Source organism: Macrotis lagotis, chromosome X (genome assembly GCF_037893015.1).
Source record: "Macrotis lagotis isolate mMagLag1 chromosome X, bilby.v1.9.chrom.fasta, whole genome shotgun sequence".
Classification (NCBI taxonomy): Eukaryota; Metazoa; Chordata; class Mammalia; order Peramelemorphia; family Peramelidae; genus Macrotis; species Macrotis lagotis.
This window is the reverse complement of record NC_133666.1, coordinates 284,306,825-284,595,182: the sequence shown is the minus strand read 5'-3', so window position 1 is coordinate 284,595,182 and position 288,358 is coordinate 284,306,825. Positions and strand designations below refer to the sequence as shown.

Here is a 288,358-nt window from a genome sequence, read left to right as displayed (position 1 = left end):
TGAACTTGGGTTTTTGTAACTCTAAGTTTTGAACTCTCTCCACTATACCACATGTTATATACTTAAGGGGAAAACATATTGTACTTAATTGATATTCTTGCTTTCAAATACACTTCACTCTTTTTTCTTTTTTGCTCTTTGAATATGGGGAAATTTGGAAGTGTTTGTCAGGTTCAAAGTAAGCAAAATAATTTTTGAATAGGGTTTTTTAATAAGTTTTTAAGTATTGACAAATAAGGTCACTAGAAAAATCTACTCATTATACAAAAAGGAGCGTAAATTTATGCTAGATTCAGGGATGCAAAGTCTAAAAGAAGGAGTCCCTACCCTTGAGAAGTTTCCATTCCATTTTTGGCAAAGACATAATCATATGAGCCCTGGGTTTTAGGGGTTAAGGGATATTTAAGTAAAGAAAGAGATGCAGCAATCAATCAGTTGAAAAGAATTTATGAAAGACCTACTGAAGTCTCTACCAAAAGATAAAAGCAAGGTGAGGCAGGAGACCAAAAGAGACACTTTTGACTTCTTCCCAATTTTTCCCAGTGTCAGATTACAGCCAAAAGTCTAGGAGAAAACAGGAAAGATAAGTGCTTGGAAAACAAGTTTCATATGATTGGAAAAAGCTAAACAGCAAAGACTGATTTCTACATCTTATAGGTTTGACTAGCAGTTGTCAGAGATAAATGATGCATCCATTTTTCACTAGCAACTGTTGGTCATATTTCCAGAAAATGAGCATGTTTCTTTTCAACCCACCACATGTGAGTTAGTAATGAGGCTGTTACTGGCTTTGGAAAAGTCATCTTTGTATGTGAGTCTATGTGAATTGACCTGAGGTAGGGAGCTTAGCACTCCTTACAAGGTCTAGCTGTAACTAATGGAAAAGTCTATTCATTTTCCAGGTGAGAGGGGATTTGGTTGGAAAGGATAGAGTTTAAAGTTTGAAAGAAGACCAGTCACTGGAATGTTGAAGCAATTTAGAATATGAGAACTTGAAGAAAGAAAGATTATTCAGAAGTTTTAGGTGTCAGGGAAGAATTTTGCTGTCACCTGCTGGAAGCTGAGGAGAGTATAAGAGGCTCCTGACCAAATTTATTTAAAATAGTTCTTATAGAAACTGATATCTGGGAAAACAGACTAATATAATTGATAATGGAACTTCTGAAATCCTAGAGAGACATCTATTCAAGTCCTGTTTCTTAAGGCTTAAGTCTCGAGTTATTTTAGATAGTTCTCTCAGATTATAGAACACAAATGAATTAGTAGAGGGCTTTTTCATACTAGGAGTTACTCTGGCCAATGCAGTCAAGGTATCAGGGTGTGTGAGCAGTCAATTTCATACATATATATGCATATATATGAATCTTTATATATATATATATATATGCATTAAATATGCATATACTTACAGATGTAGTATATAAAGATATCCATATATATGTATATGTAGCATATAACTGAATATATATGTAGTATGTGAATGTATTCATGTATATTAAACATATTTCTATAACAATAGTGGCTGGAAATTCACCTTCACATAAAGCCTCCCTTTGTTTCAAAATCAAATTAGAAAACAGTTTGGATGATTGAGATTCAACCAGAATACCAAAGTAGACCTCAAGTCAATTTAGCAATTGAAAGGGGCCTTAGGGAGGATTCCCTTAATTGTAAAACAGAACAAAGTCTTGCCTTCTTAATTCCATCAAAAACTTCTAGAGAGGATGTCAATAAATTGGGGAACAACTGAACAAATTGTGGTATATGCATGTGATGGAATACTATTGTTCTGTGAGAAATCATGAGTAGGAAGATTGCAGAAAAACCTGGAAAGACTTAAATGAACTGATACTGAGTATAGTGAGCAGAATAAAGAAAATATTTTATACATTAGTAGCAATACTGTGTGATTATCAGCTATGATAAACTTAGCTCTTTTCAACAATATAGTGATCATAGACAATCCCAAGAGGCTTGTGATGAAAAATGCTATCCGTATCCAGAGAAAGAACTATGGAGTCTCAATGCAGACCAAAGAAAACTGTTTTCACTTTTTTTAAATTTGTTTTTTCATTTCTCAAGACCTTTTGTCCTGATTCTTCTTTCACAACACGACTAATATAAATTTGCTTAACATGATTGTGCATTTATAACCTATATCAGATTACTTTCTGTCTTATGGAGTAGGGAAGGAATGGAGAAGGAAAAAAAATTAAAATTCAAAACATTACAAAAATGAATGTTGAAAATTATCTTTACATGTAATTAGAAAAATTAAGATACTATTTACAGGGAAAAAAGAATAAAGAATACTCTAGCCATAATCAAAACAAAAACAAAAAATACAAGACTGTATGACTGAACAACAAAAAATTTTCTTGATTATTACAAAGACTAATTTGCAACAAGTATTAAGTCAGTTAAATTTTCTCTTTAATGATTGGGAAGGAGATAGAAGTTTTGTTTGATTTAAACTAGGAAATAAAAATGAGGCAAAAATGGAACTCTCAGCAGGTTTTGGAGGGGGGACATAGATTAGATGAAATGATCTTTATGCTATGAATTAGCCTGAAGTTTATTTTTCAGGTTGCTAAAATGACTTCCCTTGAAAGGGTGAAAAAGTCAAGGTTAAGTTTGTCCTTCCCTGGCATTTCCCAAAGTTTCTGTATTTTAAGGTACTTGGAGCTCATAGAATCATAGATTTAGATCTAGAAAGGTCTCAGAGACCATTTGGTCAAACCCCTCATTTTACATATGGTGAAACTGAGGTCCAGAGTGGTAAAGTATCCCAGATTCTCCAACTCTTAACCCAGGACTTCTTCCAGGATACCTCAGCAGATTCTTACTTTCACCTGCTGACAGTCATTCCATTACAAACAGTCAGATGGCTGCTGTAGGATATTCCAGGTAATTTGGAAGAACAATGTCTGTGCCTGCTTTTCTTCATGCGTCAAAGACTAATAATCTAATAACTATGAAGAAAGTAAATGAGTCTACTGAGATAAATATGAAAAAAGTCAGTGTGAGATTAATTAACTAAGATTATATCTGTGTGACAGTTGTTCAAACCCACCGTTTCCAAATGGGTTTCAAGTTTCTACTTGTAATGCCTATTTAGTATCTAGAAAAGTAGAAGGTCATAGCCTTGGGTTTCTGGTTGAGAGATTAAGACTCTAGGTATTTCTTATTCCTCTTAGATGTTATCATGTTGTCTGTCTCTCCCAAAAGTGTAACATTTAAAATTAGATACTTTCAGTAAAATATTTGTGTTGCAGAGACTGTGTGATTTAAATTCTGGTGACATTATCATAAAAGCCCTTGACAGGTTTTGTGTTGGTTTTTATTCCTTTTTTAAAAGGCGGCATGGGTGATCTTCATTGGCTTTTCATGTCAGGACAGTTTTTATTTTCCTTTTCCAAGAAGGGATCTAACTATAAAGTTATGTTTCTTTTTTTCCCTAGTCAGCAAATTAAGCATTTATCAACAAGGGATCCCCCCCCCAAAAAAAGCAAAAATCACAGTCTCTAACCTCCAGGAGCTTACATGGTAATGAGGGAAAACAACATACAAATAACTAGGTACTTAAAGATGTATGTATGTATTTATTTATTTATTTTGATTTATACACACATACACACACAAAATGCATATAAAATTGGTAAAAGGTAATAGGAGAGGGAAGCCCTCAAGCTGCCTTTCTAGGAGTTTGGAATGATAGAGTTGAACCAATTCATTATTCTTTTGATTATAACCGATGTGCTATTTTACAGCAAAAAATCCTACAACTTAAAAACATTCCTATAGCGCTAGGGATTCTTGACCTGAGGCATTAACTTTTTAATGATATATATTTTGATAACTGTATTTCAGTATAAATCAAATACCAGTTTCCTTAATAATCTTGTGGGTTTTTTTATATCTAAAACATGATTCTGAGAATAGGTTTCATCACACTGCCAAAGGGGTTTGTGACACAAAGGGGTTCTATGCCTTCCCACATGTTATCTCCACTCTCAAATCACCTACTTATGGCAGTAAACTCTCTGTTATGTAGACTAGGCTAAGTTTTCCTAAAAAAAGAAATGAATCCTTCCTCCAGACTTCACAGGTCCAAGGGTCCTCTGTCCTATCCCTTCGTTGCAGAGAACAAAATGGAGCTTAAATTAGAGGGCTGTTCTCCAAGAGACTATAGTCTAATTAGAGAGATAAAATGTGAGTGATAAAATATGAGACATAATTAATAGGGACAAGGAGAGATCATAGGCCAGCATGAAAAGAAAATGTTGAGAGTGGGGAAGAAGTATAAACCTATGTTTTCAAGGATGAGGAGTATTTGAATAGATGAAAAAGAAGGAAGACAGGTGTGCTTAGAGTAATGGAAAGAGTGCTACTTTTTAAGTTAGGAAGTCTGGAATCCAGTTTCAGTTGAAATACTTACTACCTATGTGACTTTGGACAAGTTGACTCACTTTTCTGAACTTCAGTTTCCATACTTGAAAAATCAGTAAGGAACTAATAACACTTGTATTATCTACCTCAGGAGGTTATTTTTTTAAAGAAAGATTTTATTTGTTTTGAGTTTTACAATTTTCCCCCTAATTTTTCTTCCCTCCCCTCACCACCCCCACAGAAGGCAGTCAGTCTTTACATTGTTTCCATAGTATACATTGATCTAAAGTTGAATGTGATGTGAGAGAGAAATCACATCCTTAAGGAAGAAAAATAAAGTATAATGGATAGCAAAATTGCATAATAAGATAACAGTTTTTTCCCCTAAGTTAAAGTTGACAGTCTTTGGTCTTTGTTTAAACTCCACAGTTGTTTCTCTGGATACAGATGGTATTCTCCATCACAGACAGCCCCAAACTGTCCCTGATTGTTGCACTGATGGAATGAGCAAGTCCATCACGGTTGATCATCACTTCCATGTTGCTGTTAGGGTATACAGTGTTTTTTTCTAGTTCTGCTCATCTCGCTCAGCATCAGTTCATACAAATCCTTCCATGCTTCCCTGAATTCCCATCCCTCCTGGTTTCTAATAGAACAATAGTGTTTCATGACATACACATACCACAGTTTGTTAAACCATTCCCCAATTGAAGGACTTTTACTTGATTTCCAATTCTTTGCCACCAAAAACAGGGCTGCTATGATGTACAAGTGATGTTTTTAACCCTTTTTCATAATCGCTTCAGGATATAGAACCATATTACTGGATCAAAGCGTATACACATTTTTGTTGCCTTTTGGGCACAATTTCAGGAGGTTATAAGGAAAAATTTTATAAATTTTAAAGTTCTATTGAAACCTCTGTTATCATTCAGGGTGAAAAAAGATGGGAATGGGAAAGGGAGTGGGAAGACTGGTTTAGTTCTAGTAGTGGATCTAACTGGGGGACAGTTATAACAACCAGAAAGGTAGAGGATGGATTGTGGAGGACCTTTCCTTTCACATCATCTCCCTCAGCTTAACTAAGCCAACCTTCAACCTTCTCTCCTCTACAGAAAATAAGTCCTTTATTTTTAAATGTTCCTTATTTTTATTTTATTGATGTTGGTTAGTACATAGGTAGAAGACTTTCCCTGCCACACTGCTCTTTTTCTGGGTATTCCCACCAAGGACATTTAGCATCATACTTTCCGATCAACATAATGAGGTTGCTCCCACTGTCGAACACCCTTATTCTCCCACCCCTCCCTCTGGTCACAGCCTTTGCCAGGCTATCCTTACATGCATCCTTTCAGCTTTGTTCTATTTCCTGTCTGCTTCCCGATTTCAATGCTACTGGCCATAGTTCAACTTTTGGTAGCAGGAAGCTACTTTCTTTTCTGTCACTGCCACAGCTATATTGCCAAGTCCTGTGGGTAAGAATTGATACAGCGGATAGTGTGAATAGAAAGATTAATGTTCTGGACCAAACCTGACTAAGTAAGACCTGATCATTCTGACAGATAATTATAATAAAATGAAGCCTTTGAATATTGTCTAATGTATAATGAAATTAAGTTTACTTAACAATACACCAGAAAGTATATTTAACAAGGATGCTGAATGGGTTCAGGGGGACATAACTCTTCTTAGAAAGGTGTCTAGTAAGGAGGGGATGTAAATTCTCACATCAGCAGGGAATTCAGGTCTAAGAAATTCAGATTATTAATAAGCTGAGCTTTTTATAATTTAGATGACTGGTCTTAGTTCCCTGGACCTATGAAGTCTGAGGATGGATTTATCCTTATTAAGGGAAACCTAGCCTAGACTACATGGCAGGATGTTTACTAGATATTCCCCCTTGCCACAAACAGGTAACTGAAATGATAGAAAGAAAGTGTGGGGGAAGTATAGAAAAAGGAGAAGGAGGTAGCAGAAGGGAGATTGAGTGGGTAAGGAGCCAAGAGTAGGTCAAATAGACTGAAATCTACCCTTTAGAGAACTCTGTTGTCATCAGAAGACTTGTTCTTCCACTAGAGAGCTGGGTTATCTTTGTGTCTCTCTTTATCTGTCATGTGGGAGAACCAGATGAGTTCTACCAGTCTGTGACTGTGAGAATAGGAGAAGTAAAGTGAGAAAAAATAGATTATGAATTCTGATGGAGAAAAATGGGAGATAGTATTGGTGGCAAGTGAAGGAAATCATAGGACTCTAGAAAGCCTTAATTCTCAACCCTTTAATTGTTGGTATGCTATGTTGGTTCCCTTTGTCTCCCTTCCCATCCCCTCCCCAAACTGGATGATTTTTTATAGTTAAAGTCTTGGCTGGTTCTAAAGGAGGATTATATTTTTTAGTCCTTATATGTAATATTTCTATTATATGACCCACTATCATATTGGAAAACATTAATATTTCTGTTCTCCTTTGACTTCCAAGTGTTTTCCTGCTCTCCAGTATTCTGTCAAATTCTATTCTCTATTTTTATGGGGTTCCCCCCATTGTTTTGGTTTCTACAAAACATCTTCCTTTTTTGGTCAAACGACTTGCCTAATTGACCAAAGTTGTTCTAATAGCCTTCTGAAAATCATAAAAGAAAGGAGATGCTCTACATTTACAGAAAGGAAATTTGGAAACATGCCCAACATTATCAGCCTCTCAGAACTGTAAACTAAAAAAGGGAGTGATCTCTTACACTGAAACTTTTTTTACATTTTAGACTCAAGAAAGAGCATTAAAAGAGGATAAATTTCCTGAATTATGAAGTGACAATGACAGTGGATTTTATAATAACAAGCTTAAGTAAAACACATTTCTCTTCTTAGTATATAAAAAGGTTCTAAGTGACTTGGTGAGGAGGAGTCTTTGAATTATGTAATAAAAATTGGATACATTAGAGTATTTCTTCCAGAGCAAAAAACAATATGTCCTGTCTAGAATTCTTAGGATTTTAGCCCTCAATTCAGTTGATGTTACCTACAAAAGACTAGACTTCAATTCCAAATATCTTTATAGTTGCTATTACTATTATTAATATTAATTATCATTTATTAATGGCTAATACATTTTGCTTTAAGGTTTGCAACTCATATTATTTGTGATTGTGTTTGATTTGCCCAGCAATCTTATAAGGTAGCTACTATTATTCCTATTTTACAGATGAGAAAACTAAAGCCAAGAAAAATGACTAGCCTAGGAATACACAGATAATGAGTGTCTGCAGCAGAATTCACCAGTTTCAAATCCTATCCATTGTGGTTTTTGATTAGTTGATAAAGAGGCAAAAGGTCTCTATGAAATGGTTTGTATTCTAATGAATTTCTTAGAGCTAGGAAAAGATGTGGTTCACAAAGAATATGACTTCAAACAGAATAAGTTGTAAGTTATGTCAAACTAATTTCATTTCCTTTTTTTAAAGGGTCACTAGCCTGGGAGATTAGGAGAATGTTATGCTCAGTTATCTAAATTTTAGAAATGCCTTCGGCAAAGTCTGTCATGATAATGTTGTGCAACCAATGGAAAAATCTGGGTGAGACCCAAATAATCCAATTGAAGGAATTCTGAAGTGGTTAAACGACAGGACTTGAAGAGGGCCCGTGGCATTATGAGGATGATGTCTTAACTTGTGAATGAATTGGATTTAAGTGAGGCAAAGCTGTATAATCATCTGCCTCACTCTCTCCAGGGTCACTGGAGTCCAGAGGCAGGGCAGTTGTCAAAATAACTGGAAATGGCCCCTAGTTTAGAAGATTCCTGCTTCTACAAACCCCCTTTCCCTTCCTTTCCTTTTTATCCTTTGTGCCACAGGCAGACAGACAGACAGACACACACACACACACACACACACACACACACACACACACACAAACACACACACAGAGGAATATTAAACCTAGACAAAGATAAATGAATGGGTAGATCAATAACAAATATTTAGAGATAACACAAATGTATGCTATGATATGATTTATATGTATAAATTCACATATGTTTTATACCCTGAAAGATTAAAAACTTTGGACTTAAGAGTATGTTTATATGTATATATATCTATGTGTATGTATATTAATCTGATGCCCCACATAGAAATTGATATAGAAATATATTATATATTATACAAAATAGTGAATATAAAATATAACAAATATAATTAACATAATATAGGTATTAATCAACATAATATATTCTATCATATAATAAAATATAAAAAATTAATATTATAAAATACATTATATATTAAATATTCTATATACGCACAGTATATATATTAAATATTTATATATGCATTGTGGACATCAGGTTAAGAGCTCCAAATTGAAACTAGGCTAATTATTATTCTTTCCTACCAGCCCTGTGTTTTCTCTCACCCTTATGATATTGCTCATGCTATTTTCTGTACCCAGAATGCTCTCCCTTCACTTCTCTGCCTGTTGAATTTTTTGATCAAGGTATCTTTACAAGACCATCTAAAATTCTCTTCCATAGAGAATTCCTTTACTCCTCAGTTAGGAGATTCCCCCTATGACCCACACAGCACTTTTGCTATGGACTTATCTTGTTATTATCTTATGGTTATGGTATAGTTATTTGTCTGTGTCCATTCCTCCTCCCAAAATTTGAATTACACTAAGGCAGAGACAGTATCAAAACTTGGTCTCACCCTACCCCACTTCAATTGTCCAAAACAATGCTGTGTATCTGAATATCCCAAGAAATCCCTCTTGCCTTCTCTGACACCTTTTGATGTTAGGGGTTCCTGTGCTGACTCTGTGGACAACTCCCAGACTATCTTCACAATGCCCCTGGTTTCTATTTCTATTGTCTTCTTCATCTCTGGGTAAAATGAAGCTTGGAACAAATGATCTCCAAGGTTTTATCCAGCTCTACCATTCAAATTATCAACTTCTATATTGTGACTAGAGAAGTCAAAATAAGCAAGGCTATGATTTATTTAAGTGCACTCACAAACATATGCAGGTTAGCTGGGGGACGATACAACTACACCAACCCAACACACTAAAGCCTCAATAAAGAAAATAGCTTAGACTTGACCATTTAATTTAGTATAAATCTAAATAACTATGTGTCAGTTCTTGAACATAGTCAGAGGAGGGACTACTTAACATCTCAATTTCCTTAACTATAAAATGACAGGTTTTGTTTAGATGCCCTTAGCAACTCAACTCTATGGTAACTATGGTCTTAGGCCTCATTAACATCCTACTGCCTAAGAGACTGTGGCATTCTGGAGTTAGTAGGCTGTATTTTTATCAATGGGCTTATTTTGAATTTGATTTTCTTTCTAGAAGATGTACAGAATTTTGTTGTTGAGTCATTTCCATGTCTGACTCTTCGTGATCCCATTTGGGTTTTCTTGGAAAAAAATACTGGAGTGATTTGCCATCTACTTTTCCAGCTCATTTTACAGATGAGGAAACTGAGGCAAATAGAATTAAGCCATTTGCCATGGATCACACAGCAAGTATCTGAGGCTGGATTTGAAGCCAATACTCCTGGGATCTGGGGCTCTATCCACTATGTTAGAATCTGTAAGGAGCTGCAATAAAATTATTCATTTTGGAAACAGGGAAGGGACTTAAATCCACCATCTATGTACTATTAGAGATATTCCAAGTTCTACATTTTCACCCTGCTTTAAAAACAAATTTAAAAAAACCACAATAATTTTGAACCATTTGGGTTTTATTGATCTTTTTCTTAAAAATTTGTAGGTTTTTAAAAGTTAATTCATATGATAAGGGATGTAACACTTCACACCTTTCTACCATTAGAAGGGAATTGTGTATCATTAGTGCTTTGGAACCAAGATTGGTCATTGTATTTAATATGAATTCTGATTTTTTTGTGTATTGTTATCATTTCAACAATTATGATCATTATCCACATTATTATTCTGGTTCTGCTTTGTTCATTTTATTTTAGTCCTTATAAAGCTTCCCATGTTTCTCTGAATTCCTCCTATTTGCTATTTCTCATGGTACAATGTAGAACTTGGAATATAATATAATTCCCCAATCAATAAACACCATTTTGTTTCAAGTTTTACTGTTAAAACTACAAAAAAGTACAACTTTGAATATTTTGGTTTAAATAGGATATTTCTTTCTGCCTTTGCCCTCTTTTAGGATGTGCCTAAAGGTTTCTAGGTCAAAAAGCATGCCCTATTAAGTGACTTTTCTTGATTCATTCCCCCTTGTTTTCCAAGAATAGTTGGATATACTGTGAATGATATATTAAGTGCACCTTTCTTACCACAGTCCTTCCAGTATTGACTATTTCCACCTGCCATTTTGTATTGTTTTAAACCAAAGGTAGTATGATTGCTTTGCTACTAATAATACTCTACTGTGTTATTTGGTTAATATCTGTGAATTTGTCAGAGAAATAAAATCACATCTTCTCTACAAATCTCATCTTTTCCCTAGTTAAGAAACATGACCTAGTACAGTATAATGGAAAGTGAATTAATTTTTAAAGTCAGTATGTCTGGATTTAAGGTACAGTTCTGATACTAAATAACTGTGTGAATTTGGATAAATTGTTTAATATTTCTGGGCCCTTGTTCCTAACTCTAGAAAATGAAAGAGTTGGACTTAAATAACTGCCAGAGTCCTCAAAAGTTCTAACAATGTATAGTACCCCATCCTGGAGCTATCTTTCCAAGTACACAGAAAATTGCACATTGAACTCTCAAAATGAGACTAATACCCCAGATTCAAAAGTATTCTGTGAAACTATAGTTTATGAACCCCAACCAGTGAGATTTCCTTAATAATCAGACAGTAGAAAAAATGAGTTCAAAGCACTCATTTATTAAGATGGCAAAGTAATAATAATAATAGCTACAAAAATATTTTCTTCCCAGCCTTCTCCTCACCCCCATAAAACTAGGGCATTGTCTATTTTTTAAAATTTTATTTATTTTCCCTATTATATGAATGATAATTTTCAACAATCTTTTTTTTACATTTTTCTCCTTCTCTTCCTTTCCTTCTCCCTCCCCCGACAGAAAGCAATATAATATAGGCTCTACATCTAGACTATGCTAAAACATAGATCCATATTAACCATATTGTGAAAGAAGAATCACATCCAAAGGGAAGAAAAAGAAAATTAGAGTGAAAAAATGACCTAAATCGTAAAACAACTTTTTTAAAGGTTTTTGCAAGGCAAATGGGGTTAAATGGCTTGCCCAAGACCACACAGCTAGGTAATTATTAAGTGTCTGAGACTGGATTTGAACTCAGGTACTCCTGACTCCAGGGCCGGTGCTCTATCCATTGCGCCACCTAGCCGCCCCAAGACAACTTTTTTTTAAAAAAATTAAAGATAGTAAACTATGGTTTGTATTTAATCTCCACAATTTCTTTTCTGGATATGGATGGTATTCTTTATCACAAGTCTTATAGTATTGTCTTTGATTATTGTGCTACTGAAATGATCAAGTCCATCATATTTGAAAATCACCCAAAATTGCTATTAGTGTATATAATGTTCTGGCGCTGCTTATTTCACTCAGCATCAGTTCATGCAAATCTTTCCAAGCTATGCTGAAATCTCATCTCTCAGGATTTTTTATAGAACTATAGTGTTCCATTACATTCATATACCACTAATTGTTCAGTCAGTCCCCAGTTGGTGGGTATCCCCTCAATTTCCAATTCTTTGCCGCTACAAAAAGAGTCATCAATCAGAACATAAGGATGTTTTTTTACCTTTTTTGTGATCTCTTTGAAATACAGACCTAGTCTGGTACTACTGGATCAAAGGATATAAACAATTTTATTGCCCTTTGGGGATAATTCCAAATTACTTTCCAGAAAGGTTGGATCAATTCACAACTTCATCAACAATGCATTAGTATTAGAGCATTGTCTTTCACAAGTACACACAATTTCCATGGAAAGAATGGATACAAATTTAGAGTATTCTGGTAGTGAAGTAAAGAAGTAGGCATAGAAGTGACCAAGACAACTGGTACATAGTACTGTTAGACCCTGATGTTTATTATCCTCTTGTAGGGGCATAATGTTTCTCCCCTCTTCTTCATCCCATCTTTTCTGGAATGTTTCAGTTAGATTCCCTGAGTCTATTCCTCTGAACTTCTCAGATTAATTCTCTTTTGAATCATAATAGTTCCAGAAGTTTCCTGATTATTGAAACAGCTTCCCACCCCTCAACTCTCTGTGGCTGTGTCTCTACTCCCTTACAGAGCAATATCTCTTATTAGGGGTGTAGTTCTCATATTGAATGTAATGGTTTCTGTGTGTGTGTGTGTGTGTGTTCTTCTCTCCTTGAGTTACTTTTTGGCAAAATTCAGGGTTCACACGTCAACACAAAAGCTGCCTCCTGCCCCAACTTTGCCTTCATTCTTTTTATCTTAGCAGGCTTAACTTTTTGAAAACCACTACTTGCATGACCATTTCTAGGACATCATCCCATTGATTTCTAATTCTATCAGGAAATTATTCTCAAACTTAACAAAGGACATAGTTTTATCTTTGGACTTCAATTTTAAGCCATTAACTCCTCATCTGTTATCTGTCCCCTTTTGTTCTATAATTTCATTCTTGATTGAAGGTGGTAGGATGGGGGGGGGGGGGGGGGGGGGATCAGTTCATCAGGGATAAACATCTACTACTACCTAAAAACTTTATTTTTAAAACTTTTTGAACTTTAAAAGAGAATAATCTGGTATAGCAGAAAATGTTGTGATTCTACTTGCTAAAAATCTTGCTAAAACTATGTGACCATGGGCAAGGCATCTGTTCTCCATTTTATAAGCTATAAAATAGGCATAGAGTTGATTGTACCTCTGGCTTACCAACATGTTGAGTGTAAAGTACTTTGTAAAACCTCAAGGAGCCATATAAATGTGAATTATTATTATTGGTTTTTTTCTGCAAGCCTTTCCTACTTGCATTTTCTATCTCCCAAAATCCCCATCACTCTCTTCTACACAAAATATATTTGTGCTATTACTAGTTCAGCACACATTTTACTTATTACATGCTTTTGTTCTGAATGCAACTGGATCTTAGATTATAATCTTCATAAGGTCAAGTTCTACATTTTTAATTTATTTCAGAACAAAACTAAATACAGCCACTGCTGCTGCTCTTTCTGCACCTAATAATTACTCTCTCCCTCAATCCAGTCCCTGCATTTTAAGAAATCTAACTAGTACAAAATTTTATTCTATCTAAAAATAAGTATATAAAAAATAAGTTAGTTTCCCTGCCCTAGGACCTCAGTTTCCTCAAGTGTAAAATGAGAGTGTCAGCCTGAAGGATTTTTCCAGCTCTGAATTCTGAATCTATATCCTCAGTGAGGATATTCCAATTTAGCACTAAAAGGATGTTGAATTTAGATACCTTACCTGCTATGAGAAAAGAAAAAGAACATTAAAGTAGAAAACTACCCTCTAGTGAGTATGGATTTAAAACGTGGAGACTATAGTAAAAATAGTGGTCGATCAGCATGTGTTTCAGAACACTTAGGGAATTTTTTCAAATGTTTTCATTTTAATTACTGTTGTAGCATAGTGGAGCTTTTTACAAAGGGGACTATTTACTTCCAAATAAATGGCAATGAGGTTTGTCCTTCATTCTTGAAGAAGACCGTGTACCAGGAAGATTATGCCATGACAAACATGAAAATTGAATTTGAGTAAGGGTGTGCTGTGCTAAGACCCAGCCTCACTTTCTCCTCCAGAGCCATCTGAGTCCAGTGGCCAGATATGAATCAGGAAGACTGGAATGATACTACATGAAAGGCAATCAGGATTAAGTGACTTACCCAAAGTCACACAGTTAGTATTTAAGGCCAGATTTGAACCCAGGTCCTTCAGATTTCAAGGTCATCACTCTACCCACAGTGCTATCTAGCTACCCAAATATATACATACAGTAATCACAAATATAAAATCTTATTTCTCACCTCCCCCCCCACATACACACATGCCCCAGCACATGGGAGGCAGAGCCCCCTCTCTGCTTGTATACCTCAACCTCTGAGTAGAGGAAGGGGATTAAATTCATAGGTTAGCTCTGTATCCATAGGGTACAATCCCTGTTCCAAATCAATAATTCCCCTTGGACTCATGTCCCATGCACTCTGATTCCTCAGGGCTTCCAAGCCTGACCCTGACTGCAATCCTGTTCCCAAGGTTACCATGGCTCAAACTACCAGTCCAAAAGGATCACCTCCCATCCCTGAAATTGGGGACAGATTACCAGGGAGAAACAAACACTCCCAGACATGTTGGAACAGGGGTAAAAGAGAAGTAAGCAGAGGAAGAGAAGTTTTTCCCCTTCTACCAGTTCAGTCCACCCTGGAAACAGCAGATAGGAGTAGCCAAAAATGATGTTGTAAAGACACAGGCAGCCAGACAACCAAGGAGGCTTCTATTGCCTAGGTGGTAAGGGACACCTGGGGAGGGGGAGAGGAATGCTTAAACAGTAAGTTAAGATTATGTTCTATTTGCTCATTTATTGAATGAACATTTAGCTGAACATCCACAATACAAAAATCAGAATTCAAGTTAAAGGTAATTACCAATGTTGCTTCTAAAGTACGAATGATATGTCTATATATCTATATCTATATCTACATCTATATCTATATCTATATCTATATATATGTATATATATATATATAGTAATTGAGCTCTCTTGCTAGAGAACTGGTGAGTTATGGGAAGAGAGTATTAAATATTCAGATTCATATTGGACCCTTTTAAAAATTTTTGATGTTTCATTCTTTTTGTTTTTATATTGTTAGCATGACAATTACATCAATTGACACATAATTTTTCATTATAATTTTACTAGAATTTATCTTATTGTTTGCAAATATATTTATATATAATTTTAAACATACATAATAATTTTACTTTGAAATAAAAATTTCATCGTATCTCTTATTTTCTTTGCCTTGGGGAATTTAAAAAATAGATATGCCTAGGGGTGGCTAGGTGGTGCAGTAGATAGAGCGCCAGCCCTGGAGTCAGGAGTACCTGAGTTCAAATCCAGCCTCAGACACTTAATAATTACCTAGCTGGCCTTGGGCAAGCCACTTAACCCCATCTGCCTTGAAAAAATCTAAAAGAAAAAAAAAAGATATCCCTAAATTTCAGGCATTTTAATTTTTAAAATCACAAATATTCAAATACTCAAACAAGAACAAAAATGATAATACATAAACTTTTGTTTTTAAAATATGTAAATTTATTTTAATAAAGTCCTAAAAAGGTTTCCTATACAATTTTATAATCTCTTCTGAACTTCCCCTTCTTTTCCATATACTTTTCCAACTTTTTGTTATCAATGTTATTTGCATAAGATTTTTTGATTCTATTTTCTTCTCCATAATCACTCCGTGTATGTTTCTATATTTCTTTTTTTCTGCACATTTGGTTTTATTGTTATGATTCAGAGATATTTTATTGAATATATGTGCCACAATTTATTTAGCTCTTCTATAATTACTTGAATCAATGAGGTTTTTTCAATTTCTTCTGTTATAATTTTTCTTTTTTTTTTTAGTTGTTTTTTTTTTTTTTGCAAGGCAATGGGATTAAGTGGCTTGCCCAAGGCCATACAGCTAGGTAATTATTAAGTGTCTGAGGCCGGATTTGAACTCAGGTACTCCTGACTACAGGGCCGGTGCTCTATCCACTGCACCACCTAGCCGCCCCTGTTATAATTTTTCTAGGAATATCTTTGTACAACTTTTTTTCCTGTCAATAATATCAAAACAGGAAGAGTTTTCTAGCTCTTATTAGATAAGGTCATATTTTTTTACAAAAAGATTGCAACAATGCACAGTTTTGCCAACAAAGCACGAATTTCCTCTTTTGTGCATAGCCCTATTCCAGATCATTTTATGGTAGGTAGGTCCACAAGTGACATTAATTAATTTTTAAAATTATCTACATTAAAACTAGAAATTACATGAAGTAATTTATCATTTGAATATCGACTACAATGATCCAAGAACCTGAACTGGGGTATTTGATTAGGTTGTCACAGTAAGAAATAATCATGAATTATCCCATACCAACTCCAGGAAAAATTAGGATGAAATGTGTTGTGTGTCATGAGAAATATGATACCTTATGACAAAGTATTGTTTGTTGTTGAGTCATTTCAATTATGTCTAATACTTCATGACCCCAATTTCAGGTTTTCTTTGCTAGTTCCTTCTCCAGCTCATTTTTTCAGGTGAGGAAACTGAGGCAAACAAGGTTAAGTGACTTGCTCATGGTCATACAACTACTAAATGTCTGAATCTGGTTTTGAACTTAAGAAGATGAGGCTTCCTGATTCCAAGCCCAGTGATCTATATATGTACTTCAGCACCTAGCTGTAATGGTTACATTGCAAAAAAAGCTAGACCCAGGAGTCCAGCATTCCAGTTTAATATCTGCCCTAATTGCATGCCCTTAGGCAAATTATTTCTCTTTATGACTCAGTTTCCCCCATGTGTGAAATGAGGGGCTTGGAGTAGAAGACTTAAGGTTACACTGAGTGTTAACAGTGTGCGATTCTAAGATAAACAGTTATGGCTCAGCTAAGGTGGGGATATGGAATTTTTATGCCTTTAAGTTTCTTAGAATAGAATCACAGAGTAGGACCAGCATAAACCTTAGACTTTTTTGCCATAAACACATGTGAAAGACCAGGAATGTAGTTAGGCGGGAAAAGACTGGGCTGTTTTTTTTTTCCAGGGCCTTTCTCCCCTTTCCAACACTCAGATGAATGGAAGAATAAAAGAGTTTTATAATTGAGAAAAAGGAGTTGAGGGCCCTTCAAGCTCATATTTACTCTCCTTCAAATTTCAAGTGTACTTGGCACTTTGCTGAAAGGCTAACCTCTTTACCAGGATTTCTTAAACTTTTTTATGTCAAGGACCTTTTAGGCAATCGTTTGAAATCTATGGACAGCTCAGAATTATTTTTTGAGGTGCATAAAATAAAATTCACAGAACTACAAAGGAAATTAATTATAGTGAAATTAAGAAAGACGTGCAAAAGAAATAATTAAGATGTTCCCATCCAATTTCATGGATCCTTTGAAATTTAACCATGCTTCTCCAGGAAGTCTATGAACTCTAATTTAAGGTTCCTTACTTTAAATGGATACTATCTTAGAAGTATTTAGCTGTAGAAATAAAGCATTTGGTTGACCTGGGCAATTTGGAGCATACTCCATGAGATGGCTCCTATTATATATGCCAAAGTTTGATATTGGTTAAGTAGTTTCTCAGGAGGGAAACACACATTTTTTTTTAACAGAGGGGTGACATGATAAAGGAGAAATTGAACCAGGAAGTAAATGGATGTGGAAGGAACTCCTCGGAGGTGGGTGCTGAGAGCCTGTACTCTGGGGGGGGGGGGGTGTCATTGGAAACAAAAAGGATGGAATGACTTGTTGAGTCCATGTTCAGGTGCAAATATGTTGAGTCCCCTTCTGAACTCCCTCAATCTCCCCCAGGAGAGTGTTGGAGGGGCAGGAGATAAGGATGACAAGGGAGACAAGTACTCCATCAAGATCCAAGTGCTCTGCTTATTTACCAAAACACCAGTGCTTAAATACCTTTCCAGTCTCTAATCCACTCCCACTCCCATGGCACTTAGTAAAATAAGGCTCTGGTACTCAAGGACACCAAGGTGAAGATAGTTTACAATGCTCCCATACACAACAGTCCCTAACAATGACTCCAAGAAATGTTGCAAAGACTGAAATGGCAGGATATGGTACTGATTAATTTTCAGAAGTGAGGAAGAAGGGAAACTCAAAAATAGCCCCAAACCTGCAAACATGGAAAAAATTATGAAAAGGTCATGCCACAGATAGAGAGAATAAAAACAGTAAGATGAACAGGTTTAGAATGAAAGAAAATAAGCTCTCTTTTTTGGACATGTTAATTTTGGTCTTTTTTGAACAGTGTAGATGGTTCATAAGGAATTTGAGATGATAGAGTCATAGAATTTTAGAGCCAGTAGGGACCTCTGTATTCTGCTAATTCAATCTATATATGAACAGGATTCCCTAGGACAAATTTGATCCAGCCATTACTCAAAGAGATCCAGAAATCAAGAACCCTGTTGACTCTTAATGTAGCTCATTACATTGACAAGGAGCTACAATTATTTTTCCTTACACTGAACTTTAACTTCAGTCTTCCTCTATGCCTCTTTAAACCATTGATTGCCTAAACTTAAAAAGTTATGGGAAAAAATGTTAATAATGAAGATTGAATTTGAGATTGTATCATGTGTACATTTTTTCAACAGTCTAATTGTCAAATATTTACCGGAAAACCACTGGTCATGGGTTTATATGTGAATGAAATGAGAAATGAATGGGAGAAGAGTACAGAACAGAACAAGACAGGACAGGACAGGACAGGAGAAGTCATTAGTTATTAGTAGAGCAATTCCAGGACTGAGGAGGAGAGAATAGATAATAAAGGACTGATGTTTTGGGGATTTTGTTTTTTTTTTAAGCTTAGTAGAGCTGATTTTATTTAAAAAGAGGATTAAAGGTATCTAAACATTATTGTAAACAGAAAAAGGCAAAAAAAAGAATATTAGCATTTCATTATATTAGGAGTTCTTAACCTTTTGGGGGTCATGGACCCTCTTTGGCAGGGTAGGGAACTCTCTGGATATCTTCTCAGAATCATACTTTTAAATCATTCATGGAAATGTTAAATCACAGTTCAATCTTTCCTGTTTCTAGATCATGGACCCCATGAAATCTGTCCATAGATCTTATGTTAAGGACCCCTATATTAAATACATTTAACAGCAAATCTAATGCTCAATCCCATTGCTAGAGTACAGAGTAAATGCCTGGAAGAGCAGAGATGTCTGCTGGACCAAGATTCTAGGAAAGGCAGGAGAGGATTGGATTAAAGATGCAAGTAGAGGGTCAGCTTTAGTGTGGAGAAGGAATATCACTTCTGCAATAAGGAAAGAAGCATAGAGTGGTTAATGATAATAAAAATCTGTGTTGATTAAAGAAGTGCTAAGGGAGCTCAGATTAGTTGACCTAAGTTTACTTAATAAATTATGTGGCTTGGGAAAATGACAGAAGAAAACATCTGGCAGTCTTAGATGCAATCATAAGAAAAATGGGGAAGCAGTTACGTGGCATGATAGATATAATGGTGAACTTAAGAGTCAGGAAGATGTGACTTCTGAACCTAACTCAAGACATCTGACTATCTATTTGATCTTGAGCAAGTCACTTAAACTTTCTCATTTTTAGTTTCCTCATCTGTAAAATGTGGGAAACCATAACACTTAGATCACAAGACTGTTGTGAGTATTACTTTAGATAAAATATTTAAAGTGCCATTTAAAAAGTGTTGGGTGGAGACACATTAAAATGATTGACCATGAAATCAAGGCTGGGAATGGAGGTAAGTGAAATCAGAGCTACCTTGGGACAACAGAACTGAATCAGAAAATGGAAATGGCAAGAGGATAGAAGGTTGTGATGGAAGAATTTAATTTACAAGTTCTAAAACTTAGAGGTGGAGCACTTTTGTGAATGAAGTAGCTCTTTAAGGTGGATTTGTGGCAAGAGGGTGAGAGAAGTCATGGGAGTCAATATGTATGAAAAATTAAGAAGTCTGATTCATGTTAACCTGATTATTGAAATTTCTGAGCAGAGAAGGACACAGTCAGAGAGGATTGGCTTTCACCCCTTCTGTGATACTGAAATTGCTCTCCCAAAGATGACTAAAGACCTCTTTTGTCCTGTCCTTCCCTATCTCAAAAATTATTACAGATTGCTTCCCGCATTTCATATCCTTCCTGCCCTCTGCTCTCCCACCTCCTTGGCTTAGGAAATTTTCCCATAACTGACCTCTGTATAGTTCTTCTTTTTCTTTCTAAAGAAATATTTTTAAAATGGCCTTACTCATAGCACTAACATTCCTTAAATGTCAAGTCTGGTCACCATGAAAATTTAAGTTATAAGTTATTGTTTATAACCAGACAAATAATTTTACATCATGAGAAAAGGAAAAACCTAAGTACCACTTTCCATATAGAATTCAGACAAGAGTTCAGTTTGACTAAGAGCAAGGAAGAAATATTTTTAATTTTTCTGGTGTACCACCCCAGGAGCACAGAGGCAATTATTGTCTCCTTTAAAGTACTCCTTAGGTCTAGATCCTCACTCCAGTCAGGTTCAATCTTGGGAGAGCCTGACCCCAAAGGTGAGAGGTCAGGCTTTGTTTCTCAAATTCCCACCTCAGAGTTCTAGAAGGAATCTTTTAAAAGCTTATATTTGACTCACTTTTAGCTAGCAATAAGCATCTTGAAGATCCCAAGGTAGCTGCCCCCCATATTTCAAACCTCAGGATCACTGTTTAAGCCCTATACCAGATCCTGATATACTCTGGTAAAATGCCAGGGCAAATCAATTTAACAAAAGGACCAAATTTCAAGGACAGCATATATGATGCCATGTAGCATACCATGATACAGAAAAGCATATATATGGTATTGGAAGGAGTCCAGTTCCAGCCTGTAATCATTCTCTACCCAGAATCAATATGGAAAGAAAGGGCATCCTCTGATTGTACCTTTAACACTGAATAAAAATTCAAAGTAAAAAATTCTGTACTCTAGCAATGGGATTGAGCATTAGATTAGCTGTTAAATGTATTTAATGTAAGGGTCCTTAACCTAAGATCCATGGATAGATTTCATTGGCTCCATGATCTAGAAACAAGAAAGATTGAACTGTGATTTAACATTTCCACGAATGATTTAAAAGTATGATTCTGAGAAGGCATCCAGAGAATTCCCTATTCTGCCAAAGAGGGTCCATGACCCCAAAAAGTTTAAGAACGCCTGATATGATGAAATGCTTCCTTCAATATCAACAAACCCTTCCCCTTTACTTCTAGGTACTTAAATTTCTTTCTCTTTAGGAAAGTCCTCCTTGGTATTAGGTTTTGAGAATCTCTTTTGAAAGTTTCCTCATAATCATATAACCTCTGTGACCTATGCAAATTGGGCTATATGGGTTCCCATTTCATCTGGGGATGTTTTCTCCTGAATACTCTGCCCTGCTGATATTGCTTGATCCTACAGTTAGCTCTGATTCTTTTTGTGGGGGGGTCTTCTTTTTCTTCTTTGGGTCACCTTGTTCCTCACTCCCTCTTGCTGTCTCAGAGTAGGGAAAAAGAGGAAGAAGAAAAAAATCATCCATTTTCTTTTATTGACTAGTCATAACCAAATATTTACAAGTTCTATCCCTCATGCCATAGTATCAGAAACAGAAAAAGGAGCAAGATCCAGGCTGAAATGAAATCTTTTAGGTATCTTCTAGGTATCTCCCTCTCCCCCTCCCCTCACTTTTCCAGAACCAAAGGACTGTAGATATGAAACTGCATATAATAGAAACTTCTTTTTAACATTTTGATTAATTCTGCTGAACCTTTTTTCTCTCCTCTTTTTTATTCTTTATTATATAAGATATAAGATAGTTTCTTGAAGGAGGAGACAGAGGGACAATAGGGAAATTGGGGAATAGTAAATTGGCCAATATAGGGAATAGTAAAACAAAAGAAATCAATCAAACTTTGTGTAAAATAAGTAATGTAGTCTTCTAGTTCTAGAAAATACTTACCTATCTAAATGTGCATGTATTCTAGGGTATTAACCATCCTAAATTCAATTCAAAATTTTTAAAATGAGTGCTCTATGCTAGGCAATGGACTAAGCCCTTGTCATATAAGAAGACAAGCAAGATATGGCACTCTCCCTCAAGAAGCTTATAATCTAATGGGGAAAGATGTTAAAATAAATACCAAATGATTATATATATATATATATATATATATATATATATATATATATATATACACCTATAGTACAAGAATATGGTCTGTGTCCAAAGAAATAAAGTGTTATAAAAAAACGAAACTTCACTTTTCAATTCAGGGGATCAGAAAAAACCGCATGCCTAAGGTAGATTTGAGCTGGTCCTTGGAGAACTGAGGCTTAGAACAGAGTTAGAGGAGTTAGGACAAGAATTGGTTACAAAAAGGAGCTGTGGAGTTTGGTCATGAATACTTTGAGTTTGAGTTATTGAGAGAATTCCAGATGGAGCTGTCCAGCAGGGAGTTGGAAATGAGGGAATGGAGTTTAAGGGAGATATTAGGGACAGAGAAGATATACATTTATTGATCATTCACATAACAGGGAAAGGTAAATTACAAAGCTGATGATTTCTAGAAGGAAAGTTGAATAGAGAGAAAGCTGAGAAAAGAGAAAAAGTTACTTTAGAGAATTCTCACTTTCAGGTATGGAAGGTGAAAAAAGGAATCAGCAAATACAACAATTGTTTCAATGATTGCCCATACTCAAGAAATTGATGGAGAAAATGCTAATAATTCATATGAGACTTAAAAGTGTCCTATGTGTATATTCCCAACCTTGTGGATTAATTGCAAAACCTAGCCTAGTTTCAAGGCTCTCTCCCCTTCACCACAGCCACTCCCGAAAAACACGTATCCAGTTCCAACTCCAGTAAACTGACCATTTCCCAACCTTGTTTCCTTCGGGCTACTATTAGGATATGAAACTTGCTGAGTTTTCTTGCAACAAGAGTTGTTTCATTTTTCAGGTCTGCTGTATCTTGAGTTGTCTATGAAAGTTCACACATTCTATATGTGGAATCTTATTTGAAAAAGCTTTGTTACATTTTTGTGTGTGTTTCTATCTCAGGGTGGGTTCCCACCTGCTGCAGTACTCAGACCAGGGTTGAGTAAGCAGACAATTTTAAAACACCTTTTCTAGCCCCTTTTTCACACCAAGAGGTGAGCAATCCTTACAAGGCTGCTCAGATTCCCGGGGGCTGCCTAATCCCATTGCTACTTCCAGTGAAGAATGACCCATTATGTATTCTGCCTGTGTTCAAGGTTGTGACTTCAGTTCCCAGGTTATCCAAATCTGTTGCTTTGTCATTTGCCTATTGCCACAGGACTTTGAGCTAGGAATGGTAAAATGGCATGGGTGGTGTCTTGATTCATGCAGACAGGGATTCCCACGCTGAGATGGAAACCTATAACCCTATTGGTGCCAGAGACCACCTAATAAAGTTTAACTCTCTTACCAAATCTCAGAACTCCCAAGGTCCAATGATTCATCAGCCTCAATTTCTTCTGTAGCAAGAATTACAGATATGAACCATATGTCCTCCTTAAATATAATCTTTAAAGGAAAGGTTACCAGTAATTATAATAGCTGAAGAGAAAGGAATGTAATTAAATCAAGACAAGAAATATTAGGATTTAATCTGAATGTTCTTATAGCTTTGGTCAAATGTTTAATATTAGAGGAAGACACTGAATTATTCTTTTATCTTTTTGATTCCAGATACACTTAAATGCATTTCAGCTCTGTTGAAATTCAGACATCCCAAAATCACTCAAATTTTCATTTTTGTTTTCCACATTTTTAATTGCATCCTGTATCTTCCAATCACTTTACAATCCAAAACTTCAAGATTTTTTTTTCCATTACTGAATATTATTATATGATTCTTAGTTCCTTAAGTAGAGTCCAAAAAAATTGCCATAATCCTGAGGCACATGACAGGAAACAGAGTTAGTGATGAGTGCTTATTCATGTTCTAAAACTCAAAACACACATGTTCACAAACACTAAGAGAAAAAATGATTGATGCTTCTGTGATTTTCAATACTAGTCATTCTGCAATATACTTCTCACCCTGATCTTTGTTATATAATCCTGTAATAAAGAAAAACAGCTAACAAAATATAACAACTCTATCTTGACATTGGATGCAAAAACCTGGGGTGTGGGGTGTGTTCAAGAAACACCAGTATCTCTGGTGTGAGAGCTGCCAAGTCCTTTATGGGGCTGCTTTCCACTTATGATGTCCACTTGAGCCACCTAACTCTCATCTGTGTCTCCAAGAAGCTATGGCATGCACAGCAGCCATACCCTGGTTTTTTGGCAGATGGGATAAACCAGGTCGAGGGTAACTGAGGGTTCTCAAACCATTGGTGAATGAGGCAGGGTGTCTACCCCAAGCATGTGAAATCTTCCACTGGCAGAATGGGTGGATGAGAACAATTTGTTCTGACGGTCATGTAGATAGATTAAGCAGGCATTTGAAGAGTTTAGAACTTGGTTAGACATTGAAGACACCAAGGTAATCCACTGCATCTAGAGCTATCAACATTTGTCTTGAGTCTGTCTTGCCCCTGGACAATGATGACTTTGGGAGAGAGAATGAGTTAGTTAACTCTGCCTCACTTAGGTAGGAGGGTTAAAATTGATTAGGTGGCCACCCTGACTCCAATATGGTGGTGAACCCTAAGGAGCAGGTTGGAGGCTGCCTAAAGAGGGATGAACTGGTCTGTATTGAAAACTGAGAGGTCAAAGTTTCCATGCTATTCATCATTATAACATTATAATTGTAATTATGATAACTAACATTTATACTGCTTACTATATACATATATATTTATATATATATATATATTCAGGAACTATGCTAAGCATTTTAAAATTATCTCATTCACCAGGAATTGTGCAAAATACTGCAGTTATTATCTCATTTGATCCTCACAGCAACAGGAGGTAGGTACTATTATTCTCACCATTTTATGGTTAAGAAAACTTGAAGTAGACCACACAGTTAATAAGTGTTTGAGGCCAGATTTTGACTCAGATCTTCCTAGTTCTAGACCTGGAGATCTATCCATTGGACCACCTCAACTACTCCATGGTTGACTTGGGAGTAGCTTCTCATGACCTTGGCTGGACTTCTGAAGAATTATCTTACTATGATAATCATGTGCTCATCTGAAGAACAAAGGTAACAGAATTGGATCATGACCCAAATATCTAATTTAACTCTATTCTTCTGAACCAGTCACCAGGTGCAGTAAACAGATGAACATTCACTCATAGACTTTTGTCCAGAAATTTGCAAGTTAGATTTTCTTAATTTCTCGTATCTCTGAGATCATACAGCAGACAATTGCTCAGAGAAAGCATAGGTCCTCACATATTCCACTAAGCCTCCTATTGAGACAAAATAGTTCCTATTCCTTCAATTCATCTTTTGAAGACATACTCTTAAATCCCTGCTCCATCTTAATCATTCTTGTCTTCCCTCTGGGCACTAGATTTCTATTAAGCATGTCTAAGATGGCTCTAGGTTGTTTGGGCTATTCCTTCATACTGAACCTGCAGTTCACTAAAGCCCCACCAGAACTTTGTAGACATAGTTCCCTCCATGTTGCACATGTATAGTTTATTGTTTTAATCCTATTATAGATCTTTACATATGTAACTATTAAAAATTCATCTTATTATCATTAGTCCACTGTTCAGATATGTCAGATCTTCTGAAATCTTGGTTTTGTAAATTGTGGTAATAGCTATGCCTCCCAAAATTATGACATTCACAAATATGTCAACCTTATCATTTACCATTGTCCAAGTCATAATCTAGATACACTCAAACAGAGACTTGCCTTCTTTTTGACATGAATGTATTTAAGTATAACCTTTATTGTATTGTTCTATGAGACCAATACTTCTTACCCTGGTCTTTGTTATATAACCCCATAACAAAGAAAAACAGCTAACCTATATAATAACTCCATCGACATTAGATGAAAAATCTGGGGTAGGGTGTGTTCAAGGAACACTAGTATCTCTGGTGTGAGGGCTGCCAAGTCCTTTTTGGGGCTGCTTTCCACTTGAGCCACCTAATTCTCATCTGTGTTTTTGCTGTTGTTGTTTGATATGAAGAAACTAAGTTCATATCTGGCCTCAGATACATCCAAACTATATGATCCTGGACAAGTCATTTAACTCTATTTGCCTCAGTTTTCTCATCTGTAAAATAAGCTGGAAAAGAAAATGACAAACCACTCCAACATCTTAGCTAAGAAAACCCCAAATAGGGTCAACTAAGTGGCACAGTGGATAGAGCACCGATTCGAAGTCAGGGGGACCTGAGGTCAAATCCGGCCTCAGTCACTTAATAATTAACCTAGTTATATGATCTTGGGCAAGCCACTTAACCTTATTACTTTGCAAAAACAAAAAACAAGCAAACAAAAAAGAAAACCCCAAATGGGATCACAAAGAGTCAGATAGAACTGCAATGCCTCAATAACAATGCCCCCTGCCTGGCGACAGAGTATCATATATCTCATGACATAAAATACATGCCATTCTAATTTTCAGTGCAGTCACATGAAGTTAAGAGAAATTGGATGGGATGTCGTACATGACAAACAACTCAACTACAAAAATCACCAGAGGAATCATTTGTCGAAGATAGATTAGAATAGAAATAGAAAGGTATTTAAACTCCATCACTGAGATATACCCTCAAGGCACCAGTTTACTAATCTCTAGGGTACAAAATAGTCTGTTCAAGCAATTAAGGCAACCCACACCTTTCTGAATCAAAATGTCAAGACTGAGGTAACTTGAGCACTCTTTTTGTAATCTCACTGAAAGAAGTGTCCATAAAAGAAACATTGGCAAATACAGATTGCTCATTGCAATCAATATCTTAAGGGGCTTCTTATCTTGAGTTACATGCCCCTGTGCTAATTTCATATTAAGACTATCTCTAGTGTATATAATGATCCCTAGACAAACAAAAGCTCATCATAGGATCATATATCTCTAGCTGGAAGAGACTTTAGAAGTTATTAAATGCAACCCCCTTATTTTACAGTTGAGGAAACTGAGACTCAGAAAGGTTGAGAGACTTAACCTTGTTTGCAGGGAAGGTAAAGAAAGAGGCAGCATTTGAATCCAGGTCTTCCTGATTTTAGCTCTATTGATCTATCCACTAGGTCATATTCTTCCTCTCTAATTTCTGAACACTCAAATGTGCAAACAGATCTGTAAATCTGGAGCAATATGACTTAGTATAGAAGTTTAGTATCCAAATTGAGTAAGAGAAGTACAAGACATACTGTACTATACTCTAGTTTGGCCACATCAGGAGTCCTGTGTTAAACTGTGGTCACCATGCTTGACATACTAAAATATGGCTAGAAAAAGGAAATAAGGATGGCACAAGGAGGGGGCAGGAAGAATACATGTGTAGTTACTATGTAGCCTGCTGTGTTTCCCATGTAGATTATATATGTCCACATGGGTTGAGGTAGCTCATAGAGAAGGAAGAATGATCATCTTTATTTTCTCCTCTCCCTGTTCTTCACTAAGAGAAGACTTTGCTTTCTTCAAGGAGGTGAAGCAGGAGGTTGGGGCTACTTAAGTTTTTAAATTTTGTTTTGGTTTTGCTTTGCCAATATTTAAGACTATCTTCTGTTAATCATTTTGATTGTATGAATGAAATGAATAGCTGTCCAATATTTGATATACAATGAGTCCTCTTCTACTCTTCCCTTTCAGGGAGACCTTAGACCTGAGTCAAATCTAAATTTAATTTTTTCCTAGGGTGCCAGTGTGGGAGCATAAAGAACAAAAAATAAGAGTAAGGACCTAAATGTTCTTTTAGCAGTCTTTTCCCCTAGGAAAGAAGCTAGTCTGTCTATATGGTTCTAGAGTCCTTTTGTGGAAAATTAAGTGCTCCAATACTCCTGGGCCCAGGAATTGTTCTTATTTTTATACTTTGATACTTTATCAAAGATCTGAGGGGATAATTCCAATGAACCTTATGTAGTCAATCCCCCTTTTTTGAACCCCATACATGAATTGTGAGTAAAAAAGCACTTACAGAAATCACCTCACAGACTCCAGATCTTTCAAAATTGTCATAAAAAAAATTCCTCTGTTTATTATGGATTAACTGGGACTAAGTGCCTCAGTCCTTATGCATCACCTCTGAAGTATTTTACAAAAAGATCTAAAAAAGATTCAAATGAATATTAACTTCCAATTTTTTAAAAATTTATTTAAACAAAAGTACTAAAGTAGATCAATACACCAAGCAATTTCTGGTGTCCCAAGTGTTGTCATTTAAGGAAGTTTTATTCATGTCATTTTGATTTCTCACCTAAGGGTGATACTGATACTTTTTTTTTTTTAGATTATTGCAAGGCAAATGGGGTTAAGTGGCTTGCCCAAGGCCACACATCTAGGTAATTATTAAGTGTCTGAGACTGGATTTGAACCCAGGTACTCCTGACTCCAGGGTCTTTGCTTTATCCACTGCACCACCTAGCCGCCCCAATACTGATACTTTCAATCAATACTATGTCCCTAATCTCTACCAGAAGAGCCCTATATATTCTGGGAGTCTTCTTTAGCATAGCACCATAGATTTAGAGATGGAAGGAACATTGGAGGTCATCCAGTCCAACCAATCTCCTAATTTTACAGATGAGCTAACTGAGGGTCAGAGTGGTTAAGGAATTTGATCAAGGAGTCAAGTATCTAAGGCAAAGCTAAAACTCAAATCTTCCATAGATTTCATGTCCACTATCCATTCACTAGTTTAGACTACTGCTTTAGGTGTGTGTGGAAGGATGTGTGAGGGGAGGTATGTGGGATGGTGCATGGGGAAAATAGGAAGAGAACTCAGATTTTTTTCTTTTCTCTACTTTTCATCTTTGTCAATAATTTTATTTCAGTTTTTCTTCTTTTTCTTATAACAAATCCTGTGGCCTTACTCTCCCTGGACAAGCATAGTTATACCTCCTATTATGAGGAAGTTTGTGACAGAAAGAAACTTTAGCTTAGGGCACTGGCAACCACTATGATAAGAAGACACAGCCTCTGTCACATTGGCTATACAATTGATAAAAAACAAACCACAACTCTGGTTTTGACCAGTTGGCAGGGGTCCTTATCTTCTCACTTCAAATATGTGTAACTTTATCTTCCCCTCTTGATTTCCATAAAATACTATTAGTCTGTATTACTTACATATTCACATACCATATGTCACTGATGCTGATGCTAGGGGCTCTCTGATTTTTAATCCAGATGAGCCTTTGATCTGTGTATAGATAAAATCTGTGGATAACTATCCATGCATTATTGATTCAGTGATTGGCAGCAGTAATTAATCATTGGACTTGGATGAATTTACTCACAATTATTGGCACTCCCAGATGGGACCAACGAAGTTATAACAGAATCAATTTTATAGTTCAGTAATCCTCTAGATATCACAAGATAGATTTTCTGTATGAAAATCAGCTTATTTGTAAAGTTGCAGTCCTATTTATAAATTGCAAAGTCATGTTTTTTTATACATTTGTCTGATTACCATCTGTAGTTACCATTCTGTCTTGGATGCAATTCCTATTTATTTGTGATCTGGTCTGACTCTCAAGTGGTCTCAAATGGTCACAAATGATTCTATCACTAATGTTAAAAAAAATCTGACAAAAATTTCAATGCTGACTTAATTGATCAGTGATCATTATGGGATCCCTCAGGTTTTGGTGATTCTAGTTAAATTCTAATCATTCTAGTTTTTTGGAAATTGCCTGTAAATTATTCTTGGTTAAATTATGGATCTAGTTAATCTAACCCTCTGAGAGACTACCCTTTGGGTTATCTCCTGACTAATTGAAAAAAAAATTCTTTAAAAAAAAACAAATCTGTCTGAAAAAATTTCAACATGTTTTTAAAAATTTCTAGACAACTTCTGAAACTAAATATCTTTAACTATGGGAATGATCTGTTGTTTTTGAAACCTTATGTTTGCTTAGATTGACTATTGGGATCAGTAAACTTATCAACTGATTTATTGGCATATTTGGGCATATCTGTAAAAAATATGCCCTAAGTTTGCTGAAAAGAGTGCCTGAAAATTGGCCTTAATGGTAAATTCCAGAAACATGATCATGCAATAAGGACAAAAAAAAAAAAACATCTCCTCATGAAGTCTTTATCATCTTGTCTTTTTCCTCCAGTTGCTTCCTGGAGGTTACTGCTTTTCCTAACTCTGCTTCCTCTACATTACAACTCTCTACCCTCTGCATTCCAATACACTTTTGTTCCTATCCCTTTGTTCAAGTTTGCAACACTAGATTAGCCATTTCTTCCCATGCAACCACCCCCAACCCAGATTATATGCCTTCTTATCTCCAAACTTCTTACCCCTTTCACCTCAGAATAAAAATTTTGCTGAACATAATAATTTTAAATTAACCTTCATGAAATTCTATTACATCTGGCAGGTGGAGGAGTGATCTCTCATTTACAATGTATTCCCCTTTTTTCTCTCTTATAAACTAGTAGAATAAACTCCTAAATTTTGGTGTGATCCAGAAATAGTTCATTGTTTTTCTGCATAATCATTTTCTGTACAATTCCACTATTTCTTACATTATCCAACTATTAGAAATTTTTTTGATTCTATGAAAATTGTAAAAATTTATGATAATGCTAAATGAATAAGAAACTACCCTGAAACAGTTCAAATTGGTCCTGATAATCAGAATGCACATTTATTAGATGCAGTCCCTCAAGGAGACACAGAGTTGACTGGATTGCTAGGTGTTGATGGTGATAATAGTATCTAAAAATTCAGAAGGCATTATAAAGCAAATTTGGAAGGACTTAAAAAAATTGGAGAGAATGGGTTGAATGGAGTAAGATTAAAAAACACAATCAGGAAGAAGCTGTGGGAACTTTTAGACTTTCAAGATTGGTGATTGAAGGACAGGCTCATTTAGGACTCTTATTATCCCAACACCAAATTGTATAAATAGCCTTTCATCAATGAGCATAGTTGTATGACCTTTTGCAAGTCACTTAATACTCTTTGCCTCAGTTTCTCTCTTTGTAAAAATACACACACACACACACACACACACATACACACAAATAAACAAATAGAATCTCAAAGAATTGAACAAGAATAAAAAACAACTGAAATTTTGTTAAGGTTTGCTGGATAGGGATTTGTTATGTAACTTGAACACCATTTTACATTGTAGCCCCAAGAGAACTCAAGTTTTACAACACTTACTAGAAGTCTCTCTCATGCCTTCTAATGTGACATTTTCAGTTTTAATCAATAATACTCTATGAGGACTAAAGAAGGAAGAAGTAGGACTGTGTAAATCATCAGTTCAAGTCAAAATTATTATCAAGGTCAATTTGCTTTCCCATGACATACTACAATATCCCCAACATTGCAACTCACCTTTGAATTGTTTGTGAAACTAGGAATATTAATAGCTTGGTTATCTCCCTGTAATATCTTTGTGTTACCTATAATGAAAACAAAACCTGACTTGAATGGAGAACTAGTCTATCAGTTTGTTTAATATTTAAGGAAATTTAACTGTTACATCATTCCTCATCTTTTTGTGATCTCCAATTCAAAAACTATCTTTACTTCTAACCTAGCTGACTCCAAATTTTACTGTTATTATAGACTCATTTGCAAAATATTTCTCAATCGTCTTCCTCTTGTTTCTTTGCTTGTTCATTTTCCCAGCCTAAGCCTGTTTTTTGGAGTGCTTCCTGAGCTTTTGGGACACTCCCACGAGGTTCTCAGTGTATGAGGTTCTGTCCTCCCTCCTGGTCTGTGAATGACCATAAGCGCCCCCCCTCTGCCACAGGGCTGAGGTGGGGGGGGGCCTGCTGTTCTATGGGGGGGCCTAGACTGGGATCAGGATCTGAATGTGGTCAGAGCCCCAGAGTCCTGTTCCAGAGGCAGAGGACAGAGCTTGCAGTCTCTCTCTCTCTCTTCACTCCCCTCCCTCAGTTCAATGGGCTCATGCCCTGGGAGCTCCTGCTTACAGGCTCCGCCTGCTTCTGTTTCCGGGTCTAGGCTGCCGAAAAACCAAGCTGCTTGCTGTGTACCCTGAGGGCTGGGCTCCACGTGCTCGCTCTGGCAGAGGTCCCCTGCTGTTCCTCCACTTTGTGCCCGGTGATCCCCGGGGTGCAGCTCAGGAGACTCCCCCGCTGCTGTGAGCTGAGACTCCCAGCGCCCCGGGGCTGCCTCCAGGAGGCTGCAGTTCTTTGGCTCTGGCAGGCCACCCCTCTGGCGGCTGCCCCTCCGACCCCGGGAGCAGAGCCTTTCTGCTCTTTTCCAGGTTACCTTGAGTAGGAGAACTGCCGCACTGGGTCCCTCTGTGGGTTCTGTCTCTCGAAAGTTTATTTAGAGTCCTTAGTTTATGAGTTTTTATCAGAGAGCTCCTAAGACTCGATCCCCTCATGTCGTCATCTTGGCTATGCCCCCTATTATAGACTTATACAATGCATTTTTCTACATCCCTGTCCCTGAACAGGGCATCTTTTTGCCTTCACCTGAACTATCCTAACTCTCCCACTTTAAATGGTCAAGTTTCCTATTAGGCTATGTTGAATTTCCTACTATATTCTCTCAATTTCTATATTAGGACATTTGGAATGTGTGATCCTGCAATTCTCCACATTAGTTCAATACATTGATGACCCCCTAGCACCACCAACCTATGAAGCATATGTTCACAATACTATGACCTTATTGATGACTTTATCAGAGAAAGAACACAAATTCCCCATTATAAAATTTCAGTTTTGTCAGCCATGAATGGAATTCTTGGGCACTATTTTGAGAGAAGGATATTTGATACTCATTCTTAAATGTATTCAGATTTTTTGAATATACCAAAACCTATTGCAAAATTACACTTCATTCTCTCTTTGGTCTAGCCAGTTTTTGCCAGCTGTGGATTATAGCTTTGGGGGAAATTATGGTCCCTTTTGTAACTTTATTGCCAACAACTGGATAATAGTAAATTGCCTAAGGATTGTAAATAAGTAATTCTGTCATTTTAAAAGTCTTCTGGGCTCTGTTCATACCCTAGGTCTGCCAGACTATAAAAATTTTGCACTATTTGTTCATGAATACAAAGGTGTGCCCTCAGGAGTCCTATATATTAGCACTTTGGGGTTGCCTTCTGACCTCTTGCCTCTACTCAATCTAGTTGGATTCTGTCATTTGGTGAGCTAATGGGTGTCTCTAGGTAATCGCCACTGCTGACTTATGTTGAAAAAAGCTCAGAATTTAGTCTTAGGAAATAAAGTCATAGCTAAGGCTTCATTTGCAGTAGCTACTATATTGTTATAGAAAAATACTCAACATTTTTCTAATCAAAAGTTTACACATTATGAACTTACTTTAATTTCACTTGAAAATTTTTGGATTGATTGCTCTAATTTTCTCAACACTATGTCACCCCTTCACTTTGGATGGTGAAACCTCAGGATTTGCAAACAGATAGTCCTCGATTAGACTTGATCTTTCTAGCATCCCTACTGGGTTAAACCCATGAAATTTTCTTAAGATTATTGATGGAAGCCACAAGACTGGTTATTTTGTGGTTTCTGAATTTGAAGTAATAGAGGCATTCCCTACAAACTTCAGCAGATGCCCAAGAGCTGAATTAGTATCCTTTGCTAGAGGTTGTGACTTGGCTGAAGGCTCCATTTACATAACTATGCTTTTGGAATTTATTATGCTTTTAAAGAACAACTTTGGAAACACTGGGTATTCTAACTTCTAATGGTCAGTGAATTGCTTATGGGCCTTCATTTTTCTGATTCTTTGATAGTTGGTTGCTTCTTGAAGCTATTTTTAACATATACTGTTATGTCCAGAAAGGGAAGAGAGACTCTGTATCCAAAAAAAATTTTTAAGTGCTCTTATATATGCTGTTGCCAGAGCACCTGCTCTTCAACCTTTACCCTGAATCAATTCCTAATCTTGCCTTTCCTCAGTTCCACAGTTACCCCCTCCAAACTTACTCCTTGGGCTAAAGTGAGTGTGTACTGTGTGTGGCAAGTATGGCAAGTACCAGATCGACACCTTGACGTATCCTCCACATTTTCCTCCAGTAGAACCACTAGCAATTCATATGCATCTCATAGTGCCTCAACACTATGTTTGTCTGTCTCAAATGATTTGCGCTCTGAATGTTTAAGAGGTAAAATGAGTGGTAGGATTGAGCCTTATGTGGTTTCAACACAATCCAGTGGAGGAAACTCTCTGGTCCCTTAGGAGATCATACCTTAATATTTATCCCATTTTCACAACTCCAGGCTGATTTTACAGAAATACTGAAATGCAAGAGATTTAGACTTTTTTTTTCTGGTCCTGGTAGATCAGCTTAGCAACTGACCCAAAACATTTCCAAGCCACAGGGCTATAACTAAGGAAATAATAAAAGTCCTTTTCAAGGAAATCATTCTCCAATTTGTCCTGCTACTGGCCATTGAAAGTGACCACGTGGATTCACTTCAGTACTAACATTATTACTCTGACAATGGGGATGCAATGGAAATTGCATATAACCCATCAGCCTCAGAGTGCAGGAAAAGAAGAGAGAATTGAATCTGTCCATTAAAACTAAACTAGCAAAGATCTGCCAAGATTCAGGACTAAAATGAGGAGATGCCCTTCCATTAGTATTATTATCTCTTAGGACCACCCCAAAGGCAACACTGAAGATTTTACCTTTGAAATTTTGTTTAGCAGTCCTATTTTATCAATAATCTCTATCATCTCAACTCATTTATTTACTGTGAAGGGATGAGGAGTCAACAATTTTGGATATTCCAGTAATCAAATCTTACCTGGTTTCTAGTTCTTTATTATAGCCTGACACAAAGATTCACTAGAAGTTAAATAAAGAGGTTCCTTCATGGTGGTTTTAATCACTCCAACGTCAATCAAAGTCAAGGGAAAGGACACTTGGATTCTCTAGAGTTTTTTTTTAATCCTGAAGGAGATAAGGATCCTGAGGACCTTAAAGGAAAACAATGGACCTCTAAAAGTGGATAATTTTGAACCTCAAAAGAACAACACAGGTACATCTGCTTATGGGAAATGGTGACCCAGAACCAGACAAGAGGAAAACCTGCCCCCTAGCATAAAACTTCAGCTTTCTCATGTGAACTGCAATCAAGCCTTGATCTGATATGAATTGATGATGGGTATTTTTTCCTTTTTCTCATTTTAAATCTGGGGAGAACTTTTTCTGTTTCTTGGAGTACAGGTAACCATTGCATTGCATTGGCAGAATTTGGAGTGTAATAATATTTGATTTTGATCTTCCAGAGTCAAGGTTTAAGAAAGTTAGATGTGGTTAGGTGGCACAGTGGATAAAACACCAGCCCTGGAGTCAGGAGTACCTGGGTTCAAATCCGGTTTCAGACACTTAATAATTACCTAGCTGTGTGGCCTTGGGCAAGCCACTTAACCCCATTTGCCTTGCAAAAACCTAAAAAAAAAAGGTTTAAAAAAGTTCAATATCAATCCCTTTGTCGTGATTCACCTACCCAACCTGAGCAGGAATACCTTTCCCCTTATTTGTTGAAGTTCAAATAGTCCAGCAATCAAGGCATCCCAGAAGCGATAGTTCATGCAAATCCCCCTAGAACACCCCACCCCCAGCTTTTCCAGTCTCAGTAACAACCTTAATCAACCATTCTTTTTACCCCTTACCCACTCAGAGTCCCCCAACTTGTGTGGAGCTTTCACCATCAGCAGATGGATGCTGATTCTACAATGCCTATCTGAAATTATTGGGAAAAGTGATTCCAGTCATTGAATAGAACTGTTACCTATGACTTTCCCCTTGAGTATTGGGAGGTTGTCTAGTAATAATCCAAAACACTGGAATCTGATCGTTTACTTCCTACTTTGCCATTATAGGAAAAGTGAAGGGCTCCTTGTGAAAATTACTTTCTGGAAACAGGACTTCACTAGGATATACTTGCTAAGTATAGATCATTCTAATAAAAAAGGTCCCTTCATGAGGATACCTTTGTAGAAAATTGTGATAAATAGCATAAATAGCCACCTCCCTTCCTCTAATCTGACAGTTATTCCAGAAAGGTTATACAAGTCATATTGTGATCTGGGTGTGTATATAGAAGGCAGTGACTTACATGACCCCCTCTGCAGGTGAACTCTGTTATCTGAAGAATAATCATACCCAGCATTCACACATATCTCACACTTCTACAGGGACCAATCTGGAATAGGAGAACCACTGATATTCAATTAAATTATGCAGAATCTTACTTCAAAGTATTCTTCCTTTATTATGAAGAATGAAAAGTAGATTTTGCCATATATGTTTGTGTGTATACATATTTACTTAGAGAAATAGCAATAAAAGTGAATGTTAACTTAAAACATAAATATGCATTATTTTTCTGAGTCTTTAAGAGTAGAATTGGGTGTGACTACCTTTAATCAGACCAATTTAGCAATCAATAAGGGTGTTTTTAGAAAAAGTCTCAATTATAAACTGAACAAGAATTGCCTTCTTAATCCCATCAAGATAGCCCCTACAGTTATCTCCTGAAAGTCTTTTGGGGATAGGACACTCCTTTTACTGAAATGCCTGATGTCCTGAGTTTCCTCTGTCCCAACCCACTGCTCTATCCTAAGTTGCCCCTGCCCTATGGGGTGGGGTGGGATGGGGGATGTACCTTCTTTGAACAAACCAGAGGTGATGTTTCAGTTATTACCTTCTAATAGTCAAAGTTATTGAAACCCCAGCATAGGACTCCATTTTGCAGAATTTAGCTCTCTAACCAGATACACACACACAGACACACACACACACACACACACACACACACACAGACGCACAGAACCACACCTGCAAAATTCTCGACTTAGAGAAATATCAATAAATGTGAATGTTAACCTAATTCTCTTTTGCTTTTTCTTAAGTCCAAAACCTATGGTAACATTTGTCCCTGATTAATATAAACTCTGGGTAGGTTAATATTTATTTTCACAGCCCAAAATTCAGAAAGGATCTCCTCCTCATTTGGAGGCACACTTTCACAGAAGCAAGATTGACAATCTTTGATTTGCTGTTGTTTAATTTTTAAGTAATGACTGACCCTATGTGTCTTCCTTCAGTGTTTTCTTGGCAAAGACACTGAAGTACTTTGCCATTTCCTTTTTTAGTTCATTTTATAGAAGATGAACTGAGGTAAGCAAGTTAAATAATTCACCCAAGGTCACACAGTTAGGAACTGTCTGAAGCTTGATTCAAACTCAGGTCTTCCTGACTCCAGGCTTAGTGCTCTATCCACTGAGCTACCAGCTGCCTATTGTTGTTCAATCATTTTCAATACTTTGTGACTCCATTTGGCTCATTGATTCTTCAACTAACTGATCTTTATTGAGATTCTTGATCAAATCCATGATTCTGAATCTTTACTAACAGAACTGACTGAAGTAAGACATTTAACATTGCTAATAAATCACATGACCCTCAATTATTTACTAGCCAGTCAAGTACAAGTGTCTTTGCCTTCACTGGGCTGAATATTACACCTTTATATCTAAACAGACTCCTAATATTATCTAGCATCTGACCTGAATTGAAAAGTTACGATCAGAATTTTTTGTTTTTCAGTTGTGTCTAACTCTTTGTGACCCTATTTGGAGTTTTCTTGGCAAAGATGTTGGCTCTCTGTAGATAAGGGGTGGGATGAAGGGTTGTTTAAGTTTGTTACAAGAAGAGCTGGGGAGGATGCAGGGGTCATAGGGATGAAAAGTCAGACTGCTCCTGACATTAGTATCAACAACTTTATAGCATGTGAATATGTAAGCAGCAGAGAGAATGAAATTTTACAGAAATCAGGGTACATGTGTATATCCAATGGAAAGATAAAGACCCTGCCAGTTGTTCAGAACTAGAGCTGTGGTTTATTTCTCAGTCTTGGGAGCACAGTTGCTTGTGACAGATGCAGATTAAATAATTCTTATCATGGTAGTAGTAAGAACTCTGAGTCAGAGTTTCTCTCCAATCCTAGTCTTTCTCTTATCACTGTAACTGATTCAGGTCCTAGATTACACCCATTATAGGGCAGTTAGGTGGTACAATGGATAGAGTGCCAAATCCAGAGTCAGGAAGAACCAAGTTCAATAGTTATATGACCCTTGGCAAGTTATTTTACCCTATTAGTTTTAGTTTCCTTATCTATAAAATGAGCTAAAGAAGGAAATGGCAAACCATTCCAATACATTAATTGGGGAATGACAGAACAAGTTGTGATATATGAATTAATGAAATATTGTTCTATAAGAAATGATAAGCAGATTTCAGAAAAATTTGGAAAGACATGAATTGTTGCTGAGTAAAATGATCAGAACCTGAAGAACATTATACATTTTAAGAAGAACATTATGCAATGATTAGATATGATAGACTTACTCTTCTCAACATAGAGTAATCAAAGATAAGTCTAAAGGATTTGTGATGGAAAATGTAATACACAACCAGAGAAAGAATTATGGAATCTGAATGAAGATCAAAACATTTCACTTTTTTAAAATCCTTTTTTGTTTTTTTTTCTTCTTGTGATTTTTTCCCCCTTTGTTCTGATTCTTCTTTCATGACTAATATGGAAATTTATGTAACATGACTATACATATAAAAATATCAGATTTCATGCTATCTTTGAGAGAGAGAAAACTTTACAAAAAATGAATGTTAAAAATTATCTTTACATATAATTGGAATAATTAATTAATTTTAAAAAAGAAGAGTCCCTGCATGGGAAGACCTTTGCCAATGGAACCCTGAAAATATTGTGGGAAATTGTGACACATAGCATAAATAACTCCCATCTCATATAGTAGGAATAACACATTTATATGTGAACTTAGTGATACCAATGCCATGTAGAAACTATGTGAAGTCAAAGTTTGCTCCTCCCCTAAGCCTAAGTAGAATGGGGAATGTGTGCCTCCAAGGTATTGAGGGAAGTGATAAATGTCTGTCTTTTTATTGCTATAGCTTCAAAATAAAGGCTACTTGGGATTAAATGTTTAAATGGTGGTTAATGATAGAGAAAATATACTGAAATAGGTGTTGGAAACAATAGCACCAGAGAAGGGACATCATAACCCTTGCAGGGGACTGTGATAAACTCATTCAAGGGTCCATTGACAAAATATGGCTGCAAATCACTGAATCAATAATGAATAGTTATCTGTGAATTTTATTCATACTCAGAGAATTTAGGACCATTCAAGAAATAGAGAGCATTACAGGATATAAAAATGAACAATTTTGATTACATCAAATTAAAAATATTTTGCACAAACAAAACTAATGCAGCCAAGATTATAAAGAAACCAGGAAATTGGGGGAAAATTTTTTTGTAGGAATTTTCTCCGATAAAGGTCTCATTTCTCAAGTATGCAGGGAATTAAGTCAAGTTTATAAGAATACAAGTCAGACTGATAAAGGATCAAGGGATATGAACAAAATGTTTTCAGATGAGGAAATTAAAGCTATCTATAGTTATATAAAAATGTTCTAAGTCACTATTAATTAGAGAAATGCAAATTAAAACAACTTTGAGATTCAACCTCACACTTTTAAGAGAAGCCAACATGACAGAAAAGGGAATCAACAAAGGTTGAAGTGGATGTGGAAAAACTGGGATACTAACTCATTATTGTTAGAGCTGTGAAAAGTTCATCCTCTCTGGAGAACAATTTGGACCTATGCCCAAAGGGCAGTCAAACTGTATTGTGCAATCTTTTGACCAGTAATACCACTATTAAGTCTGTATCCCAAGGAGCTCATAAAAAGGAAAAGGGTCTATTTGTACCAAAAATAATATTTACAGAAGCATTTTTGTGGTGGCAAAGAATTGGAAAATGAGGCAATGTTTGTCACTTGTTCAATAGCTGAACAAGATGTGTGACAGGATTGTGCCTTTTGAAAAATCTAGAAAGATTTATATGAGCTGATGCAAAGCGAAGTGATTAGTCAGGTTAACATTATACAAAATAACAGCAATATTTTAAGACTTAGCTGCTCTGATCAAGAGAATGATCCAAGACAATTTCAAAGGACCCATGAACAAAAATTGTTATTTGCCTCCAGAGAGGGAACTGATAAACTCTGAATGCAGATTGAAGCATATTTTTTTAAAAATCTTTATTTTTAGTATTTCATTTTGGTTTGATTTTCTTTTACATGTGTAATAAGAAAATGTTTTGCTTGACTTTACATGTACAAGCAGAATCAAATTGCCTTCTCAAAGAGGGGGAGTGACAGGATAAAGAATTTGAAACTCAATTTTTAAAAAGTGATTATTAAAATTTCTTAAATCTAGTTAAGAAATATCCAATGAAATCATTATTTTTTTAAAAAATTGTTGACTTATTAAGCAATCCACACAGGAAAAAAGCAAGTCAATAATAAAAGGCATAGTGCCCCTAGATTATGACATTAGTTATTCATCCTGAACAAGCACTGAAGATTGACAATTATCTGAAGGTCAAAATTGAATAGGAGGAATTCATGTAGTCTCATTTGGGAAAATGGAGAATCATCATTAATAATCCCATGCTATTCCCTGCTAAAAAGAGTCATCTTTTCTTCATATTTTTTTTAGGTTTTTTCCAAGGCAAATGGGGTTAAGTGGCTTGCCCAAGGCCACACAGCTAGGTCAATATTAAGTGTCTGAGACTGGATTTGAACCCAGGTACTCCTGACTCCAGGGCTGGTGCTTTATCCACTGTGCCACCTAGCTGCCCCAACAGTCATCTTTTCAACACCAATATACTCTAGTACTACTGTATAGCTGAGTCAGTCATGGAAGACTCCAATCTGAGAAGGGTGTAAAAAAATGAAAACACAAATGGAAAAGATTACCATCATATTACTAGCATATTACCAATTATGATAAATGGTATGGTAGACATCATGAAGAATGTGAAATGGAAAGGAGCTGGTCCATCCATGGGGGGAGCATTTGGCATAACAAACAGACAGTAATAGTCTTATCCATAGAAAGTTACATCTCTATTTTCACTAACATCTAACTAAAATTTAACATGTCTTTCAATTTTAAATATAGGGAACAAAATATTCTTCTAGGAAGGGGGTTCATGGGTTTTATCAGATTGGTAAAGGGGTTCCTGACAGACAAAAGGTGAAAGAATCCTGAATTAGAAGATGGGCCTCAGTATATAGGACTTTAAAGTATACTACAAATGGAAAAACATGAATAAGAATTGCCTTAGATCAGAAGGCATCCCGTCAATTGGTGAATGGCTGAACAATTGTGGTATATGTATGTGATGGAACACTATTGTTCTATAAAAATCATGAGAGATGGGATTTCAGAAACCCTGGAAAGATTTGCATGAATTGATGCTGAGTGAAATGAGCAGATCCAGAAGAACATTATACATACTAACAACATTGGGTGATGTTCAGCCTTGATGGACTTGTTCATTCCATCATGCTTATCATGGACACAAATGTAAAGCCTATATCAGATTGCTTTCTACTGGGGGGAGGGGAAAGAAAAGGGAGGGAGAGATAATATTGTAAAACTCAAAATCTTCCAAAAAATTATTGAAGAAAACTACCATTACATTGTATGTAATTGGAAAACAAATGAAATATTTATATAATTTTTAAAAAGATAAGAAGGTATTCGTGGGTTGTATTCTAGTCAACGATCACATGGGGCAGAATATATGTATTGCTGACATCATAGACACATCAAAAGTATATTCTTAATATGGAGTTTTCTTAAACTCCAAATGGTAGCAATTGATAAATTGAATCACTTATAGGGATTTATTTGCAGAATTTGAGGGAGCTATATTAGCACCTTATTCTGACCACCTTATTTTTGCTTTTATCAGCAATAATTCTAACAATACCCCCCTCAACACACACACACACACACACACACACACACACACACACAGCACTTTTTGCTAGGTTTAACAATCCAACAACAAATATTTGTTGAATATCTACAATAGGTTTAATACAAAATATAGAGCTATTGTTCTTGCTTCCCCCAAAGATCTTACTTTTGATTTGGAGGCCAATACGACTTCTTGGTGGTAACAAATCATACTGATTGTGTTAATTAATTGAATTGTTAAACTAGGGAAAGAAAGAACAATACCACAGCATTCTTAAACTTGTTGGTTGTTAGATAACACAAAGGTACCAAATATGTTCCAACAGACAATTTCATAATGGCCTCCTCCTAGTGCTAAGAAAAAAATGAGTTTGGGTTTTACCTTTATGTAATAGCTTCTCCTCCTGCCCAGGACACTGTGGTGATCTGTACAGATATCATTGAGAGGAAATATCTTGAAACAAATAATAATTATAGTAATGGGGAAGTGCAAAAAAAAATTCATTGATTCTTTACCTAGTACAATGCATCTCTAAATTTTACTGGAGATTAGCAGAAAAACAAGAATTATTAGACATTTCCACATTTCCACAAACTATTTTGTAATATATATTTTCCAAAAAGCATCCCAATTGCTGGTTAGGGAGGTGATCTCAGGACCTAGACTCAGGTCTTGCCTCTGACCTAAATCTAAGACCTTGGGCAGGTGACTCATCTCTTCAGTGCCCCAGGCAATTCCCTAATGTTATAAATTGAAGAGCAGTTGTATATAAAAGAAAGATGGCATGAACAAAAGATTGGAGACAGGAGAAGACAAACTATGATGAGGGGTGGAGAGTAATCCAATTTGATTGGAGCACAAAGTAAGGAAAAGGAAACAGCGGTATGAGGCACAGTTGACATGTTGGTAAAAAAATTGCACTGGTCAGATATTTGGTTTTTATTAAGGGGGAAGAAGAGAGCTAGGGAACTGTTGGAGGTTCCTAAGCAAGACAACTACAGAATCAGAAGAAAATTAATCTGCCAGAAATGTCTGAGATGTATTGTGAGAATGTGAAGGCAGGGTGATTGCTTAAGAGGCTATTGCAATAGTGATTGAGAGGTTATAGGAATGTGAACTAGAGGTTTGGCAAAAAAGAATGTAAAGGCAGGTGTGAAAGACATTTCAAGGACTAATCAATAGAAATTGCAACTGATCAGATGTGGAGAAGGAGATAAGGGAGAAGGGCCAAAGATGACTGAATTTGTAAGTATGGGTAACTCAGAGTATGTTGGTACCATTAACAGAAATTTGGAAGTGAGGAACAGAAAGTTTTGGAAGGAAATTCTGTGTCTGGTTTTAGCCATATTAAGTTTAAGGTAGAGATGTCAGGTAGACCATTGAAAAGGTAGAGCAGGAGATCAGTGAAGGACTAGAACTGAAGATTTGGATTTGAGACTGATGAAGGCTGGGGGTGGGGAGACATAGGAATAAAGGAGATTGCTAAGGGAAATAGTCCTAATATTGTTCTCAAAGAGGACCAATGACATCACAAAAGTAATGTCTTGACATGTTTGTAAATTGTACTTATGAGACAGAGTTTTGAAAAGTCATCAGCCTCACTTCTGCCTCTAGTCATTGAAGTCCAGTGGCAAGACAAAAGTAAAGACAACTGGTGATGGCTAGGATGCAGTGGGTGACCTTGGCCTTTCTAAATTAGATCTGTCCCAGGTCTCAGTCTATCTGAGGCAATGCCCATTTAGTAACTAAGGTCCAGGTAAGAATTGAAATAAAGATGCTCCAAAAGAGAGAGAGAGAGGTAAAAGGTAACTCAGATCTCACACATAGCTTGGATACATATATTTAACTTCAAATAATCAACTTCTTAAGTACAGGATATGGAGATTGGGTACATGACAACTCATTTGAAAAAAGACTAAGGAGGTTTGCTTAACTTCAAAGCTCATTATGAATTAACAGTATGACATGGCTATTGATACCCTTTGACCCAGGATATCAATACTAGGCCTAAATACAAAAAAAAAATCATAAAAATGGGAAAAGTCCCACATTTTCAAAGTATTTATAGCAGCTCTTTTTGTAGTGGCAAAGAATTGGAAATTGAGGGAATGCTTATCAATTGGGTAATGGCTGAATGGTATATGAATGTTATGGAAAACTATTGCTCTATAAGAAATCATGAATGGTTGGACTTCAGAGAAACCTGGAAAGAATTACAAGAACTGAATCTGAGCAAAGGGAGAAAAACCAAGAGAACACTGTACACATTAACAACAACATTGATCAATTATGATAAATCCAGCTCCTCTCAGCAACAATGTCATCTATATCGGTGGGGGGGGGGGGGGGACACGGACACAACCTCACAGAATCTAAATGGATACTATGTTCATTAAAAAAGAAAACTTTTCTTATTTCTTTCCTTTCTCTTCCATGGTTTCCTTTTTCTCCCCTTAGTCCTAATCCCTCATATATAAAATGACTAATATGTAAATATGTTAAGCACAAAAGTACATCTACAACTTTTACTAGACTATCTATCACCCACCAAGGGGAAGAAGGTGGGAAGGGAACATGGTAGAAAAATGTACAGCTTATAAATATGCAAGTGGATAAATGTTGAAAAACTTTCATAGCTTGTAATTGAAAAAATAAAATAAAATATCAAATGAAAAGCAAAAAAATTTAAAAAGTGATATGGCAGCCTTTTTAAAAAAGACAAGTGCAAAAAAGACAGCAGTGTGTTAAGAGAGGAATGGTATCCAGGACTAAAGTATGAATAGTGTTTTGGTTCTTTGCTTTGGGTAAAACATTTCTCGAGTCTTGTATTTAATTTAGAAGCAGCTAGATGAGACAGCAAGTTGATAAAGTACTGAGTCTGGAGTCAGGAAGATCTGAGTTCAAATCTAGTGTGTAATCATGTATAATATTTTCAATATTAGTCTTGTTATGAAAAAGAAACAGAACAAAAGAAAAAAACTTGAAGAAAAGCAAAAAATACTATGCTCTGAGATCCATTCAGGAACCATCATTTCTTTCTCTGGAGCATTTTACATCATGTGTCCTTTGGAATTAACTTGAATTATCATCTTGTTTAGAATAGTTAAGACAATCTTACAATACTGCTATTACTGTGTACAATGTTCTCCTGCTTACTTTACTTTGCATCAGTTCATGGAAGTCTTTCTAGGTTTTTCTGGAATCAGTCTTCTTGTCATTTCTATGTGTGCGGGGGGGGGGGATGTGTGTGTGGAGAAGGAAAGGGAGTTAAGAAGGTCACACAGCTAGTAAGTATCAAATAGTTGAGGGAAGATTTGAACTCAGATCCTCCTGAATCCAGGGCCAGTGCTCTATCTACTTCACCACCCAGTTGCCCTACTCATCATTTCTTATGTCTCAATAGTATTTTATCACAATCATTTACCACAAACTGTTCAACTATCCCCCAATTGATGGGCATCAATTCTCTACTACCATAAAACACTGCTATAAATCTTTTGAGGTAGGTACCATAATTATCCTTATTTGAAGGATGAGAAAACTAAAGCAGACAATGCTAATGTGATTTAAGCAGGGTCAAACAGCTTGTAGGTATCAGGCTTTCAAATCAGGGCTGATTGACTCCCAGATCTAGCATTCTATGTACTGACAATTTAGGGCAATGAGAAAAGGCCTAGAGAGGCTGTCTTTTTAGGGATCACAGAAAATCGACTTTAAGCCATATATCAATAGGAATCTCCTTGACAATATGCTCTCAGGATCATACAGTCTTTACTTGAGAGGAGATTCCTGTACAGGTACCATTGAATTTAAAATAGTTACTGAATTCTCTTCCAATTAAATTCTGAGATTCTATGCAATTTCTGAGATGTTTGTTTCAGAGAAGCTTTAAAATAGAAGATAAAATCACTTTTAAATATAACATGTAGCAAAATTTTATTTGGATAGAATACACAACTATTATTAAATATTTATGGAGCAAACCAGCCTTAATGAGGTCCTCTAAGATGATTTCTGAAATGATAATGATGGAGCATACATAAAGACTATATGTTATTCTCATGAAGGTGACACATCTTAGGTAGACCATTCAACCAGGATTGCAAGAGTGTTTCACATCTTCAAGCACTATGGCATTTTTATTATTGATGGTGGTAGTGGTGGTGGTGGTAATGAAATTGAAGGGAGTCTTCCTGCTTTTATTTTTTATGATCTTTAAGACTGATGTTATTCTAAATCCAGGCCCATCTTAAATTGCTAAAATTTGGAGTTTTTGCTCATCCTCAGAAACATGGAAACGTGGCATGACTGGGGATTGGAGATGGATGGAAGGTGGAATTAAAAAAGATCCCAGAAAAAGGAGAGACAAGAACACTTTGGAGAGGAGAATATGCAGGACCCCTTTCCCCAGGGGCTGAGGAGAGAGGGCACATATAATAAAGAAAACTGAATTTCAGCAGTTCATATAGGTCCAAACCATTTTTCCTCCCTCCAGAGGAGGCTTACACTATTAACAAAGGTGAGAATCCCACCCATCATTTAGGCATAATTGGAGGAAGGATGAATGAACCAATTGAGACCAGAACCCAGTTCTCCCACTTGCTTAACTAACCATATGTAGTCTATGTAACTACTCTGAGTTTCAGTTTCTCATAAATAACTTGAGGGACTGGGACTAGATGAACTCTATTAACATTCTTTATATCATTGAGCCTTTTAAGAGGAATGTCCCCAAAATACCACTTTAGGCCTGGAAGGAAATTGGAAATTCCATGTAACTGAGCAAAGTGGTCCCTCTGTCCCTGCTGACAGCACAGTTGTGTGTGTGTGTGTGTGAGTGAACTATTTCTAGAAATTTATTCAAATTAATTTTCAAAATCCTAACTTAGGACAAGAAGTCCTCTTAGCTGGTTTCCCTAGAGATTCTCTCTCTCTCTCTCTCTCTCTCTCTCTCTCTCTCTCTCTCTCTCTCTCTCTCTCTCTCTCTCTCTCCCCTTCCCATCTCTTCTCTTCTTAATCCTCCTAAAAGGGGAGGCTTTTGCAGGACTCCACGTTCTGTTTGAATTTTGATTAGGGATATCTCAAGTTTGTGTTTCAGGTCCCAAACCGTGGTGAGGAGGCTCCTTGTACTGGGACAGCCAGAAGAGGTCTAGAAGGTCTTATTCTTTGTCTTTTTTAGGGTCAACTTCGGTCCTTGGAATTATGGGGAAGGGACTGGGGCCGAAAGAGGTGAAATGGAAGGACCCAGGAACTGGGACCTATAGGGAGGGAGGAGGAAAGCAGTACTTTCTCTTAGGGGGTCCAGTAGTCTTAGATTTCATTTGTCTTTCTCTTCCCCCACCCTCCAACAAACACACCACCCACTTTCTCCTCCCTTTCTCTCTTTGCCAACTTCTCCTTCCCACCATCTCTCTCCCAAACGGACAGCCCGAGAGGTTAAATGCTCCTGCGTCAGGGCCATTCTCTAGCTGTTCCCCGGAAAACTAAAAGTGGCCGAATTCCTTTGGGTGCCCAGGAGTACCAAGAGTCCGGAGCGGGAAGGGAAATTGCAAAAGTCTTCCCGCCTCCCTTTTCTTCCTGCTCCCTCCCCTGCCCCCCCCCTCTACTTTTCCAGTAACTCCAACCCCCGCCCGGCTGGGGAGCCTGCGGACTGAATCATAGCCCAGACCCACAGCGCCGGAGGCCAGGGCAGCTTCCAAGAGCCGGCGCTTTCTCCCGCCAGCTGCGCAGCCTTCCTGCGGGGGCCAAGGAGCCAGGCCCCCTCCCCAGGCCCGGCGGCGCCCCGGCCTCTCCACCCCTATTAGCAGCCCAGCTCCCGGACAGAGACGTAAGTTCTCTCCATCTATATTGCTTCCTGCTCCTGGGAATGCCAGTCTTCCCCCTCCTCTTCCTCCTTCACCCTGTCCTTATCTCAGTAGGGCACCCCGCCTTGCCCGGCTTCCCTCCCCCAGACCGGGGCCCCCAGCGCCCAGAGAGCCCATTAATCGAGTTCTAAAGTTGGGGGTAAGGTGAAAACTTTTCAGACCTTTATCCCCTCGACTCTGTTACTAGCGAAGGTAGGCAGACCGTCGGAACCCTTCCAGGTGCTTTTGTCTCTGGTGCCTAATGCTCTCTTGCAAAACTGGAGAAGCTCAGGTTACAACCTGTTTAAACTTCGGCTCTCCTCAGAGTTGGAAGAGACTAAGAAGTCAGGTTCCTACCCGCCAACACATACCTGACTAGAGGCCATTTAAGCTCGCCTTTGGGAGATACTTCTGTACAATGAGAGAGAGTTCTAGGAAGAATTGGTTATTACAACTTAGGCTTTCATTTTGGAACCTTGTCCGATATCATTAGTTCGGATTTGACAAGATTACCATAGGACTTAGAGCTGGGAGGGACCTCACAGTTCATCTAGATCCAACGCTCTCATTTTACAGGCGTGGAAGCAGAGGTACACAAAGACTCAGTGATGGGTCTAGGGGTTACAAAGGTGATGAAGAGAGTTGGGATCTAACTCCAAATCCAACAAGCTTTGCGGTTTTTTTTTTTTCTTCTACTTGGTCAGCCCCACCGTGGAACATTTTGGAGAGGAAGGTGGCAAAATGATTTTTGTTTTGCTGTTTAGTCATTCCAATCTTCTCCAATTTTTCTTGGCAAAAATATAGCTGTAAAAGTTCAAATATCAGAAACTACACTCCAGTTTCGACTTATTCTTTCGATACCCATCCTTCTTCCTGTCCTCTAGAAAAGACCAGAAAATTGCTAATAGAATCTTAGATTCTTGGGAATGGAAGGAAGCAGGGAAGAGTCAGATTTTATATAAAACTCCCTCGTTTAGAGATGAGAAAAACTACCAATTAAAATGCACGTATGATACTGTAATGGGTTTCTACTGAATCCTTGCTGAATGCTTCAGCAATGCTTCTGGAGGGGTATCTTTACCATATTTGTTCCAAGGAACACCTTCCACTGAATTGTGATTATAAAAATTTCTTATTGTAGCACTATTTTGGTATGAAAATAGGTTACAATTTCTCAATTTTCCCCCCAAATTTCACCAACCTTTCCATGTTGTTCCCCCAGATGTATTCCAAACCCTCCTGGAGTAGTCCAACCTTTTAGGTCTTCGAGGCCACATCTCCTAATGAAAACTTGTCAAGGGTCTCAAATAGAATTTAATATTTATTTGTGACAACACTTTTTTTTGGCAAGGCAATGGGGTTAAATGACTTGCCCAAGGTCACACAGCTAGTTAATTATTAAGTGTCTGAGGCCGGATTTGAACTCAGGTATTCCTGACTCCAAGGCCAGTGCTCTATCCATTGTACCACCTAGCTGCCCCTTAATATTTATTTATGACTATAATGTGACCCATATAATCAATGAGTATAATAATGCTATATAAATGGATTTTGAGGGTCTCATATGACCTGCAGACCAAGGGTTGGCCACACCTGCTTTAGAGACTGAATCATTTCATTTTTAACCCTGAAAGTATTTTGTAAGTACATTAAATAGGGGAAATACTGACCCAGAACTCTGTTGGATTAGATATTCTTTTTTTTACCTTCCTAATTTTGAAAGACTCCACCCACAAAATCACCTAAGCTTTTTCTTTCTTAGGCAAGTGTGAACATAGAGATAGGTACAGCAAAGGTCATTTGTTTTTCTCTGAAAGAGGATTTGGTTTTTTGTTTGTTTTTAGGGAAATCAGAGCACAGGAAGACTAACTAAAAATACTTTTATTTGATAAGTTAGATTGTTAGTAACCACTTGTTCTTCTTCTAAGAGAACATCAAATTCAATTCAAATGAATTTAATTGAACAAGCATTGTTAAGTATCTACCATGTGCCTTGGGGCTGATATGGTAGAAGTCAGTCGGTCAATAAGCATTTAGCTTACCAGATGCTAGGCACCAAGCTAAGCTCCAGGGATATAAAAAGAAAGTTAAAGGTGATCCCTATCCTCAAGGAGCTCCCAATCTAAAGAGAGGGAGGCAACAATCAAACAAATATTTATAAGCAACTTTTATACAAGATAAACAGGAAAATAATTAATAGAAGGATGACACTAGAATTAAAACTGGGAAAGATCCCTGGTAAAAGACAGGCTTTTAAATGGGATTTAAGGAAACTAGAGAGGTAGAGATGAGGGGGAGAGCATTCCAGGCATTGGGGCCAGACAGAGAAAATTCCTAGACCTGAGAGATGGATTGTCGTGTTTCTGGAATGATTAGGAGGTCAATGACTAGATCAGCAGTAAGGTGTAAAATGCTAGAAAGGTAGGTGGAGCTATCTTTGAAGGACTTCGAAAGCCACACAGGACTTTGTCTTTGATCCTGGAGGTCACAGGGAGTTGTTGTAGTTTATTTGGGGGAAGAGGATGATGGTCCCATCTGTGCTTTAAGAAAATCACTTTGGAGGCTGAATGCAGGATAGTCTAGAGTGAGAAGAGAATTCATATATATATATATATACATATTTGGAGTTAGGTTCCAACTCTCTTTAATTATATATGCCAGCAGCAGAGGCAATCAGCTTCAGGAGAAAGGCATAGAAAAGCAGTGAAGTTCAATTGCTTCCAGGGCTACAATTCCAAACCATACAACATTTCCTGCTGAATCTACAGTATTTCTCTCTAGCAAAATTAATCTCTGGACAAGTAAGAGACAATTAAAGGTATTTGAGTTTCACCTAGGACACTTGCCATCTGGGTAAACATAGACAATTCGTGTAATCTTTCTGTTCCTTACTTTTCTGATCAAATCATGATTTTTGTCCTCAGAGACTATGACATCAGGGAGGTGATGCCATGGCAAGCTCATGAGTTGGATTTACGTGAGGGGTGGGTTGTGCTCAGTCACTAGCCTCATTTTCTCCTCTGGAATCATCTGGGTCCAGCAACCAGATATAGAACAGGAGATAATCCTGGATTTGAGGCAATCAGGATTAATTGGCTCGCCCAAGGTTACACAACTAGTAAGTATTAAGAGTGAGGCAAAATTTGAACTCAGATTCTCCTGACATCAAACCAAAGTACGAGCTTATATTCCACTGGGGCAAAACAACATAAATACAAAATATATACAAAGAAATTTAGGGGTGTATGAGGGGAGGGAACACATCACCAGGGTTGCAGTTATGCAATATCAAACTGAGTAAGGAGAGTAGACAGTGCAGGAACAGTCTGTTTCAGCTGAGGGACAGATAGAAACGTCAGGGAGGCTAGTGTGATGCAGTAGAAATAAACACAAGCTCTTAAGCCAGAGGGTCAGAATTCAAATCCTTCTTCTTTTATCTGCTATGTGACCCAGGTCAAATCACTTAACCTTCCTCAACTTAATTTATTCATGTGTAAAATGAGAATGTTAGACTAGATAGCCTCTGTGACCCTTGATCTCTGCAGTAAGATAAATGTTTGACACTCCAGTAGAAAAATGTCTACTTGACACCTTTTAAGTTTAATCTGCATTATTAACAATTTCCCCATTACATTTTGAAGTCATGATAATAGCAATAACAATACCCAAGGAATTATGGTCAGCTATGTAATGTTTGCTGATTTCTGAGGTGTAAATGCTCAAACTGAATATTTAACAATTGGCTCTCACAAGCCAATGTGAGCTGGTTCTAGTTATAGAATCTTTTCATATTATCCTTTTTACTTTCATTTGACTCTTACAACAATCCAATTATCTTCATTTCATCATCACTATTTATTAATTTCATTTATCTTTTTACTTTAAATTATTTATTATTTATTTATCATTATCTCCATTTTACAAGTGAGGAAACTGAGACATAGAGAAGTTAAAATGCCTAATTTAAAGTCTCAGTGGAACTGGAGCTCAAGATTTCTCAATCCTGTATTCTTTCTGTGACATTAAGCTGTCTCTCCTGACAGACTACTGCTATTCAGTTATAGTGCTAGACAAAGAATATGAGACCAAGGAAGCACCGTGACTTGTAGAAAGAGTATCAGATTTGGAACCAGAAAACAAGAGATTGAAGGAAATCTAGTTGAAACTCTTTTTTTTTTTAGGTTTTAGCAAGGCAATGGGGTTAAGTGGTTTGCCCAAGGCACACAGCTAGGTAATTATTAAGTGTCTGAGACCAGATTTGAACTTAGGTACTCCTGACTCCAGGGCCTGTGCTTTATCTACTGTGCCACCTAGCCGCCCCCCCTAGTTGAAACTCTTAACCCATTCTGTTGGAATTGCTAAATTTTCTATCAGATGTAAATGTTTTAAAAATTAAAGCCTCCCATCAATGGAATCCACAACTTCACAGAGTAGTGAGCTCCTGATCATAGGAGTATTCAAAAAGGGATTGAATGACATCTCTAGCCCTGACAGGGATGTGATAGAGAAGATTCCTGAGTAGAAGGTAGAATTCTAAGGTTCCTTAAAACTTTAAACTCGTTATTTTATAATGTAAGCTACACTGGTTGACTTCAATGATCTCTAAAATATCCTCCTATTTTTAAGAATTCTGTGAATGAAAAGACCACTGTACTAGAATGGATTTGAGGCTCAGCTCTGTTTTTAACTAGTTATGGGATCTTGGGTAAATCACTTGATTTTTCTATGTAGATTCAATGATTTTTAGGGTCCTTCCAGTTTTAACAATAAAAGAACCTATGAATCTGAAGATGTGACCATGGATGATAAGGGTCAGCTGTCTACTTCATGAATTATTCTCCTCACTTTATTCTCTGTCTCATTGTGGGCTGAGTCTTTCCATCTGCCTTTCTTATCTGGCAATGCCAGCAGCAGAGGCAATTCATTTCAGGGGAAAGGCATAGGAGAGCAGTGAACTTCAATTGCTTCCAGAGCTACAATTCCAAACCCTACAACATTTCCTGCTGAATCTACAGTGTTTCTGTCCAGCAAAATTAATCTCAGGAAAAGTAAGAGACAATTAAAGGTATTTGAGTTTCACCTAGGACACTTGCCATCTGGGTGAACATAGACAATTCATGTAATCTTTCTGTTCCTTACTTTTCTTATCTGTAAAACTGGAATCTAGAATGCCAAGTTTGTGATGTATGTAAACTACCTTAGAAATTTAAAGCAGTATTTAAATACCCAGTGTAATTATTTTTCTTTGTTTCCCGTATTTGTTATAACAGACTCCTGTCTTTTTCCAGTGGTTCTCTTTTCATGGGGAAGGGAGAAAAATGAAGAAAAATGATGATTGTGTTGTAAAGGAACTTAGTGACATTTTGATTTGACAAAGGAGCCTGAAATCTTCTCCCTCTAAAAAACAGGACTTGGGGCAGTCTTGGCTCCAAGAGAAGGAAATCCTCCTGGCTCTTGCCTTCTCCCTCATTTGACAAAATAAAAATACCATGCAATGTAGATAATGTTTATTTATGATTTTCAAAGTCAATATGCAGGGCTCCCTTTCTATTTGAGTTTGATGCACCACTGTAAAATAGAAAGTTGGTTAATGAAAATTCCAGAGATTGGAGTAAATATGCCATTCCAGTAAAATCTCTGATTTTGAGGGGGCAGAAGGTATGGAGAGAAGAAAAAAGCCTTGACTTTGACCTTGGTCTCAGTTTCCTTTCTCTCATTCCACTTTGATTGGAAGAACTGTGAATTTCAAAGGGTTCAGCAGATTTTAGATCCCCACTCTTCCCTCATTGTCCTAGTGGCTTCCCTGGGTTGGCCAATGGCAATGTCTAACAAAGGCACCTATGATAGACCATGTACAACTCCACAAAGAGTGTTGCCAAAAAGCTAAACCAGGAAGCTAAGGGGAACTTCTTGGACACTTTGGGAAAGGGAGAAAAGGACTTCCCACAACAATGAGTTATGAGTTACTTCTGTGCTACATGTCCTCTCTAATTTTGAGCTCTCTCTTTTTCCTGGATTCTGATGCACTTGTAGAATAGGTCATAGACTTTTGGGAGCTGGGGGGTGTTTTATATTAACTATTATAATGCCTGTATTAGTTATTATGCCTGTATTTAGTTATTAAAAACCAATTGCATCTGAAAGATTAAATGATAATCCACCCATAATCTTGCTGGGAAAATATTGGTTTAAACTGAAGACACTACTACCCTTCAGGACCATCCTTGTAGTCCTGAGGGGTATGTTGCACACTTGCATTGGACACCCAATCTTGTCAGTGAAAGTCAGGGTTCACATGGTTTGGATAACTCTCTCAAAGCATGCATTACATTCTTCAGGACATCACACAGAATTATTGTATAGAACTTCAGGGAGAGAAACTTGGAGAGCCTTCAATACTTAGGTCAGGTAAGTTCCAGAAGTTTCATTGTACTGTTAGTGTAGTATAGACATAACGCATTAGATATTTCTTTCCAGGTGACCCCAGTTAAGCAACTAGGTAGTACAGTGGATAAAGTACTGGGATTGGAGTTAGGAAAACCTGAGTTCAAATGTGGTCTAGGACAGAGGTTGTGTGACCCTGGACAAGTCACTAAACCTCTTTGTATCTCAGTATCCTCACATATAAAAATGTGGATAATATTGGTATTCACTTCCCAGGGTTGTTGTAAGAATCAAATGAGATAATATCTGTAAAGTATTTTACACACCTAAAATGCCAGATAAATACTAGTAGTATTAGTATTAGTATGTGTGTTCTTGTTTATTTCTCAGGCTTAGATTTATTCCTATCATGTACTGACATGGCCCAAGGAGAAGTGACGTCTATCCATTTTGGTACCAAGGTTTTCTCCTTTTGATTCATAACTTCCCCTTCCCTCCCTTTCCACCAAGCAGCTCATTCTGTTCAGTGTGAGTGTCCTTCTGCATTCCTTCTCTATTGCCCATTATTAAGAATTCATTAGATCTTGAATTGTCATGTAAAAGACATCTGAATCTGGGTCATTCTTAATTAATACAATCTAGATAAAATAAAGATATGAATATACTATGTACAACATTTTTATTATTCAAAATGAATTTCATTATTATTGCTGCCATTGAGAGGCATTAAATAAAAAGCTAGTATTTTACCTGTTTTCCATAATTTACTTAAGTATATGAACCTTCAAAATTTTCTTATATTTACTTGGGCAAGTCACTTAACACCCTCCCCAAAAAAATTTCTTTTATGTCAGGGTTTCAGAAAAAGATTAAATCTGAATTCCAAACTTCTCACAGAAGATGAAGGAATACTTAATAGAATTGAAATGATAATAATTAAAGAGAAGCTAATTGCAGATAAATTATTGACGTTAACTTAGAAGAAAGAGCCCTAAGAGTGCAAGAAACAGTTGAAAATGTTAATAGGTTCCCCTGAACCTTAGAGTATAACATTACATCTCAGTGAAACCACAGGTCCAAGTCAGAATTTTTCTCAGGGAAGGTCCTATGTTCTCTTGGGAAAGAAACTTATAAATGTAGTGAAGCCATACAGTGGTGTCAGGTGTCTGAGGTGGAGAAAAGAATGAGATTCTTAAGAAATCTTAAAGGCACAGCACTTTGATTCAATCAAAATGTAAAATTTTTTAAAAAGACACCTTATTACCCAGAAAAAGTGACTGAAAAGAAAGACATTGTTGGCAACAACATTTGTAATGGCAAAAGAACATCTCAACAAGTAGCTAGCTAGCTGACACATTGATGATCAGGATTATGTTTAGAGACAAGAAGGCCTGAATTCAAATCCTTCCTCTGATACTTCCTACCTGTGTGACACCAGACAAGTCCATTGACCTCTCCAAGTCTTGGTCACCTCAATTGTAAAATGAGAATTATAATACCTATTTTACAAGATTATTGTAAGGATTAAATGAGATAACATGTGTAAAGAATTTTGTGAGCATTTAAGTGCTGTATACATGCCTTCTATTATTGATATTGTTACTAAACATATGCTGATTTTGTTCATAATTATCCAAAAAAGGAGAGAGACAGTTGAAGTTTGTAGTGAATACAGAGTCACATTGAAGGACTAATAGTGAGAAGAACATTAAAGCCTAAAAGAAACATGCAATTTAACTGGAGCAAATATGTCAGCCTTGCTGTTCTCCCAAGAGCTAAAGGAATAGATGTTTAGTTATGTCCATCTCTTTGTGATCCCATTTTGAGGTTTTCTTGGCCAAGGTATGGAATGGTTTGCCATTTCCTTCTCCAGCTCATTTTACAGATGAGGAAACTAAGACAAACTAAGATTAAGTGACTTGCCCAAGGTCACATAGTAAGTGTCTGAGGCCAAATTTGAACTCAGGAAGATGATCCTTCCTAACTTCAGGTCCAGTACTCAATCCACCATGTCACCTAGCTGCCCTAAAGGAATACCTAGTTGGTCTTGGTTTGAAAAAAAAGTTGTCAAATTTTAGTGAGTTGTTAAAAATAGTAAATCATTTTGAATATTACTTCTGAACCACAAAAATGAATTAACATAAAAATTCAACAGTCCAGTTTCGACATATCAAACCTTATGGGGATTTTATTAAACAAACAGGAGAGCGTGATTACTATGGTAATTGTAAAGTACCTATCAGTATCTTGATGAGAGACTGAACAACAGATAAGACTCTGCGAAGTAATCAGAGATCTAAGGGTCAAAGATCTGGGTCCTCTGATGGAGGTTTCCCACCAATCCTGTACAAATGAAAAAGTAACAGAAGTATCTTTTTTTTTTTTGAAACTATGACTTGGATGGACATAGCAATAGTTAGTACAAAGAAAAGAGGAATATCATTTTGGTGTGTCAAAAGATGAATTAGGAAAAAAATGGTTGGGACCAAGGATAAAAGATGCTACAAACTATCAAGATGATCAACTTAGTATCAGCACTTATGATAGGTGAGTCCTTTCTGCTCAAACAATAAGTATTCCAAATCAAAGTGGGAGTGAAAACTATAAAGATAAAGTGTATCACTGTCTTTAAAAAATGGTTGTCAAGTAACCCCTGTGTTCCAGTCCTTTAAGAATGGCATTTCATGGGGTGGCTAGGTGGTGCAGTGGATAAAGCACCCACTCTGGAGTCAGGAGTACCTGGGTTCAAATCCGGTCTCAGATACTTAACTCAGACACCTAGCTGTGTGGCCTTGGGCAAGCCACTTAACCCCATTTGCCTTGCAAAAGCCAAAAAAAAAAGTGGCATTAAAAAAAAGAATGGCATTTCAGGAAAGCAACATTATAACCTATGAAAGGGTAAAGAATTGATGGATTGAGTGAGAAAGACAATTCCTATTTAGGCTACATTAAAATGAGTCTGAAGTTGGCTAAAGTAGTTGGTGTTGACAAAGAAGCAGATACTTTAGCATTAGTATATCCAGATCTAGAGAACATCTCTTATATCAGCCTTATCTTTAACTGATTGCATTTCATTCAAGATCCAATCAACATACTACAAGTTACAAATTTGGATTTAGTATGCGAATAGTTTGATCATTAGCTTTTGTAGGCGCACATAATATAGAAGTGAGTGGTAGTATTTTAACACTAATTTCTCCAGAATTTTCAGTCAAAGATCAATTGAGAAATTATTTGACTCTGAAGACTTCCTAAAACCTGAGAGAGCAGCTTAATGTGAAGAATGTGGGAGTGGGACATGGGATGTGCCAATAAGCCCATCAATTTACAGACTTAGATCCTTCAAAGGCAAGGCACAGAAAATTCTATTTATAATGAAGGTCTCAGATACTAGCTAAAATAACAGCCTATCAATTATATCATCAAAAATTCAAAAATACTTTTTCCACACCTGACTAAAAAAAGCTAAGAGATACAAATGAATTAGGACCACAAAACTTTAAGCGAAAGTATTAAACATGTCAAGAAATCAAAGTGTCTTAAACTGTTTGTTAAGCAGTCAGAACCTCTCATAATGGACTTACACAGAAGCTACTTCATGGATGCTCCATTGGTCAAAGAAGATAAAAAAGGAAACAATATTCACAAGTCCAACAGACTATTTTTAGTCAGAGCTTAGGTCTCAAGGCATCCCTGAAGCAATTTCCACTCTTCAACAGTTAACAGTATCATGAACTACCTACAGGTGTTGGCTTATTTAGAAGATTATTTTTGGAATGTTTATGGAAAAAATAAACCAAAAACTAAAAAATTTGAACAACCTGAGGAAAGATTAATGGAAATATTAATGTGATTAAAGGGAGCTGAGCTAAGGTTGTCAGCTGATGTGTCAGTTTTGTAGGGGCTCCCTAGGTAGCACAGTGGATAGAGCACTAAGTCTGGAGATAGGAAGACTTTTCTTCCTGAGTTCAAATCTGGCCTCAAACACTTATGGGCTTTGTGATCCTAAGTCACTTAACCCTGTTTGCCTCAGTTTTCTCATTTGTAAAATGAGCTGGAGAAGGAAATGGCTATCCACTCCAGTAACTTTGCCAAGAAAACCCCAATTTGAGTCACAGTATATTGGAAAAGACTGAAAATTAACAACACAGTTTTGTAGGACCATAATTAAGTGAATATGGATCATTGGTACTTGGGCACTAATCCAAAAAAGATAGATCCACTTCTTAATTCATCATGTCTACAGTGAATTAAGGATTTTTCTAGGGTTTAGTAGTTACTAATGTAAAGTTTTAAATAATTTTCCTGCTCTTGTTTAATGTCTCAACAATCTCACTGGATAATATACACCACAAAGAACCAAAAATATAATGACAAAAAAAAAACACAACAAACTCTCTAAATCCATTGAACCAGTTTGGAGTTGTTTGAGAAAAAGAAAATAAACTTTAAAAGATTTGGTTAACTCCTCACAAAATGCACCAACCAGGTGGAAATGGGTATACAATTTAGAGATAACATAAGCCAATTAGGAGAGCAAGGAATAATTTACCTGTCATCTCTATGGGGAAGAAAAGAATTTATGATCAAAGAAGAGATATAAAAATTATGAAAAGCAAAATGGGTAATTTTGATTACAATAAATTAAAAAAATTTATGGACAAAAACACCAATGCAATCAAGATTAGAAGGAAAGTAGAAAGATGGAAAAGAATTTTTACAGCCAGGGTTTCTGGAAAAGGACTCATTTCTAAAATATATAGAGAATTGAGTCAAATTTATAAGAATACAGTTTATTCCCTAATTTATTAATGATCAAAGGATATGAACAAGCAGCTTTCAGATAAAAAAATTAAAGTGATCTATGATCATATAAAAATGCTCTAAATAACTACTGATTAGAGAAATGCAAATTAAAACAACTCTGAGGTATCACTTCACACTATCAGATTGACTAATATGACAGAAAAGGGAAATGATAAATGTTAGGAGAGAGTGTGAGAAAACTGAGGTACTATTGCATTGTTGATGGAGTTGTGAATTGATCAAAAAACTTTGCAGAACTATTTGTAACTATGTCCAAAAGCTATAAAATTGCACATATTCCCTTTGATCTAGCAATACCACTACTAGGTCTGTATCCCAAGAAAGATCTTTTAAAGGAGGGAAATATTCAGAGGCTCAAAAATATTTATAGCAACTGTTTTTGTGGTGACAAAGATTTGGGGTTCCCCTCAATTGGGGAATGGATGACTGAATAAATTGTTGTATATGATTGTAATAAAAATTCTATAAGAAATGATGAGCAGGCAGATTTCAGAAAAGCTGGAAAAACTTATATTAACTGATGCTGAGTAAAGTGAGCAAAACCAGGAGAACACTATACAAACCAGGAGAATACTGTGTAATGATCAATCTTGGACAAATCCAGGCATCTTGATTCATTCCTGGCCACAGGACCCAGTTACCTCTGGAGGAGAAAGTGAAACTGGTGACCTAGCATAGCATGCCCACACTCTAATTCAATTCACAAACTTGTCAAGGCATCACCATCTTGATGTCATGATCTTCAAAAATTATCATCATCAACTTTCCTCAGCAGTGATCAAAGACAATTCTAAGAGACTTGAGATGGAAAATACCATCCACATCCAGAGACAGAACTATGGCATCTGAATGCAGATCAAAGAATACTATTTTCACTTTTTAAAAAAAAAACTATTTCTTGCTTTTTCTTTCTTGTGGTTTTTCCTGTATGTTCTCATTCTTCTTTCACATTATGACTAATATGGAAATTTGGTTACCATGAATGAACTTATATAACTTATATCAGATTGCTTGTTTTCTTGAGGAGGGAGGAAGGAAGGAAGGGAGGGAGAAAAATTTGGAATTCAAAATTTTACAAAAAAGTAAATGTAAGTGTTGAGAACTATCTTTACATGTAATTGGAAAAAATACTTTCAAAAGTGAAAAAGAAAAATAAAGGAAAAATAGCACCTACTTCTCCTTCCCCCCTAAGATGAACCAGCTTTGATCAATTATACCTTTTGACCTTTGAGTTTGATGCTAAATATTGATGCTAGTTTGAGAGCTTTGGGAGTGATTTTATATCAAGATAGTACTGTTTACACAAACTGGTGGAAGGAGACTTAGTAGTTTTATAATTTAATATTCAATGTACAAATCAGAATTTTATCTTTGAAGGAGTTTGTCATTGAAAAGTTAAGAGATTTTGTATTTGAATCAAGATTTCAAGTGGGAACAGATAATAACCAAATAATGTATATTTTGATCAGTGCTATGTTGCATGTTCCTTGGCAAAGATTAGCTAATTATGAATTCACTATTGGCCAGGAAAGATCAGTATCAATACCCATAGTTCTCATGCCCAAATTATGCTGCTACATAGAAGAAATGAGAGCTATTTTTGATCCTCAGGGAGCTGATTTGCAATAAAATATAAGTACAGCTGAGACTGTGGGGCTACTTGCCACCTAAAAACAAAGCCTTAGTGTGAGTGTGTGTGTGTGTGTGTGTGTGTGTGTGTGTGTGTGTGTACATGTATTTATATAAAAATATATATTTATAGGGGCAGCTAGGTGGCGCAGTGGATAAAGCACTGGCCCTGGAGTCAGGAGTACCTGGGTTCAAATCCGGTCTCAGACACTGAATAATTACCTGGCTGTGTGGCCTTGGGCAAGCCACTTAACCCCATTTGGCTTGTAAAATCTAAATATATATATTCACATCAAGCAAGCTGTCTTTATCTCACTTATATTCAGATGGTTTGCAATGAGGATAAAGGCAAGATGATGGGATAGCTGAAATAATACAAACAATTAAGCAAGGAGTTGACTCTTAAGGACTCTCATTCTCTGGAAGGAGTTGCTTATCATTATAATGACAGAAGTTGGAGTTCTGCAATGGAGTTTTACCAAATTGTAATTAATCTTTCACATGGTATCAGGAAAGAGTTTCTACTACACTGAGCATTTTACACACACAACAATTTCAAAGCAAAGCACTGTGCATATGTTATTATTACTTGAAGGTAAGAGGGGGAGAGTGAAGAAATGATAAAAACTAATAGCAGAAATGAGGAGAGATAGCATCCCAGGCATATCACAGAAACATAGGATATTGAAGTTAGAAGGGATTTTAGCAGCCATCTAAAAAGTAGTCTCCCCTATAGAATAGCAATCAAGTGATACTCCAGGTTCTGCTAGATGATATCCAAAATATCTAAGAAAAGGGAACCCATTATCTCTGGAGATAGTACATTCCTTTCCCAGAGAACTATAATAATATCATTAATAATGATAATAACTATGATGTTATTTTTGCAAACTTTATTATTTATTTAAAACTTTTAAATTTTGCAAAAATATCTTATAAATATCTCATTTGATCTTACAGCAGCCCTGGGAAATATTTACTATTTTATCCTCATTTTACAGATATGGAACCTGAGGTTGAAAGAAGTTAAGTAACATATCGAAGTCACATAGTATCTAAATCAGGATTTAAATTCAAGTGTCTCTGATTCAAAGTCCAGAACACTATTTACCAAACTAGTTTGTTGCCCTGTTAGTAAGTTTTTCCTGACATCAAACCAACTGATAGATGGCTCATTACAACTTACAAAGATTGTTCTTGATTGTGCTTCCTGGAACTAAATAAAACTATTTCTCTCCCTGATATTCTCTTAAATAATTGAAGACAGCTGACTCATTCCCCCAAATATTCTCCTCCCCAGGCTAAATATCATAATTTCCTTTAAATGTTTCTTCTACGAAATGAATAAAAGGTTCTTTGCCTTTAGTTATCTTTCTAGGGACATTTTCTACTTGTACAGAATTGAGAAATGGAATATTATTGATAGACAATAGCAATTAGGCTGGAATGTAGAATTTGCAATGATGCTGGAAAGAGACATTACAGTCAGCTTGTAAAAGACTTTAAATGTCAAACGGGATTTAATATTCTAATTTAGAAGCAGTAGGGAGCCACTGAAGCTATATGAGTAGGGGAGTGACCTGGTCAGATCTGAGTTTTAGGAAAATCTCTTTAGCATTTGTTGTACAAGAAGAATGCTGTATAAAGAATGTCATTCAAGTCCTTCAATTGGGGAATGGCCTAACAAACTGTGGTATATGTATGTCATGGAACACTATTGTTCTCTTAGAAACCAGGAGGGATGGGATTCAGGGAAGCATAGAAGAATTTGCATGAACACAGAACCAGAAAAACATTGTATACCCTAACAGCAAGATGGGGGTGATAATCAACCTTGATGGACTTGCTCATTCCATCAGTGCAACAATTGGGGACAATTTGGGGCTGTCTGCCACGGAGAATAGTATCTGTAACCCCGATAAAGAACCGTGCAGTTTGAACAAAGATCAAAGACTATTACCTTCAATTTAGGGGGAAAAACCATTATCTTATGTATTTTGCTATCTCCTATACTTTATTTTTCTTCCTAAAGGATATGATTTCTCTCTCATCATATTCAACTTAGATCAATGCATACCATGGAAACAATGTAAAGACTAACAGACTACCTTCTGAGGGGGGTGGGGTTTGGGAAGCAAGAATAGGGTTAAAATTGTAAAACTCAAAATAAATAAAATCTTTCTTTAAAAAAAGAATGTCATTCAAGAAACTCTATAGAATTATATCAATAATATAAGAAAAAGAAAATGAAGAAATAAGCATAAGCAACAAGGAAACAAAACTATCATTTTTTCTTTAGGTTTTTTGAAAGGCAATAGGGTTAAGTGGCTTGCTCAAGGCCACATGGCCAGGTAATTATTAAGTGTCTGAGGCTGGATTTGAACTCAGGTACTCCTGACTCCAGGGCCGATGCTCTATTCACTGTGCCACCTAGCCACCCCTTTATACAGATGATATTTCTTTAGAGAGTAGTAGAGTCAACAAAAATGTATCAAAATAATTAACAATTTTTGTCAAATTGTAGGATATGAAATAAATTACACAAATTGTCATCAGTATTTCATATATATATATATATATATGTTTATATATATATATATATATCCAACAAAACCCATCAGGAAGAGAAAGAAAGAGATATTCCATTTCAATAACAACAGAAGAAAAAATATTTGGGAATTTATCTGACAAGACACATACAGTATCTAAATGCACAATATAAAATACTCTTCATAGATCAAACTATTTCTAAATAATAGGATAAATATATTATAATTTGTAATACTGGCTAAATTAATTTACATAGTCAATGCCATACCAATCAAATATCAGAGAATTATTTTATAAAACTGGAAAAATCATTGAAAATTCATCTAGAGAAATAAAACATCAAGGGAATCAATAAGAAGGAATGGGAAGTGGCACTAGCAGTAGCAGATCTCAAACCATGCTACAAAACTTTAATTCTCAAAAGCAATTTATTATTAGTTAAGAAGCAAATGAGCATAGTAATTTGTGTTGATAATCCCAGAGATCCCAGTTATTAGGGTAAGAAATCACTATTTTGACAACTATTGAGAAAACTGGAAAATAGTCTGATAGAAACTAAGCACAGACCAACAGTTCACAATGTAAACCAGATAAGTTTAAAATGAGTACATGATTTAGAAATAAATGAGAATATCATAAACAAATCAGTGGAACATTGGAAAAACTATCTTTCAGATCTTGGATGATGGATTAAAGTGGTAATGGTTTGATCAGCTGGTCCATGATATCTCCAGTACCCTGTTGCTTCAGTTAGACTACTTGTCTTTCCTGTAAGTGGTAGTTGGTAGGGCTAGTAGGTAGTAGGTAGGGTACTAGGTAGTTTCCTCTATGGATGATGGCTAGGAAGGCTACCCTGGAAACTAAGTTGGTAGTCTGGAATTGGGGTACTGACCTACCAGACCTTTTGTTATCTATCTCCCTGTTGGTAATAATTGGTCAGCAGTAATTCTGACTATGATGAGGAAGATGGGCCCTTCCTTCACAAGAAGCTAGATGCTAGAAGCTTCCTTGGTGGGTTCAGGAAGACTAGTTAGGACTACTATAGTAATCCAAGTGATTTTTTGATAAAGACATGAACTAGGATTGTTGTTATGTAACGTGGAGGAATGAAAGATACAAGGGATGTTGAGATAGAATTGACAAGATATGTCAAATAATTGAATGTGGATAATTGTGATGAGGGAGAGGGGAGAGCACACCATCAATTCAATTCAGTTAAACTCAACAGATATTTGTTGAGTGACTTCTATGTGGCTGGTACTGTGTTAGGCACTGGAGATGAAAATGAAACTACCACTGTTTACAAAGAAAATTAGGAGTGGCTTTCTCTAGGTATCTAAGTCATATTTTGGAGAAGCTCAATATTCCATTAAATGAAAGTAAAAAGAGAGAACACTCCAGTCATGGATCATAGCCTTTATAATTATGGACTAGACCCATTGTGAAATGCCTGAGGAATTTGTGTTTTGTTTTAGGAGGAAAAAAGCCTCTGAAGTTTTTTGAGAATGAGTGACCTAATCAGATTTGTTTTAAGGAATAGCCAATTGGCAGTTTGCCTACCTATGTGAATGACAGGATGATTACACCACTGATAAGACAGAAAAATTAAGAGGTGAGGTGTGATGAGACAGGGAGATGAGATGTAGGGGAGGAAGGAGAGCAGGGGGGGGGGGAGAAATAAGAGGGAAAGGCAGAAACTGAGGTTTCAAGGTGAGTCCTTTCATCAGGGATCAGTTCAACAAAAGCCAAATCAAAAATATGTTTCCTTAGAAAATATTTCCTTTTACTTTGGAATGGCATGATTTTGAATATCAGGGCTGTGTCATCTAACTGGTTTTGAATCATTTCATACCACACCCAAGTTTCTAAGAAGTAAATGGTTATCATCACTGCATTTCTCATGGAATGAGTATGGGAAATTGGGAAATAAATCTATCAGAACTGGTGAACAGGAAGTAATGAGGATTTAGGAAAAAAAAGTATATAGATTATACTTAGAGCTTCTTTGTATTTGTGGTGTTTGTTTTCAGATACAGTGTTTAAAACTGGAAAGGAAATTAGAAATTATCTATTTCTGTCCCCCCCCCCCCATTTTATTTTATTTAACTTAAAAATCATTACAAAAAAAAGTTTTAAATTTCACATCTCAGAGCTGACTCCTTACCAGACTCAACTATTTTTCCTCCCAGTTCTGCTGATCTCTGCTGTGGATTCTACCTGCTGAGGGAATCCCTGGTGGCTTTTCCAATCTTTCAAAACTTAGAAGGCTGTAACCCCTCCCATTCCAATTCTGGATATTTATTCTTCGGGAGGACTAGCATCTCTGATATGAGGACTTAAAAAAGCCTTTTCTGAGCAGCATCTCCATCTTTGGTGTCTATCTGTCATTTAACTCTCACCTGTGACTCCAAGAAGCTGTAGGTGCCTCAGCCACACCCCAGTAAAGCCATCTCAGTAGACAATGAAATCCCGTTGAAAGTAGGGATATGTCTCCCCCCAAGCATAGGAAGATTTTCTCCAGTGGAATGTGCAGATAAGAACAATATGTTCCAATGGCCTTGAAGACAACTGAAATAGGTGCTGTGGAGTGGTCAGAGCTTGGATAGTTATGTAAGAAGTCAAAGTCAACCATTGCATTCTGACCTATCTTCAGTCACTTTGACATTTGTCCTGCCACTGTACTTTGATGACTCTGGAAGAGAGAGTGAGGCTGATGACTTTGTGCAACCCTACCTCACTTCAATTCATCCTTGAGTCCAGACATCACCCTATGATGTCATTGATCCTCTTAGAAAACCAAGGATGAAAAACAACTCATTCACCTAGTATCAAAAAAGAATAAAATGAAAGAAGTATTCTGGGACACATGGTAGCCAGGTGGAAGAAAAGTCTCCTTCCTTGCCTGGAACTTTCTAACAATGTTTCTCACTGGAAATCCAATAAGGAAGAAAGAAAGAAAATGAGATATAGCTTGAATCTTTTGTGTGTACAAGAAGTTCTGTCGAGCAGTTAAAAACTTTACTTCACCACATGTGGTACTTGTACATGTTCTGAAGTTGAGGGAAGGAATTGTCCATTATAGACTCATGTAAACAGGTTCATTAAGTAGGAGCTAGATGGGGCATATTTCCATTTAATCTATGATCATCTCTATCCCCTGTTTAGTTAAGAATCCTCCCCCCTATTTATTAATGTGAAAGGTATCCCCTGCCCTTCCTGCAGACTCCTTACTGAGACTTAGATTATATGACATAATGAATATGAAGGTACAAAAGTCACAAAATTTCTAGTTTCTGATCTATGTCCCAAAATGGGGGAGGTGGGGGGGGGAGACAGAATGGAAAGCTAGCAGCTAGAGGTGAAGGACTCTCTCTCTCTCTCTTTGGCTCATCATATGCCTTTCCTGCAAATCACAAGACTGCTTTGGACTTAAAAAGGGGAAAAAAATCTCCCATTTCTCATCCTTTTTCTGCACTCCCATCTAAAAGTCCTGGAGAGAAAATACATGAAGATGGTATTACATTTCATTTTATAAGACCATGGGAAAAGGATGCCTCTTCTAACAAGGGTTAATATACTTTTATTCTTAGTTGCCATTCATCTCTCTGCCCATCATATGGAAGCAGGTATGTCCCAGTGCTAACTAGTCAGCTTATAAGACATGATTGTTAAATTTTCAATGTACACTTCAAAAATTGATAAACTACAAATCAGAACTTGGTTTATTGTTTTATTGATTGTCTAAATTTGAGAGTGATAAAGAAAATGTGAATAATGTCATTAACCTTAAACAAGTATCGTGTTTTTTGAAAAGCTAGTTGTTAAACATTTATCTGAACATCACTACATGTAACTTATCAGAGTTCTCTGCATAGTCTCAGCAAGATGCCAATCTGTTATAAATCCATGGTTTATGATCTCAACAAGGGACATTATGAAATTAATCAGGGACTCCTTTCATCAACTTCATTTGAATCAATAAATACAAGATCTATACCAAATAAAAAGCAAAGTAATTAGGAATAGATAGCTGACAACTAGGAAAATTAGGAAATGTCTCTGAATAGTAATTGCACTTGAGGTGAGTCTTGAAGAGAATTAAGGGTCCCAAGAGGCTGAGATGACCCTCATCTAGTGGGAAAGAGTACAGAACCTGGAGTCAGAAAGACTTGAGTTCCAATTTTTCCTTCAAATATGTACAAGTTGTATTACCCTGGGCAGGTCACTTAAGCTTTCTGGGCCTAAATATCCTCATCTGTATCATAAGGGGAATGTAATCGATGAGGAAGATGGAATTCCTGCTCTTAATCTAGGATCCCATTATTTTGTTTCCTCATTTGTAAGATATTGATAATATTCCATAGTATCTACCTTAAAAGGCTATTGTGAAGTTCAGATAAGATAATGCATGCAAAGACTTTTCAAAGTCTGAAGTAAATTGTACTATATGGAGACCAGAATCTTTAGGTATTATCTAAATGTATGCCAATATATGTGTTTTGTTTAAAGGAACATCTACCCAATTCTTGAGAAATTCTTTTATATAAGGACAGTGACTTCATTCAAAGGAATAATTCTCCAATGGGGGAATTTCAATGGGCCTTGGGTGGAGTAGGGAGTGTATGGATGTCTGTATATGCGCATGTGTGCATGTATGTTTATATTTGTATGTATACATTTACATACACATAAACTTGGATTAAAATCCTACTTCTGTTTTTATATCTAAATCTATATTACGTGTATATAAATAGGATCTTTCATTTATAAAGGTCTAATATATGTCATATATAAAAACTCTAATTATTAAAATGTTTTATGATCTTTTATATGTTATATAAAATATATAAATTTGTACATATATGACCTTCAATAACACATTTGAGATATATATTATATATTTAATATATACATATGTATATATATATATATTTTCCTGCATGCATTATTGTTAGTCATTTCAGTTGTGTCTGACTTTTCAGGACCTCTTTGGGTGTTTTCCTGGTAAAGATACTGAAGTGCTTTACCATTTCCTTCTTCAATTCATTCCATAGATGAGAAAGCTGAGGCAAACTAGATTAAGTGATTTGCCCAAGGTCACAGAGCTAGGAAGTGTTGAAATCCACCTCACTGCCCTAACTATCCTCACTCTGCTGAAGCATTAAACTAGCAGGTACACATTCAAGTCACCTTATTCAGGAAGGACAGTTGTGCCCACATCCACCATTTGTCATATAAAAACCCTGAAAAGCCAACCCAGTCATTTCAAGTTGCTTTTTTAACAGACAAATATTGCTTTACCACAGAGCGCAAATCCCCACAAACTTCTCATTGTTGTTTCTTAAAAGGATGTTCAAGGCTGCATATCCACTTGGAACAAATTATGATTTCCTCCTGGTGTTGACTGAAAGTATAAAAGTGATAAATATGAAAGTGATATTGACCAGAAACATATTGCAGGATAAAGAACAAAATTGGCTAGTTCAAGTTTAGTCACTGCTCATTGTTGCTGTTCAGAGATCAGAGGCGGGTGATTTTTGATGATTCAATCAAACCTTCCTAGAGATTACTGGCTATAAAGTAATTCCTTCTCCCTGCCCCTCCCCCCATCTTAAAAGACAAGAAAGGAAGAATAACACAGTGTGGTAAAAGCAGTAGTGAATTTGTAGTCAAGAGCCCTGGGTTTGAATATCTGTTCTACCACTTACTTATTCTTTACATCTCAGGACTTAAGTCTCTAGTCTATAGAATGAAAGGGTTGAATTTGGTGACCTACAAGATCCCTTCCAGCCCTAAAAATTTGAGTCTGTAATCTATAATCTATCAACTATAGAAAGTGGTTTTAAAGAATGGAAGTACTTGTCTTTCAATAAACAATGCTCTTGTTATAGATAATACACTGGGGCATGAAGGGAACAAGAAGATGAAACTTAGCCTTTTAAAAGCAGTTGATACACATTTATTTTATTTGAAGTTATTCCCCTCCCCCTCCCCTCCCAAAAAGATCTTGGTAAGCATCTATTATATGTTAGATCCTGTCTGTGCCAAGTATGGGGTACCTGCTTTCAAGGAGTTCACATTCTAATAGGGAAGACAAAATGTAAACTATGTATAAACAAGCTATATACAGGATAAAAATGGAGATAACCAATAGCAGGATGGCACTTGTATTAAATGGGATCAGGGAAATCATTTTGTAAAAGGTAGAATTTTAACTAGGTCTGGAAGGCGGTTGGGAAGGTAGAGGTTAATGAAAATGCCTTAGAAGTGAAATTTCTTGTTTGAGGAACAACGAAGCCACTGGATGGAAGAGTTTGTGGTATTGGTGGTGGTGGTGGAAGGAGCAGAGAGAAAGGTGAAAAATGACTGCCAAGAGTTCTCTCTGTGGCAGCAAAGAATTGGAAACTGAGAGGATATCCATCAATTGAGGAATGACTGAATAGGTTATGTGAATGAAAGGGAGTAATATTGTGCTGAAGGAAAGATGAAGGTGATGGTTTCAGAAAAATTGGGGAAAATTTGTATGAACTGATGCAGTGAAGTGAACAGAACCAGGAGGACAATTTATTCAATTACAAAAAAATATTATAAAGTCAATCAACTCTGAAAGACTTAGAAATTCTGATCAACAAAATGACCAACTACAATTCTAAAGGAATTATGATGAAATATGCTATCCACCCACAGATAGAGAAGTGATGAATTCAGAGTGCAGATTTAAGTACCACTTCTCTCCTTTCCTCTGCCCTCCTCGTCTTTTCCTTGGTTCCTCCTTCTTCTCCTCCTCCTTCACCTTCTTCTTCTCCTTCCTCTTCTTTCTTCTTTCTTTCTCTCTATCTTTGTCTCTCTCTCTTTCTCTGTATATTTTTCTCTCTTAGTCTCTCATTCTTACTCAATCTCTCCATTACTCCCTGCCATCCTTCTCTCTCTCTCTCTCTCTCTCTCTCTCCTCTTCTCCTTGGATGATGCAGGAATGTGTCTTAAATGAATGAATGAATGCTTGTCTTTGTGTGTGTGTGTGTGTGTGTGTGTGTGTGTGTGTGTGTGTGTGTGTGAGAGAGAGAGAGAGAGAGAGAGAGAGAGAGAGAGAGAGAGAGAGAGGTTGTGTGTATAAAATAGACTTTGATTTTCCTGCTTCCTCAATGGGTAGGGGAAAAGGAAGGGAATAGGAAAGAATTTGGGATGGAAAATAAGCTAAAATTGATTTTTTAAAAAAACCTGCAAAGATAGGAAGGGATCAGATTATGAAAAGCTTTGAATGCCAAAAAGGATTTTATATTTGATTCTAAAGGTGCTAAGAAGTCATTGGAATGTCAAATTCTAAAATTGTTTTGGTCTTTTTAAAATTATTTTCCTTTACCAGCTTTTGCTCTTTTAGGACCAAAAAGTCAATGAGAAGCAGTGTAGTATGTGGAAAGATTACAGAGTCAGGAGTCAGACAACTGGGGTTTGATCTCATTTTTGCTAGCTAGATTTGGCCTCCAGTTTTCTCATTGTGAAATGAGTAGGGTGGACAAGATGGCCTATGAGGTTCCTTCTAGATAGATAATTCTATAAATGTCTCTATTTTTATGCTAACCACAAAATGAAAGTTTTTCTTTTTTGAAAAATTTGTCTTTTTCAGATAGAAAAATAACAAATGGCTCTCTTCGTGATACTTCAGACAGTATTTCTGTTGGTACTGATGCATTTTAGCCCATGCACTAAAGGTAAGGAAATGAAATGAAGATTTAACTTAAAAGAATAGGAAAGACACACTGAGAACAAAAGGCATACACCAGAAATTTGGTGCTTAATACAGATTGTTTATGGTTAATCTTTTTTCACATCACATTATTTTTGTAGGCTTTAGAAGACTCTTAGACCATTATGGCCCACTTTGGAAATTTCCCTCATGTGCAAATAAAACCTGCTTCAGCTTGAATCTATTAGCTTCATACCTTTTTCTTTTTGATGATTTAATTCTAATAAGTTGTAGCTTTTTCCATGTCTGCCACTCATCCACATCATCAGTAATCATAATATTGTCCTTAGAGTTGATGTTTATAAAGAACTTTTGTAAAGAGTTGGAGTTGTCTTATACATCATCGTAATTTGAGCCTCATCACCCTATGAGGTAGGATAATTAGTGCAAATAGCATCAGACTAAACTATCTTTAGAACTGGAAGAGACCTTAGACTTCAAGTAATCCCACTCTTTCTTTTTATTTCATTTTTTTTATTGTTGCACTTTCCATTTTATTGATTTGTTTATACATGACATTTACAGATTATCCATACTTCATGAAAGCTCTCTTATAATAAAGTAAAACTGAGAAGTAACACTGATAAAAATGGCTTCATCTGGAAGTGCATGGAACATTTCAAATCTGTAGTACTCCTCCTTTAAAAAAAAAGACAATGCAGGCATGCATTCTCCATTCTCTTCCTCCCATCCCCTGCCCCATTAAAGAAAAAAAGGGGGGGGGGGGACAAATAGCAATATACATGGTCAAACAAAACAAATCCCCTTAGTATCTCTCTATCTATCATCTCTCTCTCTCTCTCTCTCTCTCTCTCTCTCTCTCTCTCTCTCTCTATCTATCTATCTATCTATCTATCTATCTGTCTGTCTATCATTTATCTAATGTGTGTGTGTGTTTTATTCTGACTCTAACTCAACATCTTTATATAATAGGTGGTAGGTTTCATTATTGGTCCTCTGGTACCATGAAAGGATATTATGTTGAACAATTATTACAACTTTCAAAATTGTTTTTACAGTGTTATTGTCATATAAATTGATCTAATTCTGCTCATATTTTGGGGACTTAGAGATTTCTACAGGAGGAGCAAACTGGCTAGTGATACTAAAGCATAAGCTTTTATTTTGTGTGTTTTAACTCACACAAGTGGAGGCAAGACATCTAAATCACATTCCCAAGATAGACAAATATAAAACCAGTTCTCAAGAAGGACAAGACACACTTGAAACACAGTTAGCAGGTGTGGCTGAGTGATAATAAGGTGAAGAGGAGAGGTCTGGGTCTCAAGTAAGATGTTCCTCAGGACCCAGGGACAGGCAGAATAAAAGGATGGATGATTTAAAGCCTGACAGCTCTCCTGATACAGTGACCAGGTTGTGCCAGACTCTTTCCCACCTTCCACTTTTTTAAGACACATCCAAATTAATCCACACAAGAGAATTGTGCTGAATTATGGAAAATGGAAATGGGAGGAGAGGATCTAGGGATAGATGGGGTTTCTAGCAGTTGAGTCAAATCAGTTTCTTACTTCTGATCACACAGGCTTGGAAGGGTCAATTATCATCAAGTCTAGAAGTTTCCAATACAGAAGATTTCAAACAAAAGAAAGGGAGACTGAAGAAGTAAAAGGAAGAGGAAGGTTCCAGAAAAAGGGCAGATAGGTGAAAGGTGTGGGAGGTGAATAGAACAAAGAGAGTTTGTCAAAAGAAAGGCTGCTTTTTTTTGTACTATGACAGCACACAAACAAACCACAATTGTGATCATCTATAGTTTTACTGGGGTTATGACTATCCAGTTTTCAATTCCCAAATGTATCTGACAAGATCATATAAGAAATTTTTTTGACACTAACAGCATACTAACAGCTAACAACATTGAGTGTGTCACATATTAGACAAATGTTAAATGCTCATTGTTGCCTATTAATATAAGCATTGTTCTGGCCATATATGCCACAAGCAGCTGTAAACACAGGAATCTAATCCAGGGTCCAGACCAGATATAATAATACCATTATTGGTGAAGAGAATGATTACTTCATATGTGAGGGATGGAGATGGTAAGAAGAATATCTTCTTTCTCAAACTCTCAAAAACTAACTCCCATTTCCTCCTTAGAAAGTAATACTTAGGGGCGGCTAGGTGGCGTAGTGGATAGAGCACTGGCCTTGGAGTCAGGAGTACCTGGGTTCAAATCCAGTCTCAGACACTTAATAATTACCTAGCTGTGTGGCCTTGGGCAAGCCACTTAACCCCATTTGCCTTGCAAAAAAAAAAACCCTAAAAAAAGAGAAAATACTATGGGGTTAAGTGGCTTGCCCAAGGCCACACAGATAGGTAATTATTAAGTGTCTGAGGTCAGAATTGAATGCAGGTACTTCTGACTCCAGGGCTAGTGCTCTATCCACTGTGCCACCTAGCCGCCCAATACTTAGCTTTTTATAGTTTAATTCTGATTGACCCATACAAATCAACCACAAAAGTATGGTAGTACCAATAATATATTTTCTGGTCCCAGCCTATCTTTAGACAGGCTGTAGAAACAATCCTCCTCCCACCTACCTGTTTCCCCTTCTCTTCCTCCCAGTAATGGAAATTTCCAGCCTCAATAATAATTGTTGACATCTCCTAGTCTGTAGGATTCTGGTGGGAAACCAATTGAAGGTTCTTGCTAGATATGCCACCTATTTATATTATCCTCTTATCTAAATTATGTATTCCTTCCATTAGAATCTAAAATTAATATTTTCTCAATACCAAATGATGAAATGTGCTTATCCAAGAAAGTCTTCTTAATTAATACTTGCTGAATGAAAGGCACTATGAAAAATGAAAGACAAGTATGAGGCTGAACCCTCATTTCCAATAGTTTCCTGGGGCACCCCAGGAAGTTTGCCAGGAGTAGACTCACAGATACTTGTCTAAAGAACTTCAGAAGAAACCTGGGTCCATGTTTTCATTGGTCATGTTGACTGTGATGCTGTGAAAATAAGGGAAGAGTTTCTTTGTTTCCTAGAGCCACACTGGTTGAATTTTCATTGCAGTTTTGGTAGACAAGTTTATATGATACAATGGCTGGAGGCATTGAATAAGAGGATAAGTGGTTGGGTTTGGACTTAGCCAAAAAATTAAAGACTTCCTTCCCAGTAAGAACTCTTCTTTAAATAAATCAACATTTTTTTCAGTATCAATCACAAGTCTGAGGATTCCCAGCTATTTGTCTGAGTGAGTGTTTGATAGGATAAAAACACTTGCCTGGGAAAAACATTATGGTATTTATGATTAGATCACTGAAGATTGGTTAGGTTGTTGCTTTTGTTCAAACCTTTATCCCATGAGTTTGGTTTTCTTCAAGAAAAGGAAATCTTTCTCTCAGAGTGAAATATTTATATGTTTATGTGTATACATATATATATATATAATATACATATACAGATGTTATATATATAGCTGTAGTAGGGAATCCTCACTAAGGAACTGAAAGATCGTAATGGAGTATTCCTGATCATGTTATTTTATAAGAAAAAAACTGCTCCTCATTTTATTTTTGTATACTTTAGTGTTGGGCACATAACCCTGAAATAAATCTGATTGCTTTATTCCTTTTTTGAGTTTCAGTGCATCCTTTCCTTGGTAGCCTTAAGTCGAAGGCATAGTCTACTAAATTTCTAAAGAAAACCAGTGAGTTAAAATATTTGAAGTAACTTTTAAGAATGAGGTTTAACACAGTATACTCTAAGTTGTCTAAACTCATTTCAAGTTTATTACACTATCAGTCACTGTTTCCTTCCCCTTTTCAATTTCTTTTCAAATCTTCCATTAGAAAGTAAACTCCTTAAGGGCAGGAACTGTTTTTCTTTTTATGTATTTCCAGAAAGTATCTAGAGCATAGCAGATGATTAGTAAACATTTGCTGACTGATTGACTTGTCCATTGCCAAACTGTTGAATGAGTCCCCATTCTGTGGCTCTTGTGATCCAATATAAATGGAGTGATTATACTTCTGAACCAAAATTTGAGATATATGATCTCATAAAAGATATCAATAGAGGTATAGTGGAAAGGCTACTAGATTTGGGATCCAAGGTCTGCAAGTATTTGGAGATATGTCTTGGAGAAAGAGGTATTAATCTTGATTTGCTCAGCTCCAGAACAAAGCAATAAGTAAATATTGCAATGAGGCAACATTAGGGTTGGATGTAAGGAAAAAAATTGGACAGGTTATCCAAAAATGGGTGCCTTGAGGAATAATGATCTCTCTCTCACTCTATATTTTCATACAGGAGTTGGATACTCACTTATTGATGCTGATTTAAAGTGCATTCCAATATGAATACAGTTGGACAGCATGGCCATTAAGATCTCCTCTTGATCTAAAATTCTGTGATCCTGTAACTGATTTATGAGACTGCCATGAATGGATGGTTGAAAAACCTCCAAATTGGCCTTTTAAAAGTCTAACAAGTAATCCATGATGAAAGGTGGGAAAAATTGGCTCCTCAATGAATCCTTTCATTCAACTTGTTTTTGGGTTTTATGAACCAAACAGTTATTTCTTATAATTCTCTGTCCACCAAAAAATGAGGTGATTGATTTAATTTTGCCAGTGCAAGAAAATGGTAATTTAATCTGTGCAAATATTTAAATATGCTTAACTGATGATTTCCCCATAACTCACTTCTGTCTTGCAGGATCATCTGAATATTTAGTATTTCCTACTGAAATTATTAATGTTTCCATCCATTCTGTTGAAGAATGCTTGGATATAGAATGGACTGTTCACCTACATACAGATATATTAAATTTAAAAATGATTTTCCAAATAGATATCAGCAGAAATACAACAACCAACACTGTTGAGCAGGTAAATATTTTTAAATGGTATTTTTTTCTATCATTGGGAAACAACATTCTGGCATGTTTTGTAAGATTCACATTCATACTGAATTCTCAATATAAATGAAACTATGGAATGAAGGAATTTTCAACTTCATAGAAGGGTGAATCCCAAGGTCTTTTGAGAGGAGAAAATGAAGGAGTTGGATCTCATAGGATCTTGGTTATCTGCACTTGAGATGCTCAGCTTTTTGTTTTAAAAAATCTAACAAGAAGAGAGTTGCAATTTAAATATCAACATCTATTGCAGATAATGAAAAGGTAGAGAAGTTCCATTAAGAACCTAAAAGGGGGGTCAGTTAGGTGGTACAGAGGATAGAGTACAGGCTTTGGAGGAGGATACTTACTAGCTGTGTGACCTTGAGCAAGTCACTTAACCCCATTGCCCAACAACCCCCCCCCAAAAAAAAAGAACTTAAAAGTTCAGACAAAGTTAACAAGTTCATCCATAAGAGATAGTTTCATTGGGAAGGGAAAGGAGCTTTGGGAAACCACAGAGACAAGAAAAAGATAATTTTTCTGGCAGATATTGTTCTGATTTTCACCAGAAAGGAGAGGGTGGAGTTTGTAAGCTATTAACTTGTGAGCTTTACTTCTGTTCTGGCAAAATTCTAGAAGATGCAAAGGTCTAGAAGACACACAGGTATGAACAGAAAGCATAGCTGATGAATATGAAGAAATAAAAGCAATAATCATAGAGTCAAGTCTAATACAAATTGTAACAGGCTCACTTCGTTTGCTTTTCTTTTGATAACATAAGTAAGCTGGCAGAGTTGGAGAATGTTGGAGATATAATTTGCTTAAAATTCGGCAAAATATTTGAGATACACTTATATAATTGGGATGAGGAAAGACATAGGCTCAATGACAGTTAAATTAGTGAATTCAAAACTGATTGAATTGAGTCAAGTCAATGAGTGTTTATTAAGTACCTAATATGAACCAGACACTGCAATAAATGCCAAATAAATAAAATAAATGGGACAAAACTGTTACTTCCCTCAAGGAGTTCATATTCTAAGGCAGGGAAAACAGTAACATATAAGCAACTATTAGAAAATATAGGATAAATTGGAGATAATCTCAGAGGAAAGGCACTTGAATTTGGGGGAAATCAGAAATGTCTTCTTTGAAAAGGTGAGATTTTAGCTGAGTATTGAAGGAGCCCAGAAAGAGCATCCACAGAATGGGGAATAACCAATCCCCCATGTGAAAAGGCTGAAAGAAGGAAAATGGAGTGTTGTGTGTAAAGGACAGCAAGGAGTCCATTGCTTTTGGATGGGTAATAAAATATGAGATGAGGAATAAAGTATAAGAAGGCTAGAAAGGTGAAAGAAGATTATATTACAAAGGACTTTAAAATCCAGAGAATTTTTATATTTTATTCTGGAGGAGGGGCAGCTAGGTGGCACAGTGAATAGAGCATTGGCCTTGGAGTCAGGAGTACCTGGGTTCAAATTCTACCTCAGACACTTAATAATTACCTAGCCGAGTGGCCTTGGGCAAGCCACTTAACCCCATTGCCTTGAAAAATCTAAAAAAAAAATTAAAAAATATTCTGGAGGAAATAGGGAGCCACAAGAATTTATTAGGAAGTGATATGGTCAGATCTGTTCCATAGGAAAATCACTTTAGTGGCTAAATGAAGGATGAACTGGAATGGGGAAGATATTTAAGGCAGGGAAACCAACTAGAAGGCTATTGAAATAATCTAGGTTTGATGTGATGGGGGACTGTCAACATCATGGTGGTCATGTCAGGGGAGAGAAAGGACCAGCTTGGAGAGATGCAAAGGCAAAATTAACAGGAATTTACAATTGATTAGATATGAGGAGTAAGAGAGTGAGGAATCAAGGCTATCACCTTGTTTCTTAATCTGGAGGACTAAAGTTAACCATAAGAGTAGGGGAACTTATGTGGGGAGATGGGGAGGGGAACAGTGAAGGAATGTCTCCTGACCAATAAATACATTTCTTACATTTGAGTTTTGATCCTTAAGGGTCAATCACACTGACCTTATTTCATTTCTTCACTCATAATATTCTATCTGATTTAAGTTGTACATGTTAAATCCATTTAACATAATTTTATATTAATCATGCTGTGAAAGAAAAACTAGAACTAAGGGGGAAAACATGAGAAAGAAAGAAAAAACATAAAAGAAGTTTTTGAAAAGTGAACATAATATGCTTTACTGAAAAACGCCATAGTTTTTTCTCTGCATATGGATGACATTTTCCATAATATGTCTCTAAGAATTGTCCTGGAGCACTGAACTGCTGAGAAAAATTTAAGGTCAGGCTCTTAATAATTTCATGTTGATTGATTTTAAGAAGGGGCTAAGAATTATATTATAAGGGTACAAAGTCTAGAAAAACCTCCTTCCATTCCCACCTAAATTCCTCTTCTTGAGCCTAAATTGGATTCTTTTTAAGACTCTGATTTCATCACTGGAATTATTCCTTTCACCAATGCAGAACCATTCTATCTATATCTTCTCATTCAGTATGATTCCTGTTCATGTTTTTCTATTACCTTTCACCCCAAAGATCTTTCCAATATTCTGAAGGCCTTCCTCTTGTCCCTTTAAATTTTTTAGAAACCCATGCAACCCCTGTTCAGGACATTGATCTGTTATCTCTCCATATATGAATGGCCATTCCTTTTATAAGGGTCCTTGGTATCTTTTACACTGTTTCTCGCACAAAGTCATGTTAAGTAATATGCAGCAGACTACTTTACAGAAACCTACAATTGTAAGGGATCTCAAAGGCCAGCTTGTTCAAGTAGGGATTCATCATTTCATGACTACTACAAGGATGACAAGGAGTTGGTTGGACATTCAGCCTCTACTTGAAGGCATCTAATGAGATGGAATTCATCATGCCTTCCTTTTGTTCCACCACTGTCACTATCTTCTCTAGGTTAAAATTTCACAACTTCTTCAATTAGTCCTTCTATGACAATTTCTAGTCCTCTCTTCACCCTGATAACCCTTCTTTGGATATGTCTTATTCAGTCTGACGTAAGTACACTTGAGGTGTAATTGGATAGTGCAAAGGAAATTTGTCCCAAGCTACATGTTGGAACTTCAGAAATCTCCACTTGAATATATTCACCATAATACAATGTATCTGTAACTTTTTGTGGAAATTGAATTTTTATGAATTTAGTCATCTAGGTACATGAAAAGATCTTGCATTTAAAGAAGTACTATTGTAAATCCCTTTCATTTTCTTGTCTTATAATTCCTAATTTATTTATCACATTTCCTTCAAGTGACCTACCCTTGGACTTTTGATACTGGCTTAATATTCCCAGTGCACTTAGAATTTTTGATAAAATTTGGACAAATTCAATTTCCTAGAAGTTGAAAGCTCTTTTCTCAATCATTATTTTGACATTAGCAAAAAATAGTGCACCAACTCCTAGGGAGAATTATTTTTTTCAAATTACTAAATGAGATGCTAAAGCACTTATCTTTTTACTTTGTGAATTTAATCCTGGAAAAATATTAGCATTAAAGAATTAGGCTTTATAGGAGAGAGTGATTTAGGATTGTTAAAAAGCACTTTGCAATTTCCCAGATATAATCCTGTTCAGTTTCTTCTACTATAGAATTCTGTCTTAGCTCATTGTCCATCTCTAGATATATGACTAACCTAATCTCATTGAAAATTTAAGAATATTTTTTAAATAATCTTACTGTTTAAAACAAAGGGAAGCAAATATTTAGGACTATCCATTTAATTAATTCAGATAAATCAAGCTATTTTTCAACATTATTCCTAGGTTGAATAAGCAATATTGTGGTACTAGAAATGTTCTACTTTCATAGTTGATCTGACAGCAACCAGCTCTCTATATTTCCATTGTAATATTATTATTTTCAACAAATCAAAGGATTTTAAAGTTGGAAGTGGTCTTGGTGGCTATCTTTCACAATCCTAACAGAGAATCCCCACTACAACATACCTGGTGGTCATGAAGTTTATGCTTGGAGATCTCTAATGAAGTGGAAGCCACCACCTTCCTATTCCACTTTTGGAAAGTTTTTTCATATTTCATTTCTAAATTTTCCCTTTGCAACTTTCATCCTTTATTCCTGGTTCTGCCCAGTGGTCAAACAGTATAAATTTATATCCTTCTCCCACAGGACAATCCTTCAAATACATAAACACAACTATCTAACCCTCACCCATACTTCTAGCTAAATGTCCCCAGTTCCTTCTGGTCCATCTTCATGTAAAATGAATTCAATCCCTTTCACAATCTAAGTTACCCTTCTCCAGATGCTCTTTAGCTTATAAAGTTTGTTTCTAAATTGTAGGACTAATTTTTTTATGTTAGGAATGCAGCCCTGAGTTGTTGGTTGTTTTCTGGAACTGATCATTCAGGCCTGCTACAAGATACCATTACCATATCTTCCTGAAGTTGTTTTTTTCCCCCATGAGGAGTTGTCATGAGTTCCGATTTTCAAAATCAAATATTTTCAAACTATCTATCCTATAGAGGCAGCATGACCTGTGAATAGAGAGTTGACTTCAACTAAGAAAAATCCAGGTTTAAGTAAGTCCTGATTCAGATGCATATTAGCTAATATGACCCTGGGCATAGTCACTTAATTTCTCAGTGTTCCAGACAATTCTCAAAAATAATAAATTGCAAAGAAGGCATCTATCCTACATTGCTAGGAATTTCTTTTCTTGGGTTATCTGTAACAATTCTCACCACCACAATTATCTGTTATCTTTGTGTGAATCCATACCCAGAGTTCCATTAGACTACTATCACCTGTACAATCTTCCTACTCTCATTCCACACATTATAGAGTGTCAGTGATGATAAAGTAAGAACTTTATCTTAACTAAATATTATGTCTTTCTCAGCATCTAGTATTATTATGCTCTGACATGCAGAGCAGTTTATGTATATTTGCATAGGAATGACAATTCAGGGGTTGGAGAGATAATCAAATTAGACTTTATGGTGGAGTAGGTTTTGACCACATCTTTGAAGATTTGTAGTAGGTTAATCCTTGTAGTAAGTTAATAAATAATCTTGTTAAGCTTAGAAGTCATTTATCATTAAAAGATCCTAATTCAAGCTGATATTTCAGTTAATAAAAGATCTGCCTTGGGAGCTCAGATCTTTAAAAGAAATCAGACTATGATAGTGGTGGTATGTAATCATCATTTACAACTCCAAAAAAGGGAGGAAAGATCCATTAGCCATCAATAGAGGACAGGTTCAATGCCCACAAAAAAAGCCACTGTAAATCAATGCAACAAAAAGTATATTGCATTATGGTACCCACTATACTTGTGATTACCATAGTGATATATTTACAATAAAAGTACAATAAAACCATTTGTTCTTATAATATAATGAAAGGTATATAACTTGAATATCTAAGCATAGAGGACATAATCCAAAGAAAAAACTATACAACAAAGTTAAAACAGTCACAGATCTCCCCTGTCTAGATGGGGGGAGAAGGAAGAATTGGTTCAAGTGTGTATTGATGTGGTCAGTTCTTATTGGTAAGACTTCAGTAATATGTTCATGCATTAGTTCATTTCTGTCTGTAGGTAGCCTGAAAAGGGGGCAGAGAGTATCCTATTTGGTGTGGCCTCTTTTTGTTCCCTCTGTTTGTATGTAGGACTCTCCTTAAATATGAGAAACTTAAGTATAGAAAGAGTCCTGCTCAGGAAGTGAAATTGGTTTGTTGTCTCCTTTTTCTGGCCATTAAAAAAGAAGAATAGAGGAGATATTTTGCTGCACAACTAGGGAGTTTTACAGGACAAAGTGGAACTCATGAGAAATTTTAAATAAATTGTAATTAGAAAAGTACTGGATCTGAGATCCTGGCTCTATTATTTATTTTTTGCTTTTAACTTCTCTCACTCCTCATATCCAATCAATTATGTCAGTTTTCTCACTCTCACTCTCACTCTCTAGGGTCTCTTCCAATTTTAAATCTGTATTTGATTGTTTATTATGCATACCATGTATTAAAATTATATGTTGCTATTTGTGGAGCTTAGTCTAGTTAAAGAGGTTAGCCATGTATGCAGATAACTTTTGTAAAGCAGTACATTTTATAATCTACATTACATTTCTCTGTAGTGCTATCTCAATTTTCACTAAGTTGTAAACTCCTAGAAAGTAAGAACTTTATCTTAACTAAATATTATGTCTTTCTCAGCATCTAGTATTATTATGCTCTGACCTGCAGAGCAATTTATGTGTATTTGTATAGGGATGACAATTCAGGGGTTGGAGAGATAATCAAATTAGACTTTATGGTGGAGTAGGTTTTGACCACATCCTTGAAGATTTGGTTGGAATTTAATGAGGAGAGCTGAAAGGAAAATCAGAAAGAGCTATTTAAACATGGATATAGAGATGGGAAAATACAAGTTATATTTGGAGACCAGTTGGCTAGATTAGAGAGTTCACAGAGGAAAGTCATAAGCTGGAAAGATGGACTAAGGTCTAATTATGAAGGGTAACTAAGGAGTTTGAACTTTATTATTGTAGGACTATTGAATGTTGAGCAAGAGAGTAATAACCTGATCAAAACTTATATTTTAGGAAGACTACATTTGAAGTTAATAGTTCAATTCATATTCTAAATTAGGTCTGTTTCCCTGAAAGAATCATGTGCCTCAAATGACAGGTGTACCTTGGGGTGAGAGTTTCCCCATGTGACTATTCTAGGTATCAACTTTTGTCTGGAAAGTAAGAACCAGAAGCTTGGTGGAGTCCTTGTTGGATGATTGATTGGTTAAGGAGCAAACAGTTGTGTGTGACTGCCAATGAATTTCTTGTATGCCACAGGAGAACTAACTGATAAGCGAAAGTTTGACTGTCTTGTTGTCTACTACTACTGCTACTACTACTGCTACTACTACTACTGCTACTATCAACCAAGTGATTGGTGGTGTGAGTCACACAATTATAGTGAGGGTATATTATGCAAGGTATCCTTCTCACTTGCCTTTACCAGAATTGTTCCACTCCATGGCCTGATTAATAGGAAGCAGGACTATTAGAGATAGTTTGATTGCTGTGGGACTCTCTTGACCTTAAATTGATTTTGCTTCCTCCCATATCAGTGAGGAATCATGGTACACCGTCAATGCAAGGAAAGCAACAACTAATTTTCGGTTGAGTTATTACTTAAGTTATTTCTATTTTTTTAATAAAAAGGTTCTTTGTTCTAACATATGTTTCAAAGTGTATCAATTAAAAAACTTATTAAAATTATGTGATGTACTATGCTAGGTGTAGGGGTATAAGCACAAAATGAAGCATATTAGGGTTTATAATCTGCTAGGTGGATAGCTTTTTGTTACATGTAGTGGTGTTAAGAGCAACATCCTCCAGAAAAGAGAAATTAGGAAAGTACTGCAATGGACAGTTCCTTTAATTGAAGAGAGGAGCCCTGGATAGAGAATTCTCAGTACTTTGTGACGGGGTTTCTGGTGTTTTGAACTATCAAGCCAGCGAGCATTTATGAAACACCTATATGTCACCTCCATGACCATGCTAGGTACCAGGGACATAAAAGTAGATGTAAAACAGTCCCTGCCCTTAGGGAACTTACAGTCTAATGGGGGGAGACAACATATATACATATATATATATATATATATATATATATATATATATATATGTATATTGTGTACTAAATTCATATAAAGCAGGTAAAAGATGACCTTCAAGGGGAAGGTACTAGCGGTTAAGAGGACCTAGAAAGTCTTCATACAGAAAGGAGAATTTGAACTTGAGCCTTAAAAGGAATTAGGGATTTCACAGGAATAGGTGAACAAGATTTTTCTGTAACTACCCTTGGGAGCATGCTCTGCTCTACAAATTTGGTCAGTTGAGGACCTTTTGGGAAATGACAGAATTCTTTCAGATGGGCATGTAAGAATTTAAATGGCTACTTAGCAGAGAATGCTAAACTTAAGGTTGTGGCAGCCTTGACTGACATGACTATGCCACTAATTGGCCTTCTGGAAAACAATAAGAAGGTTCAATTAGAATATATTGAATTACTAAGATGAAAGAAGAGTACAAAGCCCATATATAGTGGTCAGAGGGAAGTTTTGAACCATAAGAGATGGAAATATTTGATTGGAAAGACCTACTTTTTGAGTATGGCATCTCTAGTCATCTGACTCAGCAATGTTAGGAGTTCTGGGCTACGACTATAAAAGGCAGCACTTGGGGAATGGGCAACCCCTCAAATTATATTATACCCAGCTTAGCATTGAAATGGGAGCTTTTATCTCTAGAAGATTATCTAACAATTAGGGTCAGCACATCAGGAACTCATTCCTCTGACCCAAATGATAACTGAGTAGGCAAACAACTCTGACCAGGTAGTTTGAGGGATGGTAAATTTGGGCTCCTCAAGGGTAGCATTTGGTTTATGGTGGCTCAGGCAGCCCAATTCCTTTATTTTTTGGACTTGGGTTAATGAACTTTTTCTAAACCTAGTTCATAGGGGTAAGACTTTAACCCTTTCTATGTATCCTGTGTGAAACTATAAGACAAGGTATTAGCTGACAGCCTCCTTATGATAAACAGAACAGTCTAGGAGTCCTTCCTCACAAGGGTGAGGAGAATCCCCTGGAAGATTGACCTTAAATTGGTTTTGTTTCCTCCCATATTCATGAGGAATCACAGCACACCATCAATGTAGGACAAGTACAAACTAATTTTCAGTTGAGTTATTACTTAAGTTATTTCTTGTCATCTACAAGTCACTGTCTCAAGCAAAAAATCTATAGCAAGAAACAAGGGAATAAAGAGCTGACAGTTTTTCCCTACCTTTTGGAGAACCCTGAATGGAATAAGACTCCTAAATTTTTTAACATAAGGACAAGAAGGAAGACCCATCAGAAAACACAGTGATAGCAAACCATTGGTCATTATAGCTCCTATTAGAGAATATGGGGCATCTAGGTGACATAGTAAATAATGCTGAACTTAGAGTCAGGAAGGCCCGAGGTCAAATCCAGTCTCAGTAACTTCCTAGCTGTATGGCTTTGGGGTACATCACTTAGCCTCTGTTTTCCCCTAGAGAAGGAAATGGCAAACTATTTCAGTTTCTCTGCCAAGAAAACCACATTGACAAAGGTTCACAGGAACATAAATCAGATAGCTCAATAGCAACAAGGAATATGAATATCAAGACAAATTACTGACTAAAAGCAACTCTGGAAACCAACAAAAATGATGGTTATGTTCTTGACAGTATTAGACAGGACTCCTCCCCTCAATATAGAGGCAAAATTATTGAGAGAGGGGCCTTGGGAAGAGGATAATGGAATACTATTACACAATTAAAGGAAACAAAAAATAGGACAATTGTCTTTAGGGCAAGAAGGCAGCCAGTGTTGCAGATAACTGACAAAACACCAACCTGTTTTCCCCTCTAAAGTTTCCTGTAGTGGATCTCCCAAGATGACTGTACTGTCACCTTTCTTTTGGCAAAATAGACTTCCCACCTGACTTGGTTCAAATCCCATCTTTTTTTCAGGAGACTTTTCTTGGTCTCCCCCTCTGCTAGAGTCTCTCTTCTAGGATTTTTCTATGCATATATCATGTATAGGTACAGCTGTTTGCATGGTGTCTCTTTAAACTATGAGCTCCTTTAAGTTAGGGACTATTTTTGCCTTTATATTTTCCAGAACTTAAGTGCCTGGCACATGGAGCACTTAAAATGCTTAAGGACTGATTGATCAAATGATTTAAGCAGTGTTCCATGAAAATTGAACTGATTGAATGTTTGTTTAGACAAGTGTATATTGCTGTTTGATTCTGTTGTTAAACCTCATCCATCACCCCTTCCCTTTCTCCATCCCCATTCCCTACTATGTGATTTGTGTCTACATACAATGTATTACCTGGGATAAAATGTAAGCTTTTTGAGGGTAGGAACAGTAATTTTGCCTTTTTATATCTTCCAGAACTTACACATTGTCTGATGTATAGTAAATAGTTAAGAAATATTAGTTAACTGATATTAGTACAGTCCTGAGGAACCTGGTTTTCTTGGTGGCTTTGATTGTCTATGGTTGTCAGGATATATATCTCTGGGAAAAGTCTAGTTCTAAATGGGGAGGGGGTTTACTGCAGAGTTCTGGGGGTCTTAAGGCACAGCATAAAATAAAGGGAGGTAAGTGGAAAGAGGAATGGTTCTCAGGAATCATAGAGTTTGGTTTCAAAGCCCTTACAACTCCATACCCACTGTGACCCTATAATGGTGTTATGTCTTAAGATCTACAAACTCTGCCCTGTTCTCTCAAGCCTGCCTGGGTCAGAGGTCACACTGATACACACACATATATTGTATCTCTAACTAATTTGTTGAAGACTGTGTCTTATCATTTTTATTTCCCTGTCACTCTCTTTTTTCCATCTTCCTCTCTCCCTCCTTCTTTCCCTCTGTCCCCCCCTCCCCCTTCTCTGCTCTGTCTTCTAAACTCTGGCACTATCTTTGTGATTCTTGGCAGTTTTCTTAACTCCTTAGAACTTATCTATTAAGTCATAGACAAATCATGATCTCTGTTGGTGGAGGGAATTTCCAACCTGGTAATTCTGTATTTTCAAAATCACAGATAGTTTATGCTTTGTTTTCTTTTGCTTTGTTTTGTTTTCTTTCTAAGAAGGCTGACCCCCTTTGTCTTCTGTCACTGATAACTTGGATTCATCTTAAAAATGTTAATTTAAATGAAATGCATCTGAAATCTCTCTAATTTTATAACAACCAACCACCAAAAAAAAAAAGATTATTTTCTAAAATATCCTACCCTTGATATTCACAATATTGTAAATCAAAATTTTAAAAATCAGTGACTGTATGAAATCATTAGTTTTAAGGCAGTCAATGTGGTCATAGCCATAGAGGAAAGGCACTTTGAACTGTAGGATGATCTAATAGGCAGCTACTGCCACAAATTACCCTAATTGGGGTATTAGTTCCTCTCCCACTCTGAAGCAATGCTTAGATAATAGATAAAATCAGGAAGAATGCAGACCTCTGTGCTGGTATTCTTTTTCCTTTGGCTGCTCATTTTATTTTAAAAATATTTTGGTTTTTTAATTAATTAACAAATATTTTTTCAACCTCTCATTTCCTTCCCATTCAGTTTAGGAGAGAAAAAAATCAACAAATCCCTTGTAATAAATATGCATAGTCAAGTAAAATAATTTCCCATATTGTCCATGTTCATAAATGAATGTCTCATTTTGAATTTTAAATCTATTATCACTCTTTCAGAAGGCAGGTAACCTGCTTCATTGAAATGACTGTTGATTGTTGCATTGATCAGAATTCTTAAGATTTTCAAAGTTGTCTTTACAATGTTGTTTGAGTAATATAAATTGTTATCCTTGTTCTACTCACTTCATTCTGCATCAGTTCATACAAATTTTCTGTGGTGAGTACATGTAATAAAGGTAACCTGAGGTACATACTCCAATTAAATTCAGTTTAACAACAAAATGGGTCATACTGGTCACCATTATGGCCAGCAACTCCAATGAGAACAAGAACAAGGAGATCCTTTTAATTAACACATAGGAATGGGGGAGCAGGGTCTGTGTATTTGGGGAACATTTAAAATTGGTTACATTGGGAAAAATGTGTTGGCATTCAAGAGTGGCGAATTGTACTCTTCTCTTACAATTAAGAAATATTCATCATTTTATGGTACTCATCTGCCTCTTATAATTTTTGTTAGGAGGCCAGAACCACCAGACTTGATCTCCTTTAATTGCACAAAGATAGGCAAGGATAAGTTTTATATATATATATATATATATATATATATATATATATATATATATATATATATATATGTATATGGGGGTAGTGTGATAGTGTCACACTGATTGGGGTTTATAAGATAACAAGCAGATGCCCCAAAGGCTAACTTCATGAGCAATAGCAACATTCCCTTTCAGCCATGCCTTTTAAACTAATTTAGAGTAGGACCAAGTTCAGGTGAATTCAGGCAGAAAGGAACAGTTACGTGCAGTGGATAAAGCACCAGCCCTGGAGTCAGGAGTACCTGGGTTCAAATCCAGTCTCAGACACTTAATAATTACCTAGCTGTGTGGCCTTGGGCAAGCCACTTAACCCCATTTGCCTTGCAAAAACCTAAAAAAAAAAAGGAACAGTTGCAATAATTAAATTAATACAACATAAAATAAATTAAGTTGTACAATCCATACAATAAAAATCAAAGGTAATATAAAATTTTTTATCTTTTCACACCCATATATCTCTGGAAACCATTATTTTTATCATTTCTTGTAACACCATAGTATTATATTAGATTCAAATATTTATTTGTTCAGCCATTCCCTAATTGATGAGCACCTCTTTAGTTTTCTGTTCTTTGCCACTACAAAAAGAAGCTATAAATATTTTGGTACATAAGGGTTTTTCTCCTCTTTCTTTGCTCTCGCTGATGTATAGACCTAGTAGCAAAATCACTAGGAAAAAGTTCAATAGTGCCTACCATGTGCCATTCACTGCTAAGTTCTGATAACAGAAAGAACAAAAGACAGTCCCTCTCAGAGAGGTCACAGACAAACAAACAAGGAAGACAACATACAAACAATTACATAAAAAAGAGTGTGAATGTACACACACAGAGACACAGATACACATACACACACACACACACACACACACACACTGAAGATTTATATTAATATATATATATATATATATATATATATATACAGGAAAAATTGCAAGTTATTAGCAGAGGGAAGGCTAGAAGGTGGGATTTTAGCTGAATTTGAGCATGAAGGAAGCTAGGGAAGTTTAGAGATAAGGAGGAAGAAGATTCCAGGGGGATCAGCCAGTAAAAATGTGTATTTAGGAGATGAAGTGTCTTATTTGAAGAATATTCAGGAGACCAACGACACTGGATCACAGAATGCATTGGGGTGGGATTGTAAGTTATAAGAAAACTGGAAACATGCATGAAAGGAGTAGATGATGAAGGGTTTTGAATGTCAAACAGAAGATTTTATATTTGATCCCAATGTGATGGGAGTCATTACCTAGAGTCAAGAGACACCCTTAGCCTACTTCATACTTTCCTAGAGGCCAGCCTTGGTCAGCTGTGCACCAGTAGCTGTAGTAGAAACTTAAGACTTTTGGTCATTTTAATAGCTGTGTGTGTGTTTGTGTGTGTGTGTGTGTGTGTGTGTGTGTGTGTGTTTTGCAAGGTAATGGGGTTAAGTGATTTGCCCAAAGCCACACAGCTAGGTAATTATTAAGTGTCTGGGATCAAATTTGACCTCAGGTTTTGTTGACCAGAGGTTTTGCTATTTAATGGATGTACATGGTTTGTTATTGTTAGAGGAATAGTTTCAGATTAATTTCTCATGTTTATACTGTGGCTATATAGCTGAAAAGGGAGCAGGAGAACCAGGTGAGGACTTCTCTTAGAAGAAAGCAGAGCAGGAAAAGTGGGTTGCTGTGTCTGCTCTTTAAGTTCTCAAAGATCCTATTCATATAGTAACCTCAAGGTCTGGGAGATAATAACCCTCACAATTCAACAGTGACAAGATCATCAATAATGTGTCAATCCAGAGTCATTTTGTGGCAGTTAAGACATTATATTGTTCAGTATAGATCTTGTCACTTGAACCCAACTTTGGTTCAGAAGGTCCATTGGTTTTCACATTAATTCTCTATTTCTTTATTTTTCAGAAAAATTATACAACAACCTTGAAGTCTAATAAAACTCTGCAATGGTGTTGGCATTCAGCACTTCCTTTAGAATGCACATCTCATTTTGTAAGAATCAGAAGTATGGTGGATGATGAAAGATTCCCGGAGTCTAGGATCTGGAGTTCCTGGAGCCCAAGTGTGAAATCAGAGGGTAAGAAGAAAAAGGCCTTTAAAACATGGTCTCCTAATTTTAAGTGATTCATAGCCAGATGGACATTCAAACTTATAATACAAAAGGTTTCCATGGAATGTAGGTTTAGACCAGAAAGGGACCTCATTTTACAGATGAGGAAATTGAATATCAAGGTTGAGTAAATGATTTGTCCAAGTTCACACAGACAGCAAACATCAGAAGCAGAATTTGAATCCAATTAGTCACTTAACCCCTTTAATACTCAATTACTTCATGAAGTTGTTTAGGAAAACACTATAAATTGTGAATACCCATAATAAACATGAATTGTTAGCTTAGATTGCTGCTGTTGTTATTATCATTCCATTTCTTTTATGGGCCTCCAAAGGCCTATTTATGCTTAAATCTGTCACCTATCATTAAAAACCATTTCTTTGGATTATGGCAATTTATTTCTAGGAGAAATAAAATTTAACTGTTGTCTAGGAAGAACAAAACATGAACCCATTAACACCTACCAGGATTAGTTTATCAAATAAACTCACTTCAGAAAGTAGGACCTTGAAGAACTGAAATATAACAATATATATTGTTGGAGTTTGTGGGAAAAGTCTGGTTGCATGAAATAGTCTGAGGAAACATAGGAAACTCAGCTAATGGAGAGCAGACAGGAGAGAAGAACTGAACAGCATAAAGACACCAGTTGTTGATTACCTAAAGTCAAGAGACACCCTTAGCCTACTTCACACTTTCCTAGAGGCCAGCCTTGGTCAGCTGTGCACCAGTAGCTGTAGTGGAAACTTAAGACTTTTGGTCATTTTAATAGCTCTTTGTGTGTGTGTGTGTGTGTGTGTGTGTGTGTGTGTGTGTTTTGCAAGGTAATGTGGTTAAGTGGCTTGCCCAAGGCCACACAGCTAGGTAATCATTAAGTGTCTGAGGTAAGATTTGAACCCAGGTCCTCCTGACTCCAGGGCCAGTGCTCTATCCACTGCACCACTTAGCTGCCCCTTAATAGCTCTCTTGAACTCATTCCTATAATTTATCCAAGTATGTAATATCTTTCATAACTTGGATATCTTCATCCTACTTGTTTTTCAGGATTTCCCCCCCTCTAATAGTTTATACAAATAGCATTTTTTCCCTAAAGTGTAACTAGCTTCTAATAAACAGGAAACAGCTGGCCTAGAAAGGAAATGACAGGTTTAGGTTGCTATGTCATCCTCTAAGGAATTTCATGTTAATGAGAGGAATGATCATATAGTTTCAAAGTCTTTTTAAAAAATTATAGTTTTCATTTGTCTCCAACCCCTTCCCCCTGCCAATTCCTTTGCAGAGGTGTGTGGTTTATTGGTATAGAATAGCACTTTATCACATTTTTTGATATATCAAATAATACTTTTTTGTTGATTTCTCCCCCTCACCCCCAAATCCTTTATTGTAAAGTGTAGATTTCTGACAGGGAATAAAGGGAAGGATATAGAGGGAAATCTAAGTGATATAAAAACAAAAAAGTAACAATAAAATCTATTGGTAGTCTAAGCTTACTTGACAAAATTAATTAATAATTTAAACCACTGTGATACTGGAACTTCCTTAAAAGTATTATATTAAAATATTAGTCTAAGCTATTCTTCCTTTCATCAAAATGCTGTGGGTTGTCATAATTACTTGCAAATTTCAGCTGAATCTGCCCTTTTTTTTTAACCTGGAAAATTTCTACCAACCTACCATTTCAAAAAATGTTTTAATCAACAAAAATTCATTAAGTACTTGTCATATTCTAAGTCATTGTGCTTTAGGGATTCAACTATAAAGCAAAAAAAAAGTCCCTGCACCTCAAGGAAATTACATTCTAATGAGGGAGATGTACATAGATATTTCATTAGAACATATAAGATAAATACAGAGTAGACAGAAAGTAACCTTAGAGAGGATGGCACAAATAGCTAGGAGAGGAAGGAAAGCCTGGAGGAGCTGGCACATTTTCTTGAGGTGAATCTTAAAGGAAGTCATATATTCAAGGAGTATAGGTCAAAGAGAACATTTGGAGCCTCATTTATGAGGAAGAGTAAAAAGGCCAGTGTGTCAGAATCATAAAGCCATGGAGAGGAGCATTATTAGAAGACTGGAAAGATAAAAAGGGACCAGGCTATGAAGAGCTTTAAAGATCTAACAAAGGACTCTATATTTGATGTTGAAGGTGAGAAGGAATTACTGAACTTTATAAAGCAGAGTATTGATATGATCAAATCTTTGCTTTAGGAGAATCTTATTTAGCAAATGAGCTGGAGAACAGATTGGAGTGGGGAGATATAAAAGGAAGGAGAATGAGTTAAAAAGTTATTTGAAAGATGATGAGAGCCTAAACTGGGCAACTAGGTAGAACAGTGGATAGAGTGCCAGTCCTGCAATCAGGAAGACTCAACTTCCTCAGTTCAAATCTGAACTCAAACACTTAGTAGTTGTGTCCTGGGCAAGTCTCTTAATTCTATTTGCCTCAGTTTCTTCATCTGTAAAATGAGCTGGAGAAAGAGTGGCAAACCACTTGAATATCTCTGCCAAGAAAAACCCAAATGAGTCATGAGAAGTAGGACATGACTGAAATGACTCAATAACAATGAAGGCCTGAATTAGAGGCAGAGAAGAGAATTCCAAACAGCTGGACAGTAGAGGCAGCACCATTTGTCTAAGCATCCAGTCTATCTTCATTCTAAATGTCTTATTGTCATTTATCACCATTATGATTTACTATCTTGCTCTCCTTATTTTTCTCTCTCGTTTCCAATTCAACAAACATTTATTAAGCCCCACCAAATCAAAAAATGCTCCCAGAAATCAAGAATACTCATAGCATAAAAGAAAGAGTCAGGAAACCTTGAAGTTCGGAAGACTCTACCTCTGGTATTTACTGGCTCTGTTGAGAGTGGTCAGGTTATTTAACCAGCAGCTAGAGAATGATCTTCAAGTCAGAAAGCCTCAAGTTCAAATCCTATCTTAAATACTTTCTAGCTGTGTGACTCTGGTCAGGTTACTTAACCTCTCTCCTTCACTTTTCTTGTCTCTAAAATGACAGTAATATAGATAATACCCATCTCCTAATGGGTTATTAAGGGGAACAAATGAGATAATAAATGAGAAGCTTTTTGTAAACTTTAAGGGGCATTATATAATGCTAGATATAATTATTTAACCCATTGGTGTCACAGACAAGATGGTTCCAAGAGTCTGTGTTGACAAGAGTGGACAATCTGCATAAAGAGGGCTTTGTCACATCTATAGTTTATTATATTGGAGACATCTCAAGTGGGGAACCCCTCTTTTTCCCCAATTCCTGAAATATAAGTTAAAGGCTAAAGTGAAATGCTTTTATAATTAAAATATTCATTTATAGTTCTTGAGTATTTGCTTCCATCTGGGAAAATTTAGAACAGAATTTTGAAGTTTATTCATACTTAAATCAGAGTGTAAAGACATCAGTTAAGTTTTAAAAATTGCATTGTAGAAGGCTGATTTTGAATTTTCTTTCTTCTTCCATATTATGTCTATTCTAGGGAAAATATTTCATTGTTTCAATTTTCTTTTTGATCCTCCTAAGTTTTAAACAAGATTAGCACTGCTATGCTTCTGGAAGGCTATATAGAAAGCATATCTCATCAATATTATTTATCTACTTGGAGATACTTAGTCAGTCATCCATATTAATTAAGCATTTCCATGGGACAGGCTAAGTACTATGCTAAATGCTTTGTCAAAGAAAGTTTCATGACTCAAACATGTATATTCTGTCTGTTTATGCTGACTTTACCTTCTCTATCAGACAAGAACCCAATCAGGCTACTAGGGGCAATTGGAATAATACACATTATTTCACAAACATCCATTATTGCAGGTAGGTTCCAAATAGCTGCTAACATCTGTTGGTCATGATGTATATGTGACCTACTGGGGATGCACTACTTGCAGGTGCAAGTAAACAGTGGATAGAGTTCTGAATCTGAAGTCAGGAAAACCAGAATTCAAATTCTGACTCAGACCCTTACTAGCTGTGGAAATCCTAAACAGATTATTTGACTTCTCTATGCCTCAGTTTACCCATATATAAAATGGAGAGGATACTAGAACCTCCCTTCCATTGTGAGGCTCAAATGGGATAATATTTGTAAAGCACTTTGTAAATAGTAAAATGTCATACAGTGCTAAAGTAAATATTTTTATAATTGCTATTATTATTATATGGGAGTAAAATGTGAAATAGAACTTTCCCCCTTTCTCCCTTTTCAAATCTGACTGTCTACCACTATGGTAGATGTTTAATTTATAAAACAATTATCCTGCTTACTGGAAAAATGGAACCATTAAACAAGTGATCAAAAGACCCTGCAAAAAGGGCCTGTCAAGTCTAGTCTTAGAAGCATCCACAGTTTTGTTTACTAAGAAGGAATTGGAGAGGGAGGAAGTATTTGCCCTTAAAATGCTTTGCTGATTCTGCTCAGTAGTCCCTGCAGTTATAACTTTAAGTTATTTTTGTACAACTTTTCTTGCTTCTTTGATGTGCCTGCCTCCTCCAGATTCCTTCAAGGATCCTGACAAGCGTCCCACCAGATGATGGCTGGTTGTTTGGTGCTGCTGCCCTCCTGTTTCTGTGATAGGTAGTGAAGTACAGAATACCAAATGTAGAATCTCAGAGGACCTGGGTTTGAATCTTAGCTCTGATGTTTTTCTAGTGGATACTAGGCAAGTTATTTTTCCCTCTCTGAGTCTCATTACTGACGAAAATGGAATTAATAATCTATACTCCCACCTCACAGGGCAGAGCGCTCATTTTGCAGTTTTAAAGACCTTTCGAAAAAATTGTAGTCTATCATTGATATCACACATTGTGATATGAGATGTTTGGTGTGTATGAGATTTTGACTGTTGATTTTTTCCTGTGTTTTGTAGGACAGGACTCCTCAGGTCAATTTCATTTTTTCCCTAAGGAGAAAGTTTTTATTGAAGAAGGTTCCAATATCACCTTTTGCTGCATTTCCAAGACAGACAAGGACAAAATAGAATTTTTTTATGACAAGATACCTATACAAGGAATAAAACTGAATTCCCATGCAACAAAGTTTGAAGTGAATAATGTTCCTTTTCTCAGTGTTCTTGGGACAAATGCCTTTTGTGTTTTTAATTCTTCTACCCAATACATTAATGGAACTGTCCTATATATAGAAGGTAAGGACTTAAACTTTAATTGTATTTCTTATTTTTCTCCTATACATTGTCTTTATTTTAATCCATTTTCAAAGAGAAAAATATAAATAAATTCATGGATAACCTTGATATGTCATAATGTTTATCTAGAAGCTTTTTAGAAGGATTTCCTAGAGTGAGACGTAAAAATTAAGCCTGTTAAAGTCACTAAAATGTCACCAACACTATAAAAACATAAAAACAACAGGTACTGCTACTGGTCAACCCCACCTGGTTCCTATATTTCTACTCACACAAAAGTCAAGTCAAGGCTCAGAAATGTGGCTGAAGAGGGACATGCAATCACATGATAGAGAGTACCTTTGAATAATACATCCTTCCTCCAGTATTTAGTATGTTTATCATCCCTGTGAAAAATCACTCATGGTTTGAACAAAGTACAAGGACTATTCCCTTTAATTTAGAAAAAAACAGATATCTTATTGTCTGATCTTGTTACCTCTGAGAATTATGTTCTCTTTAAGGATATGATTTCTCTCTCATCACACCCAATTTGGATCAAGGTACAACATGGAAACAAAGTAAAGACTGACAGAGTGCTATCTGTGGGGTGGGGGTGGGGGGAGGGAAGCAAGATTGGGGGGAAATTGTAAAACTCAAATAATATCTTTAATAAAAATAAATTTTAAAAAATAAAAATAAATCACTCATGGATGGGCAATATACACAGGCCATTCTTTCCCAGTTCCCAGTTATAGAATCTCAGAATGTTATAGAGTCCAAAGGAACAAACATTCTAATTCTTAATCATTTTAGCTGACAAATACACCCTTGTACAGAGGCCTATGGAAAATACACTAAGAAAATTTAACTTTAAGAAATGCTTAATCGTGGGCATCTGGGTGACACAGTGGATTGAACTTGGGCCCTGTAGTCAAGAAGAAATGAGTTCAAATCTGGCTAGTTGAATAGTCTTGGGCAAGTCAATCCTGATTGCCTCCAGAAATTTAAAAAAAAAAAAGAAATGCTTAGTCAAATCCAACTTGTACAGACCCAATCTGAGGCTCTATTTGCCTCTGTTTACCCTGTATTCTCTAATAACCCACAGACTTCAGAATATCTGGACAAGAATCCTCCTCTACAAATATTCTCCAAAAGGCATTATTTGACTTTGCTTGAAGACATCTAGTAACAATAAATCTTCCTTCTACAGTAGCACATTTCACCTTCTCCTACCTCTAGGTATTCAATTGTTTCCCCTTTTATTGTCCCTTTTTGCAAATCCCACTTACTGACCTAGTTCTGCACTCTGGGATGAAGAGGAACAACTTTAATTGCTGAAGAGAGCCATGATGTTTTCCCCCAAAGTCATTATTTCTCTAGACTAGACATCCCTAGTTTCTTTAACTGATTTTCACATCATGTGAATGCAAGCCCCCTTCCCTCCATCTCAGCCGGTCATCTACAGACCATTAGATCCACTGTGCATCATTTCTAGGGCAGTCATGCTTGTAGATGCCAGGCTATTCACAGTGTTTATGCAACTTAGGTGGTGTTATGTGTGAGCGCAGTATAGACCATCAGCTTTGCACTACTTTTTATTCATCTTAACATCACTACCATCACCTTTACCCCTACTATTGCTCCGTGACATCATTTCCTTACTCTCCAACCATTAAGGCTCAGTAAGAAGTCTTTGCTAAAGATGGGAGGTAAAAGACTTGGTTTTGAATCTCCCCCACTACCACTATCTGGGTAAGTGAGCAAGTGATCTCATTTCTCTGAGTTGAGGTTTGTTCATCAGCAAAATGGGAGTGTTAACATTGCCCCTGCTTATCTCACAGATTTCTTATGAGGGTCAACATCAACACATGTAAAAATGTTTTGTAACTATAAATTTACTCCACCATTTTTTTGACTGAAATAAACATTTTTATTTAGAGGTAGAGTAAGACTTGGAATTGAGTGGGGTAAGAAGAAATGAATTTCCAAATTGGCACCCAAATTATCCTATTCAAAGAAAATCTCTTTCTCAGAAGCTAAAATACTGATTTGCAGTAGTCTGCAAAATCTTCTGGTAAATGTATTTCTTATATCCCATAAAATTACCCATTATCTAAAATTATTATACTCAGACCACCTTCCATGAAACACTGCACCACTCCTTTCTCAGACCAGTAGAGATCTTTTCCTACCTTCATTAGCTAATTTGGACAAAGTGGTTGGGACTGAAATTGAGTCTTCAGGGCTATCTTTTTTTTTGCTTTTGTTTCTGCAAGGCAGTGGAGTTAAGTGACTTGCCCGAGGTCACACAGCTAGGTAATTATTAAGTGTCTGAGATCAGCTTTGAACCCAGGTCCTCCTGACTCCAGGGCTGATACTCAATCCATTATGCCACCTAGCTGGCCCTCTTCCAGGGCTATCTTCCACCAACACTATATGGTATCCAAGGCTTGATGGCTGGGTTTGGCTAGTATGATTTGGGAAAGGGGTCAGAATTCAGAGTTGTTGCTGAAGGAAGAGGAAGAAAAAGAATGCTTGCTATATTTGTTCTGTTTATGCATTTTTTTTTTTTTTAGTTTTTGCAAGGCAATGGGCTTAAGTGGCTTGCCCAAGGCCACATGGCTAGGTAATTATTAAGTGTCTGAGACTGGATTTGAACCCAGGCACTCCTGACTCCAGGGCCGGTGCTTTATCCACTGCACCACCTAGCCGCCCCTGTTTATGTATTTTCTTATGAGTCTGCTTCACCTTCTTTCTCAATTTCACTATACCTGGCTCCACTGCTCCTGAGGCAAAGGAATTCATAGGAAGTACAACAGGGAACAGCTAGGTGGCACAGTGGATAGAGCACTGGCCCTGGAGTCAGGAGGATCGGAATTCAACTACAGCCTCAGATATTTATTTAATATTTACTTAGTGTTGTGACTTTCGGCAAATCATTTAACCCCTTTACCTTGCAAAAGTAAAAAAAAAAAAAAGTACATCAGGGCCAGGAAGTATGCAATTTGGGTACCCTGACTGTTCAAAAGAATTACTAAAAAGATAAGCTGAATTCTCTGGGAATCCCCCTGGAGCAGTAGAGAAGGTATTAGAGGATATATAGAATCTGTAAATGTTAGATGGGCAGTTAGAATCCTCAGGGTTTCTAGGGGTATATGGAAACACCAGGAGAGTTTCATTTCCCTGGCTGCCTTGTCTTGAAGGTCTGACATGCTCTGCTGTTCTGTTGGTTCTTCTACAAAACATCGCTGGAATCCCTCCATCCTTCCTCCCAGCACCTTTCCCCTAGTTCCACCCCTCTGTACTCCAGTATTCTTATTTTAAAACACTATGGGAAATGAACTAAAATATTAAATCTTTTTGGATAGTATTACATGTAAATTTTCACTTCGAAGCTCACATTTGCTTCTTTTCCAATATACACATTAATCAATTCTGTACTTGGTTTTACAGCCAAATAACCAATCCATCATTGACATTTGTTGCTCAGGGTTACACTTATATGTCTCATTATTGTCCTGTTCCTTCATTCTGCTATTCCTTACTAGAAAGCCTTCATCTCCTAGGCCCCATGAGTGGTTTTATCTTGAGTTGCTGGGCTACACATCCTCACCTGACAAAGGACTATTTATTAGCTATAGGGCTGAGTGTTTCCTGGAATAGGAAAAAGTCATTCTTTTGCCTCACAGTTACAGCTGAAAAAAACCTAGTTTCCCAGAGGAGACCTAAGTTGAGATAAAGTCTGAACTTGCCTTTCCCTCAGTTCCTCACTGATAGCTCCTAGATTCTTTACAAAATCCAAATGCAACCAGATTAGAAAACATAGGATTAGGCAAACAGAGACAAACACCTAGATATATTCTTCTGTGTATGTAGATAGATAGATAGATAGATAGATAGATAGATAGATAGATAGAGCTACAGATAGAGATAGATAGATAGATATTATATGTGTGTGTATGTTAAATCACCAAAGAATAATGAAGCCCTCCAGAGTCTCACTTTCAGGGGAGGTGGCATGGGTTGTCTTGATGGTTTATCATTATAGAAAGACTTAATTGATGCCTCAGGCCACATAATAGCCAAATATGAGAGACCTGTCATCAGTGAGTTGGCTATTCTTCAGCTGTGGCAACGAGTGGTGTTATGTGTGAGCTCAGGCCATCAGCTTTGCACCACCTTTATTTCATCTGCACTACCATCACCTTCTTCATCCCTACTACAATTTCTTGACACAATTTCCTTCCTCTCATGCTTACCAAATGCAATACCTGTATGACCACACTTGATACTCAAAACAACTCTGTGAGATAGATAAGATGGGTATTATTTATCCTCCCTTTACTGCAGATCAGGATTTTTGTTTGTCTTTTGTTCTCAAAGGAGATCATGACATCAGGAAGGAGATGCTTACAAGTGAATTAAATTTAAGTGTGATAGAAGTGGGCAAAGTCACCAGTACCATTTTTTCCTCAGGATCCATCTGAGTCCTCTGGTCAAATATAGACTATGATGACTGGAGATGACCTTACAGTTGAGGGAACTGAGGACTAGAAAGGTTAAATCATATACCCAAGGTCATCAGCTAAGAAGACACTGAGCTAGGGTTCCAAACCTGATCTATGATTTTAAGTCTAGAGAATTTCCATGTACGCTGCTTCTGTTAAAAATGTAGAATAGTCACCCATATTTATTTATTTATCCATCCATTCATTCATTCGTTCATCCATTCATCCATTCATTTGTTTGTTCGTTCGTTCATTCATTCATTTATTCATTTATTTATTTATTTTGCAAGGCAAAGGGGTTAAGTGATTTGCCCAAGGTCACACAACTAGATAATTATTAAGCGTCTGAGGACAGATTTGAATTCAGGTCCCTCCTGACTCCAGGGCCAGTGCTCTCTCTACTGTGCCACCTAACTGACCCTCACCCATATTTTTTACCTAGGGATTTGTCATGGGACTGTGATAGAGATTGGACCTGAAATGACAACAATATGTGAACACTACCTATGGTCATTAATGAATAGATCAGGATCACTCCGCAGTTCAGGAGGTTCATGGGTTCTTATTCAACTTCAGGGAAACAGTATCTAGATCTGTCCATCTAAGTATCACTGTTACATTCATAGCCCCTGTGTTTATATTATATTTTTATATTATATTATATTATTATATATAATAATATATTATATTATATTCATATTCCCTGTGTTTAAAGACTTAAGCCTTAGTTTTGCCAACAGCTTTTGTTTGTGCTCATAGGAGTACTTGAAGAGCCCAAGGATTTTTCTTGTCAAACTCAGGACTTAGAGATCTTGAACTGTACCTGGGATTCAGGAAGAGACCAATTATTACCGAATCTTCATCGAAACTACAGTTTATTTGAATGGCAAGTCACATCTTCTGCTTGAAGCTTGATTATATTCCAGTCCTCTCTGTGCAGGATGTAAAATTGAAAGTTTCCTTGAGGTGTTACAGAGAGCTGAAACAAATATACCAAATTGCCAACCTCTAAAGGGTGACTAGTTTATCTGTCTCTGACCAAAGTTTTGCTAAATCTAATAAGGATTAAGATAAGATGCAAATTCAAGTGAGAACCAATCTGATTCATAATTTGGATCTGCCTAAATTCCTTATTTAATGGCATAATGTTTATAATTAATTATAGAATTCTCTAAAACCCATGAAGTACTTGAATCTGTTGTTTTATTTGAATCTGTTTATTTATCTGCTGTTTTATTTATATTTATCTGTTATATTGACAAGAATCTTGTCAGATTCAAACCAACAACTAGTGCTATTATTATTCTTATTTTACAGATGAAGAACTGAAGCAGACAGAAGTTAAGAGATAGGGTCATAGAGTTAATAGAAGTCTGATGTAGCATTTGATTTTAGATCTTCCTGACTTCAGGTCCAGTGCTCTCTCCAGTGACCACTTCATTGCTTCTATAAAAATGTAAAATTTGTAAAAACCAAAATATTTGAAATTCTGTTTTTATTGTGTATAATTTTCAGTGTGGTATCAACTGGATATCTACTACTGTTCCTAGTAATACAATATAGAATATTCTAGATATGCTCCTTAGGTAGGAGCAGGTCTGCCTTGACCAAAATTATATTATTGCAATTATTTATTCATTTGTTTTAAAGGTTTTCGCAGAAAAGGGTTGACTGTAATCACAGAAATTGGTGTATTTGGCAACTAACTGGTAACATGCAGGACATGTATAACTTCACACTGATGGCTGAAAATAAATTAAGAAAGAGAAGAACAAACACTTTCTTTAATGTAACCCACCAAGGTAAAAATGTGGATAATAAAGTAAACTGTATAATCTTTCTCTCCAAATCTTTACCCAATATGTAATGTTCTCTCTCTCTCTCTCTCTCTCTCTCTCTCTCTCTCTCTCTCTCTCTCTCTGTGTGTGTGTGTGTGTGTCTGTCTCTCTCCTCTCTTAATACATACAAACATACATATTTATGTATATATTAATATGTTCATCTCTCCTGCTCCACAGTATGATGAAAAGGGCTCAAAGGACCTCTATTTGTTACTTTTGTGACCTTCAACAAATCACTTAACTTTCCTGGGCTACTGTTCATTCCATCATCTGTAAAATGAGGAAGGAGGTCGAACTAGATCTAGGGCTTTGAGGTGTCTTCCAACTCTAGAGCTATGAATGATCCTATGATCAGATTTCTCCTACATTTGAATATTAATAACCTTTTCCTCTCATTGGAGAGTATAAGTAACACTCCTTCCCCTACTCACAATTTTCTCTTCCTGCTCAGTTATCATGTTATTTAATTTGCCAAACAACCTCATATTCACTGTGGTTTAATTTTGCCCTAATTGTTGTAGAAACCCTTCTTGAGAGAAGGGAAGATGTTTTTCAATCAGAAGATAATACATACCTGTTGTCATTTTCTTATTGAATGAAGATATTTGATTAGCTTTTATTCTTAAGTACCAGAACTTAAGTCAACAGGCATTCATTAAATATCATATGTTAGAAATAGCTATTAGAGATTTAGAGCATTTTTTTAAATTTAAGGCAATGGAGTTAAGTGACTTGCCCAAGGTAACACATCTAGGCTGGTCTGAGGTCCTCCTGACTCCAAGGTGGGTGCTCTACCCACTGTGCCACCTAGCTGCCCCCCATAGAGCATTTTTAAAATATGACTATTAATATCTTAAATTTCTTTCTCTGAAAATTACCTATTTACTTTCTTTGGCTATTTATCCAACTAGGAATGACTCGTTTACTTGTAAATTTGATTCAGTTCTTTTTCTACCTTAGAAATAAAATCTTTCTCAAAGAAATTTGTTGCAAAGATTTTTCCCCCAGTTCCCTGCCTTTTTCCTAATTTTACCTGCATTAGTTTTTTATATGCAAAATCTTTTTAACTTTATGTAATCAAAATTATCCATTTTGCCTCCTTTGAACCTTTCTAGCTAATTTGTCATGAATTCTTCCCCTGTCCATAGGTCTGTCAGTTGATTTTTTCCATATGCCTTCAATTCAATGTTAATCTTTTATGTCTAAATCACATACCTGTTTTGAGCTTATAATCCTATACAATGTTGGTCTCTAGCTAGTTTCTGTCATACTAATTACCAGTTTTCTTAAGAGTTTTTATTGAATAGAGAGCTCTTTCCCCAATAACTGAAATCTTTGGGTTTATCAATTATCTTACTTTGTTCATTTATTTGCTGCTGAAGAATTATGTGCCTGATCTATTCCACTGATTGGTCCTTCTATTTCTCACCCAGTACCAAATTCTTTTAACGATTACAGCTTTGTTATATAGATCAGAGTCTGATACTATTAGACCCCCGTCTTTCTCATTTTTCTTAAGATGATTTTCTAGCCACTCCACCAAATGAATATTAATTTATGTTCATACTCCAGATTTAGTAGAAATTTGAGTTTCCTACTACAAGAACACATTTTTAATTTATGGTTTTTTGTGCTCTCTTGACAGTTCAACCAAAGATTGGTGGTAAAATATTTATTAAAAATATAAATGCCACAGAGGCAACATTGGCATGGGATATTATTCCCAATAAAAGAAACCTTAGTTTTTTGTGTCAGATTGAAGTCTATCATGATACAAAAGTAATACAGGTAAGAAACAGTCTTTGGCTTTCATAATTGAACTGTGGAAAGTTATTATGAGTGTTCTTCTTGACCTCTGGTATCAAAGAACATATGATCTTCACTGAAAAGTCTGTGCAATTAATTTCTTGTTGTTGAGAGATTTCAATCCAAACTAGGATGGATCTGGCCAGAATTGTAACTGGAAATGTTTGTGCAAAGATCACAGATCAGAAAATGCCCACAGAACAGGGGAAAAGGATAAGACATTGACCTGATAAAGGAAGATTGAAATCTTGGGACACTGATAGGAAGGCATTGGGGAGGAGGGGATAACAAGGTGAAAGGAAGACAGCCCAGGACAACATCTGGCAGCTTTCTATTTTTAATAGTCATAACACTAACTATGTATTGAGTTCTGTAACTTCAGTAATGCTGAAGGATCACAAGTGCTGTCGAGAACTTCTAAACTCCACATCCTGGAACAAGATTCCAGTTATCCTGTCTTAGTTATGGCTCTAAAGCTGGCTTCAACTTTACAATAATAAGCTCTGTTTATCATTTTTTTTTTTGATTTAGCAGTACAACACTTCCACCTTTGAATTCAATCTAAGAGAACTGCAACCTTATACAAAATATTCAGTTCAAGTACGCTGCTGCACAGCCAATCACTTTTGGAAATGGAGTGAATGGAACAGCATAGGCTTCATCACAGAAGAAGCTTGTAAGTTGGATGCATTGTATACAACTCCAAGACATTTGTTGCTTGAGACTTGCCCCTAGCTTCATGCTACTACCTAAAACTAAATGGTGAGAGAAAGCATTAGGGTGTGTGGTTTAGTTGACATATTTCTAAACACATATTCTGTACTGAATATGTAATTTTTTTAAATGGGTGGGGGTAGTGTATTAATCTGATTTCATTGATGAAAGAAACCACCACCCCACTCCTCATTCCCTAGTGAGGAAGTATCTTCAATGAATTCAAATCTATAGCTTATCTGCCACTTCCTGTTGTGGAGAGCTGCCTGGGGCTGAGAAACTGAACAAAATTCTGGATCACATAGCTTCTGTCAGGCAACATTTGACCCCAAGTCTTCTTGGTTCTGTAAATGGTTCTCCAGGCATCATGCAAAGTGAATATTAATTCACCTTTTATATAATATTTTGAGCTTACAAAAAACTCTTTCTTCATAATAGAGATAAGCAGAATAAAAGTTTTATCATTCCCTTTCTAGTGATGAAAATGCATAGCATAGACAGCTTAATGAATGAAAGGCATGTTTATTAAGGGTCTCTTGTTCAGTCATTTCAGTTGTGGGCAGCTTTCCATGACTCCACTTTGGGTTTTCTTGGCAAGGATACTGGAGTGGTTTGCCATTTCCTTCTCTAGTTCATTTTACAGATGAGGAAACTGAGGCAAGCAAGATTAAGTGACTTACCCAGGGTCACATAGCTAGGGAGTATCTGTATTTGAATGCATTTAACTCCTGGCCCAGCACTCTATCCATACCCTTTATTAAGTGCCTACTATGTCCCATATGTGGTACTGGGATGCAAATAATAAAAACAAAATAGTCTTTGCCCACAAGAAGCTTATATTCTAATAGAGAAAGATGACTGAAAGGTGGTGACCACAGAGGAAGGTTATTCTTTGAGATGTTACCTGCAGGGCTCATATGTAGAGTTGGAAAGCAATTGACTGACATGCCTTTTCTATGAACAGGAAAATGCATGTGATTACTTTCTCGGAGCTAGAAAGAGGAAAGGCCTAAGAGTACCTCTCCATTAGAGGAGCAGCATGCGGTGGCTATGGCTATGGGTGAGGCTAGTTGTATGAATTAATGCTCATCAGTGAATTTGAAGTCCAGGGGCTTGCCCAGATTCCTGCAGCAAGGAAGTGTGAGAGCTAGCATTTAACTTTGATCTCTACTTCTTCTCCATGGGCTGCTTTGTTATATCATATTTGACTCTGAGTGCAAGGAAGTTGTAGCTAAAAATGGTTTTGCTCCCTGAGATTTTAATTAACATCAGTGGCTTTTCTTTTCCTTTCTTGCCCTTGATTGAGTCCTCAAGGCTTCATTGGTTGCTTTTGTTGCTTTGAATGTTGTTGGAACCAGAAACCATTTATTTATTGGGTAAATAAATGGAATAATGAATGCTGAAAAATACGAATTACATTAACAGTTCCCTGTGGTACCACTTTGGGTTGTAAATATTCAGAATCTTCCCTGTTACTATCAAAGCCTTGATACCAACCCCAATGACAATTAGATAACTTTCCCCAGAATGACCAATAAATGGAACATTTCCTGCACTATTCCACCCAAATAATCATAGCAAAGATCTCCAGAAGTTGATTTGATCCAGTCTGTCAGGTAAGGTAGTGTATTTCCATTTTGTGGCTCAGACAAAATTGATATCTTACTTAAAATCACACTACAAGGGGAAGCAAATCTTGGGTATCCTTCCTCTAGTGCAATATATTAGAAACTTTGTCAGGAGGAAAACCAGTTAGTGGGTTTTTTTCAGGCTAATGGATTTCTTGATTTTATGTCACAGGAGATCATTTAAATAAAAGATTTTACAAAGAACTAAGTAAAGCAAAGAAGTTGTAGTTGGATTTGGTCTCACCTGTTGAATTTTTTTTTATCTTGAATGGACATAGATTTTATTTTTGTTTTCTCAACATTTTACAGAGTATGCTCTGAGGTTTTTAACTTACAAAAATGAAACCCAAAGGGCAAGTTTTGTTTGGGGGCCAAAATAATATATTTCTAATACTTAAGCAACCAGTCACTGATAGAGTAGTTTTTGTTTTTGAATACCAATTTAACTGGGAAGATTGTGCAACTTGAACAGGAATGCAAATAGAGGGAGACTTTTCAACTATGACCCCTCCTAATTCCTCATCAAGCATCTATACAGCATCTTTGAGGCCAATATGTACCTTTTGTACTTTTAGAAATCAGGCAAGGGAACTCTGAAACCAGAGTAAAGGAGGAGAGAGTCAGGGATGAAATTGATTTGGAAGATAAAGTTGGAGAAAAGATGAAACTCAAAATGGATTGCTTTGATTTTCTCAGTGAAATATTTGGATCACTGCTAAAATATGGGAGGGGAAAAGGATAGGTAGCTTGAAGCCAGAAAAGATCTGTAATAGATGCTGATGGTACTGAGATAGTTAATCAGGGAAGTGTGTAGTAGTCAAAAATCAATTGAGCTTCTATGGTATAAATTTTAATAAAACCAGTTAGAATGATTTCCTCCTTCCTTCTTCAGGGTTCAGTAGAACACATAGATGGGACATTGGGCAAAGTTTCCTTTTCTGAACTAGAGATAGTCTGAATGTCTTGCTATGAATACCTGGCATGATCTGAAAACTTTTCTTTGGTTTATTTTAGCTCCTTCAGGGAGCCTTGATGTATGGAGAAATATGGAACCAATTTCAGGAAGATATAAAGTGAAAATATTCTGGAAGGTAAGTTGTCTTAGACTCAGATTTCCAAATGCTTTTTTGGACAGTTTACCCCACATGTTCCATGGGTACTTTAATATCTGAAACTCAGTTCATCATTTTCCCCCAAAAGGAGTCCCTTTTTCTGACTTTCCTATTTATATCAAAATTCTGTGATTATTCCTAGTGCTTGTAACACCTGGTACATCTCTGATTCACTATCCACTTCACCTCCACCCCTGCAACATTCAATCACGTACCAACTTCTCTTTTCCTCAATATCTCTTATACTTGTTCTTTCCTTACCATTTCCACTATCACTACAATAGATAACCTCTTCATATTCCTGGACTTCTGCATAGTCTTGTATACATTCTCTCATCCTAGTTATTATCCTCCATTAGGCTATCCTGGATTAATCTTCCAGATGTATGGTTTTGATTACTTCATTCTCTCAACTTTTTGTGGTACAGAGGATAAAGTGCAGAATTTGGAGTCAGATGTCCTGGGTTCATATCTCAGCTTTTCTCTTCACCTGCTTTTGGGAAAAATTAATTCTCCTTTCTTAGACATTTGCAAAGTAAGGGCATTGGACCTCTAACATCTCTTCCATCCCTAAATTGATGATCCTACAGATAACATATTCTTGCTAAGAACACCATAAGGGGATTTGTAAAGATATATTGGAGGTAAGAAGATCAAAAAAGACTTTCCCTGTTGTTCAGAGTAAGTGAAATGATAATAGTGAAAAAGACAACTGTTCAAAAAATGACTTTATTTTTTTCTCTGCCAAGGAGAATGGCCCTAGAAAGAATAGACAAGGGAGGGGATAGGAGAAAAAAAACTAAACTGCCTTGAATGTCTTTAAATCATTAGATCCACATAAACTACATACCAGAGTTATGAAAGAATTGGTGGATATGGTAGCTGAATTGTAATTGATAATCTCTGAAAAGTCATGGATAAGGGGAGAGAAACCAAAAATGGCAAAGTTGTTATTAAAAAAAAAGAGAAGAAAGTGGTATTTTTACATTATAAGTTAAAGAACTTGTTTGTAATTACTGGCAAAATTAAATCATTAAAGGCAGAATTTATAAGCATTTAGAAAGGTTAACAGTGGTCACCAAGAGTCAGAATATCTTTTTATTTCTTCTGAATACATGTTTAGTGACAGAAAAGAATGAGTTCACAGCAAAGACGAATAATGATTATCAGTAAGGATCTTATAAAGGACTATAGACTAAAGGAGATCCTTTTATCCTTTGCTTTATGTAAGGTATGTTGTTTTCATTGAAGACAGGGATTATTAGAAATAAGTGAATATGAATACAAATTATTGGAAGTGTGCTTGAATTTACAGGAAAAATCCAAACTACTAAGTCATTAAGTTCCTGAAATGGCAAATATAAGGCAGCCAGCTATAAGCCAGGGTCTTATTCAAACTCATTCATGATTAGCCTTCATGATAGAAAGGATATATTTCATGATTTTTCTAATTATTTTCCTCTATAAGCAATCTGGAACAGATAAATTAAGCCGAAGATTATCTATCTCATCTAAATAACTATCTTTATTCTTTTGTTTAATTTTACTCCAATAACAAATTAGAACAATTTTTAGCATTTTTTTAAAGTTTTGAATTTCAAATTCTGTCCCTCCCTTCCTCTTTCCCTCCCCTCTCCTTGAGGCAGTAAGCAATCTTATAGGTTATCTATGTGCAGTCATGTAAAACATTTCCATAATAGTCATTTTGCACAAAACTCAAACATTAAAAAAAAGAATGAAAGAAAGAAGTGAAAAATAGAATATTGAAGTCTGTATTCAGATTCCATCAGTTCTTTATCTGAAGATAGTATGTTTCACCATGAGTATTTTTGGATTGCCTTAGATCATTGTATTGTTAAGAATAGCTAAGTCATTCACAATTCTTCATCATGCATTATTGCAATTACTATGTAAAACATTATCCTGAATTTGCTCAATTCACTTTGCATCAGTTCATGTAAATCTTTCCAGATTTTTCTGAAATCATCCTGCTTATTTTTTAATAGCATAATAATATTCCATCACAACTATATAACCATAACTTGTTCAGTCATTCCCCACTGATTAGTTTGCAACTCTACCAACAATCCATTAATGTTTCAACTTTCTCAACATTCCTTCCAAAATTTATCATTTTCCTTTTCTATCATATAAGCCAATCTGATAGATGTGAGATAGTACCTCAGTTTGCATTTCTCTAATCAATTTAGAGCCTTTTTATAAGACTATAGATAGTTTTGATTTCTTTGTCTGAAAACTGCCTGTTCATATCCTTTTTTTTTTTTTTTTTTTTTTTTTTTTTGGTTTTTACAAGGCAATGGCAATGAGGTTAAGTGACTGCCCAAGATCACACGGCTAGGTAATTGTTAAGTGTCTGAGACTGAATTTGACCTCACTTCCTCCTGACTCCAGGGCCAGTGCTCTATCCATTGTGCTACCTAGCTGCCCCCCTTTTCATATCCTTTTACCATTTATCAATTGGGCAATAACTTGTATTCTTATAAATTTGACTTGGTTCTCTAAATATTTGAGAAATGAGGCCTTTATCAGACATACTTGCTCCAAAATTTTTTCCCAGTTTTCTGCTTTTCTTCTAATTTTGGTTGCATTTGGTTTTGTGTAAAAACTTTTATTTTAGGTTTTTGCAAGGCAAATGGGGTTAAGTGGTTTGCCCAAGGCCACACAGCTAGGTAATTATTAAGTGTCTGAGGCCAGATTTGAACTCAGGTACTCCTGACTCCAGGGTCGGTGCTCTATCCGCTGTGTGCCACCTAGCCTCCCCAGTGTGTAAAAACTTTTAAATTTCAAATAATCAAATTATATTTTTTTTATATTTCATAATGCTATATTCTTTTTTGGTCCTAAATTCTTCCCTTATTCATAGATCAGACAGGTATTCTATTCCATGCTCTCCTAATTTGCTTATGGTATAGTCATTATAATATAATCATGTACCCATTTTGGCCTAATCTTGGTATAATGTAGATATTAGACTATACCTAGTTTCTGCCATACTGTTTTCTAATTTTCCCAGCAGTTTTTGTCAAAATGAGTTTTTGTCCCTAAAGCTCGAATCTTTGAGTTTAATCATCTACATGGTTATTTACTATTGTGTATTGGATGCCTAATCTGTTCCACTGATCCTGAGGCAATACCAGATTGTTTTGATAATTACCTCTTTATAATACCAGTTTGAGATCTGGTACAGTTAGATCACCTTACTTCTCTTGATTCTCTTGATATTCTTTGTCCTTTTGCTCTTCCAGATGAATTTTATTATTATTTTTAAAGCCAGAATATTTTAAGAACAGGTTCACAACAAACTAATTTCATTTCCTACTTTGACAGGGTGAAGTGACCCAGGGTAAGTGTCTGAGGCTGTATTTGAAATTAGATCTTCCTGATTTCAGGCCCAGTGCTCTATATTCATTGTGCCACCTATCTACCATATAAAATTAATTTAACCAGCCAATATTGCTGGAATTACCAACTGTAAAATCTGGGCCCAGAAGAATCAGAATCTTATCAGTATGAACTGGTAAAACATTAAAAAAATTATCTGACTGGGATACTGGGAAATGAGACAAGCAGGTTTAGAAGGTGAAATTTTTCATTCTAGAAAATTCATTCAGAACATGTTATTCACACAAGAACTATTAAGTGGTTCTAACATAGCTCTTCAGGATATATCCTATTTTTTTTTCATAAATTCTAAAGTTATTTCTCTAGACTGAAAAGTAGGTATGACTTGGTTATAGGATATTTGTTAATGATAATGTTAGCATTTTCATTATTGAAAACTAATAGAGATATTTATTTATCCTATTTTCCTTTAGTTTAAGGTATTTTGGCCTAGATTAGGTAGTTGGTCTCTATACTTTGTGATCCTGATGTGACACATTTCATTGTTGTCTTATTTTGAGAAATGTAAACAGTCATTATCAGCAATCACCACCTTGATCAGTTAGCGACCATCAACCCCAGAACAAGACATCCACCAGCAAAAAGATTACTACCCACTGAAAGGTCAGATGATAGTTAGCATTTTTCCTTGCTTGTTGTAGTAGTCTAAAACCAAACCTAAAATTTCTCCAAGGTATGACTATTAGATTAGAGATCTGTAGGGGTGGCTAGGTGGTGTAGTGGATAAAGCACCGGCCTTGGAGTCAGGAGTACCTGGGTTCAAGTCCGGTCTCAGACACTTAATTACCTAGCTGTGTGGCCTTGGGCAAGCCACTTAACCCCGTTTGCCTTGCAAAAAAAACCTAAAAAAAAAAAGATTAGAGATCTGAGAAACAGAAATCATACTATATTGAGTTGAAAGAGACCCTAGAATTCATCTGATCTTATCTTCCCATCTTGGACATAGGTGGGCATTCCATTTCTGCTTAAATATCTCACAAGACAGCCCATATCTTTGTTGGGCAGTTATCTTTATTTCTTTAATTTTTTCTTATTGATTTTTTTGTTTTTCCGATGTCATTATGAAAGTTTTTTCACATTCATCCAAATGTATATTTATAAGTTGCACAGTATTCTTCTACTCTCTCTTCCTACCACGCCCACCTCAGCAGTGAACACTGTAGTATCATTATTTTTTAAAAATTCTTTACTGAGTTAGTATATTGGTTAGTTTTGCTGCACTGATTTTTCCCCTTAATTAAAAAAATCTCTTGCAGGGAAGATAGGGAAGGATATGTTCAGAAATGAATACAAAATAAAAACAGAAGTATCAATGAAAATCATAAATATACAAACATATGTATGTATTATGTGATCCGGAAATATTTGAAATCTCTGGGGATAAAAAAAAAAAACATAGATGGTATGACCACTAGAGTGAAAACCATTTTGAAATGGTTCCCAATTTCTTTTCAGCCACTCCCAACATTTCAAGCTAATGGAAAAATCAAAAAGTATTACATAGCTGTGGAAACACTGGGGAAAGTGCTTAAGGACATCTTTTCTGAATCAGACAGTAATAGTACTGAAATAATTATTGATCAGCAATCCTTTAATATCAGTGTTGCAGCCTTCAATAGTGTTGGATCTTCAACCCCTTCAGTAATCGCCTCTGGAGATGCTGAAAACAGTGAGTATATACCCTTTTAAAAGAATCTCATAGGAAATTGATATTATCTATAGCCTTTAGAGAATATTGTTATTATTTCTCTATATTTCTCTAGCAACAACAAACAAACTGGAGCAACTAAGTGGCACAGAGCATGCCCCTGGAGTCAGGAGTCAAATGCAACTTCAGACATTAATACTTACTTAGCTGTGTGACTTTGGGCAAGTTATTTAAGCTCATTGCCTTACAAAAAAACCCAAAACAACAACAACAAAACAAGTCAGGAGGAACTTTTCGTAGGTAGCGAGTTCAATTTTAATTCCATTTGGAAACATGTTACATATATGTTCAGAGGACTTTGTAAGACACTGTAATGGAATTTGCCCTCAAAGGACTTTCACTATATAATAAGGGGTTGGATATATATACAAAGCAATAGATGTAGCACCTCTCATGCTTACTGCTGGCCCCCTTCAAACCCGCCCCCCCATCACTAACTCTATCTGTAGCGTTTTTGCCCTTAGCACATGTAGGAACTATAATTAGCCAGGGGAATTTAAAACTATGAAATTATAGACTTCAGCATCCACCTTGTATCTTGAGAATTGTCTATCCAAGTTCTTCAGTAGGTATGGCTTCTGTATGAAACAGATACTTCCACTGTTGAGCCAGATTTAAATCTCACTTCTTAGATAGACAAGTTGATGGGATGGGTTATACCTGGGCTGTTCCAGTGGATGGAGTACTGGCCTTGGAGTCAGGAGGATGGGAGTTCAAATCCAGCCTCAGGCACTTGACACTTACTAGCTGTGTGATCTTGGACAAGTCACTTAACCCTAATTGCCTCACATCCAAGGCCATCTCCTGTGGTCCTGATTCATATCTGACCACTGGACCCAGATGGTTCTGGAGGATAAAGTGAGTGGTGACTTAGCACAGAACCTCCTAACTCAAATCCAATTCATGTGCTTTTCATGGTATCACCTCCCTAATGTTGTGATCTTCTTTGAAAATGAAGGCCAAACATTTATTATATTATTATTATTATTTTATTATTATTTTATTATTATTATTATAGCAGCTATAGTGTGTGCCATTGCAGCTTCAGGCTTAGCTGATACTTTTTGCTGAAGCAGTGTATTGTTCCTTTAGGGAAAGGTAGTGACTAAGGTTTGTAAAACTTACAATTCTGTGGCTTTGGCAGAATCTCTTTTCAGCAGCAGATGACAATAGAGATAGAGAGATTAAACATTTATTAAGTATTTGCTCTATGATTTAACACAGTTTACAAGTGCAAGCAAAAAAAAAAAGTCCTTGCATTCAAGGAACTTATAATGAGGGAAGACAATACATAAAAGATCTGGGAGGGGGAGGGTGGAGCAAGGGAACAAGGGGAAAATCCAGAGTCTGTAGTGAACAAGAAGTAGAAACAAACATGACTGGCCTAGATGCTTCCTGAAATGATGATCCTGAGCAAGAAAGAACTCATCAATCAGAGGAGGGGTCTCTAAGGGGAAGAGGTCTCACCAGGATGTGAAGGCTACAATTTTAAAGAAAAGTCCAGAGGGTCAGGAGGAGAGCAGTAAGAGCGAATGCCTCCTGAAAGAGAGAACCTTAGCCTAACTTTGACCAATGAAACTCTATCTGGAATCGAGTGACTGGGGAAGAGAAATAGTTACAGCATCTCTTTAACACAGTTATGGAGTCTGTTGTGGGTTTTTTCCCTTTCTATCTCCCTAGCTCATCAGCTGGGACTTCTTATGCCTATCATATGTTATGGTGAATAAACAAATGTTCATTTTCTGATTTTGTCCTCAGGGCCAAGTAAAGCAAATGAAATCCTTCAAATTGTCTCTGTAACTACTTTTCTCACATGATGTGACAAAGATCTAGTACTCTTCAGATAGAAGAGACTATCTTTTCTTTATCACTTTATTTCTCCTGAACAGGGGGACAGCCTTTCATTGCTTCATTTTAATCATGTGAAGTGAGTCACATTCCACTTGAGTGTGAGAAATAATTCAAACTGGGGCGGCTAGGTGGTGTACTGGATAGAGTACTGGTCCTAGAGTCAGAAGAACCTGAGTTCAAATCCAGCTTCAGACACTTAATAATTGCCTAGCTGTGTGACCTTGGGCAAGTCACTTAACCCCATTGCCTTGCATAAACAAGAAAGAGAGAGAGAGAGAGAGAGAGAAAGAAAAAGAGAGAGAGAAAAAGAAAGAAAGAAAGAAAGAGAGAGAGAGAGAGAGGGAAAGAAAGAAGAAAGGAAGGAAGGAAGGAAGGAAGGAAGGAAGGAAGGAAGGAAGGAAGGAAGGAAGGAAGGAAGGAAGGAAGGAAGGAAAGAGAAAGAAAGAGAGAAAGAAAGAGAGAAAGAAAGAAAGAAAGAAAGAAAGAAAGAAAGAAAGAAAGAAAGAAAGAAAGAAAGAAAGAGAGATTCAAATTGGACAGAACATATGAGAATCAGAGTGGAAGAACTCAGAACAACTTGAAGCACAGAAAGCTTAGCTGGTCAAGGCCGAGACAAGATGTTCCTTGACCCAGAGTGGCCTCCTTTGCGGGGAGAGCTGAGATGTGGAGTGTACACATCCTATTGTATCTTAAAGGAGATGCTTGGCTGGGAATGGGGCCAAATAACTTCCAGAGAGTGGCAGTTAGTTTTACCTGTTCATAAGAGGAAATGTGGTCAGTGGAAAGAGGCTTGGCTCTTGTGTCAGAAATCCCACTATTTAAATTCTACTTCTGATACTTATATTTTGTCTCAGAGTAAGAATAAGTCATTTGACCTTCCTAGAACTCAATTTCTTTATCTGTAATATAGCATCCCCTCTGAGCAACTCCTTCAACTCCCACCCATGTTTGTGGATTAGTTCACAGGAAGGTATCTGACTACTACCTTCTTTCACAATTCTATGGGGTATCCCTATGAGATCTGGTTTATATTACTATTGATCACAAGTCTTCATCCTATGTGCTCCCCTTACTATTGACTAACCAGTTGATATTAATAAATGAGAAAAACATAACTCTTGTGTAGTTCCCACCAAATTTACTTCTGGGACTAGTGTTACTGTTACTCCCCTTGTTCATCTGGGCCAGCTCCTTACAGGAGGGATTGCCTTAATCTATCTCTGGGCTCAGTCAAGTGGGTCACTGCATTCTCTACTATTGACTCCAGTGGTCTCAGCTCCTGACACTGGTTGCTAAGAGTGGCTTGTGGCTTTTCCAAATTTTCAAAGATCAATAGGTTACCTGGAATGTTCCATCTCTAGATACTCATTATCTATCATCAAAAAGAATAAATATAAAAGAGATAAAAGAAACAGAGGTGCCATACATTCAGGAACCCATAGCATAAGTGTGGAAAATAGAGCAGCTACCTGGTAGCTAATAAGCAAAAGCTGCCAGGGAAGGAATAATGCAAAAGAGGGACCCAGGAAGGGGGACATTGATTTTTTTTTCTTGGTATGGGAAGTTAATTCTGACTCTGTCCAATTCTTTAGGTCTAGGAAAGCCAACAATAAAACTTTTCATCATATAAGACCAATCCCTCAGTTATTCTTAAGTCAGAAGAAGGCTCACAAGAACATTACATGTGCTTAAATGACTAAGTCCCTTAGTACCTAGCTTTCTAGGCTATTACATTACATTACATTATAACAAAAGGGTTGGACTAGATGAGAACCTCCCACATGTTGGTCTGGTGTTACCAAGGCAGCTGCAGGTGGGGCTGAAAAATTCAATAAATCTAAGAACTTCTTGGAGAGAATGAATTAAATGTTTGACCAAATATAGTCCTTGAATGATGTTAGAAATATACAAGTAGGGGCGGCTAGGTGGCGCAGTGGATAAAGCACTGGCCCTGGAGTCAGGAGTACCTGGGTTCAAATCCGGTCTCAGACACTTAATAATTACCTAGCTGTGTGGCCTTGGGCAAGCCACTTAACCCCATTTGCCTTGCAAAAACCTAAAAAAACAAACAAAAAAAAAAAAACAAAAAGAAATATACAAGTGGCCCTTGGCAGAAAAAAAGGTTTCCCCACTCCTGGACTAGATAGTCTCTGAGATCCCTTGTAGTTTTAGAGCTATTAAATTCAGCTGGGTGATCTTGAGCAAGTCACTTAACTGCTACTTGCCTTAGTTACCTCAATTTTAAAATGGAGATAAATAATTCCTAGGAATTAGTTAGAGTTAGAAGCACCACACTCCCAGGATTGTTGTGAGGGTCAAATGAGATCATATTTGTAAAGTGCACTGTGCCTAGTAAATTGTAGGTGTAATACAAATGCTAGCTCTCTCTCTCTCTCTCTCTCTCTCTTCCTTTCCCTTTCTCTTTAGATAGATAAATTCCTATTATCATATATAGATATATATCAATAGTCTCTGATTCATTTTATTACTCATATACTAAACTGAGAGATGGTATATTGATATCTGGTGACACAGATATCAATTTTGCCCTTTTCTTTCTTTTTTTATTTATTTAAGGCAATGGGGTTAAGTTTGCCCCTCTTTCTAATTGTCTTTTGTGAATTGCCAATTATAATTATTGCTATTCTTCTTTCAATGGCTCAGAAAATGCACTTCTGTACTACTTCACTCCCTCCTCTTGCAGTTTGAAGTCCTTCACAATCAAATCAGCAAATCTCCCAGACAGAAATGTTCTCAGTCCTGAAATCTATATTCTTGCATTTTCAACCATGGTCCAGATATTCACATCCTATCCACCACTGCCATCCTGAGGTGACACTGAGGGTTATAGATTTAGGACCTAAATGTCCTTAGAAGTTATCTTGTCCAACCCCTTTTACAAAGAACACAAGCGATCTCCTATTAGTCAATCAATATTTATTAAACTCCCACTATGCCCAGACATTATGATGTGTTGGGGATACAAAGAAGAGGCAAAGACAATCCATGTCTTCAGGAAACTAGTAACCTAAGAGGGAACACAACAACAAGAAAATGAATATGTACAAATAAACTATACACATGATCAATAGGAAATGATTGAGAGGGATTAACTAGATTTAAGAGTTAAGAAAGTCTTCCCAGAATGTGGGGTTTTAGTTGGATTAAAAGGAAACCAGGGAAACCAGTGGGCAGAAATGAAGATGTTTTCCCAGGATAATGATGGGATGATGATCATATATATATATATATATATATATATATATGTATGTATGTATATATTTATTTATAAATGTAAAGCTTGTAAACCACTTTCCAAATATTTCATTTTATCTTCACTGCAACCCTGGGAGATAAGTGCCATTATTATCCCTATTTTCAGATGAGGAAATTAAGAGCAAAAGGTTATGTGACTTGCCCAGAATCACAAAGCTAATAAGTGTCTAAGGCCCAATTTGAACTCAACTCTTCCTGATTCTAAATTCAGAGCTCTATTCACCATAACCTCTCTCAATCCTTACATAGAAAAAGAGGAGAGAGCTGGGATTCAATCTAGGACCCTTACTCTTTTCATGGCATCTAAGTCAGTAGTTCTTTAACAAACTCTCCTTTTCTAAATTCTGTCTGCGGTTGTTAAGGGATATCTGAAGGCCTCTTACAACTATGAGGAAGGAAAAGAAGCACAGAAACATTGTGTAAGTCATTAATAAGCCTCTTGATACCCCCTGCTAACCATACAATTCTAGGTGCCAAAGAATCCTAATATACTAGGGCTTACATCTACATCAGAAATACCTCTTGCTCCTTAAATGTTCCTAGAGTCCTTTAGGCAAATTGCTTTATCTCTCTGGGCCTCATTTTCTTCTTTCTTCTCTATCCCCATCACATTTTATCATGTCATTGTGCTAGAATTTGTTGTCATTGCTCAGTTCTGTCTGACTCTTCTTGACCTCATTTGGGTTTTCTTGGCTGAGATACTGGAGAGGTTTCCTTCTCCAGCTCATTTTACACATGAGGAAACAGAGGCAATCAGGATTAAGTGACTTTCCCAGATTCACAAAGCTAGGAAGTGTCTAAAGCTAGATTTGAACTCAGGAATATGAGTCTTTCTGAATTGAGGTTCAGTACTCTATCCACTGCGCCACTTAGCTACCCTCATTTTACCTTTTATCATGCTTATCTGCACATATGACTTGTATTTTCCTATTCACATTATATTTATAAATTTGAAGTTAAGGACTGTTGTCATTTTCCATCATTGCTTCAACCTCTAATGCTTGGTGCTTTACACAAATTAAGCACTGAAAGTCAAATTGAATATTTTTACTTGGATTTGAAATTATACTTTAAAAGTTCATTTTTTTCTGGGGATTTAAAGTGTGAAATTCATTTAAATTGAGGAAGCATTTTCTTCAAGGTATGCAAAACATAACAGAAGATAGAGTTAATGGCACAGGAAAGGAAATCTATCTATCCTGGCAATCTGGCCCAGGAGAAATTGAGGGCTATGTTGTGGATTGGTGTGATTATCCCCAGGAAGCAATCTGTGATTTCCAGTGGAAGAAATTCAGTCCCAATATCACCAATGCGACCATCACATCTGGTAAGGGCAACCTTCTTCATGTTAATTGACATCTGACTTCACTTGCTAAATCTGCACACATTAGACTGAACTGCCTCCAAGGCATCTTGGTTTGCCTTTCAACTACTCAGGTAAAGTGCATGGTCAAAGTTTGATGTTCACAATATCCTATTTTAGGGGAGATGCTTATACTTTCACTTCCCTGAAAGCTAACCTTTTCCTGGGAACACATGGACTAAATTTGGGGCTTTGTTTTTCCAGAGGTCTATGAGCATAATTCTGAGATTCTTCAGTTGGAATATAGCATATGTGTATACAATTTTAAAAGTACTGAATTCTTTTATGATATGATGTCCATCTGTTTGGATTTAAAGCAAGCATTGTCTCTCTTTAGATAGAACATTTTGAATAGCTTCCATGGAATGGGAATCATAATTGGTTGTAAATTCCTCAAATCAGTATGAGCCATTTTAATATATACAAATATATGTAGTTTGATTCCAGTAGATCTGATGTTGAAAAACTATCCTCTAACAAATTGAAATCCTTCCTTCCTTCCTTCCTTCCTTCCTTCCTAGTAAATGTTGTTATTGATTAGTTGTTTTCAGTAATAATGAAAATGCTATGGCTATCATTAATAAATCTCCTGCATCCACAGATGCATTTCAGCCTGGAGTGAGATATCATTTTAGAATTTATGGACTGTCTACTAAGCATGAAGCTTATTTGCTGGAGAAAAAAACAGGATATACTAAGGAGTTGGGTAAGTTAGAAACTTTTAATGGTACTTGTGTGACTACCTCTAAACATTTAAGCCATCCTTGTCTCCTTTCCCCAGCATCTTAATAAGATTATTTTTTAAAGTGTTACTAGTTCATACCGGTTAGATCTTGACTATCCCGGGTCCATATTTTATAGCTGGTAATCCCAGCAATTATTAACTGGTTACATTAATTTTACAAAGTAGCTAAGTGACACAGTGAATTATAGAGCCCTGCAGTCAGAAGACCCAAGTTCTAAACCAGCCTCAGACACTTACTAGCTATGTGCCCCTGAAAATCACTATTTTAAAAACCCTATCTTTGCCTCAGTTTCCTCATCTATAAAATGCGAAAAATAGTTTAGTATCTATGGGCAGTTAGGTGGTTGAGTAGATAGAGCACCTGTCCTGAAGTCAGGAAGACCTGAATTAAAATCTAGCCTCAGATACTAGCCTTCTGACCTTGGGTCACATCAACCTGTTTGCCTCAGTTTCTTCATCTATAAAATGAACTGCAGAAGGAAATGGCAAACCACTCTAGTATCTTTGCCAAGAAAACCCTAAATGGGATCACAAAGAGTTGGACACAGCTGAAATGACTAAACAACAACAATCAGACCAAGGCATCCTCCGGATAGAAAAGACTCTGGTCTTTTCCACTTCCATTGCCTAATTTTACACTGTTAATACTGAGAAGATTGGCTTTTTCTTCACTGCACTTCCAATATCAGTCACATCATCTCCACCAATCAACATGATATAGTAGGAAAACCCTAGATTTGAGCTCACTAACTTGCTGTGTGACTTAGGGCAGTCACTTCATTATTTAGGTCCTCAGTTTCCTTATCTGTAGAATGAAGAGTTTGGACTAGATGATCTCTAAGGAGCCTCTTCTAGCTCCTAAATACTATCTCTAAGTTTATTGATTTCTCTACTCTACAGCTGCCTTTCTCCATGGGTTCTCTCATACACACACAAATACACAGACACACACACACACACACACACACAAAACACATACACACTCACACATTTGTGCATGTGCACATCAAGATCTTCTAGTTGTTTGTAGAAACAGCATGAAATAATGGATAGAATTCTGAAATAAAAGCAACAAGACCTGGGCTCAGATCCTAACTTATTAACTGTGAGACTAGGACTAATTCATATCACCTCTCAGCCTCCATTTCTTTTTTTTAAAGAATCTTTAATCCAGCTTTATTCAATAAAGCAAGTAGAAATGCTCATATTTACATACAAGTTGTCAGTTTCAAGATCATTTAGTATACAAGGCACAATTCTTCCTTCTTTATGCAATGGAAAATAAATTATCTAACCCAACTTTGAAGGAAGCGGGTGACATCATACTGCCTTCTCAATGGTTAATTACATAACATATATATATATATATATATGTATACATATATATATATATATTTAAAAAAGACAACGGAGAGTGTCACAGAGACCATCATTATATAAATCCACAGTTCTAAAGGGGACCTAAAAGAACATCTCAATATTTGGTACCTTCTCTACTGGAAAAGGACAAGTGGATTTTCTGACCATGGTGTGGTCACATTCTGAGAAAAAAAAAAATCTACTTTTAGAAGGGCTTCTGCCCACTCAGTCGGTGGTCATCACTCTATGGACAAAGACAAACATAGTCATGTTTTAAAAACTCACAATCTTGAGTATGAGTAGTTATATTTCTGAGTGCTTTATGTCGATAACTAAGAAGGAAATTTCTTCCAGGATCGAGTATACATTTCCAGCTTCTGAATGGGATTCTGAATTTATTGCTGGGGTTGTCTTCCCCATACCCCACCAAGGTCCCTAAACCTTTCTCAATCTCCCCCCATTTCCTCAGGCTTTCCAGCCATTATTTTCTACCCATGGGGCTTCTCCGGCCTGAAACAAATTGCCCCTCTCCCCTACTCCTCCGCCTCCTGTCCCCTGATCTAGAAGAGTTCAGTGCACATTGCAGGGAGACCAGCAAATCCCAGTGATTAGCCAGAGGACTCCCAGAAAAAGGATGGTCATCTTTTTACAGTGGAGAAAGGCAGAGGCTCAAGGTCTGCTGAGGTACTTGGATGTCTGAGTGAAATAAAAAAATACAACTCAACCTCAATTTCTTCATCAGTTAAATTCAGAATCATTACAGCATTTTCTCAAGAAAGAATATATTACCTATTTTAATTTCATTTTGTTTAAAACTTCTTTAAGTTTGCTCATGTAAGATTAGTGGAATGAAAGTATTCCGGAAATCTTAAAAAAATTCAAACCTTTTCCCCCACCAACTTCTTTTCCTAGCACTTGATTGCAAACCAGAGGTGACTGTGACTAAATTGACTTCTACTTCATCGACTTTGAGTTGGAAGGATAATTGTACTGATGAGCCCCAGAATGGCTTCTTTCAAGGGTACCATATTTATGTGAAACCTGAAGAGGGGGCACTCTGTGACCCAGCTGTTTTTTCAGGTAACATTTACTTGGACATGGAAAAACTGTTTCCTCATTTTTTAAATGTATGAAAAATATTTGTCAGTTTAGAACGTGACTTTTGATAGTGTCTTGGGTGAAATTGGTCTTTGTCCCATCTGTTAATAACCTAAAATTGTCAAACTTCTTAAGCAGGTCAAAGTTGCTTGTCTAAACAATGTTGATATAGTATAAGTTGTTCTCCTAGTTCTTTTCACTTCATTCTATATCAGTAGTCTTCCCACATTTCTCTGAAATCATTCCTTTCATCATTTCCTACATACATTAACATTCTAATACCAAACTTTGTTAAGCTGTAACCCAACTGAAGAAAACCACATTCCCAGTTCTTTGGAACCAGCTGCTGTGTGACCTAGTCACAGAAATCTTGATGACAAAGACATAGATTCAAGATGCAGAATCAAACTTCAATTTTTGGACACAGGAATTTTTTTTTTGCCTAACTCTGCATATTTACTGCAAAATTATTTTTTTCTTTAAATTGGGGGGGGGATGAATGCTTGTTAATTGAAAAAAAATACAAAAGAAAATAACCTGCTGAGCAAATGTAAAGAAAATTGCTTTGGGGAATTAAAAAAAACTAGTTTGTGCTTTTAGAATTTGGTAATTACCTCCATATGTACAAAAATAATGTACTAACTGTAAATGAGCTTTATCTATTCACTAAAGCAGTTCAAAGCAGGAATGGTGCTGGCCTTATTAATGGGGAAGTAAAGTGAGAAAGTATACAAATCCCTGCCACTGCCTTGTGTGGAAAATCCAGAATCCAGTGATAAAAATATATGTCTGAGGCAAATATCACTTTAGTTCTTCTATTTCCTACCCCCAGAATCACACTGAGCAGCACCATGCTAGCCCAAGGGATTTCTATCTGGAGATAATAATAATAACTCCTAACTAAGAGGATTTTTGCAAGGATCAAATGAGAGATTTATAAAAAGCATTTATTGGGGCAACTAGGAGACAGTGGAAAAATTGAGTAGTTGTGTGACCCTGGCCAAGTCATCTGTAATTCAGTTTTCTTATCTGTAAAATGAGCTGGAAATGAAATAGTGGACCCTCTCCATTATCTCTGCCAGGAAAACTTCAAATGGGGTCATGAAGAGTCAGATATGACTGAATAATGACTGAACAGCAACAGAGTTTAATATAGTGCTTGTTACATAGTAGACACGATATAAAGGCTTATTCCCTTCCCCTGCCTTCATCGTATCTGTGTGTGTGTGTGTGAGAGAGAGAGACAGAGAGAGAGAGAGAGAGAGACAGAGACAGAGAGAGACAGAGAGACACAGAGACAGAGAGACACAGAGAGAGATAGAGACAGAGACCCCTTGTCTGAAATGATAAAAAACAAAACAAAAAACCTGACATGGATGGGGAGCTAGAGGAGGAAGGTGGAATAGTGGCTTTTAGGACAAGGCTAAGAGAAATGTAGATTTTAAAAATGAAAAACTTTTGAGACATTTGTGAGACTGTTAGCTGCTCAAGGCCATTTTAGTCATATACAAGTTAACTCTTAACTCCTATGCTTTTTAACAAAATGATTTTTTTATTAATGTCTTCTGTTTTCTCCTATGCTTTTAGCAAACTGACGATTTCCTTTTCTTTCCTAGATAATATAAAAGGTTGTGAATACACAGTTTCAGATACAAAACAAAAGACTTTCAGAGTGGAAAACCTGCAGCCACATTCAACATACAACTTTGAAGTCAAAGCATTTACAAGAGGCGGAGACAGCCTTCCTGGGATTACTAGAGCAATTCTCAACAATGAAACTAGCCCAGAAAGACCTGAAAATAGTGAGTTAGAAAAAATCAAAACCTAATAAAAATGGGACTCAGTCTTTTTTCTGAGCCCTCTCCACTCCTTGGGATGGATTCCTCCCTTGCCTCTGTCGATTCTTTCTCTTGAAATATACTTCTTTGTGGATGTGTTGTTCCTCCTCTATTTAGCCCCACTCTCTCCCTACTCCTCTTCCTCCACCTCCTCTAACATAAACTCCATTAGGGCATAGACTGTGGAATGGGTTTTGTTGTCTTAATTTTATTTTCTGTATCCCTAGCCCTAAGCATAGTATCTTGAACTGAATTAGGAGTTCCATTTAACATTCAACATTCATTCTATAAACATTTTTAGATATTATGTACAAGTCACTGGGAATACAAAGATGAAAAATTACATAATCCTCAACCTTAAAGAATTTATAATCTAGAAGGGGAATTCAATTTTTATGCCAATATGATTCTAGGTAGATTATGTGAAGGTCAAAGTGGCTTGAGAGATGGGAATAGAGCAGATCACGGAAAGCTTCAGAGAGAAGGTAATATGTGCACTGGGTCTTGAAACAGGAGGATTTCAGTAGAGGAAATTATAGTTGGATGAATGGAGAGGATGGAAAGCAGAGGGCCTGTTGGTGTGTGGGGAGAATCTCGGCAACGGGAGAGGGGGTGGGGGATAGATTATGAAGAGTGAATTGAGAAGGTAAAACAAATACAGAATGCATTTTTAAAAAATCTTCATGTCTGAATAATGACTGAATAACAGAGCTTAACATAGTGCTTGTTACATAGTAGACACTATATAAAGGCATATTCCCTTCCCTTGCCTTCGTTGTTTCTGTGTGTGTGTGTGTGTGTGTGAGAGAGAGAGACAGAGAGAGAGAGAGAGAGACAGAGAGAGAGAGAGAGACAGAGAGAGAGAGAGAGAGAGAAACAGAGACAGAGACAGAGACAGTCATTCAGTCATTCATTACATCAGAAAAAAACATCTGTATAGAGTCTGGCAAAGCAAATCAGAAAATGGGTAGAGAAAAGGGATGCTATTGATTTCCTTGGGGTGTCTTTCTACCAGTCTCATAACTGGGTCAAAGGGTATGAACAGTTCACTAAGTTTTATAGAATAATTTCCAATTGTTTTCTAGATATGAATCAAACTGCAGTTTTACAAGGTGTATCAATGTGCTGATTTTTCTGTAGTCTTTCCAACACTATTACCATCTTTTCCTGTCTTTTCAAATTTAAAGGATTATTTAATTTTACATTTGTTATCATTAGTAACTTAGAACATTTAAAAATGTAGTTATTGATGGTTTATATATATTTACACACATACATACATACATATATATGTATATATATATTATTGTTTATATCCTTTGACCTCTAAGGGGTTAGGGTTTTTTTAAAGGTAACGTGTAAAGAACATCAATACTAATAAAATTAATATTGGACAGAGAAAATTTAAATTTTTGTCATAGATTTTGTAAAATGAGATTAATAAATTTTATTTTCCACATGCAGATTTATTTTCAGTGTTGAGCTTATGGCAGAAGCAAAAGTTATTCATTGAAAAATTATTCTTTTTTCTTCAGCCAATTTAATTATGATTATAATATTTCCAATGGCCTTTACTCTGCTGCTCATCATCGTGTTGACCTTGAAAATTCAGTGGTAAGTGTTACAAAAACCTTTCTGTTAGGAAAGACAGAGTTATGCCTCATTAAAGCTGGAAAAGGTTATTTGGAATTCGGTTGAAATCACTGAATTTGCTAGGAGGGAAAGAAACAGAAGAGGAAAGAGAGAAAGAAACCAAAGACCAAGACTATTCGATTGTTTTTAGTACTATTTTTAGTGTGTATATGAATTAAGAGAAAAAGAAATGTTTTTGTTTTAAATGATTTCAATAGAAACATTTTCACATATTTCTCATTTGATGCTACTTTTGTTGTAATCCTAGGGTGAAGGAGAAGTGCTTCCCCAATATTCCAGACCCTTGTAAAAGCAGTGTTTTGTCACTGATGAACTTCAAGGTGAGAAATAGTGAAAAACTATTATATAGTGAATGTGGAGGAAGAGGATTTAGTAATACCAGATCTCAAAACAGACTGCTGTAAAACTGCAATCATCAGGGAGGCAGTTGGGTGGCACAGTGGATGGCACACCAGCCCTGGAGGTAGGAGGATCTGAATTCAAATGCGACCTCAGACACTTGCTACTTACCAGTTATGTGACCTTGGGCAAGTCACTTAAACCCACTGCCCAACAAAAAGACAAAGCAAAAAACCAAACAAGCTAGTAACTATCAAAACAATTTGATATAGGTCAGGAAATAGAGAGGGGGATCAGTGGACAGGATTAACAAGTAAATGAGCACAACAATCTAGTGATTGATAAAACCAAAGATTAGCTTTTGGGGTAAGACCTCATTTAACAAAAACTTTTGGGAAAACTAGAAAAGGGATTGGTGGAAACTAGTTACAGATCAATATCTCATACTGTATATCATGGTAATTTCTAAATAGGGACCTGATTTAGACACAAAGGGTGGCAATCTAGACAATTTAAAGAGCCAGGAAATTAGCTGTTGGACCTACCTTTAGATAGTAGGAAGATATCATGACCAAGCAAAAGCTAGAGAGAATCAAAGAAGCTAAAATGGGTAATATTAATTATATAAAATTTAAAATCTTTTGTACAAACAAAATAAGAAAAGAAACCAGTAAATGGAAAAAATTTTTTTTTCAGATTCATTTCTAAGATCTGTAGGAAACTGACTCAAATTTATGAGAATAAGATCCATTTCCTAATTGATGAGTGGTCAAAGAATACAAATAGGCAGTTTCCAGAAAGCTACTAAATACCATTTTAAAAATGATCCAAATCACAAATAAATTCACATTATAACAACTCTGAGATTCTGCCTTCGCACTCATCAGATTTGCAGAGTTAACTAAAAAAGAAAATGACAAACTTTGAAGGGGGTATGTTTTTCCCATGCCCCCTTCAAGAATTGTCATTTTACTACTGATGGAACTGTGGAGTTGTTCAATCACTATAGAAAGCAACTTTTAACTATGTCCCCAAAAGCTATTAAATTGTACATATACTTTGACCCAGCAATACTAGTGCTATATTACAAAGAGATTAAAACAAGAGAAAACAAACACTATATGTACCAAAATATTTATGACAACTCTTTTTCATGTTGGCAAAAATTTGGAAAATGAGGGAATCACCCTCAGACACAAATGGTTGAACAAATGTTATCAGGCAAGTAGGTGGTGCAGTGGATAGAGCACCGGCCCTGGAGTCAGGAGGACCTGAGTTCAAATCTGATCTCAAACACATAATAATTACCTAGCTGTGTGACCTTGGGCAAGCCACTTAACCCCATTGCCTTGCAAAAAAAAAAAAAACCCAAAAAACTAAGAAAAAAAATTGCAGAGGTTATGAAGGATCTTAAGGGACCCCAAATTAGGTACAATTGGATCAGGCCTATGATGACAGTGCTTTCCTTGGATTTGTAAAGAAAAGTTGGAAAAAACAAGCTTCCAGGGAAACAAACATCAAGAAGAGGGTGAAAAGAAATTGTCTATATTATTCCAAACAGGAAAATAAAAATGAACACGTTAGAGGTCATTTGAATCTTTGCCTAAAGGCAACCATCACTTTCAAGTTAGCTGTTGTGCTTAGGATTAAACGTTGAAGTATCATCTCAGTTATTAGGATGGGAAATGTTTAAAAAAACAGGTTAAGTCTTTTTTTAAACTTTATACATTTGCTTGCTTTAGCAATTATTTTGTTGATTATTTTCTAGGGTAATATTCACCAGGCCATACTGAACACCAGTGAATGTATTCCTGACATTATTGAAATTGTGAACAAGTCAGAAATAAGTAAAACACAAGGATCAAGAGCATTCCTTATAGGGAATGAGACAGCCCAGCCTACCTATATCTACCTCCTTTCAACAGGAAAAGATCAAGGCGGCATCTGTTTTGAGAATTTCACTTATCGCCAGGGAGCATCTGACTTTGGTTCTTGCAGTCAAATTCAGATGATGCCCAATGACCCAATGTGGTCTGTGGAACCTTCTGAGAATTCACTAAAGGTCAAAAAGGACAACATTGGATCACTGGACAATATTCCTGCTGTAGAAGAAGCCAATTTGAATTATGTATCCCAGTTGGCACCAACCATGCCTGGAGACCAAGGCAGCTCTTCTGCTAATCTTCCTGAGCCAAGACACTGCTCAGAGTATAAAAAGCAAATGGTGATACCTACAGGTTTGGCCCTGTCCCTTCCCACTGAAGGTGACAGATCCATCTCAGTTGCCTCTTTTGATCAACTTGAAAAACTGTGCTAGCCAGCATATAAGTTTCATATCTTGATACTCTAACACTAAGAGTTCCATAACCTTGGTGCTTGTGGGCTGAGGGTGCAACGTCACTGGAACATTTGGTAGCAAACCTATGGTTGTATGCATAAGGGATCCTACAAGGCCATGGAAATCTTGCTGGGCTTCATGACCAGGACATTTTGCACATTCTTCTGCTGTCCTTGGAAAATAACTGACCATAGAAACAGTGCCCAAGGAAGCTTATTTACTATGTGATAAAAACTCATTTTCTGATAGTCACTTTATCTTTCCCTTAATTTTTTTTAATGGTAGCTTTCAAAGTTATCATCTTGGAATTATCCAAAACATTTATGAGAAAAATTTTCCATTCAGTGAGTCCTGCATGCACACTTAGTACTTTAGAAATAAAAGGACATCAATGTTCATTTTATAAATCTAATCTCAGTAAATACAATTTGTTGGTGGGTCTGGCTAGATACTATGGGAACAGATCCTGAGGGATCTTGAGACTGATGCTTTGGAACATGTTTTGAAGCAATTTGAAGATGATGACAAGGCTGCAAGTGCACCTGAAGGAAAAGGAAATTAAATAACTGCAAGAAGAGTGGCAAGACAATGTATTAACACTTTCTACCACTGGAGGTCTTTCCACTTTCTTTCGGTGATTTTTTTTCCTACTCAGATTTTTTTTTTCATTTTTCTTTAAAAATCTCACCATCAGTAGCTATACTTTTTTCATCAAGAGTATTATCTCTGAAAAGTGTCCTTATTCTGTTTACAGTGGAGTGTTAAATAAAAAGAAATACTGATTGATTTTAGTATCTCAAAAAGAAATGTAAAATATCGGGTTTAATAAAACAAACTTTTAATTTAAAGAATATTTAAAACATATACTACAAAAATGACACAGAAGAGTGGAAGTATTGGTATTTTTAATAGACTGATCATTTCCTCAGCCCATTCTCTCACATTCATCCCTTTCACTTCCATCTATGAACCCATTACCTAGTTCCTATTTTAGACCTTTATAACCTGTTATCTGGACAATCATTAAAAGCTTCTAATTGGGTTCCCTGTTTTGGAATTCTATTCTCCTGAACTCAATTTTTCCCTGTTGCCAAAATAATATTTGTAAGAAACAGGTCTGGGGCAGCTAGGTGGCGCAGTGTATGGAGCACCGGCCCTGGAGTCAGGAGGACCTGAGTTCAAATTCAGACACAGACACCTAATAATTACCTAGCTGTGTGGCCTTAGGCAAGCCACTTAACCCTACCGCCTTGCAAAAAAACCTTAAAAAAAACCAAACAGGTCTGAATATGTCACTTCCTTCCTTCAATGGTTCCCCAGTTACCACTAGGATCAAATATCAAATCCAGTTTAGTACTTAAAGACCTATCCAAGCTGATTACACCTTATTATAATGGACAATTCACTGTTCCAAGTCAAAATCCATCTCTTGCCTTCATATATTTGCCTAGACTGTTTCCCCCTTCATAGAATAGTTACCCTACTCATCTCTACTTTAGCCATTTTAAAAATTAAATTTTATTTTGTTTTCAAAGATCTCTCTCTTCCACTTCATCCCTCCCACACACACCTTGAGAAAGCTAAAAACAAACCCCAAACTGCTATTACACACAAGGATAGTTAAAATTTCTTACTTCCCATTTCTTAAAAATATGCCTGTACTCTTGAATCCATCACTTCTCTATCAGGAGGCAGGCATCATTGGTCCTCAGAGTTCCCAAGATTTCTGTATGCATACATACATTCTCTATGTATGTATGTGTATATACACATATAATAGATACATGCATATATACAAAATATGCATATACATACACACACACACGTAAATACAGTTTTAATCAGCCAAGATCTGCCTTATAGCTGCTTCCTCCTCCTTCCCCACCACCCCAAGTCTGCAACCCCTCTACCCCCATTGGAATACCAAAAAACCCAAAACCTATCACAAATATGTAGTCAATCATAACAAATTTCCACATTTGATGAAATAAAAATATTTGTCTTTCTTCATTCTGAATCCTTCACCTCTATCTGGAGGTACATAGCATGTTTCATTAGTTCCCTGAAATCTTGGTCATTACTTTGTTTGGCATAGTACTATCACATTTCCATTTCCTCAATTATGGCTATCTACTGATTCTCATTTCTTACCACCTCATGAAGAGCTGTAATTATTTCTGTATATCATTAGCTGTTTTGCTTAGGTCCAATACTTCCCTTAGTCTATTCTTTCTCCTTGCTTTTTCTCTAATGCCTCATTGAGGGAATGATATTTCAGAAATTTTCTTTTGACCAGTACAGGTGTTTTTGTCAGCTGCTCCCTTCACCCCTCCCCCTTGTTTGTACTGAAGCCTACCAGTGTACCCTCATTATGAGATCATTTGCCCTATATTTTCTTAATCCCCCCCCCATTCTGCTTCCTTTCTTTTTCCATTCTTTTCTTTAAGCTCATGAAGACTTAACAGAACCATTTTCAGAACTTGTCTAATTGAACTCCCTTTAGGGTTCATAGAAGATTATCATGTATTATTTCCTCCTATCTAAATGTTTGTAGTTTATCTTTATTTAGGCCTTTATCATTGGTCATTCATGTTTGTTTACCTTTTAAAGTTTCTCACCAGGACTACTTGGAAATTATTTCACTGAAGGTCCACTTTCCCTCTATGCAGTATCAGTTTTGCTGCTTAAGTTATTCTTGATTGTAAACCCATATCCTCTTCCTTCTGAAATACTGTATTCCAGGTTCTCCACCATTTACAGTGGTAGCTGCTAAATAATGTGTGATCCTGATTATGAACCCTTAGTACTTGAATTATTTCTTTCTGGGTGCTTGCAATATTTTTTTTCTTTGACCTGGAACCTCTGGATTTTGGCTGTTTCCTGGGTATTTTCATTTTAAGGTTTCTTTTAGGAGACAGGTAGATTCTTCCTATTTCTTCTTTGGTTTTACTAGATCTTTTAGGAGACAGGTAGATTCTTCCTATTTCTTCTTTGGTTTTACTAGATCTGCGCAAGTAAAAAAAATTTAAGCAGACTATCTAGGCTCTTTGGACATGGCAATGCTAATCCAGTGATTCTTATTTTGTTTTTCCTCAGTAGTTTTCTAGATCAATTGCTTTTGCTATGAGATACCCTAAATTTCTTTTCTTCTCCAGGTTTTTTCTTAGTATTTCTTGTTACTTCATAAAGTCACTGGCTTCAAATTGTTCCCTTTTAATTTTCAGGGAGTTTGTTGCTTGGGAAAGATTTTGTTCCTTTTGTGCCAATTTCTCAAATCTTTCCAACTCTTTCTTCCATAGTTCTCATTTTCCCAATTATTTTCCTTCAACACTCTTATTTTACTTGTAAAACAATTTTCTAAAATCTTTTAAAACATCTTTTCCAGAAATTCTAGTTGAGTCTGTGCCTCAGCTATATTTTTCTGTGAAGCATTGCTTAGAGATATCCTGGAGTCATTCTCTTCTGTGTTTGTGTCTTAAGTATGTTACCAAAATTAGCTAATTATGGTGGGGTTCTTCTTTTTTGTTTTTCCATTCTTCCTGACTTTAGACTTGATGTTAGAACCAGGTTTGACCACACTTCTGGAGGGAAGCTGGTCCTGTTGCTTTCTTGGCATATTGAGTGGATCTCAGGGACAGGTAGTGACCTACAAGCTTTTAGTGTTCCCCAAGTGGTCTGATTACAGGCAAAGATTGATTGCCAAGCTCTTGGGTTGTGCTCAAATTTCTGCAAAAGTAAACTCCTAGACTCTGCCCCTAATGTCAGCTGGAAAGCTCTGTTAGCTCAGAGCAGCAGAATTGTAGGCTTCTCTCTGACCTGGGATTTCAGTTATTCTTCAGTTGGGCTAGATTGAAGTGAGTCCCCTACTCTTGTGCTAACTACACTACTCAGAATGCCAACATGGGTATTCCCCATACAGGGCAATCTTTTCCATAGTCACCATGGAAAGAAATGGGAAAGACTGGGGAAGGGAGTCTAAATAACATGATAGGAGCCTTGCTGGTGATCTTGTGACATCTAGAACATGGCAATGGAGGACACGGGCTGTTTGTCCATCGATTATTCTTTGCTCTTATTTTTTCTTACATAAATTTGTGTTGAAGCCTGCTCACATTCAGTATATGATTGTCCCTTGAATGATCAACTTCTATTTTTTCCAGCACCCATATATCATTATACAATTTCCTCTTGTGAGCTACCTTACTCTTTCCTTCTTTTTAAAATTTATAATTTTCAAAAGGCTAGCCACAATATCAGGTGCTTTTCCACACAAGTTGGAACCTTAATTGAAATACACTTCCAACTTTATCCTAAAATTCAATATAAAAATGATTTATTTTAAAGAAGATTGCTTCAAGGTGAACTTTTCTCATACATATTGTTCTAAAGGAATAATCCAGTACTGAAACATATCTCAATGTTAAATCACTATCCTTCTTCCCCAAATTTACTGTAATCAACCTATTCACATAATCACAAAGCAAATTCCTGTTTCAAATTTTTTTGTATGAACATATACTATAAAATTGGAACATAATTTATACTGTAAAATTATTGCAACTAACCTTAACAAATAATATTGTGATATTTTGTTTAAAATGAGATAAATTTCAGTTAGTTGTTTTATTCTCACTAAAAAAACAAGAGAAATGATAAGGTGAATATCCTGGAATCCCCATGTCCTCTGATCATAAGACATTTAGGAAAGGCTGAGATTTTTTGGCAAAAATATTATCAACCCAAAAAAAACTTTCAAGGAAAAAGTGCTAAATGTTAACACTGCATGTTATTGATATTAATTGGAGACCTAGGCCTCAATATGTAGCTTTACCTGGTATCATTTAAGAAGCATTATAATCCAGTTCAATTACTCTAAGTCATGTAAAAAAAACCAGTACCTCTTTAAGAATTTTAAGTACATTTTATTAACAACATATCCCTTTGATAAGATTACGCTTCAGGAGGCTTTTAATGCCCAGAGACATAAACTGTACACACTATACAAAAACCACCAAAAAAAAATCAAGGTGGGCAAAACCATTTAGGAACAAACCTTTTTTGTTTAAATTATACACAGCTCAATGAAATATTCTTACAGAAAATATATAAATACTTTTTCTTTCTATGTTACAGGTATACAATATAAATCAGATTTCAATGTCTGTTCAGTGACCTACAAACACTAGAACCTCCAAATATGTAGCAGCGTATTACTAAATTAAAAAAAAAAGAAAAAAGGAAAAAATTGCATGGGGAGGGAGAATAAATCTGAGATTTTCACAATCCCTTCCCACTCTTTAAAACAATTAATTTACATCAATCTCTTACAATATAGCTTTAGGGTTACTGACAGACCAGTATTGCAACATTTTTTTAACTACATAAATGAAATGTTTCTCTCCCCCCCCCCAACAAGACTTTGCATTTTGTGCTAAATCAACCTATTCAGTGGCAAAATTGCAATTTAAACTTTTTGGCATAAATTACATTTCTCAAATTAAATAGGTATTTTACAAAGGAAGTCAAGCAAAATGTGCAATTTATGCATGCTGTGGCATAGCTATCCATCTATCTATCTTATAAAAATAGTCCAAAGGAAAAAAGTCCATGTTCTGCATATAGACCTACTGTGAATGAATAGAACTTAAGAGAAAAGGAAATCACTTGTAGTAATGTTTAAGTGTTCCAATTATTTTTTCATAAGCATAACTATTTTAATTCTCTGATATAGCAATAAAACTTCACTGTAGTGAAACCAAAGTATTTCATTAACAATGTATTTCGTGTATGGAAAGATGGGGGTGAAGCACATATGACTAATTTATATCACAGATCATTCCAAAAGGCTAATCCTCATTAAAATTTCTCACATACAATCAATTTAAGAAATTTACTTTTCCCATGTTCAAGTCATAATGAATTGTGCATTGAAAACAGAATTAGAAGCATTCAACACTTCACATCGCTCAGGGAAAAAACCTTTTCAAAGGAAGTTTCCTAAGGCTGTTCTTAAAGTAGTCTAATTTACAAAGCTTTTCTGACATAAATTAGCAATCTACTCAACATGCAAGACAATTTCAGATCTGCTAGATAAAAAAACCCCACAAAATATTAGATTGGTATTTATTGCTTAATGATATGTGCTTTAAGGTATGCAAAATGTATCTTCTGAAATGTTACTGAACAAAATTTTGTATTAAGCTTCCATTTCATAGTTGAATACTTTGCCATTATTACTGTGCCCTAAAAAATTAGTCAAGCTCTGGTTAAAGAAATGTAAATTAATAGTCTTTGCTTTGTCAAGAATTGTTATGCTTATTTTATATGCACATTTTTCTGACTGAGGCTATTTTATTTAACAGTGCATTCATGGCCTTCAAATCTATTTTTAATGCATATATTCTCTTTATCTTAGACAATTTTACTGTCCAAATAATATTTAGAAGAACTTTGGGGGTGAGGCTTGGAAATGGGGGTCGTCTCTGCCTCTTGTATACATTTAAATATAAATAAGTAACAAAAATGTAACTGTTAAGAACTTTCAGATGACATTATTATGAAAGCTCTATATCTGATTCCTTATTTATTACTATCTAAATAGAATCTAGTTACATTAAGCTGATTAATTGCTTGTGAAACAAATTTTGCAATTGGAAATTACAAATCACTTTACAATATTAGAAATTCACAGTTTATAACCAGTACAACTGCCAAAGTTCCTCCAACTTCTTCAATAATTCTTTCTATTAGTAGTACAATTTTATCTGGACTAAAATTAATTCTAAAAATTCCATATCTTGAAAAACTACAGTACTGACATTATTCTCGTAATCTATATTCTGGTAGTATCTACTAATAGATGATTTTCTGAAATATTTTTTATCACCAAGACACCAATCCTAAACTTTTCAACTATGATTTTTTTTAAATATCTAAATTAAGCACTTGGCATAGCATTTTCCATCATAAAAGGCTACCTTTGATACAAATTCTGAAAATAAGCGTTCCAATGAATCCAAGTGTTAACCAAAGAGCATGATGATTTTCTAAGTACAGACATTTTATTTCTTTAGAACCTCAATGATATTCAGAGAACCACATGGCTCTCTCCAAAATAAATGCTATAGGTAAAAATGACAAAGTTTAAATTTCTTTTAGAATACTGGTCAAAAACTGTTCTGGCTACTATTTATGCCTTAACTTCTGGGAAGAAAAAACAAACATGAGTTAATGGTTTAATTCAGAAGGGCTTAAACCACAGATTTTATAGTCTATTCTAACTGAGGTAGTTTGAAACTACTGTCTAAAGCATATGAATCCCATTTTGGGGAGGATCACTACATTATTTCCTTTGGAGTTTTTAATCACTATTTGGTCTAACATTTCTGACAATTGGTTCTTTGGAGAAGTAATTTTTTAATCTTTCAAGCCCAAAGACCAAGTCAACAGGCAAGTTTTTAAGTACTGTCAAAATGTTACAAAAACTCTTGGGGCTACTAATAAATGAAAAGTTGAAACAAATTATTTCTGCTTTTCCTTCAATTGGATTTTATGAGAGAAACGCAAGCCAAATTTGGGTAGAAGCAGGTTACAATCCTGCAGCTTTTCTGTTCTAAGTTGCTATACAGTGCACATAAAAACAATTCACTGAAGTGCAGTCCAAGAAGTGTTAGGTAGTGAGATGAAGTGCTTCATCCCAACAAAACTTTCAGTGCCAGTAAATAAAATAAAATAGTTGTTCAACAGGGGAAATATAAATGGGTTTTACTTTCTGTTTCAAAGGGCTATTTACAAACATCTCAAAGAACAAATCAGTTATTATCAGGATCTATAATATATGGGATCATGAGTTAACTTCACAACTGTCAAAGCTGACAGTAATTACAAAAATGGTAAAACTGAATGATCTTTTTTAAAAAGTGTCCTTAATTCAGTCCAGCTGGATTTTTTATATTATACACACACACATACACACACATGTATGTATATATGTAAATATCAAAAAAATGATAATTCCTTTCAGTCACAGGCATTCTATTGAAGATTTCCGTGCTATTTTATATACAAATTTGCATATATGTAGTTAATTCCTGTAAAGATTTCCAGGTGTCTTTAGATACTTTAAAAAGCTGTGGTTTTTTTTAATAATAGGGGAAAAAATATGCCCTCATCAACTTAGCAACATGACCAATAATGTAATAAAGGCAATCACTGTATTTTAACTCATCTGCACTTAATTTGTGCAAAAAAAATTTCAGAAAGAATACTGGTTTAGAAATTAAAGTACTGCTGCTTCAAAATTTGGTACTTAAGGCTTTTCACTACAATTTTTATCATAATAGTCTCATTAATTAAAGCAACATTTAAGGAAATATGGCTCTGCTTTTCCAATGGAATGTGGAAATAATCTACAAACCCAGTCTCTCTCGAGATTCAGAAATAATTTTCATACATTTTTACATTTAGGCCAAATGCCAATAAATAATACTCATTCAATTTTTCCACTGAGAAAAGTGGCATGTTCAGAACATGAAAATGAACAGAAATTTCATTGAATAAAAATATATAACGGTCAAAAGACTTTATTTCAGTTTAATTAAAATTTTTTGACTTAACTGGGAACCGTAGTGAAAAACCTTAATTGGTTCATATAACATATAATACATTGCAATGAAATCTGAGAGACCGAAAATCAAAATAACCATTTGCAATTATAGTAACATTAAAAATAAGTTAAAAGTCCCAGGTCGCTGAGGCTCTTCTTTCATTCTGAGGTTATAAACCTCTCAAGTAGTGTTACAAACATTAAGAAAAATGTGGAAGGTCCAACGTTAACCCCCAAATACCAGCTGTTACAGTACATCCCAACATGGAAGATGTAGCCTTTAGAAATGTGGACTCCTGGTATATATGAGTTTAGTTAACAAACAAGGCATCTTTTCTATATAACCTAAAAAGAATTCAGAATCAACCCCATAAAAGGGTGTTTCTTCATGCTAACTTATTGTTCAACTCCCGTTATGTTTTTAAAATTAAAGAAAAAAAAATCTGTGTAGGTGTTCAGTGCTTGGCTCTTGCATACATTTGGTAAATATAACTCATAAAACTGGTAATGGATGACATCCCCAAACAATATATGTGGGGAGGAAAATTTCTGCTGGGGAAAAAAACAATCTGCAGTTCATACTATTCATGTACCAGGAACTGCTGGAACAAGCTACAGAAGATGCTCCTGTCTTGGTAATCCAGGCAGTGAGGATTTCAGTCAGTCCAAAGAGATCTGCCAAATAAAGATGAGGTCAGGATTCAGCTGATGTATCTATTATAGGTTGCTTTGGTGGAGTTGATAAAACAGCCTCTGCTTCTTCGTGCATCTAGGAACAAAATGATAAATGATTAATAATTCCTAATACAGTCTTGTCAGAGGAAAATGGGAGTTGAAAGAAAATGAGCAATGACTCAACATTTTAGCACCTGATGTGAAAAAAAAAATGTAAAAAGCTTAATGTAATATAATCTAGGCATGGTTGATATATATTCAAAAGGTGTTGAGGTTTTTGTACCTTAAAATAAGTACATTTGAAAGGGTAGGTGCTAGTTCCTTTTGTCCTCCTGAGAGTTAATCAATAGTGCCTCACTTGTGGCTCTCAGATCAGAGAAAAGTTTTTCTTAAACTATTTATCGTGATATATTTCCTCTTAGAACCAACAGCTAAAATGTGTGGATGCTGATACTGATCAACATATGTACTTTTTGGGGCAACTAGGTGGCACAGTGGACAGAAAACCAGTCCTGGAGTCAGGAAGACCTGAGTTCAAATCCAACCCCAGATGCTTAATGATTACCTTAGCTGTGTGGCGTTGGGCAAATCACTTAAATCCACTGCCTTAAATAAATTTAAAAAAACCTCTTTTTTAAAAAAAATGTACTTTTTTTGTGCATATCATCACGATTTGTATTAGTATCAATAAACCTCATAATTAGATATAAGGAGTTGTATTTCTATTCCTTGAAATCTACTACTAAACTACCAGCTTCCAAATCTGCATCTTAAAAAAAGTTAAAATAATCCCTATTATCACTATTTCCCTAAATTACTTTATATTGACCTATTTTTGAACAGATCATATATCCTTTCCCCCTACATAAGTTCTTTGAGAACAAGAACTATCTTATTGTCATCTTTGCCGAGTATTTCGCATAATACTTTACAATAGGTGGTTAATAAACGCCCACTGTCTATTTAATTGAACATTTAAGAACTTTTGTTCACTGTTAGCATTGATAAAGTACCACTTCTATTTCTCCTTACTTGTAAAAACTGTACATCTTGAAATAACTCCTGAATGAATCTGCGAGATGGCAATCGAAAAGTACAGTGTGATAACAAATAGGAAACCTCAGAGTAGAGGCATATGTCATCAAATGCTTGAGGAAACTTCTCTTTAATTCTGAAATGGAAGATACATTAAATGAGAAAAATTTCAATTCATCACTTGACCTGTTTTTAAAATAATTATATAAAAAATAATTATAAAACTTTCCAAAAGATACCTGAGTCACCAGTTAAATAGTGATGTGATTTTTTAAAAAAGTAATTAATATAAATAATTTTTTAACAGGAAGAGATCTTTTAGATTATTTTTTATTAGAGAAAAAATGTTTTATTCAAATTTAGCATTGTTCTTAAGTTACTTTAACTATCTTTTTTACAAATACTTCAAGATTCTAAAAGTCAAAATTAAAGATGTTTCTGTACCACCTTTCCTACAGCATATTATGATCTTGAACTTGATAAAGTTCTCTTAAACTTGTGAAAAGGTGCCTTAACAAAGCTTTGGAAGCTTTAAGAAAAAAGAAAAATAAGGGAATTAATCTATAAGAAATTGCTATGTGCTATTTATTATGTAAAGCAATCTTTATATTTTTATTATAATATCCTATTTCTTCCTGAAGCAAGAAAAATAAACAAGCAGAACAAATACCACAGATGAATTTAATTTGCATACATTATTTACTCACGTCAAAAGTCCAGTTTCATGACCTTTAGTTCCTACTGAACTACTCAAATTGATAACTAATCTTAATACTTCTTTTCGAAGGAGTATTCGGCACACTGGTGTATCATCTGGAATTGACTTGACTCCTGAAAAAAAAAAATTTCAGGGTAATGTTTAAAGTATTTCTCACTTTGAGGAAAATAAGTTATTGTGAGTCACAGTTATATTCAGAATCATTTAGCTACTTCAAAGTGTTTCTTAATACTAGTAAGCTCCTAGTAATACTCCTCTGGTACAAAAACTTTATAATGCTGCTGACAAAAAAAGTGAAAAATATAATGACTGCAAAGTGCACTCATCAACTGTTCAAACATTCAAGTGTGGTGGGAGATATAAAGATTTCTTTTTTTAATAATAATTCTTGATCTCAAAAATCTCAAATTTTTCTGGGGCAAAGGTAAAGAGAGAAATAGTATTACACAAGTAAGAAAGAAGCCAGACTGTAAAAAGCTTTAAATAAAAGGCTAAAAATGTGCTAGAGCAATGAAGTTTTTTAAACTGGAAAATCATATGGTCAGTTTTCTACTTTAGTAACATTATTTTGGCTGCTGTATGAAGAATGGATAGGAGTAGAGAAAAATTAGTTTATTATAAATATTACAAGAGATCCTAAGGGTCTGAATCACAAAGATATCAAGAGGAGATGGATGCAAGACATCTTTTGGGGTAGAATAAACTGGACATGTCAATTGATCAGATGTGAAGAAAAGAATTGCCTCAAAGGAATAAACATAGTAACTTAAATTTTGCATCTTATAAAGACTTATAAGACATCAAAAATGAAGCCAGACTAAACATTTTGTATAATACTTCTCATACAAATACTGTATGTATTATTTATTAAAATACAAGGCTTCTTTAATGACTTTTTTTTCCTTACAGCTCTGCAAACTTACCTAGTACCAATTCTGTACTCTTGGTGCTACTGGCTGAACCCTGGGACACAGCATCACTGCATCCTGAAATCCCAGAAAACTTTGAGGAAACAACATCTAGGTGATTGTGGATAGTCTGCCCACACCAATCAGAATATGGAATGTCTGGAAAGTCTGAAGAAAACAAACCACTAATTAAAGGAACTTAATGATTTTGTCACTAAATAAATGATAATCCTTTAAAACAAAGGAAATTTATCATTTCAATAATATTACTCCAAAGAGTTAAGCTTGCTTTTAATTAATTGTCTTTGGTTTTTTAACAACTACACTCTGTACTGAAGATTTCAAAAGGACATTTATAAACTAACTTAATAAAACTTATTTCTCAGACATTAAAATGTTTAATAAGCTGCAAGCTCATGAGAAATAAATTGTGAGTTAAATGAACTGAGGGAGTTATCTTTCTTAGGTATCAACATGTTAATGAACTACAAAAGCATTTTCCTGAGGAATTATTAGACTGGAGTCAAACTTTCTCTGCTCCAATAATTCAAATCAATTAAAAATTACCATTCCTTCATTCCCAACTATAAACAACACACCTAGGAAATGAAAGGTCAAATGGAGTAGGAGATAGGCAGACTCAGAGCTGAAAAGAAAGACCTGGAGTTAATTGTCTAAGGAGGTGTGAGACCAAGTGGTCCAGTCATTTAATCTCTCAATTTTAGAGGCAATTCTCAAAAAACTAAATATTACTAAATACTACTGTAACTTTATCCCAAGAAAGGAAATTCCAAAGTGAGAGTTCCCTACCCCAGTGAAATCAAATTTTTTTATGAGAGAAAAAGATTCTATTTTAGATGGTTCCTTAACCCGAATAGAAATACTAACCTGTGTGAGTATAAGTTGAGTCCACTTGGTTATTATGCTGGTAACCCAGAATCTGGATACAGACACAATAAAGACAATTATCGTCTGTGTGCTCCTGTAGTCCTGTGTCTTCTGTATTTTCTAAAAATTGGGAAGCATCTGAATGGCTTGTATTCATTATTTCTGTGAGACTAATCTGTTGTCGGAGCATTTGAAATGGGCTTTTTACAAGATCCCCAGTACCAGATGGAAGACCTACTTAGAGGCAAAAATAAAACACAATGAAAAAAATGATATGAGAACTGAAAGTATTTGTTCCAATCAAAATCTTTTTTTATAAGTACCTTTGATAAGTCAATTTTTTTGAGTATAGGAAAGAAGGAAAGAAAAACCAAAAAAGAAAATTATCTCTGTGCAATTATGAACATAATTTTAATGGGGGAAGGAGGGTTATGAAGAACAAGAGATAAAGATGTTCTAAAAATATAAGTAGTTATCATTTTAAAGTAACCCTAGTATTTAAGTTTTGTTGTTTGAATTTTGGATACAAATGAAAAAGTAGAAATATAAAATGGAATCAGAGACATCTATAATCATTATTATTAACCATAAGAACAAAAATGCTTAAGGAATAGTAACTTTCTATAGAAAAGATTTTACAATTTAAAAAATCATGACTACAAGTTAGATGAAATGGCAAGCACCAGAATAATTACACATTTAAGCTTTTCAAATTTAGTGTTTAAATTTTAGGTATTTCAAGCATTACCTTCTTATGAATGAAATTTTTTTCTTCAACAGGCAGAACATTTGCTTACAAAACACTCTAGGAGTTAAGAACTCCTTAATTTGAATTAAAGTGACATAAAAAGAGAATTTCCTAGAATTTTTAAAGTCTCATTCTTCAACAAAGGTTACAAAATAACATTTCTTAAAACAAGTAACTGCAAATTATGACAAAAATTATAACATTATAAAATGTTATGAACAGTATCAATAAAATTTATTACCTCCTGAATCAGGTAGTAATCTCACAACACGATCATCACATGGAGGTATAGTTTTCTTCTGAAAATAAGGAATATCCTTTACCTAAAATTTTGAAATAAGATCATGGGAACTGTCTCAAGAAAATAAAATGTCTCAAAACAAATTGAAAGTTGCTAAAAATACACACATCTACAAGTAAAAATTTAAAAGAACATTAAATTATTTATAATAGTAGCAGATCAAAATTGAAAGGGACCTCTAGGTCACGTGGTCCAACTAGTCCCTGAACAAAATTTCCCTCTGGCTATCAAGTCTCTAGCTGAATAACTGTTTAATTCCCTAAGCAGATTATTCCAGTCTAGAAGAGATCTAATGGGCAAGATTATTGTATTAGAGTTGTAAAGCATTTCAGAGAACACCAAGTCCAATTTCCTCACTTTGCAGATGTATAACCTGAGCTCCAAAGGGGCTGAAGAACCTAAGTGCACGTAGATAGTAAGGTGCAGATCCAAAATACAATCTGGGTTCTCTCATTTCTAAAAGCCATGCTCTTCCCAGGGAGCCATTCTGTTTCCACTATTCAGAAAGCTGGCTGAAGTAACAACAACATTCTACAATTCTGACTACTTAGAAAAAAAATAAGGCCTGATTTATACTGAGGCACTCAGTAAAGATAATGCTTCGCAGAACTTGTGAATTCCTTAATCCAATATTAGTCAAAGAGGCATCAGGAACTTCTGGATGTCCTAACAGGATAGATGCTAACAAAAATACAATCCCCCAAAACTCTCCAAAATATAAAGAACTTCTATCAGACTAAAAAGCAACAGGAATACAAAAAGTAGAACCTAAAGGGGACATGCTATTGAAGAAAAGGAATAAAGGAGATAAAAGTCTGAGAGGAGAGGGAAGAATAAATATCCTAGAGGCAAAGGGAAAATAGATTATTATATAGACAAAAAATTTACACCTGAAAAATTCTTTCATCACGTGGCTTAAAAATTAATTTGTAAAATTCAATATTCATTAGTTATTCATTTTATTTTGCAATTCTTAGAAATTTTTTTAATTCTTCAGAAAAAATACATTTATGAATGTACCTGGAATATTTCATTGATGTCCACAGGAAGAGCAAGTCCAATATAATCATCTGAGCTACCATATGTAGCATTGGATACCATGGACCTAACTGAGGAGGAGCGTTGCAGTGTATTTTGATTAATAGGACTTAATAGATCTTCTTTATCTAATGAAGCATAACTTAAAGCTTTCATGAACCTAAAATACCATGAAGAATAAAAAAACCATTGAATTAGTCTATGTCATCTTAATTACACAAAGGAATTTATACTTTTGCCCACCTTTAACAAAAAATATATTTAAAAAAATCCAAAAATCTATCTATCAGACTTGAGGTACTTGCTTTTACAAGACCATATATTTCTAAACCTCTATTTGATGGTTGACTTTTTATAGTGTTATTAATATTTATTAAATATCTCAATAAGCTATCTAAAATTGCTTTAAGTTAATATCAAAAGGTAGGTGGCTACATTTCCTGGCAAAAACATTTTTACAAATGCAGAAAACTAGGTAATCCTCAGTAGCCAAATACTACCTCAAACTCTAATCCTTGAAACAACTCAGAAGTCAGAATTGTAGTCTGGAGTCACACATCACTAGTACATGGAACAAGGCTACTTAAGGTGGTGTTTAGGGTCCCTGAGCCTAAGAACACGGCTATCATTAACTGTACAGAGCATAATATATTTATAAACAATAAAAACAATTATTCCATAATAGATAGTATTGTTATACTCAGCTAAAGGTTTGCAAAGTTTTGCAAACATTATTGCATTCTATTCTCACAACAACCTAGGAAAAGTTAAGTGTTATCATTACTGTTATTCTCATTTTACAGATAAAGTAATTGAAGCTGATTGAAAGGTTGAGTGATTTGCCCAGAGTCACACAATTACTAAGTGTTTCGTGTCTGGATTTCTCAAGTCTATCTGACTCTAGGTCCAGTGCTCTATCTACAACATTATCTAGCTGTCTCAAAAAAATTTTTTTTGCAAGGGTTAAGTGACTTGCCCACGGTCTCACAGCTAAGTAAATATTAAGTGTTTGAAGCTGGATTTGAACTTGGGTCCTCCTGACTCCAGGGTCAGTGCTCTATCCATTGTGTCACCTAGTTGACTGCTATCTCAAAATCTTTTTTTAAAGTTTTTTTTAGGTTTTTGCAAGGCAAACGGGGTTAAGGAGCTTGCCCAAGGCCACACAGCTAGGTAATTAGTAAGTGTCTGAGACCGGATTTGAACTCAGGTCCTCCTAATTCAGGGCCGGTGCTCTATCTACTGCACCACGTAGCTGCCCCTATCTCAGAATCTTTTAACGTTAACTATTCTCTCATAAAATTTCTAGCAGAAGTCAACCAAAATTATTCATTCTTTATAAGACCTAGGCCACCAAGAAACATTACATTCAATTAAAAATTCAATTCAATAAACATACATTAACAACCAACTATGTGAAAGGCATCTGTAACAAGTTCTAGGAATAAATGGACCAACTTTATAAACAGTCCTTATCCTCAGGGAGCTTACAATCTAAGACATCTGAAAAGACATATCTAAGTGAAGGTGTTCAGCATATCAAAAGACAAAAGTTCAAACCTCAGAGTTCATCCATCTAATTCAACTTACATCCAAACAATAATTTTCTTGACCATTTACACATAAGTGATCTCAGCTGCACCAACCAATGGACAGAAAGCAAAATTCAAGCAATGCTTATTTTTTTGTGTAAGGGACTCAAATCCCTAATGCTAACTTTAGTTTGCAAAATCATTATAGCTCCTATTTTACAGCACTTTGCAGTGTTCAAAACACAAATCATTATTTCTTCATAACAGCTCCGTGAAAAAAGGTGTTATCCCAATTTTACTAATGAGAAACAGAGGTTGAGAGAGCTAACATGAATTGAGCAAAATCTCCCATTTAGTAAACAGCAGAACTAAGACTTAAACCTAGCTCTTCTGGCTTCTGGAAAGGAAAAGTTACTTTCTCTTTCTCCATCTATCTTCTAGTTTACTTCTTACTAGAATACTTAAAAAGATTAATGATTTCAACTAAAAGGATATTTCCTGCACTTGTCGTACCTGCCAACTTCTCAAAATGAGTTGGAATAACCAAAAATTGTATCACCTTATAGTCAATATTCTATCACTTATATAGGCTAGTAAACAGTCAACAGTCAAACTTGTTGGGGTCTGAATTTATGATCTACTGGTACAGTTGTCTTTAAGAATACAATATCATTTCCATGCCACAAAGAAACAAAATTTCATTTTATCTATCAATGCAGACTAAAATCCCTTCAAGCCTTAGTAAAAAAGCAATAGAGGCAAAGGAAGGTCCAAACAAGGTGTTCTGGGGATATATACTTTTAGCTGAGTGAATCCAGGATGGCTATATAAATGAACTGATACCTGAGGTAAGCCTTCAAGGAAAGCGAAAGGCCAAGAGGAGGACAAAGTACATTTAAGGCATGGGGCTCTGGACTTACACACACACACACACACACACACAGACAAAACTGGAAAAGTAGGTAGGAGGTGCTAATTAGTGGAGGACTTTCAGAGTTAAGCAAAGGATTTCATTCCTCCCCTCCACACCCACCCCCAAAATTAGCAGTTTACTGAACATTTAGAAAAGAGTGGGGAAGATAGCTAAGAGTTGGCAAAGCTTCATTAAAAAGAAATCTTAGATTCCAGCTTATTAAACTAGAACAGGGAAATGCAGTAGGTATAATACTTATGTTTTTATAAAGTATTTGATAAAAGTATTGCATCTTATTTTTGTAGGAAAGATAGGAATATATGATCCAGATAACATTAAAATGGGAAGACCTAGAACTGAATGGCTTAGATTTAACAAGTAGTCAAGGGAGAGAAGTGAGATTGGGGGGAAATTGTAAAATTAAAAAATAAAAAATGTAATTAGGAAATATTTAACAAAAAATAAAAATACAATAAAAAATGGTCAATAAGAAACCAACAAGAATGTCTTCTTGTACTCTGTGCAGTGCTTGTTATACTGTGTAATGATTACTGTTAAGTATTATTTAGATAAAGGTATAATTAACATGTTTATCAAATTGGCAGGTGATGTAAAGCAGAGAGAAATTACACAACTCATGTGAGAATCAATAATCAAATATTTTGATAGGTTACATCTATCTAGTGAGATGAATTTTAATAAGTATAACTGTGAAGTCTTATATTTGGGTTCAAAAGATTAAACTTATTAAATATATGGGGGGTATGTGGCTGGTTAGCAATTAGCTGGGGAAAAAAGTGGAAGGTTCTAGGAGATCTATAAGCTTATTTGTAAGTCAAATATATAACAACCAAAAAAAAAGATAAACTACATTGAGAGACATAGTGGTGAGGACTAAGGACTCAAAATTCTACAATACTACTGAGGTTCATTCATTTTAGGAAAAACACTGATAACCTGCAAAGTATACAAAGTAGAGTAACCCAAGATGATAATAGCCATTCGTGAAATTCAGTTATAGAAACAAGGAATGTCTGATGTAGAGAAGGGAAAAGCAGTGGGTGCTGAGGATGAGAAGAAAATTTAATTGTTTATAAGTATCTAAACAAACAAGAAAAATTATATAATATGGAAAGACTAGGGCTTTGTTTGTTTAGGTACTTGGGCCTAGCAGACAAAACAATGAACAAAGGACAGAAGCTACAAAGAAGTAAATTTAGGTTTGCTGGTAAGGAAAACTTTTTAACAATTAGAAATTCTAAGAAACAAAATGAATCAGGTGTCTTAGAAGCTACTGAGTTTCTGCTCATTTGATCTTCAAACAAAGGTGGAATCATATGGTTACTATGGGTAGAGTGGACTCTTGTTCAGGTATGGGTTGTTCAGGTATATAGTCTCTGAAATTCCTCAAACTCTGAGATTTTTGATACCCATGTATCCCTTCCCTTAGTCTATTGCACTTTGAGTGATCCACCCTTAGTTATGCTGGCCTCTATATGCTTAAAGATGTTCACTTCTAGAATGAGTTTAGTTAACATTTTTTTTCCTCATTAAGATCTACTCAGTTCCCCTAACTAAACGCAATAACTTCCTCTTAAAGTTTCTCATATTATTCTGTTCTATGCATCACGTTGAAATTAAAAATATGGTTAATTGTATACACATTTCTTCCTTTGACTAAACTGTAAGGTTTATTTTTTATATTTAATATACTTGTTAAACAATACAAGAACTAAATAAACTTTCTCATATATTTATACTTAAATACATGAATTTCAATATTTAAAATTCCATTACTTTTCTATTACTACATCTAAGCATCCAGAAAATTTTTTTCTTTTCCTTTGATAACAATGTAGCATGTATTGTTTTTTCTGATTTTTGCTTTTTCATCCTGCCTACTTAAATATTTCTTTCCAGATTTTGTTATAATCACTCTACTTGAAAATCTAAATTCCATTATATCGTAACCATTTTCCTAATGTTTAATATAAAGGCTACTTCTAATTTTTTGAAAACACAAATATCACTGCAATGAAAATATTTTATGGAATTATAGGGATATAGGATAGAATTCTTTTTGTAACTTTTATAGTACACTGACAAACTCCTTTCCAAAAAGCGCTATTTTTCCCAATTCTACCACAATATCATATGTGTTGTTCTGATGTTTTTAATTATCTATGCCAATATAATGGACCAGAACTGTTTTACTTTGTATCTCTCAGTATTACAGATGGAACTTTTTTTTCCCAAAAATTAATAATCTGGAAACATCTCATTTATCCTTACAACAAACCTAGAAAAAAAGGAGCTATTATTTCCATTTTACAGATGATGTAACTGAGGCAAGCCCAGGTCACATAGCAAGTTAAGTATCCAAGACTGGATTTGAACTTGGGTCTTCCTGACTCTAGGTTCAGCACATTAGGCACTATGCCACCTAGCTGACAAGCCTGACAATTTGTATTTCATCTTTAGTAATCTGTATATTCATATCCCTTCCTCATTTACCTATAAGGGAACAAAAATATCTGCAGATTTTTAATAGTTCATATACTTTAGATACCAAGATTTATCTGCCATACTTATAAAATTTTTAGTTTATTTTCATTTGCCTTTATGTTACATTGATTTCTGATGTTAAAATACTGTTTCAGGGGGAGGCTAGAAGGCGCAGTGGATAGAGTACCGGTCTTGGACTCAGGAGTACCTGAGTTCAAATCTGGCCTCAGACAAGCCACTTAACCCCACTGACTTGCAAATAATAATAATGATGATGATGATGATGATAATAATAATAATAATGCTTCATACTTGCTACTGATCATATTTAAATTTTTCTCCACTTAATATTTTGTTTTTTCCAAGTACATAATAAAAATATTTTCAATGATTTGGTTTATTTTAAATTAAAATTAATTTGAATAATTATTTCAAAAATATATTGTTTGTCGTAGTACTAATAATTTTTAAAAGTTTATCTTGTACTTATAAATCTGGGAAACTCATTACATTTGTTTATGTTATCTTTCCCAAGTTTAAAATAAGTATTGTATTCCTTAAGAGAAAGGAAAAGGAAAAAAGGTCAGTTTTCAATTTAGTTAAGACAAGGTTTAACCTTCACAAATGACAGAGTGGCCAATTAACAATTCAAAAGTTTTTTAACTTTTGAGTGCCCCCATGCAACTCTTAAACATCCTAAGTTAGAGATCTATGTGTATTAAAATCACAAATCTGGACTTCCTCCTCCTCCTTCCCTAACAATATAGATATCTCATAAAAAAATGTACTACCAGTAGAGTATCATTACAGCCCTTATTTTTGAGTTGAGAAAACTGTGGAAAATAGAGGTTAAGTGACTTACCCAAGGTGACCCAGCTAATAATTATCTGAAGACAGATTTAAACTTAAGTGCTGAGTCCACGCCTAACACTATATTCTACGTGCCATAAAGCTGCCTCTTTCTCTACATGTAGCATTACTTCTTCTGAGAAAGTATTAAAGTATTCATTTTGAAATTGTCTGGGTAGGGATAGCTAGGTGGCACAGTGACTAGAGCACTGGCCCTCAAATCCAGTCTCAGATACTTAATAATTACCTAGCTATGTGACCATGGGCAAGTCACTTAACCCCACCAATCTGTTAAAAAAAAAAAAGATTAAATTGTCTAGGTCAAGTGTCTATCTCTCCTTTTCACTACAACTTTGTTCCTTTTTCCAGTATTTTTAGCTACAAGTTTAATTCATTTAATTAAATTTAGAATTTCCTATCCTCTTACTGATGTCCAGATATTTGATGCCTGCTCTAGCTCTAATAACTACTTTGGCTATATGCCAAAGATTATATCATCTTTTAAATATTTTTATTATCTTTCTGATTAATCAACCCTTGTTTAATAATATTTCTTATACCTTTATTCATATTAATATTTATTACTTTTGGGGGAGCAGGAGGGGAAGGACAATTTGGGTCTCCTTATTTCACCCAAGCTAAAGTACAACAGTCACTCATGACCCTAATACAACTAATGATTGGTATGGGAGCTTTGATCCTGGATCTGTACTGGATTTACTTACTAAATTGACTTTACCCTTATTGCACAGGTTCCAATTAGAGTGGTGTACTACAACACCCTATCACTATTCATTTATTTTGCAAGGCAATTTTTTTTGCAACTTAACAACTGTTAAGTGTCTGAGGCCGGATTTGAACTCAGGCACTCCTGACTCCAGGGCCAGTATTCTATATATATTGTACCACCTAGCTGGCCCCACTACTCATTTTTAAGAATGTAAATGCCCAGAATTCCAAAGTCATTTTTGTGAGATAAGATAAAAGATCTACAGTGAAATGCTCTCTTATTTATGCAAAATTATTTAATTAATGGATTTTGTGCCATCAATTTGGGCTGCCCAAATTCTTTTTCATATAACTCCCAGTACTTATAAGTTCTCAATAAGCAAGACTTAATTTAAGTTCTAGATGGCTGAGGTACTACTATATAAATACCAGATATACCTACTATAAATCATATTTGAACAGTGCTTTATGGCTAACAAAATATTTCACCTCCCTAAAAGGTATAATTAGCCCTATTTTATAGAAGATAACTTCTCACAATCATATAGTTAATTGAGCCAAGAAACAAGATCTTTTAACTGTGCAGTCTTTCTACTTTGTGATATTGAAGTTATGGGGCTGGACTTACTGGAAAAGAATTGCTTGTTATTAGAGGTGGAAGTTTTTTTTTAATTGGAAATTTGATTATCAGAATGAAATACTTTTCTGTAAAAATATAACACTATATAGAAAAGGGATGTAAATACATTTGATTCACCAAATAAAAATCATGTAGAAATACTAGCCACAGTCCAAGATACCATGCTAAATTCAAAGGAATGTTTATTAAGCTATGTGCAGGTCACAGAGCTAGGTTCCAAGGATAAAAAGGTAAGAATAAAATAGTCTCAACTTTCAAGAATCTAACAGCCTAGGGGCAGGAATACGTTATACAAATAGATATGCATAATACAAGGGAACAAAAGTGAATTGAGAAAAAATGTTCTAGAAATATTAAAGGAGACAAAGAAAACTAACAGCAAGGGGGGAATCAGTAAAGGTTCCAGAGAAAAAGTGACACCTCAGGTTTCACTTTGAAGAAAAGACAGAAAAGAGTGTGTGTGTGTGTGTGTGTGTGTGTGTGTGTGTGTGTGTGTGTGTGTGTAAAGGTCTAATTAAGACATTTCAGTTCATTTTAACTAACAACATAATTGCCAAGTATAATCAGAACCCTGAATTTATTCTTAAGAAAAATATAATTCAAAGAGAGGGGGCAATTTCTTCAATTTTGTCTCTTCTAAATAGTTTTAGCTGCCTAAAACAAATGGAAATTACTGAAATTATTTTTTAAAAAAAAAAGAGGTCAACTTTTTGGGCCTTAAAATTGACCTACCTGAAAAGGTTGTTTGTTATTGTAGGTCTTAAGCTCCTGATTCCCCCGACATGCTTCTTTTTAAAATCGATCCTTGCAGAAGCGAGAAATAAATAAAAAAAAAACAAACTTGTGACTTGTGTGTCCTAGCAAAGCATGTATGTTTATTTTCAGGGCCTACAAGGAGTTTTTCTCCCCCCCTTGCAGCTGCAAGAATCAATTTCAAATTATATCAGACAATCAGGAGCTTATAACCTTCCACAGTAAATAATTAAAAACTGTCATTTATGAGGCCTAACTAGAGGATAAAACATTTCCAAAATATCCAACTATAGTTTAAACATCTTAACCTGAACTAAAACTGTGAATTAAAAATCTTTTCTTACCTGCTTGGTGTTAACCTTGAATCAAGGCTACCAGTCTTCATGGTAATGGTGTCAGTAAAAAGTACATCTTTTGCTGGAGATGCCAAAGCTTCAGAATGAGATAAAGATGGATGCATTCTTTGTTGTTGCAATCTTTTCAAGGTAGCATAACCAAAGGCATCTCTAGAACTTGTATAGCTAAAGTTATAATCTGCTAGACTTTTAATTGTAGCAACAGAGGGGGCTTTAAGGGACTGTGCTCTACGAGGAAGTGTATGAGAAGAACCTGGTGGCACCAGTGACACAGAGTTTGATTTTGAAAGAGGCAGATGGTTGGACTGTGGTGTTGAACAGTGGCTTGTTTTAACAGTTTTAGTACTTACCACTGTACTCAAGCTCCCACAGTCTGTGTCCATTGTTGCAGTGTCCACACCTACTGTTTCTCTTGAAGGACTTGAGCTCATTGAGCTTATACCACTTGTTGTAGTATCTGTATTGAAACTTTGGCTACGAATCTTCATATGTGAACTTGTAGAGTTGTCAACTACTAATCGTTCTCTGCTCGTGTTTTCCCTGTGATTTTCTGTACCAAGACTCTTTGTAAATTTTAGATCATTTTCTCCAATACTAGGTGTGCTACCAGAATCTTCACTTTGCTTGGTTCCAACAAAAGAAGTTTCTAATTTTAATGTTTTCTGAACTTTGGAAATGGGTGAGAAATCATCACTATGATTAAAGTCAATACTGGATGGTTCTGTAACTGTTCGGTTTCGTCTAATGCCAGATTTATTTTCAGATGTCAGCTTGCCTCCTTTTGGATCACTGCTACTACGATGTTTTTTATTAGGCAGAGTAAGGGAATTTAAGATGCGGTTCTTCATCAGTCTACTAGAGACAAAAAAGGGGAATGGATTTTTATCCTTTATGGGTCCAGTTCGATCATAAAATGTTTGCTCAGCATCCTCATTGATATCAAGAAAAAACGTACTAGTAGAACTGCTGCCAAATCGGTCATCCTCCATAATAAACATACCTAAAGCAAAAAGTTTCATTATTGTTAAATACATCTAAAAATTAAAAATATTAATACTGTAAATTTTTGTGAACATGACCTTAAAACAGGATATTTTATATTGTAAATTAATATTCATAGGGCATAAAACTATAAAATATACTAAAATTTATTAGAAAGCAATCCTTGAGCTTAAGTTTGAGGGAAAGTAGATATTTATATAGTTCCTTGAGATTCACAAAGGACTTTATGTACACTATCTCATTTCAGTAAGCCTCAAAAGTCAAGCCAAGGAAGTGGGTTATTACAGTAATCATCACTTCCACTTTCACAGATGAGCAAATTGAAAGTCAAAGAGGTTAAATAAATTGTGCATTATAACAAAGTTAACAATTGCCAGAAATAGAATTTGAACCAGGCATATTATCTACTGCCTCTGAATTCAGAACTCTTTCCACAATACCTAGAATGACTATGCCAATGAATGGTAAGAGATTTTTATGTTATAATGAAGTCCTACTGGCACTGAAAGCCAGTGTGCCTCATGGAGAATTCACAACAGTTAGTAATGCTTCTGTATATCAGTAACATCACAGTGAGATGATATGACACTGGGGGAAGGGCAGATTAGTACAATATAAAACACATCACACACAAGAGTTAGACCTAGAACCAGATATTCCTGATCCTGTGCTCAGAGAGCACATGGATCACAACCAGAAGAGAAGACTGATGATGGAAGGATCTGTGCTGTGTATGAATCTTTAGTAGATTTATAGGTGCACTGTAAATTTAAAACTAGTGCCAATGAGGAATTTGTAGTTAAATTGTAGTTTGTGAAAAAAAGAAGTGAGCTTTATTTCTCGTTAACTACTTTTTACTCCTCAGAGCTAAGGCAACTGTCATGTATAGTTTAATTATCTAAACAGCAGTAGGAAATAATGCGGGGGGGGGGCAATAAAAAGCAATATGATAAAAGCAGAAGTTAAAAAGGGATTCAAGGCAAATCCATATTACATCCTACAGTGCTTCACCCATTAAAACCAGAGCAGAGGCAATGGCAACCAAAAAAAAAAAAAAAAGATCTGAGAAGGGATGAGACAACAATTGATGCTAAATTTCTAGTGTTCAGGCAGAGTCCTTAAAGAGCCTCATCCCCCTGACAATCAAGATTCAGCAATTATAACCCTTGAAGCTGTAATGGTTTGGAACACGTAGGTAGATTTTAACATGGACATTGGATAAAGACTTGTGGAAGGAACACTTTTCTAATGCACAAACAATCCCTGACAAGCAGGCAACTTAAAGAATCCATTAATTGTCATTCTCTAGGCTTATGTTCTCAAAGTTTGAATGAATGTGCTTCACTCAACTGGGAAGTGTTATTACAAAATTCTGGAGAAATTTTCATGTAGGAAGAAGCTATTCTCAGAGTAATGAGAAAATGCCTGATTAGATAGTGTGTGTGTGTGTGTGTGTGTGCACGCGCGCACACACACACACACACACACACACACACTGTATAGAGCAGCAGTTCTTTTTGAGGCATGAACTCCTATGACTATCTGGGTAAGCTTATAGACATTTTCTCAGAATAATATTTTTAATAGATTAAAAATATACAAAGAATTCAAAGGAAACCAATCACACTGATATACAGATATTAAAAATGTTTTTTAGATTAATGGACTATCCATTTTAAAAATACAAACCAACCCTGTCTGCATTAAGGAGATATGAATCTTTAATAGGATGTTGTTTCTAAATAATAAATTCTATGTCCTAGAAAGACCCCACTCTGCCTTTAAAAAAATTCTTTCATGATTAAGAACTCATATTGTTTGAAATTTTGCATGCAAATATTAATTTTAAACGTTGTTTAATTGAACAGAAATGATGCTTACTTGATGGTGCAGATTCACTTTCACTATTATGTCTAGAGCTGGTAGACTCAGAATTTAGACTTAGAGTGCTTGGGATAGAAGAAAGTTCATTGCAGAGTTGCTCCATGTCATCTGGAACTACTGGCCATGGTTGCTTGCGACTATGTCTCACAGCATCCCAATTGTGATATTTTAGGATATCACATCCTTGTTTAGTTTTGGCTATCAGACCAAGCACGTAGAGACAGGTGCTATATGGATTATGATACAAAAACATGGAATTTTTTTTTAGAACCAACCATTTAAATTAAATATTTTTTCACAAATAAATGATTACTCTATATCATCTTAAGAAACCATTAGACATAGAAGTCCTGTGAAGAAAAGTCATATTCAACTATATTTGAGAGTTCCTTGAAACTTTAACTAGATGTAAGAACTGATCCTATGTCTCTTCTTCTAGTTTTGCTTATGTGATCAGAAGAGGGAGGGGGAAATGGCTTCATGAAGCACTGTATCCTTGGGGTGCATGTTTGCAAGCATGCGTGTGTGTGTGTGTGTGTGTGTGTGTGTGTGTGTGTGCGTGCGCGTGCACGTGTGTGTGTGCACCCTGGGATTTCATAGGTCAGGCACTGAAAGCTACTGTAGTTCTAGGATCAAAGTTAACAATGTATGCAAATGTATAAGAAAATAAACTACTGAAAAATTAAATGACCAATAAATGATACTTGGTTCTATCTAAATTCCCAGTGTCCAGTCAGAAAAACAAGTCCAAGAACTAAAAGGATGTGAAAGAAATCTCTTTCTACATTTTGAGTCTGTTGCTTTCTTATGCCTCTCTTCTGCTTTCCCTTTCAACAAGCTATGTCCCACTACCCCTTCTAGAAGAAGGGCAAGAAGCATTCCAATACTCTTTTTTTAGTCTTTTGGATTTTTTTAAGGTTTTTGCAAGGCAAATGGGGTTAAGTGGCTTGCCCGAGGCCACATAGCTAGGTAATTATTAAGTGTCTTATTAAGAGGCCGGATTTGAACTCAAGTATTCCTGACTCCAGGGCCGGTGCTCTATCCCCTGCGCCACCTAGCCACCCTCCAAATACTCTTAACTGTTTATCCTGCATCATTTATGAGATAACAAGGACTTAAATGTTTGTATCACAAGTATTGGAATTCCACCTGCCTATTATGTAAGGTTACGCAATTCTTATACCAAAAATACATTGGAAATATAATTTCATAAAATTTCATAAAGAAAATTTATACTTAAACTACTTAATCAATACACAAGTAGATGTATTTTATAAAATATAAAAACAGATCTAATGAAAATGGTTGATATGAAAAATAAGACAAAAAATCATTATCACTAAATAAGACATTTCATTTGTCATAAAAACACAAAAATTTTTTACTTTAGAAATACCCATATACATGTAAGTTATTTAAACTGTATATATATGGGTATCACATACCTATAGGATTACAATAATAAAATTTAAAGCATTTCTTAGAACAGTTTATTATATTTAAGCATGAGGCATTAACAACAAATTTTTAAAATCTTGTACAACTCTCTTAAAACATAGAAACTAGGGGCAACTAGGTGGTATAGTGAATAAAGCACCAGCCTTGGAGTCTGGAGTACCTGGGTTCAAATCCGGTCTCAGACACTTAATAATTACCTAGCTGTGTCGCCTCGGGCAAGCCACTTAACCCCATTTGCCTTGCAAAAACCTAAAAAAACCCCAAAAAAACAAAAACATAGAAACTAGATTTAAAAAACTACTGACAGATTAGAATTCAGAGTTACTAAAGTCTGTATTTGAAGTTAGTTATTATAATAAGCTATTCTTTAGAAAGATGATGTAAGTAATGTCTAGTGAGTGAGACCTATACCTGATTATTTAAGTAGTGATGAAAGCTTACAATGAGTTATCCGAATCTCTCATCTGCTTACTAAGATTACTATATAGATGATGCTACAAAACAGATTTTTGGGAGAAGTGTAACTGGTCTGGATCAGTTTATAATTTAACAAACATTAAGTGCTTAATTATTAAGTGTAGAGAAGGCACTGCTATATAATGGGGATAGGATAACAACAACAAATGACAACCTAAGAAGTTTATGATCCCTAGACAAAGAGCACCAGGAAAGTCTGAGGGAAGCAAAGAATATTTATAGTATATTTGTAAATCTGTGTGCCAAGGGAGGGAAGATATCAGGAAAGGCTTCTAGACAGCAATGGCACCAAAGTTGAGTCTTAAAAAAAGAAAAAACTTCAAAGGCAGAGCTATGGAGAGAATATATTCAAAATATGGAGACAAATGAGCAAATGCAGGAGATGGCATGTAAAGTTTGGGGTAGTAGTTTCAAATATTTTGAATCATACACTAGTATTACTTTTTAAATAGACTGTTCATGTATCCACAGTATATGAATATTTAATTTTATATCTCTATTATACACACTACATCTATTATAAAATGAACACAAATGACAATTTAAAAGAATGAGAAAAATAAATCATATTTTAGAAATACATTTTATTTCTTCCCAAGTGCCAATAGTCCTCATACATACAATCTAATTTGAAAATAATTGGTCTAGAGAACAGATAATAGTTCTGTTTGGCTGGAATGACAAATATATAAAGTGAAGTGAAATAAGGCAGGAAAGGTAGACTGGAGTCATATTGTAGACTTTTAAATAACGAGCCAAGAAGTTTGTATTTTATTCTAGAGGCAGTAAGTATTCACTGAATCACTACTGAGCATGTTGGTGATTTTAGTTCTTTTATTGAATAAGCATTTACTGAGCATCCATTGTGGGTGGGGCACTATTCTAACTTCTCATTTCCCTAAAGAAACAGGGAAGTGGGATGTGGAGGTGGGGAGGAGGAATTGGAGGAAAGAAAAATAGGGAAGGGACAGCACACAACATATACATAGATAAATGAATACAAGATGCACACACAAATACACAGAGAATTTAAAGTCAGGAGGAGGGAAGGATACTAACTAGGGGAACCAGGAGAAGTAAGTAAGAAAGAAGTATATTCTAAGCATGAGTAAAACTTATACAAAAAGCATGGAGATTAAAGATGGACTATCCTGTAAGTAGAAGTGCAGGGTGGATAGACAATATGACTGAACCACAGAACATGAAAAGGCAAATAATAAATAACAAAAATGAGATATTTGAGACAGGAAGACTTATTAGAAAGATAATGAAATACTGTAGGTGAAAAATAATGAGAGCCTGAAATATGTAGAAATGGGATTTAATTATATAGAACTAGTAAAAATAGAACTGACAATGATTTGATATGAGGTATGAGGAAGAAGAGAAGATAATTACTAGGTTGTAAACAATGCTAACTAGACAGACTAAAAGGCCTCAATAGAAATATGTTCAAATCTGTACCTTGGAAAGATTTTTTTTGTAATTGTGTAAATATTGAATTGGACTGGGAAGAGATCAGTATAGTATCAAATTTGTGATTTCTCTTCAGCAAATTTCTTTAATCCTCTGAGGATGATTTGCTAAGATGTACTAGAAATCAAGAAATAGAAGTATTGATCCCTGACAAGTCTATTCCCTGTGAAACTGGATGTTTTCTAAGTAAATTCTAGTAAAGACTAGATGTTTTCTAAGTAAATTCATAATCTAAACTGTAGTCTGATTATCACAAAGATCTGTAAGACTGAGATCCTTCACAGTCAACATTTTAGTTATAGCACTTAGGATCATGGATCAGATATATGATATTTAATGTCTAATGATCAATATTCTCTATGCCAAAGGAACACATGAATTGCTGTAAAAAAAAAAAAATACACACCCTCTAATGGAGAGAACCTCACAGTGCTGTGCTAATGTCATTATATCTGGAATCACATTCTCCTCTTGAAGCAAGTTAAGACCCCAATTTGATGATCCGATATTACCCTGGAATTAAAAAAAAATTCCTTTGTTATTAGCCTAAAAAAATATAGAGATTTTTCAAAAAAGTTTGGAAAATGAAAAATATAAGAGAAACCTCTTCTATAAGACACATGACAGAAGAATTAAAACAAACCAAAAAGTTAAGAATAAATATAACATTTAAGCTAGTGGAGACGGTGTTAACCTTAGAAAATTATGACCAATAATGGAAATTCCAATGACCTCTAGAAAAGATAACATTAAAGAGAAAAAAGTACAGAATCTAGGAAATAGCAAAGTTTATCACATACTTATCACCAATTAAGTACTTACCAAGGCCCAAAGGGCTGCTTTCAGCTGTTTTACTCCTTCCCACTTATCCAACATTGGAGAACGAATAGTATAACTCAGATCTGGAACAACACTCTAAATAGAAAAGTAAAGAAAAACATTTAACAACAATATACTGGATTTCTTTTATTACTATTAATTCCCAATTTTAAATTATTTTCATAAATTTTATGCTACATCATCTATACAACAGTAACAAAAAATGTTTTTTAAATTCCAAATATCAAGGCAGGCAGTTAGTTTCTTAAGAATTCTTTTTATTTCCTAATAGCCTTTTCCACAACTACCTCAGAAATTCCTCTTGTTCTCTTCCATTTTCTTGTGTTGTCTCTTTATGGCCTAGTCTTTCATAACAGCCGTCTTAAGATGGATTCTCTCACATATTTTACTATTAATCTATAAAGCATAAACAATCACCCAACTAGAAGTTGGCCTGGCCATGCAAGAAGTCACATGCAGATGCACTGGTAGCATAACTGAAATAAAAATGCACAAAAATAACTCACATATGCCTAACCCTAATATGTGTACACACAAAAACACATCCACGTATATGGTGAATTTCTGTACAATAAATATTTACTTTTCTTAAATTAAGGAAATATAATTGTCTTTTAAAGGATAATGACAATTGTATTATAATATAGACATAAGATACTTATGCATGTATACACACATGCATGCGTGCATACACACCTACAGGGGTGTGAGGGAGGTATGTGTATGGGTGGGATAATGGATAGGGCTTTAAGTCCAAGAAAATCTGTCCTACTCTTAGATACTCCACGATCCTGGGGAAATCATTTAACTACTAAGGGCTCCCAAGAAACTCCAAGACTATATAATATAGAGAAGATGTTCTGTGTTAGTTGAGTTTTCTTACTTTGAGATTCTCTATATTCCAATGAAAACTCAGAATCAACTTTTATCCATATTCAAAACTATAGCTATACTGTGGCTGAGATATGAATATTGCAAACAGTGAAATGCAAAAATGTGTTCAAAACAATGTCAATGTTTTTGATCAGTCATGGAACACCTAAATTATGCCACCAAATTTAATGTTCTTTTCTACAGAACATATCTTCACAAATTTGCATTTTTAAATTCAGTCATGCCCCATAAGCAAATCTACAATGTAAATAGAATTTTACCTGTACCTCCAACAAATGACAGCCTGTTTTATGGTGTGCCAGTTGTCCATAAAGATGTACAGGCAGGTAGACATGTGGTCGTTGTAATCTGGTGCAGCCAAAATGATATGATTAAAAACCTTTTTGATCCATTCTAAGTATGCCCTAATTAAATATATTACTGACAATATTAGGCATAGAAAATTAGTTATATTTGCCTAATGATTTCTACATTTAATATACAATAAACAAGATGAGATGAACAGAAATACAATCAGAAGAGAAATTAACTTATTATAAAGTAAATTTAGCTAGAGAGGCATAAATTGTTTCTGTGAAGATGATGATACCTTTGGTTACTTCGACGAACATAATTATCACCATCTACAGGTTTTCGATAGGTTGTAAGTGCTTCATTAAGTTGTTCCTCAATTAATTCAACATATTTTGAATTGTATTCCTAAAAGGTAACCCAGTATTAGTACTACATACTGTCAGTAGAGTTAAGTCAAGTACTTAAAAACTCTTACAGAATCTATACAAATACGTAAATGTCCCTTTTGTTTGTCCCTAAATGTTTCTATGTGGTATTCTTTGTAAAATTCTTAGATATTCTAAAGGGAAAAGGGCGAAAGTAAAGAAATTCACCCTAAAGATGTCCAACATTAACTTTTGCCTTCTTTTCATTCCTAAATAGAAACATTTTTACCACTGAGACTTTTGAAAATTGCTAGCCTACAGTGAATTTTGTCAACATGGCTGTATTTCCTTTATTGGGTATTTTACCTCCTTAGTTTAGAAGAGGCACTTATGCATTTTGGCATAAAATGACCATCATTCAGCTATAGAATGCAAAGAAGAACAGAAACTATAAAAAAGATAGCTTTAGGCTATAATGATGTTAATGTAAATAAGAATGTGTGCAAATTTTTATAAGGAATGTTTTTACCCCTGCTGACTATAAAAAACAAGAAAAATCATCTCTTTAAGACCATGCATTCTTGCAGCTAATTCAGAAAACTAGGATTATGTAAGTTTAATATCAGTTTCATAGATATGTATAAAATATCTAATTTGTGGTGGCATAAAATCTTATGCTAATGATAGGAATACATGGCAAAGATTGTTTAAAGCCTTCTGCCTATATCTAACTTGTAACTCTTCCCCAACCCCCAAATTTTAAAACTTCTATTTCCTGATTCAACTAAACATTACCTTTTGCCATTTTTCCATTTGCTTGGTAACGTAACCTCTCTCGTTAAGATAGGAAAACCCCTTAGGAATGGATAGAAATCTATAAAAGTAACAGAAGAAATTAAAGATACAATACCAAGAACTTCTAAAGGGTGATATTTAAGGGATATATCCATCAAAATTAAGAAACTGAGGATTCTTCCATTTTTTTCAATACCTTTAATCCTAGGATACTTTGAAAAATTCTTTGCAAACAGATAAATGAGATCATAATCATAGCAGTTAAGTGCTGGAATTGACCTTGGAAATTAATTAACTGTCATTTTCCAGGTGAGGAAAACTGAGGTTTAAATTAGTTAAATGATTCATCTAAAGTCATACACTACTGGTTATAAAATCAGATTTCCTACCTAGTATTCTCTTCTGTACAATCCACTGAGCCCCTCTCTGATTATATATGAGATTACATGGTAAGAAAGAGAAGGGTGAAAAGAAAAAAAAATAAGAAAAGAAGTTCATGAAGACAAAGAAGTATTTTAACACTGCATAGTATCCAAAATCTTGAAACATATCCTATTTACAAAATATAGAGAACTACTTGCTAAAGGAACTGCCATATTTTATTATTCCCCAGAATTTTCCTATTTAGATTCAGCTTTATTATGCATTTGCTATATGGATCAATATAGGTGATCTAAGTTTAAAAAAAACACAACACAACAAACTCCCCCCCAAAATAATTGTTTTAAACCGTTTAATATTTGTTTAATATTTACCTAAGAAGGAGAAGAAGACCTTTATCTCCAAGATGAGATAAAGCTGGTTTCATCTGGATGAGAGCATGAAGATTGGCCTAAAAAAAAAAAAATGATTAACTGGACAAAATAACTGATTACCAGGAAAACATTCACTCAAGCTGGAAAGTAAATTTTGTTATAAAATAATCTCATTATTTTAAAAGCCAAGAATTTTTCTCATTCACACTTAAGTATTTCATTATCAAAAGGAAACATTCACCTTGTCTTCACATGCTTCATCTAAGATATCAAGAGCTTCAGAGGAAATAGTTTTATTTTTATCATGCAATTGAGTCACTAACAACTCAATGCCCCAGTTACTGAAGAACTCTACATTGGCCCTTAATAATACTCTTAAATGCTTTGTTGCATACAATCTGCAGCCCTGCGAAAGAAAAAAAGATATATTTATTAAACATGGTTATCTTTCTTCCTTTAAATTAACAATTCGACTTTTTCATAATATCTTAACGAGAAGTACCCTATCACTGTGTCAATGAGTTGATCTCTCACACTGAAATATTTTAGTTGACTCAAAAAAGTCAAAAGTCAAGGATGATTATATTTTCTGTTATGAAGCTGTTTTACCTTCTATACCATGTGTCAAATAAAGCAAGTTAAGAATTCCCTTTGGATATTACTTTAACAAATATTAAAAACTTACTATGTATTAGGCATAGTGCTAAATGCTGGGAATACAAAGTCAAAAAAGGAAGACTGTAGGCTCAGGGAGTTTATATTTTGTCCAGTGAGAAAACATGTGCGCGCGCACACACACACACACACACACACACACACACACACACACACACACACAAACTCTCTCTCTCTCTCTCTCTCTCTCTCTCTCTCTCTCTCTCTCTCTCACACACACACACACAAAGTAATTTGGGGAGGGAAAGCACTAGGAGTTGAGAGAAATAAGGAGAACCCTCTTGTACAAGGAAGCATCTGAGTTGAATTCTTAAAATTAAGAAATTTAGAAACTTTAAGAGGTAAAGAGGAGAATGAATGCATTATAGACATTGGGGCCAGTCACTATAAAGACAAGGATACAGGAAATGAAGCACTACGTGTTAAGAACTACAAGATGGATATTGCTTCAGGTGCTTTAGAAATAGAAAGAAATAAAGGACAAATTATTAATGTTGATCAGATCACAATCACTAGTCTTTCCAATTGATTTTAAATTTACTTTGTTCTTATGGCTAATCATAAAATCCATTATTCTTTGCTATGTTACACTCACATCAGTAGCTGCAGTTAGGATTTTGGAAAGGATAACTCTGGCCAATCCATCTCTGCTATAATCCAAACTTGAAACTGTCAGTTTCAATAAGTGATCTTGGTTCTTCAACGAACAAAGACTAAGAAGACTGATGAAAAAGTGAGAAAAAATAAAGATATTAGATATCTATTTTATATATGAAACAGTAATGCACAACAAAGAGGGAGCTGAAATATCAAAGGATCATTATTTCTATGGTACTTTTAAAATTTTTAAGTGATCAGATATCCATTTTAACCAAATATAAAATCAAAATGTTGTTTTTACTTGGAATAAAAAATTAAGTTTGATCATAAATTGAAAAATAAACTGTAGGATGCTCACCACTGAAAGACATTGCATTTTTCTAGCATTTTAACTCCATGAGGATGACAGGAAAGTGTTCCAATAAATAAAAAATAGTGTTGACTAAGGGAACTCAATAAACCATTGTTCTGAAGGCTTCGTTCAGGTTTCATTCCAGATGAGGAACTAAGCCACTGAACAATATCTTTTACTAATTCTTCTAAGTATCCTTGCCCATCCTAAAGAAAAGAGGAATAATGAAATGAGAAAAGGTTAATAGTGTTAGAAAAACAAGTAATGTTCTTTAATAGAAATTCATTTTAAGTAAAAATAATTTTTTTTTAAAAATCATAATAAAATTAGGGATAGAAGGATGAAGGAATAAGATAAAGGGGGGAGGTGTGCTCAAAACAAATGAAAAAAAATCAAGAGAGCCTAACTGATCTAAAAATTGAATATTAACAAGGAAAAGTGGGAAGTGAACAAACATTTCCTACCTGCCAGGCACTGAACTAAGGACTTTTTGCAAATGTTAACTCACTGGATCCTCAACAACAACAAAAGGCAGTTGAGTATAGTCCTTCCTCCCTGTCATTCTTGACTACTAGGATTATCTCAGTTTTGAGGAAACAGAATCAAACATGTTAAATGATTTTTGTACGATCACATAGCTAGTAAGTGTCCAAGACTGGATCTGAACTCAGATTTTCTTGATTCCATGTCCAGGGTTTTATTCTTAGTGCCATCAATTGCCTATACTATTTAGTAGATATCCTAATATAATCAACTGGGAACAACAATTACTAAAATTTTACCAAACAAAACAACTATCTCAGAATTTTAGTCTATAATTATCCTAAACATATAAGTAGTTATTCCTAATGAAATATGCATGGAAAAATTTAAAGAAAAAGAGTTTATTTCCAATATCAAATCAGTTCTTAATCAAGTATACTGCTGATTCATGAATTAATGACAGAAACATTAAATTTTGTTGTGAAATATTAAAACATTTAATCAACTTTTTTTATCAATTTCATTGACTATAAGTACTAAGTTATTAATTGGAAAAGCAAGAATCCATCTTATAAAACTGATACATGGTAACATTTTCCTTTCTGTGAATAACATATATTTGGTTTAAAGAAATATATAATAAACTATTTTCTTAACTCACTGGCAAATACAAAAGTCTTACTACAATCAAAATGTTTAGTTCACATTTATCTTTCAGGTACTCTTTGTTTAAAATCCATTAAGTCTGTATCCATTTCAATTCATTTATTGCTGTATCAAATAAAATTACTCAATCAAGAAACATTAAGAAAATTTAATTAGTGCTTTAAGATTTGCTGAGGACTTGTAATATATCCTGTGCCACATGGAACTCAGTGAGTGCTTCACACACACACACACACGCAAAATAATATCAAATTCTATTAACAATACGAAGCAGATTTGGTATACAAAAGAACAAACTAATCTGACTATGAAATCTTGATTGGTATTTTATCTGGCATATATTATGTTTCAGGCATTGTTTTAACTATCCGCTTCTATCATCTTTCAGGTGAAGTTAAACAAATATTTATTATGTACCTACTAAATGCCAGTGATTTGCTAAATGCTAGAAACAGAAAGATATGTAAAAATATTCTGTGCTTTCAAGGAACTCACAGCCTAAGAGGGGAAGACAACTAACTGTGAACCAACAGAATAAAATGGAGCTCATCACCAAGAGGGATGAAGAAAGACTTCTTGCACAAGCTGGGACCTGGAAGAAGGCAAGAGACTGGAGATGAGACAAAGTATTTCAGACTAGAGAGAGAGAGAGAGAGAGAGAGAAAATGTGTGTGTGTGTGTGTGTGTGTGTGTGTGTGTGTGTGTGTGTGTGTGTGTGTGAAGGTCAACAGTGAAAATGTCCAGATAAACAGGGAAAAAGCAGGATGTAATTCAATGGCATTACAAAATATATGGCTGGAGGAGTAAGGTGTAAGGAGATAGGAAAAGTATGAAGCAACCAGATTATAAAAGGCAAATTAAATGCAAAAAAAAAAAGGATTTTAACTTTGATTCCAGATGTACCAAATGAATGACATGGTCAATTCTATGCTTTAGGAAGATTCTTATGAGTGGGGAGAAATTTGAGGAAGGGAGACCAGTAAGTAGGTGACTACAATAGTTGAGATGTAAGATGATAAGGGCCTGCACCAGGGGTATTTATAGTATCAAAGGGGAGTAAGTACAAGAAATGTTCTGAAGTTAGACTCAAAAAGATTTGGTAAAAGACTGGCAATGAGGAGGAAAAGAGATGATGGAGAAATACTCCACAGTAAAAGGGAGATTAGGAAGAGAGGAAGATTTAAGGGAAGAATGATGTGTACAAGTTTTGGACATGCTAAGTAATAAAGCAGTAGGATATCAAGTTCAACATGTCCAATAGGCAGCTGGAAATGAGTCCAGGAGTCAGAAGAGATACTAGGAGTAAATAAGCAAATCATCAACATAGATAAAAGAATCCATGGGAACTGATAAGAAAACAATATAGAGGAAAAGAAGAAGGCCCAAGATGAAACCTTGGGGTACTTGTGGTTGGTATTAGCAGAATTGAAGTGGTAGAAGGCATATGAGTGATGGGAGATTTTTTTCAGTCAATGAAAAAACTTTTTTTTTCAGTCACAGAAGTTGAGCAGAACATCTCATAAGAGGACCAAGAAGTCAATGTCAGTGGATGAGCATGAGTGCACAGGGGGGTTTGCCTTGGGCGTTACAAAGACCACCTCTTCATGTGAGAAAGTGGTAAAAGAGGATTCAGTAAAGGAGATTGAGAAGGACCAGACCAGCAAAAGAACCAGGTAAGAACAGTGCCACAAAAACCTGGAGAAAAAAAAATCAAGCAGAAATAGATAACAGAGCTACAGGTAGGTCAAGGATGAGAACTGAGAAAAAAGTCATTAGATTTGTTTATTAAGATATCATCAATGAGTAGAGAAAGCAGTTAGTTTAATGATGAGGTAAGAAGTCAGACTGCAAAAAGAGACTAAAAGGAAAGGAAATGGAAGCACCAATTTTAGATGGTCTTCTTAACTAAAATGTTTAGCCATGAATGAGAGGAGATAAAGGTAACAAGCAGGGAATAAACAGAACCATCTTTTTTAAGGATGTGTTTTAGGAAAATAGGGAAACATAGGGAAAGATTACAGGTTAATGAGAATATGGGTGACAGAGGAAAAGAAGGATTAGAATAAGATTGTATAGGTTGAAGAGTTTGCCTTTGGCAAGGAGGAGGGTCATTTCATTATGTGAGAAGGGAGTGAAGGAAGAGAGAGTGGAAGAAAGTATCTAAGTGACATGACAAGGCAGGAAATGGGAGCTCCAGATTTCAGGTTCAAATTTTTGAAAGTACGAGGCCAGGTTTTCAGTTGAGAGGCAGGAAGAGAGAAGTCATAACATAACTAAGGAAAGTTGAAAAGTTTTTTAAAAGAGTGGGACAGTGAATAAATATAGTAGGACCTCCTCACAAGCAGTGATAGAGTAGTTGAAAAGTATAACCAGAGTTGGAATAAGGAGCTCAGTCTTAGTGCAAGAAGATGGCAAGAGTGAGAAAAGGAAAAAGATATAGGATAAAGGCAAATTAATCTATGAAGCAGTCATTGCAGAAAGTACAGTGGAAGGGTGAGAAGCACATAGTACATTAAGGCACCGGATTAAAGGAAAGGGAAACAATAAGGCAAGCAGTGGGGGCAGAAAATGGAGTTTGAGGAATAATACAGGATGTGGGGGAAGGTAAGAATCATGGTATAAGATGAATATGACTGGGTGGAATTTTACTGATTTCAGATAGGTTATCATCATCCCTAGGGTTCAATTTCAGGGTAGAGACCTTCCAGGGTGTGTTTAGCTGGAAGCTGAGGTAAAGAGAAGATTAGATGTGATGACTGGTTGAGGTAGAGCTGCAAGAGGTCACAGCTGGGAGGGATCAATAGCTGGCCCAGGAAGACTAGGATGCTAGGAAGCTCTCCCTGGCAAGGCACTCATCTTACTGGGAAGATTCAGGGTTTCTGATATTCAAGAGAATGTCAGGAAAAGTTGTTCCCATTTCTAAGGACATTTCTAATCAGGAATGATGAGATTATTTACAATGAAGATTACATTATAGGGTTATGCAGTATCATGAAAAACAGAAAGAACACAGAGTGCCAGAGTAGAATCCAATAGGCAATTATCTCTTTAATAAGAATTAGGGGAAGAGGGGGGACCCTTGCCAATGTGCATAATTACAAAATTTTGTTTCTCTGCTTGTACCTTTAAATTGCTTTATATGGGAAGTGAACAGGAAAGTTAACAAATGAAGTGAGAGTTAATGGAAAATATTTTGTATAGAGGAAGTAACCACAAGATTCTTCACTAACAGTAGTTTCTACAAGTGGTATGTTCATAGATTTTAAAGCAAGTTAAAGTTGGCAAGTTGAATGTTACAGACATAGAATTGAGCCTATGAACAAAATCTTCCAAGAATCTGACCTTCACTTTACATGGACAACAGAAATTCTTGTAGTTTATATTCTTAGTCTTCTCTCAACTTAAGTGTTATAGCTACATTAAAACTAGTGTTTTTCTTTATCTGGTAATCATTTGATCTGGTAAATGTTCGGAGTAAAAATGTTTCTCACCTCTTCAGATTCAAGAAGAAATTCTGTAAACTGGCAACCCACAACTGTGAGTTGTTTGGACTTGGCAAAATCCAGATCCAAATTGGCATATAATTTGCTGCTAGGCTTGTAAAAATAGAGTAGTCGTCGTACAAACCTAAGATTAAGATTAGAAAGTTAATATTGTCTCAAAATGGAATAATTATTCTAAATCTGAAATAATTTATAGTAGATAAAAAGGTCATGTTGCTAGAAGGGATGAGACCAAATCCTAGTTCTGCTACTTACTGGAGAAAATCATTGAGTTCTCTGAGCCTAGCAAAAGGTGAAAAGAGCTGGACTTGACCAGGAATCTTCAAATTTTAACCTGACAACCAAATCTGCCCTGTCAACCTGTTTTATATGGCCCACAAACTAAGAATGGTTTTTACATTTGTAAACACAATAAAACTTTATTAAAAATTATAAATCATTATAAATCATTCCTAGATCCTGGGGTATTCAAAAACAAGTAAATACCACCTATCTTTAAAATATTATGCTCCAATGATAGATCATTTTGAAAAAAAAGATGAAAAAGGAATACACTAGGCAATATTTTTTCTTATTCCAGTAAGATACCTTTTGGTATAATTCCTAAAAACTAATTTACAAAATCAGGGACCCCAAAAGACCAATCAACTACACTTTTACATGAAGACCTGAAAAAGAGGGAAAACTTAACAAAACAATCAATTCTATATATTGATGGCTCTTATCTATTATGAGGAAGCCTAGAATAGTGTCCCTAAAACTTCTAATCTCTACTTCTAGTTCTGTCATTTAAGGTAACTTAGACAAGGTGAAAACTCTCTTTCATAGGGATAGTCCCTTAAGGATCAGATAGGTGACACAGTGGATAGAGCACTGGGCCTAGAGTTGGGAGGACCTGACACTTAATAATTACCTAGCTATGTGACCTTGGGCAAGTCATATTAACCCTACTACCTTAAATAAAATTAAATATTTAAAGGATAAACATCATGTACTCCTCCAAGTCTTTTACAGGTTAAGTGAAGATACTCAGTTCCATTAAATGAGCTTTATTTGGTTTGATTTCCAAGTCCTTATTGTTCCTGTGGACAGTTCCTAGCTTAAAATATTCTTTTCCAAATCATAGCATCCAAAATTGAGCAAATATTCTAGAAATACTCTCTAACTAGGACTACAGGATTCTTAGAATTCAGTGTAAAACTGAATTCACTTTAGGAACTACTAAATCATATTGTGGGTATGTTTTCACAGTTCACTACACCTCTACCTCTAGCTCTTCTGCCTCTAAAAATTGTCACCTGTGAGTTAGGTAAGTCTCATTTTGTTTTTGTGAACATGATTTTCTAAATTTCAAGTGTTATAGTTTATCATTTATCCTATTTCATCCAATAAAAATCAGCCCAATATTATAGTCTGTCAAGTTCTTTTTAGATTCTTATCACTAGCCAATGCCAGTTATTCCTTTTAGCTTTATTTGTCCAGCTACAAATTTGATGGATGTACTATCTATTTACTTATTCAAGTTACTGATTAAAATTCTACATAGCACAGTTCATTCTAAATGATACCACTATAACCTGAAAATGTTAAGACAAAAATATGAAAGAACTACAAAGTTAAAAAAGACTTGGCTAGAAAAAAAAAAGGATTATAAAAGCCAGAAGACGAGGTTAGACAGATGAGAGCAAGTTATTGAAGCTCTTAGATGTCAATCTTCCTATGCAATACAAGAGGTGCCTTTCCTATGATTCTACAAAATCATGTCATACTAAATAAGAGTAAATCAAGTTTCAAAATTCTATGATTTCTTAGTTTCTATGGTTAAGGAGTTAGCAAAAAAATCAAAACAAGTAAATTATTAATTTGATCATTATTATAGTTTATTTTATCCAAGAAATTAAATATAAACATAATGGTTATAACACTTTACTTTATGAATCGGTAAGACCTGGGTTCACAACCCACATATGACACTTGTATTTTCTTAATTACCTGTGTGACCCTGGGTAAATCACTTAATCTTAGGCAACTTTCTTGTGACATATTGATAGTTTCAATGTTGAGAATTCCCTACACAAAGATCACAGATGCTTAAGTATTTTATTAATGCCACAAAGTATTCTTCTTTCATAATCTATTTCATAATCTAAAATAATCAAGTGCAGAAGAGAGATGAGTTGGTTTTCCTGAACTGTATCTTAGTTTCTGAATCTTTGTTATTATAAACTATTACTATGAACTATTAACATAGTATATATATATACATACACACACACACACACACACACACACACACATTAATCACTATGCTGTCAGTATAATGCTATTATATATGTTACTCAGATTTAAATATCACTACTGCGGGGAACGTTTGCTAAGTGGAATAATGGATAAAAAAATTAGACTTGGAGTCAGAAAGAACTAAGTTCAACTCCTTCCTCTGTTACCCTGTCAAAGGGACTATATCTCTCTCAATCCTTCACTTGTAAAAATGGAAATAATAATAGCACCTATATCCTAGGAGGTCCGGAGAATCAAATGAGAACATATAAAAATAGTTTTGCAAATTCCAAAGTACTAAATAAATGTTAGCTGTTATTATTTTTATTATAAATAACCAAAAAATATCAATGACAGGGATAGATCATAATCACTTAAAACTTGGGAGGGGAAATCTAAATTATTAAAAAAATTATTTTATATTGAAGAAAATCATAAACATTAAATCTTCCCTATCCAAAAATATCTTTGACTTACAGAACTTCAGCTTTTATAATGAGAAGTTTTGTGCACTGTCCACAGAACGATTTAAATGAAGGGCTCCTAAACTCTGCAATAGTCACATGAGTCTTCCCACAATTACCAGGGTCTTCAGGAAAAGAGTTTAGGTATTGAGTCTTGAGGATTGGGAAAGAGGATGAAGAAAAGAACTGGGTAATAGAGAGTGGCCCACAAATCACACTATGACAGAATAGGGGCAGGTTAAAAACAATCACTTTGGTAGTGTACAGAAAAAACTCAGACTGAAAATAAGCTAGTAAATCATTATTAAAATTGATAAATACCAAGTATCTGTTATCTTCATTGTGGCAGGCTAGTCTACAATACTCTTTAAAGGTCACTCAGTTTGAGAAACTCAGATTAGTGAACTACTAAATTGGTCAGTCTGTATCAAAACTGAAATCAATACCATTTTAAAAGCATAGGAATTTTTTTTTGAATTTTAAAATTTGCATGAATTATACAAAACATAACCTATTTTTGAATTAAAAAAAAAAACACAAAATAACCCAGAATGACCAAATTAGTGAATTTAGCTATTCCGATAAAATATTATTTTGGGGTATGGATCTTGTGGCTTCATCAGCATGGGAAACTTCCCTACAATGGTGCCACAAAAAAAGACTTGTCTGTGACTTACAATTTTAGAGAGTTGCCTGGAGCATTCAGACATTAATGACTTACCCAAGTTCACAAAGGCCTCCATACTTACTAGTATAAAATGATACTGTATATGATATTGAATGACTAATTTTAATAACTATATGGCAATATTCCCTAAGTAGTGAATTTATGTAGTTCTTACATACCTGTGTAATTGTTCATCCTTATAGTTTCTTAGATTTATATTTGGCCACTAGAAAAAAGATAATGGATTATGTAGAAACTGTCTTTTAAACCATCAATTCCTAAATATTTATGGAGGCATTAAAAACCAACAATCAAAAACAGGATCTGAGTCATTAAGTACATACTTAAACCCATTTAATCAAATCACAAAATACACTGTTCTTCTACCTTAAGAATGGTGCCTATGAGATTCCAATTCCATTCAAGATTCTCTTTATGATGAAGAACTTGGCTATCTCTAAGATTGGTCATGAGAGCTTCCTCTGTATCCTGAAACATTGAAGGAAAATTATTTTCTATCAAATTAACCATACATACAGAAACATAATCAAACCAAATTTGCAGTTCCTTCCTCCACTTCCCTCCAAAAGCTTCATCATTTAAGGATATGATTCAGTCATAGATATCAAAGGGGCATCTAAAAATTATTAAAGTTAAAAAATATTCATTCTAAATGCTTCCCACAGAAAAAATGAGTTATGAAAATCAAAATACTTACAAATAAAATTAAACATGTAGTTTAAATTAAGAAATATCACAAGTAAAAATCACTTAAATTTAGTCACAAATACCTTCAAAACAAAAATATCTTTCTGAACTCGGAGATACTGATCCCTTTTTTGGTGTGTTGCCATCGCTTTCTGAACAATGTGATCCAAATGAAGACTGTAAGGTTTAGGCCCTCTTTTCTTCATCTCATGAAAGCGTTTTAAGCAGTTCAGAGCTGCACTGGCTCGTCTAATAAGGAAAAATATATGCAGTTATTATTATAACAAAGCATAAATTCCTTTAAAGTCGTTTCTAGGGTAAACAAGAACATATTTTGTAGGATTCTAATGCAAGAGATTAGTTACTTAAATTATGGGACCACATTTTACTTTGGATTTCCAAAAAAAAAAAAGACACTAAGTTATAACTTTATAGATTTTGCATTTAGAAACCACTGATGCAACTAGGCTACAAAATTTATCAAAAATCTTTAATCTGACTCATACTTTTATACTCTAAAAATATAGAATACCATAGATATAGAAAATATACAAATAGATATAAAAATATAGAAATAGAAATACAGGCTGGAAAAGTGAGAGGTGACAGATGTGGAAGCAACCCAGAAAACAGATATATAAAGTACAGTATTGAGTGCCAAGAACTGTGATTTTAAGTTTTAAAACTTTGGGTGAGGAAAGGATAAATGGAGCTAAGCTGATATGAGTCAAACCAGGAGAGAGTTTACCTTTCCCTTTTATCCTAGCTCCAACCATCTCCTCTATGTCCAAGTATGATTGCTGCAGATAATCTATATGAATGTCCCCAAACTTATAGCAAAAGAATAATGAAGAATCCTGATGTTATTTTACTGTCATATCAACTATATAATCTACAAGAAAAATACTATGCATTTTTGCAAGTTGATATGGTTTCTTTTTAAATCTTCATTAAAAATGATTTTAAGTACCATATATATGAACTTAAAGTAATTATAATAAAACTTACAAGTACTAATAACTTTAATGAGCTGGAACAACTCATACTTACAGTCTTTTCTCCTTAGGGATGTCAAACGATGCTGCCATATTCATTAGCGTTGGTAAACAGTGCAAATGATGGCTATGTGAATGAGGAAGGATTGTGTTTGCCTAAAAACAAATGCCACATGAATATGCCATAAATTCCTAACGCTGATTTCATTATTTAAATGATTTGTGATTTTATCAGTGTATTTCAGTTAATTCCCTCTACCAATGCAGATTGAAACTTGTGGGTACCTTAAAAGACCTTTATCAGTTGTTGTAGGTGAAAAAATAAAATTACCTTGAATCAGGGCTCCAGAAAGGAGCTTTGACTCATCAAGGCTAGTCTTCAGGCCAAAGACGTAGCAAGTAAGAAGCACCTTTATCAGAAACCTTTCCAGCTTGGAAGACTCAAGAACCTAAGGTCATCTCCATGCCAAGATGAGGTGTCTAAGTAGGATTTCAGTTGAGGATATGTATATACATATATACATACACACACACACACACACACACACACACACACACGGAAGATACATATATTTATACTCATATTTCATTAAATAAATCGTGCCTAGCCCAATATTCATAAAACTTTTAATTCAATGTAGTTTTTAAAGCTGTATTCAGCTTTTTACTTAAGTATGTGTGAATCTGGCCATCACTGGGTCTAATTTTTATCCTAAATCATACTTTCTAAATAAAAGTTTTCAATCATTCTTACAGTTTAAATAGAAATCTGAATAAATATTTAGTAAGACTTTGATTTGGCTTGTCTTTTGGAAAGCCAATGTACACTTATACTTTAGGAAAATAAGACGAAGCAATATAAGTCTGAGTGTTCATTCTGACTCTAAGGATGTCTTGGGTCAAGACTCAAATCCAAAGTCAGACTTCAAAGTCTGTAGTTCCTTACTGAAGGAATAAAAAGGTCAAAGTCAAAGTGAACTGTTCTTTAACTGTTAATTTTCATTTATTATTCAAGTGATCTCATACTCTCTACATTAAACACAATAATTATTTTTTGAAGGGAAACCCACTTTAAAGTTATGAATTTAAAAAATGCAATTTTAAAAAGTCTAGGACAAGGAGGGGAAAACAGATAGTTAGTAATACTTTCTAGTACCTGTCAAAGCACTTTTTTTACTTGCCAATATATTACAGAGGTTGGTTTGGCCAATTTTATCTTTATATACTTAAAATACGATTTTTTTTGTGCCTCCCCCCATATACTAAAGCTTATTTCCACCCTTTCCCTCCTATTATTTTGACTCCAATTTATGATTTATTAAAATATAAGTTCCTTATGGGCAATGACTACAGTTTATCCTTAAGACAGTGCTTACATAGTATATGTTGAATAAACTGTTGTTGAATTTAAATCTGTCAATCTGTTGAGCTAAATTTATACTTCTCATAATAGGCATCTATAAAAATAATACTTCTCATAATAGGCATCTATAAAAATAAAACAATTATGTATGAAGTTCTTTATACACAGTAGTAGTTTAGAGCACAACAATTTCCTGTTACATAGTACATCTGTTACATATCCAACTGAACTGCTATAGGTGGTTTATAAATTTAGGGGGTAGAAAGTTAAAGTTAAAGATGTAGATGGTTATAGAGTATCAATCTATACAGTGAGCATTAAGACTAACATTCAATTGCTTGTTAATCTAAAAAGTATGGGCCACAAGAACTATTGAGTTATCAGCACAGGTCATTAATACAAAGCACAAGTCTGTGATTTCAAAGAATGTTTCTCACAATTGCTAAAACTGAAAAATTCAACACCCTCTAGTCAAAATGATGACCACTCTCTCTGAAATTAAATAATCATGTCCTCTGAAGACAAACATAACTAGTCTGTCCCTAAATTCAATTTCTTGGGCTTTTTCCAGCAGAGTAGGCTCTGCCAGTTTATGTTCTGCTGACATAGTGTTTGAGAACCCAAGGACACCATGCCAAAAGAAGAAATAAGAAAATGACTTCAATTAAACATATGTAGTAGGCCACTACAGACTGAGATATAAAATATCAAGACACATGGAAGAAAAATTCACCCCACCATAATTATAAAGATAATTCATTCTAAATACAAATATTCATAAAGTCATGAATTTAATAAAATTATAATATGTAGAATTCAAAAGATATTAGACTTACCATGTGTAAAAGTTCCCCTAATAGAATCGTAGCTCTAATTGAGACATGATCATCACTGCTTGTTATTACTTCAACCAAACCCTTTGGGGAGAAAAAAAGAAAATTTTGCTGTAATATTTCACAAAAGCCAAGCAATGTCTCAGGATAATTTTACCAACTATAAACTGATGGTATATAATCTTGGCTAGCTTTTTTATCACTCTTGGAAAAGCTGTCTCTCACATTCTTAAGAGATCCTCATTCATAATAATGGGCAGCACATTTCATTATAGTATTCAACCAGGAAAATTACTAAAGAACTAAAATTTAATTAAACTTTTTTTTAAAAAATGAAAAATTAAACTTCCTAATAAAAATACAAATTTAAAAATGAAACACAATACCATGTTATGGACACATTAGGGTAGGTATGGCCACACTAAGCATACCCTACATGCATGCCTACATGTTTTCTATTATTACCTTTTTCATTCTCAATCTGCTTACCTTTTCCTTAGAAATCTGCTTCTTCCTCTGATTTTGTTGGAAGTATTCTCCTTCACCTACTCTTCCACATTTAACATATTAATGTCACCTTTAATTCTTCTTTCTTCCTTATCTTTCATATTTCAAAGTTACCAAGATCAAGTCTACTTCTAAAATCTCCTGCATTTAGTTTCTCTCAACTCATGCCACCAGACTAGCACCGACTTTTTATTATTACTCATAGAACTAGTGCAGTGAACTCCAGGAAAGTCAGTTCTTCCATAAGGGAACTTATACCTTCCTAAAATTTAGCATGTTAAGCAAAATGGAAATATTCCAACAGTTTATAAGGAAAGTGGGGTAAGAGGCACAAAACTCAAAAACTTTGTCAATGACATAAAAAGGATCTAGTAAAATAGCCCAGCTTAATACATGGTTAAGAAATATATAATTACCACAATAAATAAAGAGGCAACTAGTAAGTGCAGTGGAAATTGCCAGGTCTGGATTCAGGAAGACCCTAGGTTCAAATCTAGCATCAGACACTTACTGTTATACTACCCTGAATATGTTGCTTAACCTGTTTATCTCAGTTTCCTTATGTGTAAAATAGGAATAATAATAGCATCTAACGGCCAAAGAGTTGTGAAGATCAAATGAGATAATTTAAAAGCACTAAGCACACAGTGCCTGGCACATAGTAAGTATTTATATAAATATGAGCTAACATCATCATCATCATCATTAATAGTGACAGGTAGTTCCAATGAAGACAGAGCTGGCAAAGATAATTGCTATGGGTAGGAAAGTAACCTAAGTAAGTAATACAGGGATGGGGAAGGGGAGAGTGGTAAAAATGCATGAGTGCTAGAACTAGTTCTCCTCTACCCACAATTCCAGTTGGACCTAGAGATTTTTTCAATGCTGTTGTCTCTAACGATTCACAATGTGCATTCCTTTATGCCTATTTCTTGGGAGATATTACAAGCTTGTTATTTTTTCAAAATGTTTTATTTCAAGTTTCCCTTCAATATTTAAAGTTTTCTTTTTTACCTTTCCTGTTATTTTGAAGCAATTTATTTAGATTTGTGTGGGGTGTTGCATCTTTTTTCCCCTCTCAAATATGTAAAAGTTTACAAAAGCAAAAGAATAACAAAAACAACTTTGCAGGAAAATATACACTATGAACTAGAGGCTGATATATGTCTAAGATGTGCACATGCTTCCTATGTGAATTCAGTTTGGGCATGGTTTTTATGCATTCCTGCACATAAATTGACAAAATCTGCACTGTGTTCAAATTGTCCCTATTATGTCAATCACATTAGAACAAATGTGCATTTTCAAAATAAGAGTTATAACATAACTGACTGTAATTCTTCAAACCTTTACTCATCTCCTCTGCCACTCCATTTCAAAAAAAAGCTATCAGACACAGATTTCTTCTGTGTAAATATGACCATATTATTCCTCATTTCAAGTTCAAACTCCTTAGTCTGGAATTTAAGACTGTAATTAATTTGGTACAATTATATCCTTTCTAGATTATTCTCTTACTATTCTCCTTTACGTGTCAAATTTGATCAAACAATTTCTTAAGAAAAACACTGTATTACATTGGACTGCCTCTGCTTCTTGGTCCACTCTTTACTCCTTTAAATTTTTACACTGTTTTACAGTTCATCTCAAATATCACTCCTTTCACAAAGATTATTTTTATTTCCCAGTCCATCCATGATGACTTCTCCTCTTCTTGGACTTCACAGGGCAATTTGTTTGCAATTAACTATGACATTACTGGAGAAAATTTTAAGTTGTAGTTATTTGTGTGTTGCAGGTACTTGATCAGATTAGAAGCTCTTTTTTATCCAAATACTGTATCTCACCAATGTCTCACAGTGTTTTGCACAAAATAAACACTTAATGAATGTGTGTTAAACTGAATTACATTTTGTAGTTTATAGAGGATTTGTATATAAAATAGCTGACTTGATGCTTCCCTATAACAATTTCCTGAGTTAAGTTAGGAAGGAATTATTTATTAACTCTTATTTTCTAGATAAGATAAAGAAGCATTTTCACTCCTAGTCTAGCTTTCTAATACTGGCCCTCATTATATATGGATGGTGCAAATTTTGCTATTTTGAAAGAAATCATCAGAAAACATAAGGTAAATTCTGAAACAGCATTTACAATAATTTCACTTACCTCTAAAAGTCCATTTGTAATGAAAGCAGAAAGTATCAGTGCCAAATAATTATCCATGAGGTCTGGTCTAGAAATATATTAACACAAAAAAATTTAAAGTTTTCCATTATATTATAGGAAAAAATATTAATTTTTATAAAAATATGACAATCTCTTGTCAATAAATTCTACCTGGATCTGGCTCGATGGGGAAGAATAGTTTTAGCTTCAGCTGCTACAAAGCCATCGGAAAGTCTCCAACAATCTTGGAATCTACTTGGATCTAAAAAAAAAATAAATGCCACCATTAATTATAAAGAAATGTATTTATCACAATTTTTTTAAAAAAAAGCATATCTAGACTAAGAGGAAATCTAGAAGATTATCAGGCAAAATCTAATCAAAGAAAAGCTAGCAAAATTATTGTTTGTGTTTAAGTATTTATGTTTAGATAAATATTGATTATTCTGAATCAAACTGCTTCCTTGAATCATAGAATTTTATAATTGGAAGGTGTCTTAGGTAATATCAAGTTCAATTCCTATCTTGAGGACAAAATCCTTTTATAAATTCACCAAAAAAATTTTAACATCTGCCTGAATACCTCAATTGCTTGGAGTTCTATTTCTTAAAGTAGGTCATATTTTATGAGGATGGTATTACCAGTTAAGTCTTTACATTAAACTTAAATTTCTCTTAATTTATACCTTGTCTTTGCCCTCTGAAATTATATAAAAATGGGGCAAATATTTCTATTCAAAATGTATTTGGGGATCTGAGGACAGCCTGCACAGAATCAAGATGCTGCATAAATCTAAAAGTTGCCTGATCTTTTTTTCTGTTTCCCTGAAAAAAGAACTTAAATTAAGTCTTTAAGTGATAGAATCCACAAAAAGACCAAACGAAATAATTTTCCAATTTAAGATATCTTAGAAGTGCTAAAGGAAAGGTCTGCCTCATTTGGATAAAAGGGGAGCAACAGCCCAGCACAAGTGAGGTGCAGGCAAGCCAATGGGAGGCTCATAGTCACAGAACAGATCAACAACTCAGGCACTTAGATCTTGGCAGACTTGAAGGAGGTGGTGCTCAGAAGCAAAACATTGGAGAGGAAGGACAGAGTGAAAGAAGAGATAAAAGTATAAATGGGGGAGATAGGAAGGAAGGAAATATAGATTTAAATAATCATAATTGTGAAGGGAATGGGATGAAAATGCCCATAAAAGAGAAGTGGATGGCAGACTGAATTAAAAACTAGAACCCTACAATATGTTGTTTACAAGAAACATATCTGAAGCAGAGAAAGAAACAGAGAGTTAAGATGCAAGGCTGGAGCAGAATGTATTATGATTCAGCTGAATTTTAAAAAAAAGCAGAGGTAGCAATCCTGATCTCAGACCAAGCAAAAGCCGACAGACCAGTTTCCAATTTGTTGCATCGCCAAAAATTGCAACAAATATTTTTATATGGGTCATTTTCCTCTTCTTCTGATCTTTTTGAAGTATAGATCTAGTAGGAGTATCAATGGGTCGAAGAATATGCACAGATTAATACATTTTTGGTTTTAGTTTCAAATTACTTCATCAGTCTTTTTTCATATGAACGCCTTTCTAGCGACATCTTTCCCTATACTAATTAATAAAATAGAAGTGGCAAGACTTTTTAATTTTTCTATCTTGTTTTCATTTTAATGATCATTTAAGGCTGCTACGCTAAGGAAACTTAGCTTAAATCAAAATTCCTTAATCTTGGGTACTAATTCATGGAGCTATTAAAAATTATTCTCTCTCCACACAATGAAATTATGTGGACCCTGTTTCTGTATTTCTAAATAGTTTTAAAATTCACTTCACTCTGAATATTCCTTCTCTTCCTAACTGTTCCCTCTAGTTGCGTGGAAAAGACATTCCCACAAACTTGAGGTTATATCTGGATTCTGAATATTTTCTCTCTGTGAAAAATCAATAATTAATAGAGATTTTTAGTCTTTTTGAATACCAGAGAATGGGACCCTGGTTATAATTTGAAACAATTAAAATGTTAATTATGAGTCTATAATAAAGTAACTGCAATTTTTGTCATATACAAATTTTGAAAGACTATGCAACTTTCAATTTGTACATTTATGTATTTAAGTAAAAATTTTAAGCACTGAATTTGCTTATCTGCTGTTTATCTGAGATTTGGGGGTAATCAAAATAACAGAATAGGCTATAGCAACAAGTTTTTTGTCAGAAAGATTAATCATGTTTTCTAAAGAAAAAGAATTTTAAACTCTAGGTTATCGCTTCCATATTACAATTTCCCATTGGGGTTTTGATATATCACAGGTCAGGGTAAGAAATTGGGAGAATTATGCATAAGCTGTAGTTGACATGGAAAGACCCAGATGACATAGAAAAAGTTTAGATACTTAGAAATGCATAAAATATGTATTTAGCATTGTATAATATCAATACATCTTTTAATGTATAATAATTAAAATTTCTTCTCTGACACTTGGTGATGGCCACAAAATTTAAAGCAAATTTTCCATATCATGGGAACTCTACATCTTAATACCCACGATGTAGAAGGGATAACTGTATAATGATAAAATGACAATTTCTAGCAAGAAAAAGATATACATAAGTCAATCAATCAATGACTTTAATACCTACCCACACTGAGCAGCGCTTCAATGAATTCTTCAGTCACAACAGGTAGAGGCAGACGAAATATATCATAGAGAACTTCAAGTAGACCCCGCTGCAAGAATGAAGAGTCATAAATAACAATAGGCCACAGTTATCTAGCTTTTCATTTCAATCCAACAATGTTATGAGGTAGATGATATAACTTAGCACTACCCACATTTTACAGAAGAGGAGATTGAAGCTCAGAAGGGTTACCTTGCCCAGAATCACTCAATTAAAAAGCATAAAGCCAGGCCAGCTAATTAGTCACCTAATTCCAAGTCCAATGTTCCCTCTTTCACACTACGTGTAAATCCTTTATTTGACAAGAAATCTAAAACTTATTTTTAAAATCTTTGGTATATTCTTGGCAAGGAAATTATACAAACTGAAATACTAAAAATTTGGACTGTTGAGTCTATATTCTTTAAAAAGTAAACCAAACACATTGAAACCAATAGGAGAGGTAGTACTAGAAAAACTGGAGAACAGTACAGTAGCCTTACTGCAAGTCTGATTATTCCCTACTCCAGCTATTTAGCCTAGGGAGAATCAAAATATTTGGTAGTGAGCTGTAGATTTGATTACTTGTGCAAAAAGACATAGTACAGCTCTGGTCTATTATAGATTAGATTTCCTTTTTCCTATAGAACTGATTAGAGACAAATTACTAAAAATGAGAGGCTTTGAGAATGAGTGATAGGGTAATGTAACAAGTGAAATTCTCTTGGTCATAACTGTCAGGCACCTCAGATTTAGTGAAACCTGAACAATACATAAGTCAATATATACTGTATATAACAAGGAAGAATGTAGTAGCATCCTCTCTGCCTTGAATTTTTCCACTGAAACTTACTGAAGCACAAAGCAAAGAAATAGCTAGTGTCCAAAAGAAAGTTGAAGGAACAATGTCCTTTCGGTAATCAAACTTTTGTTCACAATCTGTTTCTTTAAAATAAAATTAGAGATGTCTTCTGTGTGAGGAGATCCCATTGCATAGCTTCTTCTTTTAAGCAGACTAAAACTTTAATTGCAATATCCAGTCTTAGCGAGTTGTTTGGGCACTAAAAAGTGATTTGCCCAGAGTAACAAAGCTACTGAACTACTGAGCCCACTTCTCTATCTACTATGCTATACTGCCTTCTTATTCACTCTCTTCTTTTCTATTTGCCTATTGTTTTATACATATGTACTATTTTCAACTTCTTCCAACTTCAATTCATTATACTTTGTCTTCCTTTCTTGCCTCAATCAAAGAGTAAAAGGTAAAACATTTTACAAATATTTTTTAAATTTTAAAATAAAAATATTGAAGAGAGGGAAAGGCATAGCAGGTATAGATCTTCCTTTCATTGATGTAAAGATCTCCTATTGTGGAAACTCTTTCCATCAATGTAAACTTATCACTTTAGAAACGTTTCTGGGGGTTCTGACAGGTTAACTGTTCATCTTCTTATAGACAGCTCTAAGGCAAATAAGATAAAAATAGCAATCTGAGTGCTCCTGAATGCCTCTCAAATTTATGAATGTGCCTTGTGGATGAGAGCATTTTTACAATTCTTTAATATTTTAAAAATCAGGAATACAAAGTTTGGATTGATATGGCACTTTGAAGCAGTACATTTTTCCCTAAAGGAGAAAACAAAGAAAATTGTATGGCACAATGGATAGAGAGCCAGATCTGGAGAGAGGAAGACCTCTGTTCAAATCTGACCTCAGACATATACTAATGTGATCCTGGACAAGTCACTTAACCCTTATTGCCTTAGTTTCCTCATCTGTAAAACTGAGCTGAAGAAGGAAACAGTAAAACACTCCACAATCTTTTCCAAGAAAACCCCAAAATAGAACATAAAGAATTGGACACAACTGAAAAACAACTCAACAACCACAAAAGTATTGATTACAGAACATTAACCATACATACAGGAGTATAATATAATGTATAAATACAGAAACACAGAATCTTAGCTCTGGAAAGGACCTTATCAATTACCTAGTTCTACTCTATCTTTTTACAAGTCCACTATGATCAAGTAGCTTTCTCAGGGTCAAGGCAACAAGCAAGTAAAGCTAATTTCAGAGTCTCTATTCTGACTGAAGGGGGCAGCAAGACACAGCATATTAGATTCAGAATCAGAAAATTTGAATTCGTATTCTAATTCATATCTCTTACTATAAAGTTGGCTTTTAGCAAGTTTTTTGCCATTTCTGAGCTCTTGTTTTCTCATCTGTAAGAGGCAGTTGATTTAGATGACCTTTAAACAAATATCCTTTATAAATCTAAATTTATGGTATTATCTATGACCCTTGCCAAGAAAAGGGGTATGGCTAAAAAGTTAAGGAAAAACAACCACTCAAAACATTTCACTTACCCTTATTTCCATATTTGGTATACAAAGTACCCCAATTAGAGACTGGATTCCAGAGTTGCCAGGCTTACATAAACTAATTATACCTATTTAAAAGGAAAAAACTAAAAACATTAATATCTACTGCAATCAAATACTTCAATGAACAATTATCATCTTAACAAAATATTTTAAATATTCTTGTATAAATTATCTAAACAATATTCTTTCTAATCATGACTAACATTTTCCAGTAATTATAAGTAACTTCTCTACTGAATAAGGATACAAAATTATTTTAATTTTCTTATTCTATTTTCAAAATCAAATATATATGTTAAATACTAAATCACTGTGGCTACTGCTAAATGACTTTTTGAGGAAAAAGAAAAATCCCAGAGGGAACAAAAGTGAAGTTCTTTCTTTTTAATGTAATTTTATTTATTTACCAAGTGCTTCCCAATTAACTTTTTTCTTTTAAAAATAAGGGGATTTTTTATATTTTGTTTCTTATACAACACACAGTATATTTATATCATCCTGTGGATTACTCCCCTGAAGACTCCCAGATAACCATTCCATGACAAATAGTACTTTTTAGAGAGCAAAATAAGAAATTAGCACAGTACATTGAAAAAGCCTGAAAATGTGTAGTAATTAACATCTATACCCCTCCCACCTCCACATATCCTATCTTCTCATATCTCTTCAAATTCCACTTGATCTTAATAATTATCTTACATTTATTTTTAATTTTTTTTGGTAATTGTTCTTTTCATTTCCATTTCTGTTTATTTCATTCTGCATCTTTTCAAAAGATCTTTCCATACTTCATATATTCATCGCATATAATTTCTTACAGCGTATAAAGTCTATTAATATCCTAGGTCACAATTTGCTTAGCCATTCCCTCATTATGGAAATCCACTTTGTTTCCCATTCTTATCAACTCCTTATTATCAAAGGAATTTCATACAAAGATTTTTTTCCTCACTTTTTCCTTCTTATCCATTTGTCTTCTTTCAATAGCCTTAAGATACTTAGTATTAATGCTTTCTCAAAGTTGAGTAAATTAAGCAGAGTCTCTGTCTTTAAAGGGGAAGGAAATGAAGTCTTAACAAGTACTGAATAACTTTATGAGCACAATAAACTATTTTGGAAGGGAGTTAAAGGCAACATGAAAATTCTAAAATATAAGTCAAATGCATAAGGAAGAATGAAGGAACTTACCTGCCCATGATCGGAATGTTGCTACTATTCCCATTTTACTTGCTAGGAACCGTGCTTCTCGGTCTTCTCTATTAAGAAACAGAATATTTAGTACTCAAAATGGTAAAAAATAGTAAAGTTTAAAACTTCTGAGTACTAACCATGGAAATAAATTAGGGGAGTGGAAAATGTTGAGGGGTTATCTAGTCCTGTGGTTTCACCTCTACAGGTTATTTTTCCATGTTGCATTCCCTATATATACAGTACTTAAACTCTCTTTTCTAGGTGATCTTTATCAATTTCTATTGATTCAGCTATCATCTGTATGCAGTTTAACATCTGATATTAAAATATTCAAATGTCTAGTCTTCATCATCTCTCTCTAGACTCAAAAAAACTTAGCTCTTCCTTTTGCTATTGAGAGTACCGACATTCTTTCAGTCACCCAGGTGCTCTATTAGGGATCATCATCAACTCTTTTTTCTACTTCATTCCTCATATCTAATCAGCTGACAAGTCTTATTGATTCTATTGTTTTAACATCTCTTGCATTCATCACTTTTCTGTGCTCACACACCCATTATCATTCCCCATGTAGAATTCATAGCTTTCTAATAAATATTTCTGCATAGATTCCCCCCATACCAAACTACCCTCATGCTGAAAGTCTTTCACCTCACCTCTACCACTGGAACCTGATAACTCCATTCTAAGTTCAACTCAGTTGGAGCTACTTGCTCCAAAAAAACTTATTCCTCAGTTGTCAGTGAACTTTCAACCTGTCACTGCATGTTGTACATATATTCTCCACTTATCTGTGAACATATCACATTTCCCCTAGTAATATTTAAGTGTCCTGATGTGTAGTGACTTTGTCATTTTTTGTATTTCTATTCCATACATCAGCTTGAAAAGAAATTTATGAAAATACCACTCTTATCCTTAAAGAGTTACACCCAAGGGCTAGGTGGTGCAGTGGATAGAGCACTGGCCCTGGAGTCAGGAGTACCTGAGTGCAAATCCGGCCTCAGACACTTAATAATTATCTAGCTGTGCGGCCTTGAGCAAGCCACTTAACCCCATTGCCTTGAAAAAAAAAAACCCCGAAAAAAAAGAGAGTTACGCCCAAGGCAATGAAAGGTTAAAGGACTTTCCGAGGATACACAAGTTACTGGGTAATCGTCACTTTCTAAAGGGAGCCTTTCCTGGTCTCCTGCACCTTTCTGACAGAGAACCTCACATCTTGCATGTTGTCCCTCGAAAGTAAATTCCTTAAGGATAAGGGATGTTTGACTTTTGTCTTTGGACTTCCAGAATTTTACAGTTCCCTGCACACAGCAAGCAGATAATAAATGCCTGTTGATTAAGGCAGTATTTGAATCCAAGGCTTCCTGATTTGGAACAAGTATTTACTCTGTTAAAGCTATTTCCATTTGCTTTCTCAATCCTGGTATTTCTTTTTTTTTTAGCTGTCAATCCTTTAATTTTTAGAATAAACTATAAAAATCAAATATCGTAAGACTATTCCCATTTTACTCCATATATCAATAAAAAAACTGAAAATAAGATTTACAGTTCCTGAATTTTTAATGTCCTTATAATTAGAACACTAACATTTGAATGAAATCTTAATTAAGTTCATGTTTCATTTTCACTAAAAAGAAACATTTCAGTTAAACAAGGTACGTAGAGTCATTATCTCCCCTTTAATTATCTAAGAATGCAGAAAACTGCTGATAAAATGAACTTTGAAAATTAAAAAGTAAAAATAAAGTAAGTAGCATACTGTGAAATCTTCAATTTTTAGGGAACATCTGGCACTTACTTGAGCTGTCCTTCTGCTGTGTCCGGATTATGCCTGTAGTGAAAATCTGTATATGGTGCTAAGATTCTCTAAAAATAAAGAATAGCACTTGTTATGATCATTATCTTTATAACAAATAAATTGAATTTATTTTCACTTCCCTCCAATTTTGTTCCAAGAGAATTTAAGTATCTAAACTAGGGTTAAAATAATAAGTAAAATCCAGGGCTAAATAAAGATTAATTTCTGGGAAAGTCTAATTTAAAAAAGTCTTAAAGTAGGCCTTTTTTTTATTTAAATGAGAACATAAAGTAGAAAAAATAGAATAATAAAATAAAGTAGAATGAAGTCTAGGTAATCAACTTCAAGACTAACAAAGAGAGAAGCCTAAATAAGATGAATGTATATGTTAATCAAGTTTGTACCTACCAAGATTCAAAACACAGCTTCCACTGAATGAAAAGTTTTGGGTGTTTTGGATAAAAAGTTAAATATACCAATAACTGATTTATTAAGATCATAACAAGAATACTGTTTTAGAGACAGAAGGGACATTAAGGGTCATGAGTTCAATAATTTCACTTTACAGAAGACAAAACTGAGGCCTATTTAAGTGACTCAATCAAGGACATATAGGTAAATAAAAACAGCAGAGCCAGGATTTGAACCCAGGTATTCTGATTCAGATAATAGCACTCTTTCCACTTAGCACACTATTCACATGTTAGGAAAGAGGTAATTTTATTTTTTTAGGTTTTTTTGCAAGGCTAAGGGGGTTAAGTGGCTTGCCTAAGGCCACACAGCTAGGTAATTATTAAGTGTCTGAGACCAGATTTGAACCCAGGTACTCCTGACTCCAGGGCCGGTGCTTTATCCACTACGCCACCTAGCCACCCCAGAAAGAGGTAAATTTTTGTAAATGATAAGTAAATATGTTAGGGTAAATGGTTCTGGCTTCAGCAGTGATGAATAAACTTTCCCCCCCATTTGGAAGAGGGTGAATTTACTACTTTCTTGATTACCATTCTTTTCTACTTCAGATTCAAGAGGAATTAAGGACCACTCCCCTCTGTCAAGAAAAAGCATAAGCAAAATATGTCCAAAAGTAAAGGTCTACTATGACCTTTTTTTTAGGGTTTTTTTTTTTTTGCAAGGCAACGGGGTTAAGTGGCTTACCCAAGGCCACACAGCTAGGTAATTATTAAGTGTCTGAGACCGGATTTGAACCCAGGTAATCCTGACTCCAGGGGCCAGTGCTTTATCCACTATGCCACCTAGCCACCCCTTACTATGAACTTTTAACACATTGGTAACCAGCAACCTGACTGTGGGCAAATAACCAATAGTTTACTATCTCTAAAATTTCAAAATTAGCATTTTATTCCAAATAAGATTAAGAAAAAAATTCACTTGTTAAACATCACAAATTCTAGTTCACATCCATGAGATTCCTTTAAATAATGAATGCAGAATTTGTTATTAAGGAGAATGCCATGATTCAACAGTCAAGAGTAGTAATAGGTTGGTAGTCAGTGGACCTCAGGTTCAATTAGTGACTCTATGACTTCCTAACATGTGGGAAACTGGGCAAGTCACTAATCACTCTGGCTCTCAGATTCTTTACTTTTAAACTGGAAGGGTTTGGAACATATCTAAATTTATTATCTCACAAGTCTATTAATTCACAATATAAGCAAACTTCAATTTCATAAAATTCAAGATCAAAATACTCACAGATATCTAACTCTCCATACCGAATAAATAAAACCAGATTATCAGCTTAATCCAAGAATATTCTCATTCTTTGGAACTTCATTCAGTCCTCCATTGGGACTAGGGATCACCATTGTTATTTGAAAACTTATCAACAGTAGTTTTTTAATCACTTTAATAATCCTCCACTAATCACTTGATCATCCTTTGATTGCATCCCCAATTTAAAAAATCTAGGATATAAATGATAAAAATCTGTATACAGATAATTAACCATTAGAGAATACTCTCTTACCTTTGTTTTAACCCTATAGGCCTGAATTTATCTCTTCTTAGAATTTTGAGAAAGTTCTACACACAATTAACCTCACTTTCAGATGAACTAGGACAAAGCCTAAGTGAATTAATGAAAAGCAGGAATGACAGAAAATAAAAAAAATTTGCTTCAACTGCTAACAAAAGATTTCACAGTGGACATCTTAGTCTGCCTTCCTGAATTTAAAAATGGATGAGTTAGTCCTTTCTTCATAGAAAGAACAATACTAATTTTTAGACCAACACAAGTAACACAAAAATGTTTTTGGCAGCATTCATTCATTCTATAATATTACGCATTTTCATTCCCTTTTCTAAGTACTTCCTTCCCACTGTACATACTCTGGAAAATTAACTTCCCATCATTTTATCCAGTTTTCCTTTCCTTAATGCCCAATACTTCACTGAGTATTCTGGAGTTCCTGTGTTATAGCCAAAGGGACACTATAGATTCACAGAATAGATGAGCCAAACTCAGAATCAATTCCTTAGTTATTTCAAGAGTCAAATGATTAGAGGCATATTGGGTCTGATTGGTATATACTGGGGGTGGAGTTTAAAGGTTCCCCTCTCTTGCTCTTTTAACTGCTCATTTGAACTTTTTGTTTCTGTCCTTTGTTAATGACCTTTTTCCCTGAGAAACAATGACTGGGCTATAATGCCTAGAAAGTTTGAGAGATGACTTCTAAAAGTCTTATGGTGCCAGGAAAAAGAGTTAGGAATACTTATAGAGGTTTGCTGTATATTCTTTGATCCCTGTCTTCTCATTATGGGAAAAAAAAATCTTAGTAACTTTAAAAGTCTCCATTCTGCTTTAAAGCACATATATATTCCTGTGTTTCTTTTGAGAGCACCTTGCTTCTTACCCAAAGACTCAGACATAGGTACCAAGATAATAGGTGAGGGGTGAGGGCAATTCAGTGAGGGGTAGATGAGGAGGAAAGAAAATTGTCCTTCTTTTGATCGGAGCTAATTTTATTGTATAGTCCTTTGACCCTGCCTGCCAAAGTTATCTAACCCTAAAGATGATGTTTCTTTGGGGATTACTTTTGCTAGTTGAATCCTAGAAACTATGAAATACTGTCAAATTCTACACAAAAGTGAGAACTAAGTGTAATTGGTTCAAATAGGTCACATAATAAGTGAAAACAAATAATTAATATTACTGGGTGTGTTAAATATTGTGTTGATAATTTTCAAATTAAGAACTTAAAGCTATAAAATTGAAAAGAAAGGAAAAATGTCTACCTCTAATTCTACATCTGCTCGCACATACTGTCGCGTCTTTGGATGATTTAGAAGGTGCAAAACTGTAGTAATAAGGGCCTCATTTATTCGGCTTAATTGGCAATCAATCACATTTTTCAGGATGGTACTTAGTCCACCTCGGAGAGCCACCACCTCTGGATTCTGAAGTGCTAAAGGAAAAGAAAAAAAATTTTAAATAAAAGAAAGAATAAATTGTAATAGGGAAAAAAAATCTCCTTAGATATATAAGTAATAAAAAGATAATTATAATTATGCTGAGTATGTATCAAAATGGATGACTCAAAAACAAAGACCTTTTTGCCCAGAGATGCTAAAGTGTATTGCAGATAAATTTAAAGATTATGTGAAACTTGGAAACTATATTTTAAATATTAATAATAAAATATTTATGTGAGACAGCAAAAGATCCTTTTAGACAAAAATGGCAATTATTTTAGTTCAATACATGATCTGAGATGTAATAAATCAGTCCATATGAGGTGTGACTATAAAGTAATGCTAGTGATTTAATATACCAGAGACCTTACAAATCAAAAAGTTTTGTCCCCTTCAAAGAAATTACCTTGGAAGGCTATATATTTATCCAATGCTGCAGGCCACTGCTCAAAGCATTTTTAACTCCTCTTTTGGAAATGCCTTCAAAGCCTTCATCACATTCTTTGAATATTTTCAATGGTGACAAATTTTCATCCTTTTAGGGTGGATTTGATTTTTGGAAACAGCCAAGAGTCACTTGGAGCCACGTCTGGTAAATAAGGTGGGTGGATTAAGCTGAGTAATACTATTTGGGGGTCAAAATCTTTTTTTTTTTTCACAGAAAATTCACTATAAGTTAGAATATAGTCATGGTGAAGAAGCCAATCACTGAGCCATGCTTCACTCTTTATACATTACAAATTTTTTTTAAAAATGTCAGCATTTCTACATGAAACGTTTAATGATTGATGCAGTAGAATAAATTCCACATGAACAATGCCTTATAATATCTGTCTCGTGAATTTTTCAATATGTAGTAATGCCTGTGCTTTGCTACATTATATTAGCCCTTCCATGTCATATATTAGTCTTTTTGTCAACTTTCATGGTATGAATGAATACATTTGTGAACAGAGGAAGTAAAAAGTATTCAAGAAAAGATGACTTAATCAAATAAACTCCAGATATTTCTATACTTCCAAGAACATAGAAAGCTTTTAGAAGAATGGGCAGTCACTTAATTCCTGTTCTAAGAGGACCATAGAGGAAAAAGAGAAATAGGAAAAAGAAAAACTCATACTGTTTTAAATTTCAATTAAGCTAGACAAGCATGGTAATTTAGGCTGTATAGTTTGGGGGAAATGCCTCAAAAAAGGAGAAAATTTAGCTGCCTCTAGTTCTAAAAACTTATGTAACTGACCAAGTCTAAGCAATGCTTAGCCATGAACAGGATTTTTAACAGAAAAAGAGAAATTAATGTAAGCGAGAAGCATTAAATTAGGCCTGTAGAAGTAATATGAAAGATTCATATAACAAAAGATCATAGGATCACAGATCTAAGGCTGGAAGACTAGAGTCTACTCAGTCCCTCTTTTTATAGTTGAGGAAACTAAGATCAAGCAAGGACTGAATTTAAGTCATCTGATTTCAGAATCAATGCTATTTCTACTATACCTCACAACCTCTTTAGCGATCCTTCAGAAGGGATACCATATAAGTAAATAATAAAACCTGTTAGCATTTATATTTTATTTTGCAGCTTTCAAATGGATTTCATGCACGTTACTTCATTTTATCCTAACAAGAATTCTATGATGAAGGCAAGACAGCCTAATGTGCCTTTTAAGAAATAAAGAAATAGGGACTGAGGGGTTACAATTTGCTCCAAATGATACAAATAATTTAGTAAGAGGAACTAGGACTAAAACCTAGATAATCTTGAGTTTTCTGCCTGAGATGACATTACTTTTTAAAAAGTGAGAAATGGCAAATAACTTGTACTGGGTAAGAGTTAACATTTCAAACTTTATTTCTGAATATTGTTACTATGAGTTATCAGCAAACTTTACTTAATAATGGTTGAAAAAGGTGGCATAACATTCCCTTCTTTCTTGAAATATTGAGTGAGAAAAAGTGATTTGTTATCAAATAAGGAAGTACCTCAAGAAAGTGGAGTTGAGTTTTATAAGGAGCTCACTTGCCACTGAAATAACTATAAATAATAAATAGGTCAAATGGTTTTGGATAGAAGCCCAAGAGTACATAATGATCCACTCATAAAACTAGGTAGAATGAATATTTTCATACAATATGTATGACTTTGATTCAGCATCACAGGACACACTTCTAACATATGGAAAGGCTATACTAATGGAAGCACTATGTAGCAATGCAAAAAAATTAAAGTCCTCATTTTTTTGGCTATGATATGTTGACAGTCTTTGAGTCTCAGGAAAATTGATGATTTGTACATTAGATTTTGATGCTTTGTTTCTGGGTCATACCAGAAAGATATGACCAGCAGTTATTAATTTCCTTTTTAAAAAAAGTTGCTTTGATTAGCTTTCCTTAAAAGACAAATTTTGACCAATCTTGCAGTGTCTGTTATCTTCCAAATTGAATGGCACAATCTTCGCAGATATTTACATTGTTTCCTGACGTAATAACTGTGAATCAATTTCTTCACTGAAATATAACTCTTCAATCATAATTCTCAGTTTAATCCTTACTATGAAGGAGGGCTTTTCCTGTTTTTTTCCTTTTACCATTTTCATTTAATTCTGTGGGTTAACTGATGACCAAGTCAGGTATTATTGTTGATATTTTCACTACCTTCTTTGAATATTTTGAGTGAGTCAGGAATTCTTGATCGTTTTTTTCTATTTTATTTCAGTTAGTATTTTAAAAATATCTTACATTAATTCTTTGCTCTAAATAATGAGCAATTATTTTTATGCTGACCTTCACCACTAGGCAGATAAAGACCAATGGATTTTTGAAATGCTACTACTTCAAGATCAAACTAGATCTTTTTTGATTCTTCTAGTAATATCATAAGTCATCTTCATTACTTTATAGTCACTTTTCATAAGGCAATGCAAAAAAATAGCAATTTTTTTCCATTTCTTTAACTCTTACTTTTGGAAGAAGTATTTTCATGTTCCTAATTTATCACTTTATGAATATATTAGGTATTATTAGTTTATTCTTTTATAATAGTGACCAATTGAGTCTTCAACATCAGATTCCAAGTCAAAAGAATTTATTTAATATAGAAATTAGACAGTTTGGAGATATTTACCAGTATATTTCAGATAGAATATCTGATCTACTGAAGAATGACTATTTCAGAATGACTATTTCATCTATCACAGCTCTTACCATTTTTTCATGTATATTATTACTACTATGACTAAAGAATTTACCTTTTTAAATAACAGAAATATGAAACACTTTAAAAAGCATCACACTTTTATTCTGTTTGTACATAATTCTTACCCAGTTCACAGATAATGGCAATACATGCCCGAACCATTCTATCTCTTTCCTGAAGGCCATCATTTCCAACAGCAATCAATGAGTTGGCAACTGAGCTGGGAAACAGGGAAGCATTCACAGTGATCATCTATAAAGAGGACAGAGGAAAGAGAGAGAAGTAAGTCAGAAAAGGGAATTAATTCCTTTATTACTGTATTTTAAGATTTAAATAACATGTTCCATTCCTAGTACAATACTTCAGCAATGTATGTTAAGAATGTTTATGTTCTGCTCTGTCTCAAACATGGGACTTTAAAAAGATAAAAGTATAATCAGTGAATTTTTTTAACAACAAATAACTGAACAGAACCTTTTCCTCACAAAAAACTGTCTCATTTCTTCATTTCAAATCTCAACTCTTTGGATCAAAAAGAATTTCTTGAGAATCTGCCTAGCACAATATTCAGCTTAAGGACATATTTGTACATAATATTTGTTTATAGAAATATTATTCATATATATGCTACAGTAAAAAATTTTCCATTGTCATATATTTAAGGGTAACTATATTATACTGAGGACATTGTTATTCCAGAGAAAATTCCTTTACCATAGGCTCATAGATTTCCTTAGAGACAAATGAATCCAACTCCCTCATTTTTTAATAGATGAAGAAACCAAAGTCAGGATAGGTAAAGAAAGGTTATATAAATGAGGCAGTTTTGTTTCCTCTTTCTCCCCGATCCACTAAAAACTGCCTCTTCTTTTGCTTTCTCCCACTGTTCTAAAGATTTAACTAACAGACTCATACAACATATTTTTTTTTTCTAACCACATTTACTACCTGTTGTACACTGCATCCTGGATAGCTCATCAGCACCTTAAAAAAAAAATAAATAAATATGTGCTTCCTGTCACACCAGTCAAAACTGCAATCCCATCTTGGCATCTGTCTTTTTATTAATGGGACAGCTATCCTCACTATTACTTAAGCTTCAAACCCTGCTTTGACATCTTCCAATTTGTCTGATTGGATTAACATTCAATCAGTTGCTAAAGTCTCTTGCTTCTAACTCCATAATATTTCTTTAAACCATAATCTAACTGTGTTTTCACAGTTAAAAAAAACCTTAATTTAAGCTTTTTGTTTCATTTTTTAAAAATCTCTTTTCTGGATTATGTCAGTAGTCTTAAAACTGAATGTCTGATAAAGTTTGTCCTTATAAAATTTATCTACAAATTGTTACCAAAATATTTTCTTAACATAAATCTGACTAAAAAAACCCCATAAAATTAGAGCTAATGTAATCTGGTTATATTAGTGTACAACAGATCAAATAACTTCCATATTTCTCTTTCTGTTGTTGCACATCTATCCTTCATGACTTACTATCTCACTCTCCATCTTCATTCTAATCTTCTCTCAATATTCCTACCCCATAGCCTTCCTCTTCCACATCAGATATATATATATATATATATATTTTTCCAGGTTTTTGCAAGGCAAATGGGGTTAAGTGGCTTGCCCAAGGCCACACAGCTAGGTAATTATTAAGTGTCTGAGACTGGATTTGAACCCAGGTACTCCTGACTACAAGGCCGGTGCTTTATCCACTATGCCACCTAGCCGCCCCACACATCAGATATTCTTAATAAATACTTTAATGGAAAAAAAAAAAACAAGGTGTGAGTTTCCCTTTTTCTCTAACTAAACATTCCATATAATCATAAAACGTCATTCTATAGTCTCTCTACAGAGATGATGCTTGTCCTTTGTTCTTGAAGAAGATCATGACATCAGGGACATGATGCCATGACAAGCATGTGAATTGGATTTGAGTTTATCACCAAGTCTCTTTCTTTATCCTCCGGAGTCATCTGGGTTCAGGAACCAGATATGAATCAGGACAACTGGAGATGGACCTGGATGCCAGCTATTGAGTGACTTGCCCAAGATCACATAGCTAGTTAAGAGTCAACTGTTTGAATCCAGATTTGAACTCAGATCCTCCAGACTCCAGGGTGGTTGTTCTATCTACTGCACCACCCAGCTGTTGACTCTCTATAGGTACTCCAGTCTCAGTGGAAGAAGCAATTGCAAATAACAATCTTTCTAATTATATCCTTAATCGCATATTCTCCTGATTCCTCCAAAATCTTGTGCCTTCAATCAATCCCTTACTCCCTAATTCTAAAACTCTTTATTCTATTTACTAATACTTATAAACAAAGCCAGATTTCTTCTATCCTTAAAAAACCTGACTTGATTCTACCAATTCGGAAAGACACTCTTCTATATCTTGTTCCTTACAAAGTCAAACTCCTGGAAAAAGTTATCTATACTTTCTAAAATATTTTTTTCCTTATCTCCTACTCTTTAATAACTTGAAGTCTGGCTTACAACCTTATCAATGAACTGAAATCGTACTTTTCAAGTTTACCAAAGATTAATTACCACCTCCAATCATTTATTAAATATCTCTGCAATATTTAATTACCAATGTAATGACCTTTTCTTAATTCTCATTCTTTTTGACTTTTTTTGTAGTTTTTGACTGCATCTTGTTCTTGATACTCACTTTCTCTCCAGATTTTTGAGAGATAGCATTTTCCTGGTTCTCTTACCTACTTCACTATTATCTCTAAGCTACTCAGTTAAGATATTTATCTAGGTCATACTCACTGAGATATGTTGGGAGGGGAAAAAGGCTGGGGAGATGGGGAGGGGGAGTCACAGTGAGAATGTATTTTGAAACCACAGGGCTATGATTCAAATTCTAGCTTCACAGTTTACTATATAACCTTAAGTATGTCACTCTGAGCTTTAGTTTCTTCTTTAAGCTTAGAGCTGGATAAGAGGAATTTTGGATCTAAATCTATGGCCCTATATTTACTCACTAATCTCGTTCTTCCTTTGAAGCTTATTTCATCTATCTAAACCATTCCATTTGGATCTGTTACTAAAGATTTAATAGTCTGTTCTTCTCCCCCCCCCCTTTGGAGACTACATGATGTCCTCTTCAATACCATGATCTCCCATTTCATTAAATATTCTCAGCTGGAAACTATATCACTCCATATCAGTTACCTGACTGCTGATTTCTTCCTTCCTCCTAAATAACATGCCTATAACTTTACAAAAATCTTCACCTGACCCTTCCACTTTTTCCTCAAACTGTTTTTTTTAATCAATTCTTTTCTTTTACAACCTCTCTTTGAGGTTTATACTATTCATATCTACACCTAATCAAAATCTGATAGCTACTCTTCAGAGCCCAAGGTCCTTATCTTAATCCCTCTACTTGTTCAAGTGATTGCATGCTGTCCTATCTTTTCAAATAGACTACAACTGAGTCATTCCCATTCTCACTCATTTTTTTTTTTAAATTCAAGGCAATGGGGTTAACTGACTTGCCCAGAGTCACACAGCTAGGCAATTATTAAGTGTTGAATTTGAACTCAGGATGCTCATAACTCCAAGGCCGGTGCTCCATCCACTGCGCCACCTAGCTGCCCCCTCGCTTATTTTCAATCTCTCTACTGCTCACAAACATGCCCAGAGTCCCCTATCTTGACCTCTCCCTGCTAATTATCATTCTATTTCTTCTGTCCTTCATAGTTAAACAAATTAAAAAGGTCAGCTATAGGAATTGTCTCCACTTTCTCACCTGTGTCATTTTCTTCTTAACCCCTTCAAATCTGGCTTCTGACCTAATCATTTCATTGAAACTGCTCTTTCCAAAGTTTTTAACAATCCCTTAGTTGCCTAATTCAATGACCTTTTCTCAATCTTCATTCTTCTTGACTTCTTTGCAGCCTTTGACTCTGATGATCATTCTCTCCTCCTTGACACTAAGATTTCAGGATAATATCACTCTCTCCTAGTTTTCTTATTATTTATTTGAACACTTCTCTGTCTCTTCACTGGATCCAGCTCCAGATACCACCCTCTAATCATAGGTGTCCCTCAGGGTTCTTACTCTGAATCTTCTCTTCTCCACTGTATTACTTCATCTGGAGATCTCATCAGCTTTCAAGGAATTAATTATCATCTCTATTCTGATGGTGTTTTCAAGTCTACCTTTCTTGCCCCAATCTCTTTGCTGACCTCCAAAATTGAATTTCCAATTGCCTGACATCTCAAACTGGATGTCCAGTAGACATCATAAACATATGTACCCCCAAAACAATTCATTATCTTTCCCCCTAAATTCTTTCCCACTCCTACCTGCCATTTACAATCTTTCCCTCAGTCCCTCAGGCTCACATTCTAGAAGTCATCCTGGATTCTTCACCATGTCTCAAATACTCTCCCTTCCCTCCTCTGATACTGCCACCATTATACTGCAGGCACTCATCACCTCACAACTTGATACCTGCAACAAGCTACTGGTAGATCTGCTTGCCTCAAGTCTCTCCTAACTCCAATCCATACTCCATTCAGCCAATAAAGTGATCTTCCCCTCCACACCATCAGACTAGCAACTATCAATGGTTATTATTTTTGATTATTGCTTTGTTAACAAATACTGTTTAAAGAAAGGGAAAGAAGAGATTGATAAAAGGGAGAACAAAAGTAAAAGCTAAAAGAAAAGCCAAATGGGAAATGGGAGTAGGAAAGGGAAAAGGGTTAATAGAATGAAAAGCTGATCAAGAGGCAGCAGTCAGAAGTAAAATCTTGGTGAGGAGAAATAAGGGGAAAGGAAAGGAAAAAAGTATAAATGGGGAAGAGAGCATGGAGGGAAATAGAGGTTACAATCATAAATGTAAATACAAATAGGATTTTTTCCCTTTCTCATGATTTCTTTCCCCCTTAGTTATAATTTCTCTTTCACAGCATGACTAATAAGTTAATATGTTAAACACAAATGTTTAAGTACAACTTTTACAGACTATTCACTGCCATGGGGAGGGTAGAGGGAAAAGAAGATGGTAGGAAAAGCGGAACCCATAAACTTGTAGACAGATGAATGTTGAAAATTACCTTTGCATGTAATTGAAAAAATAAATTTTTTTCAAAAAAGAAAGAAATCAGAAAAGCCTGGAAATACTTGCATGAACTAATAATGAGTTAAGTGAGCAGAACCTGAAGAACATTGGACATACTAAGAGCAACTGCTCTCAAGTAATATAATAATGAAAGACAATTCTAGCTGACATAATAGAAAAAAAACCACTTCATAGAAGAAACAATAGAATCAGAATACAAACAAAAGCTTACTTTTTTTTAACTTTTAAAATTTGCTTTATGCATTATGGGGTTTTATTTCCCCTTTTTGATTTGATTCATCTTTCACACAAGATTATTATGGATATGTATTTAGCATAATTATACATGTATGAACACTGCTTTCTATCAGGGGGAGGGGAAGAGAGGGCGAGAAAAAAATGTGAAACTCAAAGCCTCAGGAAAAAGTAATTGTTGAAAACTATCTCTGCATGTAATTGGAAAAATAAATTAAAATATTTATTATTTTAAAAACCTAACTAAAAGAGATAATCAGGGAAACTACATTTTGATAAAAGGTATCATAGAAGGTAAAGGAATTATCAAAATTTTGACAGCACAATTTTTTTCTGATAAAGACATAGTTTCTCAAATATGTAGGAAACTGAGGCAAATTTATAAATATAAGAACCATTCCTTAGTTGATAAATTGATCATGGCATATGAACAGTCAGTTTTCAGAGGAAGAATTCAAATCTACCTATAGTCATATAAAAATGCTCTAAATCACAATTGATTAGAAAAATGCAAATTAAAATAACCATGACCACTACTTCACACCTATCAGAAATTACATAATCTGGAAGGGATAATGGAAAATAGGTACACTAATGAACTGCTGATGGAGTTTCAAACTGGTCTAACCATTCTGGAGAACAATTTGGTACTACAGTCAAAGGGCTATAAAACTGTGTATATGTTTGTGTTGATCCAGCAATACCAAGAGAAGAAAAAGGGAAAAGATCTATTTGTTCAAAAATATTTATAGCAGTTTTTTTTGTGGTGGCAAAGAACTGGAAATTGAGGGGATACCCAGCAACTGAGTAAGTTATGGTATAAATATGTTGTGAAATACTATTATGCTTTAAGAAATACGGGGGATAGTTTCAGAAAAACCTGAGATTTAAATGAATATAAAGTAAAATGAACAGAAATGAGAGATCACTGTATACTGTAACAATATTGTAATGATGATCAACACTGACTTAGCTAGATTGATCAATACAATTTCAAAGGACTTATGATGAAAAATATTATCTACTTCCAGAGAATGAAGTCCAACTAAAATCTGACCTAAGAAAGTCTTCTCTCTTAACCCCAGTGCCTTTTCTAATAACTATTTATCCTGTATATATAATTTGCTTTATATATCACTTGTTTGCATGCCATCAATCTACTAACATTAGATTGTAAACACCTACAGGGAAAGAACTCTTTTGCACTTCTTTAGTCCAGAGCTTAGCACAGTGCCTGGCACATAATAAATGTTTATTAATTGACTAACCAATAAACTCCTAGAAAAAGTTCTGTTCTCTATTCTTTACTGCTTTCGGTTCCTCAGGTTTCCAAACACACCAAAGTAACTCTGCTGAAACTCTTCTACCCAAGACTTCCAATACTTAATCTAATGACTCATTCTCAGTCCTCATGTTTCTTGAACCTCAGCAGCTTCTAACACAGTTGACTTCTCCCTGCTTCTAGATACTCTCTTTCTCGCCAGGCTTCAGTGGCACCACATTCTTATCCTACCTATGTGAAAACTCAAGCCTCCTTTGCTACTCACTCCAAGGGTCTCTCTTCAACTCTCACTTCTCTCTACATTCTCTCCTTAATAATCTATGACAAAACAAATGGTCCTCAAATTTGGCTCTCATCTCTCTCTTTAATTCTAGCCCATATATTTAATCAATTGCTTGTAGGACATGGCCATTTGTTCTCAAAATTTTTCACTCTTGGTATGGTCTCATTTTTCTCTCCATAATCCTGAACATATTGTTGGTCAATTCACATATAACTGCTCTTGCATCTTTGCTTTCCTGTCCAATTGTTCTCCCTGTCTTAACAATTCTTTTTTTTTTAAGTTTTTTTGCAAGGCAATGAAGTTAAGTGGCTTGCCCAAGGCCACACAGCTAGGTAATTAGTAAGTGTCTGAGGCTGGATTTGAAAATCAGGTACTCCTGACTCCAGAGCTGGTGCTCTATCCACTGCACCACCTAGCCACCCCAACAATTCTCAACATTAGTTTACCCTATCCTCTACTGTCTCTCTTTTAGCTTGTGTGAACAAAGGGATCTCAAACTCAACATATCCAAAGTGAAACTCATAATTTTTTCCCTCTAAATCCATTCTTTCCCTCCAAAACTTTGTTTTAATGTCACAGAAACTAAAGTCTTCCTAATTATTCATAGCTGCAACCTTTAAATCATCCTTCATTCTTCTTCCATATTAAAAACTACATGGAGGTGGGGGGCTGCCAGCTAGGTGGTGCAGTGGATAGAGCACCAGCCCTGGAGGCAGAAGGACCTGAGTTAAAATGCAACCTCAGACACAATAATTACCCAGCTATATGACCTTGGGCAAGTCATTTAACCCTATTGCCTTGCAAAAAAACAAACAAAAAATTATATCTTGTCAGTTGTCCTGCTACAAAGTGTTTCACACCTCTTCATCTCCTGTTACAGCTTTATAATGAATAGCTTTTGTAATGAAAGATTTGCTTTCAACCTCTCCTCCCTTCAATGCATTCTAAATAATAATCTGCCTTAGGTACAGATATGATCATGTTATTCCTCAGTTAAAAAACTTTCAATTGCCTCTTGGTTATAATTCACTTCCCAGTATAACAGATCCAATTTTAATACTATCATAAAATATAATGATTTGGTCAGCATGGGAAGAATGAAAAGGGGGATAAGAGGTTTAGTACTATGATCACATCAAGATAGGGAAATAGCAGTATGGAAATTCCTTCTGTCAAGTGCTAGTATCAGAGAAAACTACTTCAATGAAAGAGTCAGGAACTAAAAATGCACCAATGCTAATTCACTGTTGGTGGAGTTGTGAACTGATTTAACCATTCTAGAGAAAATCTGGAACTATGTACAAAGGGATATGTAAAACTGTGTATACTCTTTGATCCAGCAATGCCACTACATATATATATATATTCCAAAAAGAGAGAAAATAACCTATTTGTACAAAAATATTTTAGCAATTTTTTGGTAATAACAGAGAATTGGAAATAACTATCGATTGAGGAATGACTGAACAGGTTGGAGTATTAGTACACACACACACACACATATACATATACATAAGCAGGATGATTTCAGAAAAACCTGGAAAGAGTTACATGAACTGACAGAGTGAAGTGAGAAGAGCCAAGAGAACATTGTATATAATAGCAATATTATACAATTGTGAACGATTTAGATACTCAGTAACACAATGATCTAAAACAATTCCAAAGGGTTCATGATGAAAAACGTTATTTGCCTCTAGAGAAAAAATTGATGGCATCTGAATATAGATTGAAGCATACTGTTTTTCATTTTTTCTTTCGTTTCCTCATGCTTTTCAAATTTTCTTTTGCAAAATAACTGATGTGGAAATGTTTTACATGATTACACATATTATCTGTATCAGACTGCTTTACCATCTCAGGAAGAGGAGAAAGGAGGAAAAGAGGGATAGAATTTGGAACTCAAAATTTAAAAAAAAAAGCAATAATTGTTAAAAACTGTTTTTTACACCTGATTGGGGAAAATAAAATATTAACATTATTATTTATATATAAATTCCTAAATGAAAAATAAGGAAGCAGTGATTATAAAAAGCCTTCCTACACCTTTATCAAAAGTGTATAGAAATAATTATCTCCCATCTACTCTATGTCTTATATGTGAACTATAAAATATATGAAACATTTTCAGGTTGTCTATCTCAAAAGAATCTCAGTACCTTAAGAGTAGGGACTATTTTTGCTTTTCAATGTTTCCCCAAAACTTAACACAGTGCCTGTTATGCGCGCGCGCACACACACACACTCATATAGTAAATGCTTAATATTTTATAATGGAAAAAAAATGCACAGAACAGTTGGCATACCTTTCTGACTAATCGAAGTGCTTGCGTCCTCTCTACCTCGTTGCTCTGTTGTATGTCAATGCACCTAAGATATAAATAAGTAAAATTTCAATTCGACAGCATTTTCTTGGTATAAGCAAGTTAGTTCTACATTGAGATAATCAATCTTTATAAAACACAAACTAAAAAGAAAAGGACATAATTTTTTGCTACTGAGTTTTTAGGCATTCAAGTAATATTTTCAAAATGTTTAATTGGTTAATAGTTTTATCTCTAGTAAAAAAAATACTTCTATTCAATTATCTCTTTTCTAAGAGACAATACTGCAAATAATTTACAGAACCACTGTATCATAGACATGTCAACAAAAAAGTTGTGCAATGAAATCAGGTACTTGTTAACAAAAACTCTTCTATTTTGGCCCGACTTCACGATCACTGAAAGCTATCTCTCAAATACTCTGGAGACCAAAATATATTTTGTTTCCCAGAAGCAGTTTACTTTGGAATATTAATGTGGACCAAATTTAAAAGAAAAGAGTGTATAAATTCTGCCATTACAAATGTCAAAGTCCTATGTGATTCAAACTGAAATTGTAATTTATTATATCTATGTTGATATTATATACTCCAAAAAATTAGGCACAACCAAATTTCATCTAAACTATTTTTACATTATTTTAAAGCTTTGTATTTTAAAGAAAATGGCTATGACTTTAAAAGATTATAAAATTTAAATATTCTAAAAGAAAACTATATATAAACATTCTTATTTGATAATCTATAAGTATTTATAGTGTGCTAACATGTCACTATAGCTTGCTATTATTCCAAACAAGCAATTCGTAGATTCCTAGAACCAAGAAATAATTCTTTAAAAAAAATAAATTTTAAAATTGTCTTTATGTACAATTTCTATCATTAAATAAAATATGAGAAAAAAGGCAACTGTAAAAAAAATTTACCTAGCTATTAAATAATCCACTTTCAACTTTAGCACCTTCTGCAGAATAGTTGAGTCTCGGATGAGATACCGAAGGGCTCGTAGTCCTGCTGCACGTACTTCTTTTGCTTCATTCAATAAAGCTAATCGCAAACTGATGAAAAAAAAAAACAAAAATGAGCATTGTTGTCTGTATTTAGAGTACATAAGATACCATAGATGATACTTTTACTTAACTTTCTAATTATCTAGAAACTTTCAAATGTCAAAACTTGAATGTGTTTGGTTTTAATACATAACCATAAAATATCACTAAATTTTCTTCATCACTATAAAGTATAAAATAAAAGTATTTAATTTTTACAACTATTTTTAATTCAGATATGTTAAGTATTACTACACTGTCAACATTTTTAAAATGCATAGATTCTGAAATGTCTAATTATAATTCAGAAAAAACTTCAAGGTACTTACCATATTATGATATGCTCATAATTAAAACCTAGCTTTTCTTCACTGTGGCCAATATTACAAAGAAGCTGTCAAGAAAAAAAATCCCTTAAACAGCAGGTCACATTAATATAACATTTTAATCTTTACACTATACCTTCCTTGAAACAACTCAATATAGCAAGTAGAATATTGCTTTTTTCAACTTTTTATGTAAAGATACACACACACATATGCATGCATAAATACAAACATGTCTCAAAACATTCAAATCAAAAATAAGTTTTATCCACATTTGGGATAAATACATAAAATATTCATTTTTAAATTCATTTGGTTTTCAATTTAGAAACATCAAAACTTTTAGATTTTGATGGTTTCTAGTTTAGTCTAGAAAAGCAATACATTTATATGTAACCAATGAACCCTAATGTTTCCATAAATAAAACTTACAATACTCTGAAAAACATCTAAGTTTTAATTTTAATTAAATTTAATTTAACTAAAATTTAATTTAATTTAACTAAAATACAGAGTTTGATTAAGTAAGAATTTTTTTAAGTACCTAAAATGTATGAGGCAGTAGGGATAAAATGACAAAAAGCAAAAAGTCCCTGACTGCAAAGAATTTATATTCTTTTAGCAATAATTATCTTACATAAGCACAGAAGTTTTTTTAATTGCTACAAGAGTCTCAATGCAACAGACTTAGAAAGAGAAATTAATTCAATGAATATTAAGTATGCTCAATATGGTATCATATTGCTATAATCTGGCCAAATGATATCAACAATAGGAGCAACTACAACCTACAAACAAAATTTTAAAAAAATGCTTGAGTACATTTATGTCAGTAGCAAAACCATGAGAAGTCACAAGTTTACTATCATTTGAGAATGATTTAAAGACAAGAAGCAAAGAAAGGGGAAAGGGACACTGAGTTCATAGCACAAAGGCTCTAGTCCTTAATGATAATGAAGAATCGAATGTAATCTTATGAAGCATTAACACAGCTTATGCTAAATAAATAGATATTGTACAATTAAATAGTTATGCTAAGTAGACAAATATTATACATTTAAACGGCTGAAGAAATCAGAACCATAAACCATTTAATGGTTTGTATAATTTTTTTCATAAATTTCTTTCCAGATCAAGAAGTCCAGTAGGTAAAAAAGAAATGACTTTGACATAGTAAAATTTAGTTGATCTAATAAGGTATGACAATATATAACACTCAATATTAAAAAAAGAGTTCATGAAACAGCAAGGTTTCTTAAATTTTTCTTGTGATGAAATTGTTATAATTATTTTCTAACTTTATAAGCAAGGATTAGAATGGTAGACTTTTTTATGAATGTGTGAATGAATCATGTCCAATAGTCATATCACATAGAATTCTTAAACTTCATGATAAACAAATGAAATTAGAAATCAAGCAAGAGACTATGTTCTATATTGGGGTGGCAGCATTTGTCAGCAAAACTTGGTGGTTAGAGATGAATGAGTAGAGCACCAAATTTATTTAAAATTTTTTTCTACTACATTTTTTCCTCTTCTTTGTATCTGTCTCCACTTTGGCACTATTTTTCTTGCCAGAAAACAACAACAAAAATGGTAGCAATATTTTATCTACAAGACCACAGTGTAGTTACTACCCAGTATTAATAGTAATGCATAAGTAAAAAAAAAAAAACAGCTTTTCTAGAACTTTTGTAGAACATGAAAGGTTCTGCCTCAACTAGAAATTATATTACTAATTTGACAATAAGAAAATAACAAAGTACAACAAATATTAAATAAAATCACTTGAATTTTAATCTTAGTAATTCAGAAGACAGTCTAGAATCTCAAAATTTCCCTACGATAATAACCATATTCAATTTTTCTTGCACAGTACCATGTTTTTTTGTTTGTTTGTTTTAGGTTTTTGCAAGGCAATTGGGGTTAAGTGGCTTGCCCAAGGCCACACAGCTAGGTAATTATTAAGTGTCTGAGGCTGCATTTGAACTCAGGTACTCCTGACTCCAGGGCCAGTGATCTACCCACTGTGCCACCTAGCTGTCCCCAAAGTACCTACCATGTTTTTAAAAATTCTGCTTATATAAATTTTTATTATCACTGACACTCAAAATAAACTACAACTCAGTGCAATTTTACTATTTCATAAACAAAAACATGAAAAGAAGCTAAAGAGTTGTCTACATCAATTGAAATAATATGCTTCTCCAATTCTCTCTCCCTTCACAAGAATCAAAATGTTGGGTTTAAAAATTATTGTAGGGGGCAGTTAGGTGGTGTAGTGGCTAAAGCACCAGCCTTGGAGTCAGGAGTATCTGGGTTCAAATCCAGCCTCAGACACTTAATAATTACCTAGCTGTGTGGCCTTGGGCAAGCCACTTAACCCCAATTGCCTTGCAAAAACCTAAAAAAAAAATTTATTGCAATACTGTAATACTGTAAAAAACTGGTAATAGTAAAACTATTAGGTTTGTATTATTATATATTATATTAGTATTATATTGTAATACTATAAAATGTAATCACTATATAGTAATTGATAATAAGTAATATTTGAATCTTTTTAAATGCTTAAGAAAATAAACAAAATCCAGAAAAGAACTATAAAAGTCTATGCATCTTCCAGAGCCCAACAAGGCACTCAGAAAGCTGACACGTGATTTTTAACTCTTAAACTTGAAAGTTAATAAGAAAACTAGTGAATCTGGAAATATACTTCAAAACTAAACACATTCACCAAGCACAAAACAAAATAAAAGCATCTGCAGTAGCATCAGTTACCAAGTTTTAATAACAGAATTTAGAAGCTTTTTTTAATCAAAAGATAACTTGTGCTTCTCTCTACATCACCTTCTATTTAAAAAATGTATTATTTTAAAATACACACACACACACATATATATATTATGGGAAAATGAACAGTAAAGATTTCTCTAGAAGACAGATTAGATATTTCTCGAGAAAAGTATGCAGATTGCTGCATATGACCAGCAACCTTGAGGTAAGACACTTTTCTAGAGCGAGGCATACAAATAAAATGGTTTCCCTATGTCATAAAATCAATTTAAACCTCTTAAAGTATTTTCCAAATCTGTTTAAATGCTTTTGTCATGCATAAGAGAAACTGGTCTTTATTCCTCTAAGACATTGAATCAAAAGCTGTAGCATGCTGAAATTGTCAAATATGAGTTGATTAGAAAAATCAATGCATATACATTATTAAACAATTACACCTGGCTCTAGTCTAAAATGATGAGAAGGGGCAAACTTCTAAAAGAAAAAAACAGTAAAACTTAAGATGCAACTTGTACAAAAATATTCATAGCAGCCCTGTTTGTGGTGGCAAAGAACTGGTAATTAAGTGAATGTTCTTCAGTTGGGGAATGGCGTAACAAACTGTGGTATATGGATGTCATGGAACACTATTGTTCCATTAGAAACCAGGAGGGATGGGAATTCAGGGAAGGATTTGCATGAACTGATGCTGAGCGAAATGAGCAAAACCAGTAGAACATTGTATACCCTAACAGCAACATGAGGATGATGATCAATCTTAATGGACTTGCTCATTCCATCAGTGCAACAATCAGGTACAATTTTGGGGTATCTGCGATGGAGAATACCATCTGTATCCAGAGAAAGAACTGTGGAGTTTAAACAAAGACCAAAGACTATTACCTTTAATTTAAAAATAAAAACAAATGTTATCTTATTATGTAATTTTGCTATCTGTTTTATTTTTTTCCTTCTTAAGGATATGATTTCTCTCTCAACACAGCATGGAAACAATGTAAAGATCAACAGACTGCTGGGGGGGAGCAAGATTAGGGCAAAAATTGCAAAAGTCAAAATGAATAAAATCTTTCAAAAACAACTTTAGATGCAACAGTGGAAAGTTGCCTTCTCTAAATGAAGAGACACTAATTCACTGGGTTTTATATTCGGATAAGAAAAATATTTTTTTCCTTATTTTTGTTTGCCTGATATAGATTTTCTGTCAATAACAGAAAGCAAGCACGTAAAAAGCCTTCTCACTAAATTAGCCTTTAAAACTGTCAGTAGTGAAGTAAAATTATTACTACTTTTTCTCGATGGGGAAGGGGAAGTTGAAATAAAATATTTTGAATTATGTTCCTAAAATTTAAATGAAAAGCACCAAATTCTGTATGTGAATCTTATTTTAAAAGTTTGATCTATGTAAGAAAAATCTATTTCATTTTTTATCATACATTTATGAAAGTTATGTATCAGGTAATTTAGGATTGTAATATGTATTTCAATACACTGGTTGCCTACTGCCACCTAGTGGTAATGTACTACAATCTTAGGCAAGGTTCCTAAGTGTAAATTAAAAATCTGAAAATCATAACAAATGTTTTAACCAATTATTTAAATGCAATGGGACAAATTTATAAACTTCATATTTACTATTTACAGCAGTTAGTTAATATTCTGAGGCTTTTAACATTTGCCAAGGACTGGGTTGAAATTAACAATCAAAAAGAAAAAAAAAGAAATTAACAAATTACCTAAGTTGACAGGAAAATTAAAACTTGCTATGCACAAACATGACAGGGAAAAAATACAAACTTGAAATAAAAAAGCAGAAGTATGACTTTTAGTTCAAAGGAATATTTTAGAGGGCTCATCTAAAAAATTTTGTTGAGCTCTGATTCTTAAGTTTAATGAGTTAGCTATATCCCACTATTTTATTCTTCATACCCTAATGAAGTATCACATGAAGTATCCTCAAAGCATACTATTAATCATTCACATTTCATCTCACTGAAGGATATCATTTATCTATTTAAATAGGTAACAAAGTTTAAGTAACAAAAGTAACAAAAAGTTTTTAAGCAACAAAAAGACTAAATCAATATTTAATAACCTGAAACGGCAGACATTGATTTTAACAATAAACCACCATATGGTTATAGGTCTAAATCAAGAGAATATTTTATCTTAAATTAATATGCTACACAATCTTTTTTTTTAACCTCCACATATAAAAAATTAAGCTAACAGAGCAGCTAGGTGGCAAAGTAGACAGAGCACCAGCCCTGGAGTCAGGAGTGCCTGAGTTCAAATTCAGCCTCAGGCACTTAATAATTACCCAGTGGCCTTGGGCAAGCGATTTAACCTCATTGTCTTGCAAAAAAAAAAAATTAAGCTAAGATTTTCAATAATAGGTTCATAGTTTGCATTTGTTTAAGGATAAGATTTTGTTTCAGGTAATTAGCAGAATATAATTGATTTATTTTACATATAAATGTAATCAATATGTATGAATCTATTCCTTATATAAAAGGGCTATAAAAGAAAAATTTACACAGAATTTGGATTTTATGATTCATAAAGATTTTCTGACAATATTAAATCTATTATTGTTAAGTTTCCAAGTAATAAGAATTAACTTGTAATACTTAATATTCATCAAACAAATTGATTAAACAATCTTTAAAATTATGGTTCTAGTATGGATACTGTCTTAATAATTTTATGTTAATTGTCCTTTATGGCATGAGTTTTTAATATAAAAATTATTTCAAAATAAGATTCTTTTCGATGCTCTTAAAATAAAAACGAAATTCAAAAGTTTCAAAGAAAGTAATTTTAGAATATGCTAACAAGTGAAAAATTTCTAAGAATTAAAAATTGTTCAATGTAGAATTTAAGTTATTTTAATAAACTATAAAAGATTGTCCTACCACAATTACACATCATTTTATCTACCAAAATGCAGTCAGGAAACAGACACGGGTGCATAATATGCACATGGCTACAGGATCATATTATTAGATATTTCTGCCTGTACATTTAAAGAAATGTTAATTCTTAAGATATAATTCACTGGGGGGTAGCTAAGTGGTCCAGTGCCCTGGAGTCAGCAGGACCTAAATTCAAATCCAGTCTCAGACACTTAATAATAACCTAGCTGTGTGACCTTGGGCAAGTCACTTAATCCCACTGCCTAGCAAAAAATCAACAAAAGAAGATATAGTTCACTATATTCCTAACTGTAAGATCAAATATGTTAACTCCATTAACTAAATTTATAATTTTAATTTAAGTTTTTAGTATTTTAAAAAAGTAGAGATTTTTTCCACCAGTCATTCCTATTACTTGTTTAATATTAACATGAAAAGATTAACTAAATTTTAGTTTTAAAATTATTTTTAAAATATAGAAAACCCCAAATAAAGTTGCTCAGTTACTCTCATTTCTGTTATAATATAATTCATATCACCAAATCCTACCTTATTGTCAAAGATCCTTCCAATAATATTTATTAGCGGCAGCTAGGTGGTGCAGGGAATAGAGCACCAGCCCTGAGTCAAGAGGACCTGAGTTCAAATCAGACCTCAGACATTAATAATTACCTATCTGTGTGACTTTGGGCAAGTCACATAACCCCATTGCCTTGTAAAAAGCAAAAACAAAAAACCAATAATATTTATCAGTTAATCAATCCAAATACCAAGCTAGCTCCTCGGTCTTGATATACAACATAAACCTGTTTCTAAAGTAGGTTAAATATCAGAGATATTTAAGTACTTTAAACAGTCTCATCAGCTCCCATGAGTTGAATTATTTTAGATGACTTCTAAACAGATATCTCTGGATCAATCTATCAATCTATGTCTCTATCTATATCTCTATCTCCAGCCCTCATTTCATTCCTGAGTTCCAACTCATATCTCCAACTGGAGATATTTCCTACTGGGGATCCCAAAGGCATCTCAATCTTGACAATATAAAAAAAAAAAAAAACTACTCTCCTCCCAACTCCCAAAACCCACTTCTATTCCTAACTTTTCTATTTCTGTACATACAAGGTACCACTATCATTTCAGTCATTCAGGTTTGGAACCCTTCTCCTCAGTCTATTAGCTGCCAAACTTCATTGGATCTACCACAATATTATTCCCATCAAAAGCTAATTGACTTTCTCTCCAGTCAAAGAGACATCAATTTAGGCTGACATCCAACAACTTTCACTGGAACAACACCTTCCAAAATGGTCTTCTAGTCTCTAAACTCTACCCTTTCTAATCCATCTAATAGAGAATTAACAAGCAATACTCCTCAAGTAAAGTCTGAGCATTTCACTTACCTTTTCAACAATTCCCTATTGCCTCTAGAATCAAATATAAATTCCTTGGTTTGGCATATAAAGTCCTTTACACTGGCTCCTAGTTTAGTACTCATCACCTCCCTTTTATACACTATGTTCCAGTCAAACAGGCCTCAGACACAACATTCTATCTCTCACTTCTAGGTTTCTCTACCCAGGCTGTTCCCTTGGCTGGAAAGCACTCCTTGTTTTACCTCAACCTGTCAGAATCCCTAAGTTTCTGCAAGCTCAACTCAAATGACACCTACCTCTCTGATCAGTAGTATGTTGCCCTCTCAAAATAATAATAATAATAATGATAAAAAGAAAAAAAGCAAAAACTATACAATTTGTATAGATTTCAGGTTTATGTGCATACAATAATATTCTCTCTCTCCTACCCCAAGACAATATAAATTTGAAGGTATGGACTGCTTATTTTCTGTTTTTATATATGTAGGATTCAACACATTGTTTGGCATATAAAAAATACTTAATGTTTGTTGGTTGACTGCTGTAAGTTGGCCTTACAAATTTAAAATCCAATATCTTGATTATTAATATGCTACTTATTTTCTAGACTCCCTGTATAAAATATATATACTATTTCAAAATGTGTTTCAAAAAGATATCTTCTTAATTTAGTAACAAACTGATTTTTTATGAGTGATGTGACAAAGCAGCTACAATTTCACTAAAAATACCTCACTTCTAAAATTCGTTATATGAAGGTAGATAGAAGAAGGCTGTGGGACTTCCCTGGGGATTTTGGTTAAGTATAGGAAGTTTTCAGCTCTTCAAGTTATGCTGGCTTGCTGGCTTCTTGAAGTATTATCTACAGGGAAAATCCATTAAATAACTTTACCTTTTGGGGTGATTATCCAAGCACTAGTCTCACAGGAATCCCTCAAGGGATCATCATGGGAACTAGAATATGGTTCCTGGGACATTTCTATATCTGACTTCACATTCTTCAAGTTTCCCCTAAAATTATCCTGGATCATAGGCCTACAGCATAACTGTTGTATGTAAATAACAAACTATTCTAACTGTCAGAATCTAATAGAATTAGGAGTATATAGTTTTGTGGAAATTAACTTTGGTCAAAGCATTAGTGTGCTTCTTAAGCTTTTCTTGAAATCAAGTACCAAAACCAACATTTATCCTCTTTTTAGAAGTGACACTAAGGAGATGAAAATAGCAACTCCAACAACTAATGGATCAATCTAATTTTAAGACAATCTACCAAAAAAGGTTAGAAAACGTTTATTAATATAACACCAACAAATCAGAAGGAGAAAATCCCAAGTGTCTTACCTTAGTAAAGTTATTCAGGTGACCTAACTTTCTCATATTTGATACTCCTTGCAATTTGGCCACATTTTGGAGAATCTCCCTTAAATTATCATAAGGCTCTGTGCAAAAGAAGAGACATTTGAAAATAATTTTTAAACAACAATTTTCTAGTCACAAAATAGGGAATTTGCATCTTATAGTTTGTGCTATTTTTATTTATTTTATAAAATATTTCCCAATATTATTTTAATCTAGTTTGGGCTGGACTGGGACACATAGCCAGTACTTCAAATCTAAGTATAGTAATGATCATGCTACCCCTCTTCTCCTTTTCAACTCAAGATTCCTATTGCTTCTAGGTTGAAATATCAATTCCCCATGGAGCCCTTCACAATATGGCCCTAAGCTGTTTTACCAGTCTCATTCATTTGGCCCCTCCCCCCATTCAAACACTCTGAAATCCAGTCAAACTGACCTTCTCAAATATGGTCTTCCATTTCCAGTATCTCTGCATAAAATGCACTACTTCCTCTTCTCCACCTCTTAAGGTTCTTCCCTATCTCTAAGTTACCAATTGCTATTATTCTGTTCCCTGCTTTGTAATTAACTTAGCATTTATTTGCATTTTTCTTATTTTTACTATACTTAGATATGTACTTTTTGTCTTCCGTTTTCAAATGTTGCAAACACTTTCAGAATAGGGACTATTTTATTTTTTGTATCTGTATCCTCAAATTCTAGAGCAATTCCTGACAAACAGCAGATGCTTAATGATGGGATGATATTTCACCTTATTCATATACCACCATTTGTTCAATTGTTCTACATTGTATGGGTACCCATTTCATATTCTGTTTGTGGCAATCACAAAAAGGACCATGGCTAATATTTTGATCTTTCTTAATGGGATATCTGGGGCAAATGGTGTGCAGTTTACTACACAATTCCTAATTCTAAATTGTTTTCTATAATGGCTGAACCCATTCTTAGATGGACCATTTTATTACTTGCATGTCTTTCTGTAGCCCCTCCAGAATTTTTCTTTCTTTTGTAATATGTCAATATTTACAAGTATAAAATAAAACCTCAGGATTCTTTCAATTTTGATTTTTCTAAGTGATTTGGAAAAATAATCCATATTGTTAATTGTTTGCAATTCTTTTGAAAACTGTTCATATTCTTTGACCACTTATCCACTATAAACAAGCTCCTGTTATTATGGGTAAAAATGTCATTGATATAGGAAAATTTAAGTTAAGAGAACACTTTTTATTGGAGTAGAATCAAGGAAGGTTCTTCAGAGAGGCATATTTGTATTTTCTCTCTTCTGGAAACTCTTAAGCTTTGCCAAAAATGTAGAAACCCAAGTTTCTTGTCACTAAGGTTTACTTCAGTTAAATTACTAAATAATTTTAGATAATTATACCTTAAGGGCATTACTGACAATTATTCTTATATTTACAAATGGATTCAAGATAGATTTTTTAAAAACATAATTAATCACTACAAAATTCATCTGATTTCTATCTCTTTTTTTGGTATGTTAAATCTTAATGTAAGTAGGATATGTAATCTGATAGGGTACACACTGGAACTAAGTACAGAGTGACTACATCTTGGTTTCTACAACCTCCTCTGTTAATAACAGTTTCATACATTATTTAAACAAAACAAAACCACAATCTAAAAAACTATTATGTTTCCACTTAACTTACATATAATTTAATTTCATATTTTTTTACTTTGTACTTGGCATTTTTTGCTCCCCAAATGAAATATATACTGCATTACTCCTTTCTGTCCGCCTCCTCCTCCCCTACCAAAAAAAAAATTGGCTTATTCAAAATGAAACTAAGAGTGGCAGCCTCGTCTACAATCAAAATCTTAGAGCAAATGACAGCAAAGCTATAATTTAACAATAGACCTCAGGAAACAGAAAGAAGGGAAGCATATTACTTCAGTACTTTTCCTATCAAGTGCTCCTCTTGACAGCTGGCATTAGGTATTCATTGTGAGACAAGTTCAGAGGTTACATGTGTTTTTTAGATTATATAAAGTTATAAGTGAGCATTCAGGGACAAAAATACATTGGTGGTTAAAATGTTTTGAATTTAAAAATGGCCCACTCACAACTGCTGAAGTTACAAACAATAGAGAAGGAAGGAAACAATGGTAAAATAGTTCCTACATGTTGCTACAGGAAGACTGAAGAGACAAGTAACCAAGAAGACAGTAGTGATAAAAATGAGCAGAATTTTAACTGAATTGAAGATGTTTTCTAAAATAGCCAAAATAATTAAAAGCAATACACAAACATCCATTAAATACAATAATTTTGTATACTTATTTCATTCAATATTTATTTTTTAAAGGATACTTTATTTAAGGGGTGTTGTTAGCCCATGCTATAGATATTTCCATCAATCAATACAACTTTGTTACCATATTCAAGATATTGAGCACTTGGGACATTTAATGTCAATTAACTTAAATTATATTTTTTATCCTAATGATTCCTAAACATTTTATAGTTGTAACGTTTTGTTAAAAAAAATAAGAAGGGGCAGCTAAGTGGCACAGTGAACAGAGCAATGACCCTGGAGTCAGGAGGACCTGAGTTCCAAACCAGCCTTAGGCACTTAATAATTACCTAGTTGTGCGAACTTGGGCAAGTCACCCAAAATAAAAAACAACAAGTAGTTACCTGAGGTAATAGATAGTGCTAGACTGGAATAATGAAGACATGTTCTAATTGTGCCTCAGATACATAATAACTGTGGGACCCTAGGCAAGTCACTTAACCTCTGTCTCTGTATCTTTATCTTTAAAATGGGGATAACTAGCTCTTGTTACCTTCTAGAGTGGTTGTTAGAATCAAGAGTTATATGTGTTTTGCTGACCTTATAACTCATTCTCTCTCTCTCCTCATATATGTGATTGCTATTAAAGTTATAATTTAATAAAATTAAATGAAAATTCACATTAATTTTATGAACTTCAAAGAAGTTTGGTTTGATGGTTTGAAATTTCCTCTCAAATGGAAATTGCTGATATATCCCATCAGTCAGATTATCACCAAAAAGTCCAAGTGGACTTAAAGATAGAGCAATATAAGAGGAAAAAGATTCAAGAGGACAGTTGGAAACTGTAAAGTTGGAACTGGTTCAACAAGTGGTCAATCAAGATGGAGAAGGAAGAGAGGAAAATTATTGCAGAGGTGGTTGGCCTGGGAGAGAAGTGAGGAGAATGGGAATTGAAAATGTGAAAGGAGAATGTTGGGAGTTGCAAGCAGAAGAGGTGGAATGAAAACAGATTGATCAGATAAGGGAATTTCAGAGCTCTGTAAAAGGAACTGGTATACTCTGGGGAGTTAGCATCAATATTAACTTGTGGTTATTTTATACACTTTGTAGCTACAATAACAATTCACTTATCCTACTATTTATATATGCAAGCCACCAATATTATATGCTTCTAATTGTCATATTTTCCTAGATTATCTGTACCAAAAAATCAGTCCTTTTTGGCAAAATGTGTATAGACTTTTTCTTCCCCCAAATGAACTTGCCGTTAATCCATATTGTAAGCTGTTTTAAACACTGCATTGGGACTGATTTTTTCCAGGTTGGGTATACGGCTAGATCACTTCATTAGGACATCTAAAGGGTAGATCTGAGTGGGAACAATGAGCTAAAAAAAAATTCGGAGGCTTCCTCCCAAGGATTTAGTAGAAAATTTATTGAGAGTGCAGATTCTGGATTATATTATAAAACTACATACACACATAGTGAATTTGGGGCTCTTCAAGGTGACTTGATGAACAGCTGTAGTTGGGCACTATATAAAAATCAAGCAGTTGACTTGTAAAGTATGGCAATTTTAGAGTGTCAGAAAAACTAGCCAGGAGCCAAGCAGTGCTGGTGCTTATATTAATGGCAAAAGTTGCTTTTTTCCATCTTTTTTTTTAAGCTGCCAGACCCTAAAATCTCCTTTAAAGGAGGAAACACAAAAGCAGCCATTTTTGTGACAGTCCTTAGCAGTCTTTAATATGTCAAGAAAAATTTTGTCCTGTCTTACCATGATTTGTCTAGTGTTTTAAAATTTAAATATCTTGTAAACATGGACACAGCAGTAATGTTCCAAAATAGGAGGAATATAAAAACATTTCATTTAAATAGTGAGTGGAGAAGACTGGCAAACTAGCTAGCTGCTCTTGGCACTCTGGAACATGTCCACAACCTAACTACAGCCATCCAACCCAGTAACTGTACTGATGCCTATTACTATGTATAACTGTGAAACTTGCTTCTTGTCTATACCCTTAAAACTGAAATAAAATTTAATGAGAATCTTAAAAAAAAAAGGAACTGGTATAGTTTGGAGAGATAAGATCAAGGGTAGGACAATCTTTGTTGCTTGCTTGAATTGGAGTGAATGAATAGGTCATGGTAAACAAACAAATTAAAAAACTGAAGGTAAGGGTGTGTGAGTGACTGTCAGCATGTATGCTGAAGTCTACCAGAATGAAGGTAGGAATTGAGGGGGGGGGGGGGGAAGCCAGACACTGAACTAAGGAAAGAAAGAAGTGTTCTATATGTCAGTAGACAACAAAACCCAAGAATATGACTGAGTTGGGACAGAAACTAAGTGAACCTCAAAGATGGTAGAGAGAACTTCAAAGTGACAATGGGAAGAAGCAAAAGAGTATTCAATTTTTCCACCTCAAAACAGAGGCAGGGCAAAAATTCAGTGAAAAGTCTAAGTCTATACAAGAAAGGGAGGCTTTATCATTCAATAAGGTAGATCTCAATGGGAGGATGGAAGGAGTGGGAGAATGAACAATTTTAAATGAAAGCGAGTTTGTTATCCATGGAGTAGGCATTCCAGAGAGCAAGTGTTAAGAGATAGGTATCTTCAGAGTTTGTAAGTCATTGAAGAAAGATTATGCTGTATTACAGCATGTTGCAAATTTTTTGTCATGTAAAAAATTATACCAATTGTCAGTTTTCAGATTAGCTGACTGAATTTAGTAGATATGACTGACTCTGGAAAACTGTTTTTCTTTACAGGAATTTGCACTTTTTTCGCAGAAACTTAATTTTGTGTGAATTTAAGCCTCAGAAATGTTGATCTACAAGAAACTGCACTGTTATCAGATTGTCACACAAATAAGAGTTTGAGAAGTTACTCAGAAAAGCACATTTACAAAAATTAAACTATAAAAGGCAACTTTTGAATCTGTTCAAAATGTTATATAATATTTATGCACATCTTAAAAGTATAAGCACTTTTGGGAAAGCTAGGTGGCACAATGGATAGAGTACCAACCCCAGAGTTAGGAGGCTCTGAGTTCAAATCCAGCCTCAAACACTTAATAAATACCTAGCTGTATGACCTTTGGCAAGTCACTTAACCCCATGGCCTTGCAAAAAACCAAAAACAAACAAAAAAAAAAGTATTAGCACTTTAAACTTATAAAAATTTCAACATGTTGCTTCTGGCCAAGATGGAAGTGAGAAATCAGACACTGTGCTAAGGTCCCCTGGCCTTCCCTCAGCACTAATATGAATCATACCTCTTAAAAGAGATTCAATCAACAAAACCCAGAGACAGAAGCTAGGAGAAGAACATTACCAAAAATTCTGTCTCAGGGTAGCATGGGTGAGCTCTGGGTGGGCAGAGAGCAGATAATCAGCCCAGGGGTGGGGGTAAAGCCCAAGGACCAAACTAAAAAAAAACCACGGAGGCTTTGGCTATGTGAGCTGCAGCCAGGGAGGTCTAGTATGGCTGGAGGGGGAGTTCCAGCACAGAGAGTTGCAGAGTGAGGCTGGACATCAATCCGCTTGGCTGGTCTGTGGGCTCCACACTTTCAGTAGTCTTCTACCCAAAACAAACACAGTAATAGCCCCCACCCCCAGGCTCAGATATGACCACAAGAGCTCCCTCAGTAAAATAAGGAGATTAAATATCCAGCCCCAGGGCCAAGTCTACATTGTTAGAGGATAACAGTACCCAGCTGCCCCCCCCCACCAGGTTTAAGGGAGTAGACCTCAAAGCAAGGTCACAGACACCCCAGAGAAAGCAACCAGTAGCCCCTATTGACCGGTCCATTTGGAGTTTACTAAACCCAGTGAACAAAGCCTCTAGGATATTCAACACCAAAGATATGTGAGCCAGCCCCTCCCCCAACAAAAGATCTTAGGAAAATGAAGGCAAGTCAGGAGAAAGAGGGATCCATAGAAAACTACCTTGAAGACAAAGATCCTAACTCAGAGAGATTTAGACCTTCTGAGAATATGAATTGGTTTCCTGCCCAGAAAGACTTTCTAGAAGAAATCAGGACGGAGTTTAAAAATCAGTTTGGAAAATTGAGAAAAATTAAGAAAATTGAGAAAATTAACATCTCACAACAAGAAAATAAATTCTTGGAAAATACAATTGGACAAATGCAAAAAGAAAATAATTCTCTCAAAACCTCAATTGAACAAATGGAAAACTCTTTCAAAAATAGAATCGACCAATTGCAAAAGGAGTTGCAAAAGGTAAATGAAGAAAATTCTTCTTTAAAAAAGAATGGACCCCCCTTTACTTTTTTGCCCAAGCAAGTCTATCTATATTCAATGGGGGGAGGGGTATTTTGTTTACTTGTAAACAAGTATATTTTATTAATGTAAAGAAAAACATTTGTACAAAATAAGAATAAAAAATAAATTAAAAAAGAAAAAAGAAAAAAGAATGGAATCATTGGAAACTAATGGCATCATGAGACAACAAGAATCTGTTAAACAAACCAAAAAAATAAAAAAAATAGAAGCAAATGTAAAATACCTCATCAGCAAAATTACTAACCTCAAGAATAGATACAGGAGAGACAACTTATGATTCACTGGGCTTCCTGAAAACATTGAAGAGAAAAAAAAAAAAGCCTGAACTCAACATTGCAGGATTTAGTGATGGAAAATTGCCCTGATATCATGGAACCAGAGGGCAAAATAGTTACTGACAGACCACACCAATCCTCTCCTGAAAGGGATACCAAAATGAAAACACCAAGGAATACTGTGACCAAATTTCAGAACTGTCAGATAAAAGAGCAAATCCTCCAAGCAGCCAGAAAGAATCAATTTAAATACCAGGGAGCCACAGTAAGGATTACACAGGCTGCATCAACATTAAGGGATTGAAGGACCTGGAATGTGATATTCTGAAAAGCAAGTAAGCTTGTAATGCTTCCAAGAAATCACTATCAAACAAAACTGAGTCTTCTCTTCCAGGGGAAAAGATTTACATTTAACGAAATAGAGACTTCCAACTTTTCCTGATGAAAAGATCAGTGCCAAATAGAAAATCTGAATTTCAAACAGGAGACTCAAAAGACACATGAAAAAGGTAAAAAAGAGGAAAGAAAAAAAAACTGGTATTCCATAAGACGAAACTGGCTATATCCCCACGTGGCAGAAAGATTCTCATAACTCTAGAAAATTGTAACTCCATTAGACAGAGAATATACTCAGCCAGAAGTAATAGACACTCATGACTTATGCATGACTGATAGAATGATTTAAAAACAAAGTCCTTAAAGGGGAGGGGGCAGTAAAGAGAAGGGAGGATGGAAGAGATTGGATGGGGTAAATCACAATACATAAACAGGTGCAAAGGACTTATTGCAATAGAGGAGAAGAAGGGAAGAAGTGAGAACTGCTGAATCTTACTCTCATCAGATTTGCTGAAAGTTAACACACACACACTCAGTAAAGAAACATATCTTATGGGCAGCTAGGTGGTACAGTGGATAGAGCACTGGTCCTGGAGTCAGGAGTACCTGAGTTCAAATCCAGCCTCAGACACTTAATAATTACCTAGTTGTGTGGCCTTGGGCAAGCCACTTAACCCCACTGCCTTGCAAAAACCTTAAAAAAAAGAAAAGAAAAGAAACATATCTTACCTTTCAAGTATTAAAAGGGGAAAGGGGGAGGAAGGAAGAAAAGAGGAACTAACAGAAGTAAGGGAAGAAAGAATGGGAAAGGGGGAAAAGGGAAAGAAAGGGGAAGAGGATGCTGTAATGGGGCAAACACACTGAAGGAGATGCTATTCAGAAAATAAAATACTGGGGAATATGGAAAAAAGGGGAGAAAAGGGAAAAATATAAACAGAGGGAAGATAGCATGGAAGGCAATAATTATAATTTTGAATGTGAATGGGATGAATTTTCTCATAAAACGTAAGCAAATAGCAGTGGATTAAAAACCAGAATCTTACAGTATGCTGCTTTACAAGAAACTCATCTGAAACAGAGAGATACATATAGAGTAAAGGTAAAAGGTTGGAGCAGAATATATTTTTCTTCAGTTGAAGTGTAAAAAAACAGGGTAGCAATCTTTATCTCAGACAAAGCAGTTGCAAAAATAGATCTCATTAAAAGAGATACAAAAGGAAACTATACATATATATATATATATATATATTTTTTATAATAGAGAGAGAGAGAGAATGGAGCAATTCCAATACTAAATATGTATGCACCAAGTGGTATAGCATCCAAATTCTCAGAGAAATTGACTGAGTTATAGGAAGACACTGACAACAAAACTGTACTGGTGGGAGACCTCAACCTCCCGCTCTCAGATTTAGATAAATCTAACCATAAAATAAACAAGAAGGAAGTTAAGGAGGTAAGCAGAATGCTAGAAAACCTAAACATGACAGATCTTTGGAGAAAGCTGAATAGGGATAGAAAGGAATATGAATACACACACACACACACTTTTCTGCAGTACATGGTACTTACACAAAAACTGACTATGTACTAGGGCATAAAAAACCCTTATAATCAAATGCAGAAAGGCAGAAATAGTAAATACATCCTTCTCAGATCATGCAATAAAAATCACATGCAACAATGGGCCATGGAGAGATAGACCTAAAACTAAGTGGAACTAAATAACCTCATTTTAAAGAATGAGTAGATCAAATAACAAATTATAGTAGAACAAACAAAAATCTATCTAGGATTTCATCCTAGATAATTACAATAACTAAACAACATACCAAAACTTATGGGATACAGCCAAGGCAGTTGTCAGAGGATATATTATATTTTTAAATGCTCACATGAATAAATTGGAGAAAGAGGAAATCAATGAACTAAACATGCAACTAAAAAAATTAGATAAAGAACAAATTGAAACTACCAATTAAATTCCAAATTAGAAATTCTAAGGGTTAAAGTAGAAATTAATAAAATTGAAAGCAAGAAAATATTCAACTAATAAATAAAACCAAGAGTTGATTTTATGAAAAATAACAATAAAATTGATAAACCTCTGGTTAATTTGATTAAAAAAAGAAAGAAAACCAAATTTCTAGTACCATAAATGGAAAAGGTGAACTTGCCACCAATGAGGAAATTAAAGTAATAATTCACAATTATTTTGCTGAACTATGCCAACAAATTTGATAATCTAAGTGAAATGGATGAATATTTCCAAAAATATAAATTAAATTGCCCAGGTTAAATGAAGAGGAAATTAAAGACCTAAATAACCCTATCTCAGAAAAAGAAATTCAACAAGCTATTGTTGAACTCCCTAAGAAAAAATATCCAGGGCCAGAAGGATTCCCAAAGAAATTCTATCAAACATTTAAGGAACTATTGGTTCCAATTCCATATAAACTCTTTGGAAAAATAGGTGAAGACGGAACTCAGCCCAACTCTTTCTACGATGCCAATGTAGTGCTGATACCTAAACCAGGAAGAGTCTCCCTAATGAATACAGATGCAAAAATCTTAAAATAACATCCTAGCAAAATGAATACAGCAAGTTACCACTAGGATAATACACTATGACTAAGTAGGATTTATCCCCAGAATGCAGGGTTGGTTCAATATTAGGAAAACTATTAGTATAGTTAACTATATCAATAATAAACCTATCAGAAATCATATAATTATCTCAAAAGATGCTGAGAAGGCCCTTAACAAAATACAGCCCCCATTAATTTAAACAAAGACCAAAGACTATTACCGTTAATTTAAAAGAAAAGTTATCTTATTATGTAATTTTGCTCATATTTTATTTGTTCCTTAAGGATATACTTTCTTTCTCAATACATTCAATTTTGATCAATGTATAGCATGGAAAAAGTAAAAAGTATTAGACTGCCTTCTGAGGTGGCGGGGAGGGAAGCGAGATTGGGGGAAAAAAGTTGTAAAATTCAAAAAACAATTAAAAAATGAAAAAATTTCAGTATATCTTGCTTACCAAGTTTTTGAAATTATTCTACATTTTCTGTAAAACCTGGAAATATATCAAATTACTTCTTTATCATCTGAAATTTATAAACAAAAAATTTCTATAAGGGTAAGAATTCTGAATGTTAAATATGTAGTTTCAGACAAATTCTTATCATGGTCACAAACACCCTAGAAAAATGCATTTTAAAATGTAAATTCTGCTTTAAGTTTAATAATAGCAACCAAAGTTAAAATGCTTTCTATTTAGGGAAGCAACATGGTACAAAGCAAAAATCAGACTCTAGAGTTCAGAGAACCTGGATTGGAATTCCATCTCTACACTTCCAATTTAATTTTGAATAAATCAAATAGCCTCCTTAGACTGTTTCCTCATTTGTAAATTTACAGGTTTAGACCATATAACATCTGAATGAATCTATGAGGTATACATATCATTTAAGTTGCTTATTATAGTTTTAACAATTAATATGTTTCAAGCATCAGAAAGGAAAGGGGCGGGGGAAGGGAATAAATAAATATTTGGAGGTTACTATACGGCAGACATTGTACTAGGTATTTTACAAAAATTATCTCATTTGATCCTAAAAATCAATCTTGTAAGGCAACAAACCATAAGGAATGCTATTACTCTCCATTTTAAACTGAGAAAACTGAAACAAAGAGCAGTTAAGTGACTTGCCCAAATATCATTTTCAAATATCAGAAAAGAATACATGAAAAATTAAGAAAAACCAGTATGTTACAGGACACATTAACTTTCTTCAACTTTTTTTACATGACAAAATTTGAAGAAAAAAAGAGATGGGTGGAAAATACATGGAAGAACATTTTACAAGTAGAATTATTCCATTCTACAAGTAGAATTAATTCCATTAATTCAATAGAATACAATTGTTTACATCTAGTATTCTACTACAATATAAGAAATTGTATTATCATTCTCCACTGATTACAAAAAAACAGAGTAGGATTTCAGCCCTTTAATCTGTCTTTCCTCCAAGTCTTTGGATCTTTTTCTAAATTGCTTTGTTGTAGTAACTTGGAGCTCACATCAAATTTTATAGTAAAAATGATACATGTTTGTGGTAGAAAGGGATTAGATAAATTGAAAAATAATGCTATTGGCAGAAGCTAAAAATTAGAAGAACTTACTGATGTTTCAAATAATTTATTTCTTCCATACTATTCTCCACTTGAGTCACTAAATATGAAATAGCAGATAAATCCTAAAGAAAAATAGCTTATTTATGAGATTCTATGTAGAAAATTGTACACAAATTTACAAAAATTCTAATCATGGAACATCTGTCAAGTCACAGAAAATAGTTCTGATCATATAAATCACTGCTTTATTATGACACTTCTCTTAACTGGATTTTCCTAAAGTGAAACAATATTGGAAATTAGAATTTAAAAAATTTGAGTTGCTGCAGCTAAAGCACAAGAGCTTACTATCACCAGTTGGGCTACTACAACTTCTATGTCTTACCCAATTATGTTTTACAACTATACTTGCATTAAGTTTCCACAGTTCCCTAATTAGGAGTCTATTATTACAAGTAGAAAAGGCTTGTCTTTGAAACTATTCACTATATAAAGAATTCAGCAAAATAATAGAACTGTGTTCTGGAATATTTAGGCTCTTAGTGCTGGTGTATACTGACGCTCTTAACTATTTAAAATTTTTTGTATTATTTATATAGAAATTTTTAATCATGAAAATGCTTCTCTGGAAGGATGATGATAGTGGTCAACATTTACATAGTACTCTAAGGTTTGTAAATTTTTTACAACATCTCAGTTAAGCCTCAGAAAAAGTCTGTAAGAATTACGGATTATATTTTACAAGAAGAAAATGACACTCAGTGATGGTCATAGTACTAATAAGTGTTGGCAGTGGGATTTGAACACAAGGTCTTCCTACCTGCCTTTCACATTCTAGCCACACTCCCTTGTCTGTAGGTATGGAGAGCCCTTTAGATAAATCTATCTTATTTATTTTTTATTTCCTCTCAGCTCACTGCATTGCACTTAGCAGACACTTAAACGTTGTAAGGGTACTTGAACATAAGGATCATGGCCAAGATAGGATAAATAAAACACTGGTTTAAGTCAGATGCAGAAAAGATCAACAAATTCATGAATAAGGTTCTATTTATATTCCTAATATGAAGCATAATCATTTACATTTAATAAGGAACTTAAGCCTGAATAATGCAAATGAATAAAATAAAAAATAGGTTGAGTCTGAATTTCAACAAAATGGGATGGGAAATTTGAGATGAAAAAACAGCTAAATGAGACAATAAATCAGGTCTGTGCTGGAGGTAGTCCAGTTTAGAGACTACTGAGGAATAAATTCTCAAATAAACTCTTATCTGGACTCCTCAAGTCTGTTTTCAGTCCAATTCATCTTCAATTACAGCAGCCAAAGGAATTTTCCCAAAAGACAAGTCTGAATATGTCATATGTACCCTGCCCCACCACCACCACCACACTCCCACCCTGGAATAAGTTTTACCTCTGAAGTTAAATATAAACTCTTCATTCTGGTATTTAAATCTCTTCATATATCTCAGCAGATAAGTGGTCAAAGAATATGACCCGAAGAGAAAAAAACTATTAACTGTTAAATGAAAAAAGTTCCAAATCATTAATAAGAGAAATTTACATCAAAACTACTTTGAAAGACCAAAGGCGATTATCTTCAATTTGGGGGGGGGGGGACCCATTATCTTATTGTGTAATTTTGCTATCTCTTATACTTTATTTTTCATCCTTAAGGGTATGATTTCTCTCTCCTCACATTCAACTTAGATCAATGTAAAGACTAACAGGCTGTCTTCTGTGGAGGGTGGGAATCAAGACTAGGGGGAAAAAACTGTAAAACTCAAAATAAATAAAATCTTTCTTTAAAAAAAAAAACTATTTTAGGGGCAGCTAGGTGGCGCAGTGGATAAAGCACTGGCCCTGGAGTCAGGAGTACCTGGGTTCAAATCTGGTCTCAGACACTTACTAATTACCTAGCTGTGTGGCCTTGGGGCAAGCCACTTAACCCCATTTGCCTTGCAAAAAAAAAAACCAAAAACCTAAAAAAAAAAACTATTTTGAAATTACAATTTATACCCCACAAACTGGCACAGGGGCAAAAGACTAGAGTGGTCAATGTGAGAGGGGTATTGGAAAGATGAGTTTGCATTAAGACATTGTTGGTGGAGCAGTGAATTTGTACACCATTCTGAAAAGCAGTTTGATGTTATGCTACAGAAGTGACTAACTGTTCATAACCCTTTAACCTAGAAATTCCTTTTCAAGGAAATACCTCAAGGCTGTTGACAAAAAAAAAAAGAAAAGTTCCACAAAAACCAAAATATTATACCACTACTTTTTTGTTATAGCAAAGAAATGGAAAAAATGAATGACCATCAATTTGGGAATGGCTAAAAAATGGTAGCATGTGAATATAATGGAATGCTACTACATCATATAAAAATGACAAACATGATGTACACAAGAAAGCATGCAAAGATGTTAAAAAACTGATACGAAATAATCAGAGACAGGAAATATATCACATAGGTCAGTATAAAAAAATTAAGTAGGAATTTTTAGGGTATTTTTTCCAAATGCCATAGATGACAGGCAAAGAAAGCTAAAAAATAACCTTTCTATAAGTGGAACTTTGTTTTCAATACATTTCCTCAAAGGTTTTTCTTTCTGTATTCATGGCTATTTTCTGGAAGTTTGTAGCAGCTCAAAGTCTGATGATCAACTGGAACAACAGAGAAGGCGACAACATAAAGTGGAAAGAACACTGAGTAAGAGATCTGGGTTTCAATCCTAGTTCTATCAATACCTAATGATTTATCCTATGCAAGTCATTAATTTAAACTATATAAGTCTTCAGTTTCTTCATGTATAGAAGAGTTTTCCTTGACAAGAGGTCACATTTTTATGTGAGAGAGGTGAAGGAGAGAGATAGTTACATAGGATGAAGTGGGAATGAAATGGTTTGACCAAATCATCTTTAAGGCCAATTCCAAAATGTGTGAAATGGTGAAAAAACATTTCTCTTTTCAGTATAAAGACATGGGACTATGGGCACTTTATGTCAAATACATTATCTAAAACGAATGCTAAATATACTATCAACTTCCTAGTCTTATATCTGAGATTTCATGGATAATCCTTTTAAGACCCCGACTGCCCAGTTGATTACATAGACAGTATATTTTAAATGAGTAATATAAAAATAATCATCAATAAAAAATTTTGAAGCAAAAAATAAAAAGTCCTATTACTACAGGGTTGTCTTCAAACTATCAGTTCAAAGAGCCTCAGTCATACCATAAACATTAACCAATGTCAAGTTTAGTTGCAGGAGTTTGATACCCCACCCCAAAGGCAAAGAAACTTGAAATGTATGACCATCAGTAAGAGTATAGGCAAACCTTTGTTACTTTGACTCCATAAATAAGGTTTCTTTTTCTATTTTTTTCCTTCAACTAAAACCTGTGATTTCACAGTTACAGTGAGGAATTTCCCTCTGGTAATGTAAATCTACTGCTCTCTGATATATATCTGAGACTTTGCCTTGAGCACAAAGAGGTTAAACTGACAAGTAAAACTTGAACTCTGGTATTCTGGACTGTGAAATTAATTCTCCATCCATTTTCTCACCCTGTCTCATGAATATAAAAAAGATTATAACAGTCCAAATCCTAAAATTTTAAAAAATAGTTCTCTGAGATATCGAACTCTTTGATCTTCAGTAATGTCAGACTCTTTGTGACCCCATTTAAGATTTTCCTGGCATGGTTAATGCCTGTTTGTAGAGTTGTGAACTGATCCAACCATTCTGGATAGCAAGGTGGAACTTTGCCCAAAGGATTATAAAACTCTGCATACCCTTTGATTCAACAAAACTACTATTACTAGGTCTATATCCCAAAAAGAAGATTAAAAAAAGGAGAAAGACTCACATGTACAAAAGAATCAGAAACTGAGGGGATATTCATCAGTTGGGGAATGGTTGAACAAATTATGGTATGAATGTGATGGAATACTATTGTTCTGTAAGAAATCATGAGCAGGGGCAGCTAGGTGGCATAGTGGATAAAGCACCAGCCTTGGAGTCAGGAGTACCTGGGTTCAAATCCGGTCTCAGATACTTAATAATTACCTAGCTGTGTGGCCTTGGGCAAGCCACTTAACCCCATTTGCCTTGCCAAAAACCTAAAAAAGAAAAAAAAGAAAAAAAGAAATCATGAGCAGCCAGACTTCAGAAAAGCCTAGAAAGACTTACATGAACTGATGCTGAGTGAAGTGAACAGAACCAGGAGAACATTGTACAAATTAACTGCAACACAATATGATAATCAAATATGAATAACTTAGCTTCTCTCAGCAGATTTAATAAACAAAGATTCTAAAAGACTTGTGATGGAAAATGACATTCACATCCAGGGAAAAAATATGAAGTCTGAATACAGACCAAAGCAAACTACTTTTCTTTTTAAAAATTGATTTTTTCTTTCTCATAGTTTTCCCTTTTGTTCTTTCCCAACATGAATAATATGGAAACATGACTGTACTTGTATTATCTGCACCAGATTATTCACCATCATAAGGTGGAAGAGAAAGAAGGAAGTAGAAAAATGTGAAAGCTAAACTCTTACAAAAAATCAATTTTGAAGGGGCAGCTAGGTGGCGCAGTGGATAAAGCACTGGCCCTGGAGTCAGGAGTACCTGGGTTCAAATCCAGTCTCAGATGCTTAATAATTACTTAGCTGTTCGGCCTTGGGCAAGCCACTTAACCCCATTTGCCTTGCAAAGAAAAAAACAAACAAAACAAAAACCTAAAAAAAAGTGAATTTTGAAAACTATCTTCACATGCAATTGAAAAAAAAAATTTTTAACTTAAAAAAATAATGTTGCCTAGATCTTATTCTCATACTCCAAAGATACTTGAACAAAAAGTAGAATATAGATGAAATACTGCTTAAGCAAGCATTCTACAACATGTTTATAAGAAACTGATTTTTTTAAACCCGAGTATAAGATGGTACATGATATTTCTATTCTATTTTTTAAGATTCAGGGCAGTGTTCTAACCTGTCAAGAACTTTTTTGGATGCCTGTGTTTTAATTATCAATTCCAGTTTTGTCATCTGCAATTTTGTTAAATATATTATGTCTTTAACCAAGACATTGATAAAGCACAAATCACTAAGGGGTACTTTACTATAGACTATCTTCCAAGTTTCCATTGAACAATTAATGACTACTTGTGTCAGACTAAATCCTAAAGCCACCTAACATTAATCAACATCTCTCATTAGTCACTACATTTAATCCCAGTTCAGTTCCCTTTGATGTAACTTTTATTAACATCCAAGAGTCTCAAACATTTTAGTCTCAGACTCGAAAGAGCTTTTGTTATGTGGGTTTGATCTATCAATATTTATCAAATTAAAAATTAAAACCAATCATTTAAAAATATTAATTTATGTAAAATAATTAATACAATCAACATAAGTAATTTTTATTAAAAATTGTTTCTCAAAACAAAAAAAAAGGTGAGAAAAGTAGTACTGTTTTCCCTATTTTTCCAAATCAGAAGACAAAAGCGTTGCGTTTTAGCTTATAAAAGTGTGACCATTGGGGGCAGGGGGGTGTTTTTATAGGTATGTCAATTCTATATATAAATATATATATATATAAAATATAAAACTTTTATCAGCGATACAATGCAATTTTTAAATCACTTAATTTTTTTCTCATTCAAGGTGCACTGATTTGGTTGTCACAAATTTGATACTGTCACACTGACTCTTTGTCAGTTATTTTCCTCCCAGTCCCCTAGTTTTCATTCTTATTAACACCAACCTAGTTCAGGGTCCTCGTCACTTCTTACTTGGTCTATTTCAACTTTTTTAACTGGTTTCTCTGATTTTAGTGACTGTCACTTTCAACCTAATGTATGAACTATCACCAGGATAATCTTCCTAAAAGAAAGCTTTCATATTGTCATTCTACTACTCTAAAAACATTTAGTGGGATTCTTACTATTTAGAATAAAAGTCTAAAAGATAAGGAACAACACATGCAATTTTGAACAATTTTGAACAACTCCAAGTAAGAATCTTTTTCGTGATTATTCATTTGTTACAATTTGGGGGGGGGAGGGTGGATTTGGGGAAAGTAAATAACTGCTCATGTTCTGAAAATGTTCAAAAACAGAACAGAAAATTTAAAAAAAAAGGAAAAAGGATAAAGTCTGAACTCCTCAGCTTGGCATTTAAGGTTTGTCAACAAAGATGGATTTCCTCCCTTTTCTGAAATTCTTGAAGAATTCACTGAATGCTTATAGATATATATAGATATAATACACATAAACAAGAGTTCAATATTTTTGATAGTATAAAGGACTGCCAAGAACAAAAAACTTGCTTTAACACATAATCACAAAATATATTACTATCTGTCATTGACAGAGGTTTTCTTATTGCATCTACATGCATGATGTGCCCTAGGTGATTGTGGGATACTACATCGCTTCCTCATCTCTCTTGACTCATATAAAACGTTACTTAACACGTTTAAATATAGAAATTAAGGGGATACAAATCAACTGGAAAATGAACAAATTCTGGTATATGAATGTGATGGAATATTACTGTTCTGTAAGAAATCATGAGCAGGGGGCAGAGCCAAGATGGCAGCATGAAGGCAGCATTCCCCAACAACTCCGACCCCCACCCAAAGCCCCAAAAAACAAACGAGGGCTCTAACCAAAATTTAGAGGGGCAGAACCCACAGAAAGACTGAGTGATACATTTTCCCAGTCCAAGATAACTTAGAAGTTCCGTGGGTAAGGTATGCTTCACCAGGACCAGGGGTTGGAAAAAAAGCCCCGGTGAGGCCCAGCCCAGCCCAGAGATCACCTGCACCAGCTTGAAGGGTTGGTGAGAGAACTCTGCGGCACCTGGGTGAGTGTGGCGTGAGGAGCACCGACCACAGAACCTGCAATAAGAATCTGGAGAAAGCAGCCTGTACCCCCTGAGATGGTAAGGGAAGTCTGCAAAGATCTCTCTGCTCTCCCTGGGGTAGAACTCTGCTGTTTGCCTACACACTCAGACCCAGGGTGCAGTTTGGGGTTCCATACTAAGATAGCTGGATCCCACCTTATAGCCTCAGGGCAGAGGGCAGTGCTGTGGTCATCAACATATCAAAGCACAGGCTAGAGAGCATAGACCTTGGAGGAATAAAGGTCCCAGTGGGGTATCCCCCCCAAAAACAACCCCAAAGCCTTGGAAGTGCTGTAAATTAGTCTTGGATTGAGGAAATGAGTAAACAACAGAAAAAGAAGGATCTGACCATAGAGAATTACTTTAGTCCCATGTAAGATCTAAACACATACTCAGATGATGACAAAATCGAAACTTCTGTATCCAAAATCTCCAAGAGAAATAGAAAATGGGCTCAGACTGTGGATGAGCTCAAAAAAGACTTTGAAAAGCAATTCAGGGAGGTGGAGGAAAAATTGGGAGGAGAAATGAGAGCAATGGGGAAAAATCATGAAAACCAAAACAAAACCTTGGTGAAAGAAATACCAAAAAATACTGAAGAAAATAATATATTAAAAACCAGTTTAGGCCTAATGGAAAAAGCAAAACAAAAGGCAAATGAGGAGAAAAATGTCTTAAAAAGCAGAACTGGTTAGCTGGAAAAGGAGATAAAAAAGCTCTCTGAAGAAAGTAACTCCTTCAAATGCACAATGAAACTAAAGAAAGCTGATGACTTTGCAAGAAATCAAGAAGAAATAAAACTCTTCCAAAAAAGCCAAAAATTAGAAGAAAATGTGAAATATCTCACTGGAAAAACAACTGACCTTGAAAACAGATCCAGAAGAAAAATCTGAAAATTATTGGACTATCTGAAAGCCATGACCAGGAAAAGAGCCTAAACTTCATTTTTCAAGAAATAATACAGCAAAATTGCCCTGAAATCCTAGAAGCTGAGGGTAAAATAGAAATCGAGAGAATTCACCCGTCACCCCCTGAAAAGGATCCCAAAAGAAAAACTTCCAGGAATATTATAGCCAAATTACCAAACTTCCAAATCAAAGAGAAAATTCTAGAAAATTCTAAAAATGCTGCCAGAAACAGACAATTCAACTGCCAAGTCTCCATAGTCAGGATTACAGAGGATCTGGTAGCATCTACATTAAGGGCTCCTAGGGACTGGAATATGATATTTCGGAAGACAAAAGATCTTGGTTTACAACCAAGAATCAACTACCCAGCAAAACTGAACATCCTCTATCAGGGGAAAAGATGGATTTTCAATGAAACAGGGCATTTTCAAGAGATCCTAATGAGAGGACCAGAGCTGAACAGAAAGTTTGATCTCCAAATACAGGACTCTGGTGAACCATAGAGGGAATAGAAGACAGGGATTAACTATGAGAAACTTGATGATGGTTGAACTGTTTGTATTCCTGCATGGGAAGAAGATATTGATAACATATGAACTTTCTCTCATTTATAAGAACTGTTAGAAGGAGCATATATAGACAAGACATAGGAAGGAGTGGGACATAATGGGATGATGTGGTAAAGGGATGGATGGAGTCAATAGGTGATGGGGGAAAGTACTGGGAGGAAGGAAAAGGAGATGAAGAAGCTGAGAGATTTCACCTAAGAGTCAAAGAAATGCTTTTTCAATGGAGGGGAGGGGTGAAGGCAAAGGGGAATGAATGAGCCTTCATTCTCATCATAAATGACTCAGGAAGGAAATGACATACACACTTAATAGGGTGAAGAAATCTGTCTTGCCCTGGAGAAGGATGAAAGGAAAGAGACAGGATGAGGGGAAATGGGGGGAGGGAAGGGTGGAATAGGTGATAGAAGAGAGGGAAGATGGAGGGAGAGGGTACTCACTTTTGGACAGGGCTAGGACGAAAGGAGAGGGAGAGAGAGAATAGAATAAATGAGAGTGGAAAGAAATAGAGTGGAGATATAGCTAGTTAATAGCAACTGTGGAAAAAATATTGAAGCAACTTCTCTGGTGGACTTATGATAAAAGAAAGCAACTCACCTCAGAGACAGGGCCATTGAAATCTGAACACAGACTGAAGTACATTTTTTTTCTCTCTCTCTATTCTTGAGGTTTTCCATCTTCTTGGAGGGGGGTATGTTTACTCTTATGTTTACTCTTATAACATTCAATTTACATCAATGTATGACATGGAAACAATGTAGACTGTCAGACAGCAGGGGAGAAGGGAAGGGAGGGGGGAAATTGTAGAATTCAAAGCCTTGCAAAAAATGATGGGTACATATTACCATTGCATATAATTGGAAAACAAATAAAATGTTAAAAGAAAACAAAACAAAACAAAAAACAAACCAAAAAAAAAAAAAAAAAGAAATCATGAACAAGTGGACTTCCAAAAAGCCTGGAAAGACTAACAAGAACTGATGCTGAGTGAAGTGAGCAGAACCAGGAGAACACTGTACACATTAACAGCAACATTTTGAGATGATAATCAACTATAAAGGATGCAACTCCTCTGAGCAGTTCTGTGACCAAGGACGACAGTTCTGAGAAATTTGCTCTGAAGAATGCCATTCACATCCAAAACCCCTCCAAAAAAACTATGGAGACTGAATGCAGAGCAAATCATACTATATTCACTTTTTAAAACTTCTTTATGTTACTTCTTTCTCTTGTGGTATTTTTCCCCCTTACTTCTAATTCTTCTTTCACAACATGACTAATATGGAAATGTTAAACATAATTGTATATGTACAACCTATATTGGATTGTTCACTGCCAAGGGGGGAGGGGAAGGAAGGGGGGAAGGAGGCAGGGAGAGTGGTAGAGAAATGTGGAACTCAAAAATTTACAAAAGAATGAATGCTGAAAACAACTTTTGCATGTAACTGGAAAAAATAAAATAAAAAATTTGTTGAAATAAAGAATATGCAACATTCATATGACACTTCATCTCCCCAACTATATTTTGAAGCTCCCAGAAGACAAAGTAAAGATTTTAGACTTTGTATACCCTTTAAAGCAGTGAGTTCTCTACTGTGAATATAGCAAATAAGTGAGAAGTTCATCAATATTGTACATCAGTTCCATGCTACCATGCACTCCCAGGTTTTGGATGCTGGACAATGCCCTCGAGATTTCCCAGTCACCAATGGAGTAAAGCAAGGATGTATCCTTACTCCCATATCATAGTGTTTTTAGATATATTATCAAATGCCTTCGCTGAGGATGAACATGGCTTCAAAGCCGAACTGATGGCAAATTCTTCAACCTGAAAAGGCTACAAGCCACAACCAAAAGGAGTGTTGGTGCAGGATCTTCTGTTTGCAGATGACTATGCACTCAATGCAGTCTCTGAAGTTGAAATGCAACAAAAGTATGGATCAATTCTATGATGCTTGTGCTAATTTTGGTCTAACAATAACTACAAAAAAACAAGGGTGGTTCTATCAGTCAGCATCACACCTTCTATAGGTGGAACCATCAATCACATCAATTGGAGAAGTTTTGAGCACTGTGAACAAGTTCACTTACCTTGGCAGTGACCTTTCCAAGTAGGTAAACACTGACAATGAGGTTGACACACACACTGCCAGTTAGCTCAGTATTTAGGAGGTTCCAAAACAAAGTGTGGAAGAGAACAGATATTAAACTGACTACCAAAATGAAGGTCTACAGAGCCCCTGTGCTGACTTCATTGTTATATGCTTGTGAAACCTGGACAATCTACCAGTGCCATGACAGGAAATTGAATTGTTTCCATTTAAATTGTCTTAGGAAGATTTTGAAAATCACTTGGCAGGAGAAAATACCAGACACTGAGATCCTTTCTTGAGCCAAACTGCCTAGCATGCCAACATTACTACAGAGAGTGCAACTACAATGGGCTGTACACACTGTCAGAATGCCAGACATACACTTGCCAAAAGACTATTTTATGGAGAATTCACCCAGGGAAAGCACTTACAAGGGGATTAGAAGAGATGACACCAAGACACTGAGGTCTCATCGAAGAATTTCAGAATTGATTCTATAGTCTGGGAGGCACTGGCACAGCATGATATGACCTCACCAGTGAGGGTGCTGTGCTCTATAAGGAAGGCTGAATTGAAGCAGCTTAAAGGTAATGTGACATCTGTAAATTTAAAGTACCTACACCCCAGGTGTTCACAAGGACTATTTGTGTCCCACCTATGGTAAAGCATTCTCAGCTCATATTGGTCTGATCAGCCACAATTGGAGACACTGTAATTTGTCTCAAACATAGTGATGTCATTTTGGTTTCTTTGAAAAACCAGCAAACAAGTAAATCTGATGTTTTCTGATGTACAAAGGTATCAAAAATTCTGAGAGCTTCTACTATGTCACTTAACATCTGTGTGCCTTAGTTTCCTCATCTGTAAAATAAAAGGGTTGTAACAATACCCTCTAAGACCCCTTTTGGATCTAATCCTATGTTCCTATATAAATGTAAAGTAGTAGGAGAAATGAAAAATTGTTTCAACAGTACTAATGAGAATGTTCCCAATCAGATTAAAGAAACAATGGAAAGAGCAGATGGGGGGGGCTTAAATCCTGTCTCTGCAGCTGACTGCTTGTGACCTTTGATAAATCACTTAACTTCCCTAAACCTCAGTTTCCATATTTATAAAATGATGGAGCTGGACTAGCTAGCCTCAAGACATTCTTTCAGAATCTTTGATCCTATTCTCAAATCTATGATCCTATTCTCTCAATGAGGAAAATTACCATCTCAGCAATTAGTCATCTATTGTAATTGGAAATGTGGTGTAGTCATCTTCTGTAATTGAGAATATGGTGGTGACTAGATAAGATTTACTTTTGCTAACTTAAAAATATTTCTAATTGTCAATATAGGAAATGAAATGTACAATTCATAGGTGTATAAAAAGCAGATGAGTAGTCAACAGCAAAGGTCCAGCCTATGTTAGGCATCATTAAATTAGTGGTAAAATCAGCTTGGTTTTGTGACTTTCTGTAGTGACTCAGTAGTCTCAAATGGAGCAGTAATACAATATGTAGGGGAGGGGGACAAGTAGGGATGAGAACAGTAGCAGTTTGAGAACAAAGGAAGGCAAAAGAAACAAGAAATTTTAGAATAGCTGTTAGGGACTTAATAGTTGGGAAGGGTCAAAAATGGGGGTATAAATCCAAGTAAAAGACAGAGTTGATGAGATGGATGAAGAGATAGATGAAAAGATGTTAAGGGCAAGAGGCCTTTAACAAAAGAAAAGATCAAGTTTGGAACAAATGGGAAGTTAGAATATTGTGAAGAGGAAGGGTAATTTCAAAGTTCAAGATATCATTATTAATATTATTATTATTATTATTATTGATGATGATGATGATGATAATATGAAAGATTAATCAATAAAATGACCTACCTTTAATTCCAAAGCTACAAAGTAATGTAAAATATTATCTCTACCTCCAGAGAGAGAGAGAGAGAGAGAGAGAGAGAGGATTGACTCAGCAGATTGAAGCATTTTTTCTTCATTTCTTTACTTTTCTTGATTTGGGGATATGGGTAGGAAAAGATGGGAATCATTTTCTTCTTCATTTCTTTACTTGTATTGATTTGGGGTTAGGGAGGGAGAAGATGGGAACAAGGCTAATAAATGTTTTACATGACTTCATATATATGAGTGTCTTTCTCAATCAAAGGGGAAGCAAGTAGAGGGAGAGAATTTGGAACTAAAAAAATAAAATTAAAAAAAAATAGGGGCAGCTAGGTGGCACAGTGAACAGAGCACACTGGCCCTGGAGTCACGAGTACGTGGGTTCAAATCTGTCCTCAAACAATTAAAATTCCCTAGCTGTGTGCCTTGGGCATGCCACTTAACCCCACACCTTGCAAAAACCTAAAAAATAAAAATAAAAAAATAATGATGATGATGATGATAGCAATCATCTACATAGCACTTTTAGGTGCAACTCCTTTACAAATGTTATCTCATTTGAGCTTTGTAAAATAACCCTGGGAGGTAGGAGCTATTATTATTCCCATTTTACATAAAAATGGAAATAAAAGGAGGATAAAATAGGCTATCAAAGAGCCCTGATCCAACAGGGAAAAGGTTTATTCTTACATAAGAGGAAAGTAAAGGGGACTTTGAGGCAATATAGATCATCACCATGAGAAAGTAAAGATTTTTTGCTATGTTTGTGGTTGGTCTTGAAGAAGAAAGAGAAGAAGCTCACTACAGGTCATAGAAAATTAGTCTGGGATTCAGAGAATAGGAGAAAAATACCCTTTAAAATAGTTGAAGAACACTAAATTGGGAGTCAAAAGATTTCAATTCTAATCCAGTTTTATGCCATAATGAGCTGTTTAAATTTAGGCAAATCATTAATTCCCTCTGGATTTCAATTTACTCGTCTCTTAAAATAAACTTAAGTAGATGAGCTCTAAAGTGCCTCAGCTCCAAAACCCTATGGTTACTTCAGAAATTAAAGAATTAGAATGGAGAAAAGAATTAGTGGTTAAGATAATAGATGATAGCCTGATTTTCAGTATTTAAAAGGAAGCAACTAATATAGTAATAGGCCTAGGAATGCTAGCAGCCAATTCACAAGGGAGAAAAACAAAGAGATAAGAAAATGAACAACAAATTTTAAGATGTAGTCTAAACCTATTAGGTACTTATTCATTACACTGGCAAAAATGAAATAAAAACAACAAAATTCAATGTTGTTAGGGTTCAAACTAAATCAGTACACAAATATTGCTACTGACAATTGAAATATGTAGTCTTTTAGAAAAAAAAATCTAGAAATCTGCAACCAGAGATATACTTTGTACTAAAAATTCCATTGTTAGAGAAAACAGACAGGTGGTAATTTATCAGCATGACAAAATGTCAACGAAAAAAGAATGACAAATACTGATTCTATACAGAAATAGTGAAAAATCTATAAAACAAAATAAAAAGGGGGGGGGAGGCAAAGGAATCAGGACAGGAGTACCATACCCATTCTACAGAAATTTGGGAAAGACTTTGGAAAAGGAAGACAAGGATTCAAGTGCTGCCTCTGATTCCTACTGGTAGTGTGAACATGGGCCAATCACTTAACCTTTCAGTGCCCACTCTACATAATGAGGAAATTCCAGTCCATCTTACCCCTAGTTTCCTCCCTATGAGTATGCCAATATGGAAATCTAAGTCTGGCAAGAGAAAAAAAAAATCATACAATTCAGAAAAAATTGCAGAGTTCATTATTAGCATGCAGCCAAAGATGTGAAAACTTTATCATAAAGTTGCTTAAAATTTTTTCTTTAAAATGAACTGCAAGAAACAGAAGCTATTTACCTAAACAGAAAAAAGTAATAAAAAATGGAAATAAAAGATAAAATAGGCTATCAAAAAGTTTTGATCTAAGGGAAGAGAAATTTATGTAAAGTGTAAAGTGAAAAGTGCACACATGTAGTGGTGGAAAGAAAAAAATTTTTTAAACAATATATAGCTAGGTGATCAAAATGCCAGTAAAGAAAGATGCTTAAGGGGCGGCTAGATGGTGCAGTGGATAGAGCACCAGCCCTGGAGTCAGGAGTACCTGAGTTCAAATCCCGCCTCAGACACTTAATAATAACTAGCTGTGTGGCCTTGTGCAAGCTACTTAACCCCACTGCCTTGCAAAAACTTTAAAAAAAAATAATTAAAAAAAAAAAAGATGCTTAACATTATTACACCAAGTAATTTCCCAAAAGCAATCTCCCTTTTCTCATTTCTGTTGTCTGTGCTTGCTTGTGGATGAAATTGTAGCAAAGTCTTATGCCTTAGGTAAGACAAATGAGTTCTTACCGATAACATTTTGAGATTGACAAAATCAATACAATGTCATCCACAAACAAAACAGAGGATCTCATCACTGGGAGGAAATTCCCTCTTCCCATTTACAAAGGCTTCCTGATTACTTCTTGTACCTTTTATCTCATCTCATATGATCTCTTAGTTATTCTTACAAAAACTTTGATGAAATAGAACAGGAAGCCTGTAAATCAATAGTAATTAATAATCTTCATTCATCTTTCTTTATGTTCTGTTTAAAGGTCCAACATTTTTCAAACATTTAGTCTTTTCTTCAGAAAAGAACATATGAGACCCAGTTCCTCAATTCCCTCAAATCTTTGGCACCTTATGCATAGACTGCTGTGTATGCTTCATTTAGTCAAGCTGTTTTTCTTATCTTTGTTGTCTTTAATGCTATTTCTACTTTTTTGAAGAAGCAAATGGTGAACTACAATGTCAAGATTCTAAATGTGATGGGTTCACAAGTAAGTGAAAAATGAGATCTTTTCATCTATTGTCTTCCTTCTAGTTTCATCCTTAAATGCCCTCAGTATGATTCTGTTTAGTTGGTGTTTTCCATAGCTTTTCTTAAATTTGATTTTTTTTTCTCTGCTTCTTGGTGTTTATAAGGCATTGCTGCTCGGAATCTTCCTCTATTTTGTACCAAATAAAGGAGGTGGAAGGGAGACTCCCAACAATCCTAAAGTGATAAAATACTCAGACAATTAAAATATGTTAAAGTGATGGAAAGTAGATCTTGAAGACACTTTTTAAAAAAGTGGTAAAAATTTAGTGACTTCTTCAAACAAAAAAAGAACAAAAAAGAAAAGCCAAAGATAATTAGGATTCTGAGTCTATACTAATATGGTGGCTATATTACCTCTGTGATTGACAATAACAGAAAAAGATAATTATTTAAGAGAAATAAGAAGTTTAGTTTTATGATATAAATAAACTTTGACATACTGGAAAGTCATTCAGGCAGGCACAGAGCAACAATTATCGAAGGCATCTTGGGTGATCTAGCTATCCTGATTAACTAATTACATGTTCTGTTCATCTTACCCAAAGCAGTAAGAGAAAGTGAGTTAGGTCAAGACAGCTATAAATATCTACTAATTCCTTGTTATTTCTTACTTTTCACCTTCCTATACATTTGAAAATGCTTCTTTAAAATTTTATTCTCATGTGTAACATGACTGTATATTATAACCTATATCTGATTACTTGCTGCCTTAGGGTGGGAGGAGGCAACAGTGGGGAGAAAATTTGACAAAAATGAATGCTGAAAACTAACAAAATAAATACATTATCTTTAAAATTTTATTCTACTTTTATTTTTTTTCTTTTCAACAGCTTGAGTCATATAAAAGACTGAACTTAACAGTTAGGAAAAAATTATTTGTTCAAAAATTTTTTATAAATGAACCCAGAAATAAATTTTATTTTTCCACTATTATAGAATCATATATTTTTTAATTTTTTTTGCAAGGCAAATGGGGTTAAAGTGGCCTGCCCAAGGCCACACAGCTAGGTAATTATTAAGTGTCTGAGGTCGAATTTGAACTCAGGTCCTCCTGACACCAGGGCCGGTGCTCTATCCACTGTACCACCTAGCCATCCCATCATATAATTTTTATAACTGAAAGAGACCTTAGAGCTTATTCAACAATTAAGGAACTGAATCACTGAGAAATTAAATGACTAGGAAGAGGCACTTCCATTCCCATTAAATCAAAGTTTCTCACTCTACATGAATTGTCATGACCTTTCCAACAGAACTTCCCAAGGTGGCGCAGTAGACGGACTTGAGTCCACACCTGACATCAGATATTCATTAACAGTTTATGTACCTCCCTCCCGGAATGGTTATTAGGATCAAATGAAATAATATTTGTAAAGTTCTTAGCATATTCCTGACACACTGTAAACACTACATAAATGTTAATAATATTATTATTAGATCTTAATAGTGTTGAGTCACTGAGGAATAGTAAGCCTGATTGACTGAAATATAAAATGTTTTAAAATAAATACAACTGTCAATTATATAGGATGCTAACATTGTAATTTTAGCAGATTACTTAGGGAAAATGTTTTAGAGAAAACAAAAATAAGAGGAATATTTACCCAGATTGCAAAAAAAAAAAAACCAAAATATTTTTAAAAGAATAAAAGTACATTCAACACCTATTCACAGGCATACACTTTGCTAATGGTGTAAAAGGCAACCCATCTATGTATGACTCTTGTGCGTGTTTGATGCAATCTCCTGTGACTCTTGTCCTTGTCTTCCTATAAATCACAAATAGGAGCCTGCTCAACATGTTGTGGCTCTTCCTTTCAGATCTCGTGACATCACATGAATATCAATGCAGATCACAGGTTGTCCATTTGTTATCCTTCCCATGACTGGCCCACCTCTTTTTTCTACTAAACAGTTCAATGATATTTTTTATATTTCTTGCACACAATCTGTTGTTTTCAATAAGCTTTGGCCTATCTATACCCAATCTGCAAAAACTTCATTGTGCTCTGTCCATCATACAACCAGTGAACTAATAGTTTTATTCTTTAGACACGAGTGATATTCTCTGACTTCTAGTCATACTGCATCATCACACAAGAACTAGCTTTAAAAACAGGATTTTATTTCAAGAAAATCTGGTGGGAAAAGCCATTCACATCCACAAAAAGAACTATAGAGTCTGAATAAAGACCAAAGCATACTTCTTTAACTTTTTAAAATTTGTTCTTTATATTTTCTTTTTCATATTTTTCCCCTTCCCTTTTGTTATTATTCTTGTTTCACAACATAACTATTATGGAAATATGTTTAACATGATTTGACATGTATAACTATATCAGATAACTTTCTGTCTTAGCAAGTGGGGAGGGAAAAGACTGGAGAAATATTTGAAAACCACTGAAAACTTACAAAAATTAATGTTGAAAACTTATCTTTACATGCAATTGGAAAAAATAAAAAAATTCTTAAAGCAGAATCCTGGGGATAATTAAAAGCTATATGCCATTTCCCAAATACAATCTGGTCTATTTCTCCAAATCAATTCAGTGTCCATCTGTAAGGTATGTCCAAGAAATATGTTCTGATGGTCCATTTTATATGATGATGTCCATCCATCTGCATGCTAGACAACAGTATTGTTCACCTGCTTGATTTTCCCTGTGCAGAAAGTTAAGCTTATCTATATACTGAATGATATAAACAGCACATCATCTACAGGATTTCACTACACATGGATAGGCCCATCCCTGTATAGATGGACTCTGCTGTAAACATCCTCCCCATGACAGTGGCAAACACCTTTGGCAAGCTTACATTTATTTTACTGTTTAATGCCTCTTTTGATTATTAATAAATAAGAAGATTGTTTAATGAAGTTAATTCTACTGTTTTATCTCTCAAGATAACTCATATGAGCTTAACCATATGCACGAAATACACTTTGTTGGAAAGCGGCAAGGCTGCATTTTGGTCTACTGAATTTTTGTAACTGTCAAAGAGTAACTATAGTAGAACTTACATTCTCTGACTCTTTAAATCAATTAATTGCTTGAGTTTAAAGATGTGGCCAGTTACATGGTAGTATCAGAGAAAGTCTGCTTATTCCTCTCACATATTTTCCATCAAGGATATCCTTAAAAATATAGATTTCATAGAAATTAAAAAGCAGTCATGAGTCAGTAGGTATTAATAGTTATGCCACCTTTTAAAAAGTAATAATAATGACTGACGTTTCAGATATATTGTGAATTTATCCCTCCAGTGGGCTAAAAATTGTGCCACACTTAGTACAGACTCTCCAATTTATACTTGATCTGGTTCAGCTGCTTTTTCCCAATTTTTTTAGTGCCATTTCTATTTCCATATGCTTTATTACATTAGAGAATATGAAATTAGAGAACAGAAGTCACAGTTCCATTACCAGTGATGGAGAAAATAGTTAAGTGCAATAATTTTAACAGATCTTTTCTACATATGTCCTCCTTTCACTATCATCTCTACCACTCTCAGGATGATATGTTTAATTGGGTCACATACCAAATTTCCCACAATCTCATTCTCTCCCTACATTTCCTGCAGTTCTTAAGACAATGCTAATCATAATTTCCCACCAATCTTAAGTGTATAAGATTTCATAGGTGTTTTATTGTTTTAACAGAATCATAGGATTTTTTAGAGTTGGAAGAGGGGCTCATGGGGCCAAAACAAACTACGCCCAAAAAGGAATCCCCAATACAACATACATAGCAAGGGATCATCGAGTCTCTGCTTGAAAAACGTCAAATAAGAGGAAATTCACAACCACTCTCTGAGACAGCTCATTCTACTTATGGATATATTTGTTTGCAAGTTTTTCCTGACAGTAATTCTAAATTTGCCACTTTGTATTTTCTACTCTTAGCTCTGACCTCTGAGGTCAAAAACACTTGGAGAGTCAAGTCTACTCCCAAGTGAGAGTCCTTCAAAGACTAAAAAATAGCAATCAAATCTAGCTAACATTTATTAAGTGACTGCTGTATACCAAACCCATTAAGAAGTTCACATGGGGGGGGGGGGGGGCGCGGAGCCAAGATGGCAACATGAAGGGATCCAGTCTTAGGAGCTCTCTGATAAAAACTCATAAACTAAGGACTCTAACTCAACTTTCGAGAGACAGAACCCACAAAGGGACCCAGTGAGGCAGCTCTCCTACTCAAGGTAACCTGGAAAAGAGAAGAAAGGCTCTGCTCCCCGGGGTCGGAGGGGTGGCCCGCCAGAGGGGTGGCCCACTAGAGCAAAAGAACTTCAGCCTCCTGGAGGCAGTCCCAGGGTGCTGGGAACCTCAGCTCACAGCAGCGGGGGAGTCTCCTGAACAGCACCCCAGGGAGCACCGGCACAAAGTGGGGGAACAGTGGGGGACCTCTGCCAGAGCAAGCACGTGGAGCCCAGCCCTCAGGACACACAGGGAGCAGCTTGGTCTTTCTGCAGCCCAGACCTGGAAACAGAAGCAGGGGGTGCCGGTAAGCAGGAGCTCCCAGGGCATGAGCCCATTGAGCTGAGGGAGGGGAGTGAAGAGAGACTGCTGTCCTCTGCCCCTGGAACAGGACTCTGGAGCTCTGACCACATTCAGATCCTGATCCCAGTCTAGGCCCCCCCATAGAACAGCAGGGCCCCCTCACCTCAGCCCCGTGGCAGAGGGGGGCGCTTATGGTCATTCACAGACCAGGAGGGAGGACAGAACCTCACACACTGAGACCCTTGTGGGAGTGTCCCAAAAGCTCAGGAAGCACCCCCAAAAAAACAGGCTTAGGCTGGGAAAATGAACAAAGAAACAAGAGGAAGACCATTGAGAAATATTTTGCAAATAAGCCCAAGAAGGATCAAAATACTCAGTCTGAAGATGAGGAAGCACAAGCTCCTGCATCTAAAGACACCAAGGAAAAAACAGAAATTGGGCTCAGGCTATGACAGAGCTCAAAAAAGACTTTGAAAATCAAATGAGGGAGTTGGAAGAAAAACTGGGAAAAGAAAGGAGAGAGATGCAGGAAAAACATGAAAATGAAGTCAGCAGCTTAGTCAAGGAAATCCAAAAAAATGCTGAAGAAAATAGCATGCTAAAAAACAGCTTAGGTCAAATGGATAAAACAGTTCAAAAAGTTATTGAGGAGAAGAATGCTTTAAAAAGCAGAATGGGGCAGATGGAAAAAGAGATAAGAAAACTCTCTGAGGAGAATGAATCCTTCAGACAAAGAATAGATTTCAGGGAGATTGATGAATTTACCAGAAATCAGGAATCAATACTTCAAAACCAAAAAATGAAAAGTTAGAAGAAAATGTGAATTATCTCATTGAAAAAACAACTGATATGGAAAACAGACTTAGGAAAGATAATTTGAAAATTATTGGAATACCTGAAAGTCATGATCAGGAAAAGAGCTTTGACATCATTTTCAAAGAATTACTACAGGAAAATTGCCCTGATATTCTAGAAGCAGAGAGCAAAATCGAAATGGAGAGAATCCACTGATCCCCCAGAGAAAGAGATCCCAAAAAACCAACCCCTAGGAATATTATAGCCAAGTTCCAGAACTCCCAAGTCAAAGAGAAAATATTACAAGCAGCCAGAAGGACACAGTTCAAATATCATGGAGCTGCAGTCAGGATCACACAGGACTTAGCAGCAGCTACATTGGAAGCTCTGTAGGGCTTGGAATACAATATACCAGAAGGCAAAAGCGCTTAGAATGCAGCCAAGAATGAACTACCCAGCAAGGCTGAATGTCCTCTTCCAGGGAAAAATATGGACTTTCAATGAACCAGGGGAATTTCAAAGGTTCCTTTTGGAATGGCCAGAGCTGAACAGAAGGTTTGATCTTCAGATACAGGACTCAGGTGAAGCATGGAGATTGGAGGAGAGGGGGGAAATAGGAGGGACTTAATGAGGATGAACTGCATGTATAGAAAAATGATACTGATAATATTCATATGAACCATCTCAGGGAGCTTTTATAGTGGAAGCACAGGAGAAAGCTGAATTCAAAGATAAAATATGGTGTAAAAATGGAGTCAATAAGAAAAAAGGGAAATGGAATGGGAAAAAGAAAAAGGAGAGGGGGAATAGTCCAAGCTATTTCACATAATAAGATTTTTTTTAATTACAATGAGCTATTGCAATGATATGGAAGGGGGGAGGCAAGGGGGAATGAGGGAACCTTTGCTCTCATCAGAGATGGCTAGGAGAGGAAACAGCAAATATACTCAATGGGGTATAGACAACTGGAGTAAGAAGGAGGGGGGAGCAGGGGGAAGGGGTGGGGATGTAAATAAAGGAGGAGAGGATGGACCATGGGGAGAGAGTGGTCAGATATAACACATTTTCTTTTTTACTTCTTGCAAGGGGCTGGGATTGGAAGGCCTGCCCAGGACCATAGGGCCAGATAGATTCTGGGCCAAAGGGGTGGTATGGGGGCTCAGGGCTTCTTGGCCCCATCTGTCTGCTGCGCCACTCAGCTACCCTACAGCAGAGTCAGAGTGAAAGGAGAGAAAAAATATAGTACATGGTAGTGGAGAAATAAGAAAGGAGGGAGTTGAGATCAGCAATGGCAATGGTGGAAAAATATGGAAGTAACTTCTGTGATGGACTTATCATAAAGAATGTGATCCACTCACGACAGAGTTGATGGTGTTGGAACAAAGACAAACACATTTTTTGTTATTATTTGGGGGAGGGTGCAGGGCAAGTGGGGCTGGGTGGCCTGCCTGGGGCCACATAGCAGGGTGATCATTGGGTGTCTGGGGCCGGATTTGGACCCAGGTGCTCCTGGCTCAAGGGCCAATGCTCTGTCTGCCACCCAGCCACCCCTACTATTATTACTATTTTATTTTATTTTGGGTCTTTTTTTTTCTTCTTTTTGGTTTTTGCAAGGCAGTGGGGATTGGGTGGCTTGCATGTCACATGGCTGGATGATTATAGAGTTTACGAGGCTGGATATGGACTCGGGTGCTCGTGGCTCCAGGGCTGGTGCTTCGTCCATTGCACCACCTGGCCATACCTACAATTATTACTATTATTTTTTTTAATTTTAATTTTTTTCTCCCCCTTTACTTTTTTGCCCAAGCAAGTCTATCTATATTCATGGGGGGAGGGGTATTTTGTTTACTTGTAAAAAAGTATATTTTATTAATGTAAAGAAAAACATTTGTACAAAATGAGAATAAAAAATAAATTAAAAAAAAGAATTTAGAAAGCCACAAATTTCCCCAAAGATTTGTAAATAATCAAGAGTTTATTTTGAAATAGTTACATAGAATTTAAAAGTAAAACAAAATTGTATCAGACTATTTTTTATAAAAGGAAGCATACATAATCCAGAAGCTAATAAAATAAATTAAAATGTAAAAAAAAAAATCACATCCTATTGGGGGAGACTATGTAAACAATGATGAACAAGGAAGATACAGTTAATACTCAATCATTAGTACATGTGTATAACTTTCATGATTTCAAGCTTTCCTGTAATTTTACTAATAATTTCATTTTGACTTCCTAACTGGCAACAGCATATCTGCAGCAATACATAGAAAAGAAAAAAAAAACGGTCCTGTTCACTCTACCATTGTAAAGAGTTCCCCATACACTTGTCAAATATTTTCATTGTTTGCCTTTAAAACTCAAGTTTTTGTGTTGCAATTACGTGTCCAAAGCATAGGGCAAGTTTCATGGGGTTATCTGAACAAAAACAATATAAAAATCTATTTCGTTATCTCATAGAACTTTTATAAAAGTGGATTAGAAGTATATGGTAGTGGGGAGGTATGGATGGAGGGAGTTGCAATCAGCAGCAGCAACAGTAGAAAAATGTGGAAGTAGTTTTTGTGATGGACTTGTCATAAAAGAATGTGATCCACCCGAGACAGAGTTGGTGGTGTCAGAACACAGACTGAAGCACATATTTTTTTCTCTTTCTTTTACTTTATTTCTCATGAGGGTCTATATTTTGGGGGTGCATATTATATTTACCCTTAAACATGAACATTTTAATAATGTTTAAAAAAATCACTTGTATAAAATTAAATTTTTTTAAAGAGCAGCTGAAGTCAGATTAAAGACAAGATCCAATACTGACTCCAAAAGAAATGAGATGAAATGTAGTTGTAGTAGCACAGTAGGAACAAAATTAGATTTAGAGACCCTGAACAAGTTACTTAAACCCTTTTACCCTCAGTTTCCTCATCTCTAAAATGAGTCCAAGAAAAAAATAAAATAAGTTAAGGTTGGGTTAGATGACCTCTTAAAGTCTCTTCCAGCTCTAAATCCATGGATCTATGATTTTTCTGAGAGAGATTGGGGGGGGGGGGGAGAAATAGCATACACTAGATCAAGTGCAACTGCTTTGGCAGTTGGGTTTAATTGTCTTTGTGATGGTTGTGGGGGGCATCTTGGATATCAGGAAATATCTGTGGGTTTTTTTAAAGGTTCCAAATGCTGAAAAAATAAAGCTACATATGAATATGTAAAAAAAAGTGGATTAGAACCCATATTACAAATATTTTAAAAGGTATAAAATCTAATACTTTTACATACATGATAAAATTGCAATCAACAAAAATCCACCATTTAACACATAAGTCTTTTATATTTATGTAAGAAAATTTTTTTTAAAAACTTAAAAAAAGTTTTACCAAATGTCAACCCTGAATTCCTCTTATCATTTGATCTCTCAGCTCTACCCATAATGCATTACATGGACCTCGAGAAAGAACTGCAATCTCAGTACTCAATTTAGTCCACATTGTAACACTCCTCCCAAATGTTTAACCTAAGCTCTAGCTTGAAAACTTCCAAGAAGGTGAAACCATGACCTCTCAACACTGATATCAGACCTATTTTGTGTGGTCAAGAACAGGGTTAAATCTTCCAGAGCTTGTTTACTAGAAGCTAGTGAGAAGTACTGATGGAAAGTGTGAAGTGACCTATTTCCCTAAACTCAACACACAAATATGAATGAGTCAAATCCAATCTAACAACCAAAGTTTTGAATCACAAAATCCAGGAGAAGACCTTACTAATAACTTTCTCGTTATAAAGATGAGAGCAAAAAAAGCCTCAGTTTCCAAGGGTGAGAAGCTCCTGGTGGTTAAGATTAAGCATCTATACAATTTGTATCACATGAGACAATATTTGTAAATCTTTCACTTAGAATAGTACATGGCAGAAAAAAAAAAACAGGGCCTGGCACATAATAGGTGTTAGATAAATGTTAGCTATAATAACTATCATTATTATTATTATTGTTATTGTTATTATTATAGAATTCTCAATAAAGTATGATAGAAAGTTTAGCTGTTTATCCCTTCTGGCAGTATTCTGTTAACATATGAACTATTTCCTTGGTATTTTAAAAGATAAGTATAGGTTACTCAACAGAAAACACAGAAGTTTAAATAAACACAGGACTCAGAAGTAAAACAGAGCATCAATTACTATACAGCAATCTGTCATGGGACTGCAAGAAGTTCATACTGTAAGAAGAGATTATAGACAGTGCCAGACAAGGGAGCATCAAGATATGTGGCACAGACTAATGAGTTAATAATACTAGGGAAAATCAAAAGATCAACAATTTTACATTAAACTTCCCAAGTTTAAATCTGGCCTCGAACACTTAACAGCTACATGACCTCAGTTAAGTCGCCTCAGTTCATCTGTAAAATAGATGGAAAAGAGAGGCAGCTATGTAGTACAGTGGTTACAGCACTGGTCCTGGAGTCAGAAGGACCTGAGTTCAAATCCAATCTCAGACACTTGACACTTGCTAGCTATGTGCCTTTGGACAAGACACAACCTCATTGTCTCACACATACAGAACTAAAAAATAATGAAAACTGCAACTGCTTGGAGGTATTATAGGAAAACTGGCATACTAATGTACTGTTGTAAGTTGTGAATTGATCCAACTATTCTGGAAAGCTAATTTAGAATTATATCCCAAAAACCACCAATGGGCATCTGGCAATGCCACTAATGGGCATATAACCCCAAAAGAAAAAAAAGCAAAGGAAAGAATCCCAAAGTACTTGCCATGGCATTTTTTATTGCAGTAAAGAACTGGACACTAGGTAGATGTCTTTCAGATAGAAACTGCTTAAATAAATTATGACCTCTAAATATAACAGAATGTAACTGTGCCATAAGAAATGATGTATTTAGAGAAACTTGAAAATACTTGTACAAACTTTTTAATAGTGATATGAGAAGACTCATGAGAACTAAATTTACACAATGCACACAACAATTTAAGGGAGAGAAATTTTGTAATACAGATCGTTACAATGACCAATCATGACTTCAGAAAACTGATGATAAAAGAGAGTATACTTCTCTTGGTAGACGTAATGGATTAGCAGTGAAAAATGACACATTCATTTCCAAATGTAGACAATGTGCTGATTTATTTGGTTCAATTATAATTATAAACGCCTACATAAGGGAAAGATTCTATTTGTAAGAAGGAGAAAGGTAGCTGGGAGATCGTGATGGTGCAAAGAAAGAAAAAAAGATCAAATGATAAAAAATACACAAGAGAACAGGCAAAGAAGATACATGATTTTCTACCCAGTTAACTGCAACAAATAATTTTTAAAAACTGTATATAAAAATTTTTTATGTTTACTGTTTTCTAAAATATGTGTTTGTTGATTTAAGTGCATAAAAAGAAAAAAATTTAAAGTTGTTAAACAGGTACAGGATATTTTTTCAATAGCTTCAGTATCTATTCTCTATTTTTTGAACAAAAAAACTAGTAAAAACAAACCCTCTCATTTTACAGATGAAAAAACTGTTTCTTACTTTAATAATTCAATTCAGCATTAAAGACTATTGTGACAGGCACTGAGACAGCAAAGATAAAAACTAAACAAGCCTGTCCTCCTCAAGATTTCATTCTATTAGGGGCGGCTAGGTGGCATAGTGGATAAAGCACCAGCCCTGGAGTCAGGAGTACCTAGGTTCAAATCCGGTCTCAGACACTTAATAATTACCTAGCTGTGTGGCCTTGGGCAAGCCACTTAACCCCATTTGCCTTGCAAAAACCTAAAAAATAAAAAATAAAACAAAAAAGATTTCATTCTATTGGGGAAAATGACAAAAAAATAATATACAAGATATTTTAAAAGTATCTAACAGAGAGAAAGTAAGAGCAGTTGGAGAGGATGTAAACTTCCTGAAGAGAGTAACATTTCAGTTGAATTCTAAAGGAAGACTGAAGATTTTCAGAGGTAGAGATGATAGAGGGAGTGCATTGTAGACATAGGAGATAATGTGTTCAAAGGCACAGAAATGAGAAATGCACTACCATGTAGGGAGAATGGAAAGTTTTTTTTAACAACTACAAGTTGGTTAGCACATAATTGAGCTAATAATTTTCTACTGTAAGATCTTTAAGGTTTCTACTACTTCTACTACTAAGATCTTTAAGAAGCACATCTTGTACTAAAATCAAAAAACATTTATTAAGCCCTTAATAAATGCTAGGCACTGTTTTAAGCACTGAGAATACAAAAGCTCACAAGCTAATGGAGGAGTTCATAATCCAAATGTGGTAACTCAACTGTACTTAATGCTTACATATCACCATTCTCAATTCAATTTAACAACCTCACTATCAAGTAAACACCAAAGTAGTTGAAAACAAAAATGATGTTTAGAAGTCAAAACAGATGATGTAAATTCCATATACCCAAAGTCTCTCCATTTTTATAGTAAGGAGATCCTATGAAATTTATTCCTATTCTAATTGCAACTTCAATAAACTTCAATAAACTTGGTTATTAGGGTTTCAAGTTGACAACAGATTAGAAAAATGCAAATTCGAAGCAGTGAGGAGAAGCAGCTACTCGGCACTGTAGATAGAGCGATCAGCCCAGGAGTCAGGAGGACCTAAGTTTAAATTAGACTTTAGCTACTTACTAGATGTGTGACGCTGGGCAAGTCACTTAACCCCAACTGCCTTGCCTGAATGAATGAATGAATGAATGAATAAATAAATAAATAAGCATAGGTAGAAAATGATGAAACAGAACAATTATTTCAACAAAGAGGGTAGAAAATTATAAAAAGCACAGGTTAAGTTCCTTTACCACAGGGAATAGAGAAATGATAGAGCACAATCAAACATCAAAATTAAGGTTGCCAGGAGAAATATCAACAAGCTCAGTCAACTATGCTTAAAATACTGCTCTGATGGCATAAAATGAAGAATTAAGAAGCCTCTTGAGGTTGAAAGAACAGAGTGTAAAAATTGGCTTGAAGTTTAACCTTAAAAAAAAATCTAAGATCATGGCAACTGGTCCATTTCTTGACAAAGAGAAGAAGAAATGAAAACTGTCAGATTTTAAATTCCTGGGACTCAAAGATCACTGTAGATATTGACTGAAGCAATGAAATTAAAAGATGCTCCTTAGGAGGAAAGCTATGGAAAATCTGGACAGAATACTAAGAAGCATAGATATTACCCTGCCAACAAAGGTCCTTTAAGTCAAAGCTAGAATTTTTCTTTATCAATGTATGATTATGAGAGTTGAACTATCAGGAAAGCTGAGCACAGGATAAATGATTTCGAACTGTGGTGCTGGAGAAGACTTTTGAGAGTTCTTTGGATAGCTAGGAGTTCAAATCAGTCAGTACTTGAAGAAATTAATTCATATAACTCTTTGGAAGGACAAATATCGAAGCTGAAACTTTAATACTTTGGCCACATAAGGACAATACAAAAGTCACTGGAAAAGATCCTGAAATCAAAAAAAAAAATTAAAGGCAAGAGAAGAAGGGCAAGTCAGAGGATGGATGGATATTGCCATGGAAGCAAAGAATATGAACTTGGATGGACTTTAAGAGACACTGGAGGATAGAAGAGCCTAGCATGCTATGGATGTTACTCTATTACAAAGGACAATAACCTGGTTTATAATTATGACTGAGTCATCAATAAAAACTCAAATTTTACACTGAGTATTTTGTTTAAAAAGGCAAGAAACATAATAAAGGGAATATATTATATGGAAAGAACCCATTCATTTTAAAATAAGAATCTAAGGTCCTGGCAAAGATAGAATGAATTGATCAGAAATATGGCGAAGTGTATAGGAGATCGAGACTAGTATAAATTCTCCCAATTCTCTCCTATACAACTCTCCCTCCTTGAAAGATTTTCATTCAAAATTCTTAAAATTATTTTTTAAAGTATGGTTCTTAAAAGGGTAAAATCTGTTTTTTCCTAGCAAAATGCACTATTCATTCATTTCCTCAAAATACTTAAGTGATAAAACCACAATTGTTTAATTTTGGAATTATTCCAAGTATAGATGTCTTATCTCCCAAATTAAATTATCAGTTCCTTCATCTTTTGTACTGTTCATTATCTATACAACTCATGAAACAGATACTTGTCTTGAAATAGTTAAAAGAAAAGTGCTGCAATTTCTGACTAATGATACATAGGAAAATCACTCTTGCTTATGCTCATTTCTGATTAAGAGATAGACTTGAGGGGCTAGGTGGCACAGTGGATAAAGCACCGGCCCTGGAGTCAGGAGTACCTGGGTTCAAATCCAGTCTCTGACACTTGATAATTACCTAGCTGTGTGGCCTTGGGCAAGCCACTTAACCCCACTGCCTTGCAAAAATCTAGAAACAAATAAAAAATATATATAAAAGGTTTTAGTCGGGGCAACTAGGTGGCAAAGTGCATAGAGCATGGCTCTGGAGTCAGAAGGACCAAAGTTCAAATTCAGTCTCAGACACTTAATAATTGCCTAGCTGTGTGACCTTGGGCAAGTCACTTAATTCCATTGCCTTAAATAAATTTTAAAACTTTTTTAAACTTTTAAAAAGGTATTGGTGCTTTTTTTTTAACCTTCAACACATGGCTAAGAAATAAAAATACTAAGTTGAGGATTCAATAGAGCTACATTTTTAAATAAAACTATAAGAAGAAATCATGTTAAAAGAACTATATAATTCCTACTTCTAAAACCTTCTACTGAAAACATTTAATAATTTCTTTTCCCTAAATTTTCTATTAATAAATTTTCCCACAATTTCTTTAAAATAATATCCAACTTCATTCTAATTTGGTTCTTCCATTGATCTTTATAAATATTAACTGCTCTACCATTCGTTGGCAAGGTAAAGAAATTCTACTTGCAACAATGAAATGGCACAGTGCATAGAGCAATGAGCCCAGGGTAAGGAAGCCATGAATTCAAATCCAACATCAGGCACTAACTACTTTTATGACGCTGGAGAAATCACCAAGTCAACTGTAAAATAATATTAACAATACTTACCACCTAGGATTTGTGTCAGGAACAAAGAGTTAATATTTGTAAAGCTCTTCCACTAAGAATTTAATAAGATCTCCAAATTAAATCAACATAAAACTTTAATATTCAGAGATTTTTAAGGCCAAGTCAGAATTAGGAATAGAAAAAAAAACTGCTGAAAAAGTTTCAGGATCAAGAAAAAGAATTCATAGAATAATCAAAAGACTATTAAGAAGAGTTAAACTTATTACATGCCACCAATGAGAGAGAGGGAATGGAAGAAGGAGCAGGTGGTAGTGGTCGAACTATGTAATCAGAGAGGAAATGGTCAGTTACTGATATGGGAATCATTTCTGAATTATATGTCTGTGCAAAACTGGATCATTAACTTTCAACAATTAAGGCCAAAATCAACCCCAAATTAGAATGAGAAGAGTTGTCACATAATTAAAGTCACTGCCAATCCAAACATCTATTAAATCAATAAACATTTTATTAAGCACCTATCATTGCTAGGCACTATGTTAAGCACTGGTGGTACAAAGCAAGAAAGTCCTCAATCTCAAAAGCAAGATGCTAATAACAGTGTACAAACAAGATATAAACAGAATAAATTAAGAGTCAGGCACTCCAAGAAGGGATTGGAATTAAGGGGAAATAGGAAAAGTTTCCTATAGAAAACGAAATTTTATACCACTACTATATCTATATGTACAAAAATATTTGTAACAGTTCTTTTTGAAGTGACAACGAATTGAATATTGAGTGAATGTCCATCAACTGAAATGGATAAACAAGCTATGGGATAGGAATGTGATGAAGTACTATTATTCAGTAAGAAATCATGAGCAGGCGGCAGCTAGATGGTGCAGTGGATAGAATGGTGGCCCTGGAGCCAGAAAGACCCAAGTTCAAATCCAGACTCACTTAATAACTGCCTAGTTGTGTAACCTTGGGCAAGTCACTTAACCCAATGACTTAAATAATTTTTTTTTAAAAATGAAATCACGAACAGTCAAAACTTCAGAAAAGCCTGAAAAAGAGTAGCATGAACTGATGCTGAGTGAAGTAAGCAAAACCAGAAGGACATTATACATACATAAACAGCAACACTATGGAGTATCAACTATAATGGACAAAACTCTCAGCAATTTAATGATCAAGGACAATCCTGAGACCTGTTATGGAAAATGATATCCACATCCAAAGAAAAAACTATGGATTATGAATGCAGAATAAAGTGCATACTATGTTCACTTTTTAAAACTTTTTTGTTTTTACTTTCTTTCTCGTGGTTTTCCCCCATTAGTTCTAATTTTTCTTTCATGACATGATTAATATAGAAATACGTTAAACATAATTGTGCATGTACAATCTATATCCTTACTCTTTGCTACCATGGCTGCGGGGAGAAAGGGGAGAGATGAAGGGGAAGGGATGGTGATAGAAAACTGTGGAACTTAAAAGCTTGCAAAAGTATTAATGTTGACAACATGCATGTAATTGGGAAAAACTATTTGGGGTCATTAAGAAAATAAATAAAATTTAAAAGGAAAATATTTACAAGTTAAAAAACAAAAAGTGAGATTTTTAGCTTGGGCTTGAAGGCAGCCAGAAGGCAGAGATGGGGGGGGGGGGGGGGGGGTGAGAATTCTAAGGCCTGGGAAAAATCCAGTGAAAATGGAAGTCAAGAAAAGTACTAACTTGTTCGAAGAACAATAAGAAATCCAGTGTCACTGAATCACAGAGCATAAGGGTAAGGGTAATATAAGGTCTAAGAATGGAAAGGCTAGTACCAGAAGAACACTGTACACCCTAACAGCAACATGGGGGTGATGATCAACCTTAATGGACTTGCTCATTCCATCAGTGCAACAATAAGGCACAATTTTGGGGTATCTGAGATGGAGAATAACATATATATCCAGAGAAATAATTGTGGAGTTTGAACAAAGACCAAAGATCAAAGATAATACTTTAATTTAAAAAGAAAAACCATTATCTTATTATGTAATTTTGCTATCTCTTATACTTTTTTTCTCTCCCATCACATTCAACTTAGACCAATGTATACCATGGAAACAATGTAAAGACTAACAGTCTGCCTTCTGTGGAGGGGTGGGGGGAGGAAAGCAAGATTAGAGGAAAAAATGTAAAATCAAAAATAAATAAATAAAATCAAAAAATAAAAAACTAATAATAAATATCTATCTAAAATAAATAAAAGAGAAAAGAACACACACCCCCCCCCCCACAAAAACAGAAAGGGAAGCTAGATTAGTAAGCTTTGAAAACAAACAGGGAATTTTATATCTTGATTCTGGAGATCATAGGGAAACACTGATGTTTATAATGATAACGTTTGTCCTAAGACAAGTTACTTAAACCTCTGTTTGTCTTGGTTTTCCCATCTGTAAAATGAGGATAAACCTACTTCCCAAGGTTGTTGTGAGGTTCAAATAAGATAACTGTAAAGTGCCTGGCTGTTGATGCTGTTTTCAAAGAAGATCATGACATCGGGAAGCTGATGCCATGATAAGCAAGTGAATTGGATTTGAGTATGGGGTACTGTTCTGAGTCACCAGCCTCTTTCTCCTCTGGAGTCTTCTGGATCCAGTTGACAGATGTGAATCAGGATGACTGCAGATGGCCCTGGATGTGAGGCAATCAGGGTTAAGTGACTTGCCCAGGATCACCTGGCTAATAAGGGTCAAGTGTCACATTTGAACTCAGGTCCTTCTGACTCTAGGGCTGGTGCTCTATCCATCTAACTGCCCTAAGTGCTTGGCACAGTGCCTAGAACACAGTAAGCACAATAAAAATGTTAGCTAGTAATAATCACGTAGTAGCCATAGTAGTTGCTGTAGTAAATAGTTTGATTATCCTCAGCACAGAGATAATTGAATCCATGGGAGAGATGAGATCTCCAAGGGAAATAGTTTACATAGAGAAGAGAAGAGAAGAGAAGAGAAGAGAAGAGAAGAGAAGAGAAGAGAAGAGAAGAGAAGAGAAGAGAAGAGAAGAGAAGAGAAGAGAAGAGAAGAGAAGAGAAGAGAAGAGAAGGACCAGGGCACAACACTGTTGGAACACATATAGTTGCTGAGTGTGATGAAAACGTAGCAAAAGACATTGAGAAAAACTGGTAGAAAGATAGGAAAATTAGGAGAAAATAATGTCATGAAAACCTAAAGAAAACAAAGTAACAAGGAGAAGAGACTTACTGACAGTGTCAAAGCTCATTGAGAAATCAAGAAGGATAAGAACTGAGAAAAGAACATTAGATTCGGCAGTTAAGAAGGTGTTGGTAACTTTGGAAAGAACCACTGAGGTCAAAATATAGAAAATTAATCAAGGAGAAAATATGAATGCTATAACAATTTTCTACTGAGTTTAACTGATGGAAGGCAATCACCAAAATCAGGGATCCAACAAAGTCTAAAAATTGATTGAATTAATAAATATTCGATATCCTTTCCAAGTAGAGAAATAGTGATTACAGCCAAAAGATGCACTGATTTAGCATGTAAAACCTTACAGAAGTACTGCTTTATAAAACAGTGAAAAATGGTGGGGGAGAATGAGCTTGCAAAAAGCTGTTTTTTTAGTAAGCTAGATGATCCCAAAAACCATCCAAAGATTAAAGTAGAAGTACAAAATATGAAAAATGGAAATCAAGATTCCACAAGTTATTTTTCATTAATGAATGATAAAAGTACTTAATGTGTACTTATCACAGTAGAATGAGTACATCTGAACACTGTAGAACATCCCCTGATATGCCACATGAGTAAAGGGTCTAGAATCAAGAATTAAAATTAGCACCATACTAAGGACATCAAGCATAAAAAAAAAAAGAATCAGAAGGTCATGCCTAAGGCAACAAAATTGAGAAAACTGAGAGGCAAAAACTGAGACTTGACAGTCAAGAAACAGTAAAAGAAACCTAATAGTAGGGAGGACACAAAATTTGGGAAGGGGTGAGGTGGGGAAAATGAGATGAAACGGCAACTTGGAAAATAACCTGGAAGGTCATCAAATGCCATCAACTATTCTATTTGCTCTTTTCTATAAAAATCAATAACAAGGCTATTTTCTGAGAATTATTTACATATGTATTGATAGTATCTTTAGTGCCTATAAAGATAGACATTCCTAAACACAGAAAACCACATCCTTACAGTTAAGAGTTGGGGGAAAGTTGCAGAAAATACAAGATAACATTGTACTCGTAAATTAGCAAAAAAAAAAAAGTATTTGATCCAATAGCTCAAAATGTGACATTAAAGGATCTTTTCCAAAAAGTTATCTCCTATCTCAATAAATTTCAATGATTTCCTAATGCCTGTAGGATCAAAAACAAAATGTTCTATTGATATTCAAAGCCCTTCACAATCTGGCCCCCTCCTACCTTTACAATCTTCTCAAACCTAACTCCCCAAAACATACTCTTTCATCCAGTGACACTGGCCTCCCTGGATGTTCCACAAACAAGACATTCTATCTATTGGGAAACTCTTGCTCCTCTGTCCTGACTACCTACCTTTTAAGTTCCAACTAAAAATCTCACTTTCTGAAGGAAACTTTCCCTACCCACAGTCCCTCTTAATTCCAGTGCCTTTCTTCTTTTAATTAGTTCTCAATACCTATATGAAAAGCCAAATGAAACAAATTTCCATATTAACCGTATCTAAAAAAATTACTCTCATTTTGCTCTGAGTCCTGCACTTCTCTCTTGGGAGGTATGTAGCAAGTCTCATTATTAGTCCTCTGGAAAAGTGGCTGGTCACTCACTATACCAATAAAAGTTCAGCACAGGAGTATTCTATTACATTTATAAACCATAACTTGCTTATTGATTCCCTGATTTATAGGTATTACCTCAGATTGCCACTTTGCCACCTCAAAGGATTAAAATATTTTTATACATCCTTATGAGGTCTTTTTTTGCTTAAGACTAATCTCTCAATCTGTTCTCCATCCAATCCCTCCCCCTTCTTCTGCTCCTTCCATCCAATTTTCCCACTGAGTGAAATGGATTTTTGACCCAACACTATGTGTATTCCTCCTTCTTTTGTCCAGTTCAGATAAGAAATTCAAGTCTCAGTCCTTCCTCCCCTACCTCTTCCACCTTTAGATACCTACATTTGTACTCTTGATCGTGAGAGGTGATTTCCCCTTTTTTTCCTTTTACCACCCTGTATCTTCTATTCTCTTTCCATTCCTTTTTTTAATAATCATCAAGATATAATAGAGGGGCAGCTAAGTGGTGCAGTGAATAGAGCACCATCCCTGTCAGGAGGGCCCGAGTTCAAATCCAGCCTCAAACACTAAATAATTACCTAGCTGTGTGACCTTGGACAAGTCACTTAACCCCACTGCACCGTCTTGCAAAAATTTAAAAAAAAGTCTGTTCTCTCTGAAGGAGATTAATTAGGCAAGTCTTTTCCCTTCTGAAATACTGCATTCCAAGTTCTCCATTACTTGATTAGGAGGGCTGCTAAATCATAAATGATCCAGACTATGGCATCTCAGTACTTGAATACTTTTTTTCTGCCATTTGCAATATTTTTTTCCTTTGACCTGAAGTTCTGGGTTTTGGTTATAATGTTCCTGGGAGTTTCCATTTGGGGACTTCTTTCAGAAGATAATGGATTCTTTCTACTTCCACTTTGTCTTCTAGTTCTAAATCCCTGAGAAAATTTCTTTTAAGATTTCTTATAATAGAATGTGTAGTTCTTTTTAATTAGTGTTCAGAGTTCAATGATTCTTAAAATTTTTTCCTTATTAGTCTGTTTTCCAAGTCAATTGGTTTTACTATGAGAAGCATCACATTTCCTTCATTTTTTTCAGCCTTTTGACTATTTCTTGCTGCCTCATGAAGTCACTGACTTCTGCTTGGTCCATTTTAATTTTCAGGGAGTTTGTATTTGGACAAAATTTTATACTTGTGCCAAATTGTCATTTCCCTTTGCATTCCTTTCCTCCATGGTGTTTTCCCTTCAGATTTCTTCCTTAAATACTCTTATTCAATTTATAAAAAAGGTTTTTAAAAACTATTTTTAACTCTTGTTTCATCTCTTCCAGGAATTCTAGTTTAGTCTGTGCCTAAGCTGTGTATTTCTGTGAGGTACTGCTTAAGGATAATTTTGGAGTCATTCTCTTCTTCTATATTTGTGCTTTGAGTATTTTTTCCACCATAATAGCTCATTATAAAGGAGTTAATTTTTGATCTGCTCATTTTTCCAGTCCACTTCCTGACTTCCAACTTCATAGGCTGGGCTCTGCCATAGTTCTGGAGGGACATTCTGGGCTAGTCTTGTTGCTGCTTTCTTGGAATTATCAACTGTTGAATTGTTTAAGGCTCTCAGAAACAGGCTTTCAGTGCTCTCAAGGGGGTCTGATCCAAAACAAAGTCTGACTGCTAACTCACTTCCATCCCCCCCCAGCCCCAAGTCTGAACACTGCAATTTCCTGACCTGGACCTGGGTCTACACAACAGTAGGTTACTTCTGGACTCTACACTTGTTAATTAGCTAGAAAGCTCTGTTGATTCAAAGTGGCAGAATTAAAGACCTCCCTTCAATCTGAGTTTCCTTTCCTGTGTTGGTTATTTCTCTGAAGACTAGACTAGATGATGGAAGTGAGTCCTGCTAAAGCTGAGGGCTAAACCACACTGCTAGTACTATAAGCTTTCTGAACTTCCTTCTTTCTCAGTACATGGTACCCCACCCAGATCCCCTTTTTATTCTATCCTGGATCTTTAACTTGGAACTAGGCAGGAAAGTGACAAAGTTGCCAAATAGCACTTGTCTCCATTGCTGTTCCCCAATATGTGTCTGAGAAGATCCCAAACTAAGTCTGGGACCTCCTTTCCCTGGGTGGTAGGGTTTTCCATATACCAAGTATTCCTGCCCCAATCCTGTCTCCATTGTCTACAGATCTTTCTATGCCAACCTGGCCCAAAGGACTCACTTGACTTTTTCTGGATTTCTCCATCAGGACTTGGTCTGGTGCATTTTATAGATCTGTTTGGAAGAATTGTGGATAGGAGCACTGCTGCATTACTTCCTTCTATTCCGCCATCTTGACTCACAAGATTACTTCTAAATTCCCTTCCAGACTTAAATTCTATGATCTGTGATTAATAAGACATATATAAATTCATGTTATGTTATGTGGCAAAAAGATAAAAACCCCTGCAGTCTGTATAGGAAAACTATAAAATGGCAATTCAAAGAATTCTTTTTTTCAATCTTTTTTGTCAAACTTCCATCCCAAACATTTCAAAGGTGAAAAGATGAGTTGTTAGGCTTTAGGAAAACAAATATTTGGTGATTTTTGCCAATAGTCCTTATTCCCCAATTTACATAAAATGTTACCAGCAAACCACAATGGTCAATAATGTTTAAAGCTTCAGACCTTAAGAGTCAACTCTCAAATATCCCTACAATGTAGATAGATACAAATACAATTTTTAAAAAAAGAAAAACCAAAAAATGTTTGACTTCAGAATGTGATCAGATTATTCATACTTTCTCTCCTTCACTCATATACTGGGCTTTTACATCAAATCATCAATTAAAAAGAAAGTGTCTAATAAACAAAAAAATATTTAGAGCAGTACTTTTTGTAATAACAAAGAACTGGAATCAAAGTAGATCTGTGGTACATGAATGTAATGGACTATTACTATGCTGTGAGAAGTGATACATGTGATGAATAGGAAAAATAAGGAAAGAGTTAAATGAACTGATACAGTCATGAAAATAATTACACAGTAACAGCAATGTAAATGAAACAAGTTAATTAACAAAATTATAAAGATCAAGTGAGATATAAAGAGCTATGAGAAGACATCCTAAACCTACCCCTTCCTGGAGGTGGGAGGTCCATAGGTATTACCTAATTGCACATGTTTTCAGACTTTTTCAATTTATTGCTCAAATGTGCAAGGATTTATCGCTTTCTTCTACCAATGCCTTAGGTTTCTGAAAATAGGGTCAAGCCAGAAGATTCAGGACTAGAAAAAGGAAAGAAGGGAGCATTTGCATGTTTATTTGTGCATTTGACTACATCATAGAGTGAAATATCAACCCAGTTTTATTTACTAATAAATGCAGAGGTTATATATATATATATATATATATATATATATATATATATATATATATATATCCCCAAATAACCTTTATAATTTTCTCTGAAAAATATGCATCTTTTTCTCTGTTCACACATTCCCACCTTCAGATTACCTTTAACTGTTTCATTTATCTAAATACTAAAATTAATTTTAACTTTTTTTGATCACATATTATTGTAGGGTGATAGGAAACTGAACTGTGATTTTAAATTATTTGAAGGTAATCCATATTCAGTCAGTTATAACAAACATCATTCAACAAACCAAGCATATATAAAGTACTGTACGAGGGGTTGGGACATGCACTAATATATTTTAAAAAAAAAACATGGCATCTGCCTTTAAGTGCACAATTTAGTAAGGAGGATAATGCAGCTACAGAAAAAGCAATAGATCTAAATTTACATAAAGAATAAAAAATTTTTATGAAAAGAGGAGGAAGAGATCACTTCAAACTGGATAAAAGTGGGAAGACTTTATGGAATACAAGCTGCTATCAGCTTATGAACAGGAGAGCGAAAGTAGGCCATTTGAGACTTTTAAGGAAGAGTAAGCACAAAAGCCTGAATGGGATAGTACAAGGTATTTGGGGGGAATAGTGAGTGGTCTAGTTTTGACTAGCAGGTAATATGCAATGTAATACTACTAATATTTTTTGGATTTTTTCACCATTTCTTGTTATCTGTCCATTTTCCTATTATGGTTATATAGAAGCTGATTAATGTTAAGTCAACAAGCATTTAAGGGCTTACTATGCCAAGTACTGGGTTAAGCATGCACAGGAAGTCTGTTAGAGGGAATTACAATTGAGAAGACTGAAAGTCAAGAGAAGCTCTAAAGCTTTAACATGAATGACTAGTTCCAAGTTGCTACATTTTGAAAAATTACTCTATTTAAATGTATATTATGTTGTGATGTGCTACTACTTGATATTTTGATTATTATATATTTTTAAAAGAATAGGCTTGGGGCAGCTAAGGTGATGCAGTGGATAGAGCACCGGCCCTGGAGTCAGGAGTACCTGAGTTCAAATCCGGCCTCAAGACACTTAATGATTACCTAGCTGTGTGGCCTTGGGCAAGCCACTTAACCCCATTTGCCTTGCAAAAACCTAAAAAAAAAAAAACAGGCTTATGCTTCAAATCTTTTGTACAGTTAAATTCATAACTTTAACAATTTAGTGAAGACTGTAAACTACTATCTATATAGACTCTAATCCTCCAATCAAAGCCTTACTAACTCATGAAGAGAAGTGATTTCATCCTTCTGTTGTCATTACTCATTTCACTATGATTTAAGAGAATTTTTATCAGTACTTAGGCGGTTAAAAATAATTAGCAAGTATCTGAGTTATGAACTCAGTACTGAATTTGATGTCATGATAGTTACAGAAAAAGTATATAATAATTAGGAGCATAGATTTAGTGTGGAAGGGATCTTGGAAAGCAAGTATCTGACCATGTCCCTACCCAACCCTACTGGTAAGTTGAGAATCAGAGAAGTAAAGTGACTTGTCCTGGGTCACAGGCAAATAGCAGAGCTAAAATTTTACCAAAATATTCTTACTTCAAAAATCCAGCTTGTAGTCTTCTAGTTAGAAAAATGAGGTTGACACACTTGAAACAGTGAATAACACATTATTCAAGTACTAACTAGCAGTAGATAGGCATCTTGAAGGAATAGAATCAAGGGTACTCTAGTTCAATATACAAAAATAACCAAAGATGAGGAGAAAAAAGTGAGTAAAATATTAAATACCATTTTTTCTACTTTTAACTTCGAAAGCAAAACAAAACACCCTGACAAAATCAATTTTGCTTTTTAAAATCAGTTTTTACTGTTACTTTGTTTCTTACATCATCATAATTATTCCCAATATCCTTCCTTTCCCCCTCCGAGATATCCCATATAAAAAAAATATTATTTTGAAAAGAGAAAGAAAATCAGCAAACTGAAAAAAAATCCAAAAATGTGTGCAATGCATAATACCTGACTGATCTCCCAACTCCACAAAGGGGTGGGATCAGAGTGGGAGTACTTTTTCTCTCTCTTCATTCAAATCATATTTGATCTTTAAAATTGTGTTAGATTCACCTTTGGTTTTATGATATATGGCTGCTTTCATTTGCATTATTTTGTATATGGTTTTCTTGGCTCTGCTTACTTCACTCTATTAGTTCGTGTAGCTCTTTCCATACCTCTCTATTCATCACATATATCATTTCTTAAAGCCCAATAATATACCATTACATTCATATAGGGATTCTCCTCTTATGGATGAGTTCCTTGGGGTACATGGCCCTTGGAGTCTCTGGTTTAAAGGGTATGGAAAATTTAGTCACTTTATTTGCATAATTGCAGAATGCTTTCCAAAAGTTGTAATTATTTACAACTCAACTAACAGTATATTAGTGTGCCAATCATTCCATAACTCTTTCAACATTAAATATTGCCATTTTTTATCTTCACTAATTAATTTACAGTGTGGGAGTTAACTATAACTTAAATTAAAAAGTACTGTCTTAAACTTACACACACATGAATGTTATCAATTATAAGACTGGTTTAAAAGGATTTAATAGAGTTATCAAAGTTTTCTCTTAACTTGATTATGGTTTCTAAAAGACAGCATATTCACAAAATGATAAACTGAGACTTTAGTGAACAAAGTAGAATTTATTTGGTCATCTGACAAATAAAACTAGTTCAGACTCAAATTACTATTTTTCAGGGAACTGGAAATGGAGTTAAACTCCCTTGTCTGTTAAAGCACTGTGTCTGTGCCCTTGCCCTTATAATACAACCCTGTCTCTCATATCCTCCTTTTAATGCTCCCCACCTCTTGACTTCTATAACACTATACTGTTCTATTTCTTTTGCTATTCCTGACTAATTGTTACTTCTCTTTTGCTAAGTCCTTTTCTTATTACCCCTTAACACTGTTCTCCAAGATTAACACTGATCCTTCTTACTTACTTCTTCAGATTACAGCTCCTCTATGCTGATGTCTCCGAGACCTCTGTTTAGGTCTGGAATGAGTCCCATGAGCTCTCTAGTGTCCTGTCTCCTGTCGGCTGAGCACTGTGGACATGCCAGTATCACCTACAACATCACACGACAGTACCTGACATTTATATTGCCAGCTGCCCTATAAGTCAGCAAATTCATTCCTAATAATTAGTTATGTGAAATTGGGTAATTAAAAAAGCCACAGGGCTTCTGAGGAAAATGGGGTCCGAAGTACAACACTCAAAAACTTCATCAGTAACACATTTTAAAGAAAAAGAAACCAAATAATAGCAGCATAGTGTAGTACATGTTAAATAGTTAAGAAATACATAAAAACCACACTACATAGTGATGGCCTCAAACAACTACTTAGCATGCTCCCAGATTCCCAGGGCAGGGGCTGGCAAAATTAAATGGCAGGAAGGGTGCACCTCAACCCATGGCGTTAGGTGGAGGAAGAGATAAAAATGAAACAATCTTAGTCAGCCCATGGTTCCTAATGTACCAGAGGATATACAATAAATATGGCACTTTACCTTGAAAAAGGGCTGAAGTTTAAAGGTTGGAAAGTTTCAAGTTTGTGAATAATTGTGAAATGGTGCAATTTTCTTTTTTTATAGATAAAAATCTCACATAAGAAAACACAAAATTCAAGTTATACTCAAATTGTTCCTTAATGTATCAATTGTGAAAACAAATTCACCTTTTCAAAACAATAAAACAAAAAGCAGAACTTTCTGTAGTTCCTTAAAGCTAACAAAACATTTCATTTATATCTATGGATCTACAGATATAGATAGATAGATAGATAGATAGATAGATAGATAGATAGATGGATAGATAGATAGATGGATAGATAGATAGATATAGAGAGAGATCAACTGAATCACCCAGGGTTGATCTCTCCCAGTGAGATAATATCCCCATTTTACAGACAAAGAAACTGAAGCTCACTGAAATGAAATATGCCCATGGTCAAACAACTAATAAGTGTTAATGGCAGAATTCAAATCTAGTTTTCAGCTAACTATAAATCCAGAAAACTTGAAACAATTATCAAAGGCAGTATAGTACAGTGGGAAAGGCACTGGATTTGTAATGAAGCACTTCAACTCAAATTCTGACTCAGACACTTACTGGCTCTGAAATCTCAGGCAAGTCACTCTTTCTCTAGGCCTCCATTTCTCACCTATAAAATGGGACTGCTGTGTGTGTATGTGTCTAACTATGATCCTGATAACTTTCTTCTCTGGGGCTCTCTGAATTGGAGAATACCATCTGTATCCAGAGAAAGAACTGTGGAGTTTGAACAAAGACCAAGGACCTTTAATTTAGGGGGGAAAAAACTGGTATCTTATTGTCTGATCTTGCTATCTCTTATACTTTATGTTTCTTCCTTAAGGATATGATTTCTCTCTCATCACATTCATTTTGGATCACTGTATACCATGGAAACAATGTAAAGACTGGCAAATTGCCTTCTGTGGGGGGGGGGGCGAGTAAGATCAAGGGAAAAATTGTAAAACTCAAATAAAATCTTTAAAAAAATAAAATTAAAAAATAACTTTCTTCTCAAATATATAACTTAACCAATTTTTTTCTTTCAGTTGGTAATATCATAATTTCATGTTTGACATAGGTTTGCTAATATGGAATTACCTTTGTCCTTTTGCTCACTGCTGCCTTTCCATAATTAATCCCTTCAATTCATCTTCTCAAATATCTTCTCTATCTTTCCAAGTTCAATTTCACCAATTCTCTTGCTATTCCTTGCCAGTTCCATTAATTGGTTATTTTGATAACCTCTTAGATGACCTATCTGCAGCTAATTATTTTTCCCCTTACACACTATGGGAGGTTTGCTAGATATAATCATTTTACTGTGAAATGAACACAAGTTAAATAATGAAGTCATATATATATATATATATGTATATATATATATATACACACTCTCACACACATATACACATATATATGTATGTATATATATATATATATATATATACACACACACACACACAATAAGAAAAAGGAAAAAACAAAGAGTTCATAAAATCATAAGATTTAGAGCTGAAAGGGATCAAAGAAATTATCTGCTTTGACTCTCATTAAACAGAAGAGAAAGTCAAGGACCAAAAGGGCATTCATGACAATCAAGGTCACACAAAAAGAAGAGACAATTCTAACCCAGGTCTTTCAACTCAAATTCATCTCTCCTATATCTAACAAGAATGTTGGGTGTCACATTTTAAAAAGACACTGAGAAGCAACAGTCTGCCCAAAGGAGAACAAGCAGAATCATTAAGAAAACTTGAAATAATAACATATGAGTTAAAGAAAGCAAGAAGATTGAGTCCAATAAAATTTGGTAGACCATGATAACTGTCTTCAATGATATGAAAGGTTGCAATGTGGAAACAAGATTAGAGTTGTTTTATTTTGGGAGAGAGACTAAGACCAAGAGCAATGGATGCAAGTTAATAAAACAGATTTCAACTGGATAGATATAAGGAAAAACTTACTAACAAATTGAGCTATCTGAAAGTACAATGGGTTATCTCTAAAGAGCACACAGAGCTCCCTATCACTGAAGAGCTTCACTTGCTAGAGATGTTGTAAAATGTATTCTTTTTTAGAGTTTAGTTCTCTCTACTATTCTCCCTTTCTAAATGTTTATAGTCAACTCAGTTTTTCATACTAAAAGGAAAGAAGCTGGCAAGTTAGCAAAAGAGGATATATTATAAAAAAATATATTTTGTTTTGAATCTATTTGATCTTTACAATTAAATAGATTAAAATAATATATAATTTAAACTAATAAATAAAATACATCCAATATTCTGGGAATTCATTGCGAAGTAATACACAGACATAGTATAAAAATTTGACTCATAAAGACCTGAAGAATAGCTTAGTTTTTCCTATCCTGTTCATCTTCATTTCATTACATGTCACACAAGACAATTAAACCAACAATGAAGCTGGGTACATTTTTGTGAAACCCTTTGGAAATCTGTGAAATCTATCAACCCCTTCTCATAATAAAGCTTTTGAATTCATGAAAAGTTTAAGATTACAAAACAACTAGTTACATTAAAATACAGCTATTAAAAATATTTTAATTTCATGAATACCAGGTTAAGATCACTTTTTTTAAAGTTTTTTTTTTTTTTGCAAGGCAAATGGGGTTAAGTGGCTTGCCTAAGGACACACAGCTAGGTAATTATTAAGTGTCTGAGGCCTCATTTGAACTCAGGTACTCCTGATTCCAGGGCCAGTGCTCTATCACTGCGCCACCTAGCTGCCCCAAGATCACTTTTTAAAGAAAAATTCATGGGTTCCTATATTAAAGTATATCAGCTGATAACTGGTTTTTCAATGTATAGAAAACAGAGAAAATTGAAATATTAAAAAATTATAAACAGTTAATGCTGTGTATAATAAGTGCATGGGAAGTCAATAAATTAAATAATAATTTGCATAGCAAGATTTGATCTTGGAGAGGCTAGGGATAGGGACTACAGCATGATTTCAATGACAGAGAACCCCCCCCATGAAAAAACTCAAGTCTTGGAAGGTGGCCTAGAGTTCTGAGGTTAAGTGAACCTCCAAGGGTTGGAACAGACATTATGTGTAGGAGGCAGGATTTGAACCTAGCCAACTCTATCCACTAAGCAAAGCAGTCTCTCAAATAACAGAAAGTAATATGACCTATCACAATAACTAATTCTAATAACACCTAATACAATTTCACCTGATTTGAGTTGAGTTAATCAACAGACAATTAGTGAAAACTTGGTTCTAAGTAATTAACATTACTACTACTATGTGAGAGGCACTACACTATATACTGGGCAAAGTAGTAGACAAAATAAAAGGACTGCAAAACAAAATATCACATTTTCCTCCAAATTCTATTCGATTACTACTTTTCACATGCATATTTAGTGTACACAAATTACTTTTTTCCTATTATAATCAGGGGTAATATATTACAGAGATCCATATATGGCAGTGTACCTAGTGGGAGAGCAGCTAAGTGTCAAAGTGGACAGAGTGCTGTGAATCAGGAAGGCTCATTTTCCTGAGTTCAAATTCAGCTTTTAGACACTAGCTGTCTGATCCTGGGCAAGTCACTTAACTGTTTAGCTCAGTTTCCTCATGTGTAAAATGAGCTGGAAAAGCAAACCACTCCAGTATCTTTGTCCAAAAAAAAAAAACACAAATGGGGTCACAAAGAGTTGGATGTGACTAAACAACACCTAGTGGAAAAAATGCTGAACTCAAGAATCAGAAATACCCCAGTTGAAATCCACCTCAAGACACTTACTAGCTATTTGATCAAGGTCAAGTCACTTAGAATCTCTTAGTTTCAGTTTCCCCACATGTAAAATGAGGATAATAATAACTTAATTCTACAAATATTCAAGTGAGATAATGGGTATAAATCACTTTACAAACAATATACCTGTCAGTTTATTTTCATATCTAACTGGTCTTTTTAAAAAAAAATCTCAAATTTAACCCTAGTAACATTATTTCTTAGTGTTAAGTATAAAATAATTCAACTTCTTCCCCTTTTTTAATGTAGTTTACACAATTCTTATTTTATGAGATATATACTAAAATGTCTAAGTATTAAGAGTCTCATTAAGTATGATTTCTATTTCACTATGATTTCAAGTAATATATACAAATAACTGAAATTATAGAAAAACTGCTATACTTTTTAAAATGTTTTTTACATAAAGCAATCCATTTCACAAATAGCTGATTCATCCACTCAGACAGCCCTACTGTTGTTGATTCATTAAGCAATGGTTCAGGTCACTATTAAAAGGTAAATCTTAACTTTCTTTAGATTGTTTCATTGGGTTGAGAGGATTATGTGGACCCAAACAAAATTCTAACCCAATAACTCTGTAATTTATGGCTTAAAATATTTTCACTACACAAGTGCAAATAAATCTTATCAAACTGTTTAAGCCAAGCTACTTTATAACAAATAATATGCTATTTATTTTTACATCAAATATATTGCTTTTTAAAAAAAAATTATTTATTTATTCTTTTATTTTCTGTGCAATACCACAGGATGCTTTATTACTTCACTATTTGCTTGGCTCTTTGACCCGCCCCCCTCCCATTTCCCATTCATTTCCCCATAAGCTTCCCCCATACATGTCCCTTTATCCACCCTAATTTGTCTTCCTCCCATAAGACTGCAAGCTTCTTTAGGACAGGAAAAATCTTTCTTTTCCCTTATTATATTGATTTTCCAGTTTTTTAGCTTGTCTAGGCCCAAATTAAGCACTTAATAAATGCTTAAGCTAACATAACAACGGGAAATTAATAAATACTTATTGGAAAAAAAAACTAAGTGAAGTTTAAAAGCCTGGGTCTGATACATAAAACAAATTTCAGTAAACCAAGTCTAGCTGAAATCAGATTTGAACATTCAATTTGTAGGTTACTTGTAGACCAGCCATACACCAAAGATTCCGTCATCAACAATGTATACACTATAAGAAATGACTAAGCTGATTTTAAAACAGAAATTTTACCTCTTAAAAAAACTCTGCTCAGCTATAAATCAAATTTTGAATAAACTTCATCTGGTAAAGGACCAGCATGGCAAGTTTCAGTTTTATAGAAACTAGATTTGTTAGAAAAGTTCAAAGATAGTTAAGAAAAATAATATTTTTCTGATGATGCATTTTCTCTGCTATTGCAACTTAGGATACTGTATGCTTTTATTACATTCAGAAACCAAGAAAAGTTTTAGAGTCATTTTATTGTCCAAAATTTTACTGAAGAGCATCATTTTTCCACTTAGGCAGTGAACTAATTGCTGCTTCTATCACTTAAAAGATTTGTTTTGGGGACAGCTAGGTGGCACAGCGGATAGAGCATCGGCCGTGGAGTCAGGAGTACCTGAGTTCAAATCCAGCCTCAAGATACTTAATAATTACCTAGCTGTGTGGCCTTGGGCAAAACCTTGCAAAAACAAAAACAAAATGTTTTACTTCAAAACTTCTTCTCCTTGAAACCTATAGCTCCTTTGATACCAAATCCTTAAGACTCGAAGAATAAATCATTAACTCTGAGATAGTTCTATTGCGGCTAAATAGCTGCATGACAGCTCAACCTTTCTGTCATTAACAGTTGTGTCAAGATTTGAAAGGACTATTAAAAAAAATTATACTTACTATTTTTTGACGTCAACAATAGCCTCAATGGCTTCAAGCAATAAAACTATAACACAGAATCTAATTTCTATTTTTTCTCTCAATATTGAAGTAGCAAATTGGAGATGGAAATTGTGTCTTCAAATATCTCTGTAGATTTTCAATTTCAAGTTTTTTTTTTCCCCTGGGCTTCGAGTCTACACCGTAGGGAAAAGTCTAAGTGAAACCGATCGTGGCCAGAACCAGCCGACCAAATCACACTTACAATAAAAAAAAAGGAAAAGAAAATTCTTTTCTACGAATCAGTAAATCTCCAAGCAGCGAGCGGAGAGCGCATTCCAGCACAGCCGCCGCCGGAAGGAATGTGGGGCGAGGGTAGAGCTTTCACGCATCTCGCCGAGGCGGGGTAAACAAACCCTCGGCGCGCCGCCGGTAAACAATGAACCTGCAGCGGGGTGAGGGGGCGGACTCCGCCAACTCCGCGCCCGGCGGCGCGGGGAGGGGGAGGGTGGGCGTGTGCGCGTGTGCGCGGCGGGACCCCCCCCCGCGCCCCCCGGGCGGCTCCGGCCCGAGGCAGGGCAGGATGTGGTCGCTCTTCCCCAGACAATCCTCCGGCGGCCCCCGGGAGGGCCGGGCCGGGCCGCCCCCGGGCGGAGGGGGGCGCCCCCGCCCCTCCCCCGCCCCGTCCCCCCCGCGCCGTTACCCTCGCGTGAGATCCAGCGGGACGTTCTCCTCGCCGCTGTCATTCCGCCCTGCGCGAAACACAGAGACACCCGGTTAGGACTCCCAGGCCGGCGGCGGCCCCGGCCGCGGCCGCAGCCCGGGGCGCCGCGCTCACGCCCGCCCAGCGGCCCCGGGGCAGGGGAGGGGGCCCGGCCACCCCGAGGGGCTGGCGCCGCGGGCGCGGAGCCGGGAGGGACGGAGGAGGCTCACCTCGTATCCGGAGGTGCTTGAGCGAGCGGCCGCGGACACTCGCCGCCATGTTGACGGGCTTCAGTCACAACACCGGAAACCTCGCCCAATCGCGCGAGAGCCCCCTTCCCCGCTCCCCCGCCCCGCGCTTCCTCTCCTCCCCCCGCCCCGCCGGGCCTCGGCGCCCGCGCTCCTCCCCTCCCCCTCCCGCGCCGCCAGCCGGGCCGGGGGGCGGGGCGAGGGGCCCAGAGCGGGAACCCGGCGGCGGCGCGCGCGCGTGGCCGCGGCCCGACCGCCTTTAGCCGGATCCCGGGGGGAAGCCTCCCCGCGCACGGGACCCCGCGGGCCGCCCGCGGCGCGCCAACACCGCCCCCCCCCCCATAACCAGCCTGAGCCTCCGCGGAAGAGAGCTGACCCGAGGCGGGGCAGTGGGAAAGGGGGTCACGGCGCCGGACCTTCAGGGCCGCCGTATTTGAGCTTTCTCAGCTAAAGTTTCACCCTGCGTGGACACAGATGAAGATGGACCGGGAAGAGGAGGAAGAATCGGGCTTCTGTGCCCACCTGCGCAGCTTCTGATGCGTGCGCCCTTCCCTGCGGTGGACGCACCTGCGTGGTGCTGCTGCCAGGGATGCCCGGGACCGGAGCCTCCAGGCGCTTGGCGCTCAAGTGACCGGAGGGCATTCTCTGCCTCGCTCAGGAAAGAATGTCAGGAATAAAGTTCTCTTCGGGTTTTTCCTCTACAACCGTGAAAAAATTGGGAGAGGATGTCAGTGGTGGAGACTATAGTTTTTTTTAAATCTCTAGAGATTAGCCTAATATTGGAAATAGCATAATGACAAGAGTAAAGGTGTATTTAATACTTAATATGGTACATTTGAAATGATAGACATCCAAAAACAACATCTGAATAAATGCTATATCAAATGCAATATTTGTTTTTATTGCTATTTTTTATATGCACGTGCATATTTCCAAGTTACAAAATTTCCTTCCTCCTCCCAGCTCTCAGCAGGAACCAATCAAGGTAGCATTTTACATACATATTTTGATAAACATGTTTACAAATTAGTAATTTTGGCATGAGGAATTAGGATGAAGAGAGAGATACATAAATAATTTTTACAAAGCGTTCTGTTTTGTTTTGTTTTTCTGTATTTTGGTTTTCTTCTTCCTTTTTTTTGTTTTGTTTTGTTTTGCTTCCCCCGTGGGTTTCACATTGTCTATAGCCAGTCAAATACAGTTGTCCTACCTCTCTGGGCTGCTAAGAAGAGATGCCTCCATCTAAGCTGTTCTCACAATGTTATTGTTAATGTGTACATTGTTCTCTTGGCTGTACTCCCTTCTCTCAGCATCAGATCCTGTAAGTCATTTCATACTTCTCTAGAGTCCAACCATTTATGGTTTCTTATAGAACAATAGTATTCCATAGTACTTATGAACCATAACTTGTTTCACCATTCCCCAATTGATGGGCATCCCCTCAATTCCTGGTTCTTTGCCACTACAAAAAGAGCTGCTACAAATATTTTAAAAACAAGCAGGACTTTTCCCATTTTTTATAATTTCTTCTGGATATAGACCTAGAATTGGAATTGCTGGGTCAAAGGGTATGGACAGTTTTATTGCTTTGGGGGCATAGTTCCATATTGCTCTCCAGAAAGGTTGGTTTTGTTCACAACTCCAGCAATGCATCAATATCCCACTCCTCCCACAACCTCTATAATATTGATCATTTTTCCTTTTTCTCATCTTGATTAATCTGATAGGTGTGAGATGATACATCATTGTTTAATTTGCATTTCTCTGTTCAATAGTGATTTGGAGCATTTTTTCATATGATTATCTATAGCTTTAATTACATCATTTGAAAAAATCTGTTCATATTCTTTGACCATTTATCAATTGGGGAATGACTTGTGATCTCATGAATTTGATGCAATTCTCTATATATTTTAGAAATGAGGGGTGGGGGTGGCTAGGTGGCAGTGGATAAAGCACCAGCCCTGGAGTCAGTAGTACCTGGGTTCAGATTCCACCTCAGACACTTAATAATTACCTAGCTGTGTGGCCTTGGGCAAGCCACTTAACTCCATTGCCTTGCAAAAACCTAAAAAAAAAAAAAAAAAAAGAAATGAGACCTTTATCAGAACTCCTAGTTGTGACCAACCTTTTTGCTTTCCTTCTAATTTGGGCAGCATTGATTTTATTAGTACAAAACCTCTTTATTTTAATATAATCAAAATCATTCATTTTGCAGTTTATAATGAGCTAATTCTTATTTGGTCATAAATTTACCCTTCTTCCATAGATCAGATAGAGGATTTTTTTTGGGTCTATTAATTTATCTATGGTATCACTCTTTATGTCTAAATCCTGTACCCCTTTTGACCTTATCTTGGTTTGGGGGATGAGATGTAGATCTATGCCTAGTTTTTGCTGTACTATTTTCCAGTTTTCCCCAAAATTTTTATCAAATAGTGAGTTCTTATCCCAGAAACTGATGTCTTTGGGTTTGTCAAACAGTAGATTGCTGTAGTCATTTTCTGCAGTTTCTTATGGACCTATCCCAATCCACTGATCCATTACTCTTATTTCTTATTACTTTCTTCTTATTTTTATTATTCTCATTATTCTTATTATTCTATTCAGTACCAGGCAGTTTTTTTGGTTTGCTGCTTTATATTATAGTTTGAAATCTGGTAGAGCTAGGTCCTTTACATTTTTTTTCATCAGTTCCCTTGCTATTCTTGCCCTTTTGTTGCTGCAGATGAATTTTGATACTATTATTTTCTAGCATGGTAAAGTAGTTATTTGATCATTTATTTGGTATGGCACTAAATAAGAAATTTAATTTGGGTAGATTGTCATTTTTATCATACTAGCTCAACCTAACCATGAGTATTTCACATTTTTCCAATTATTTATATCTGACTCGATTTGGGTAAGGAGTATTTTATAATTGTGTTCATACAGTTTCTGGGTTGTCTTGGGAGGTAGATTCCCACATATTTAATGCTGTATAGTTATTTTAAATGGAATTTCTCTTTCTATCTCTTGCTCTTGGGCTTTGTTGTACATATATAGAAATGCTGAGGATTTATGTGGGTTTGTTTTATATCCTGCTACTTTGCTGAATTTGTTAATTGTTTCAAGGATTTTTTTTAATGATTTTCATAGTTTCTCTAGGTATACCATCATATCATCTGCAAAAAAGTGAAAGTTTTGCTTCCTCATTGCCAATTCTGATTCCTTCAGTTTCTTTCTCTTATTGCTACTGCTAGCATTTCTAATGCTATATTGAATAGTAATGATGATAATGGGCATTCTTGTTTCACCCCTGATTTTATTGGAAATGTTCCAAGTTTATTCCAATTAAATATAATATTTGTTGATATTTTAGACAGATACTATTTATTATTTTAAGGAAAACTCCATTTATTCCTAAACTCTCTAGTATTTTTAATAGGAATGGATAATGTATTTTATCAAAGGCTTTTTCAGCATCTATTGAGATAATCATATGATTTCTGTTGGCTTTGTTATTGATAGGTTTAATCATATTGAGTGTTCTCCTAATGTTGAACCATCCCTGCCTTCCTGGTATAAATCCATCCTGATCATGGTGTATTATCCTAGTAATAATGTAATGTAGTCTCATTGCTAAAATTTTATTTAAGATTTTTGCAACAATATTCATTAGGGAGATTGGTCTATAATTCTCTTTGTCTGTTTTGGTTCTTCCTGGTTTAGGTATCAGCATCATGTTGGTATCATAAAAGGAGTTTGGCAGAACACCTTCCTCTCCTATTTTTTAAAATAGTTTATGTAGAATAGGAATTAAATGTTCCTTAAATGTTTGTTGGTATTCACTTGTAAATCCATCTGGACCTGAAGATTCTTTTCTTGGGGAGTTTATTGATGGTTTCTTCAATTTCTTTTTCTGAAATGGGGTTATATAAATAATTCATTTCCCCTTCTGTATATCTGGGCAGTTTGTATTTTTGTAAATATTCATCTATTTCACTCAAGTTGTCCCATTTATTGGCATATAGTTCAGCAAAGTAGTTCCAAATCATCTCTTTAATTTCTTCCTCATTAGTTCACTCTTTTCATTTTTGATACTGGTAAATTTCATTGTCTTCTTTCTTTTCTATAATCAGATTATCCACAGATTTGTCTATTTTATTGGATTTTTCAAAAAAGCCAACTCTTTGTTTTATTTATGAGATCAATGGTTTTCTTGCTTACAATTTTATTAATCTCTCCCTTGATTTTCAGAATTTCTTATTTGGTATTTAATTGGGGATCTTTAATTTGTTCTTTTTCTAACTTTTTAAGTTACATATCCAATTAATTGATCTCCTCTTTCTCTATTTTATTCATATAGGCCTAAGACCCAATTATACCCATATCCTTTAGGTTCATGCTCTTCAATTATATCTACCCTTTAATTATCCTAAGAGAAGTAAACTTCTAAAGACTTATAAGTGTTATACCTTCCCTTTAGGGTTGTATACAATTTGATAGTCTTGACCAACTTTTGTTTTCTTTTGTTTTGTTTTTTCCTTCCCTTTTTCTTTACCTTTTTTTATGCAACTCTTGAGTTGTGTATTTGGGATTGAATCTGTTCAGTTCTTTGTGTCAAGAAATTCTGTAAATCCTCTGTTGAGTATCCATCTTTTTTCCCTGACAGTAAATGCTGAATCACTACATTCAGTAGTACATTCTGGGTTGTAATCCCAGGTCCTTTACTTTCAGAAATATGCTAATCTAGATAGGTCCTGTGTGGGTCTGATTCTGTTTCCTTTATATTTGAATTATTTTCTTTTTGCTACTTGCAATATTTTCTCCTTTATTTGAGAGTTCTGGAATTTGGCTATTATAACCTTTGGAGTTTTTTTTTATCCTGGGGTCTTTTTCTGCAGGCAGCTCCTCTTGGTAATATTGTTATCTTGTTCTAGTAAATTTGGACAGTTTCCCCTTATAATTTCCTATATGATGTTTTCCAAGTTCTTTTCTTGATCCAGGCTTTTCTAGTAGTCCAATGATTTGTAGATTGTCTCTTCTAGATCTATTTTCCAGGTCATTTGTTTTCCCTAAAAGGTACTTTACATTTTCTTCAATATTTTTCAGCCTTTTTATTTTGTTTGATGGAATCTTATAGTCTCGTAGATTCATTGTTTTCTATTTGTTCAATTCTAATCTTTAGGTATTATGTTCTTTAATTAGCTTCCGTGTTTCCTTTTCCAGTTGGTTAATTTTACTTTTAATGGAGTTGATTTCTTTGGTCAATTATTTTTTGGTCAATTTTTCATAATTTTCCTGCATGATTTTCATTTCTTTTTTGTATTTTTCCTCTTCCTCTCTTCCTCGATATTTTTTTTTTAGGTTTTTGCAAGGTAAATGGGGTTAAGTGGCTTGCCCAAGGCCACACAGATAGGTAATTATCAAGTGTCTGAGACCAGATTTGAACCCAGGTACTCCTGACTCCAGGGCTGGTGCTTTATCCACTGCACCACCTAGCCACCCCTCCTCCTCGATTTTTAAATTCTTTTTTAAGCTCTTCGCTGACCTTTTTTGTATTTGAGTCCAATTTATAGAATGCTTTGGTATTTCCCCAATGAGTCATTTTTTTCTCTATTTTCTTCTTCAGACATGGCAATGCTGTTATCCTTGCAAAGTAGTTTTCTATAGTGAGCGCTCTTTTAGCTTTTTTGTTCATCTTTGCTGTTATAGTTCTGTTCCTGGGGTCTAGGAAGTATAGATCCAAGCTTTTTTTTTTTTTTTTTGATGGGGCTGGGTTCTGATCCCTGGCTTGCCAAGTGGCCCAGATGTTATCTATGCAGAAGTTTGTGCCTTGCCTTTGCAGAGGTTTTTTTCCTCCCTTAAATCCAGGTACTGACTTAACAGTGGTTTGTTCCCAACCCAGTCTTATCTTTTACCCCAGTGTTCTCGGGGTTCAGATTTTGTTTGGGACTAGAGTCCTCCTTGCTGACTTCCTAACCAGCTGTGGGGACCTCTGCTGTTGTTGAGCTGTTGGGACCTGGATTGCTTTGTGGTTAAAAGCTTTCTGCTGGCTTTCCCACTCTCCCTGCTGGCTTTTCCCCCCAAAGAGAAAGACCTTCACTAAAGATCCTCCAGGATGTCTGGAGTTGAAACTTTGAATCTTCTCTTTTTCTTGGTGGGATCTGTAGTGTGCATGTCAAAGCAGAGGTTTCATTTATCTTTGGTAGGGAAAAGCCCCAGGCCATGTTAACTTCACGCAGCCATCTTGGCTCTGCCCCAAAGTCTCCTCAATTGCAGTGTTTGGACAATCAGTGTATTTCCCTGATGGATACCTTCCTAGAAGTCTAACATGTAGAGCTGCTGGAGGCAGTAGGGTAGAGAGCAGCAGGAAAGTCTGCCAATACTTCCCCTCCTCATTCCTCCTATTTACTCATATATTAGGAGGATTGTACAATGAAGACTCAGTCTTTAGAGCATGCCCTGCCTAGAAGCTTATAATGAGCCTGATTCTGGAAATCAATCAATAAGTATTTTAAAGTATCTACTATGTGCCAGAGGAATGTGCTAAGTACTGGGAGTAAAAAGAAAGGCCAAAGACAGTCCCTTGCCCTTGAAGGAGCTCACAATCTTAGGAGAGAAGACAGCATGCAAACAAATATGTACAAACAAGCTCCCAGTCTCTCTCTCTCTCTCTCTCTCTCTCTCTCTCTCTCTCTCTCTCTCTCTCACACACACACACACACACACACACACACACACACACACACACACACACACATATTTAGGCACACATATAAATTGGAAATAATTGAAATATTAAATATATTTCTGGAGAGCAATATGGAACTATGCTCAAAAAGCAATAAAACTGTTCATACTCTTTGACCTAGCAATTCCAATTCTAGGTCTATATCCAAACAAAATTATAAAAAGTGGGAAAAGTCCTATTTGTTCCAAAATATTCATAGCAGCTCTTTTTGTAGTGGCAAAGAATTGGAAATTAAGGGGATGTCCATCAATTGGGGAATGGCTAAACATGAATACTATGGAATATCATTTATTGTTCTATAAGAAACCATAAATGGTTGGACTTTAGAGAAGCAGGATCTGAAGCTGAGAGAAGGGAATAGAACCAAGAGAAAATTGTACACATCAACAACATTACGTGACGAACAACCTTGATGGAGGCAGCTCCTCTTGGCAGTCCAGAGAGCTAGGATGACTATTTTTGACTGGCTGTGGACTATATTATACCCATCCACCGGAAGGAAAACATAAAACACACAGAAAAGAAAAACAACCCTTCTGAATCTGATGAACACTTTATAAAAATTATCTCTTATATATCTCTTTCCTTTAATCCTAATTCCTCATACCAAAAATTACTAATTTGTAAATGTGTTGTAAACATGCTAACCTGACTGTTCCCTGCTGGGGGCGGGGGTTGTAACTTGGAAATATGCATGTGCATATGGATGAAAATCAATTAATTAAAAATTTTTAAAGAAATTATTAAATATGTAAAATAATTGGAAATAACAGAAGTCTCTAGAATTAAGAGAGCCTTGGAGAGACTTTCTAGGATTTTAACTAGACCCTGAAGAAAACTAGGAGGCAGAGATGAGGAGGGAAGAAATGCTTTTCTAATGTTCTTGCCCATGTCTTTCCCATCCTCAAAAAACCCTCACTAGATATATCCTTTTCCACTAGCTATTATCCTATATCTCTCTACTTCTTTTTGTAGCTAAATTTCTTGAATAGGCAAAATAGCTACAATACCTGACTCTCACTTTTTAAATTCTTTGTACTTTGACTTCTGACTTTTATCCTTCTAGTGAGAGTATAATTTTTATTCAACTGAAATACCTAAGTGATCACTTAATTATCAAATTGAATGGCCTTTTCCTCAAACCTCATTCTTATTGACCTCTCAGCTGTCTTTGGCATTGTCAGTCACCTTCTCCTTAATTACTGCCTTCTTTCCAGGTTTTTGTGCCACTGTTCTCTTCTGATTCTCTTGCATTTTTAACCCCTCCTCTGTTTCCTTTGCTGAATCTTCATCCAAGTCTGAGGGATTCTCCAAAGACTTAGTCCCTAGGTCTTCTCTTCATAATTTCATTAGGTGACCTAATCAGCTCCAGTTTCTATCTCTAAGCAGATGCCTCTCGCATTTACTTGGTCAGTCCTAAGCTCTCTCCTGATCTTCAGTCTCATATCTCCATTTGCCAATTGGACATGTTATGGATGTCTTATAACTGAATTCATATCTTTTCCCCAAAACCCAACTTCTTCCTAACTTTCCTATTATCACTGAGTACTACTATGTAACCTGGACTCACATTCTCTATTCAAGATGCCTTCTACAACTTGTCCCTTTTTTCTGCCCCCATATCCAATTTATTGCAAAGTTTTGTCGGTTATATATTCATATTTAGCCCTCTTCTCTCCTCTGACACTACTAAAACCCAAGTGAGCTCATCACCTCAAACTTGGATTACTGCAGTCTCCTCAGCTCAAATCTCTTATCATTCCAATCTATCCTCCATTCAACTGGGAAACATTTCTATTATGCTCTATTAACCTATTTCATAAATTCCAGTGGTTCCCTATTACCTCTGTGATCAAATATAAAATTCTACTATTTGTTTTTAAAATCGTTTGTCACCTGGCCCCTTCCTATCTTTCCAGCCTTTTTACACTTTATTCTATTTTCCTCCCTGTTGATTGGTTCTTGTTCTTCATTATCAAAGAAGACCAAAATGACATCACTATATTTGAGACAAATTACAGTGTGTCCAACTGTGGCTGATCAAACCAACATGAGCTCAAATGCTCTACCACAGTTTGGCCACAAATCGTCCATGTGAATACTTGGGATGGGTACTCTAAACTTAAAAATGTCACATTTGAGCTGCTTCAATTCTACCTCATAGAGTACCTCACCCTCACTGATGAGGGCATGCCATTTCTGGGTGGTCCTATGCCAGTCCCCCATGCTGTACAATCAGTTCTAAAGTTCTTCAATGAGACTTTCATGGTGTCTTGGTATCACCTCTTCTGACCTCCTTGTGAATACTTGCCCTATGTGAGTTCTCCATGAAATAGTTCTTTAGTGAGGTGGCTAGGTGGCACAGTGGACAAAGTACCGGCCCTGGAGTCAGGAGTACCTGGGTTCAAATCAGGTCTCAGACACTTAATAATTACCTAGCTGTGTGGCCTTGGGCAAGCCACTTAACCCCATTTGCCTTGCAAAAAAAAACAAAAACCCTGAAATAGTTCTTTGGGGAAGCTTACATCTGGCATTCTAACAATGTGTCCAGCCCATCATAGTTGCACTCTCTGTAGTAATGTTGGAATGTTAGTAGTTTAGCTCAAGAAAGGACCTCAGTGTCTGGTATTTTCTTCTGTCAGGTGATCTTCAGAATCTTCCTAAGGCAATTTAAATGGAAACAGTTCAGTTCCCTGACATGACACTGGTAGATTGTCCAGGTTTCACAAGCATATAGCAGTAAGGTCAACACAATGGCTCTGTAAACCTTCAGTTTGGTAGTCACTTTAATACCTCTTCTCTTCTACTTTGTTTTGGAGCTTCTCAAATACTGAGCTAGCTCTGGCAATGCATGTGTCAACCTCATTGTTAATCCTTGGAAAGGATACTGCCAAGATAAGTGAACTTGTCCACAGTACTCAAAACTTCTCGTATGCTGTAATCACTGATTCAACATATGGATGGTGTGATGTTGGCTGATAGAGCACCAATGTTTTCTTCTTAATTGTTAGACAAAAATTAGCACAAGCAGCAGAGAATTGAGCCATACTTTGTTGCATCTCATATCAGAGGCTACATTGAGTGCACAATCATCTGCAAACGGAAAGTCATGAACCAACACTCCCTCTGCTTTCATCTTGGCATGTAGCCTTTTCAAGTTGAATGATTTGTCATCAGTGCAGTAGCTGACCTTGAGGCCATCCATGTTCATCCTCATTGAAGGCATTTGATAACATGACTGAACACATCATGCTAAAAAGCATGGGAACAAGGACACATCCTTGTTTGACCCCATTGGTGACTGGGAAATCTCGAGAGCATCGTCCATTTTCCAGAGCCTGGACATGCATGCCATTATGAGACTACCATACAATATTGATGAACTTCTCTAGGCGACCAAATTTTGACATAATTTTCCATAAACCCTCGCAATTGACAGTATCAGAAGACTTGGTCAGATCTACAAATGTATACAGACCTCTGTTCTGTTTCTGGTATTTTTCCTGGAGTTGTTGGGCAGTAAACACCATACTGACTGTTCCTCTACCCTTTCTGAAGACACACTGGCTCTCAGGAGGGTGACCAACTTCCAGGTGAAGGATCAGCCTATTGAGAAGGACTCTGGCAAGAATCTTACCAGCAATGACTGAAAGAGAAATATCCCTGTAATTGTCACAGGACAATCTATTCCCTTTATCTTTTTAGAGATAGATGATAGAGGCATCCTTGAAATCTTGAGAGAATAACCTCTTCATGCCATATAACCTGAAAAACTTCAGTCAGTTTTTAGATGACCAACGGATCCCCAACTTTTAGATCTCAGCTGGAATTAGAATCAGCACCAGGTGCTTTGCCACTTGAAAGGAGTCTAATGGCTTTCAAAAACCTCTCCTTCAGTTGGAACTTCACTTAGGACTGATTGACTTCAACTTGAAGTAAACAATCAATGACTTCTGCTGTGATTGATGATGATCTGTTAAGAACAGTATGCAAGTGTTCAGCTCATCTCTCTAAGATCATGTTCCTATCATTAATCAATGTGGATCCATGACCACTGAGCAGTTGAGATGCACCATATGTCTTTGGCCCAGAAATAACCTTCAGGGCATCATAAAAGCATTTTGGTTTATAACTGTCTGCATAAAATTGAATTTCATCTGCTTTCTTACTGAACCAAGAGTCCTACATCTCTCTAAGCTTCAACTGGACTTTACTTTTGATAGAATTAAATGCGGCCTTCTTAGAAATGGATGAACTTTCCTGATAGTAAACACTACAGAGTTCTCGTTTTTCATTTAACAGCTTCTGTATTTCCCCATCATTTTCATTAAATCAGTCTTGGAGTTTATAAATGTTCTGGACCAGGTGAGCAAATACAGTTCTGTATACCAGATCTCTGAAAGCTGCCCACTCCTTTTCTGCTCCACTGTTGCCAACTGGCTCAGTTTACCTTCCAAATTAGCAACAAACTGTTCCTGCTCAGAAAGATACTCTAATCTCTTGACATTAATTCATCTGGTATGCCATTTTCCCTTGGGGCCACCACTTTGATTGAAAATGAATACTTAACTCAGAGTGGATGAGTTTGTGATCAGTCCAGCACTCTGTACCACACATTGCCTTTGTCAATCTCACATCCTGCCTGTCTCCTTCCTGTATTGTTTTATCAAACCAGTGGTCTACTTGCTCCATCTCCTGATTCAAAGTATTTCACAGACTGTTCTCCATACCTGGAGCTCTCTTATTCCTCATTGCTACCTCTTGGCTTTCCTAGTGTTTTTTTCAAATCCCAGCTAAAGTCCCACCTTGTTAGAGAACCTTTTCCCAGTCCTCCCTAATCTTAGGACTTTCCCTCTGAGATTATCTCCAATTTGTTTTATATCTAGCTTGTTTGTTTGGACAGAGTTCTTTACTTTTGTCTCCTGTAGAGGAGGGACTATCTTTCACTTTTCTTTGTATCCCTGCATTTAGCCCAGGATGTTATACATATAGATAATAGATGCTAATTTAGTAGTTGATTGGCTTTGGAGCAGTCCCAGGTAGTTTCTTTTTCCTGTTTTCTTATATATGGTGACAAAAAAAGTTTATTTTTTTTTAGGTTTTTGGCAAGGCAGATGGGATTAAGTGGCTTGCCCAAGGCCACACAGCTAAGTAATTATTAAACCAGGTAATCCTGACTCCAAGGCCTGTGCTTTATCCACTACGCCACCTAGCCGCCCCAAAAAGTTTTTTTTTTTAATTGACTACTGAGCTGGAATTAAGTGTGTTCATGAAAGCATGTAACAAGACCAATTCTTACTCTTTTCCCTGGTGGCCACTGAGAAGTAGAATTGATGTGGGCCACTTTTATCTTAGTCATATTTCTTTTTTCCTGACTCCAAATGACTGAGTACCAGAGACAATGGACAAAAACTATGTCCTTGTGAGCTTCAAAAGGTGAATTGGTTACAGAGTCTTCTGGTGGCTGTAGTATTCAATCTCTCTTTTTTTAGGTTTCTTTTTGCAAGGCAATGGAGTTAAGTGGCTTTCCCAAGGCCACACAGCTAGGTAATTATTAAGTGTCTGAGGCTGAATTTGAACTCAGGTACTCCTGACTCCAGGGCCAGTGCTCTATGCACTGTGCCACTTAGCTGCCCCATAGTATTCAATCTCAAAAAGGAATCAGCTCTAAAGAGGTTCCTTCTTGACCCAATGAATTCATCAGTCTGGCATTGGAAATACCACGTTCTTCAGCTTGGGAAGCAAGTCATCCTTCTGCTATGCCATACTTAAAAGTAAGCTTGATTGAAGAAATGTTCTGTAACAACCATTTAAGTTTAGAACTGAAAAAATAGTGAAGAGTGTGCTCCCAGTTTAATTTGTACTTGGGTCCTTGATTCACAGAAGATATAAATTGCCCAAGGCAATGAGAGTTTGGAGACTGAGTCCAAAGACATTCTTCCTTGCTTTTTCTTCTTCCCCCAACCCTTCTTCTTACAGAATGTTAATTCCTCAAGGCCAGGAACTGTATTTTTTTGGTCTTTATCTCCAGTGTATGCATGGAATTTGGTAAGTAGTAAGAGGTTTAAATATATTAAGCACCCATATGCATATCCATACTGTGCTGGGACAGCATTTTCCTGAAATAAATTTCTTTGGCTCCAGTTTATCTGATGCAGCTTTCTCCCCCTTTCCTACCCCTTACAGCCAACACAAGGATGGACCAGGGAAAAAAGCTGAATTTGGGACCTAATATCTCTTCCCATTCCCATCTTTCACCCCCACCCCCATGCCTTCCATAATGCAGCTTTCTGATCTTGTAAGGGCAAAAAACCCATATCCTTGCTGCATTTTCTTGATATTTTAGGACAAATATTGCTAAATATCAAATGGCTTGTCCATGCTTCCTTTCATCCCAAAATCAAACCTGAACTAGGAGTATGGGGGCCTTGGTAGAGTATCTCTAATATTTAATGTCTGTTTGGCAGATTAGGACTAGATGAAAAGATTTTATGGTTCACAAAGTGTTTGAGATGGGGGAAGATTCCTGCAAATGTGAAGGAGGAGCATCACATGATCAGATGGCAGGACATTGCTTAGTTCCCCATTGACAGAGCTCTCCTAATTGTATATGGAGAGTTCTCTCTATGGGCAGAAGAATTAGATCCTTGGGTACTGGAAAAGGCTACTGAAAGGGTAAAGACAATGTCAAGGCAGCACTCCTTGGATGTTGGATTATCAGTACAGTCACAAAGAGTAATCTGGGCAGGTGCATTCAGCATCTAAAAAAAAAAAAAGAACTTTCAGTGGCAGCTAGGTGGAGCAGTGAATAGAGCACTGGCCCAAGAGTCAGGAGGATCTGAATTCAAATTCATAATCAAACAGGTAATAATTGCCTAGCTGTGTGACTCAACCCCCATTGCCTAAAATAAAAACGTGAAAAAGAAAGAAAAAGACTATACACATTTTTACAAAAAGAACTTTATGCTTTGGGGGACCATGAAATGAAAAATCAAGAGACAGCTAATAACAAGTGAAGAGTTCTCTCCCCAGGGGTCCTGAGGGACTTCTACCAAGAATCGGTTCTATGGTCTTTGATCTAGAGGTTCAGGTTCCTGCTGAGATAGGAGACATGGGACTTGAGAAGAGCAGATTGGGGCAGAGGCTGGGGAATCTCACCCAAGGTGAGATTCAGGCTAATTGGATCACTGCTCTCAGGAGGGCAACTAGATGGTGTAGTTTATAAAGCATAGGCCCCGGAGTCAGGAAGTCAGGAATTCAAATTTGGCCTGACACGTCCTAGTTGTGTGATCCTGGCCAAGTCATTTATTCTTCTGTAAAATGAGTTGGAAAAGGAAATGTCAAGTAACTCTAGTGACTTTGCAAAAAAGAAAACTCAAAATGGAGTTGAAATAATTTAAGGACAGGAGGAGTATGGTGACTTCCTACCTTGAAGGCTCAGTTCACCGAGTTTGGTTGCTTTCCAACAGAAACCTGAGGAGTCCCTGGAGCAATAACTCCTGAGGGTGTGGCCAAATGGAACTTGCAGTGAGTGTCTCTGCTGTGAACTCTCCATAAAAGGAGAGTTTCTGAACTCTCCTTTTAAAGAGTCAACCAGATTTGCTTCTAAAAGGAATATATTCTTTGTTTCTTTTTTATGTGGCCGATAAGGTTATCACAACCTGACCTTGTAAAGATGGGAGCCATCTCACAGATAGGGATTTGCAAGGGAGTTCAAATGAAATGAATTTTATTGATTGGATTTATGCATTCTCTCCAAGCCCAGACATTCTGTGTGAAGCTCTGCCCAAATGACTTCAGACTGTAGTTACCCATCACACAACCATACAGGTGTGGGCTAATCACTTACTGAAATTTGAGTGGGAGGTGGTTTAGGCAAATATTTCTGTCCCGGAAAAAAGATACTCAGAGAATTGAGGGAAAAGTTTAAAGTGCAAAGAACCCCATAGGTGTTTAAAAAGAATTCACCATCCCTAGGGAGGGAGCTTTGGGTGTGGCTACTGAAACTTCTGTTGATAAGGAAGCAATAGATGACCAGCCCTTAGAGGCCTAGTAAAACTCTATTGTGGAAAATTAAGCTCCAGGGTACCATAGGCCCTTCAGCTTACCTGAGCCTGAGGTCTTCACTAAGCTTCTACCCACTTTGGATCATTTAGGCCCAGATTTTTAGGGAAAGCTCCTGAGGGCAGTCCATGGAGAGAAGGGGGATGCATATTAATATGGGTAGGGCCTTCAAGAGTTATTTAAACCATCCCATGCAGTTAAAATATTTCTTTATGATGAAGAAAGCTGGATTATTTTAATATATACTATATCTCCTGTTTCACCTATGAGTAAGGTAAATGGCACCTAGCAGCTTAGTCACCTAGTCAAATGGCACCTAGTCAAGAAGTTGTTTTTCACCTGAGGAGTTCAGTTGGAAAGATCAGTTGGAGACAAACTTTGTAAATCTTTTGTTTGCATTGTGAAGGGAATCTTCCTTGTCCTTGCACATCTGAGAGCCTGACCTTCAACCTGATTTGGATTGCATTGTTTTTCTGGTGCTAGGGAGCACTGGTGCTAGATGAACACCCAAAAGAGACCCTTCCCCAAAAAAAAAGGCAAAATCTCCAATGAGGATCTTGGGTCATTCCCAGGTCACCACCCCCTCCCTTGGACTCTGGGAATCTAAGATTTGAGGGAGGTGCTTGGTCCTTTTTACCTTCCAGCTCTGCGAACCCTGGCCAGCTGGCCTGGCGAATTCAATCTGCAATCCACATGGTCTTCTCTTTAAACTCTTTTTAACTTTCCTATTACCTTCTTAATATGCTGTAACTTCCTTTAATAAATCTCTATTTTCTTTCCAAAACCTGCATTCCTGAGTCTGAATTGCTATTCTTTATGGAGCAGAACTGAACCAAAGAAACAAATCAATGGCAACACTTCTGGAGGGTATTGGGGTATACCCCGTATGGATGACATAATTTTTACTGGATTAAGATAGTGGAGAGCCTAGATCAAATAGATAGTGACATATATAAGAAATAAGGGGCAGAAAATTAGCTCTAAGAATATTGAGGTCCAGACTGCTCAATTAAATTTTGAGGAATAACAATAGTCAAGGAAGTCCCAGAACATTCCAAGCAAGGTCCAGAATAAGATGCTGACCTGCTTCCTCACAACATGAGAAGGAAACTCAGAAAAGCATTGGACTCCAAAGATTTTTTCTGAGAAGCCACATTCCCCAACTAGGTATTCTCCTGACCCCCCAATTACCAAGTCACAGGTAAGTCAATATCTTTCAAGTGGGACTCAGAACAGGTGACAACCTGGGAGTTATGAGGCAAGCTCCTTAGCAGTCTGTCCTTGAGTCCTCTTACCTTGCAATGTTCATATTTCTGAGGTCTCTATTCATAAAGACAAGCTGAGGGGAGCCTGTGGCAGGCACCAAGTAGGGGTCAGAATAAGCCACTGTTAGGAGTCTGGAGCTTCAAGTTCCCCAGAACAACCAGTCACTATACCACTTTTGAAAAGCAGTTGCTTGCTTGCTTCTTACTGAGCTCTAGTTACTAGTGAAAAGATGATATAAGATCATAATATCACCCTTTGTCCTGAATTGCCTATTGTGACTTGGGTGATGCAAAATGGTCTCTCCAATACATTAAGTAGAGCTAATTGGTACCTTAGAAATCCGACTTGTGTGATTCCCTCTGGTAGCGGTATCCTTCACAAACAGTGATTATACCAGAGCATGAAGCCTCCAGCCCAGACTTAGGATCTCTGTCTCCTTTACTAACTCAGTGAGTTTCAATCTATACTCCTAAAAATAATGTCAGTTTACCTGGCTAACTGAAATCCACTAAAATAAAGAATAGAATAAAGAATAAAAAGAATAAAGAATAGAGCAACTGGATTTCAGAAGGCACTATTCTGGTAACAACAGATAGCCTAGGTGGTAGAGATACTGGCAAGTCTTTCCACTTGGCTGAGTTCCAGACTACAGGACTGGTATGTGAGGGATCATTGAGGGACAGGGAAGAGAATAGCATCTATACTAGTTCCTGGGCAATAGCTATGGGTCTGACCAAGTGGTCTGGAGATGACTGGACAATTTTTTTGCCTTCAGAATCAAGACCAATGGAGAATTTTCCTGAGGTTTCCTCCTGCATACTATGGTTTGTGAGACTTGTTTGTTAACACTCATGAGAGATATAGGTTAAACAACTGTTTGTGGCAACTGTTTCAAAAATAGTAGAGATTGGAGAGTGAATCTGGTGTCAATCTGGACATTTGAATGGTGATGTTATGCTGTGCTGGACACAAAATGATCCCTTCACTAAGGACAAGGCAACTTTTCCTAACCCAAATGACCCACAACCCATCCTCAATTGGCAAAATGGTACTCTCTAGTCTCTATTGATCAACATTTGCATCATTATGCATTTGCTTGCCTGTGTCAGGTGTCCAGCCTCCCAGAAGCTATGTCTATGATAAATTAATGCTGCCCAGGAAAATTAAAGTGTTTTCTTGATCCAATTTCCAAAAGACTTATTTGATAAGAAAGAACTATTTTTGGACATAGATTAACTTATTCCTTCAGCCCTTCCCTTCTTTTTTCCCTTCACTAGGACAGACTTACCTTGGTCTTTGCCCTCTCAAAGGGCTCCATATACTCTGGAAAAGTATCTCAAATTTCCCTTAATTGGCAGGTTACCTTTTCTCTCTTTCACAGAAACTCCCAGAAAGGTTTGAGGGACTACTGGTTGGGACTTTTAGAAGGCATCTTACTTTCTAATAGCATAGAAGAGGTTAAATCATTGCCATATAACTATTGGTGGATGTGTAAGTACCTGGAAGAAAGGATATCCCTTAGTTGTTTTTATGGTAATTCTGAAAGTGAAGGAGAGTCCTTTTTTAACTATTGTGGAGGAAGAAAGCAAGGATTTTTTTTAATCTTTCCCCTAATGTGGCTGTTTGTGGGAGGGGGATTTTGGCAGATGGGCCAGGAAGGGGCCAGCTAGGTGGCAGTAAAAGGAGAACCTCTGTATCAATTTAGATTCTGGGACAGGTAGCATACCAGATTTATGACCTCTTAACCACTTTACTATAAATGACCTGATTCATGACAAAGAACTGGTGACCAGGCCAAAAGGCTTCTGGTATGGCCCTGATATTTTGGAGCTACTTCTGTTCATCTTTAACATCTTACATCAGGAGAAGAAACCCACCATTACATTGGAGGTGCCATCAGTTATGCTAATAATCTGATGCTCATTGTCACCACTCTGCATTAGGAAACACTGTGAACTGCAACATCTACCAC

General features: G+C 35.4%; 2 protein-coding genes across 12 annotated transcripts; one reads left to right on the top strand and one right to left on the bottom strand.

Annotated features, from left to right (window-relative positions):
• Positions 1 to 47,531: 47,531 nt before the first annotated feature.
• OSMR (oncostatin M receptor) lies at positions 47,532 to 128,378 on the top strand. Of its 4 annotated transcripts, none has more exons than XM_074206798.1 (18): positions 47,532 to 47,943; positions 70,974 to 71,058; positions 75,785 to 75,957; positions 89,743 to 89,914; positions 94,838 to 95,113; positions 100,363 to 100,489; positions 101,254 to 101,405; positions 103,090 to 103,232; positions 103,785 to 103,926; positions 106,607 to 106,683; positions 111,583 to 111,796; positions 118,104 to 118,289; positions 118,927 to 119,031; positions 121,342 to 121,509; positions 123,144 to 123,329; positions 124,901 to 124,979; positions 125,266 to 125,338; positions 127,126 to 128,378. In XM_074206798.1, exons 2-18 carry the CDS (start codon positions 70,989 to 70,991, stop codon positions 127,672 to 127,674), a joined length of 2,892 nt encoding a protein of 963 aa, XP_074062899.1. In that variant the 5' UTR covers positions 47,532 to 47,943; positions 70,974 to 70,988; the 3' UTR covers positions 127,675 to 128,378. The 4 variants fall into 4 exon arrangements, with proteins under 4 accessions (XP_074062899.1, XP_074062898.1, XP_074062901.1 ...); XM_074206797.1 differs by having other exon boundaries at positions 47,533 to 47,943; positions 103,782 to 103,926; XM_074206799.1 differs by lacking the exon at positions 47,532 to 47,943 and adding an exon at positions 75,377 to 75,574 and having other exon boundaries at positions 71,023 to 71,058; positions 103,782 to 103,926.
• A 3,877-nt stretch (positions 128,379 to 132,255) lies between these two features.
• Positions 132,256 to 270,377, bottom strand: RICTOR (RPTOR independent companion of MTOR complex 2). 8 transcript variants are annotated; one of them, XM_074206786.1, is made up of 39 exons: positions 270,303 to 270,377; positions 270,076 to 270,121; positions 211,094 to 211,193; positions 202,666 to 202,730; positions 202,214 to 202,345; positions 201,271 to 201,334; positions 192,177 to 192,303; positions 188,682 to 188,851; positions 185,427 to 185,494; positions 183,623 to 183,690; positions 182,417 to 182,499; positions 180,027 to 180,114; positions 177,562 to 177,652; positions 177,391 to 177,457; positions 174,718 to 174,798; positions 172,574 to 172,674; positions 171,607 to 171,772; positions 171,203 to 171,304; positions 170,995 to 171,041; positions 167,393 to 167,528; positions 162,759 to 162,958; positions 162,396 to 162,522; positions 161,367 to 161,531; positions 161,126 to 161,202; positions 160,371 to 160,449; positions 159,506 to 159,615; positions 159,177 to 159,264; positions 158,005 to 158,097; positions 157,589 to 157,695; positions 153,769 to 153,998; positions 150,874 to 151,885; positions 150,509 to 150,580; positions 142,594 to 142,771; positions 141,514 to 141,595; positions 140,525 to 140,761; positions 139,652 to 139,804; positions 138,718 to 138,841; positions 138,008 to 138,146; positions 132,256 to 137,069 (listed from the first exon to the last, which is right to left on the bottom strand). In XM_074206786.1, the coding sequence occupies exons 1-39, from the start codon at positions 270,349 to 270,351 to the stop codon at positions 136,995 to 136,997; spliced, it is 5,199 nt and encodes a 1,732-aa protein (XP_074062887.1). In that variant the 5' UTR covers positions 270,352 to 270,377; the 3' UTR covers positions 132,256 to 136,994. The 8 variants fall into 8 exon arrangements, with proteins under 8 accessions (XP_074062887.1, XP_074062888.1, XP_074062889.1 ...); XM_074206787.1 differs by having other exon boundaries at positions 140,525 to 140,758; XM_074206788.1 differs by having other exon boundaries at positions 159,183 to 159,264.
• Positions 270,378 to 288,358: the final 17,981 nt, after the last annotated feature.

What these genes read in the sequence shown, in the direction of transcription:
- OSMR (XM_074206797.1), top strand. Translation starts at nt 70,989, where the DNA reads ATGGCTCTCTTCGTGATACTTCAGACAGTATTTCTGTTGGTACTGATG. An exon ending in CTTCATCACAGAAGAAGCTT is followed by an intron (nt 103,927 to 106,606) that starts GTAAGTTGGATG and finishes GGTTTATTTTAG; the next exon opens with CTCCTTCAGGGAGCCTTGAT. An exon ending in CCCAGAAAGACCTGAAAATA is followed by an intron (nt 123,330 to 124,900) that starts GTGAGTTAGAAA and finishes TTTTTTCTTCAG; the next exon opens with CCAATTTAATTATGATTATA.
- RICTOR (XM_074206786.1), bottom strand. Translation starts at nt 270,351, where the DNA reads ATGGCGGCGAGTGTCCGCGGCCGCTCGCTCAAGCACCTCCGGATACGA. An exon ending in CAAGCACCTCCGGATACGAG is followed by an intron (nt 270,122 to 270,302) that starts GTGAGCCTCCTC and finishes TGTTTCGCGCAG; the next exon opens with GGCGGAATGACAGCGGCGAG. An exon ending in ATTACTACCTGATTCAGGAG is followed by an intron (nt 140,762 to 141,513) that starts GTAATAAATTTT and finishes TTTGCCTCTAAG; the next exon opens with TAGGTCTTCCATCTGGTACT.